Source organism: Anolis sagrei, chromosome 4 (assembly GCF_037176765.1).
Source record: "Anolis sagrei isolate rAnoSag1 chromosome 4, rAnoSag1.mat, whole genome shotgun sequence".
Classification (NCBI taxonomy): domain Eukaryota; kingdom Metazoa; phylum Chordata; class Lepidosauria; order Squamata; family Dactyloidae; genus Anolis; species Anolis sagrei.
In genome coordinates this window covers 14,460,088-14,748,445 of record NC_090024.1, presented here as the reverse complement: position 1 = coordinate 14,748,445, position 288,358 = coordinate 14,460,088, and the positions used below count along the sequence as shown (strand labels likewise).

At 41.4% G+C, this 288,358-nt stretch overlaps 1 protein-coding gene across 4 annotated transcripts; it reads right to left on the bottom strand.

Annotated features, from left to right (window-relative positions):
* Positions 1 to 67,624: 67,624 nt before the first annotated feature.
* On the bottom strand, positions 67,625 to 253,100 carry ZFAT (zinc finger and AT-hook domain containing). 4 transcript variants are annotated; one of them, XM_067467276.1, is made up of 18 exons: positions 252,925 to 253,100; positions 247,748 to 247,817; positions 240,884 to 240,976; positions 203,451 to 203,621; positions 191,512 to 191,775; positions 168,708 to 168,881; positions 158,448 to 158,601; positions 150,998 to 152,457; positions 148,704 to 148,936; positions 130,920 to 131,007; positions 126,513 to 126,662; positions 122,725 to 122,898; positions 117,912 to 118,000; positions 111,172 to 111,310; positions 101,275 to 101,393; positions 98,217 to 98,340; positions 94,897 to 95,027; positions 67,625 to 68,186 (listed from the first exon to the last, which is right to left on the bottom strand). In XM_067467276.1, exons 4-18 carry the CDS (start codon positions 203,602 to 203,604, stop codon positions 67,950 to 67,952), a joined length of 3,690 nt encoding a protein of 1,229 aa, XP_067323377.1. In that variant the 5' UTR covers positions 203,605 to 203,621; positions 240,884 to 240,976; positions 247,748 to 247,817; positions 252,925 to 253,100; the 3' UTR covers positions 67,625 to 67,949. The 4 variants fall into 4 exon arrangements, with proteins under 4 accessions (XP_067323377.1, XP_067323378.1, XP_067323376.1 ...); XM_067467277.1 differs by lacking the exon at positions 247,748 to 247,817; XM_067467275.1 differs by lacking the exons at positions 240,884 to 240,976; positions 247,748 to 247,817; positions 252,925 to 253,100 and adding an exon at positions 216,972 to 217,153 and having other exon boundaries at positions 67,625 to 67,695; positions 67,923 to 68,186.
* Positions 253,101 to 288,358: the final 35,258 nt, after the last annotated feature.

Genomic DNA, 288,358 nt, shown 5'->3' with positions numbered 1-288,358 from the left:
CTGATCCTGTCCTCTGGAGAGCTATCCCTTCTAATTTGGTGTCATCTAAAATCTTGATAAGCATGTTCTATAAACCTTCATCTAAGTCATTAAAAATATGTTGAACAGAACTGGGTCCAGGACCAAAAGCTGAGGCACTTCACTAGTCACTTCACTAGGCACTTCACTAGTCAGGATGAAGAGGAACCATTGGTAAACACCCTTTGCGTTTGGTCGCTTAAGCAATTACAGATCCACCTAATAGTAGCATTCCTTAGCCCATATTTGACTAGTTTGCTTTCAAGAAGGTCATGGGGGACTTGTAAGAAGGTCATGGAGGACTTATTTTCTTTCCCCCACTAGAGCTCCTTGAGAGAAAACTCAGCAAGTGCTGGATGTGTGGCTAGCCTCCTTCCCCGCATTCCTCATTTTCTCTGTCTCTGCACACACACACACATACACACACACAAGTATTCCAAAATGTGGTAAAAGCTGACATCAAAGAAATCTGGTCCCAAGATTTTGGATAAGAGAAACCCAACCTGTAGGAGGTCTCTGAACCACACACAATCTCTCTTGCAGCCTTTGATGCTCTCTATGAAATTTTGATGGTGTCATGGCAAGGAGAAAATGCAAATATTAGATGAACTCTACACCACACTAGCATGGTAACTAACTAGACTCATGCGGTTACATTTTTTCTTGAGAGTGATTTTGTCAATTCCTTCCTCCAAAATATAGCCTGCAAAATCTTGTATTCACTGGTGGTCTCTCATCCAAATCCTAATCAGGGCTCGTCCCGTCCAGCTTCCAAAATTTGATGAACTCTAACACCTTTAGGGTAAGCTTTTGTTTTGTATGTTCAAGTCATTTCTGACTTACAGCGACCATAAGTTTTTCTTGGCAAGATTTGTTCTGAGTGGGGTTGCCAGAATTGTAATTTAATGCTCAAACCATTATGTCACACTGGCTAATGGGTAACTAGACTGGAATGAATGTTCCTTAATCTCTCTAGTTCCTTAATAATTACATCATTTCATTTTGGTTTGGGTGAAGCCCTTTTAACTAATTACTAAGAAATTATGTCTGTATCCCCTTCAATCTCTCTCGGTTTTTATATGTATGTGTCTGCTTAAATGACCAGTTGTGAGCAACTGCAGGTGGTACCTAATACAACTCTTAAATATCACTAAGAATCATTCCTAAGTATGAGCTTTTGATCCAAAAAGACCATGGTTTGGGATAATCCTGTACTGTTAACTTTAGCCTTGCCTGACAAAAGGGGCTTCCCCAAACCTTAGAGATTTTGAGAGAAGGAGAGAGAAAAAATTTGGTAGCACAAACTTCCACACATCTCCATGTACCTGAAGAAGGAGACGTATGAGGGTTGAATGAAAAGTAATGTCTCTGCCTTCGTTACTTGGGTTTGGATGGGAATATTTTAATAAATCAAACGCAAAAATAATCCTTAGAATTTGCTCTTTAATTACCACTATTCACTTTTTGACATAATCACCAAACAATTGGATACATTTCTGCCAATGATGCACAAGTTTTCTGAAGCCGTCAGAGAAGTTGACACTGTTTCCTATCGTGCACAGATCTTCCGATAGCCAAGCCAAGCAATAATATGACCCACACATCTTGTGAAATGCCGATTATGCTTGAAATTTCTCTCTGAGTGATGCAACAATCGTCCTGAATCAATCTGTCAACCTTTTGCTTGTGAAACTCAGTGGCTGCTGTCACAGGGCGTCCAACTCTTTGTTTGTCACGCAAGTCAGATGTTCCCACCTCAACTTCTTTAAACTTACTTGCCCAACAATGCACAGTACTCACATCAACACAATCACCATAAACAGCTTGCATTCTCTGATGAATCTCCTTTGGAGTGACACCTTCTGCTGTCAAGAATTCAATGACTGCAAGTAGCATTGACCGACTGTCTCCTCAGGGTTCCATATTTCACATTTTAACAGCACAATTGTTCAATGCTAAGGCTTCCCACCAAAATGGAACAGTAGAGGAGAGTCTACTGAACAAGCCAGTACCTGCTGCATACCAGTACTGTCATCTGTTGAGGAGTTACGAAGGTGGAGGCATTACTTTTCATTCAGCCCGTGTGTGTGTGTGTGTGTGTAAGTGTGTGTATGTAAGTGTGTGTGTATGTAAATATATATATATATATATATATATATAATCACTAGGGCGCTTCAATATTGATATTCCAGACTAACATAACTAAGTCTTTAAATTCTAATCTTGGCCATTATTTTATTGACTGCATGAGGTCTAGCTTCTTGCCAATTAATACAGCTGGGTCTTGAATGAGAAAGAAGCAATTCAAAGGATTAGAAAGATTCATGAGATATACCACTTTCTAGAACTGCCAGAAAGTTTGCCCCACAGATCAGTTATAATTATGATGTGAATTTTCCTTGACAAAAAGGAGAAGAAGGTACCCTCTCACCCTGAAGCCATAATCCTGTGCAAGTCATAACGAATTTGTAGTTTTATCCGTACATCTTTAGGTGATCTAAAGATGCTCATGATGTGTAGCCACACACAGGGAGTGTTAATCTGAACTTGTTTCATTCTTGCTTGCTAAATAAGCATGCCTTCCTTAGGTTCTGTTAGGTCAATTATACGTGAACACTGCAAACAAGAACACAATGGTTTCAATGTGGTTTTCCCACTTAAATTCAATCTTAGGTTAACAGCAACAATTCAGCATATTCTGTACTGAAGCCAACACATATGCAGTATCCCTAAAGCATGAGTGTAGGACTAACTTGCAGAAATTTGCAACACAACAGATATTGCAGACAATCTCAAAGTCCTAAATGAAAATACGCATTAGATATAAGAAAATAAAACAGGATGGCACTATGTAGAATGTATCCTTTCCTCCTGAATTCAGACATTAACTTTGTAGTGTTTAATTTTAGAGTGCTGCTTGTTAAATTGTGGGTCTTGACTCCAAATGGGTTCCCTTAGCTCAATCTTGGGGGCCTGAAAAAATTCTGAACATCATCTGGTGGTTGTTTTCGACATTTGCTTGAATCTGTTTTGTGCCGTCACACCCAGACACTATGAAGTTAAAACTAAGATGTGCTTCTCTCTTTATCTGGGCGAACCGCGGGTGCCTTTCTTAGAAGCTCCAAATTCTCAGCAACTGAGGCCAATCAAGAATTGAACATGAACAGAACATTTATTTTACAAACTCCTTGGCAGACTAGAATCATAGAATCAAAGAGTTGGAAGAGACCTCATGGGCCATCCAGTCCAACCCCTTGCCAAAAAGCAGGAATATTGCATTCAAATCAGCCCTGACAGATGGCCATCCAGCCTCCAAAGAAGGAGCCTCCACCACACTCCGGGGCAGAGAGTTCCACTGCTGAACGGCTCTCACAGTCAGGAAGTTCTTCCTCATGTTCAGATGGAATCTCCTTTCTTGTAGTTTGAAGCCATTGTTCCACGTCCTAGTCTCCAAGGAAGCAGAAAGGAAGCTTGCTCCCTCCTCCCTGTGGCTTCCTCTCACATATTTATACATGGCTATCATATCTTCTCTCAGCTTTCTCTTCTTCAGGCTAAACATGCCCAGCTCCTTAAGCTGCTCCTCATAGGGCTTGTTCTCCAGACCTTTGATTATTTTAGTCGCCCTCCTCTGGACACATTCCAGCTTGTCAATATCTCTCTTGAATTGTGGTGCCCAGAATTGGACACAATATTCCAGGTGTGGTCTAACCAAAGCGGAATAGAGGGGTAGCATTACTTCCCTAGATCTAGACACTAGGCTCCTATTGATGCAGGCCAAAATCCTGCCGCCACATCACAGGCACAGCTTGATGAAGTTACAAACACAAACAGTTAATTTGGGATGTTCTTTCTTTCCTTTTTCCTTCAGTTACCAAGTTAAGTTATCCCCAATGGTAGAAAAAATCCTGGGATCTTTTACCCTAACCCTGAGCTGTTATCTTTCAGAAAGAGCAGGTCTTCCCCTATCTAAGCTCAAGATTAGTTTTGGAAATGAAGTAATGAAGCCTTTCTCAATGGCAGAGAAATATGGAGATATTCCCTACTCCAGCAATGAGCTACTGTCTTCTAGAAAGAGCAGGTCTTTCTCTATCTGAGCTCAACATCAGTTTCAAAGGTGAGAGGGTAATCTCAATCTCAATTGTACTCACAATGGCTTGTCCAAGCTTGCCTAGCTGGCCACCAGCACATCTGAGGCTTTTTCTATACTAAAGAAAGCAGGATGGTTTTCCAAAATGGAGATCTCATCCCCAGGAAAAAGGGCGGTCTCTAGACCAAAAGGATACCTTTTTAAACCAATAGCTGCAAGGGCTTGCAGGCTGGCTTCCAACCTCTGTTAATACTTAACTTTCAGGGTGCTGCTGCAAACCTGGGGGAAATGCAAAGGGGTGCTATCTCAAGCAACTAAAGGGCAATGCAAACCAAGCTCCTGGAAGATGGAACATGTTTCATGAAAAGGAAAATCAGCCTATTTAGAAAACCATGCAAATGCCAATCTATTATGAGTAAATGTTTTATTTTTATACCTGTTATATATAGCTGACACTTCTGCTTCACGATAGTTCAGTAGTATACACAGATTTTGTTCGATGCACAAGTTCATTAAAAATATTGTGTGTGCAAGTACATTCAGGCTTTGTGTATAAAGTGTATATGAAACACAAAATAATTTCATGTTTGAGGTTTGGTCCCCCATTCCCAGATATCTTATTATGCATATGCAAGCATTCCTAAATCTGGGGCAAAGGTGGAGGTGGGGAATCAAAACCCTTCTGGTCCCAAATATGTTGAAAAAAGGAGACTCAATCTGATATCTAATCTGTCCTGGTCACCCATATTCAAAAGCATATAACCAAACCCTTCATACGGTAGGACAGAAATGGCATATAGATAGACATCCACAACTCTGCCTTCTCACTCAACTCTTGGAACAATTCCATCAGCGCTGCCTCTGAAAAATCCTGCAAATCTCTTAGAAAGACAGGTGGATAAATGTCAGCAGCTGGAAGAAGCAAAGACCACCAGCATTGAAGCGATGCTACTACACCACCAACTCTGCTGGCCATGTTGCCTGAATGCCTGATCACCATCTCCCAAAGCAGTTACAATACTCCTAACTCAAGAACAGAACAAGTAATGTTGGTGGACAGGAAAAGAAATTTAAAGATGGCCTTAAAGCTAACCTTTAAAACAGTGGCATAGATACCAAGTATTGGGAAGTCTGACCCTTGAGCATTCTAACTGGAGGTCAGCTCTGACCAACAGTGCTGCAGCATTCAAAGAGGCATGAATGGAGGGCGAAAGGGGAACGTGCCAAGAGAAAGGTGAATCAAGCCAATCCTGACTAGGACCTTCTTTCGTCTAGAAACCGATGTCTCACTGTGGAAGAACACGCAGGCTGAGAATAGGGTTCCAAAGTCCCCTACGTACTACTATCAAGACACTAAACTTGGAAGGTCATCATCCTCAGACAATGAGGGATCGCCTAAGTAAGTATACACAGACTTTTTCCCCACACAAATTCATTAAAAATATTGTGTGTGCAATTATATTCAGGCTTTGTGTATATTTATTTATTTATTTATTTATTTATTTATTTGCTTCATTTATATACCACTTTTCTCAGCCCTTGGGTGACTCAAAGCGGTTAACAATAGCAAAATTCAATGCTCAACATCATAAAAACGATTTAAAAAACTATTAAAACAGTAACATAATAAACAGTTAAACATCAATATAACATCTCATTAGCGTTTCAAAGTAGAATCAAGATCCAGTCTCATCATCCGTTGTTCCGTATTCCTATATTCATTACACTGCCTATTCAAATGCGTGCTCAAACAACCAGGTCTTCACTTTCCTCCGAAATTCCAATAGGGAGGGGGCCAATCTAATTTCTGTAGGAAGGGTGTTCCACAGCCAAGGGGCCACCACTGAGAAAGTCCTGCCTCTCGTCCCCGCCAGACGTACCTGTGATGCAGGTGGGACCGAGAGTAGGGCCTCTCCAGATGATCTTAATGTCCTAGCTGGTTCATAGGAGGAGATGCGTTCGGACAGGTAAGTTGGGCCAGAACCGTATATAAGGTTTATATGAAACACAAAAGAATTTCATATTTGGGGTTTGGTCCCCCTCTCCAAGATATCTAGTTATTATGCATATGCAAGCACTCCTAAATCTGGGGGGGGGGGGGAGGGAGAGGGAGACACACACACACACACACAGAGAGAGAGAGAGAGAGAGAGAGAGAGAGAGAGTCACAATCCTTCTGCTCCTGAATATTTTGAATAAGGGATACTCAACCTGATACCTAATCTGTCCTGGACACCCATATTCAAAAGCACATAACCAATCCCACCGGACTGAGGGACAGGAGATGGCATATCAATAGATGACCACAACTCTGCCTTCCCATTGCATAAACCATACTTGCTGCTGTACAAGGAAAGAAAACAAAGCTCGAGAAAATTAGTCCCATCCTCTCAAAAGGCTTCATTCTGCCCTATAATACAAGCCATGGCAGTAGGCTCATCCATGATCAAGTCCTGGATGAGCCTGGATGCTTTCCCATTCACCAATGACATTTTCATCCCAGGGAGTCTGTGGCTAAGACTATCGAGACAATTTGAAATGGGGGGCAACATCAGGGTAACCAGCACCATGTGGCACTGTATTTTGTATCACGACAAGCTTTGGGAGGGATGGAACGGTTACTTTTTCCTTGTTGACTTCAAAATAACATATTTCTCAATATGTTGGAAGGATCGTTTTATTCAGTTGGCATGTAACAGTCAGCACCGCCCTCTATTAACAGATATTTGTTCTCATGGCTACAAAAAGACCCTTGAGATCTCCTTTTTGTTGTTTCTGGGTGAAATCGGGCATGCTGATCTAACTCAAGATAAATCACTTTCTTCATTCTGTTTATATATTGTAACAGGTACAGCTTTCGCAAAGAGCAAACAGAAAGAGATAATATCTCTTCTGATTCTCCGTGCCTGACAAACCTGGCTCCTACTTAAAAACAACCACAGAGAAGAGCTAAACCAATTACCCTCAGGGAAACACTTAAAAACCCATCTTGCTGCTTTATTACAATTCCAAAAATTAACGGCTGTGGAAAAAGACCTGTTACCTTACTGTAACACTAGATAAATCTTCCTGCTCTTCACTTTGCTAATTTAGAGGCATGCGGTCATATGTCTTTTTCCTCTTCTTACCGCGCCAAGAATTTTCTTCTAGGGAAATTTCATGCTAACATCTATGCATAGTCATTCATTTCTATAGGATTCTCTATTATCCTGGAATATTGTGTCCAATTTTTGGCACCACAATTGAAGAGAGATATTGACAAGCTGGAATGTGTCCAGAGGAGGGTGACTAAATGATCAAGGAGAACAAGCCCTATGAAGAGCGGCTTAAAGAGCTGGGCATGTTTAGCCTGAAGAAGAGAAGGCTGAAAGGAGATATGATAGCCATGTATACATATGTGAGAGGAAGTCACAGGGAGGAGGGAGCAAGCTTGTTTTCTGCTTCCCTGGAGATTAGGACACAGAACAATGGCTTCAAACTACAAGAAAGGAGATTCCATCTGAACATGAGGAAGAACTTCCTGACTGTGAGAGCCATTCAGCAGTGGTGGAGGCTCCTTCTTTGGAAGCTTTTAAACAGAGGCTGGATGGCCATCTGTCAGGGGTGCTTTGAATGCAATATTCCTGCTTCTTGGCAGGGGGTTGCACTGAATGGCCCATGAGGTCTCTTCCAACTCTATGATTCTATGATTATCCATAGTTTCCCAGGCCTAGCCATCCACCCCTAATTCGTGTTTCTGCTGTCTATTCCTGCTGGGTAAACTTGATACGGGGACCACTGGAGTGAGCATAAACTCAACAGAAAGTGCTTTGTTGTGGGAATCCTCAAATCTAGAACTTGTCTTGAGGAGATTGCATGAAAATAGATGACAAGGAACATGATTCTGCTAGACTGTGGTGGGATTTGGTGCAATCTTCCATGTACATTTGTACTGCAAGCCCAATACTCTTCAGTATCTAGAACAGTGGTTCTCAACTTTCCTAATGCCGTGGCCCCTTAATACAGTTCCTCATGTTGTGGTGACCCCCAACCATAAAATTATTTTTGTTGCTACTTCATAAATACTTTTTTTAATTGCTACGTTTATGAATCGTAATGTAAATATCTGATATGCAGGATATATTTTCATTCACTGGACCAAAATTGGCACAAATGCCTGGTATGCTCATATTTGAATACTGGTGGGGTTGGGTGTGTGTGTGTGTATTTGATTTTGTCGTTTGGGAGTTGTAGTTGCTGGGATTTATAGTTCACCTACAAGCAAAGAGCATTCTGAACTCCACCAACGATGGAATTGAACCAAACTTGGCACACAGAACTCCCACAACCAACAGAAAATACTGAAAGTGTTTGGTGGGCATTGACCTTGAGTTTGGGAGTTGTAGTTCACCAACATCCAGAGAGCAAGTTTGGATCTGGACCAAACTTGGCATGAATACTCAATATGGCAACTGTGAACACTGGTGGAGTTTGGGGGGGAGAGACTCGACGTTTGGGAGTTGTAGTTGCTGGGAGAGTTCACCTAAAATTAAAGAGCATTATGAACCCCACCAATGATAGAATTGGGCCAAACTTCATTCGCTGGTAGCTATTGAATTGCTTTAAGTGGCCTTTGGTGCAGAATGGGAGCCTGAAATTGCAGGTGTGGTATAACTGCATTACTGCAGTTAGTAGTGATGGATAGCACTAATGACCAACTCCCATGACCAACAGAAAATAGTGTGTTTTCTCATGGTCCTTGATGGCTCCTCTGAAACCCTTTCTTGACCCCAAGGGTCCCGACTGCCAGGTTGAGAAATGCTGATCTAGAGGACTACCCAATTCCTTGGACACATCTCATCCCTTGATGCATTTTTGAATTGTCCTTTAATTTTGTACTGTGAAATTGCAGTAAGATGTATGATTGAGAGCATATGGCCTGACCCTCTCTATCAAATCCAATATATCTGGTTTAGCAAGCTGTAGACTATAATCAATCAATCAAGTGCCATAACTAAATTTGGCCAGTGCGGGTGCAAATATGGGTTGAAAAATAACACACCACCTCCTTTTAATAGCTGCTAATTAAAGGAGGGACATCAACATGCAGAATCCTAATTTACCATATGTTCCGGCAATAACTGAAGGGCAGGAAAAGGGTAAGTGTGCATTAGATCATAGGAACGAGATTCCTTATCCCTAATAAAACACATTAGTGTCATCAAGATCCCCTGATGTATTTACAAGTATGGCTGCCACCATGCTGGCAACATCTGCTGGGGTTCACTTACTGTGGGGTGGAGTGCGGTCCGTCTGCCAGAGCTGTTGTTTCAAGCTGTTTTGTCTCACTTGCATAGCGAAGGCACATTCTGCAAGGTGATCAGGGTGGTACAAATGCAACTTGGATGAGAAACTTTGCAGAGTAAAATAACTATGTTCTAAACAAAATGAAATAGAGGCTGCCATCCTATCATTATTTTACGCATGTATACGTTTCTTTATCCCAGTGTCGGCATACTTTTGGCAGATATGTAATCAATGAATTCAGCTGAAAGATATTAAAAGCAGAATTACACAGGTGGTGCCATTGTGCATCGTTGCACATTTGGTTTTGCAATTTGATAAGAGGGTGGTGTAGCACAACCAAAGTATAATTTTGTGAAGGCAACATGTTGTTGTTATATTTAGAGTAGCTGTAACTTTTTGTTATATCTTGGGCCCTTCCATACAACCATATAACACGGAATACCAAGGCAAAATAACTCACAGTATCTGCTTTGAACTGGGTTATCTGAGTCCACCCTGCCATAAATCCCAGTTCAAAGCAGATAATGTGGGATTTTATTCAGCTGCGTGGAAGAGGCCTTTGAGTGTTCTGTTTTGTTGTATCTTGTGTGTCTGTAACCATAGAATCAAAGAGTTGGAAGAGACCTCATGGACCATCTAGTCCAACCCCCTGCCAAGAAGCAGGAATATTGCATTTAAATCACTCCTGACAGATGGCCATCTGGCCTCTGTTTAAAAGCTTCCAAAGAAGGAGCCTCCACCACACTCTGGGGCAGAGAGTTCCACTGCTGAATGGCTCTCACAGTCAGGCAGTTCTTCCTCATGTTCAGATGGAATCTCTTTTCTTGTAGTTTGAAGCCATTGTTCCGTGTCCTAGTCTCCGTGTCCTAGTCTCCAGGGAAGCAGAAAACAAGCTTGCTCCCTCCTCCCTGTGACTTCCTCTTACATATTTATACATGGCTATCATATCTCCTCTCAGCCTTCTCTTCTTCAGGCTAAACATGTCCAGCTCCTTAAGCCGCTCCTTGTAGGGCTTGTTCTCCAGACCCTTAATTATTTTAGTCACCCTCCTCTGGACACATTCCAGCTGGTCATAGATAAAGAGATCAGAAGTGTTCTATGTCACCATCATTGTGGTACATCATGTGGCTTGATGTCCACACTATTCATGATGACTATGATGACAACCCTATAGAGGTCCTCAAGGTCAATGCCCACCAAACCCTTCCAGTATTTACTGTTGGTCATGGGAGTTCTGTGTGCCAAGTTTGTTCAATTCCATTGTTGGTGGAGTTCAGAATTATCTTTGATGGTAGGTTAACTATAAATCCTAGCAACTACAACTCCCATATGACAAAATAAATCCCCCCCCCCCCCCAATCCCACAAGTATTCAAATTTGGTCTTATTTGTGAATAAAATACATCCGGCATATCAGATATTTATATTTATAACTCGTAACAGTAGCAAAATTACAGTAATGAAGTGGCAATGAAAATAATTTTATGGTTGGGTGTCAGCACAACATGAGGAACTGTATTACGGGCTCATGGCATTAGGAAGGTTGAAAACCAATGATCTAGGGGGATCTGGTATTATCAGAAACAAGTGTACCTATAAAATTAAATACCCTAAAGGCACCAAATTCCACTTGATCTTGGAAACGAAACAGGGTCAGCCTTGGTTAGTACTTGGATGGGAGAATTCCACATCACCATCATTGTGTCACATCATAATGGCCACATTGTTCTTTACGACTATGATGATAACCCCACAGAGGTCCTACAACAGTAAAAGAAACATTCCTTCCTCAGTATCATACAAGGGAATTAAGGAAACCCAAAAAAGCCCAGTTATAGTACAGATTGAGTCTTCCTTATCTAAAATGCTTGGGACAAGATTTCAGGTTTTTTTCCAGATGGAATCTCCTTTCCTGTAGTTTGAAGCCATTGTTCTGTGTCCTAGACAAGCTTATGTCCTCCTCCCTATGACTTCCCCTCACATATTTATACATGGCTATCATGTCTCCTCTCAGCCTTCTCTTCTTCAGGCTAAACATGCCCAGCTCTTTAAGCCGCTCCTCATAGGGCTTGTTCTCCAGAACCTTGATATTTTAGTCACTCTCCTCTGGACACATTCCAGCTTGTCAATATCTCTCTTGAATTGTGGTGCCCAGAATTGGACACAATATTCCAGGTGTGGTCTATCCAAGGCGGAATAGAGGGGTAGCATTACTTCCCTGGATCTGGACACTAGACTCCTATTGATGCAGGTCAAACTCCCATTGGCTTTTTTTGCCGCCACATTACATTGTTGGCTCATATTTAACTTGTTGTCCACGAGGACTCCAAGATCTCTTTCACATGTACTGCTCTCGAGCCATGCATCCCCCATTCTGTATCTTTGCATTTCATGAAATAAACAAAGCTTTCACGAATTGCTGGACTGATGGAAATATGTCTGCGTTTTTGTTTTATGATACCATAAAACAAAGAGTGTCTCATTCAATGGTTTCTTTTACCAATTATTGCTCTATATTCTTTTATGAGGTATTGTTTGGATTCATGATAATTGCACGTTGGTCTCAACGTCATTGTGTCAGAGAGTGCAATTCACAGGTTTCCCCGCAGAAAGGCAATTATGACCTTTCACAAATAATAATATTAAATGCACTGCAATTATGTGACATTTAGATAAATTCCTTTTGTCTCATGGAGAATGATCAAGTTCAAGGTTATAGAAACAGAACTGCTCATGCAGTGGATGTGCATTTGTTCCACTTTGTGGGGTTGTATAGGGCCAGTGGCATGTGAATATTTGAAATATGATGACTGAACTTTAAACCATTTATATAAACTCTGCTTTGTAGATATAAAAACCAGTAACAATACTCACATTTTATTCTAAATCCAGCATATACACACCACCCCAATGTTCCATGCCAGTCTCAAAAGCATTAGGGCAGACATACTTGAAGAAATATTGCTTGTCTACAACCTCAAAGCCATAAATAAATATAGCATAACCCCCCCCCCCCCACACACACACACACACACACATCCGTGGGATCAGTATCCACAATTTCATTCAACCACTTCCAAGAAAATATGGTCTCTCTAGGCATTTTCTAGATCCTCTAGCACAGTGTTTCTCAACCTTCCTAATGCCGAGACCGCTTAATACAGTTCCTCATGTTGTGATGACCCCCAACCATAAAATTATTTTCATTGCTACTTCACAACTCTAATTTTGCTACTGTTATGAGTCGTAAAGTAAATATCTGATATGCAGGATGTATTTTCAATCACTGAACCAAATTTGGCACAAATACCCAATACACCCACATTTGAATACTGGTGAGATTGTGAGTAATTGACTTAGTCATTTGGGAGTTGCTGGGATTTATAGTTCACCTAAAATCAAAGAGCATTCTGAACTCCACCAATGATGGAATTGAACCAATCTTGGCACACACAACTCCCATGACCAACGGAAAATACTGGCAGGGTTTGGTGGGCATTGACCTTGAGTTTTGGAGTTGTAGTTCACCTACATCCAGAGAGCAGTGTGGACTCAAACAATGATGGATCTGGATCAAACTTGGCACGAATATTCAATATGCAAACACTGGTGAAGTTCGGGGGAAATAGACCTTGACATTTGGGAGTTGTAGTTGCTGAGATTTATAGTTCACCTACAACCAAAGAGCATTCTAAAGCCCACCAATGATAGAATTAGGCCAAATTTCCCACACAGAACTTCCATGACCAACAGAAAATACTGTCTGTTTCTCAAGTTGCTCCTGACACGACAAAAAAATTGTGTATGCTTTTCCAGTTGCTTCATCAATGATCCATACTCCCCCCCCCCCCCACCACCACAATTGTGAGGTTAGGTGTTCTGTTGTTGTTGTTATGTTTATTTATATCCCACTTTTTCTCTCCACAAAGGAAAACTCAAAGTAGCTTTCATTAAAAGCTTTTCAATGCAATTTAAAATGTACAAATCTACAAACATTTAAACAGAATTAAATATCAACAGTATTTTTAAAAAGTCATTGCCAAAATCCATTTAAAAAGATTAAAAACATCTCAAGGCTCTCCCTGCAAAATCGGGATATTAAATGGAGAATAAGCATCTGTGGAGGAATAAAGTGTTTTTTCTCATTGTAAGAGGGGGAAGTTGTGATCTTCCTGCATTTCTCTGCTTCTTAAGGACTCTTTCCTCTTCCAATGTTATATTATATCAATTGAACTGCCTTGGAATTTAGGGGTCTATACTTTTTGATTGTTTGTCTGTCTGTCTGTTTAATACATGGAATTATGTGCTTGAGAGTTCGAATGTTTCCCTAAACTACATATCCCAGAATTTTACAAGATGGAGCTTTGGGAGTTAAAATAGAATTAAAATACTATAAAATTGTATAGTGGGAAAAGATCCCAGATCAGAACAGCTAAAATGGTGAGTTCACTTCTTTGTCCCCTACTAAACATGAACATTTTTTAGGCAATATTTTTCTGAGGCTCAAACCCTGAAGGAAAAGAGGATGGATTTATGCTAGATCAAGCTTTTGGGTTGCTAATAATTCACTGCCTGAATAAATAATCTTGGTTATATCTCCCAGTTTAAGATTGATGAGTTGCTGCACTGGTATTATAAGATATTTAAGAATTACCATCTGTGATATAAATCATCCAGCTGCTCCCTGGGATATCACAAAAGAGAAACACAAAACCCAAAACCCAAGGATGTGGGAAATGAGAAGGGAGATTGATGTCTTGTCCTGATATTTTGGGACCCTAATATATTTTTTTGGATGGTTAACCTTTACCTGGTTTGATCTTCTTAGGTGAAAAGCAAACGGAAACCATACCCAACTGGGTTGTAAAGAAAAATTAGGCACGGTAAACATTTTAATTGCTGTGCCCGCTCTGTGTGTCCGGAATCAATACATAAATGTCATCCATTAGCATCTAAAAGTAGGTTGCTCTTTCTAATGAGGAGTCTTATTCTCCTAATTGTTGTAAAAGTTTTTATGTAAAGCAACTGTCGGCCACATTTTTCCCTGGTTCCATTTGAGAAAGGGGGGAAATCTTAAATGGAATCTTGTTCATATTAATTTTTTTCTGAGATGTACTTTCAGCCTCAAAAATGGCCATAATTCCAAGGTTTCTCTGCGAGACAAAATAGATTGTTTTGAGAATGTTGATCATGGAGATGCTCATTCCTGCTGGAACATGTTTATTATATTACCTGTTCCTTTTACTTGCATAACAGCATAATATAACAATTGGTTTTAAGGTCAATGTCAGAAACATCAACAGCCTGGCTACTGGAATCACAATGGTTTACCATGCCGATCTACGCGTAGATTCTAGAAACCATTGAGCAACAGACTCCATTCAAGAAATAAGTCAAAGACAGAGAGATAATAGAGTAGGAAGAGAGATTCAATGTGATGATGCACCTACAATGTAGAACAGTGTTTCTCAACTTTCCTAATGCAACAACCTCTTAATACAGTTCCTGAGGTTGTAGTGACCCCCAACTGTGCCGTCACATCCAGACCCTATAAAAATAAACTAAGATGTGCTTCTCTCTTTGTCTGGGCGGACTGCCGGAGTCTTTCTTTAGAAGCTTGAGATATCCAGCAACTGAGGCTACTACAGATTTGAACATCAAAATAGAATATTTATTTCTCAAAGTCCTTGCAGACTTGGCACAGCTTGGCAAAGTTACAAACAAAACAGTCAATTGGTGAAACAATAGAGATGATCTTTCTTTCTTTTTCTTGAGTTACTGAGGCAACTTTTCGCCAAAATGAGAGAAGTTCCTGGGACCTTTTCACCCTAACCCTGAGCCAGGCATGTAGCCGGGGGGGGGGGGCGCTTTGGGGGCTTCAGCCCCCCCCCCCCCCCCCAAATTCTCATGGTGGTCTGTGAAAAGGCCTTACTGGTACATTATTTAAACTGTTATGTTTATTCATATCATGATCTGATCACCATGCTCAATATATCTCATATGCATGGGGGTATTGGGGTAATGATACAAAAGGTTTGCTAGGGTAGACCCTCTTTCACTCAAACTCAGCTCCCCCCCTCCCCCGAATCAAAATCCTGGCTACGGGCCTGCCCTGAGCTGCTATGGTTAGAAAAAAGCAGGTTTTTTCCCTATCTATAGCTCAAGGTTAGCTTTGGAGATTTATTTATCGCGTCAGGCAACCAAACAGTTGCATTACATTTTTGACAGAACAAACAAACAAACAAAAGACACAGAGTTTGCAAGCTTGGTGGTTGATTAAATGTCCTTTGACCAGTATCTGGCCACTTGGAGTGCCTCTGGTGTTGCCGCAAGAAGGTCCTTCATTGTGCATGTAGCAGGGCTCAGGTTGCATTGCAGCAGGTGGTCTGTAGTTTGCTCTTCTCCACACTCGCATGTTGTGGATTCCACTTTGTAGCCCCATTTCACTTCTTTGGAGATGAAGTAATGCTCAATATATAACTCAATACCTATCCCATCTATCTATCTCTATAGTACTCAATAGCTTCTCTATCTAAATCTCAATATGCTTCTATATAACTCAATTACTATTTCTCAATACTAAATTTATCTATCTATTTCTCAATCTTCCTACCTAGTTCCCAATACTCTATCTATCTCAATTAGTTCTTATAATGGTTTTCTCAGAGTTACCTGCTGACCAACAGCACATCTGAAGCTTTCTTTCTCTACTGAAAAAAGGCAGGGGAGATTTCAAAATGGAGATCTCAACCCAGGAAAAAAGGCGGTCCCTAGACCCAAAGAGATACCTTTCTAAACCAATAGCTGCAAAAGGGCTCGCAGGCTGGCTTTGCAGACTTTGATCCTGTTTAACTTCCAGGGTGCTACTGGGTTTGTAGCAGCCCTGGGGAAATGCAAAGGAACACTATCCCATGCAACTAAAAGGTAATGCAAACTATGCTCCTGGAAGACAGAACACCCAACCATAAAATGATTTATGTTGCTACTTCATAACTGTAATCTTGCTACTGTTATGAATCATTATGTAAATATATACAGGATGTATTTCCATTCACTGGATGAAATTTGGCACAAAAATTTGAATACTGTTGGGGGTGGGGAGGGGGTAATGATTTTGTCACTTGGGAGTTTTAGTTGCTGGGATTTATAGTTAACATACAATCAAAGAGCATTCTGAACTCCACCGATAGACTTTAACCAAAATTGGCACACAGAACTCCCATGACCAACAGAAAATACCAGGAGGGTTTGGTGGGCATTGACCTTGAGTTTTGGAGTTGTAGTTCACCTACATCCAGAGAGCACTGTGGACTCAAACAATTATGGATCTGGAACAAACTTGGCATGAATATTCAATATGCCTAAATGTGAACACTGGTGGTGTTTGGGGAAAATAGACCTTGACATTTGGGAGTTGTAGTTGCTGGGATTTATAGTTCACCTACAATCAAAGAGCATTCTGAACCCCACCGACGATAGAATTGGACCAAACTTCCCACACAGGACCCCCATGACCAACAGAAAATACTGTGTTTTCTGAAGGTCTGTGGAGATCCCTCTGACACCCCCCTTATGAGCCCACCAAGGATCCCGACCCCCAGGTTGAGAGGAGATTCCATCTGAACATGAGGAAGAACTTCTTGACTGTGAGAGCCGTTCAGCAGTGGAACTCATTGCTCCGGAGTGTGGTGGAAGCTCCTTCTTTAGAAGCTTTTAAACAGAGGCTGGATGGCCATCTGTCAGGGCTGATTTGAATGCAATATTCTTGCTTCTTGGCAGAATGGGGTTGGACTGAATGGCCCATGAGGTCTCTTCCAACTCTGATTCTATGATTCTATGAAATGCTGCTGTAGAATGAATGCAGTTTGATAACACTTTAATCACCATGAGTCAAAGCTATGGAATCATGGGAGTTGCAGTTTTACAAGGCCTTCTCTGCCAAAGAGTGCTGGCATTTCACTAAACTACAACTCTCAGGAGTCCATAGCATTGAGCCATGGCAGTTAAAGTGGTGTCAAACCGCATTCATTCTACAGTTGATGTACCCTGAGGCAGATGGACATTTGATTCCATTCAAGTTACAACTTCCACAACTTTAGCAAACTGTTTTTTGCATATAAGTGATAGATTTCTTGAGCGAGGCCTGAGCCTCAGCACCTATTATTTTCGAAATTAAACATACTAGCTGAGCAACATGGGTCTAATCATCTGGTCTTGGGGATTAGCGAATAACAGCAGACCACCTGCTTCCTCCTGGGCTGCAACCCCATATTAATTAATTTTTAAATCAATTATAAATTAATTATTAAAGCAGAGCCCTTCAGAAGCAGAGACAGGGGTTCCAGCGGCCTCCAGCGGCTTCAGGAATCGCACCCTGCCATTTCTTTCAAAGCTTCTGCTTAGACCAAAAGGGCTTGGGTTGCCTCCAAGGGCCCGCCTTGGCTAAGCTCCTTTTAATGAGCTCAGGTGCTCCTGATTCCTTCATCTGCTCCTTGCAAGCGCACACTGTAATTAACTGCCAGAGCAGCATTAGGGTGCCATGCAGAAGAATTAAAGGATGTGCTTCTGTTGATTTGAGAAAATAAAATAGGCTTGAACAGGAACGTAAGTAAGTTGAGGAAAAGGAGGAGGTTGTCTTCTATGTTGTTGTATGCCTCCATTTTGCGTTATTGTGGCTCTATCACAGGGTTTTCAAGGCAAGATTTGTTTAGAAGAGGGCTTGCCTTTGCCTTTCTCTGAGGATGAGAGAGTACAACTTGGCCAAGGTCTCCAGGAATGGGACTGAAACCCTGAAGAGTTGCAGAGTCCATCCACAGTGTTGAGGGAATATCACTGACTCTTAAGTTATCTCTTGGGACACGTGCAACCTGCCTAAGCACTACAGCATCTAGTGATGAACACTCTGCCATTTCATTCCCTTCCCTCCTCATTGTGATTGATTACAAACTGTCCAACACCTTATCAAAGAATTATAGCCCTATTTGGGTGGAATCCTTTGTGTGATTGCAGTAGCATGAAGGGGAAAAGCAAGATTGTTCCAGCACTCCATAAGAGAAAACGGCCAATTCTTATACCTTCAAACAATAGTTAATAACAAAAGCTGTGGTTCTGCACCACAGTTTATGTATTGTAAGTTTTCAAATCCATAATTATATCCTAGAAAAAGAACAAAATACAGTGAATTACAAAGATGCACATGCAGTAAAATGTTATGATGCACACAGAGTGCTCCATATGCGTATCAGACACTTATGATGTGCACTGCTGATGCGCATCCGACACTTCTGATACACATCAGACATTTCTAATCTGCATTAGGTAGCTCCCATGTGTATTGGACATTTCCGATGAACATTGGATACTTCTGATACACATTGGACACTCCTCCTGCATGTTGGATGCTTCTGGTGCACATTGGGCATCAAAACATCCAGGCGTCCCCTTGGCAATGTCCTTGCAGACGGCAAATTCTCTCACACCAGAGTTTCTCAAGTCGCTCCTGACATGAAAAAAATGGGGAGATATGCATTGATTACACTATGCAACACTTGTGTTGAATTTCTACATTGTACAACTAACTGTGGTCATGTTGCAGCAAATGTTAGCTTGCAATAATAAAAACATAGTTAGGACCAACAAATCACTAGTTTGAATCTTTTTTTATGGGGAGATATGCACTGATTGCACTATGCAACACTTGTGTTGAATGTCTGCGTTGTACGACCAAATGTGGCCATGATGCAGCCAATGTTATTTAACAGAAACATAGTAAATTGAGGGAAATAATAGCCTCAGAGCTGGTCAAACTTCATCTGAAGTACATTCTCTAATTCTGGGTGCCTCATTTTAAGAAGGGCATAGGCAAATTGGAGTAAGTGTAGAGAAGAGCACAAAGTTCATAGAGAAGAGCTATAGAGAACCAATCGTATGAGAAGTGGGCATGTTCAGCTTGGAGAAGACTGAGAAGTGACAGGGTTGCACTCTTTAAATGCAAGGACAGATATTGAAAGGAGGATGAAGGTGTGTTCTCTAGTGGTTTGAATGCCTGATCACCATCTCCCAAAACAGTTACTGTACTTGTGCTGGTACAGTAGTGCCAGGAGATTTGAATTCCTTTTCTTGCACTGCTAGTTTGCATGAATCTATTTAAGCCATGCATTTTGCAATAAGGTAGCTTCCCTCAGGTTGCAATCATAGGGCCAACAACTTGGTAATCATCATTAGAACCTTTAGACCCGCCCCTTTTCCCAGGGTTTTGGAGGGAAAGGAGGACTTTGTTCAGTCTCATTGTTTGAAACTAAAAGCAGGACATGTGGGATTCTCTTTCCCACCTGCACGAAAGCTTGACTTCTCACAGCTTTGCTGGGGAATAAGGGAAAGGATCCACAGCTTTTGCTGGGGCTTAAAGAAATAGATCCACAGCTCTGCTGGGGAGTAAAGAAATAGTTCCTACAGCCTTCGTGGAGAAACTAAAGGACAACTTTCAGCTTGGCAGATCTACAGGAACCTTGCCTGGTAAGGGACCACTGGAGCTATCCATAAAGCAGCTTGGAGCCGGGAGTAGGGGCCTCATGCCAGCAAGGTAAAGAGAGATTGCCCAGGGAGGGGTCAAAGGATTTCCCTAAGGAAGAAAGGAACAGTTTACCACCAGTTGCCTGCCCTTTGTTGGCAGATTGAGGAAGCTACTGGTTTTCTGAGGCTATAAAGTGTTTAATTCATTTGTTTGAAGATTTAAGCCCAAATAAAGAACTTTGTTGAACTTATCTCGGGCCTCAATAGAACTTTGTGTTGGGAAATCTAAAGGGCCCTTCAGCTGAGGCATCTCGGCATCCCGGCATCCCGTTGGGCATACAGAGAGCACGTCCTGTAAACAAACATTATTTCAGGCCCAACGTGCGACAGCACAGTACTATCAACTCAAGATAGTGGAAGTTGAAGAAGCATGAATAGAGAGTGAAAGAGAGAAACATGTCAAGAGGAAGGTGTGTCAAGCCAACCCTGACTAGGACTGCCTTCTACCCGAAAATTCATTTCCTCATTGTGGAAGAATATTTGGACCAAGAATAGGCCTCTACAGTCACCTATGGACCCACCACCAAGACCTTACACTTGGAAGGCACTTATACCCAGACACAAGTTGTGCCATTGCGCCTGGGGGCTATAACTCTTAGTGAAAGAGGCATGGACGTGGCATCTTTCCCCAGGGGATTGCTTCTTGCCGTCCTATAGGAAACTGGAACTCCCAAAGACCAAAACACAACAGATAACTCAAAATGGTATTTATTGTTCGCAATGAGTTATCTTTCTCAGGCATAAGCTTGATGTTTCAACAGGGATAAAGGAAATATACTTTACAATCTCTGAAGTCCAAGGAGTTTGCAGCTGAGAAGCTTTTCCTGTTTCCTCTTTCCTCAATAGCTGTGAATATCGGAATAAACACAACCCTAGTCCAATGGCCTATGTTGAAGGGACAAGACCTTCCTCTGGTGCCAAAAGAACTGGTTTGAAGGCACTTGGGTCTCCTCAATGTTGTCCAGGATGATCTTGACATAAAGCATGAGTCCCAAGGGTAAAAAAACCTTAGAATTGGTGCTGAGAGGTAATTTAAGCAGGGGCTTTTAGAGCCAAGTCTCTTACTCACATCCATCTGATAGAAACTCTGATGGCAGAATGAAAAAAGGGAAGCACTTCCCTCCTCCAGGAAGAGGTGGAGCCAAACAATTGAGCTTGAGAAAGCAATTCAACTGGTGCAAACAACACTGATTGACAGCTATAAATAACCAATCAATCCAACTATATATAAGCAGGGTGAAAAGGCAGGATCAAGCATGCTACAACAGTTTAAATCATGCAACTAACAGTTCTATATATAGGTGGCGCCACTCGTGCCGTCACACAAGTGATTGCCACTGACAACTCTTATTACAGAAGGGGATAGTTCCTTTTATGATATGAATTAAGGTGCACTATTCACATTGAATCACAGGTGGATAAATTGATCCAGGGCTTTTGGGTTGATTAGGAATTGTGGAGCTGAAGTCCAAAACACCCAGAGGGCCGAAGTTTGCCCATACCTGGTATATATGGTGTATATAATGTGCCTAAATCAAGAAAAATCAAAGTAGAATAAAGGTTGATAGTTGCTTTTCTAAAAATAAAAAGATGAAGAGAAGCACAGAAGAAATTGAATATTCATAGACATATAGGGAAGATTAATTTCTCCTTATGATTTCAAGTGGCCTTTTTCGATTAGGGACCTAGAGTTGTCCTCCCGTGCTGCTGATGGCTACATTGTGAAATGTATTCTCAGAAGGGACATTCAAAATGCAACGATCGTGGCATAATTAAGCCCCAAACACATTCATGGGCATTGAAAACACAGGCAATTTGAAGACCAGGTCTGGGCCTTTTGTAATTTAAGGATTAAATTATATTTCATATATGGGAAGGGAGTACTACCCTCAGATATCTCTGGCGAACATTATTAATTCAACGATTCTGAAATAAAGAACAGCATCTAATTTAAAAGACGCATGAAGCTTACCTTAATAATGCCAGGATTGTGGAGGTCTCTAAGGAGGCTCAGTGGCAACTGTAATGTACCCACGCCATTGGTGTGACACAAGCTAAGCATTAATTTCTGTTAAATTTCATTACATTTCAGCCTGCAAAACATGAATAGTAGGTTCAGGATCCATATCTATATAAATAAAAATTTGGTCACAATACATGTATCAGGCCAACGAGTGACCACCACTCATAAAAACACTGAAAAACACAGCAACAAAAAAAAAAACTCCAACCCCAAAAGGCTGTTAGGAATTGTGGGAGTTGGAGTCCAAAACCCCTAAAGGGCCCAAGTCTGCCCCTACCTGGTCTACACTGTAGAATTATACCACACCATTGAGCCATGGTAGTTAAAGGCCAACCAGTTGGAAGGGAGCCCCAACGGCCATCCAGTCCAACCCCCTGTGGCCCCTTAAATATGTGTGTGTGTGTGTCTGCCCATCCATCCTTCCATCTACCTATCTATGTTCTATCCATCTACCTTCTGTTCCATCTATCAATGTCCCTTCCATATGTCTCTTCTGTCTATTGTTTCATGCCTGGAATTCCTCTGTTTTCTGAGGGCCACAGCAACGTGTGGCAGGGGACGGCTAGTCTATATAGATAAAAATGTAATGTTCGTTTGTAGGATTAATAGAAGTCAAAAACCACTGGACGAATTGACACCAAATTTGGACACAATATACCTATCAGGCCAACAAGTGACCATCACTCATAAAAACATTTAAAAAAACCACAGCAGAAGTGACTTTTAAAGCCAAAAAAAACCCTACAATGTATGTGCAAAACCATATATATATATATATATATATATATATATATATATACACACACACACACATATACATACACACATACACACACACACACACACACACACATACACAAATATATACACACACAAAACACATATACAGACTGGGCCACAGCAACGCATGGCAGGGGACAGCTAGTAAAACATATGATCTGACACAGAAAGCAGAAAATCTTATATATTAGGGAATGTGTGTGTTGTTGGGTCTCCAACAACAGCCTGATGCTTGGCAGAACACCTGTGCAAATCATCATCATCATCATCACTCACGGCCAATTGCCTTTCAAAGATAGCCTGTTTTAAAACCACAAGATGGTGACCCCCTCTGGATGTGGCAGAGATAAATCAAAGAGGAAAACCACATTTAGGGTACTTTTTCTAGCCCTCTCCCAATATGAGGTGAGCAGAGTGGCTCCTAAATAGGGCTGCTCAATCATGAATACAGCAGCTGAACTCCTCAACTGCCTTGGACACTGAGTTAGAATGAGTGAATCCATATCCTCTTCCCATGTGCCGGTCCATAATTGGGGGTTTCCAGATTTCACAGTCTTGCCTCCATCGCCACTTACTGATTGCCATGGGACTATTGTTCATTTTGGTTTGGTTGAAAGACACTTGTGCATGCACAGAAATTAACATATAGTCTTCACAGAAAGAGGTTTTAAACTATTTTAAACTAATCAAGTCCAATGCAGAATCTCAGCAACTGTGTGCCAAAACATGTCCCACCCTGGTCATTCCACGGATATATAAACCCTTTTTCCTAGTTCCAACAGACCTCACTACCTCTGAGGATGCTTGCCGTAGATGCAGGCGAAACATCAGGAGAGAATGCCTCTAGAACATGGCCATATAGCCCGAAAAAACCTACAACCCAGTGATTCTGGTCATGAAAGCCTTCGACAATACAATGTTCCATTAACATTACGATGAGTAAAATAAAGTCTGAACACTCTTTGGCAGTTTGTTACCAAACTCTCCAAGATAACAACCGAAGCAGTGGAGTAACTGCTTGCTTATGAACCGGGCTGTGTTCAACCCTTCACATTCAATTCTGCAGAATTTATGTCCACTGCGCGTTGTCTTATGCATGAATAATGCATCACGATGCCTTCATTTGCCATTATTGTCACTGCGGTTTTAATTAAATAAAATAGCCTCCCCTGTTTAGGCCCCGGTGCTTGGTATATTACCTGGCATGCCGTGACATGGAGATTTATATTAATGGCTTAGAATGATGTTTCACCGCCTCGCTTTTAATGTTGTTGATTTCAAATGGCAGCACCAACTTCTTTCAAAGTAGTGAAATCTACATAAATAAAAGATGAATTGAAAAAAAGGTTTATGCATGAGAAATTGGAAAGATCAATGGAAAAGAGGAGCCATTCCATGGTGGGAGGTGATGTCCTTTTATTCGACTTGATTTGTTTTGTTTGGGGCAATTTGGATGAAAATGCCATCTGCCATCAAGGTGCCCCTAGGCACAAAACCAGCAAAATTCATATACAGTTAGCATGTATTCAGGACCAGAGGCTACTGTCAGGACAGAATATGGAGAAATGGAATGGTTTCCAATTGGCAAGGGGTCGGGCAAATCTGCATTTTATGATCCTATATGCTTGGGTTTTATGCTGAACATATACTTTGTAAAGCAGGATTAGACTAGGAGGAAGGAGGCATGAAAATTGGAGGAAGGGACATCAACAATGTATGATATGCAGATTATGACATCACAGAAAATTGAAATAATTACTGATGAAAGTCCAAAAATAATGATCTCAAGTGTTTTATATGACTTTAAAGTTGTGAAATCTTGGCCCTGACTTTTCCTCTCCTTTGCTTCAGCTTCCCCTGTTTATAGGCCTTTCCAATAATATAGAGAATTTCCCTTGTTTTTGTTTTTGGGTGGAGCAGAAAATGCCCCTAGAGAAGACAATTATGCTGGGGAAAGTGGAAGGTAAAAGGAAGAGGGGCCGACCAAGGGAAAGATGGATGGATGGCATCCTTGAAGTGACTGGACTGACCTTGAAGGAGCTGGGGGTGGTGACGGCCGACAGGGAGCTCTGGCGTGGGTTGGTCCATAAGGTCACCAGGAGACGACTGAACGAATGAACAACAACATAAAATCCCCCAGAGGCCAAACTTAGTTGGTCTATTCCTTTTCCCTGTATAGAGCTCTTGCTGGACTCCTCCTTTTTCTGCAGCAGAGCTACAGAGGTTTGGAAATTGTCTGGAGTCCCATGCCCAAGCAATCCAAACAGGCATTCTTAGCAGCTGCTGCATTTAGCAGTATTATTATACCAGCAGTCCAAAGGACATCAGAAGCTTGTAACCAACCTAAGCTTCACAGGAGAGAAGGTTAAGACAGTTTGTAAGCAACAACTTATAATCCATCACTTTGCATCAGAGGCAAAAGATTCCAGAAAGATGACTGCAACCAGCAAAACCTCCTTTTGTAATTTATTGTTTTAAGTTACCTTAGGATAGTCCTGGGTAGAGTTAACCCTTTATTCATCTTGTTTCAGTAAACTCATTTGGTTATCTTTTCACCTTGCCTAAGTGCCTCTCTGTGTTAAAGGGTCTTAATCCTAACAGAAGGTATTAGATAGCCCCCAAGTAAAGCCAGACAATATAGTTTTCCCAAAGGCTCAGGCATGCCATCACAAAAGTAGATGATGCAAACATTGAAATAGTTTAAGATTCCCCATATCTTGTCTCAGTCATTGAATGGAGACTGAAGTCAAGAAATCAGACTTAGAAGGGCAATTGTGAAGGAACTAGACAAGATTATGAAGTTTAAAAATATATAAGTGAAAATGAGAAGAATGTAACTCTATTTACAAGAACGACTAATATCTATAATATAATATATATAATATAGCAATATATATATAATATTGCTATATTATATATATTATATTATAGATATTATTGTTATACATACTACTATATAATATAATGTTACTACTATATGTTACTATATTAAATAGACTCATAGAATAGAGGGGACTCTACCATGGTATTGGGGGAGAACAGACAGGAAGGAAGGAGAGAAGAAAGGAGGGAGGGAAAGGGGGAAGAAAGGAAAGAGAGAAGGAGGGAGGGAAAGAAGGAAAGAGGGGACAGAGGGTGGGAAGGAAGGAAGGAAGGAAGGAAGGAAGGAAGGAAGGAAGGAAGGAAGGAAAGGAGGGAGGGAGGGAGGAAAGAGGTACTGAAGGAAGGAAGAAGAGAAAGTAGTAAGGAAAGAAAAAGGGAAGGAAAGGCAGGAAAGAAGTAAAGAAGGTAGGAAAGAGAAAAGGAAATAAAAAGTGAAATAAGGAAGGAAACAGAGAGGGAAGAAAGGAGACAAAGGAAGAAGTAGAGAAAGGGGGAGGGAAGGAAGGAAACAGAGAAGGAAGGATGAAACCAAAGAGTGAAAGAAGGAATGAAAGAAAGAGGTAGTGAAGGAAGAAAGGAGAGAAAAGGGAAGGGGAAGAAAAAAGGGGGAAGGAATAGGTAGGTACCTCTCTTTCATCATAGTCCAGATATCTACCTCTACTTCGCAAATTCTTACTATAGGCCACAGCAACGCATGGCAGGGTACAGTTAGTCTTGATATAAATTAGAGCATTTTACATCAGACAAAATGTCCAACTAATACTAAAAGAGTGCATCTAAGGATGCATCTACACTGTAAAATAAATGGAATTTCACACCACTTTAATAACCATGACTCAATGCTTTGGAATCCTGGGATTGGTAGTTTGGTGAGACAGCAGAATTCTTTGACAAAGAAGGCTGAAACCCTTGTAAAACTGCAACTCCCATGATTCTTTAGCATTGAACCATGGTAGTTAAAGTGGTGTCAAGCAGCATTCTTTCTACAGTTTCAATGTCCCAAAGTTTTCTGCAACATGTTTATCTGTGTGCTTGTGTGCGCATATCCCTCACTCCTGCCTCTGAAACCAAATTTTCTGTTAAAGAAATAATACTCAGAAACACATCAACTTTGTTAACTGAAGAGCACTTGTAGATGGAGATCCATCCACCCACACATGTGTAAGAACCTACTACAGATGGGTCATTTTGTATTTAAGGCAAGCATGGAAATGTTTCAGAGATGCGAGATGGAAGCAAGAGAGTGAAATTAAAGAGGTCTGCCGCCACCACCGTTCCCTGAACAGGATCTATATTAAGAGCAATGAACTTCACATTCTCCGTTGTTTGCTTTCGAAGCAGTCAGGAGTTCTCTGGGGCTCTTTAAATCAACCTTTTTGGAGTTCTCAAGCCTGCACGACAGATCTAGCCGAAAGTAAACCCCCAAGCAGGGGACTGGTATAGCACAGCTAGCAAATGGGACAACATTGATTTCAACATTTATGCAGGTTCCGTAGGAAAAAGAATAATTGTAAACAGTGAGGGGTCCCTCAAACACTGTATCACGTGCAGGATTTCTATTACATCCAAATGATTTCTTGAAAGGTGAAGGAAATGTGCTGGCTGAGTTCCCTGAAGGAAAGACTATTTTGGACTGCTTTGATAGAAAAAGAGGTGGTGGGGGGAGAAGTACTTAATACAAGGATACTGGTGAAAATGAGAAGAGTGTAACTCTATTTACAAGAACGACTAAGGTTATTCTTGTTTACTCTGGATGGAGACATGAAATCTCCAAAGGCAACAGGAGACAACAGCAACGGATGCTCCTGCTATTTATTTCCCATTGTCAATTCAGCTTATCTGCTTCAAGTCACACTTATAGCATGTGAGAGAAAGAAGGGATGACCAGAGAGTTAAAAGGAGAGGAACAATTATAGAAATATAATTGGATGGAGCTACAAGGGGCGTCTAGTCCAGCCCTTTAGCAAACAGAAATGCACAACTAAAGCATTTCCGATCCTCCATCCTCGGTCTATTGTGTTTTTCTCAATATTCAGATAGATTTTTTTTCCCTGTAGTTGGAATGCATTGTGCCAAGTTTTAAGCTTCACCTACATGTACACTTTATTCTGAACCAGAAAACAGTATTGCAGATCTGTCCCAGAGAAAGCGAGGAGGAGCTCAGGAGCCTTCTAATCAAGGTGAAAGAAGAAAATGCAAAAGCTGGGTTTCAGTTAAACATCAAAAAAACCAAGATTCTGGCAACCCGGACAGATTGATAACTGGCAAATAGAGGGAGAAAATGTGGAGGCATGACAGACTTTGAATTTCTAGGTGCAAAGATTGCTGCAGACGCAGACTGCAGCCAGGAAATCAGGAGATGCTTACTTCTTGGGAGGAGAGCAATGACCAATCTTGATAAAATAGTGAAAAGTTGGGACATCACACGTGCAACGAAGATCCACATAACTAAAGCAGTCGTATTCCCTGTAGTAACCTACGGATGTGAGAGCTGGACCATAAGGAAGACTGGGCGAAGGAAGATAGATGCTTTTGAACAGAGGTGTGGGAGGAAAATTCTGAGAGTGCCTTGGACCTCGAGAAGATTCAACCAGTCCATACTTCAGGAATCAAAGCCCGACTGCTCATTGGAGGGAAGGATACTAGAGGCAAAGATGAAGTACTTTGGCCACAAAATGAGAAGACAGGAAAGCTTGGAGCCGACAATGATGCTTGGGGAAATGGAAGGAAAAAGGAAGAGGGCAAGATGGATGGATGCTATCCTTGAAGTGACTGGCTTGACTCTGAAGGAGCTGGGAGTGGTGACGGCCGACAGGGAGCTCTGGCGTGGGCTGGTCCATGAGGTCACGAAGAGTCGGAAGCGACCGAATGAATAAACAACAATAACCAAGGGAAATTCTTATGGCCAGCCGCCTAGTCGCTGCAGAGACAGGAAATAATCCTGACCGTCCCTTTCCTGTTCTCATTGTAGTGCCAACTACCAGCTAAGAAGAGGATGGTGTCCATCACTTGTTGACTGGATTGATGTCAGCTGGGGTGCCACAGTGAGGTGAGGAAAGGAGAAATTGCCCCTTCCTTTACTCCTCCCCTTCTTCAGTCCCTTCTCCAATTTCCCTTGTGCCCTGCCTACGATGAGAACAGGAAGGGAAAGTAAGTACCATCCAATCTCACCAGGCCACTCAAGGCCAAGGAATACAGGATGACCATGTAAACTAGTGATTCCCAAACTTTTTTGGACCAGGGACCACTTGACCAGGGACCACTCTCAATATTAGCACCAAAAAGGTTACGAATCAGTTTTTGGTCAAACTTAGATTTGGTTTGGTTATTTGGGTTACTAATTCAGAAAATTGCATTGGATAGACCACATCAGCTCTAGTTTCTGATACTTAACATATGCCATCCAGTAGTTGCCATCTGCTCACACACAGAACACCATATTTAATAAGCCTCGGCACTACAAGAGGGTTTTGCAAGACCAATAACTCGCGTTGCAATGGTGTAGTAATAGTGAGGCCACGGACCATATTTTAGTTCTTGTAGATCACTGGTTGGTAACCACAACCAGTGGTCTACAGTTGTGACCAGTTCTGCATCGGACTGGCCGCATCTGTTTACATGGACCCAGAGTCTAGATATGCTCTGGAATCTGAGAAACTCTGGAACAATCTGCAACTTTTATCAATGCCATTGAAGGCCACGTTAATCTGAATCAGCTTCATGTGTCAGGTAGATGCCATGGAGCTTATCTCTTCCATCCCTCAGGATTAAGTACCCATGTAGATGTGCTTCTAGTCTCTGGAGCAACAGGAATCAAGCCTACTCCAGTTTCACTAGGACATCCTTTCAAATATTTAAATATGGCTACCAACACTTAGCATTCCCTTCTAATGGATCCAAGCTCCCCAAGTTGTTCCTTTTAGAGGTTTCTAGACTTTTTATCATATCCATCTTTCTTTTGACACATCCAGTTTGGCAATGTCCTTCTTGCCTACTGCTTTATCAGAATCAAGATCCATCAGAATCAAGCGGGTTGATACTGGAGTGAGAATTTTCTATGGTGGACCTTCAGCTCTGGAGCTGCCGGAAATCTCCTCAAGAAATGACACTATGACCTCAGACTGAAACAATTATATTTGTACCATGATTTATAAAGGCATCAGTGGGACATAATTTGGACTAAAACAAAAGAGAGGAATACAATAGGGCAGTGTTTCTCAACCTGGGGGTCGCGGCCCCTGGGGGGGTTGTGAGAGGGTGTCCGAGGGGTCACCGAAGACCATCAGAAAACACAGTATTTTATCTTGGTCATCTGGGTTACGTGTGGAAAGTTGGGTCCAATTCTATTATTGGTGGGGTTCAGAATGCTCTTTGATTGTAGGTGAACTATAAATGCCACCAACTACAACTCCCAAATGCCAATGTCTATTTCCCCCAAACTCCACTAGTGTACACATTTGGGCATATTGAGTAGTTGTGCCAAATTTGGTCCTGACCCATCATTGTTTGAGTTTACAGATGTAGATGAACTACAACTCCCAAACTCAAGATCCATGCCCACCAAACCCTGCTAGTGTTTTCTGATGGTAATGGGAGTCCTGTGTGCCAAGATTGGTTCAGTTCCGTCATTGGTGGAGATCAGAATGCTCTTTGATTGTAGGTGAACTATAAATCCCAGCAACTACAATTCCCAAAAGACAAAATCAGTTTCCCCCTCCAACCCCACCAGTATTCAGATTTCGACGTATTGGGTATTTGTGCCAAATTTGGTCCAGTGAATGAAAATACATCCTGCATATATGATTCATAACAGTAGCAAAATTACATTTATGAAGTAACAATGAAAATAATTTTATGGTTGGGGGTCACCACAACATGAGGAACTGTATTAAGGGGTCGGGCCTTAGGAAGGTTGAAAACCACTGCAATAGGGGAAGTGGGGCATGTAAAGCTGCTGGTCAGGGGGAAAGCCGCTTAAGGATGGATTCCCATTTGAAATCCTTCATCCTATGTGTCTAGAGGTTGTGATCATTCAGATCATAGCCATCTACCCTCCATCATGCTTAAATTTCTCTGGTCTTCTGAAAGCAACTGGAATCTTCCATTCCTTCATTTTTCTACAACAGAAAACCTATAATTAGAACATCTTTCTTCTGACAATAATTTTAGTCACGTCATTTATATCCAACCTGTATTTTTTGGAGCCACAATACCATCTTCTATCATATAAGATGAATGTTGATAGCATCTGTCTTTCCTGTTTTTCCCCCTTCTTTGATCCTCTGCTCTCAAAAGTCAATCTTTTCATAAGGTTGATGAATAGGATATTTTTCATCCATAGACATCAAAGCATTTCATTAGCTTTTATTGATTCAAGCCCTGCAACTCCCCTTTGAAGAAAGTAGATTTTGTTACACCTGACTCTTTTCCCCCGGATAAAAAAGCTAGTGCAAAAGTGTAGCCAATGATTTTTAAACAGGCGTTCTATATGCGTTGACTGCCAAACACATGTGACCATGGATAGATCTGAAGCTCTTCTATTGGGCGACATAATGAATTTGCAGCATGTGAAATTAGAAACCACAAGTTTAACATTTATTTGCCTGTCATCCCTTCAGTTGGGCAGTCTTGATCTGGTAAGATATTTAACCAATTTTTAGGGCACTCTAAGATACAGAATAAATAGTGTATTATGTAGCGCAAGGTGGAGCTACATTGAGAGCCAGTAGACCAGCGTTTCTCAACCTGGGGGTCGGGACCCCTGGGGGGGGGGGTCGTGAGAGGATGTCAGAGGGGTCGGGAATCCATCCTTTTCTGTTAGTCCTGGGCATTCTGTGTGGGAAGTTTGGCCCAATTCTATCATTGGTGGGGTTTAGAATGCTCTTCAATTGTAGGTGAACTATAAATCCCAGCAACTACAACTCCCAAATACCAAGATCTATTTTCCAAAAACTCTACCAGTGTTCACATTTGGGTAGATTAAGTATTCATGCAAAGTTTGGTCCAGATCCATCATTGTTTGAGTCCACGGTGCTTTCTAGCTGTAAGTGAACTACAATTCCCAAATTCAAGGTCAATGCCCACCAAACTCTTCCAGTATTTTCTGTTGGTCATAGAAGTTCTGTGTGCAAAGTTTGGTTCAATTCCATCATTGGTGGAATTCAGAATGCTCTTTGATTGAAGGTGAACTACAACTCCCAAATGACAAAATCAACCCCCCCCCCCCCTCCACCAATCCCGCCAATATACAGATTTGGGCGTATTAGGTATTTGTGCCTAATTTGGTCCAGTGAATAAAAATACATCCTGCCTATCAGATATTTACATCACGATTCATAACAGTAGCAAAATAACAATTATCAAGTAGCAACGAAAATAATTTTATGGTTGGGGGTCATCACAATGTAAGGAACTGTATTAAGGGGTCACGACATTAGGAAGGTTGAGAAACACTGCAGTAGACCCATTTTTGTTTCTGATGCTTCCTCGCATGTCACAGAAGCATTTGGATGTGAAAAGACTGCAGAGTCCATTTAGTCTAATCCCTTGAAATGCCCAGCTAAAGCACACCTGAGACGTGGCAATCCAATCTTTATTCAAAGACTCCCTAAAGAAGAAGATCCCATCTTCCGCCAAGGTCATCGGTTTGCATTCTTGTCTCTGCAACAGCAGGAAAGAAGCTCACTCCATCTTCTACATCTGTGGTTCTCAACCTGTGGGTGCCCAGATCTTTTGGCCTTCAACTCCCTGAAATCCTATCAGCTGGTAAACTTGCTCTGATTTCTGGGAGTTGTAGGCCAAAAACTTGAGGACCTACAAGATGAGAGCCAGTGTTCTACATGATAGTACTTCAGATATTTAAATATACTTGTCATGCCACTTCTTAGGCTCCTTCCACACTGCCATATAATCCAGATTATGAAAGCAGGTAATGCACATTGTGCTGGTATGGCTGTACCAGGAGCTCCAACTTTATTTTCTTTCCGTTATCTGTTTTGTAGTCATAGGACAGGCCTCCTGTCCATCATAATTAAGCTTTGGTTCCGCCCCTTGTTCTGGGCTCTGGGAGGGAAAGGAGCCAGTTTTTGGGCAGTCTCACACAAGATAGCTAAGCTATAGGACGTAGACCAGCTCATCCCATAGAAAAGCTTCCTTTCTCAATAACGTCTGGGGATACAGAAACAGAAATTCCAGGAGAAAGGTCCCAAAAGCTCTGGCTGAGAGCTCACAGCCTCTCAGCCATACAGCAACAGAGGGAAAACAGCCCTGAAGTTTCAAAGAATTCTTGGAGGGAGGACAGCCTTGCAGATCCACTGAACTCCAGCTGAAATATCTTCAAGCCTCGGCTAGTAGGTCTACTCGATACCTAGATACACTTGGAATCGGTAGTAGCACCCACACCGATGAGGCATAGATAGAAGCAGCCTGGGAGAGGTTAAAAAGGGTTTTTCCTACAGAGAAAGTTTAGTGAATCAAAGTCAGGTGCCAGTCCATTGAGAACTAGACTAAGAAAGCCTTGAAGTGTTGTTTGTACCTTTGAAAATTTGTTGTTTGTTCCATAATAAAGACTTTGATGTATCATTAAAGACTCTAAAGACCATCACTTCAGAAAAATCCCTAAGAATCTCTCTTTGAGGCTCCCTGGCTTCCCACTGGGCTTAAAGTATATGTCCTATAGAAAAGTACAACTGTTACAGGCCCAGCGCGTGACAGAACACACATTATGAACTGGATTATATGAGTCTACACTGTCATATAATCCTGTTCAAAGGGGATAATCTGGATTTTATATGGCAGTGTAGAAGGGGCCTCACAGGTTTTCAAACTCTCTTCAGCACTCATTTGAGCCGTTCACCATATCACTATTCTATCATATATAATGAGATTGGAGCATGCATGGATTTTGTAGTTTGGTGGTGGAGAATATCCCAGAACCAAACTCCAGTGGATACCAAATGCCACAGTATTCTGGGAATCTGCAATTTCTTTCTAATCTTCTTGTTTTGTTTGTTTTCATGTTTGCTGCCTTCTTTGGGCCATTGAATGACATTATCCCCTGCAACTTTTCACAGCAGTTTAAAAAGTAGAGTTATAGTTGCAGTAACATACCAATCCTTTGAGAAGAGCCACCATCTTTGGATGTTTGGACGTGATCTCTTTTGACCATGAGCAGTCTGCATTCCTTCTTGCTTTACAACAGCTTAAGTGTATTAATGAGCAAGAACGTCCTTTTCTTCCATTTTCTTTGTTCTCAGCATCATGCTAGAGAGGTCTAATCCCCTATTGATTGGAGGTGATATAAAAGACACATTTCAATTTACTTGATCGATGGTTGAAGTTGGTGAAGAGACAGTCGCTTCTAGATTGGGTGTTTGCTTTCAGTCTGCTCTTATATATAATGCAGTCATGAGGTATTTCATAGAGGTACAGATCTTGCAGCAAATGCATGGCTGCACTTATATATAGCTGCTTTGGGTCACATATGGGAGAGAGTGAGAGAGCGCTCTACATTCTCAGGTATAAATTTAGAAATTATAATGAGAAATCAACCCACCAAATCTGGGTTGGCCTATCCATCAGCTAATATGAATACTGTACCATAGTGTCAATCTTATAAAAAAATGACCCATACACCCTACTTTGAGTAGAGTGCAGAAAGGTGAGATCATAATTTCTCTGAAGACCCCCCCCCCAACCCGCCCCCCCCCCCCCCCCCGTGATGCCACCACTTCTGGCCTTTTGAAATACCTGGATAGGGAAATAATGGTGGTTATGGGAATTAAGCAGCACTGATGCTTTCCCCTCTCCATGGAATTAACCTCAACTTATTCACAGATCATGCCACAGTCTATCGTTTTGGCCCTCAACATCTGCACTAGGTCAACTTATGCATGAATATATATGGTAAGTTAGTCAGTCAAAATCTGGTTACAAACAAATCTGGTTTGTTTTAGATCAGTGGTTCCCAGCCTGTGGTCCATGGACCACAAGTGATCCACAAGAACCTGCAGCTTCACCATTTCTACACCATTGCAAAACGAGTGACTGGTAGTGACTTATTAAATATGGTTTCCTGTGGGCAAGCGGATGGTGACTACTGGATGGCTGATGTGGTCTATCCAATGCAATTTTCTGAATCAGCACCCCAAATAACCAAACCAAATCTAAAGTTGACCAAAACAGATTTATAACCCTTTTGCTGCTAATGTTGGAGAGTGGTCCCTGGTCAAAATGGTTCCTGTCCAAGTGGTCCCTGGTAAAAAAAAAAGTTGGGAATCTCTGTTCTAGATTCTCCCATGATGGACTAAACTCTTGGTTGTTGTAGGTTTTTTCGGGCTATATGGCCATGTTCTAGAGGCATTTTCTCCTAACGTTTCGCCTGCATCTATGGCAAGCATCCTCAGAGGTAGTGAGGTCTGTTGGAAATAGGAAAGTGGGTTTATATTTCTGTGGAATGACCTGGGTGGGACAAAGGACTCTTGTCTGCTGGAGCTAGGTGTGAATGTTTCAACTGACCACCTTGATTAGCATTTGATTGCCTGGCAGTGCCTGGAGCAATGTTTTGTTGAGAAGTGATTAGATGTCCTTGTTTGTTTCCTCTCTGTTGTTGTGCTGTTCTAATTTTAGAGGTTTTTTTAATACTGGTAGCCAGATTTTGTTCATTTTCATGGTCTCCTCCTTTCTGTTGAAATTGTCCACATGCTTATGGATTTCAATGGCTTCTCTGTGTAGTCTGACATGGTGGTTGTGAGAGTGGTCCAACATTTCTGTGTTCTCAAATAATATGCTGTGTCCAGGCTGGTTCATCAGGTGCTCTGCTATGGCTGACTTCTCTGGTTGAAGTAGTCTGCAGTGCCTTTCATGTTCCTTGATTTGTGTTTGGGCAATGCTGCGTTTGGTGGTCCCTATGTAGACTTGTCCACAGCTGCATAGTATACGGTAGACTCCTGCAGAAGCGAGAGGATCCCTCTTGTCCTAAACTCTTACTTTCTAAGAAGGAGGTGCAGTATCCACATTTACCCATGGATAAGTTGATCCAGTTTGTTCGGATTGACTAACATTTCTAGACTTATGCATGAGTATATAGGGTATTATTGAACTTTGAATTCAGTTTGCAGCAATTGAAGTAAGTTGTGCACAAAGGAGAAATGTGGGAAAAGGAGGAAAATGATGGGACATTTTCAGCAACAGAAAATAATGGGATGGCAAAAGATTAATCAAGACTATTTCTGCCGAATCGGTACCATTGGAGAGTATGGTCCAAACCCTTGGCTTGGACTGAAACTCAGTTCGCTCTAAAAAAAATGAAAGCTAGACACACTTGGGCTCGCTCATAGTTGTTCTGAGACTCAAATGGGGAGAGGAGGGGTTTTGCTGACGTGCTGCACAGAGAAAGGACAGGAGATCAATGGATTAAATCAATATGCATTTGCAAATGTCAAGCACAGAATAAACTTCAGATAAATAGATTGGCTTGCAGATTTTATTTTCACAACACTGAGTCAAAGTTTCCTAGGCAAAAGAATGAGCCTGTGCTCTCTTGATATGCTGCCTATGTTTCTGCGCCGTCCAGACTTCGCTACGAACGAACGTGCCTTCTTTTCAAAGCTTCATGTCACCATTCCTGCAGACATAATGAATTGTTGGTACATTCAGCCCAGCAGGGGGAAATATGCTTGAAAGCTTATCAGAATCAGGAGTGAAAAGCATTTCGGGGTTGTTTCGTACATCAGTAGCTCCCAATAGATCACAGATTACAAGAAGCCCTTCGCTAGAAATCATTCTTAGAGGCCGCCTCGAGCAGAAAGGCTGCAGGGCTGCCTTTTCACATCGGCATTGGCTGTCTGATGGGGAAGAAATGGAGCTCTTTCGCTTTTTGAGCTAAAGGATAGTGAATTTGAATGGATAATCTGTTTCATACATCAAGGGCAGGCAAAAGGCAGAATGAAAAGCCCCCCAAGGCTCTCCAAACCAATCCATTTGAGCCCACCTATGTCCACCCCACCTGCAATTAATTGTCCATGTTTGAAAGCATTAAGGAACCTCATCACATGGAGACCCTTGATGCAAGGAACAGTGAGAGGATCAATAGGGCAGCAGGGCAAATAATGGGGCAGTAATGCAAATCTGTCGCCTGAATCACCCATTTGCCCATCACACACTGGAAATCTTACATTTTGGACATGTTCCCGTGTTAGAATCATAGCATCATAGAATCAAAGAGTTGGAAGAGACCTCATGGGCCAACCCCCTGCCAAGAAGCAGGAATATTGCATTCAAATCACTCCTGACATATGGCCATCCAGCCTCTGTTTAAAAGCTTCCAAAGAAGGAGCCTCCACCACACTCCGGGACAGAGAGTTCCACTGCTGAACGGTTCTCACAGTCAGGAAGTTCTTCCTCATGTTCAGATGGAATCTCCTCTCTTGTAGTTTGAAGCCATTGTTCCTAGTCTCCAGGGAAGCAGAAAACAAGCTTGCTCCCTCCTCCCTGTGGCTTCCTCTCACATATTTATACATGGCTATCATATCTCCTCTCAGCCTTCTCTTCTTCAGGCTAAACATGCTCAGCTCCTTACACCGCTCCTCATAGGGCTTGTTCTCCTGACCATTGATCATTTTAGTCGCCCTCCTCTGGACACATTTCAGCTTGTCAATATCTCTCTTGAATTGTGGTGCCCAGAATTGGACACAATATTCCAGGTGTGGTCTAACCAAAGCGGAATAGAGGGGTAGCATGACTTCCCTAGATCTAGACACTATGCTCCTATTGATGCAGGTCAAAATCCCATTGGCTTTTTTTGCCGCCACATCACATTGTTGGCTCACGTTTAACTTGTTGTCCATGAGGACTCCAAGATCTTTTTCACACGTACTGCTCTCGAGCCAGGCATCATTGTCTCCCATTCTGTATCTATTCATTTCGGTTTTTTCTGCCTAAGTGGAGTATTTTGCATTTGTCCCCGTTGAACTTCATTTTGTTAGTTTTGGCCCATCTCTCTAATCTGTCAAGATCATTTTGAATCCTGCTCCTGTCCTCTGGAGTATTGGCTCTCCCTCCCAATTTGGTGTTGTCCCCATGATTTTTAATCTGAACGCAGGTAGTCTCTTGAGTTCAGAATTACGCATTACACTTTGCTGCTGCAGCCACCACAGAAGGAATCATTATGTGATGAGATGTGGTGGGCTCCATGCAGCTGTGTTGGTGACGTATTCTACAACAGGAATTTTCCCAAATGTGAGAAGGTCCTAAGAAGGCTTCCAGAACCCTCAGATTTTAGATAAGTTGCATACAAGGTTTCCAGTTCAGGTTTGTTCTAGGCCCTGCAATTTTCAGGACAAAACCTGAGAACTGAGGTGCATCTATACTGTAGAATGAATACAGTTGGACATCATTTTAACTGTCCTGGTACAGTGCAATTGAATCATAGGAGTGGTAATTATACGAGGGTTGAATGAAAAGTAATGCCTCCACCTTCGTTACTTGGGTATGGATGGGAATATTTTAATAAATCCAACACAGAAATAATCCTTAGAGTGTACTCCTTAACTACTACTATTCACTTTCCCACATAATTACCTGACAATTGGATACATTTCTGCCAATGATGAACAAGTTTTATGAAGCCGTCACGGAAGAAGTCAACACTCTGTTTCCGCAACCAGGTTCTCACACTTCTCTCAACGTCTTCATCACAAATATAATGATGTCCCCACAGATCTTCTTTCATTATCAGGAACAGATGGAAGTCAGATGGTGCTAAATCTGGACTGTATGAAGGATGTCGTATGGTGGTGAGAGCAATTCTCTGAAGTTTCAAGTCTGTGCACTTTCATTTCGAGTGTCAGCATCCTGAGTACCCATCGTGCACAGATCTTCCGATAGCCAAGCAAAGCAATAATGTGACCCATACGTTCTTCTGAAATGCCAATTATGCTTGAAATTTCTCTCTTGAGTGATATGACAGTCGTCCTGAATCAATCTGTCACCTTTTGCTTGTGAAACTTGGTGGTTGCTGTCACAGGACGTCCAACTCTTTCTTTGTCACTCAAGTCAGATGTTCCCACCTCAACATCTTTAAACTTACTTGCCCAATGACGCACAGTACTCACATCAACACAATCACCATAAACAACTTGCATTCTCTGATAAATCTCCTTTGGGGTGACACCTTCTGCTGTCAATAATTCAATGACTGCACGTTGCTTAAGTCACATTGACTGACCGTCTGCACAGGGTTCCATACTTCACACTTTAGCAACACAACTGTTCAATGCTAAGGCTTCCCGCCAAAATGGAACTGTAGAGGAGAGTGTACTGAACAAGCCAGTACCAGCCGCATACCAGTACTGCCATCTGTTGAGGAGTTACAAAGATGAAGGCATTACTTTTCATTCAACCCTTGTATGAGATGTTTAGCCTTCTCTGCTGAAGAGTGCTGGTGTCTCACCAAACCTCAGTTCCTAGGACTTAGCCAAGGCCATTAAAGTGCTATGAAACTGCATTCATTCTGCAGTGTAGATATAGCTTTAGAGACAGGTTCTAGTGTAATGCAAAATTGGTTTTACGGTGTTGTTTCATATATATGAAAAAAGGGAGAAGTTATTTCAAAATGAGCAAGCAGCAGTTCTGATTAGACTGTTTTGCATCCCAGGAGGATGTCATTAATCACTTAAAATACTGTAATATATTTGTTACAGAGCTATTTACATGTGTGAGCAAGATGGGAACATCTTGTTACAACACTGAAATTGTTGTTGTTTTTAATCCACTGAGATACAACTAGATGCACAAATAGCTTTGTGTGTGTCTCTCTTTGTAGGTCGGCCTGTCTTGATAGTTGAGCACAGTTCTGTTATTGATCCTTGTCATTCTCTGTCAGTCCAAAATTTGTGAAAAGGTTATTTTAAACAAATAAATCAATGTTCCCAGCTAATGAAATCGTTTATGGCTGTTCTTATTATTGAGTCAAATCACTGGCGAAGTAGACCTTTCCTCTCTGATGAGAAAAGCCACAGTGACATTTTAAAAACACTACTTTACAGCTGGAAGTGACAAGAGAGAGAATGATATCAGTGTGGGTATGTGTGCATGTGTGTGTGTGTGTGCATGTGTGCAGATGGCCAGGCGGCCACGATTTACTATGCCTGAGTGACAGGGTGGCTCTGACTCCCTGCCATAAGACACTTGGCTGTCCTTCCTTTGTCATTTAGAGGCCACGATTGCAGTGACAAGTGTGACAATGGCTGTCATCCCTTCACCTTCTGATAACAAATGGGTGCTGAAGTTGTGGGTAGAGAGAAAATGCGCTCCCATTTGCTGTGAAAAGATCCAGAATGCTAAACATGAGTTCCCCAATTGTCTTCTACTCAAATTGGAAAGTGTGTCAGAATCATAGAATCAAAGAGTTGGAAGAGACCTCATGGGCCATCCAGTCCAACCCCCTGCCAAGAAGCAGGAATATTGCATTTAAATCACCCCTGACAGATGGCCATCCAGCCTCTGTTTAAAAGCTTCCAAAGAAGGAGCCTCCACCACACTCTGGGGCAGAGAGTTCCACTGCTGAACGGCTCTCACAGACAGGAAGTTCTTCTTGATGTTCAGATGGAATCTCCTCTCTTGTAGTTTGAAGCCATTGTTCCGCGTCCTAGTCTCCAAGGAAGCAGAAAACAAGCTTGCTCCCTCCTCCCTGTGGCTTCCTCTCACATATTTATACATGGCTATCATATCTCCTCTCAGCCTTCTCTTCTTCAGGCTAAACATGCCCAGCTCCTTAAGCTGCTCCTCATAGGGCTTGTTCTCCAAACCCTTGATTATTTTAGTCGCCCTCCTCTGGACACATTCCAGCTTGTTGAATTGTGGTTCCCAGAATTGGACACAATATTCTTGGTGTGGTCTAACCAAATCGGAATAGAGGGGTAGCATGACTTCCCTGGGCCTAGACACTATGCTCCTACTGATGCAAGCCAAAATCCCATTGGCTTTTTTTGCTGCCACATCACATTGTTGGCTCATGTTTAACTTGTTGTCCACGAGGACTCCAAGATCTTTTTCACACGTACTGCTCTCGAGCCAGGAATTTTCCTCCATTCTGTATCTTTGCATGAGTCTGCCATATTTTTTTGAGCCCTGCCATGTTTATTCCTCATTTGTTGTAGGTACATACTTGTACTAACTACGCATACGTGTGCTGGCTGATGAGTGTTGTTATGCTTTAACCATACCGGTATTTGCTTGCGTTTTCAGGGGTGGGCTGATGGAGAACTGTATTATTGTTGTTATTGTTGTTGTAACTCCACTTTCCTCTCTTAAATGAAGTATTTAACTAGGCCTGGTAGAGTTATTGCTGCAGCTCCAAAAGGGAACCTTTCTAAGAGAGCTGGAGTGAAAGGACATTGGGAATATTTTGCTCTAATAATAATAATAATAATAATAATAATAATAATAATAATAATAAAACAAAATTGCTCAGGTGATTCATTGGAAATTTATTAGAAGAAATATAAGACGAGAGGAATGGGAAAAAATTGGAGAGAAAAACTAAAATACAGCTATGCTATTGACCTGAAGGAAAATTGGCTAAAAACTGCACACCGCTGGTACATGACACCGAAAAAAATTAGGGAAAGATAGAAATATCAGTACAAAGTGCTGGAAGTGTAAGGAAAAAGAAGGTTCATATTTTCACACCTGGTGGACCTGCAAGAAGGCAAAAGAATATTGGAAAGGGGTGCAAAAAGAGTTACAAGAAATTCTAAAAATTAAAATTCCTTGGAAGGCGGAATTGTTCTTATTAGGGATGCATGAATTAAAAATAGAAAAAAATTCAGATAAAATTATTTTCTTGATAACAACGGCAGCAAGGATCTGCTATGCCAGAAGATGGAAACAAAAGGAAATACCAGATGAGAATGAGAGATTGACAAAAATATTAGAAAATTAAAAATATTAGAAATTAAAAACATGGATAGACTCACCTTTTTAGTATCTAGAAGCAAAGGAATGAACATGAAAGAAACGAATTGGGAAAAGGTGATGGAATACTTCAGGCAAAGGAACAAAAGGATTGTAATCTAATCAAGGAAGAGAAGTAGGGAAGGAAGAGTAAGAGAAAGAAGCTGAGGAGAGAAGAGAAGAAGAAGAAGTGGAGAAGAATGGTAGAGCAAACCTCTAGAAGACTCCAGGAAGTCGACAACGTCTATCACTCTTTCTTTTTAATTCGGTTTTGGGCTATGATCTATACTTATTCCTGTACTTATTTTATCTCTACTTTAGCTTACTTTTTTTTTCTCTTTCTTTCTCTCATTTCTCTTTTTCTCTTTGCTTATTTCTTATCTCACACATCACCCTTCGTTTCGGGGCTATTTTAGTTATCACATCTTACACCTTTTAGTAGCCTCGGCTACATATCTCTATTTTAAATGTAAATTGGAAACTTAATAAAGATTATTACAAAAAAAACCAAAAAAACAAATATATTTTGACTTATATATATATGAGCCAGTGGAGGAAAAATCCCACGTAAGGGAGTCTGGTAGAGAATAGGATGAAACTTACAGAACATCTGAATTGCTTTGCATATGAAAGTATTGTACAGTTATTCATCCCTCAAGTCTAACAACACCCATTGTATGGTCAACAACTCAGTTATCTTTAAATAAAGTTTCTAGAGATTCATTTCAGAAATTGACTTTGCCTGCACATGACAGCATACCATAGGGCCTGAAGAGTGATGATTGACTACCTGTAATGTAGTTCCTTATGCAAAACTAGTATGTTGTGCTGAGCCATGCAGAATTGCAGTCAATATACACTGTGAAGAAATGCAGCAAGGCAATGAGCAACTTGTTCAGAGAGAAATATCTTGGATTTACATAGTCTTGTAGATCTTGGACCAAATCAATCAGGTTTGAGTTGAAGTTGTGGTTTGTGGAACAACATTAGCAGACATGCATCACAAGTCAATAGACTCCAGTGGAGTGAGAATCATAGAATCATAGAGTTGGAAGAGACCTCATGGGCCATCCAGTCCAAGCCCCTGCAAAAAAGCATTCAAAGCACCCCTAACAGATGGCCATCCAGCCTCTGTTCAAAAGCCTCCAAAGAAGGAGCCTCCACCACATTCTGGGGCAGTGAGTTCCACTGCTAAACAGCTCTCATAGTCAGGAAGTTCTTCCTCATGTTCAGGTGGAATCTCCTTTCTTGTAGTTCGAAGCCGTTGTTCCGCATCCTAGTCTCCAGGGCAGCAGAAAGGAAGCTTGCTCCCTCCTCCCTGTGACTTCATCTCACATATTTATACATGGCAATCATGTCTCCTCTCAGCCTTCCCTTCTTCAGGCTAAACATGCCCGGCTCTTTAAGCTGCTCCTCATAGGTTTGTTTTCCAGACCCATTAAACACAAGGTACCCCACATGGTTTCAAGGACTTGTTTATGGGAATTCATTTTGGAATGAATGAATTGCCCAAAATCTAGGAGAACCTGTGCAAGTCACAGTACATCACTACCAAGCTAGAAGAGTGAATTTTCAGTCCTTATGATCTTTGTCCACATCACATCTGCAGAAAACTTTCTTCCTTTCAGGTAGGCAATGCCAAAACAACTCCAAGAGTGACTAGAGTTCCTCTCATTGCCATTTTCTGCTGTTGAAAAGTGTGGAGAAATGGGATCAGCAACCTATTTAAAAAGTACATTTCTGTTTCAAGGAGGGACAACTCGACCCTTTTTGACTAGAGAAGAGGTCATCGAGAAGTCAGGAAGAACTGAGGACCACAAAGTAATCTCAGGTGGTCTCAGAGTGCACTTTGCCTACTTTGGTATTAATAGGAGCAGTGCTACCAGCCAGTCCTAGTAAAATACTTAGCCACTGCTTCTTCAAGGCGAAAATTCAAAGCCATCTGCATCATCTTCATGGGCGCCTCAGTCTATTCAAGTTCAAAACTAGTGAAGTTCTTTCATTCTGCCCTCTTCAAGTGGACTGAGGCAGGTGACAAAATGTTCACAATTCCGTTATGAACAGTCGATTAAAGCCGCCAAGGTGTCCGTCGGCGAACAAAAGAGCGGGTTTGCCCTCTATGAGCCAAGGGCTTGTGAGCGGAAAAGGTCACCCAGCCTCCCGCGTGACAAGATGGACCTCACACAAGTTGCCGTTTTGGCCGAGGCACCGGGTAATTACTTCTGCAAGCTTGCAAAAGGATTAAGCTGACTTTATTGAGACTGCTCTAGTGTGTTGCTTCCGAATAATTAAAATGGAGATTGAGACTGTGTAATGTAGGATGTTATGACCAACCCCCATCATGTTAGGGCAAGCTTCTTCTTTCAGGATCCATGTTTTGTTTTAGCACCAGTCTATGAATTAGCTATTAACACCAAATGATTGCTTGTTGTTGTTTTTTGCTGCGACAGTGAACAAAATAATTTTGTACCCCATGGGAACCTTATATAAAGTGACCCAAATGTCAGAAAGAACAAAGCGAAACCCATTGGTCAGAAGTTACTTTCTTGTCTGGAAAAATAGTTTTTCTTTAAGTAAAATTAACCAAAGTAGTGAGGACCCTGCAATCTATTTATACTTCTGAGGACATCCAATATAAACAATGGTTGTCGTGTGCCTTCAAGTCATTTTTAACATATGGCAACACTAAGATGATCATTTCACAGGGTTTCCTGAGGGTGCTTTTACACAGAGACTATAGTGCAATTTGGAGATAGATTAAAACAGATCGGTTTCACTACACAAACTCTGCAGGAACCAGTTTTGGACCAGAGTATGTGCTGAATGTGGATTGGAATCAATAGCCTCTGAATCTGGGTATTTTTCTTAACCAGTCACCTTTTTTTTTTGGTCATGTCAGGAGTGTCCTGTTGTGAGAGAATTGGCTGTCTGCAAGGACATTGCCCTGGGGACGCCCGGATGATTTTGATGTTTTATCATCCTTGTGGGAGGCTCCTCTCATGTCCCCGCATGAGGAGGTGGAACTGATAGACGGAGCTCATCTACCTCTCTCCGGATTCGAACCTGCAACCTGTCGGTCTTCAGTCCTGCTGGCACAGGGGTTTAACCCACTGCACCACCGAGGGCTCCTACCAGTCACCTGAGATGCGCTGATGTGCATATCCATATCCATATTGTATTGTCGAAGGCTTTCATGGCTGGAATCACTGGGTTGTTGTAGGTTTCGGGCTATATGGCCATGTTATAAAAGCACTCTCTCCTGATGTTTCACTTACATCTAGGCAAGCATATGGGTGCTTGCCATAGATGCAGGCAAAACGTCAGGAGAGAATGCTTCTAGAACATGGCCATATAGCCTGAAAAACCTACAACAACCCATATCCATATTCATTTTGGATCAGTAGCAGGACACAAAAATTAGAACAAAGGGTTGGAAAGTGAGAGTTTCCATAGGGATTATGTAGTTTCTGTTGGAATTCAACCCACACTGTCCAAGTCTCAAGTCCTCAATGAGGAACAATTTAGTAAGCTTAGAATAAAGGTTTCCCACCTATGTCTCCTGTATGACAGTTGGAAATGTCTCTTCTCTCTTCTCTCTTTCTGCTCTCATTCAGATTGGTTGTTTGAAATGGATACCTTTTTACTGCAAGCCTTTTTGAATCTGACTTCTGCCTTCTTACACTTTAATATGGAAAGTATGTGCTGTGTGCTTTTAGTCCTACTGAACCTCTTTAACCTCATGGTATGCTGTGGAGTGATCACCTATTTTGTTGTTCATTCGTTCAGTCATCTCCAACTCTTCGTGACCTCATGGACCAGCTCACGCCAGAGCTCCCTGTCGGCCGTCACCACCTCCAGCTCCTTCAAGGTCAGTCCAGTCACTTCAAGGATGCCATCCATCCATCTTGCCCTTGGTCGGCCCCTCTTCCTTTTGCCTTCCACTTTCCTCAGCATAATTGTATTCTCTAGGCTTTCCTGTCTAAAGATCCCCTATTACCTTAAGTCAATCCCTAGAAAATTCAAGGAGGTAGCTCTTTTATTTAATTTTTTTCCTGAAATCCTTTTAAAAATTTCTTTAAAATGGGTGGATTATCTGAACATCTTGAAATTTGGTATCTTAAGAGTGAAGGGTATCTTCTATCACTGTAGCAAGTTTCATCAGGATAGCTCAAAAAATGAGGGAGAGAGAAGCCTCTCAAGTTTCCTCACTGTCAGTTCTGTTTTTCCCTATTGAGCATGCACATCCACCATTAATGAATCAATTTGGAAGTTTCGGAAAATTCTGATTTTTTCAAAAAAAAAAAATCAGAAGTGACTTTAGAATTGAATCACCAGTGTCCCCTACTTTTGAACAGTTTTATTTATTTATTTTATGTCTTTTGAACGCCCATGCCTAGGTTCTGTTGTGTCTGGGGTCACAAAGAGCACAGACTAGTAGGAGCTTAGGTATAATTGACTTACAGAATTTAATATCACAGGATATAGGAAATTTTCACTATCTTAGATGGCTTTCTTTTTTAAAAAAATGCCCTCTTTATTGTGGATTTTAGGGGGAGGTTATATTTTAAGCTGCACAACACAGGCTCTTTGATGCAATTAATAACTGCGGAGTACATAAGCACACATCAAGTGATTTGAATAATTACCAGATATCTTTAAAAACAGGATTATAGCAGATTAATGAACAAACATGAAAGACTACATGAAAGAGTCCAGTAGAAAGAGAATGGTGACAGAAGATATCTTAGCCAAAAGGTGCAGGTTCAAGGGAAAGGGATGAGGATATTGCCTCCCTTGTAAGAATAGAGTTCCCTCCAATTAAATTTTTCTTTAAGCTTCCAAATCCTGTCACTGTAGTACAGCATGACCTTTGTATCCTTGGGGAATATGTTTCCAGACCTTGAATGAATATATGGAACTATGAATAACAGCGAACGCTATCATTTTAAATTGAATGAATTATGTAACTTATACAACAGTGTTTCCCAACCTTTATTTTTTGTTTTGACGAGGGACTACTTTGACCAGAGACCACTCTCCAACATTAGTACCAATAGGGTTGTGAATCAGTTTTTGGTCAACTTTAGATTTGGTTTGGTTATTGGGGGTGCCAATTCAGAAAATTGCATTGGATAGACCATATTAACTGTGAGAGCCGTTCAGCAGTGGAACTCTCTGCCCCGGAGTGTGGGGGAGGCTCCTTCTTTGGAAGCTTTTAAACAGAGGCTGGATAGCCATCTGTCAGGGGTGATTTGAACGCAATATTCCTGCTTCTTGGCAGGGGGTTGGACTGGATGGCCCATGAGGTCTCTTCCAACTCTTTGATTCTATGAGTCTATATCAACTCTAGTTTCTGATACAGACCATATGCCATCCGGTAGTCGCAATCTGCTCACCCACAGAAAACCATATATAATAAGCCTTGGCACTATAAGGGGGTTTCGCAAGACCAGTCACTCTCATTGCAACGGTGTAGTAACTGTGAGGCCACAGACCATATTTTAGTTCTTGTGGACCATTGGTGGTCCATGGACCACAGGTTGGGAACCACTGTTATCCAGGATGCCCTAAGTGAATAAGACAAAGTGTGGGTAAGCGAAGGTGTGCATATTGGTTCGATGGATATGTAGTGAGGCAGTCACAGTGGGTTGTTTAGAAATAATGTTTGGACACCCAAAGAAAAAGAGCTAGCAAAATTATCCATGGAATGAAAGCAGAGGAGATAAAAGAGTCCTAGATGTGAACAATGTTCAGACTCTTATTCTGCTATACTAAAAAGTGATGACTTCAAAGAAATTTCAGATGTGCTTTATTTGGCTAGGCAATGCCCCATATAACTGCACCGCTTTCTCTGCAGAAAATACTGGTGAGTGTTTAATAGTCAAAATACAATTTAGTTCCTAAGTTGTCGTCCTTCAGAAGGTGCTGGCTCCAGTTCCTATAATCTCTGGTCTGCTAAGATCAATGGGAACTGTAGTCCGACATCAGAGATGAAGCCAATAAAGGGCTAGGTCATAGGCTGTTGTTAGACTGCAAAACCCATGACCCTTCACCAGCATAATAAATGGAATGGGTAATGTCTGTTGAAATCCAATTAGATGTGGATAGTCATCCATTTCTCCTCCCCAGTGTGAGGCAGGTTTCCTACATTTCTAATGTAAATCTGCTAGTGGCTAGTAGCCACGGAAGCTAAAAATGGAACAGCCACATTGTGAAAATCTGCATTTAGCCACCTGTCTTGGGCATAAAACCTTGCACCACAGGTGAAGGTTTCATCTACCTTTGTCCAGGTCTTCCGGTTTTCTTCAGAATAAAATAAATGCTTCCTTGATCAATAGAAGCAACATTCCTGTCTTAGTGGAAAATTTATGGCGCCATAGAAAATGAGGACCCAGTCTCAAATGCAATGTTTGCAAAATAATTTTCTCTCTATCCCATATTTTGAGCAAATGGGGTTATAAAAGTAACCTTTATGGGGAATATAACCCCATCCTTTATAACTTCCTTCATAATGTTTTCTTGCTTACTTGGTGCCCAGGAATTATGGCTAAAAACAACTTAGCTGTGGCTCGGCATACAGAAATATTTGTGTATTTTTTTTGGAGGTGGGGAAGGACAACTACAAGGAAAGGAAGAGAATCAAATGCCAGTTTCAATTCTCCTTCAAACTCCTAAGTTTCGGGCAGGCTCCTATATTGACATTGTGCATATCTCTGTATACAGGATTGGGCATTGATTGTACTTGACAGCATTGCACAGCTGCAAACACAATGGCATTGTATGTATGCACACCTGCACGCATCTAAATATGCAGTTGTACCACATGTACAATTCTTACCACAAATTTGAACTGAACATTGATGTTCCATATCAGATAAAAATCCCAGACATTTCCATTGGGGGACCTATAATTGTGAGACACAAATAGAATTCCAGCCTCAAATTGCATCTCAACACATTCCCTCCTCAAGACCTCACAACCTCTGAGGAAGCCTCCCATAGATGCAGGCAAAACATCAGGAGAGAATGCTTCTGGAACATAGCCATACAGCCCGGAAAACTCACAACAACCCAGACATTATCTTCAATTTGTTGTTGCTTCTATTGTTCTGTGCATGTCAGGTTCCACCTTGAGAATTCATGATCCGAGGGTGAAGCTGACCCACCTGAGCAGACACTGGACGGACAGCCTAGTCCTCCTCCTCTTCAGCTTGAGGTTGAGTCAAGGTCTTCTCCAGAGAATAGAGAAGGTGGAAGTAAGACCACCAATCCCCTGGGGGGGGGGGGGAAGCACTCAGGGGGGAGGACCAAACCCTTTCTTACAGATGCAAATAAAGTGCTTTGCACTCACCATTGAGATGGGTATTTTAAATACCATCTGGAAAGTGGGTGTTGACTGACCTGACTGCTTTTCAAACCAGAGAGTGGGCATTCGTTATTCACTGGAACAAATTTTCAGTCCACCTCTCGACCTGATCTAGCTACCATGGGTATCAGACCCATTAACTGTTACTGACACTGCTAACTCAACTGTTTGGATTTCTGGCTGTTGGTCTTGGACTCTTGGATAATGGGTTCCCAACCTTTTGGCATCTTGAACTCTGATTCAGCATGAGAGCAGAATAGTGCAGTCAGTCAAGGTATCTTTGGCTCACTGTGACTTTGCAAGTAAGGGTCTCTTTAAAATCTTATTAACATTAGTGCACAGATCTTGCAAATATTCCTTGATTACATATCTTTTGGACTACTACAACATGCAATATGTAGGGCTGTCTTTGGAAACTGAGGTCGGTCCAAAATAGCTGTGGTTTGTTTCTGTGTATCTTCAAGTTATTTGTTTACTTATGGTTCCTCCAAGGCAAAATTATCATGGGGTTTTCTTGGCAAGATTTGTTCAGAGATGGGTTGTCTTTGCCTTCCTCTGAAGATGAGAGACTATGACTTCACCAAGGTCACCCAGTGCGTTTTCATGGCTGAGTTAATTAGGATTGTTGCTGTTGTGTGACTGCTCGAGAGCAGTACATGTGAAAAAGATCTTGGAGTCCTCGTGGACAACAAGTTAAACATGAGCCAACAATGTGATGTGGCGGCAAAAAAAGCCAATGGGATTTTGTCCTGCATCAATAGGAGCCTAGTGTCTAGATATAAGGAAGTAATGCTACCCCTCTATTCCGCTTTGGTTAGACCACACCTGGAATATTGTGTCCAATTCTGGGCACCACAATTCAAGAGAGATATTGACAAGCTGGAATGTGTCCAGAGGAGAGCGACTAAAATGATCAAGGGTCTGGAGAACAAGCCCTATGAGGAATGGCTTAAGGAGCTTGGCATGTTTAGCCTGAAGAAGAGAAGGATGAGAGGAGATATGATAGCCATGTATAAATATGTGAGAGGAAGCCACAGGGAGGAGGGAGCAAGCTTGTTTACTGCGTCCATGGAGATTAGGGCAAGGTACAATAGTTTCAAATTACAAGAAAGGAGATTCCATCTGAACATGAGGAAGAACTTCCTGAGTGTGAGAGCCGTTCAACAGTGGAACTCTATGCCCCGGAGTGTGGTGGAGGCTCCTTCTATGGAAGCTTTTAAACAGAGGCTGGATGGCTAGCTGTCAGGGGTGATTTGAATGCAATATTCCTGCTTCTTGGCAGGGGGTTGGACTGGATGGCCCATGAGGTCTCTTCCAACTCTTTGATTCTATGATTCTATGACTACAAGATGACCTTAAATCTAAAGTTTAGGGTGGGGCATCCTTGGATGGTTGCATCCAGTCCATGGGACTTAGTTTGAGAACCCCTGCCCTAACCATTAAAGGACGAAAGCCTGTTGAAAAAGGAAGGCCTTTGCTTGCCAGCAGAAAGAGCAGAGAGGGAGCCAGTCAAACTTTTCTTGAGAGTTGAGCTTCAGTCTAAAAGCAGCCCCTCAAAAGCTGTCTTCTATGTTCTCACTAGATGAGCTTGGGAAGGTGATGGGTTGGAAAGAAAGCCCTTTCTTGAAGATTGTCTGATGCAGTCAGGCTTATATGTGGAGATATGGGCTGTCAGGCAGTCTGGATCTAAGGCATCCCAAGCTTTAGAGATCAGCATTCTGAATTGCATTCCAACATACCCGACTCACCTTGTCTCCCTTGTTTATTTTCAAACTATAAGTTGAACATCCTTTATATGGAGTTTCTAAATTCAAAAAACTTTGTCTATGTGGGTGACTGAGATAGTGGCACAGTTGCTTTCTGATAGTTCAATGTGCATTAACTTTTGTTTCATGAACAAAATTATTTAAAATACTGTGTTTAAAATTATCTTCAGGCTAGGCGTACAGTATATAAAACATCAATGAATTTTGTATTTAGATGTAGATCTCATCTCCAAGGTATCTCATTATGCATAGTCAAGTATTTCAAGTATCTGAAAAATAAATCCTAAATACAGAAAAGTTTTGACCACAGATCACCTAGATAAGGGATATTGAACCTATAAACCCTTTTCTCTCTGCCCTCCTTTCTTTTCTACTATATTCTGTTGTTTTTGCTTTCCCTCCTCCATTCCCTGCTTCCTTGTTATGGCCACACGATTGCAGTGCAACAGGCATTCTTCAAAAATGAAGTTGTAGCTGTGGTGTTAAACTCCTGACAAACTGATATGTTTTACTAATGCGAGGAGCATACTAAGGATTCTGTCTCTTGCTGTCAGAGATTGAGAAAATAACAAGAAAGTCCCACAACATCTAAAGACTACATGTTGGGCTAGGATTTCAAATCATGTGCAGAGCTTGAGGAAGTTATTTTTGGGCTACGCCTCTTAGAATATGGAAACTGTTGTCCAAAACGGAGTCAATGTGCTGTAGGAGTTTGAGTGTTGAACTATGACTCCGGGAGTTCAGGGTATGATTCCACACTCAGTCACAAAAATACTGTTATAAGGTTATTTTGGGTTGTAATAAGTCTGAAAGATCTTGAAGATATCCAACAATATCCTCATTGACAATATCCAAAAGAAGCTCTGCCCATGGACCATTTTAATGTAATCTTCTCTCTGCCTCATTTAATCCAGTGGTTCTCAACTTTTTTTTTTTTTGACCAGGGACCACTTTGACCAGGGACCACTCTCCAACATTAGCATCAAAAAGGCTTACAAGTCAGTTTTTGGTCAACTTCAGATTTGGTTTCGTTATTTGGGGTGCCAATTTGGAAAACTGTATTAGATAGACCACATCAGCTCTAGTTTCTGATACAGAACATATGCCATAAAGTAGTAGCCATTTGGTTGTCCACAGAGAACCACCTGATGTGGTCTATCCAATGCAATTTTTTGAATTAGCACCCCAAATAACCCCAGGAACAAACCTAAAACGAAGACAAGGTGCCCCTGCTTACAGGCACCACATTGAACAGCTCTGCTCGGGGGAAGGAGGACGAGAAGGAGCAGTCAGGAGGCTTGTTGTTGCGCCTTTCATGAGTAGCCAGCCTCTCCCCTCCTGTCATCCCCATTGCCTAAGCACTATAAGGTTTTGTGAGGTCAGTCGCTCTCATTCATAGAATCATAGAATCATAGAATCAAAGAGTTGGAAGAGACCTCATGGGCCATCCAGTCCAACCCCATTCTGCCAAGAAGCAGGAATATTGCATTCAAAGCATCCCTGACAGATGGCCATCCAGCCTCTGTTTAAAAGCTTCCAAAGAAGGAGCCTCCACCACACTCCGGGGCAGAGAGTTCCACTGCTGAATGGCTCTCACAGTCAGGAAGTTCTTCCTCATGTTCAGATGGAATCTCCTCTCTTGTAGTTTGAAGCCATTGTTCCGCGTCCTAGTCTCCAGGGAAGCAGAAAACAAGCTTGCTCCCTCCTCCCTGTGGCTTCCTCTCACATATTTATACATGGCTATCGTTGTAATGGTGTAGTAACGATGTGGCCGTGGAACATATTTTATTTCTTGCGGACCACTGGTGCTCCATGGACCACAGGTTGGGAACCACTGATCTAATCATTTTGACTTTGTTTTACTTTGCCTCAAGTTGTGAGGAGAGTTGGATAACACATAAATAACAACAAAAACAACAATGCATAATCATTATTTTTAAAGTTGCAGAGTAAAAATGTCAGAACACATAGAACTTGTCACTGGTTTTGCTGAAAACGGTGTTCCATGCTTCCCATCTTGAATTAAACACATAGAAAATACATATGCCTGGACACTAAACAAATAAAGCAAGCCAGACAATAGTTATTAGGGAGATAAAATCAAAAAACTTTTGCAAAAAGAAGCCAAATGTTACTTCTGCATTCAGAACAGCTACAAAGGTAACATTTGCATACGTTTACTGTTATGCTTTGCTTTTGTAAAATGCATCACATTTAAGTCAGAAAAAGACAATAATTTCCATACTCAATTGTCAGGAAGCGCAACTACCCTTATCAGGCTCAAAACAAGCCAAGCCTTAAATTGCAGGAGGGCGCGTGACAGTGATATATTAGCATTTTCCTTTTAAATTACACCTGTCACGGAGGGTGGAAGTGCAGAGTCAATTTGAAAATAATTTACTTGAAAATGTGTAAGCGATGCATGGCAAATTAGTTTCTGCATTCCCACCCCTGTAGCCAGATATTAACACTGGCAATTGCTTAATTGATTCAGAAAGGTTTCCCTGCTAATAGCGTGAATTTTGCTACCATTTACCGCACTGCTCCAAATGCAATTTTAATGGCAAATGGGCTGTGGATAGAGTCGCTGGAGTTCTTTTAAAAGGTGGGGTGAGGGGGGGGGGGCACACACATTGCACAGCTGTTTCTCCTGCTTTTTCTGATTATACCAATGAGTAATCTCTGCAAATGAACAATGAAGTTTAATTGGAACCCACAATACAAATTCGTTTGCTGTATTAGCCCCCAATTCCTCTGCATTTTGTAGAAATGATAACAAACTATCTCCGTCTACCTCCGTTTAATGGGTAAGACATTTCCTTTTCACAATTCAATTTATTTTGTCTACACTTTCATCAATTACTGGAAACAAGAGACACAGCTAATACATCAACAGGGGCTCATTTTTGCTGCTGTTGTGTTTAGAGTTAAATTTAAGGATTTTCCTTCTGTATTGCTGAAAACTTCAGTGTAGCTTACCTTGTTCCATATCCTGAGCGCTGGCCAAACTGCAGGTTGGATGAGGAAACAAATGATAAGATGTGGAAAGCTTTTAAAAGAACAACCTTACCTGGGTAAGCGTTCAACAGGTGAATGCTTAGAAGTATCATAAATTATTCTGAAGGGCACTCAGATTTGTAGAGTTGGAAGCGAGTACAAGTGCCATTTAGTTAAATCCCATTCTGCCATGCAGGAAAACGCAATCAAAGCACTCCTAACAAATAACCCTCCAGGTTCTGTTTGAAAGCTCTCAAAGATGAAGACTCCACCACACTCCTAGTTAACATGATCCATGGTCAAACAGCTCTTACCGTCAATAAGTTCTTATTAATTTTTAGGTGGAATCCCTTTCCTGAAATTTGAATCCATTGCTCATCACATAGGAGCCCCCAGTGGCACAGTGGGTTAAACCCCTGTGCCGGCAGGACTGAAGACCGACAGGTTGCAGGTTCAAATCTGGGGAGAGACGGATGAGCACCCTCTATCAGCTCCAGCTCTCCATGCGAGGACATGGGAGAAGTCTCCCACAAGGATGGCAAAACATCCGGGTGTCCCCTGGGCAATGTCCTTGCAGACGGCTAATTCTCTCACACCAGAAGCAACTTGCAGTTTCTCAAGTAACTCCTGACACGACCAAAAAAAAAAAATCACATAGAGATCCATAAGCTGGAGGACAGCAGGGGAAACCTTTGTTAAACGTCCTGCATCACCCCCTTACCTAGCACACGGGAGGAAACCATCACTGCCTAGCTTCCCCCCACACTATCTTTGGCTTAATTAATGAGAACACTGGTAACAACCCATTGTTGGGGTTCAGCCTGAGTTTGAACTTGAACCTGATTCTCTGTTTGTTCCTCCTGATGCTAATGAAAATATATTTACTGATGCTAATGAAAATGTACTTCCTAATGCTAATGAAAATGTACTTCTTGATGTCAATGCTCCTGAAATTAGTGAGGAAGAAACTTCTGTAGATTTGGAAAATGAAAGTAACAGTGTTCATGAGAATGTTTCAGAGGGAACCCATGACCTTTCACTCCCTTCTGCACCTGGGAACCTTAATGAGAATAGAAGGGGCCAGATCTGGCAAGACAGGAGTAAATCACTCAGCTTGCGAAGGCCTTCCAGATTAAAAGAAATACAGACAACGGCTTCAAAGCAGCTTTAATTGCCTTCCGCCGGGCTGACTTTCTCAGTTCAGGCATCATTTTAGATTGATGAAGACCTTGGCAGTTCTCCCGGTTTCCCTGGCCATCGTCTTGAAAGATTTCTAGGACACCAAGTACGGTTAGTGGATTGCTAACAGGTTCCAGTATTTTACAGTGTGGCTTTGGGTTTTGATCTTGTTCATGGAAATTCATCTTTGCTGATTTTGCTGTGGCTTTTGACTTTGCAATTTTCCTTTATTTTGTAACCATTTTTCTTCAATAAAAAAGGATTGTTTTTTCACAGTCAAGTGTGGTGGATAGTTATCTTAGGGCCTCGTTTCCTGCTCTGGATTGCAACACCCATGTTCTCAGAGCATGATGCTTGTTCTGTCACGCACTGGGTCTGAACAAATTGTCTTTATTCTATAGGACGTACACTTTAAAACCAGTAGGAAGCCGGAGTGCCTCAAAGAGAGATTCTTAGGTAATTCCTGAAGTGATGGTCTTTACAGTCTTTAATGGTACAACAAAGTCTTTATTAAGGAACAAATAACGAATCTTCAAACAACACTTCAAGGTTTTCTTATTCTAGTCTTTAAGAGACTGGCACTGACTTGGATTAACTGTACTTTCTCAGCATGAGGAAGAACCCTTTATAATCTCTCCCAGGCTGTCTGTTATCTGGGCCTCACTGGTCTGGGTCTTACTACCGATCCCAAATACATCTGGACATTGAGTAAACCTACCAGCTAAGGCTTGAAGATATTCCAGCTGGAATTCAGTGGTTCTGTAATGCTCTCCTGTGGGAACTTCAGGGCTGTTTTCCCCTCTGGTGCTGAGAGGCTGTGAGCTCTCATCCAGAGCCTTTGAGATCTTTTCCTTCTGTTCCTATTTCCCTGGATGATCCCCGGATGATCCCCGGATGATTCTGAGGAATGAAGCTTTTCCTACGGGACGAGCTGTCTGCGTCCTATAGACTAGCTTCCTCGTGTGTGACTGACTAAAAATGGCTCCCTTCTCTTCAGAATACCCAAAAAGGGGGGGAACTAAGGAACCTAATGATGATGGACAGGTGGCCTGCCCTATAACTGCAAACTTTAACAGGAAGCCACCCTTTTGCAAAATCCCAAGCCTTGGGCTGCAGGCAAACACTTAATACAAAGAAAATAAAGTGGGGGCTTCTGGTACATCTGTACCAGCACAATGCTACAAAGCTGCCAGGATGGAGCCCCACCAGAAGTAGCCCTGCATCATGTAGAATGGGTCAAAAGCCCCATGTGATGAGGTCCTCTCAGGTCAACAGAAAAAAAAGTCTTCTTCATCTTAAATACAATATCCTTTCAAGTATTTGAACACAGCTATCACATCCCCTTCTCAACCTTTGTTTTTCAAAACTAAATAAACCCAGCCCCCTAAGCTGCTCCTCACAGAGCTTGGCTTTCAGATCTTTGATCGTTTTGATTGCTCTTCTCTAAACACAGCCCATCTTCTCAATATCTTTATTGAATTGTAATGCACAGAAGTGGGCACAGTATCTCAGGTGTGGTCTGGCCAAAACACTTCCATTGTACAGTATTGGGTATATTATATTTTGGAGTGCTGAGTCTTGGCAGTTTTTTAATGTGGGATGTTCACACCAACCCAATACTTGGATAATTGAGTACATAAATAATTGCAGAAGAAAACCAGCCATTGCTTAAGAGATTGTAGTGAATCCTTGGATAGTGAATCATAGAAAAATATGGGATGCTCTAAAGCAGTGGTTCTCAACCCGTGGGTCCCCAGATGTTTTGGCCTTCAGAAATCCTAACTGCTGGTAAACAGGCTGGGAATTCTGGGAGTTGTCGGCCAAAACATCTAGAGACCCACAGATTGAGAACGACTGCGAGGAACTGGAGTGCAACTTCCAATTTTCCTAATGTACAGCTTATACTTGAGATGAGGTCACTGTCATGATGGAATCTGGAGAAACAAGTTGCCAACTGGCAAGGGTGTCACACAAGGTCTGCATTATTACCCAAATTGATTAATTTTATAGGCAGAACATTTTGAGATAGAGAGCAGGATCAGACACAAATGAGATGTAAGAATTGTAGGATAGAACATCAATAATTGAAGATATGCATATGACTCCATATTACTAGCAGAAAATAGCAAAGACTTGAGGAAAGTTAAGGAAGAAAGTGCCAAAGTAGGGTTACAGTTGAATATTAAGAAGACAAAAAATAATGACTGTAGCAGGTTTATAAAACTTTAAAGTGAACTATGAAGACACTGAAGTTGTTAAACAGATTTTCTGTACTTCGGCTTAGTCATCAATAAAAAGGCAACTACATGAGGACCTCAAGTGTAAAGATTGAATGACTAAAGTCAGATTCAACCAGGCTGTAATTTGCTGCGTTCTTTATTTGACTGTAATAACCAGACAGTGAAGAAATCTTTCGGGAAGAGAATGGATTCATTTGAAATGTGATACTACAGGACTTTGGGAGATAGAAAGGACTGCCAAAAGAGAAACAAATGGTTCCAGGAAAAATTAAGCCTGAGTTCTTACTAGATGCCAAAATGATTAAACTGAGACCATCATACTTTGGAGGTATCATGAGCCTACATGATTCATTGGAGAAAACAGTAACAGCTTGGTAACATGGAAGGCAGTAGGAAAGAAGGAAGGCTAAACTATCAATTTGATCAAGGAAACTATAGATCTGAGTTTGCAAGGCTTTAATAGGACTGTTAATAATAGGGGTCTTTTTATGGAGAGGGGAGGGTCTTTCATTCATGGGATTACTGTAAGTTAGAGCTAATTTGACAATACATAACAGTCTCAGTGATGTGCAGGGCTTGACAAATGCAAGTAAAAAGATGCTGCCGCCAATTGTGAAGGATTTTTGCACCTGCTGCCAATTGCACAGATGTGTGTTGCTAAATTGTACAGGTGTGTTGCCACACTATCACCAATTGTGCAGGTGTGTTGTTATATAGGGAATTTATCCCAAGCCTCAATTGTGTAAATGAGTATGTTATGGAGGAGGCCTATTATTATTTGTAAATTAAGGTAACTGCCACCAAGGTGAGGTAATTGAGTTACCACTGATGAGATCTGGCTCCACAGACGCAGATTAGATGAGATGAGACGGTTTTTAACAAAAGATAACAAGTTTATTGTGTACAAAGCGTATGGTTGCAGGCTGTTAAATAACTTATAGAACTTTAAATATCACTTGGTTAACAATACAATCCACTCTTCCCTATCACACAGCTTGTGGCTAACTTCCACTTCAGCTTCCTCTAGTCTTCCTTAACTAAAGAAACTCCCCAGGTTTCTTTTTTCAGCCCTCCTAGACTGAAAAACCCCAGGTGCTCACACACACCTCTCTCTCAGGCTTTCCAAGCCTCACTCTCTCTTTTTAAAACGCACATAACTTTTCCTGCTTGGCTTCGCCCACTTCTAACTCTCATGAGCCAGCCAGCTTCGTATCCATGCCAACGCTTACTGTGGATTCAAACCAGATGGCTCCAGCTTTAGCTACTGTTGCAGACCAAATATATATTATAACAGTTAGACATAAACATAATATCAATGGCTTCTGCACACAAGGCTGGGGTTAAAATTGCTGGAAGAAACATTAACCACCTTAGATATGCAGATGATACCACTTTGATGGCTGAAAGCGAGGAGAAGCTGAGGAGCCTTCTAATCAAGGTGAAAGAAGAAAGCGCAAAAGCTGGGTTGCAGCTAAACATAAAAAACCCCCCAAGATTATGGCAACAAGAATTATTGATAACTGGGAAATAGAGGGAGAAAATGTGGAGGCTGTGACAGACTTTGCAAAGATTACTGCAGATGCAGACTGCAGCCAGGAAATCAGGAGACGCTTACTACTTGGGAGGAGAGCAATGGCCAATCTCGATAAAATAGTGAAGAGTAGAGACATCACACTGGCAATGAAGATCCGCATAGTTAAAGCAATGATATTCCCCACAGTCACCTATGGATGTGAGAGCTGGACCATAGGGAAAGCTGAGCGAAGGAAGATAGATGCTTTTGAACTGTGGTTCTGGAGGAAAGTTCAGAGAGTGCCTTGGACCACCAGAAGATCCAACCCGTCCATACTTCAGGAAATAAAGCCTGACTGCTCATTGGAGGGAAGGATATTAGGGGCAAAGATGAAGAACTTTGGCCACATCATGAGAAGAAAGGAAAGCTTATTGAAGACAATGATACTGGATAAAATGGAAAGAAAAAGGAAGAGGGGCTGACCAAGGGCAAGATGGATGGATGGCATCCTTGAAGTGACTGGATTTACCTTGAAGGAGTTGGGGGTGGTGACGGCCGACAGGAAGCTCTGGCGTGGGCTGGTCCGTGAGGTCACAAAGAGTTGGAAACGACTGAACGAATGAACAATAACATTGTGATGCCCAAATACATCACAGAGCAATTCTTCCATCCAATCCCACTGCAGACCTGGAAACTGTCTAAAAATTGGTCCCAGAGTGTTTCCCAGCCCTACAAAGTGCTCAGTGTGAGGGGCTGAGGGAAAGAAGAAGGATGCAAACATCATACATATATATCCCTCGATTCAACTGTTATAGCAGTAAACATCCAGCTTTGGAGGTTTTTCAATATATCAATATGGATATCACTGAAGATGAATTATGGCTACAATATCAACTTTAATACTACTTTAACTGCCATGGCTCAATGCTATGGAATCCTGGGGTTTGTAGTTTGGTAAGATACCAGCACACATTGGTCAAGAAGGCTGAAGATCATGGCGGTTAATGCAGTGTCAAACTACATTAACTGTACAGTATAGATCGGCGGATTTCAACCTGTGGGTCCCCAGGTCTACAATTCCTAGAAATCCCAGCCAACATACCAGCTGTTAGGATTTCTGGGAGTTGAAGCATCAAGAAAGTTGAGATAAATCACCATTCTTAGTTCACCTGCTTCAACCTTGCAAAGAACTTCTTGAAGGCATGAAGCTGGAAAAACACTAGATTAATCAATTCAGCTTTCAACGAAAGCATGTTGCACTCCAGAACAGGAAAAGCCCTCTGAATTTAAACACCACACCATTGAGTAGAAAAACAATCCTTTTATTGAAGATAATTAAAAAGCAGTAAAGCAAAAAGCAGTTTAAAGAAATACCGTATATTCTTGTGTATAAGACTACTTTTTAACCCAAGAAAATATTCTCAAAAGTCAGGGGTTGTGTCATATGCGGGAGTCGTCTTATACGCTGAAGTAGTCTTATACACGGGAGTCATCTTATATGCGGGAGTAGTCTTATAAGCCGGGAGTCGTCTTATAGAGCGGGTGCTGAAACTTCCAATCCGGATTGGAGAATCTGTGTTTGCTGCATATTGTGGGGGGAGCTCAAAAATAGCAGTGGCCACGTCCCTGCCGTATGCAGTGACTGTATGAAAGCATTAAGGGTGATGCTGTACAAGTATGGTAGAAGAAAATCCATGCATCAGGATTCGTGGATTTAATGCGGTCCCGATGGTGAGCTGCAGGTTGTCTGGGGCACCCGGGGCATGAAAAAAAGAGATAGAGTGTCTCTGGGCCAAGAAAAACACAACTCTTTTACCTGTCTGGCCCACCCTTGTATCTCATTACCGTACCTCCTCCTCTGCCTCTCAGATCTCGCTCCTGAAGACTGCAGTGAAGTGGAGCAGGTGCGCATGTGTGAGATCTGAGAGGCAGAGAAGGAGGTACATTAATAAGAAAATTACCATATTGAAATCAGATGCTTTTTTAATTTTTATTTGGTGTGGAGTAATCTTATACGGCGAGTATATCCGTTTAAGAGTATATATATTTTAACTGGAAAAGTTGCGTATTGTCTTATACACCCAGTCATCTTATATGCCGGAATATACGGTAGGTAAAGAAATTTATCCAATTGTCTGGTGATTATGTGGAAAAGTGAACAGTGGTAGTTAAAGAGCACATTTTAAGGATTATTTCTGCGTTTGATTTATTAAAATATTCCCTTCCAAACCCAAGAAACGAAGGTGGAGGCATTACTTTTCATTCAACCCTCGTACACCACATTCTCCAGTCATGTCTGCTCACATCTTAGCACACAGCAACCTTCTTTTCCAAACTATAAGCAACTTTCACGCCATAAACCATTATATTCTGACATGAAGGCCAAAACATCTGGGGAACCACAGGTTGAGAACCACTGGTATAGATGCACCACAATTATATGGATGTGCCCTATTTGAAATATGATTGGGTAACCTTTCCTAACCAAGAGCAACCCTTTTTCCCCAGATGTTTCAGGTTGGAATGGTCTTTTCAAATCTTGTCATGATTTTCCTCCCAGATGTCAATCCTGTTACACTCAGGTGGTTTGATTCCTAAAGGAAGAGATGCTTCCAAAGTGATGGTTCCCAAGATCTGGTCAACAATATTGCACAATAAACACACAAATAAATCATTCTTTAGATAATTTAAGACTTGCAAAAAGATTTATTGAACTGATCTGGTTAGGGGGAGAAAAATATGTGTTGGCTTTCTCTAATTTTAAACCTCCTGAACAGAATTTTCTATATTTGCATTATAGAGATTAGATACAAAAGAGGAAAAGATAGTCCTGCAGTAAATAGCAGATATACAGGATGAATTTATAGCTGTCTGTCTGCACATGGGCCACAATCTGTTAGACATGCTTCAGCCAACGGAAATCATGTTTTAACTCTCTGTTGGACTATAGCCCCAGGGATTAATTATGACAAGCTTCTAATTCATTTCATCTTCATAATCATTCAGGACATAAGTTCATTAAATTCACAAACATGAGTTAATTTTTGTACATATTAACAAGTACGAGTCCTTAGGATTCAAACAGTTGGTTTTGCACTCATGGCTGGCATTTAGCAGAATTTTCAGAAAGCTGCAAAATAATTGCTCATGTTAACTGAAACGTATTTAAAATTGTATTTCTATTCCCATGAGTTTAAACAACATTCTCCAGATTCAAGATGTGAGATTTATTTTGAACCGATAAGTACGTACAAGTTGAGAATCCCATGCCTGGAATTCTAAAATCCCCCAAAATCTGGAATTGTCCACATGGATGGCTGTAAGCAATATCTTTGATTTCTGACAGTTCGGTGTACACAAACTGCTTCATGCACAACATTATTATAAATATTGTGTATGCAATTACCATAAGGTACAATGTATTTATTCAATTTATATCCCATATTTCTCACAGGAACGGATCTAAGATGACTATGGGATCCCATGACATTTTGCTATTTGGACCTTTCATACTTTTTTATGCACACACATTCAAAGGATAGAATGTCCTTTCCTTCAGAACCAGTTCTGGATTCTTTTAGCTTTCAGAGTGATTAGTTATTAGTGGCATGTACAGTTAAAACTTGTGCACCAGCTGCGCCCGTACCTTTGGAAGTCTGACTTGGCCACGGTAGTCCACGCTCTGATTACATCCCGTATAGATTACTGCAACCCGCTCTATGTGGGGTTACCATTGAAGACAGTCCGGAAGCTTCAAATGGTCCAACAGACGGCAGCCAGATGGCTAACAGGAACGGTGCTCAGGGAGCATACAACTCCTCTGCTGCGCTAGCTCCACTGGCTGCCAGTTTGCTACCGGGCACAATTCAAAGTGCTGGCTTTAGCGTATAAAGCCCTAAACCAGTGATTCTCAACCCCAGATGTTTTTGGCCTACAACTCCCAGAAATCCCAGACAGTTAATCAGCTGTTAGGATTTCTGGGAGTTGAAGGCCAAAAACATCTGGGGACCCCAGGTTGAGAACCACTGCCCTAAATGGTTCTGGCTCAACTTACATGTCCGAACGCATCTCCCCTTATGAACCATCTAGGACCTTAAGATCATCTGGGGAGGCCCTGCTCTCATTACCGCCTTTGTCACAAGTATGTTTGTCGGGGACGAGAGACAGGGCCTTCTCGGTGGTGACCCCTCGGTTATGGAACGCCCTCCCTAGGGATATTAGATCAGCCTCCTCCTTTTTAACATTCCGGAAAAAAGTCAAGATGTGGCTTTTTGAGCAAGCATTTTCAAATGCAGAGTAACTGACATAGGAAAAAGGAACGACTAGAGCAGTGGTTCTCAACTTGTGGGTCCCCAGATGTTTTGGCCTTCAATTCCCAGAAATCTTAACAGCTGGTAAACTGGCTGGGATTTCTGGGAGTTGTAGGCCAAAACATCTGGGGACCCACAGGTTGAGAACCACTGGACTAGAGGATGGGACCGGACAATGTTTTTAACAAGAAGACACTATGGATTTATGTTTTATTGATTTTCTTATGGTTTTTATTATATGTTAATGTTTTTAATTGTATTTATGGTATTGTGGACATTGAATTTTGTCCTGTAAACCGCCTTGAGTCACCTGTGGGCTGAGAAAGGTGGTATACAAATACAATGGGTTGTGCTGGCAGGATTGCTGACTGAAAGGCCGGCAGTTTGAATCCGGGGAGCGGGGTGAGCTCCTATCTATCAGCTCCAGCTTCTCATGCGGGGACAGAAGCCTTTCACAGGATGGTAAAACATCTGGGTGTCCCCAGGGCAACATCCTTGCAGACATTAAAAAAAACTGGATATTTATAAACCTTCGATATTGTTTGGCTTTCTGCATTTCAAAACAGTAGGTAGACCTTACTTAAGAGTAACCTTGCCACTATTTTCACAGCCTGGTGCTGTGATGTATACCCAGTATCCGATCCAGTGTGACTGGTTACAACAAGAAGTTGCTCATTTCTGATTTTAAATCACAGCTATTTTGAACAATATGAGAATATCACCCACTGGAAGAATACAAACGCAGTGGAAGCCATTGAAGTAGAGACTGGATATGTAAAGCTGACAGTTCACATACATGATTTAAGGCTCTGCACAAAAAACACAGATAAATTTGGTCCCATAAAATTTGGGTGGGCAGAGAAGAGGATTTTAAAATTTAATCATATTCTGTTATAGTTACGCAAGGAGCATTACGTTCACAATATATGATAAAAAGGCAGAGCTTCATCATCATATCCATAGATATAACGATGATCGATATCATATCAATTCGTTGTGCAAGAATGACAATGCAAAGTTCATTAGGGAAAAAAAGAGCCAGGAATTGTAGACCTGTTTCGGATGTCAGATTCAATCTGCTATTTTCCTGGTTCAGGAAAACTGAATTGTGACACATTCATTACTCAGTAGAGTCTCAGGGGTGCATATTTTAAAACATATGATGCAGATCAGAGCTTGGAATAGTTACTTTAAAAACAGCTTCTGGGATTTTGCAGCCAGCATCGCTACAGGCTTGGTTCAATTGCAGGACAAAAAGTAGACATTTCAAGCACTGGTTCTGACCGATGCTTGTTCTATATTCAATCTCCAATTATCCACCCTGCAAGCCCATACAACTGGGATATGGAGCTGGAACACATACCAGGACAGAGCCAAATTATATCGTACAGATAACTGAAATATTATAATGTGATAGAGCCTGCTTCAAGATCACACGCCTTTTCTTCACCAAAAGCAACGTGTTGATCCTTGTTAGAAAGGAATCTAGAAGATTCATAGCAGATATCTATTTCTTAGGAGCCCCCAGTGGCGCAGTGGGTTAAAGCACTGAGCTGCTGAGCTTGTTGATCGAAAGGTCGCAGGTTCGATTCCGGGGAGCGGCGTGAGCTTCCGCTGTCAGCCCTAGCTTCTGCCAACCTAGCAGTTCGAAAACATGCAAATGTGAGTAGATCAATAGGTACCGCTCCGGCGGGAAGGTAACGGCGCTCCATGCAGTCATGCTGGCCACATGACCTTGGAGGTGTCTACGGACAACGCTGGCTCTTTGGCTTAGAAATGGAGATGAGCACCACACCCCAAAGTCAGACATGACTGGACTTTTATCTATTTTATCTATTTCTTATTTAGGAAGAAAAGAGGGGGGGGGGGGAAATATTATGAATGTCATTTTGGCCCACTCTATGGTGTATGCTGCAAGCCCATGGTTCACAGTTGAGTTTTTACTGGGAAGAATGGTTCAAAATTTATCAGAGTGGAAAAACAGCACCCTGATTGCCCCAAATCAGGGTTTTCTGTTGTTGTTGCGGTTGTTGTAGTATGTGTCTGACCTATAACAACCCTATTATAGAGTTTTTTCTTGTTCAGAGGGAGTTTGCTTTTGCCTTCCTCTGGGGCTTAGAGTGTATGACTCACCCAAGGTCATCCAGTAGGCTAAACCCAGCACTTCAAACTATGGCTGATACCAAATGAGAGACTCCCTCCTGGGCACACAGAAAACTGAGCGACTTGGAAGGCGCTGAACAGACTGCACTCTGGCACCACAAGATGCAGAGCCAATCTTAAGAAATGGGACTACAATGTGGAGTCCACAACATGCAAGTGTGGAGGAGAGCAAACCACTGACCACCTGCTGCAATGCAACCTGAGTCCTGCCACATGCACAATGAAGAACCTTCTTGCAGCACCACCAGAGGCACTCCAAGTGGCCAGCTACTGGTCAAAGGGCATTTAATAGAATACCAAATCTGCAAACGTTGTGTTTTGCTTGTTTGTTTGTTTTTTAATGCAATACAACCGTTTTGGTTTGCTTCTGACACAATAAATAAAAGAGCATTTGTTGGCTTGAATTGAGACAGTCGTCACTTCAGCATGTATCTTAAAATGTAAGTGGTCACCAGACTTGTACTGTGGAACAATTGTGAGTTAATTTACTCCACTACCAAGATTTGAAAGATTTTTTTTTGTCTTCATAGCTGAAATCAAACATACTTTCAAACAATTTTCTTCACTGCTCTCATTCTTTCACTTTGTCAGATGAAAACAAAAGTAGTGTAAACTTTGATTTTTGTTTTTACTGTCTTCAGATTTTGTTGCCTTTTGTTTAATTTAATCCCATTCTGTTATTTAATTGTTACTGCAATATTAACTACTGTATTTGACTATGTTTAATAACTTTGTTCTTTCAGGGCTAGATAAATAAAATATTGCTATTGCTTGGAAAGAGGAAAAATGAAAAATTGGTTGACCACCCCTTATCCAAAATTCCAAAATCAGAAATATTCTAAAATAATCTGTTTGGTTAGCTGAGAGAGTTGCATCTTTTTCTTTGTTCCATGCACAAAATTATTAAAAAACACTATGTAAAATTAGCTTTAAGATATGTATACAAGGTGTAGATGAAGCATAGATGAATTTCTGGTGTGGCCTCAAGTCGCATCTCCAAGATATCTCATTATGTACATTTATGCAAACATAGATATTTCAAAATCAAAACAAACAAACTAACAAACAAACATGAAACCACCACAATATAAAATGCTGTATTTACTTCTGTCTAATGCTCACTTTTTGTGTGTGGCTAAATTACATTGCCAGAATTGAGGTGAGAATTAAATCTGATGGTTTGTTGGAATCGCACACATAAACCATCTAAGTAAAAAGACCCAGAGGATCCTGGAACCCTGAGGGCCGGACATAAGAGATGGCAGCAGCCAGGAGAAGTGCCGGGCTAGAGACTTAGTTGCTCCTGCTACTTAGTTGTGGATCCTGCCTCTTGGGAGGCCCTTGTTGTCTTTTGCTCACCTCACCAAGCTCTCAGTCCCATGTGATTCCCAACTGGCTCATTCACAAGGCCTTCAAGCCCCATCCACCCATCCCCAGTTGTGAAGGCCTCATGAATTAGGCTAGTTGGGATTGTGCGAGGCTGGCGAGCTTGCCAGCTTTGGTCTGACAGAGGACCTTGGCTTCCCAAATGGCCTCATTCATGTTTCCTGCCTCCCAGGAATGCTATGCCTGTGCTATTGGGCACATTGCATTCAATGGCAAATCCATTTTTGTAATGTGCACCTTTAAAATTAAGGTGTGCATTACATTCAATGGCATGTGATCCTCAAGTTAATACAGAACTTCTGGTCCCAAGCATTTTGGATAAGGGATACTCAACCTGCAATGCTTCACAGATAGAAGAGAGGAAATATCTACCATTAATTTCCAATATATGTCACTCAAAGTTGTCATAAGCTTAAAACACTATAGCAGGGTTATGCATCTGAAAGATATACAGTGACAGAAACTTTGTTGTTTGCCTTTCACATTAGGTCCCATTTAAACAAACATCTTGCATGCTTGGGATGCACTTAGAATTAGAGAATGATAGATTTGGAAGAGACCAAATCCAGTCTAACAGTAGAATTCTGGTTTTGAAATAAAATGGTGTATAATCTACCAGAAAACACGTTTAATTTATGTAGTGTTTTAAGGTATTTGAAAATTCACATTTGCAAATAAAGGAAGCCTATACTTCAGAAGGTTAAAAGGCAGATATTGGGGGTGGGGTGGGTTGTAAGTGTGTTTAAATATGGATCATGCAGAGATGACTATTGGAGAACAGCTGATGCTGGGCAGGGTGACATCTAATTCATATAATTCATTCAAATGCCATTTCTGCTATCTATTCCAAGTAGGCCTGTTTTTGTGAATGCTTTGCCATTTGTGCTCATACTTTGCCCCATGTCCTTTGCAACCTTCTTGCTTGAGCTTTTCTGCTAGTCATTAAAAGTGTCCTTTAGAATCTAAAATCATTTTAAAGTGCATAAAAGCCAGTTCAACAGACAGCAACACAATGCTAACCTAGAGTTATCACTGGTTATGTCTCTTGGTTTTGTAATTTGCCTCATTGTGCAGATAACATGAAGTTGTTTTTTTATATATATATAACCCCTGAAGGAAGCCTTTATCCATCTCTCTGTTGATCAGATCCGTAGTCTGAGGCTTCAGGAGCTCCTTATGAGAAAGGAAAGTATTATTTGTATAGTGCAAAAAGGCAGAGTGGTTTTCAAACGTAAGCTGTGTAAGGCTCAGTGTGTACAAAAACATCTACTGGCAAAAGGCCACTAGTCCAATCAACAACCACCCATGCATCCAAGGCTAAACATACAAAGAACCAGCAGTGCCATTAAATACACAATAGATAATGAAATGTTTCTGTTTAGCAGGGGCAGAAGCCTCACCTCCTTGGAGACTTTTGTCCAGATTTCCTAGATGGATAGTTCCTGCTCTTCAACTTGTTCTCCCACTGCTTGCATGGCTTCTTGCACATAAACAATTAGTTCAGAAGCCTCGCCACCCTGCGTGTAGACTGTGACTGTTCCAAGTCCTTCCATGTCATCCGAAGAGACAACCAAATGATGTTCTTCAGTCAACTCAACTGATGCCTGCTGCAGCGATTCCTGAATCATCACTGTGTGGCTCGTGGGCTGTTCCTCTTCTGTTACCTGAAAGGACATTGTGAAAGATACAAAGGAATCAGCAGGGCAGGTCTGCATTCTCATTCTTCAGTTGATGTGAAGAATGAGACCTCATGGAAGTACCCTCATATTTCATGAATTAATGGTACTTTAAAAGTCTGGTACTAGAGAGCTTTAGTCAACTCTGCCTATGTAACTGCTGATTCAATGAACCAGAGACAGTCATGTAACAGAACTTGACAGGTATCAGACAAGTTATATAAACTGTTGTTGTTGTTGTTGTTACATTATTATTATTATTATTATTATTATTATTATTATTATTATTATTATTATTATTATTATTATTATGGTGATGAAATGTATTGGAAAGCCACTGCACACAGCTGTTGAAGTGCATTGGTTTGGTGGATCTCCAGCTGGTTTAAGACACAAGATCTAATACATAGTCAGAATCAAGCTTCAAAGATAACTCCAAGATGTTTGTGAGTGCCCCCCAGGCTTGTTTTTCTGACTCTACATACCAAAGCATGGTACAGTTTTCTCCTGTATGACTCCCAAGGCGACCACTGCTTGCCCCAGAGGACCAGCTAATTGTAAGATCATTGTCCAGATTCTGCCTCACGGATACAACATACAAATTCCTTCGTGCAGAGTTATGTTTTGATTGTGCTGGGCAACTCTCTGTGTTGAAATGGTATCTTGAGCCATGAAAACAAGACTTCAAATGAGCAACTGAAGGCACACTCAAATGTGTGTGTCATCCGTGTACAATAGCACTGAACTGCATTTCGTACACCTCAAATATGTTCAACTACTTCTGCAGAGAAACTTATACACATTCAAGACATTAACAGGATTCCAGCTTTTATTTAATCTAAAATACAAGTATATGTCAGTGAGCAAAATAGATAGGTTCCTGGATTTTATTTCCTTAACAGAACATTTGGTGCTAGAGGCAAAAATATAACAAAAATAGGGTTAGGTCTTGGCAGCAGCTGCATTTAGCTAGCCAACTGTAAAGAGGCACACAACCATGGAAGGATTAGCTAGAGTAGAATCCCATCCACATTCTTTCCTTGCTCAAGCTTTAGTAATAATACTAATAATACTCTAACTACATGACTTCAAAAGTTTGTTTCCTCAGCCCTCCCAATGTTGATGCTGCTAAAAAGCTAAACAGGGGCCAAGAAGAAAAGGCATTGTCTGATAACAAAGCCTTTGCCACAGGCTTTGTTATCACAAACATGGAATTATTATTTATCTGATATAAAAATTAACTTTTCCTCTCGATGACTTAGTTCTTGATTTAAATAAAATAATGTCAGGTTTTACAATGTATTGTAATCTAATATAGCGGAGTCATGCACTGCTAATAGGCTTCTATTGGAAATGCTGAGTCATGTGTTAACTGTATATGGGGAATCATTTGGGGAATGTGTTCTGGCCTAGTCCAGGTGATTGCGAATGATGTAATCCTGGGTCTGAGTTAAGTTAATGAGTTGGGAGCCAATCAGTGATTGCTATGTGTAAATGAATTGTATATAAGGAAGTCATGTACAGTGTATTCTCTCTCCTTGTGCTGTGATGCTGTTTGTCGAAGGCTCTATGTAATTGATTAAAAGAACCTGTCTGCTAAGACAAGATATAACCATGTGCTGTGGTAAGTTTGTAGTGTCAACTAGATTGGAGGGGAAAACAATAGTAAAACTGACAATGGCCGGGCATGTGCTCAAGTGTCTGTAAAAGAGTTCAAGAGTGACTGCAGTTTGTGGGAGCAGTTGGCTGAAAATACTGTGCAGGAAGAAGCTACTGGAAAGCGCTGAAGTTGTGCAACTGATCTGCTGCTGAATTGTGAAATTAATCTCAACAAAAAAGCAACTCGGGATATTTTAGACCCTTTCCCTTTTTAGTCATGGCTCTTAGCTCCCACAAAATATAGCTTGCTGAGCTCCGATCAGCTGAGTCCCCATCAGGTAAATAACGGAGATATCATATAGCCCAAGGCTTCCCTCATTTGCAACAAGCTTGTTCCCTCGAATAGTAAGTGATGAAGCATGAAAAAGGGCAAGGACGAACAGAAAGGATGAGGGTTATCATTTAAGGTGAGGAGAGAGAAAAGAAAAAAAATACAATTGTTTTGTGCTAAAAGGTTTGTTGCATGACACTCCTGTCCTTAATAGAAGGCCAGTTTATTTGCACATTGATCAATACATGCCCAGCTGTGATGCTTAATTGATTTAGCTTAGCTTCTTCGTTGGCTTGGAGTATGAATATATTTTATTCGGCTTTGGCGTCTATTTAATTCAATCTGAAGGAGAGAAAAGCACACAGGACGCTGGAGCTCTAGAAAGATGTAATACGACATGTCACAGTGAGAGACAGTAACAGAAAAGCCGGGCCGAGAAAGATGCTCCATTTAACAGGCACACCCTTCACGCTGCATCAGCTCACTTTGCATTCCTTGTTTCCTTAGAACGTGAAAGAGCGTGGAGTTGACGGCTTACGGGGTCATAAGTTAAAGCCCCGATAAAATACCCACATCTGTAGCAAAGACGGACGCAGGAAGGTTGCAACAGGCTAGCTTTGAAGAATCACATTTCTCACCCTCTCCCAACTACTTTATGAATCTATTTATTTATTCATTTAGGAACATAAGAAAAGGGGCTCTTCTGTGTCACCCTATCCTTCACATTGGTCAGATTACAACTGAAAGTCTACAACTTCCCAAATTGCATTAGTCGTGCTACCTGGGACACTAAAAGTGCACACTTTGGTCAGTTATGTGCCTTAAAAATACTCAGAAGCACAGCATGAAAGCAAGAGGCATCTCCCATGCTGTTGTTCACATATGGCCTCCAAACTCAAGAGGACCTCTGAGAATGCTTGCCGTAGGTGCAGGTGAAACGTCAGGAGAGAATGCCTCTAGACCATGGCCATATAGCCTGAAAAAACTACAACAACCCAGTGATTCCGGCCATGAAAGCCTTCGACAATACATTCAAGATGGTGTATTATGCTGGCATAACCTATGGCTACAAGTGTAAAATTTCTTGAAAATTTGAAGTCATGGAGGAGAGAGGGGTCAGGCTTAGCATAGCAGGTTAAACCGGGGTGCTGCAGAAAATGCCTGCCAACTGAATGGTCAGGAGTTCGAGCCTGGTTTGGGGTGAGCACCTGCTGTTAGCCCCAGCTCACCTCCCTATTTAGCAGGCCGCAAGCAGAAATGTGAGTAGATAAATTATATAAATAGGTACCACTTTTAGTGAGGAAGTAATAAAGACAGTGATCGGAGGAAAGCTCCTCAGCATGGAAGATGGAGTGACAGTACCCCCCAGTGGCCAGCTTTGAGCACAGCCTCCAAGAGGCTGGAAATAAGATGGGGAAAACTTATTTTCCCTCTGTCTGTCCTTGTTAATTGTATAATAGGCATTGAATGTTTGCTGTATGTATGTTCTGTAAGCCACTCTGAGTCCCCTTTGGGGTGAGAAGGGCGGGGTATAAATACTGTAAATAAATAATTTTATTTGTTGTTCAACCCTGCCCCAACCCATAGACCCTCCTGTGGCACCATTTTGAAAAAGCTACATCAGCTTTTGAAAAGTTGGGTGTTTACTGTTATGTTGGGCTGGTAACACAGCTGGTTAATTGCTAGCAGCAATAAACCGCTGCTGACCAAAAGGTGGCAAGTTCACAGTCCGAGTCAGGGTTGAGCTCCCGACTGTTAAATAGCCCAGCTTACTGTTCACTTAAGCAGCTGTGCTGTGAGTAATTAGGGACCGCTTAGAGCAGGGAGGTTAATTTATGACACCATGTTCTGCCCAGAGTCCCCTTCAGGGTTAGAAGGGTGAAATATAAATATTGTAAATAAATGAATAAATATGTCCTACTTGGATTAAATTCATCTTGGGGTATGTGGTGTGAAGAATAAAACTTTGGTCAGGGAGTTGGGAATGCTAAATGTGGTGAAGAGAGGATTGAGGAATCACATGGTTGCGCTTTTTAAGTATTTCAAGGTAAGTATTTCAAGGACTGTCACACAGAAAAGAGGGCAGATTGCTTCTTTGCTGCTCTAGAGCACAAGAGCAGGCCTAATGGTTTTAAGTTGCACCAGGGTAGATACTGATTGAATATTTGGAGGAACTTCATGCTAAAAGTAGTTCAGTGATAGAAACACTTCATGTTGGTGAGACACTTTTTAGATATGCATCATATTTGTGATGTAGTAATGAAGTTTTACTAGCAAACTGAATGTTAAACCACCCCTTTAGATATGGGCACATACAAAAATTGTATTAAGGAAATGTATGGGCACACAATATATCTTGTGAAAACTTTTTATTTATATTTTAGAAAATATATGATGTATTACTTATTTCAAGTAGACTCAGAGGTTCCTAATTATTCTCACGCGACACACCTACACACCACAGCTGACACACTAATGTATCATAGCACACAGTTTGGAAAGCTCTGATCTGGAGAGATGGTGGGGTCTTCTTCCCTGAATATCCTCCAAAAGGAGGCTGAACAGTCACCTGCTGGGAATGCTCTAGCTGGAGCTCTTGCATTAAATGTTGGGTGTTGAAATAACTCAAAAGGCCAGGCAATCTCTTCGAACTTTATGAATCTATATTCCCCCACTCCCATCAGATAAATTTAGGTCCATAAAGGTCCCTTTAAAACCAGGAATCCAATCAGACATTTTACTCCCTGCGGACTGCACTTCATCTATTCCTGACTCACTAAGGTATGGAAGGCGAAGGACGTGTAAGATTGTAAATTACCAGCATTTTGAATGGCCTCCAAAATCTAATTTTCAACAACCGCTGCTGTCTCTTACCATATTGATTGTTTTCCTTATGTAGCTCATCTAAAATTGACCAACTAAAATTAATCAAGAACTCCTTAATGACCAAAAAGTTATATATGTCTGTCACATGTTCCACATTTCCTTGCACTCTGGGCACCACAATTGAAAGGAGATGTTGACAAGCTGGAATGTATCCAGAGGAGGGCGACTAAAGTGATCAAGGGTCTGTAGAACAAGCCCTATGAGGAGCAGCTTAAAGAGCTGGGCATGTTTAGCCTGAATAAGAGAAGGCAGAGATATATAACTATGTGAGAGGAAGTCATAGGGAGGAGGGAGCAAGCTTGTTTTCTGCTGCCCTGGAGACCAGGACGCGAAACAATGGCTTCAAACTACAAGAAAGGAGATTCCATCTGAACATTAAGAAGAACTTCCTGACTGTGAAAGCTATTCAGCAGTGGAAATCTCTGCTCCGGGGTGTGATGGAGGCTCCTTCTTTGGAGGCTTTTAATGAGAGGCTGGATGGCCATCTGTCGGGGGTGCTTTTGATGCAATTACCCTGCTTCTTGCCAGAATGGGGTTGGATTGGATGGCCCACGAGATCTCTTCCAACTCTACGATTCTATGATTCTAAAAGGAGCTTGTATTTTCTCTCCAACGTAACTTTTGAGTTTCTTTGGTCTTTTTAAGTGCCATACAAAGTCTTCCTGATAAAACAGAATCTTTAAGGAGTTACATCCTCCTCCAGGCTCTGTATTTGCACCTCTTTGTACTTTCCATGCCACCCATCTGACAGGGCTACAAAAGACTTTTCAGTCAGCCTATAATGAGGCTATTGAGGTATTTAGTTACTGAAAAAAATCTACTAAATGGAAAGACTATCACCTATCACAGGAGTGGGCAAAAACGCTTCCACGGTCAGTGCACAATTTGCCCCTTAAAATGTCTGGCATCATTTGGAATGTGTGAAACATTTGGCCCTATAGTAAATGAACAATGACACGACATATAAAACTATTTGAAATAGTAGTTAGGCGGTTTTCAGACAGTCACCCTGACACAGGATCTTCTGTATTCTGGAAACATGTAGATTCTTGGGCACAATGGACACACCTTTTATTTCAATAGAGCACACAATCCAACCACCCATTTTGCGGGCAACTCTGCATACTGCACAAATCGTCCAGCACAAAGTATTTGCGTATTTAAAAAATCAGATCCTTCTGATCTTGGAAGCTAAGAAGGCCAGTGAACACCAGGTTGTTAAAGGTGGTATTTTAGAGAAAAGAAAGGTACAACCCCTTCTAAGTATTATGGGGTCTGCCTGAAATGCTCTGAAAGAAATCTACAGCTAAATAAAAAAACAGGACAGCTCCAACCTATTCTTTTCTTTTTAAAAATTAAGGATGGGAATGGTATTTGTGTCAGATGTTGCTGAACAGAAACTTCTAAACCCCTCATCATTGTTTAGATTTCACATCTATACAGAGGCTGGAAATAACATATTGACAATCCTGACTTTAATGTTGAATGGCCCATCTTTACACATGAGAATCTTTTGCAGTTTCTTCACAGTGACATTGTCAAGACTTACGAAAGAGCTAGACAGGGAAAGTGTGGCCCTGCTGGTTCTCCTGGACATCTCAGCAGCTTTTGATGCCATTAACCATAACATCCTTCTGGGCTGTCTCTCCAGGATGGGGCTTGGAGGCACTGTTCTGCAGTGTCTACACTCCTTCCTGGAGGGATGGACCCAGATGGTGGAGCTGGGGGACTCCTGTTCGACTCCCTGGCCTGTAGAGTCCCTCAAGGTTCAATTCTGTTATGTGAGTTTTGGAGTTTAGTGACAAATTTATGCGGATAACAACTAACTCTATTACTCTTTCCCCTCCTAATGCCAAGAATGCTATTCTGGTCCTGTCATCAGTTATGGACTGGATGAGGGCCAACAAGGTGAAACTAAATCCAGAAACAGGGGTACTCCTGGTCAGTCATAAGGCGGATCACGGTGTGGGATTACAGCCTGCGTTGGATGGTGTTGCACTCCCCCTGAAGACACAGGTTTGCAGTCTGGGGGTGATGCTGGATTCATCGCTGACCCCGGAACCCCAGGTGTCAGCGGAGACGAGGAGCGCCTTCACAGTTAAAACTTGTGTGCCAGCTGCACTCATATCTTGAGATGCCTGACTTGGCCGTAGTAGTCCACGCCTTAGTCACATCCCATTTGGACTACTGCAATGCTCTCTACGTGGAGCTGCCTTTGAAGACAGTTCAGAAGCTTCAAATGGTCCAGAGATCGGCAGCCAGGTTACTAACTGGAGTGCCATTCAGGGAGAGAAGCACTCCCATGTTGCAGCAGCTCCACTGGCTGCCAGTCTGCTTCCAGGCTGAATACAAAGTGCTTGTGCTTACCTTTAAAGTCCTAAATGGCCGAGGTCCAGACTATTTGACAAACTACATCTCCCACTATAGACCAACTCGGACACTGCAGTCATCAGAGGAGACCCTCCTCTCAGTCCCACCTCCGTCCCAAAGACGGTTGGTGGGAACGAGAGAAAGAGCCTTCTCTGTGGCTGCCCCACACCTCTGGAACTCCCTTCCTAAGGAGTTAAAGATGACCCCCTATCTCCCTGCTTTCAAGAAACAGATGAAGGCATACCTTTGGGCACTATCTTATGAAGAGGAGGAGGAGGGGTTGGTAATACTACCATTATACCTCTGATTAATAGCTACCATCTGTATCCATGCCCTGTTTGCCCCACTAGCTCAATAAATATATTGAGCAATGATCAATCTATTTGCCCCCAAAGAACTGGGAAATGGATGCTTCTATTCAATGTTTGATGTTTTGTCTTAGGTCTGATATAACAGGCTGTGTTTTTTATTTTAGTTGTTAAATCATAATTTGTGTTTATATGTTGGGTTGCTAAATTTCATTACCATGGATGTATTGTTGTTGTATTCAGGTATTTGAATGTTTGCCTTTTGTGTTTGGAATCCGCCTTGAGTCCCTCTGGGGAGATAGGTCAAAATATAAATAAAGATGATGAGGTTAGTAAGCAAATTCTAATTTTTTAATTAGTCTCCACTGTGATTGAGGGCTAAGCCAAGATATAGAAAAACTGATAATTTCAACTTGCCACCCTCAATTTTAAAATCATGTAAGTCTTGTAGGGGGCTTTATAAGTTTGTCTTCTTATTGCTCTGTTGCAAACCCATGTTTGCACTTTCTGCCTTGGCATTTTTCAATAGCCATCCCAAGTCTTTCCTGTTTTCTGCAAGCATTATGGCCTCATCTGTGTATCTTAAATTATTGATGTGTCTCCCTGCAGTTTTCACACTTCCTTTAGATGGGAAGCATTCATTAATTAGTATGAGGGGGTGATGGCAGCTCTAGAATGTAAACCAACTGTCTGTGGTTTTCCTGGCAGACCACTCTCCTCCTCCTCTGGAGGGAAGGAAGAGATAAAAACAGAGAAGCAATGAGTCAGGCTTCAGTCACAGAAACTTAGTAAGTTTGATAGGGCTAGCAGGCTATCTGGGTGGAAGCATTTAGAATTTCACTCGTCATAAGTACAGAATGATACAGAATAATTTATATTACAGGTACAGGTTCCAGAAAAGTTGAGACAGGCACTCTGACAGGACTCAGATCAAAGCTAGCCTGCGAGGGATCAACTGCAGCTTGCAACCCCATTCAACATGTCTGCTTCATACTGGAAAATCCTAAGTCTTTCTGCAAAGGGCAACCTCTTCTCCTGAAATTTATAAAGAGGTTGTTGCTGTGGCCCAGGGTTTTCAAAGAGAATTCTTGGGGATCACATGTAGAAGGTGGACTGAACCTCATTTTTGCTGCTCTTGACACAAGAACAAAAAACTATGGATTCAAAATTACAAGAGAAGAAATGCTACCAAAATACTAGAAAGAACTACTGATACTAACTTCTTACAACCCGAACAGTTAAACAAACTGCCTCAATATTGGTGGAGCCTTTCTCTTTGGAGATCTTTAAACACAAGGCGAATGGGCTTCTTTCAATAGTGATTTAGCTATATATTCCTACACAGCAGGAGGTTGGACTACAGGGTGCTTAGAGTCTCAAATGTCAACATACTGGAAGAAGCAAAGGTCACTGGCATTGAAACAATGCTCCTATGTCATCAACTCAGCTGGACTGGCCATGTTTTCTGAATGCCTGATCACCATCTCTCAAAGCAGTAACTATACTCCCAACTCAAGAACGGAAAATGTAATCATGGTGGGCAGGAAAAGAGATTTAAGGATGGGCTTAAAGCCAACCTTAAAAACTGTGGCATAGACAACGAGAACTGGGAAGTCCTGGCCCTTGAGTGCTCTAACTGGAGGTCAGCTGTGACCAGCAGTGCTGCAGAATTCAAAGATGCACGAATGGAGGACGAAAGGGAGAAACGTGCCAAGAGGAAGGCGCGTCAAGCCAACCCAGCTTATCTATCCGAACACATCTCTCCCTATGAACCCACCAGGGACTTGAGATTGTTGGAGGAGGCCCTGCTCTCTTTACCACCTGCTTCACAAGCACGTCTGGCGGGGACGAGAGACGTGCTGTGGTGGCCCCTCGGCTGTGGAACTCCCTGCCCAGGGATAGCAGAACAGCCCTTTCCCTCCTAACCTTTAGGAAAAACCCTAAAAACTTGGCTCTTTGAGCAAACCTTTGGAGCCTCAGCTTGATCAAATAAACCTGAATTGGAAAATATCCTAGGAATGGCTAAGACGACGGAACATGATGACATAGTTTTAAAATTTTTATTGTTTACTGTTTTGATGTTTTTGGATACATTGTAATGTGATGTTTTATTTTTATTGATGTATTTTACATATGGCATTGAATTATGCCGATCGTTCGTTGCCCTTGGGCTGATATGGGCGGGGTAAAAAATATGTAAACAAACAAATAAATACATAAATAAATAAACCCTGACAGGAAACGCCTTCCACCTGGAAACTGATGTCCTCACTGCGGAAGAATGTGCGGATCAAAAATAGGTCTTCACATCTACCTATGTGTCCACCACCAAGACACTACACTTGGAGGGCCATCATCCTCAGGCTATGAAGGATCATCTAAATAAGAGTATCTTCCCACTAATAAGCTTCTACTTACACTCCTCATAGTGACACTGAAATACATACACAACATTTTTTTTCTTTAAACAACTTTTAAATACAAACTAATGTATCAATGGTAGTGGATTGTCAACATTTTTGTTGATAGGGAAAGAGGTATTATTATTTTTTGTTGTCTACAGGGTCTTTTGCGTACTGTCCTGCAAATTACATTTTGTCACACACGTACAAGCCTAAGGCGACGAACCCTACCACCCAGGGGAGAATGACATTCCATTTGTTGAGACTTACAAACAGGTATAATGTAGGCTGAATGAGAGTTGGAACGGGCTTGTTGTAGCTGAAAGTCATCCATAATTTTAAATGCAGCCGAGATGCGCAAATGAATAACAAGGCAAGGAAGATAAATAAAAACACCGTTGACATGAAATGAAACCAGAATCTCATTTGGTACAAGGACACCAGGCTGAATGCTTATTCAATTTTATATTCTCTTGAAATGAAAATGGCCAATAAAGAAAGTTAACAGCCCTCCTACCTGCCTTTATCCATATGTTTTTATTGGCTTTGTCATCCAAGGAAAAATGATTAAGTGCTTCTACTTGTGGTGCTTCTTGTTTTCTCTCTCTCTGGTGGACATCTATCTATAATCCTCTTAGCGTGACAAATTGCTGTGTTTTTCAGGGTAGGCACACTTCAAATCAGCTTAGTATTTACGTGCTTTCAATGTGGCTCCTACTGGATTGATCCACCGGGTGCCATCTTGTCCAAAATGTTTATTTTACTTGCCTCCAACAACACTGTCAATGGGATGGTAGCTGCTACCAAGCCAAAGAGAGATGCTTTCCCTTTGCTTGTGCATTTGACACAAATCACCTTCAATCATTTCAAGAAAAACAGCCACAAATTAGAAAAACATGGTATTGTGGTTTACTACTTGAATACTACTTGAAAAGGCCTGGATTTCAATCCCTGCTCAATCATGGAAACCCAAGGAGTGACACTGGACTAGTCGTGCTCTCTCATCCTCAAGAGGAAAAGACAGCAAACCTCCTTGGGATAAAGATTGCCTGAGGATAATGTTACCATATGATAGTGTTGAGCTGAAGACTCATAATAATGACAGAGGCAAAAATTCTTTGCTTTCAGAAAGGAGACTGATTTTATATCTTTACTAGCTGTACCCGCCACGCATTGCTGTGGCCTACCTTCCCGCCCTCTTTCTCTCCTTCATTTTTTCTCTCTTTCCTTTCTTCTCTCTTTTTCTTTCTCTTCTTCTTTATTCCTTCTCTACCTGTTTATTTTCTCGCTTCCTTTGCTCTTTGGTTCCATTCTTCCATGTTTCTTTCCTTCCTTCCTTCCTTCCTTCCTTCCTTCCTTCCTTCCTTCCTTCCTTCCTTCCCCCCTCTTTCTCTCTTTCTTTTCTTCTCTCCTACCTTCCCTCTTTCACTTTTTTTTAATTTCCTTCTCTCCTTCCTTCCTTCTCTACCTTTCTTTCTTTCCTTTTCTCCTTCTCTACCCTTCTTTCCTTCCTTCTCTCCCTCCTCTCCTTCCCTCCCTCCTTCTCTCCTTCCTCCTCTGTATGTTTTTGTGTGTGTGTGTATGCATATATGTGTGTATATATATGTGTGTTTGTGTGTGTGTGTGTGTATGGTTTTGTGCACGTGTTGCATTTTTTTGTTTTTGGCTTTTTAAGTCCCTTCTGTTGTGTTTTTCAGTGTTTTTATGAGTGATGGTCACTCATTGGCCTGATAGGTGTATTGTGTCCAAATTTGGTGTCAATTCATCCCGTAGTTTTTAAGCTATGTTAATTCCACAAACATTACATTCTTATATATATAGATGGTTTGCGTGTATAGGGTTTTTTTTTTTTTTTTTTTTTGTAAAGCTTAGGAAGTAAAAAAAGAAAGGAAGAAAGATGAGAATGAGACTTGGATTCATTTTCAAAGACTTCTTGAGCACAATATTTTAGTGGTTTGTAGATCTGAAGACAAAAAGTTGAAGTGAAAGATATCAGCATATTGTCACATAAGCTTTTCAACTGCTAGAAACTAAACCCAATGAGAATCATTTCAACCTGTGAGAATGTGAATATCCCACATAAAAGCTGAAAACCACTTGCAAAGGATCCTTTTACCCAAGCTGACTCCAAAACTCCAACCCAAGGAATCTTGCCACTTGCCCTGTTCTTGTTTCCTTAACTATTCCTTGGCTGGAAATTGTTATTGGGCCTCAGGGTGACCCTTGATACGTGGTTGAGTTGTTGTGTGTGTTCTTTAGCTTTGGTACATACAGCCTGACTTGAATTCAGGCTGGATAAAGAGCCAGAGACAAATTTAATACAACAAGGAAAATTTAAAACAACAAGGAAAAGTCCTAAATCAGTGGTTCTCAACCTGTGGATCCTCAGGTTGGTCTACAACTCCCAGAAATCCCAGTCAATTCACCAGCTGTTTCGATTTCTGGGAGTTGAAGGCCAAAACATATGGGGATTCACAGGTTGAGAACCACTGCTCTAAACGGTTCCGGCCCAGCTTACCTGTCTGAACATATCTCCCTCTATGAACCATCATAGAATCATAGAATCAAAGAGTTGGAAGAGACCTCCTGGGCCATCCAGTCCAACCCCCTGCCAAGAAGCAGGAATATTGCATTCAAATCACCCCTGACAGATGGCCATCCAGCCTCTGTTTAAAAGCTTCCAAAGAAGGAGCCTCCACCACACTCCGGGGCAGAGAGTTCCACTGCTCAACGGCTCTCACAGTCAGGAAGTTCTTCCTAATGTTCAGATGGAATCTCCTCTCTTGTAGTTTGAAGGCATTGTTTCGCATCCTAGTCTCCAGGGAAGCAGAAAACAAGCTTGCTCCCTCCTCCCTGTGGCTTCCTCTCACATATTTATACATGGCTATCATATCCCCTCTCAGCCTTCTCTTCTTCAGGCTAAACATGCCCAGCTCCTTAAGCCGCTCCTCATAGGGCTTGTTCTCCAGACCTTTTATCATTTTAGTTGCTCTCCTCTGGACACATTCCAGCTTGTCAATATCTGTCTTGAATTGTGGTGCCCAGAATTGGACACAATATTCCAGATGTGGTCTAACCAAAACAGAACAGAGGGGTAGCATGACTTCCCTAGATCTAGACACTATGCTCCTATTGATGCAGGCCAAAATCCCTTTGGCTTTTTTTGCCGCCACATCACATTGTTGGCTCATGTTTAACTTGTTGTCCACGAGGACTCCAAGATCTTTTTCACACGTACTGCTCTCGAGCCAGGCATTGTCCCCCATTCTGTATCTTTGCATTTCGTTTTTCCTGCCAAAGTGGAGTATCTTGCATTTGTCACTGTTGAACTTCATTTTGTTAGTTTTGGCCCATCTCTCTAATCTGTCAAGATCGTTTTGAATCCTGCTCCTGTCCTCTGGACTATTGGCTATCCCTCCCAATTTGGTATAGTCTGCAAACTTGATGATCCTGCCTTCTAACCCTTCATCTAAGTAATTAATAAAGATGTTGAACAGGACCAGGCCCAGGACGGAACCCTGCGCCACTCCGCTCGTCACTTCTTTCCAGGATGAAGAGGAAGCATTGGTGAGCACCCTCTGGGTTTGTCCATTTAACCAATTACAGATCCACCTCACTGTAGGTTCATCATGGAGGTTAAGATCATCTGGGGAGGCCCTGCTCTCAGTCCCACCTCTGTCACAAGTGTGGCTGGCGAGGATGTAAGGCAGGGTCTTCTCAGTGGTGGCTCCTTGGATCTGGAACTCTCTCTACAGCAAGATTAGATCAGCACCCTCCCTCCTGGGCTTTAGAAAGAGAACAAGCCTTTGGCTAATAAATAACACAGTACAAAGAATAATTAAGGAACATGACAATTCGGAATGGGTAGGGTATACGATTTCTGGATCATAGGATTTTAATGTTTGTACTAGGATGATTTTATCCTTGTCTGAATGTTTATATTTTATTTATGCCTTATGTTTTTACATAGTTATATGTAGTAATTAGTTATTATGGCTTCTTTGTGTACTGTATGTTGGCACTGAATTTTTGCCATTAATATGTTGTAAACTTCCTTGAGCCTCCCCCCCCCCCCAGGGGTGAGAAAAGCAGTATATAAATAAATACAGTAAATAAACAAAAATATAATGCACTTTTCGACTCCCCCAAACTATAGTAATTCTCCCTTATTTCTCAAATCCAAACTCTGTTTGTATCAGTTCAAAATCCTATCTGTATCAACTTCAAACCTTATCCGTGCCCTACAGTCATTTCCATTGCTGTCTGCCTAGCCCCTCCTTCGTATCACCTAATGCCAGAGGAAAGAGGTCACTGATACCTGGGAACTCCAGAATAGGGCCCCAGTCAAGTCTTGGGCTTCCCTGCCCCTATTGCAAAACAAGCCCTCAAAGGAATTTCCTGGCCACGCAGAACACTGAACTTTTGTCTCTTGCACTGCACCACCTGCTATGAAGTTCCTGTTCAGGGATAAAGAACTCCCCCAAAGGAATGTAAGAACAAGCATTTTTGAGCACAGAAGATCTTACAAGAGGATTCCTTTGCAGCAAGAAACAGGGTCAGCACACGATTGAAATGATAGTAAAGGAAAGAAAAACCAATTTCTATCAGAAATGAGGAGACTATAGAATCCTAGAGTTGGAAGAGACCTCGTGGGCCATCCAGTCCAACCCCATTCTGCCAAGAAGCAGGGTAATTGCATTCAAAGCACCTCTGACAGATGGCCATCCAGCCTCTTGCTTAAAAGCCTCCAAATAAGGAGCCCCCATCACACTCCGGGGCAGAGAGTTCCACTGCTGAACAGTTAGGAAGTTCTTCCTCATGTTCAGGTGGAATCTCCTTTCCTGTAGTTTCCATGTCCTATTCTCCAGGGCAGCAGAAAACAAGCTCTGCTTCCTCCTCCCCATGACTTCCCCTTGCATATTTATACAAGACCATAATGTCTCTCCTCAGACCTCTCTTTTGCAGGTTAACATGCCCAGTTCTTTAAGCCACTCCTCATAGGGCTTGTTCTCCTGACCCTTGATCATTTCAGTTGCCCTCCTCTGGGCACATTCCAGCTTGTCAAGATCTCCATTCAATTGCGGTGCCCAAGACAGGGTAAGAGAATGACAGTAAAAAATGGCTGTTCGGTAAGAGAAAAACAATAGAATTCCAAAGATAAAGGAAATAATTATCCCCGTTTCCCCTCCAGGAATCTGAGGAGTGTCGAAACCAGATGCTTTTAGAACAGAACTCCCGTTTACAAGCTGTTCGGATTTCTGGGAGTTGAAGGCCAAAACATCTTGGGACCCACAAGTTGAGAACCACTGTTTTAGAAGTTCACTTCTTGACAAACTAGATGAGATGGGACTTCCAACTTCAAGAATTCACCCACACCGACATATCATTTGAAAATGGGGAGGCTATTCCTTGCATGCAGGGGAGAGGAGTGAAACCTGTCCCCCTCCCTTGCCGTCCCTCTTTGAACTCCTTCTCTGCTAAGCAAGGACTAGGTGAGGCAATTAGAGGACAAGGGTGGAGATACAGAGACAGATGACACTGATATATTGCAGAGACCTTGGATAATTTTCATTCTCGCTATCTATTAGAGTAGCTGAAGGTCACAAGGCTACAAAAGCAGTGGAATATCATTCCAGGAGAAAATGAAAATGAAAAGCACACACACTTTAAAATGCCACTGTGGTGAGGAATGAGGAATCCGGAATGAGTAAAAGTGGTCAAAGCACTTGCTCCCATAGAATGGCAGCCCTCAAGGTGAAATTTACACTGCACATTTCTTTTCTTTCTTTCCTCATATATTAATTGCTCTCAAATCTACCGGGTTTATCTTAGAATCATAGAATCAAAGAGTTGGAAGAGACCTCATGGGCAATCCAGTCCAACACCCTGCCAAGAAGCAAGAACATTGCATCTTGGCACCAACTTTGCAGCAAGATTGCCTGGTCTGACATGTCTTAGCACCATACAAGATCTCTACCATCACAGATCTTCTTGTAGTCACGTGGTAATTAATACCATTTCACGGCTGTGATTTCCAGGATGAAACTGCCAAGATTACTTTACTTAGGCGATCCCTCGTAGTCCGAGGATGATGGTCCTCCAAGGTCAGTGTTCTGTCGGTGGATCCGTAGGTGACTGTGGAGCCCTATTCTTGATCTGCATCTTCTCCCGCAGTGAGGGCATCGGTTTCCAGGTAGAAGGCAATCCTGGTCGGGATTGGCTTGACGTGCCTTCCTCTTGGCACGTTTCTCTCTTTCGCCCTCCATTCGTGCCTCTTCAAACTCCACAGCACTGCTGGTCACAGCTGACGTCCAGCTGGAGCACTCAAGGACCAGGGCTTCCCAGTTCTCAATGTTTATGCCACAATTTTTAAGGTTGGCTTTGAGCCCATCTTTCAATCTCTTTTCCTGTCCACCAAGATTATGGATATCATCACTGATGGCTGACTGTACTCATGGATGAACCATTTCACACATTATTTTCAAATGGTATCCTTCATGTGATATTAACTTGGATTATAATAACTCATTACTGATTGCTAAAAAATCTACCATGTCAGTCAGAAATCCTTGTATGTGTTACCATTGCCCATGCTGTCATTTTTGCTTTCCATGCAAGACATGGTCTTGTCGATTCGCTTTAATATTTTAGAACTATTTGCCATTCCATTTTCTGTTATATTTAAATATCTTTTAAAAAGCAACAAAAGGAGAAGGGCAAAGACTGATGAATAAGAAATTTAAGTCAGACTTGTTAAAAATTGATGGGAAAGATGGCCATCATAAGCGATGACAAAGAACTCCAAGTGTTGATGCTTTGGATGTGATTGAAGTTACTAAGCAAACAAAGGACCCCTAAGCAGCACCTCAATCAAGTTATTTTTTGTGAATAATGTATAGAGATTATTATTCCTTTTGCTTTTGTAGATTTCCCAGAGATACATGAGAAGCTAGAATCGAAAGAGGAAGCCACTACTATGCACTTAAATGTCTGTCCTTTTCCTATCTGCCTATTATTTGAACTGGCTCTAGAACTTGGATTTTATTTCTGTCATTTCACTTTCTTTCCACCCGGGTGCAGTTTATCATTCTGAGCACATGGGGGAAGAAACATTCAGTGTTGATCCAAATATCACACATTTCCCATGTGGAAAGCACTTCTTCAGAGGGCGAAAATGTGGAAATTATTCTGCATGACAATTGCACATATCAATTTCACTGAAAGTGGAATATAAGATACACCTCATTTACCACCATCTGCCAACATAGAAAAATGACAAACTCAAATCCTGAAATCCTATTTTCAGGGAGGGATGTTCTATGAAAATGGTCTACCTAACATATGTGGTATGTAGCAAGTGCATCTTTGGCAGCTACTGTCCATCCACCAAACCTCCAACATCATGATTGGAACCATAACAAGTTGTCCAGCTGTTTGACAACTGCATACTAAAAAAAAAAATGTGCCATGAGAGGTGATGAAGTAATCAGTCAACAAGGGACCTACCAAGTATGGAAAAACAGTGAGGTACTCTCAGTTACATCAATGATAGCAAAAAATCTAGCAGGACTCTCCAACCACTTGGCATTGCAGTTCAGTAGGACATCAATCCACGAGTCATAATGGACACTGTACCATTTTTAACTTTCAGCTAGACGTAAGTTCAGAAGCTGAAGCATGAAAGCTATATGATAACAAACAACCCAAGGTGAAGAAATTGTAAATCATAGAGCCTATATAGAGGAATCAGTAAGCAGACTGAAGGGCATACATCCAAGACTTACAATAGTAGGTTCAAGTGGGCAAGCAATGAACTAAAAGTTTGCTTCCATAAGCTAGGACGAGGAAGCTTTTTGCTTTTAATGATACCTAGCTCAGTCAATTCCCATATTCCTGGTAGTATTTAGAGTCCGTCTCACAGCTGTGGGCATATAGCTTTTAACTGCATCGGCAGGGAGAGAGTCTGCACCAGATGCCAGATCCATCTTCTCTCATGAGAAGACTGAGGTCTTTCCTCCAGCTGACCTCTGAGGATGCTTGCCATAGATGCAGGCAAAATGTCAGGAGAGAATGCTTCTATAACATAGCCATATAGCCTGAAAAACCTACAACAACCCAGTGATTCCAGCCATGAAAGCCTCCAACAATACAATATGCCTTTTGCTTGGAAATGGGAGATGGAGGATGAGTTCCATTCAGTTCCTGCTGAGCGTCCCACAAGTCACTGACTGACCATTTTGTGAAAAGAATACTGACTAGATTTCTCCAACATGTCTATTCTTTATTAGAAATTCCATAACCTATTGGAAATAACTGCACCATAACCTTACTGAAAAGGTAAAAATGAGGTCACATCCGTTGGGCAAATGTGGACCTTCATGAACATGTGGAGACCACCTTTTGAAAACCACTAGTCAAGAAAAGCATGACCTTGCTAGAAGTCAACTCTATGAATAAGTGATATTCACAATCATTAATGTAATGGCACACAGGTAACAGGTAACCTTGTTAGAAGTCAACTCTTTGAATAAGTGATATTCACAAGCATTAATGTAATGGCACACAGGTAACTCAGCTGTTAAATTGAAGAACCATGCCTTTAAATTGCCAAGGATAAAGACATGCCACTACAAAAATATGTTTGGTTAGCAGAGGATGGTTGTTTCTTTGAAGTAGAATTTGCAGTTGTAATTGCCTAAAAAGATATAGACTTCCCTGAAACCTCTTAGTTAAAATATGCACTCAAGAGATAAAAACAAAATAGTTTTCTTTAAAAATAATATGTCGGGTTTACTAACAAACTTATTGTATATATTCAGCATACTAATCCATGGAGCCCCCGGTGGCGCAGTGGGTTAAAGCACTGAGCTGCTGAGCTTGTTGATCGAAAGGTTGCAGGTTCGATTCCGGGGAGCGGCGTGAGATTCCGCTGTCAGCCCTAGCTTCTGCCAACCTAGCAGTTCGAAAACATGCAAATGTGAGTAGATCAATAGGTACCGCTCCGGCGGGAAGGTAACGGCGCTCCATGCAGTCATGCCGGCCACATGACCTTGGAGGTGTCTACGGACAACGCCGGTTCTTCGGCTTGGAAATGGGGATGAGCACCACACCCCAGAGTCAGACATGACTGGACTTAATGTCAGGGGACTACCTTTACCTACCTTTTACTAATCCATAGTACAATGTCTATAAGCATATAGATATAGTCCAAACTATACAACTGTACTCACTGAAGTCTGAAAGGAGATAAACTGCACTCACCTCCACTGAGGTCTAAAAGCATACTGTATAACAAAAATGGAGTCCTGTGTCTGAAGCTCCTCTCACACCAAAGAGGTACAGTCAAACTGGCCAACCAAAATGTACATACAATATAGGTGAACAATTATATACATTTAGAAACAGTTAGTGGAAGCTTGGAAGGTTGCTATTTCCAACATTCTTATTTATCTTCTTCATATACTGTAAATGGTAAAGGAAATTAAGCCTCTTTGGATTTTTAACAGATTAAAGGACATAGATCTGCTTTGCTTAGAGCAGAATGGTGGAACACCTGCTCAAGCTTTCCAATCAAGGCTGGGTTGCCAGGATGACTCCTCCTCCTGGGAAAACCTTAGGACAGTGGTTCTTGACCTTCAGAATGCCATGACCCTTTAATAGAGTTCCTCCTGTTGTGGTGACCCCGAACCATAACATTATTTTCATTGCTATTTCATAACTGTTATTTTGCTCCTGTTATGAATCGTAATGTAAATATCTGATTTGCAGGATGTATTTTCATTAACTGGACCAAATTTGGCACAGATACCCAATATGTCCAAATTTGAATATTGGTGGGGTCAGGGGATGGATTGATTTTGTCATTGGTGAGTTCAAGTTGCTGGGATTTATAGTTCACCAACAATCAGAGAACATTCTGAACTCCACCAATGATGTAGTTGGGCCAAACTTGGCACACAGAACTCCCATGACCAATAGAAAATACTGGAAAGGTTTGGAGGGCATTGACCTTGAGTTTGGGAGTTGTAGTTCACCTGCATCCAGAGAACACTGTGGACTCAGACAATGATGGATCTGGACCAAACTTGGCACGAATACTCAGTATGCCCCAATGTGGTGTTTGGGGAAAACAGACCTTGACATTTGCGAGTTGTAATTGCTGGGATTTATTGTTCACTTACAGTCAAAGAGCATGCTGAACCCCACTAACGATAGAATGGGGCCAAACTTCCCACAAAGAACCTCCATGACTAACAGAAAATACTGTGTTTTCTGATGGTCTTTGGTGACCCCTCTGACACCCTCTCATGACCCTCCCCAGGGGTCCCGACTCCCAGGTTGAGAAATACTGCCTTAGGAGGTTCTTCAGATGCCATTTTGAGGTGTATGAATACTCTCCTGGAGGCTCACCTCTCTTGGAGGCTCAGAGTAAGGAAATTTCTATTTTTAATATACCCATGCAAAAAGGTCAAGGCTGGATTGTTCCCAAAACCTTTGCTCTTTCGAAATAGAGCCAACAATGTTGCTCCACTCATTATTTTATAAATACCATAGGACTTTCAGGCTTTTTTTCCAAGTGAAAAACTCAAGCCAACTTTTTATTAACAAGGGAGATGATCGGTGCGCTGGATCATTTTGGGTGCCCTTGTTTGCACATTCTGCAGCTATCTGCTTTATAAATCTTTGCAGAGGTCAAGACCAAGTATGATTCCTGCTGATTTCACAATGTGACACCTGAATGAACCACTTCCCTCTGCTTTTTTTGTATGTGCATCTTTACAGCACTGCATCTCAGTTTTAAAACATTTCAAAATGTGCACTGGCTGGTGAAATTCAGTGGCCCTTCTTTCTTTCCTCCAATTACTCTCTTCGAATGCTGGAATAAATGCATGCACTCACATTTCATCAACATTTTTAGCTGAGAATCAGGCAACAAAGAGTAGCTTGGGCATTTATTTAGCTCAACTTAATTGAGTTTCTGCAAGGCTAGCCAAGGAATTGTTCAAGTCCTTCTCAGCTAATTTGGTTCTCTCGGGCTGTCAGGCTGATTCCCTGACTCATCATTTCTGCTGAGCGGAGGCACCCCGGGGAAGCAGGCGACACATAAAGGATAACAGAAGGAACTGCTGAGAAGCAGGGAGGGGGCAAAGGCTGGCAGGAAAATTCTTTAAATCATTTTGGCACACCTGAAACCAGGCATCACTGCTCTGCTGGAAGCCCATGGCTGTTCATGGTGACAGCTGGGACACGGTAGACATCCAAAAGCAATATAAAATGATTTCAGGCAATGTTGGGAGACAGAAAGTGGAAGTCACCTGTGGGCATGTCTGCAGGACGTTGAGGGGTGATGAATGGTAGCAGCTGTCTCCCACAGACCTATATGGTTTTGGTGGGGCTCCTATATATCACACTAGCCGCCCCCTGCCACGCAGTGCTGTGGCCCAGTCTGTGTATATGTGTTTTGTTTGCGTATATATGTGTATGCGTGTGTATTTATATGATTATGTGCATGCGTTGTACTATATTTTGATTTTTTTGATTTTTAAGTCTCCTCTGCTATGTTTTTCAATGTTTTTATGAGTGATGGTCACTCTTTGGCCTGATAGGTGTATTGTGTCCAAATTTGGTGTAAACTGATCCAGTGGTTTTGGGGTTATGTTAAGTCCACAAACTAACATTACATTTTTATTTATATAGATTTCACTGCATTATTTCTCCCATTTTCCCCTTCAAAAAAAGAGGGGTGCTACCATTATGTGGTGAAAAATGACGAGGACTATGCAGCCTTCCCACCTGGAGTCCAAAGAAGGCTCTGGAGGCCTCACATGGTGGCTAGCTCACATAGACAAGTTAGGACTCCTTCAGCTATCAGCAGCCAAAGGAGGCCCCAGAGGCCCCACCCACCGAAGAAGACCTCATATCTCAGCTGGCAGTAGGAGAGGGAAGCTTCCTAGTTTTCGCGTCTTCACCCACCCGTGCACCAGCTTCTCAGAATTAAGAGAACTGGTCCAAGGGGAGGCGTGCAGGTGGGGGTGAAATTATTATGCAAGGAATACAAAAATACCAAAAATTGGGACCCCAAAAATGGAGGTGCGAGTATACAGTATATGAATGATGCCAACACATGGAATCACAAAATCATGGAGTTGGATGGAGCCCTACAGGCAGTCAAATCAAAGCCCCTGCTCAATGCAGGAAATCCAGCTAGAGCATACCCAGCAGGTAGCTTGTTCTACCTCTTTTTGAACAAATAAAAGACCCACATTTTGAAAGCTTATAGGAAGTCAGGGTCTTCAGATACATAGGAAGACTTCTGGCAAGTGTACATTTCAGGCGGCTCTCTCAAGATACATAGGAAGGCTTCTGGCAAGTGTACATTTCAGGCAGTTCTCTTAAGAAGTTCTCTCAAGCAGCTCTCTCAACTCACCCAATTTTTTCCTGGTAATTTTTGTGGAAAAACAATTCTTCCAATTAATTACACAGGTAAAGTAGTACCTGAGATGGACATTTCTGTTTGTTTGTCCATCTTCTCTTGGGTGTGAAAGATTGACAGAAAAGGTAAACATGTAGTTTCACACCTAGTTTTGGGACAGAGATACCTTTGTTCACCTAATGCAAGACACTGGACAGGCAGAGAGTGACTCTGTTAGTTCTGTTGAACCTCTCAGCTCCACTCAATACCATTGATCACATTGCTGTGATGGAATAAGAAAGCATTGTTTTACACTGGCCCCATTGATGTCTGGAGGCGGAAACCCAGAAGGTGGCTTAGTTACATTCTGATTAGACTACTATAACATGATCTACATGGGACCACCTCTGAAGAGTGTTCAGAAACAGCCTTGGAAGGCATGTGGTCATCTGGTATCATCCAAGAATAGAATCACAGAGCTGAAAGAGACCACAAAGACCATCCAGTCCATCACTTCCACCCCCTCCCCCCCCAAAAAGAGATCTCAATCCAGTCCCAGAATGTGGTAGAGATGGCACAGAAGGCTGAGCCCACCAGTGAGGCTGCATTGCATGGCTTTCTACTAACTCTTGGACCAATTCTCTGAATGTAGCTGAATGACTTGATCAATGAAATAATGAGCACCACCATCTAGAAAACTCCCTTAAACTCTATGGGAGCTTCATCTAAGCAAGACAGCAAAGACTCCCCTCAAACTGTTATCACTAGCAGCTGTGAAATGCTTTTGTGGGCGAGCTTGAACCAACAATATGAGAAAGGTGGGAAGAACGGCAAAACAAGTAGAGAGTGTGAAGATTCATCCAGTCCACTGACACCACAGGGTCTGCCAAGTAAATATTGAATACACACTCCTTTTCCCTTTTCCCTTTTTGGTTTAAGGTAGCCTCCCTACTCCTTATCAGTTTCAGCAAGACATTAATGTAGTGCCTATCTGGAGTCTGCTCCCTTGTGTTACATGAAAAGTGGATTCTCGGAAGGTCCTCATTTTCCTTGGATGTTAAGGGAACGCCATCTGGTTCAGTTTTTCCTTGGCTACTCAAACTTCCTGTTTGGACTGAAGGTAACCATTGCTGCCAATCCTTTTTTTCTCTCCTCAGGTTGTAAGCAGTTAAAGTTGAGACATACATGGCCATGGGTGTATGTTTAAGGAGAAGTGTGTGAGAGTGATTATTTTCCCTAGTTATGAGTTTACTCTAAGGGTCCTCAGGGCCATATCCAGCTTGGCAGGGGGGGTGGGGTGTAGACCCATCTCACGCCAAAGGGGCAGAAGGACCACTCTCTATTTTTGCTCATTTGGAATGTCACTTCTGTCATTTCATGATCCACCCAGCCAGGCTGAAGGAATGAGTTCCCATCATGTGGCATAGGTTGCCTGGTTCTTGAGCTATGCCAAAGCTAAGCCAAGCCTCTTAGGTAAAGGCTTCCCCCTGACATTAAGTCTAGTTGTGTTTAACTCTGGGGGTTGGTACTCATCTCAATTTCTAAGCTGAAGAGCCGGCGTTGTCCTTAGACACCTCCAAGATCGTGTGGTTAGCAAGACTGCATGGCGCACTGTTACCTTCCCGCCAGAGTGGTACCTATTGATCTACTCACATTTGCATGTTTTTGAACTGCTTGGTTGGCAGAAGCTGAGGCTAACAGTGGGAGCTCACGCTGCTCCTCAGATTTGAACCTCTTCACTATAGCTAATAAAGCTGCACCCCTTTTGTTCCGACAATATGTTCAGTGTTCAGTGTCACTTTGTACCCTGCACTCACTGCAAGATAATGCCAAAGCAGTTTGAAAACAAAATCTCTCTCCCCAACTTGAGCAAAGACAGATAAGCTTTGGCAAACTTGGCACTGCTGAGATTGGGAAGCTGTACTGATAAGGGCACTGACAATGCCTGCCAATCAAGTAATAAGACATTATGGGCTTGTGTCTCCTTGCTAGAGGTTGTTTAAAGTCATCTGTGCCTGTCACTGTGTCGCTACAGGTTGCTGTTTGGCAGTGAGGTTTTTGGCCTCTGGACTGAAGGTAGATCTGGCTGTGTTGAAACTGAAGCACCTGTGAGAAGTTCTGAGCAATGCAATGTATCAAGCCTTTCAGTGTCTGCTGAGCATTGTACTACACCTAGTTTCTCGGTGTTTGATAATAGTTCCTAGGAAGGTGAAATGTCTTTCCACTCTTGATTTTGTGCATATACCATGCTATATTATCCACAGCTGCCTCCATTTTAACATGAAAGGAACCACAAAGATTAGAATAAGGTCACAGTCCAAAAGATTTTAAAATGAATGGCAAAAGATATAATTTGGCAATTGACACCAGAATGTCGAAGGCTTTCATGGCTGGAATCACTGGGTTGTTGTAGGTTTTTCGGGCTATATGGCCATGTTCTAGAAGCATTCTCTCCTGACGTTTAACCTGCATCTAGGGCAAGCATCCTCAGAAGTTGTGAGGTCACAACCTTTGAGGATGCTTGCCATAGATGCAGGCGAAATATCAGGAGAGAATGCTTCTAGAACATGGCCATATAGCCCAAAAAACCTACAACAACCCAGTGACACCAGAATCTTACCTAGTGTATTCAAACAGATGAATACCTTAAAAACACTTCTATCCACAAATATACAATGTATTGAAATATGCAAATAAACCCTTTTTTATAAGTAACGAAGGCAACAGAAAAATACATCCTCACCTTATCACTATTATCTGAAAAGCATAGTTCAGTTATCACTATTATCTGAAAAGCATAGTTCAGCTAAATCCAGTAGATCAAGCACATTCTTAGCAGAATCTCTGCAACCTCATTGCCCTCATGAGTTTCCAGATACCTACCTCATTACAGTGGGATGCTCAAAAATGTGGAGGAAAGGGCTGGTTGATATTCTTAGCAGGACAATTTAAGCTCCAATTTTTAATTCCATTTTTTTTTTACTGGAATATGATATCCTACCCTTGGAATAAGCAGAATGCCTTCAAATAAAGTGTGTCTTTGAATGAGGCAAGAGACACACGGTACAGAACAGGCAGGAAACTGCCAGGCACCAGATTTCACTCCAGGACACCTTGCTATGAACAGGTTTTGGCTGCCCCAGAAATGATGAGCCATCACTTTGAGTTTCAGCTGAAAATCATCTCTGTTGGGGGCTTTGGAAGGGACAGGCAAGAAGCTTACACAAACTGTTATGTTTACTCAGTGAATGTGAATTTTCTGGGGCTTTTTTTCATGTCAGGAGCAACTTGAGAAACTTCAAGTCACTTTTGGTGTGAGATAATTGGCAGTCAAAGCCATGGTATTCCCTGTAGTAACCTACGGATGTGAGAGCTGGACCTTAGGGAAGTCTGAGCGAAGGAAGATAGATGCTTTTGAGCTGTGGTGTTGGAGGAAAGTGCTATGAGTGCCTTGGACTGCGAGAAGATCCAACCAGTCCATCCTCCAGGAAATAAAGCCCGACTGCTCACTGGAGGGAAGGATACTAGAGACAAAGCTGAAGTACTTTGGCCACATCATGAGGAGACAGGAAAGTCTAGAGAAGATAATTATGCTGGGGAAAGTAGAAGGTAAAAGGAAGAGGGGCCAACCAAGGGCAAGATGGATGGCTGGCATCCTTGAAGTGACTGCACTGACCTTGAAGGAGCTGGGGGTGGTGATGGCCGACAGGGAGCTCTGGCGTGGGCTGGTCCATAAGGTCATGAAGAGTCGGAGACGACTGAACGAATGAACAACAACAACAAATTGGCAGTCTGCAAGGATGTTGCCAATGAGACGCCCGGATATTTTACCATCCTGTGGGAGGCTTCTCTCGTGTCCCCACATGAGAAGCTGGAGCTGACAGCCAGTAACTCACCCTGCTCCATGCATTCAAACTGCCGACCTTTCGGTCAGCAGTCCTGGCAGCAGATGGATTTAACCCATTGTGCCACTCTTCTGTTTCTGGATGAATTTTCACCTGTTCTTTAATTTGGGGTTAAGAAGCACTACTGCCTGCGCTTTCCCTGTAAGAGGCTTGCTGGAAGTGGTTCAGCATCATCTACCAAAGGCATCTTCCACAATCCAAACCTTGATAAGCCTATCAATTATGCTCAACTTTGGGCTCATCACTCATGCACATTCCTAAGGCTGGCTCCAGATGCAAATGTAGCTCAAGGTGGTGCTGGCAAAGGCAGAGTACTAATGAGCCGCCTAGCAAAGTGGGATTGTCTCAGCTTATTCCAAAGCTCTGAAAATATTCAGATTTTATTCACAGGCAGAGATCAGCTAAAACTGGTTCAAACGGATTGTAGATACAGACAAATACATACATCACACCACATGGAATTGAAAGGTTTTCCCCTTTTTTACCTGTTTCACAACAGTAACGGTTCCTGGGGCCATGGCAACCACGGAGGCAACAGCAGTGGCATCATGAGGTTCCGAACCCAGCTCTATGATCTGCTGCAGGATGTTAACCGCGGTGGGGTCAAATCGTCCCCCTTATCAGAAAGAAGCAGAAGGAATGACAACATTAAGACAAGCATCAAGATAACACCGATGTTCAAAATTTTCATTCTCTCAAGTTCATCCCCTTTGCTAATCTTTCTGCCATTTTGCATTCCACCAAATCAATTCCAAAGTCATTTTCCCCCTTCCTCATTCAAATGTATCAAAACTTTTTTTCCTCTTATTTATTTATTTCCTATATTTATACCCCGCCCTTCTCCTCCTGAAGGGAGACTCTTGAATCCCACCCAGCCTTATTTCCCTGCGTTACTATCTCCTTCTTCTGCTTCAGTCCTGAATGAGTTATTCTGCTGGGTCACCATTTTAAAAAAAACTGCAAAAGAAACAGGCAATTTTATGAGACCTTGAATAACAAAACACATATTCCTTGAGAAGTCAGACTTGGCCACGGTAGTCCACGCTCTGGTTACATCTCGAATAGACTACTGCAATGCACTCTATGTGGGGCTGCCTTTGAAGATTGTTCTGAAGCAAAAAATGGTCCGGTGGGTGGCAACCAGATTACTCCCTGGGACAGTGTACAGGGAGCATACCATCCCTCTGTTACTTCAGCTCCACTGGCTGCCAATCTGCATTTGACCACTGGAATGGACCCTTTTGAGTACGGAGTTGTTTTTGCTATCGGTTTTTGTTTATTCTGTGGCTGGGTGATATCTTTATGTTTTGGTCTATTAAAACAGCCAGCAAGTAAGTGCTGTTTTAATTAAACTGTTTGATAAAACTGGGAGTTTGGTTCATCTCTACCTAAATAAGGTAGAGCCCTGACAACGTGACACCAGGATACCCTCTTGAAAAAGCTGGAATATTAAATAGCCTCTGTGTGTCTGCCTATATATGTTGTGTGTCTATGGCATTGAATGTTTGCCATGTGTATGTACATTGTAATCCGCCCTGAGTCCCCTGCAGAGTGAGAAAGGTGGAATATAAATACTGTAAATAAAAACTCACAACAACCCATTGCTATAAGCATCTTGGTGGATAATCGCTAACTTGCAGAGAAAAAACAAAACAAAACAAAGGGAAAAAATAGCCGCTGAAAAGGTAGCAGGAGGAGAAAACAATAACTGCAAACAGCCACAAAATATCAACGATAGACACTTCTTCATGCTGTCATTATGTTTGCCTTTGAAACCTGGCATTAAGTTGTACTGGATTCTACAGTCTTTGTATCTTGGTGCAATCAATGGCTAAGCTACATTTATATCTGGGACAACTCCAGTTTGCTGCAGGAAGTAAAGGCTGATTTATGACAGCGAAAAGAAGCTTCTTGCACTTCTTTATAGTATGCTTCTACTGTAATATCAAAAAAGGTATTTGCACAAGAGGGATGAAAAAGAGTGGGAGACCAAAGAGGAAAAACAAGCACAGCGCTGGTTTTCTGACTCCCCAAATAAGGCAAACCTCAGAAGCTTTTTCAAAGGTGATCCAATTCCTTGCCAAAACACCCAATCACACCTCACGCCTTTTCTTTATGATGTTCCTTTTGGACAATCCTTCAGAGCGACTTGCCAGTGTGTACCTGTAGCTGCTTCTTACAAATGCCTGAAGCTATTCTCAGGAAGAAGCTGTGTTGCTGATAGCAGGTATCAGATTTTCCAAAGTGCTGCAAACTTGGCAATTTTAATGTGGAATGAGAAGCCTCGTCTCTCCTACACTCACTTTTGCTAACAGGATATAAAACTAGTGCAACACAGAAATAATAGTACAAACACCACTTAAGTCACCAAAATCATGGTGGCCTTAGAAAAGCTAACTTTCTCTTATCTCTCTGTTTACATATATCTGTATCACAGGTGTCAACCTATAATAGAATCATAGAGTTGGAAGAGACTTCATAGGCTATCCAGTTCAACCCCATTCTGCCAAGAAACAGGAAAAATGCATTCAAAACACCCCCAACAGCCTCTCTTTAAAAGCCTCCAAAGAAGGAGCCTCCACCACACTCCAGGGCAGAGAGTTCCACTGCTGAACAGCACTCACAGTTAGGAAGTTCTTCCTCATGTTCAGGTGGAATCTCCTTCCCTATAGTTTGAAGCCATTGTTCTGCATCCTAGCCTCCAGGGCAGCAGAAAACACGGTTGTTCATTCCTCCCTGTGGCTTCCCCTCACATCTTTATCCATGGTCCTCATCATGTCTCACAATCAGATACAGTGAAGACATCTGCCCTTGCACTTTGCTACTCTGCTGCTGAGTATGCATAAATTACACTGCTTAGCCGGTACTGCACCACCTGACATTCGCCGGGAAGTAGCAGCCCATAGTGAAAGGACCAAGGCAGAGACATCTCCAGCTCATCCCTTGTTTGGGTATCAGCCAGCACGTCAACAACTTAAATCAAGAAATAGTTTTCTAAGATCTACAGAGACACTTGCTGGAACACCCCAGCAAGCGAGAGTCCAAAAGTGGCAGGCTCAAACCCAGTACCTCAATCAATGGCTGATACCAAATGAGAGATTTCCCCCTGGACACACAGAAGACTGGGCGACCTGGAAGGCGCTGAACAGACTGCGCTCTGGCACCACGAGATGCAGAGCCAACCTCAAGAAATGGGGCTACAAAGTGGAGCCCACAACATGCGAGTGTGGAGAAGAGCAAACCATGGACCACCTGCTGCAATGCAACCTGAGCCCCGCCACATGCACAATGGAGGACCTCCTTGCAGCAACATCAGAGGCACTCCAAGTGGTCAGCTACTGGTCAAAGGACATTTAATCAACTACCAAGCTTGCAAACTCTGTTTTGTCTGTTTGTTAAAAAATTCTTAAAATGTAATACAATTGACTGGTTGATGCTGACACGATAAATAAATAAATAAATCATGTCTCCTCTCAGCCTTCTCTTCCGCAGGCTAAACATGCCCAGCTCTTTAAGCCGCTCCTCATAGGGCTTGTTCTCCAGACCCTTGATCATTTTAGTCACTTTCCTCTGGACATGTTCCAGCTTGTCAATACCATAGGTCATAACCACTACTTTGAATTGTTACTGAAAACAGATTGGCAGCCAGTGAAGCAGTTGCCACAAGGGAGGTATTCGCTCCCTGGAGGTCTTGTAAGTTAATTATTAACACAGTTAATTGATTAATGAGACTCACTTTGAGCATTTAATATTTCTAAACTGCTTTGCAATGTACTCTTTTTCTCCTTATGGATAACCCCATTACCATTTTCAGAGGTATGTCGCAAGTCCTGTAAAGCAGCAACAGCAGCCTGGGCTCCTTGCATATCGCCAGCTTCTGTAATTTGGAGATATGATGAGGTGTCTTCATCGGAAATCTCCGTCGTTTGCTGCACAGCAGGCCAGTGACCAGTGGGGGGGAAAAAGGAATGAGCAGACACATCATAAAGATGCCAACAGACAAACAGATAGAAAATTGATTTTAAAGTACATATACGCTGTTGATTAGGGCACAGATACTACAAAACGGTGTATACCTAACATAATGTATCTTTGAACAGTGAAACCAAAAGAATACGGTACAGCAAAATGACACAGATTTAAAACTCTGTAATATGAATTTGTTTTTATGGTGGGCCTTGAAACTATTTCCAACCGAAAGTGACCACAACATGAACCTATCATTCCGGAAGAATCCTAAGACATGGCCATTTGGGCATTTGAAAATACGGAGTAATGGATATAATAATGAAATAACTATATGGCGGAATTGGACATTGTTTTAATTATTAACACAGTTAATTGATTAATGAGACTCACTTTGAGTCTCATTGGAAGTATGTTTCATTATAATGTTTGATTTTATTGTTGCTGATGTTTTTATATTGTATATTGTAATTGTGTCCTTGGTGGCATTGAATTCGTGCCTTGTAAACTGCCTCAAGTTGCCGGAAGGCTGAGGGGCGGTATAGTAATGTACTAAATAAATAAGCCAAAACCAAGGTTACAACAATATCTGTTATAGAACTCCAGTATGCTGATGACAATGTCGTCTGTGCGCATTCAGAAGAAGATCTACAAGCCACTCTAAACACCTTCGCAGAAGCATACACGAAGCTTGGCCTGTCACTGAAGATCGAGAAAACCAAAATACTGTTCCAGCAGTCACCAGCCATCCCCTCCCCAATGCCAGAGATACAACTTAATGGTGTAACATTAGAAAATGTTGACCATTTCCACTACCTTGGCAGCCACCTCTCCACCAAAGTCAACATCGACACCGAAATACAACACTGCCTGAGCTCTGCGAGTGCAGCATTTTCCCGAATGAAGCAGAGAGTGTTTGAGGACCGGGACATCCATAGGGATACCAAAGTGCTTGTCTATAAAGCTATTGTCCTCCCAACCCTGCTTTATGCCTGCGAAACGTGGACTGTCTACAGACGTCACATGCAACTCCTGGAACGATTCCATCAGCGCTGCCTCCAGAAAATCCTGCAAATCTCTTGGGAAGACAAGCGGACAAACGTCAGCATGCTAGAAGAAGCAAAGACCACCAGCATTGAAGTGATGGTCCTCTGCCATCAACTCCGCTGGGCCGGCCACGTTGTCCGGATGCCTGACCACCGTCTCCCAAAGCAGTTGCTCTACTCTGAACTTAAGAACGGAAAACGGAACGTTGATGGACAGGAAAAGAGATTTAAAGATGGGCTCAATGCCAACCTTAAAAACTATGGCATAGACACTGAGAACTGGGAAGCCCTGGCTCTTGAGCGCTCCAGCTGGAGGTCAGCTGTGACCAGCAGTACTGCAGAATTCGAGGAGGCACGAGTGGAGGGTGAAAGAGAGAAACGTGCCAGGAGGAAGGCGCGTCAAGCCAACCCCGACCGGGTCCGCCTTCCACCTGGAAACCGATGCCCTCATTGTGGGAGAAGATGCGGGTCAAGAATAGGGCTCCACAGCCACCTACAAACCCACAAAAATAGTCATCAAAGAAGACCATCCTACTCGTCCAACGAGGGATCACCTAAGTAAGTAAGTAAATAAATAAATAAATAAATAAAAATAAATAAACCTGTGACTGGGTTTTCTTGGAAAGCTTTGTGCAGGTGGGATTGCCATTCTTTTCCTCTGAGGCATAAGGAATGCAACTCGCTCAAGGTCACCCAGTGGGTTTAGAAGATTGAGAGGAGATCCAAACTCTTGTGTCTTGGGTCCTAGTCTAATAGGACCAGGACTGTGGTGCAGCTGGCTGGAAGTCAGCTGCATTAAGATCACTACAGACCGAAAGGTCGTGAGTTCAAAGCCAGTCCAGGTCAGAGTGAGTTTCTGACCATTGTGTAGCTTGCTGTCGACCTTTGCAGCCCGAAAGACAGTTGCGTCTGTCAAGTAGGAAATTTAGGTACCACTTACAATGCCATAAAATCTCCAGCAAGCTGCAAAAGAATGAGGAAGTACTCAATCAGTGTCAAAAATGGACGGTGAAGCGACAGCTCCCCTGGTGGCCAGAATACCCTCATGAATTTGGAAAGTTAAATACCCTCTGTGTGTCTGTTTATATATGTTGTGTGTCTATGGCATTGAATGTTTGTCCTGTATATGTACATTGTAATCCGTCATGAGTCCCTTGTAGGGTGAGAAGGATGGAATATAAATACTGTAAATAAATAAATACATATTCAACGGATCTGAGTGTTTGCTAGGAATGGATTCCCACCATCATGGATTCACCATTGAAGAGGAACTCTCTTATTTATAACTTTTTGATCTTACTTAAGACGAAAGAGCAAAGTGAAGGCAGTTTTTAGGTAAGCTTTAGATGACAAGAAAACTAGAAATGACGCACTATATTACACTCAATTCATGTTTAATTCTGAACACTTCCAAGAGCTGTAACTCAAGCTTTCAAATGAGCCTTGCTCACTTGTGACTCCTAATTGATTTATCTTTTAGTCATCTGTTGTGCTTTTATATTTTAAGTCATTAACCTTCACCGACATTCAGGCTTTATAATTCCCTAAATTTAGGGTCCAATCCTTTGCACATTTTCATAGAGGGAAACTAAACTGAATACAGCAGGAAACCCAGTCTTGTGCCATGTAAATAAAGCAAAATGAGTTTTCTGCGGCCAACCAAAGGAATCCCAGCCTTAACCAGAATGATAATCTATAGGAGATAATTACAATGAAACAAATGCTTGGAAGTTTTGACGTTTTTGCCATCATCTATGTAGTTTATATTCTTTTAATTCTCATCCAGTCCTTCATTACACCACTTTAGAAAAGCACGGGATATTAGGGACCGTTATCAAAGCTCGAATTTACCTCCCACTTCATTTCTCCATCACGTTCCACTAATCTGAGCCCATGTTTGTTTTTCAGGTGTCGGTTGCATTCCCATTTTGTACCATACACAAAGTTGCACACAGGGCACTTGATGCCACCTGCAGAAAAAGAAAATAAAGAAGAAGAAATGAACATGGATGTTGTCACTGTTGTGATGTCAGAATTCTCTCATTAATATTAAATGAAAATATAAGCCTGCCATGTCACCCACAGTTTACTTTCTTAAAAACCAAGTTTAACAACTCTGATGTCTATGTTTATGAAGTGTTGCAGAACTTACACCTACCTCACCTCTCAAGCACTTTCTGTCCATGACTTTTCTCCTGTCCAGTTTGGCTCTTTACAATTATTCATAGTGGTTGAAATTCTGTTTTAGCCATGACTACAGTCAGACTTAATTTATTAGATTTATCTCCTCACTAGATCAGTGTTTCTCAACCTGGGGGTCGGGACCCCTGTGGGGGTTGCGAGGGGGTGTCAGAGGGGTCACCAAAGACCATCAAAAAACACAATATTTTCTGTTGGTCATGGGGGTTCTATGTGGGAAATTTGGCCGAATTCAATCGTTGATGTGATTCAGAATGCTCTTTCATTGTAAGTGAACTATAAATCCCAGCAACGACCAACTCCCAAATGTAAAGGTCTATTTTCCTCAAACTCAATCAGTGTTCACATTTGGGCATATTGAGTATCCATGCCAAGTTTGATCCAGATCAATCATTGTTTGAGTCCACAGTGCTAACTGGATGCAGATGAACTACAACTCCAAAACTCAAGGTCAATGCCTACCAAACACTTCCAGTATTTTCTCTTGGTCATGGGCGTTCTGTGCGCCAAATTTCGTTCAGTTCCATCCTTGGTGGGGTTCAGAATGCTCTTTGATTGTAGGTGAACTATAAATCCCAGGAACTACAACTCCCAAATGACAAAATCAATTATCCCTCCAACCCCACCGTATTGAAATTTGGCATATTGGGTAAGGTAAAGTAAAGTTTTCCCCTGACATTAAGTCCAGTCGTGTCCAAGTCTGGGGGTTGGTGCTCAATTTCTAGGCCAAAGAGCTGGTGTTGTCCATAGACACCTCCAAGGCCGACATGACTGCATGGAGCTCCGTTATTGGGTATTTGTGCCAAATTTGGTCCAGTGAATGAAAATTCATCCTACATTATGATTCATAACAGTAACACAATTACCGTTAGGAAGTAGCAATGATAATAATTTTACGGTTGGGGGTCACCACAACATGAGGCGCTGTATTAAGGGGTCGCGACATTAGGAAGGTTGAGAAACACTGCACTAGATGTACCCGCCACGCGTTGCTGAGGCCAACCTTCCCTCTTTCCCTCCTTCCTTCACTCCTTCTGTCCTTCCTTCCCGTCTTTCCTTCTCTTCTTCCTTCCTTCTCTATCTCTTTCCTTCCCCCTTTTTCTTTCTCTTCTGCTCTCTTCCTTCTCTCGTTCCTTCCCTTCCTCTTTCTCTAAATCTTTCCCCCTTCCTTCGCTCCCTTTCCTTCCTTCTTTTCCTTTTTTCTTTCCTTCTCTCCTTCCTTCCTTCTCTAATTTTCCTTCCCTCTTTCTCTCCTTTCTTCCTTTTCAACATCATTCCTTCCTTCCTTCTCTCTTTGTTTCCATGCTTCCTTCTCTCTTTCCCTCTTTCCCTTCCTCCCTCCCTCCCTCCCTCCCTCCCTCTTTCTTTTCTTTTCTTTTCTTTTCTTTCTTTCTTTCTTTCTTTCTCCCCTTCCTTCCCTCTTTCTTCCTTTTTTCTGTATTGTCATTTAGCTTTTCGTCATTTAGCTTTTGGGGGCTTTTTAAGTCCCTTCTGCTGTGTTTTTTCAGTGTTTTTATGAGTGAAGGACATACATTGGGTTGTTAGGTGTCTTGTGTCCAAATTTGGTGTCACTTCCCCCAGTGGTTTTTGAGTTCTGTTAATCCCACAAATGAACATTACATTTTTATTTATATAGATTGACTCACTATTGAACAACTGTTTGAATGGGTTCAGTCTAGTTCATGAGCTGGGACAAATGAACAAGGATGTCAGCCAGTGGAGATAGACATTTTAATTGTTATTTTGGGATTTATTGAGCTTTGTCTTCTATTATATTTTAAATACAAAACTGTTTACAAAAATGCTTCCTAAACCATCTGATGTGGGGGGATTTCCCTCAATTCTAGCTTCTTCTTTCCACTATTTATTTATTTATTTATGCTATTTCCATCCTGCCTTTTTCCTCAATTTGGAGCCAAGGTGGCTTACAAACAGAGTACAAACATTAAAATCCTTCAATCAGGAGAGCAAAATAGATAAAACAACAATCAATAAAATCCCACATTTCAGTTAATACCATAACCTCCTCCTCCATATATCTCTCCTCCATCCTGATCACAAAATCCCCAAATACTGCCATGGCTCAATTAAAGGCCTTGTTAAATAAGAAAGTCTTGACCCCCTTCCTAAAGCTAAGCAAAGATGGAGCAGCCCTTAGTTCTTCGGGGAGGGAGTTTCAGAGGGCTGGGGCTGCACCTGAGTAGAAGCCTTCTCTAGTTATGCACAAACTTGCATATTGCACTACCATTACACTAGGGACAGCTACTATATTTGTGACATTCAAGGAGTGCTCAAACTAGGTGAATTCCCTGCCATATAAATTTCTAAACTGTGCAATCCTTCACTGTTTGGAATTTTTTTCTGTGCAAAACCCATGGAAACATTTGGGTTTTTGTTTTGTTTTTGCACTTGATTTTCTGCACATGAGATTTTTTATTTTATTTTTTGCACAGAAAATCTTATCTTTGACACAAAAATTACGCTTTCTATGAAAAAAAAAGCCACATGGGTGTTTTCAGAGAATAAGTAGTCAATTCTGAAAAGCCTAGCTCTCAAGTACATTCTTGATTAAATAGTTCACTCTTGACTGTGAAAATAAAGTAATATATATACCCCTCTCGTAACTCTATATTCTTAGTAGCTGTTGGTGAGATCAGGGAAAATTTTCGTGCACTAGAGGATATTTGGATGCCAAATTCTTCAGAACACAGTTGTAACTTCTTAGCATGCTAACAATTTACAACAGTGTGCTGAAGAATTTACAAGTGCAGAAGTTTCTCTCTAAAATATAGCAAAATGGTATGGGATTTCTCTGTTTCGTTTGGCAACACTGAGTTGAAGTTAGGCGACCGCACTCACATTTATTGACAGTCAAGGATTTCCTAAGCTAATGCAAACTTGCAGGTTGTGTTCGCTAAATTGAAATTGCTTCTCTGTTAAGTAACTTAATATGCAACAGTGCATGACACTTCAAGTACCTTTGGCGTAGGACAGGGCAAAGAGAGCATCAGATGCAAAATCTGAAATGAAATATTCATCCCATATCACCCTTTTAATAAAAACTCAATTAGAAGAAAGACCTTTCTGTATTTCTTTTAAAATTAAAATTACTGTAACAATAACACCCTGTTAATTAAAATGGACACCTTTGTCATTCTGACTTTAATTAACGAACAACAAATGGAAGTATGCGATTGTGCTGGTAGCATAAAACTGCTGTAGTTAATTGACATCACAGCTAAAGAGAATTAATTTCTCCCCAATTCATTAAATACTCTGGCACTACGGAGAAAAAAGGTCACTGAATGACACACTTTATCTGCTTTTGACACCAGTGTACACACCAAACTCACATTTGAATATTTCATACTTCTGAAATGTCAGCTGGGAAATTGTTCTGTTGTTTTCTCCCCACAAAAATGAATTAATAGAGTAATCATCCCTTGGAAATCACATTTAATTTTTACATTGCACTGGTTCCTAACTGGAACAGAAATCCAGACCCCTATCGCTAGGAGAAACCAAAGATAAGCCTTAGGATATATATGGGTATGTTGGCATGAACATTTACTTATTTTATAAAGCTTCTTTCATAAGAGCAGCATCTCAAGGTAAACCTGCATACTGGTGGTTAAAGTCCTTTCAAATTGAAATTACGGTGGGCCCACCATATCCGCAGGCTCTGGACTGCAGATTTAGTCAACTGTGGACTGAAAATAGAGAAAAGAGGCAAGAAAAGAACTCTGAGAGCTAGTGCAACCAGTCTAAAAAGCAAACACAGGGTAGGTAATGGCACTCACTGACTCTCCAGAGGTAGTTCATATCTAAGTCAAGGGCAGGTTTAGGGGCCAAAATTATGGATTTTGATATGACCCATGGATACATTGAAGGTCATTTCACAGGAGTGGTGGGTGCTACTGCTATCTCGGGGGGCAGTCCCTAGAGGAAGATGGTGCTTTGTTTAGATTTTCCTGAGATGCACTGTTATATGTATTTTGCCATGGCAAAAACAATAATTCTTCGTAAAGCAGAAGACAGTAGGATAAAACAAAAGCTGTATTCAAGATGGATAGATTCAATCAAGGAAGCCACAACCTTGTTATAACTTATAGACACGGATGTCTCTCATTCACAGTGTTGCTATAAACTGAAGCCAATGTGATGGAGAATAATAACAACAAAAATGCTGGTAACATATTTTCTTCTGAATTGTAAAGAAATCATAAGGTTGAATTCTTCAGTAGCAGCTACTGAAGATCTGGGACCTCAAGCTATGTTTCATCTTCTTTAAAAGTCTGTTACAAGTAGGTTCTTATTAATTGAAACACTTCCTAGAATCTTTCCTGTAATAATGCAAAAACTTGCAAGTTACAGGGAACAGAGCATTCCTCTTAAGCCTTCCACTTGACATTGGTGTGACTTCTTCTTTTTCTTCTCTTCTTGGCTGTTACTGAAACTCTTGACTGTCCATGCATCCAATCATATTGGTTCTTGCTGATCAGATTGTTGTTCTATCCAGTTTGGTGCCGTTTACGGTGGCTGGCCAATAGTGGATGTCCAGGATTTCAGACATGAATAAGAATGAAACAGATCTGCTTCAAAGATGCATTTAGCGAAGGGTTCTCTCCAGACAAGATGGGCATGGGAACACCAGCCTTCTCTTGCTATGGTTCAGAAGCAACTGATATTCATAGAATCACAGAAACATAGAATCAAAGAGTTCGAAGAGACCTCATGGGCCATCCAGTCCAACCCCATTCTGCCAAGAAGCAGGAATATTGCATTCAAATCACCCCTGACAGATGGCCATCCAGCCTCTGCTTAAAAGCTTCCAAAGAAGGAGCCTCCACCACACTCCGGGGCAGAGAATTCCACTGCTGAACGGCTCTCACAGTCAGGAAGTTCTTCCTCATGTTCAGATGGAATCTCCTCTCTTGTAGTTTGAAGCCATTGTTCCGCGTCCTAGTCTCCAGGGAAGCAGAAAACAAGCTTGCTCCCTCCTCCCTGTGGCTTCCTCTCACATATTTATACATGGCTATGATATCCCCTCTCAGCCTTCTCTTCTTCAGGCTAAACATGCCCAGCTCCTTAAGCCGCTCCTCATAGGGCTTGTTCTCCAGACCCTTGATTCAGATTCAGATCCAGATTCAAAACAAGCTGCCTCTGATTTTGGAAGTGGTATAAGAACATTATGACTAAAAGCCAAAGGAACCAAAGATGTGCTTCATCACTGAGCCCTTTAATAATTCACACTGCAAAAAATTGCACTTCTCTTTTTGCTTTCTCAGGACTCAGACAGGCAAACGCTTGGAAACACCTCTTCTTTAAACTTCATCTCTCATTCCTATCTTTGTAACAATGGGAGGGAAGACTCAGTATAAATTCTGAATACTTTCGGCTTGTGTCACCATTTCCATGCTGTTAGAGCATAGGTTAGCGCTTCCGATAGACATGAATTCTTTGCCAAAAAATAAAATAAAGACAACGAATAATTTGGAAGTGCTTTTAGAATGTCATGGTTGGGAGAATTATGTTTTATTCATTATCTGGAGCTGGAGTGTTATTCTGGTATTCATTCTAGTGTAACAAAAAGGGGAAAATGTAAATCCCCACAAGATGCTTCTTTTTTTTGGGAGGGGGAGTTATGCTTTTTGTCATTCAACAAGAGGATAAACAAAGTTGGAAACTATCAGAAATAAAAGTAAAGAATCCAAGTCTCACCACAACAACTCAGTGTTTTCAAATACAATAGAATCTAATTTAGTATCCTTTATTTCCCCACATGCAGCAGTGTTACGTGCTTTGTTATGTCCTGAATCTTTAAATCCATTTCATACTCTACAAGCTACTGGATTGCGCTGTCAGACTGCCAACTGCACAACAGCAAAATATCCCTTGAGAGATGGAAAAAAAAAGAGCACCACACACATCTCCTGCGGCTGCATCTGGATACTCTGCTATTCTGTCAAACCCTTTACTGGGAGTCCAAAGTGAAATTATTTCTCTTAAATGTGCCACTCCCTCCCCCATCTTCTGTGACTGCAGATTGCGGTGACTGTCACAACACTGAATAATACCATAGCTGGAACTGAAGCATGACTTCTTAAAAAAAAACACAGGTGAATAAAGATAAATAAAACCCCAAAATCTCACACTCTGATGCTCTGCTCATTATCTGGAAGCACGCCAAGCTGATTTTGGGGGAAGTCACAGCTGAAATAACGCGTGCAAAAAAACGAAGCACAAAATGAGCATTTTTCAGGGAAACAACATGGAAGACATGCTCGGAACTTAGCAATGCCAGAAATTTACTCCCACATCAGATTGACAAGTGACAAAGAGAAGACTTGGTCAGCATCTTAGGTTAAGTGGTAAATGACAGCCTTGCAGAAAGCACCAGGTGCATTTTCTCAAGCTAAAGTCTGCCATTCCGGGAAAATGAGTAAGAAGAGTTGTGAATGCCTCACTGCAAGCAAGAGGCCAATCCAAAGGCATTGGTGAAAAACCTTCCCAGAACCCCATCGTACGTGACAATTATCGAACAGTCTCCAATATTCCATTTTTTTGGCCAAGATCCTGGAACTTGTTGTAGTCTTCAAGATCTAGAGCAGTGTTTCTCAACCTAGGGGTCGGGACCCCTGGGGGGGGGGGGGGTCACCAGGGGGTGTCAGAGGGGTCGCCAAAGACCATCAGAAAACACAGTATTTTTTGTTGGTCATGAGGATTCGGTGTGGGAAGTTTGGCCCAATTCATTGGTGGGGTTCAGAATGCTCTTTGATTGTAGGTGAACTATAAATCCCAGCAACTATAACTCCCAAATGCCAAGGTCTGTTTTCCCAGTGTTCATATTTGTGCATAATGAGTATCCCTGCCAAGTTTCATCCAGATCCATCATTGTTTGAGTTCATAGTGCATAGTCCAAAACTCAAGGTCAATGCCCATCAAATCCTTCCAGTATTTTCTGTTGGTCATGGGAATTCTGTGTGCCAAGTTTGGTTCAGTTACATTGTTGGTGGAGTTCAGAATGCTCTTTGATTGTAGGTGAGCTATAAATGTCAGCAACTACAACTTCCAAATGACAAAATCAATCCCCCTCAACCCCACCAGTGTTCAAATTTGGGCATATCGGGTATTTGTGCCAAATTTGGTCCAGTGAATGAAAATACATCCTCCATATAAGATATTTACATTACAAGTCATAATAATAGCAAAATAGTAGTTATGATGTAGCAATGGAAAAAAATGTTTGGGGGTCCCCACAACATGAGAAACTGTATTAAGGAGTCACGACATTAGGGAGGTTGAGAACCACTGATCTAGAGGTTCCCTTTTTGTTGTTTATTCGTTCAGTCGCTTCTGACTCTTCATGACCTCATGAACCAGCCTACGCCAGAGTTCCCTGTCAGGGGCCGCCACCCCCAACTCCTTCAAAGTCAAGGCAGTCACTTCAAGGATCCATCCATCCATCTTGCCATTGGTCAGCCCCTCTTCCTTTTTCCTTCCATTTTTCCTAGCATCACTGTCTTCCCCAAGCTTTCCTGTCTTCTCATCATGTGACCAAAGTACTTCATCTTTGACTCTACTATCCTTCCCTCCAATGAGCAGTCAGGCATTATTTCCTGGAGTATGGGCTGGTTGGATCATCTTGCGGTCCAAGGCACTCTCAGAATTTTTCTCCAGCACCACAGTTCAAAAGCGTCTATCTTCTTTCACTCAGCCTTCCTTATGGTCCAGCTCTCACATCCATAGGTTACTACGGGGAATACCATTGTTTTAACTATGCAGATCTTCATTGCCAGTGTAATGTCTCTACTCTTCACTATTTTATCAAGATTGGTCATTGCTCTCATCCCAAGAAGTAAACGTCGTCTTATTTCCTGGTTGCAGTCTGCATCTGCAGTAATCTTTGCTCCTAGAGGTTCCCAGATTAAATTAATTATCGAAATCAGAGTTTCTCAAACTGTGCTCCTCCAGATGTTTTGGACTTCAGCTTCAACAATTCCTAACAGCTGGTAAGCTGGCTGGCATTTCTGGGAGCTGAAGTCTGAAACACCTGGAGGAGTACATTAGTAACTTCTCACAGAAGTCTATTGAAACAAGTAAATCTTTATCTGCTGCTATAGAGACACAATGGAGGGAGCCAGTCTAGACTCTTCAAGGCAGGGGTCCTCAAATGCGGCCCTCCACGGTCATTTACCCGGCCCTCGCGCAGGGTCAACCTAAGTCTGAAACTACTTGAAAGCACACAACAACAACAACAACAACAACAACAACAACAACCCTATCTCATCAGCCAAAAGCAGGCCCACACATCCCACTGAAATACTAATAACTTTTAAAAATGTTCTTCATTTTAATTAGTGTATTCTTTTTAAGTGTTTTTTGCACTACAAATAAGATACGTGCAATGTGCATAGGAATTCATTCATGTTTTTTTCAAATTATAATCCAGCCCTCCAACAATTTTGGGGACTATGACCTCTGTTTAAAAAGTTTGAGGACCCCTTCTTTAAGGAGAGAACTTCAGAGCCTTGGGAAGAGCCACAGAGAAGGCCTTTTCGAATCTACATGTAAGGATGGTGGAATGGAAAGAAGAATCTCCCTTGCATTTATCAAAATCTAGGCAAATTCAGATTGAAGAATAGCATACTTCAGTTATCCTACTCCTGAGCCATGTAAGTAAACCATCTAGAGCTTAAGATCATCTGGGGAGGCCCTGCTCTCAATCCCACCTGCCTCGCAAGTGCAATTGGCAGAGACGAAGGACAGGGCCTTCTCAGTGGTGGCCCCTGGCTATGGAACTCCCTTCCCAAGGATATTAGATTGGCCCCCTTCCTCCTGACTTTCCAAAAAAAAGTAAAGACTTGGCTCTTTGAGCAAGCTTTTGAGAATGCAGCGGAGTAGATAACATGAATGATGAACATGGAATGGCCAGACGATGTTACTGGATAATGTTTTTAACAAGATGACACCAATGATTGTATGCTTTAACGGTTTTTATGTTTTTTATTGTAATGTTGATTGTTTTTAATGGCACATTTATGAATGCCTGACATCGAATTGTGCCAATCTGTAACCCACCTTGAGTCGCCGTATGGCTGAGAAAGGCGGGCTATAAATATCGTAAATAAATAAATAAACAAGTGTGTTCAGGGCTTGAGATGCCAGACTTAAACAAAGCTGCATAGACAGATTTTACACATAACTATTTTCTCTAGGAGTGCTTTTGGAATTGTTCCATTAAAAAATACTTATTGTTTAGTATTTTAAACCTACGTGATTTCCCCACCAAGCTGATCCATGAGAGGATAATGGGCTACCTTTGGTTCTCACGTTCATGTGGATTTTCAATTTCAACACAACACCTGTCTTTGTTTTTTATTTCTTGAAATCACGCCAAAGGCACTCCCCATGAAAGAAAAAGAAATTCCACTGTGATTTACCACTGAAAATGCCAAGCTGGCTCCAGCTAATACTTCAGCTAATACTAACTTAATTGCCCCTTACTTCGAAAAAGTGCGCCCTGCAATGCTTTTGAAGCAAGATTACCTTGTTGGAGAAGGGCTTCAGTAGGAAGTTCTCCAGAGCCTGCATTCACATATTCCTCGTAGGGATGTTTCCTGTTGTAATGTCTTTTCAGAGAACCTGATATATTGCAGGAGTAATGGCAGTGTGCACATCGGAAAGGCTGGAGAAGGAAAAAGGAAATCAATTAATTATATTTGCTTCTTGTTTTTAGAACCTCACCTGAGATACAATGGTCAGAAATTCAGATTTCCGCTCTGGAAATAATGAGATTTAGATCCAGAGATGTGACATTTCCAAGAAAACCCTTAATTTTTTTAAAAAAACTTCACATTATTAGTACCTTTATTTATTTATTTATTTATTTATTTATTTATTTGCAGTATTTATACCCTGCCCTCGTCACCTCAAGGGGAACTCAGAGCAGGTTTCAGAACACACATATGGCAAACATTCAATGCCAATTATTATTATTTTTATTTATTTACTATATTTAGACCCCGCCCTTCTCACCCCGAAGGGGACTCAGGATGTAATTGTAATTATACAATTAACAAGGACAGACAACACAAACAGAAGTAAAGGCAGCTTTTCCCATCTTATTTCCGGCATCCTGGAGGCTGTGCTTGACCACCAGGGCAGGGGCAGGGGGTGTTGCTACTAGAGGTTTGCAACAGGCTTTTTCTAAGTAATAGAGAGGATCAGAACCTTTTCTGTTACAGTTGCTTCAGCATATAACAAGGCACTAGATTTGCAAGCTTTGAGCTTTGCATTTGGCTTAGCTTGATTACTTGTTTGAGCTGAAGAAACCTTTGGCTCTTGCTGGGAGTGGTTACACAGCGTCCTGAAGCTGAATCCATTTGGAGTGCCAAGGAAACTGACTGTTTATGGCATGATAAGGACATTCTACTGATAACTAAGTGGAGAGAGTGTATTACTTTGGTATGTGTTTACATATTGTCGTGTAAAGAAGAAGATTCACTGAGGATGTCTGCCATAGATGAAGGTGAAACATCAGGAGAGAATGCTTCTAGAACATGGCCATATAGCCCGAAAAACCTACAACAACCCAGTGATTCCAGCCATGAAAGCCTTCGACAATACATTGAGTAAAACTGAGTTTCTAATAATTAGAAAGTTAAACACAAATTTCAAGGATCTGTTTGCTCTTCCTCATAAACGTGCTCTTTCACAACTGATTGGGATCATCATGGCTACACTCACGGTGTTATAATCTTTTCAACTGGGAGGCCCATCAACTAGAACTAATGCTAATTATCTTCACAGCCAGTAAAATCTGACATGCCACTGGATCTTTCAAAGTTTGTCTTCTACTTGTGCTTTCCCAGAAAACAATGGGGCAAAAATCTGTTCCTAAACCGGCTGCATTATTCTGTCTTGTCCTGATTTGTCTCGATATGAAGGTTGCAGGAATGTGTGTCGGCATAGAAATACTACATGCAAGATGTATATTATATGAAAACCCCTCACTATTTGGTTTACCAGGTTGCATCTCCATAGTCAATTTGGAGCTCATGCATTTTCAGGCATTCCGTCCATTTCAAACAGAAGGAATGCAGGGCTCTAATTAGCAACACAAGCTAGAATATTAGTTTTCAAAAGAGATGCTGAAAAATAGCTTGCCTTGCAACTGGCAAGGTAATTTGAAGCTTATAAACATCACTGTTCTCTGATTGAATGGAAACCCTGTCTTCAGAAGTAGCCCAGCTGAAACTAAATCTTATGCTTTGCACACACAAAAAAATTAATCACCTTGCAAAAATCAATAAGTACCCGTGTCCTACAAGATTCCCTCTAGAGACCTCAAATAAATCCATGCAAATGGTCTTGCTGACTAGAATATTGAGTAAAACAACGCAAAAACATTCCTGTAGCATGTTTTAAGTTCACAAAAACTCTGAGAAGTAATTATTCACATGTTCTTTTTGTCAATGGGAAAGCTAGAAGTGAAGGAGGACTGGAAATCAGATGCTTCAGGTTCAAAGAGAAGGTAACAAATACATAAAATCATAAGTGTCCCAAAGATATGTGCCTCATCTATTTCTTAAATTCCAAACAGCTTGTTATTACATTATCATGGATTGTATTTTAAAAACAAATGTTGGTCTTATGATGCCATTGGAGAAAGGCTCTTTAAAATGTCTGGGAGCACTTAGAATTTTTGATGTCCTCATTAGGATAAATAAAAATTTATTAAAAGGGTATCCACAACCAGACAGCAAAGGAAGGAGAATCTTTTCTTTCCAATCAGTGATTCCTTTGTATTGTCAAAGGCTTTCATGGCTGGAATCACTCTAAAATTGCAACAGCACAACAACAGAGAGGAAGCAGGCAGGTACATCTAATTACCTCTCAACAAAAATTTGCTCCAGGCACAGCCAGCCCATTGTATGCTAATCAAGGTGGTCAGTTGAAACATTCACACCTAGCTCCAGCAGGAAAGAGTCCTTTGTCCCACCCTGGTCATTCCACAGATATATAAACCCTTTTTCCTAGTTCCAACAGACCTCACTACCTCTGAGGATGCTTGCCATAGATGCAGGCGAAACGTCAGGAAAGAATGCTTCTAGACCATGGCCGTACAGCCCAAAAAAACCTACAACAACCCAGTGATTCCTTTCTTTCCCATCCCATCAAACACCTGAAACAATTAATTCCTCATGCTGCATTCCCTGCTATGAATGTGAAAGGACAGTAATGATGCTGTATCACCTTCATTAACCCAAAGTCCCAAGCATCTCAAACTCTGAGGATTACCTAGGAAGAAATCCCACTGGATCATTACAGCACACCAAAATACCCGGGAGTCACTCTGGACCATTCTCTGACTTATAAGAAGCACTGCTTGAACATCAAGCAAAAAGTGGGTGCTAGAAATAATATCATACGAAAGCTAACTGGAATAACCTGGGGATCACAACCAGACACAGTGAAGACATCTGCCCTTGTGCTTTGCTATTCTGCTGCTGAATATGCAGGCCCAGTGTGGAAAACATCTCACTACACTAAAACAGTGGATGTGACTCTTAATGAGACATGCCGCATTATCACAGGATGTTTACGTCCCACACCACTGGAGAAATTACACTGTTTAGCTGGTATTGCACCACCTGACATCCCCCGGGAAGTAGCAGCCAGCAGTGAAAGGACCAAAGCAGTGAGGTCCACCCTCTGTTCGAATATCAGCCAGCATGCCAATGCCTTTATAGAATCATAGAAATGGAAGGGACCTCATGGGCCAAGAAGCAGGAAAATTGCATTTAATCAAGAAACAGCTTCCTAAGATCTACAGAGATACTCGTAGTAACACCTCAGCAAGCAAGAGTCCAAAAATGGCAGGCTAAAACTCAGCACCTCAACCACTGATTGAGACCAGATGAGAAATTCTCTTCTGGGCACACAGAAGAGTGGACGACTTGGAAGGCAGTGAACAGACTGTGCTCTGGCACCACAAGTTGTAGAGCTAACCTTAAGAAATGGGGCTACAAAGTGGAGTCCACGACACGCGTGTGTGGAGAAGTGCAAACCACAGACCACCTACTACAATGCAATCCAATCCCTGCCACGTGAACTGGAGGACCTTCTCACAGCGACGCCAGAGGCACTCCAAGTGGCCAGCATTTCTTTGAAATAGTCCTTATCTGTTTTCTCTGAGTGTTCTTCAAACTGGATAAAGTTCTATTTCAGGATATTTATGTGTGTAAATATAAAACTGCAGTTAGTTTAAAGGTTTTGCTTATACTTGAAATAAAAGGAAGGGGAAAGGTTTATTATATGTTTTAAAACCAAAGCATGAATTCCTTATTTACTTCGTTACACTTTATGAATGTTGCAGGCTCCTTTGGGGACTCTGGTTGAAAACAAGAATCATATCCATGAAATAAATAAGATTTTTTTAAAAACCCTGGAAATACGCAAAGGGCCGCAAAAGACGTCAAAACAGAAAGAATGAAGGTACCTGTTGGGAATCACAACACTGAACCATACATAAAATTTAACCTTTGTGTTTCAATTCATTACCTGTAATCATTCAAAGCCTTTTTCTATTGGACAAGGCTACTGCATATCAGATTCCTAATCTTTTCTCAGCTCCTTCTATTCATAAAGCCATCTTACTTCTGACTCACTCGCTGTGTTTTCTTCACAGTTTGGTATATACTACCAACTCTGGGGAAGGTTGGGAGAGATCTACAGCCTTTCTTGACCCAGCAATTATTATTTATTTATTTGTTTAACGTCACTTTTATCCCGCCCATTTCAGTCCGAAAGCGACTCAGGGTGGCGAACAAATCGGCAACAAGTAGATGCCGTACATAAATACATACATCAGTTAAAAGCAAAAAAATACATCATAAAACATTTAAAAACCATAGAAGCAATAAAAACAATAAAAATTATAAAACTATGTCTTCCTGTTCAATTCCTCAAGCGTTTCCATCGTCTGAGGTATTCCTTGTTCATATTCCAATTTAAGTCTATCTGGTCATGCTGAAGTTCCAAACGCTTGCTCACCAAGCCAAGTTTTCACTCTTTCCCGCAAGGTCAGGAGGGAGGGGGCCGATCTAATATCCCTAGGTAGAGAGTTCCAAAGCCGAGGGGCAACCACAGAGAAAACCCTGTCTCTCGTCCCCACCAGACGCACCTGTGAGGCAGGCGGGATCTCAGCTTCCTAGAAGGTTCATAGGGTGAGATGCGTTTGGATAGATAAGCTGGGCTGGAACCGTTTAGGGCTTTAGAGGCTAAAGCCAGCATTTTGAATTGTGCCCGGAAGCAAACTGGCAGACAGTGGAGCTGGCGCAACAGTGGAGTTGTATGCTCTCTGAGTGCAACTCCCGTTAGTAACCTTGCTGCCGCACGCTGGACCATTTGAAGCTTCTGAGCAGTTTTCAAAGGGAACTCCAACGTACAGCGTGTTGCAGTAGACCCTAACCCTAACCCTAACCCAAAAATCTTGCATGTGGCCGGCAGTAATCTGACACTCCCAACTGACTGACAGACCACCCTGTTGCTGGGTTGTTGTGAGTTTTGCAAGCTGTATGGCCATGTTCCAGAAGCATTCTCTCCTGACTTTTCACCTTCATCTATGGCAGGCATCCTCAGAGGTTGGGAGGTGTGTTGGAAACTAGGAAAATTGGGTTTATATATCTGTAGAATGTCCAGAGTGGGAGAAATAATTATTGTCTGCTTGAGGTAAGTGTGAATGTTGCAACTGGCCACCCTGATTAGTATTGAATGACCTTGCAGCTGCAAAGCCTGGCTGCTTCCTGCCTGGGGGAATCCTTTGTTGGGAGGTGTTATTCACAGCAACCCAGTTATTCTGGCCATGACAGCCTTCCACAACATAGAGATTGGTCTCTCCTGAAACACATCATTCCATAATTATGTGCATGTGCATGTACACAGACATGCACACACAGTCTTCTGTTCCAAAATGGAAATAACTTCTGTAACACGTTATTTCTGAATTAGGTTCATATTACAGATGGAGAAACTCAATCAAAAAACCCTGAGTCATAGAATCATAGAATCATAGAATCAAAGAGTTGGAAGAGACCTCAAGGGCCATCCAGTCCAACCCCCTGCCAAGAAGCAGGAATATTGCATTCAAATCACCCCTGACAAATGGCCTCTGCTTAAAAGCTTCCAAAGAAGGAGCCTCCACCACACTCTGGGGCAGAGAGTTCCACTGCTGAACGGCTCTCACAGTCAGGAAGTTCTTCCTAATGTTCAGATGGAATCTCCTCTCTTGTAGTTTGAAGCCATTGTTCCGCGTCCTAGTCTCCAAGGAAGCAGAAAACAAGCTTGCTCCCTCCTCCCTGTGGCTTCCTCTCACATATTTATACATGGCTATCATATCTCCTCTCAGCCTTCTCTTCTTCAGGCTAAACATGCCCAGTTCCCTAAGCCGCTCCTCATAGGGCTTGTTCTCCAGACCCCTGATCATTTTAGTCGCCCTCCTCTGGACACATTCCAGCTTGTCAATATCTCTCTTGAATTGTGGTGCCCAGAATTGGACACAATATTCCAGATGTGGTCTAACCAAAGCAGAATAGAGGGGTAGCATTACTTCCTTAGATCTAGACACTATGCTCCTATTGATGCAGGCCAAAATCCCATTGGCTTTTTTTGCCGCCACATCACATTGTTGACTCATGTTTAACTTGTTGTCCACGAGGACTCCAAGATCTTTTTTACACGTACTGCTCTCGAGCCAGGCGTCTGCAAGACGTGACCAGGGCTGTTTGTTGTAGGAGACTTGGAGGTTTCTCATTCATGGGGTTGCTATAAGGCTAAGTTGACTTGATGGCAATTACACTCCAGAATGAAGCCAAGGACATTGTCAGGGAAGAATGCAAAAAGATATACTCTGTAGTCAAAAAGAAAGAAGCCTCAGTGAATGACAGTTTAAACTCTTCAGCAGTTAAAGACAGATGGGAAACAAAAGTAAAAGAAGTAGTCAGAATCTGGAATGCATGGTAGGTGTGAATGTTTCAATTGGCCACTTTGATTAGCATTTAATGGCCTAGCAATATCAAGGTCTGGCTTCTTACTGCCTGGGGGAATCCTTTGTTGGGAGGTAATTAGATGGTCCTGATTTTTTCATGTCTGGAATTCCCCTATTTTTGAGCATTCTTTATTTACTGTTATGATTTTAGGGTTTTTAAATACTGGTAGCCAGATTTTGTTGCATTTGTTCCAATAGCACCAGGCTGTTCATCCAATCTTCCCAGCACCTTTCTTACCTTGAAGGAAGCATGCTGCTCCATGTGCCGTAGAAGTTGTGGTTTTTGAGCGGCAGTATAATCACACACTGTGCACTTGAATTGTTTTCCTGAAACAGAAATCAAAAAGTTCAGATACAACCAGAGTGCCATGCCAAACAGAAGGGGAAAATGCTGCGGAGAAACTATAAAGAGGTGGTCGGAGGAAAGGACAGTGTACCCCAATGCTATGTGGTCAGTTGCTCCAGAAAGAGCAACCTTGGAAATGTGTTCTGACAGGATGAGGTGACCTGAATGACATGCACCACCCCAACAAGACCCAGAGACTCCCTTCCAGCCTACAGTTTCATTCGTCATAGTACTTCACTTTGGATAACTCAAAGGATTAAAGAAGAGCAAGCAAACCAGTCAGTCATATAGTCCACAAACAAAATTCAGAAACAGAGTAGAGCAATCTCCTTTACAAAAAGTGAGGCCCTTTCTACACTGCCATATAAAATCCAGATTATCTGCTTTGAGCTGGATTATATGGCAGTGTAGACTAATAAAATCCAGTTCAAAGCAGATAATGTGGATTGTCTGTTTTGATAATCAGGATTATCTGGCAGTGTAGAAGGGGCCTGAGCTTTGGCTTCCCCTAGGAACTTTCAGTATCCAAGGGATGGACCCAGGAGGGAAAACAAAAACAAAATCAAACTGAATGCAGACGACCTATCGTCAGTCCCAAGATGAAGTCACAGAAGTTCTGGCACTCCATCCCAACTGTTTTGGTTAAATTTCCACATTTTTCAACCCAAAATATACTTAAATAATTTAAAAGGGCTACATATGTTGTCCGGAGAGGGCCCACCCCAAACTAGACAGTATTATCCCGCTCCCCACACACACACATACACACACAAGAATCTGCAGCAAATTAAACCACGAACAAACTTCACTGTCCCAAAAAAGTTACAACAACATGTTTCACCCTCTAGAAAAGGCTGGGATGAATAGGCATTTGAAAAAATGACTCAGCCCTGATAGGCAAGTCTTACAGGTGATTCCTTACCAATCTGCTCTTTTAATATCCTTCTAGCCATGATGGATTTTTAATCCATTTTGATGTTCACTTTTAATGTTTTTAGTTGTACTGTTCTTTTTTAACTGTAAGTTGTCTTGAGTCTTAACTTTAGGAGAAAAGTGTGAAGCAACAACCATGATGATGTCCAGAAGATACTTATTTGTTCAAGTTTACACTGCATGGTCTAAGACAGCATTTCTCAACCTGGGGGTCGCGAGGAGGGTGTCAGAGGAGTTGGGAAAGGGCATAATGAAACACATATTTCTGATGGTCTTTAGGAACCAAGTTTGTTCCAAATCGATCCTTGTTTGAGTCCCCAGTGCTCTCTGGAAGTAGGTGAACTACAATTCCAAAACTCAAGGTCAATGCCCATCAAACCCTTTCAGTATTTTCTGTTAGTCATGGGAGCTCTATAAATCCCAGCAATTCCAAATTCCAAATATCAAAGTCTATTTTCCCCAAGCTTCATCAGTGTTCGCATTTGGGCATATTGAGTATTGTGCCAAATTTGGTCCAGATCCATCATTGTTTGAGTCCATAGTGCTCTCTGGATGTAGGTGAACTACAACTCCAAAACTCAAGTTTAATGCCCACCAAACCTTTCCAGTATTTTCTGTTGGACATGGGAGTTCTGTATGCCAAGTTTGGTTCAATTCCATTGTTGGTGAAGTTCAGAATGCTCTTTGATTGTAGGTTAACTATAAATCCCAGCAACTACAACTCCCAAATGACAAAATTAATGCCTCCCAACCCCGCCAGTATTCAAATGTGGGCATATTGGGTATTTGTGCCAAATCTGGTCAGCCAGATTTGGCACAATAAACGCCCAGTGAACGAAAATACATCCTGCATATCAGATATTTACATTATGATTCATAACAATAGCAAAATTACAGTTATGATGTAGCAACAAAATAATTTTATGGTTTGGGGGTCACCATAACATGAGGAACTGTATTAAGGGTTCGGGGCATTAGGAAGGTTGGGAAACACTGGTCTAAGACGTAATGGCATAAAATACTTAAGAGTGCCTTATCTTGCTCTCCTTAAATGCTAAACTGGTCCCCATGTCTCTTTCACACTCATTTTTTTTGTTTTTAATGTATGCATTTATTAGAAATTCAATGTGGTAAGGGCATATTTAAACCTGTCCAGAGATCTGTTATATTCCCATCCTTTCTTTATAACCAGGTCACCGAGATATTCTATTTGAAATCCCTTTAAAAACAGCTGCCATAGACTTAAAAGGGAACCCAAAAGCGAAAGCTGAAAAGAGAAATCTACACTAACTTGTCAAAAAGAAAAAAGCTATGCTTTCCAAAATCTGGGTTGTTGATAAAACCTGGATGCAGTTTTGTGCAGATGATAGTTTCTATAAAACACAGAAGTGAAAAAAAAGTTTAGACTCATAGAGTTGGAAGAGACCAAAACCCAACACTATTCTACCATGCAGGAATACACACTCAAAGCACTCCCAATAGATGGTCATCTATTTAAAAATTTGTTTAAAAATTTCCAGAGAAGTTATACTCCTGTTGAAAAGCTCTTACTATTTGGAAGTTCTTTCTAATGTTTAGTTCTTGAAAATTAATTACAAATTATGTCACTTCTAAAGAATTCTGTGACTTCATTCTGTATGTTAGGCTTCTATAGAGTAAGGTGTGATGTTTGTACTGGATTTTCCATGTGAGTTAGACCATCCATCAACAATCACACCTTGGTCAAGCATTTTGAGGACCCTTCCACACAGCCCTATATCCCAGAATATTGAGGCAGAAAATCCCACATTATCTGAGTGTGGACACAGGGCCCTTCCACACAACCCTATATCCCAGAATATCAAGGCAGAAAATCCCACAATGTCTGCTTTGAACTGGGCTATCTGTGTCCACACTCAGATATTGTGGGATTTTCTGCCTTGATATTCTAGGATATAGGGCTGTGCGGAAGGGCCTTCAGTCATTGCTGATTGGTAGCAGAGAGCCAACGCACAACTACACAAAAGAGAGGTATGCACTTGCCACTACAAAGAAGATTTCCAATGGAAGTGATTTTTGATGGTCTCTCACATAGCAATCCTTACCTAAATTTTATGTAAGCTCATTGTTCACATGTAAAATAGACTCCAGTCATACACCTACATGCAATATAGCAGGGGTCCTCAAACTTTTTAAACAGAGGGCCAGGTCACACAATAACAACAACAACAACAACAACAACAACAACAACAACAATCTTTATATATACCCTGCCACCATCTCCCCAAAGGGGACTCAGGGCGGCTAACATGAGGCCAAGTGCAAAAATAATACAGCAAAGTTAAACACAAAATAACAGAAAAATTACATCGCAACAAAATACATAAAATAAACAGTGCACAGTAACATAATAAAAATCAACACAAAGGGTAGACCAAATGTGCAGGATAACATGTAAAAATTTCAAAAAGTTAAAACCCTGGGTGAGATAGGAATAGAAAAAAGTGCATTTATAAGGAAGGAGCCCAAGAAAGAGGAGCAGTGGGGTATGGCCTTCATTAAGGACAGGGGGAAGTGCATCATGAGGACAACTATAGATGTAAACAAACAAAATGGGATAAATGGTCACTCACCAAAGGCACATCGGAAGAGCCAAGTTTTAAAATCTTTCTTAAAGGCTGCTAAGTGTGGGGGCTGCCTAATCTCACCAGGTAGCGAATTCCAAAGTTGGGGGGGGGGGGGCACAGCGGAGAAGGCTCTTTCCCTCATTCCCACAAGTTGTGCCTGTGATAGAGGGAGGGGTGAAAGAAGGGCCCCTCCAGAATAATCCGGCCCTCTCAAACCATTGGAGGTCCGGATTATAATTTTTTTAAAAAAAACATGAATGAATTCCTATGCACACTGCTCATATCTTATTCGTAGTGCAAAAAAACCCCACTTTAAAACAATACAATAATTAAAACGTAGAACAATTTTAACAAATATAAACTTACTAGTATTTCAATGGACAGTGTGGCTTATGAGATAGGATTGTTGTTGTTGTGTGCTTTCAAGTTGTTTCAAACTTAAGTTGGCCCTGAGTGAGGGCCAGGGAAATGACCTTGGAAGTCTGTATTTGTCCCCCGGGCCTTCGTTTGAGGACCCCTGCAATATAGCATGCTATGTAGCCACCATGACCCAAATTTTGGTCCTGATCATAGAATCAGGAAGAGACCTCATGAGCCATCTCGCCTAATCCCCTTCTGCCCCTTCTTGCATTCAAAGCATCCCTGACTGATGGCCATCCAGCCTCTGCTTAAAAGCCTCCAAAGAAGGAGCCGCCAACAGAGTTCTACTGCTAAACAGCTCTCACAGTCAAGAGAGCTCTTCCTCAAGTTCAGGTGGAATGTCCTTTCCTGTAGTTTGAATCCATTGTTCCGCATCCTAGTCTCCAGGGCAGCAGAAAACAAGCTTGTCCGCTCCTCCCGATGACTTCCCTCACATATTTATACATGGCTATCATGTCTCCCCTCAGCCTTCTCTTCTGAAGGCTAAACATGCCTAGCTCTTTAAGCTGCTCCTCATAGGTCTTGTTCTCTAGACCCTTGATCATTTGAGTTGCCCTCCTCTGGACACATTCCACCTTGTCAAGATCTCCTTTCAATTACAGTTGCCAGAATTGGACACAGTGATTCCAGGTGTGGTCTGGCCAAGGCAGAAAAGAGGGGTAGCATGAGATCCCTGGATCTGGGGCAGAGAGTTCCACTGCTGAACAGCTCTCACGGTTAGGAAATTCTGATAAAGATCTACTTACCATCAGCAGTATGGAGGAGTTTGTGGCTTTTCAGGGTGCCCTTGGATTTGAACTTTTTCCCACACATGTCACACAGGTGGGTTTTTTCAGTGCTGTGGCGGTTCATGTGCGCTTTGAGGTTGCTTTTGCTGCGAGTGGCATATTCACACAGAGAACATTTGAATGGCTTGATGCCTATGAAAAGAGGTGAGAAACATGGACATTCAGTGAGGCTTGCCAGGCACATGCTTGCCTGGGGGTTGCAACCATTATTTCTGGCCGGAAAGTGTTCTAGCACTATTTTAACGATATAAGGATGAATTACAGGGCAAATATCACACTGAGTCTGGCTACGACATAACAATTCTTTCCTTTCTTCTATTGTCTCTCTGTGCCAGATTACACAGAGACAAAAGAATTCAAAATAATAATTACTGAAGAAGTCTTGACTTATCTGCTGAAGCAGAAAATTACAAAACACATATTTTTGGACTTGATGAGCAACAAGCCACTGATTTACATAAACTTTGTTTTAACTCCAAAATAAGATACAGCAGGAGGCTGCCAAAAACTGACACACGCTCCGTTTTCAGTGTATGAAGGGACCACACTCTGCGGTGGGAATATATTGCGTGCCATTTATCATGTTGCAAACTGAATGAATGAGGAATGCAATAAATACAGTCAGCAGTGGGCATTAAAGCATAAGCTGTAGGATAGCTGTGTCTGTGATAGGGCTTTTTGTTGTTTTTTTTACATTGTAAGGGATAGTCTTCAAAGTGATTTGTTTAAATTAAAGCATCAGTTCAATTTATTTTAATGTGGCATACACAACAGTAAGATATACAGTCACCAAAGGGATGCAAGATACATTAAAACTAATCCAGTTAATACTCCAACTGAACATATCACTCTGGAAAATATTCTGTCCAAAGAAACTCAATTTCAAGGAAATGCTTCGATTGAAAATAAACCATGCTGTCTTTTGCCATCATTTCCAAGTTTTATGATGGTGTATGGCAGAAGCAGCAAATACCTTTATCTAGATGTAATAACAATATATAATAATCCTTTATTAGTATTCCACCCTATCTCTCACGGGAACAAGGGCAGATTCCAGCATACACAAACACAATGCCTAGAAACAACAAAACACAGATAAAGGCTCCCTTCCCCTTCTTGCTCTGAGAAGTGGTGCTCATCTACGAGGGGTATTTTTTAAGTAAGGTCCGTTTTGTTGTAGACACTAGTAGTTCGCGTGCATACCGCAACGAGCACGTGCGTCATGTACCGGCATGCTTTGGGAACAACTGTGCTCAGTTTCCGCTCTGTAGCTAATCTGTACAGTTCTGTTCTGTGCTTTAAAAATGTTTAAGACTATCAACTCACCCTCCGCATGTGAGGTTCACTCATTGATATGGTTTATGTCAGCAAGGAACCTGCCTGCTGCAGAAATTCATCGACAGATTGGTGAAGTGTACGGTGATACTGTTATGAGTGAAAGCAAAGTGCGTAAGTGGGTACGACAATTCAAAGATGGTCATGACAACGTCCACAATGAGGACTGCACCGGTCGCCCTTCTTTGATTACAGTGAACTCTTGGTTGTCGGAGCAGGCGGCAAGTTTTTATGAAGAGGGTATTTTAAAATTGGTTCAGAGGTATGATAAGTGTTTGAACAAACTTGGCAACTATGTCGAAAAATAGAGTGAAGTATGTACTTTCTGAAAATAAATTTACTTTTTTGAAATAAACTTTCGTTGTGTACTTATGTTCAAACGGACCTTACTTAAAAAATACCCCTCGTACTTCCCTAAGTCGTAAAGCCTGCATTGTCTGTAGACACCACCTAGGTCATGTGGCCGGTATGACTGCATGGGGCAATGTTTACCTTCCCGCTGAGACAGTACCTATTGATCTACAGACATGAGATGTTCATGAAAGGTCAGAAAACTCACACATGAGCTTGACCTCATGGCCACAACATCAAGTAAAGACCTGCATGCTTGAAGAAGCCATCTCATGTCACATATGGCCACCTTAACAATGATGCTTTTCAGTAGACTCATTTCACATTTTCTTTTGCCACTCATGTTAACAAATCAGAAAAATATGAACGAGTACCAAGGTGGGAACCAGTACCAAGATGGGAATACTGATTAACTGATGAACAAACATTCTGGGGTAGTCTTTTGGAAGCATTCAAAGAAGTGGTCTGCCAGTGTGAGTATCTGGAACTGGAAGCATCTAGCTTAATTGTATTGCTTTGATTGTTTTGTTATTGTCTTTGTTTATGGATGTACTGTGGGCTTGGCCTCATGTAAGCCGCACCAAGTCCCTTGGGGTGATGGTAGCGGGATACAAATATTATTATTATTGGGTTGTTGTAGGTTTTTCCGGGCTATATGGCCATGTTCTGGAGGCAATTTTTCTCCTGACGTTTCGCCTGCATCTATGGCAAGCATCCTCAGAGGTAATGAGGTATTATTATTATTATTATTATTATTATTCCCAGAAAATGGAAAGTATTTGATAACAGAAAGATATTTAGATCATACAATCACTGAGTTGGAAGAGACCCCGTAGGCCATCCAATCCAACCCCCTGCCAAGAAGCAGGAAAATCACATCCAAAGCACCCCTGACAGATGGCCACCCAGCCTTTGTTTAAAAGCCTCCACAGAAGAAGCCTCCGCCACAATTTGAAGCAGAGAGTTCCACTGTTGAACAGCTCTTACAGTAAGGAAGTTCTTCCTAATGTTCAGGTGGAATCTCATTTCCTGTAGATGAAAGGAACATGCATGTGTACAATTATTCTTATTCTTAGCATGACCTAATCTTTTGTTAACAAGCAGCATTTTTTAAAAATAGTAGCTGTAGGGTTCCTATTATTATTACTTTATTATTTCCGTTATTTCTACCCCGTCTCTTTTCTACCCCCAAAGGGGGACTCAGGATGGCTAACACTGGCAGCGATTCGATGACATTACATATAAACAATTAAATACAATAACCATTAAATACAAAAAAATCCATTAAGCCATTAAAATACATAAAATACATACACCATTAATTAAAACAGTACATAAAACATTAATCTATATAAATAAAAATGTAATGTTCGTTTGTGGGATTAACATAACTCAAAAACAACTGGGTGAATTGACACCAAATTTGGACACAAGATACCTCTCTGGCCAACAAGTGACCATCACTCATAAAAACACTGAAAAACACAGTGGAAGGCACTTCAAAAGCCAAATAAAATAAAATAAAATAAAAATGCATTACAATGCATGCACAAAACCACATATGCACAAATATATACACACACATATACACATATACACAGACTGGGCCACAGCAACGTGTGGCAGGGGATGGCTAGTTAAACAATAAAACCGTATCCTCATATATATCGCCTTGCCAATCCATTTCCAACCAAAGTGCTGATTTATGTCTGCTGTCTGAAATCCTGATCCCAGAACCACGATTTCAATTTCTTCCTGAAAGCCAGGAGGGATGGGGTTGATCGTATCTCATTTGGAAGTGCATTCCACAGGCAGGGAGCCACGACCGAGAAGGCCCTGTCCTAGACAAGATTGCATCCATGGAACATTGGGAAGGACACTAATTCTATCCAAGAACAGTAGTTAAAATGCCACGGTCACAAACCTGACAAAATTGTTCCCCTGTAGCAAGTAGCTCAAAACAGAAACAGATACTCTAAAATGCAATCAAACATTTTGTCCAATTTGGTACATAATAAATTACCAGCTGAAAAGGAAGGTGCTGACTCAGCCGGACTCACCTTCATGGGCCCAAATGTGGCGCTGGAGGTCTGATCCATTCTTCATGAAATAAAAATTGCAATAGGGGCATTTCATGGCTCGCTTTCCTATCAGCCCTTTCAGCTGAACTCTCCTGCCAACAATCTCTGAGATGGTGTTCATTGAAACCTCTGGGATGGAGAAAAAAGGGAGGAAGCAAAATAAATCATCTTTCACCTTTAGGGAATAGGTCAAAATTAAACAAATTATTGAATATTGTTACAGTGCTGCCTCTTGCAACTTTTTAGGAGTTTTTCCTTTGCATGGTCTCCTCCCAGATGAGCTTTTTGTAGTCAAAGGAAACAGCATCCCACTTATTGGCCTTTCCAATCCTGCTTTTGTGTCATGAGCTTCCATGGCAACTGATTATTTTAGAGATAAATTAGAATCTAGTCCCACCACTGGTGCAAAAACCATGTTTTTCCCCAAACAGAAAGCATCCTCAAGTGGGTAATACCGAGCAGGGTAGCTTTGCTAACCAAATATTTATGTGTTTCAATACTCTCAAGAAGGAGCATAACATTTGTTTAAGGTTGCATCTGGGATTTCCAGGGAAGTCAGCAATATCCAAGCAGACAGCTTGTTAATACCCGCAGAAGGCCTAATCATCCAGAGGTATGGTATAATTGCCAGAAATAATGAAGAGGTAGGATGGCACTGTCTCAGTGGTGTATAATCATCAATCTAATGATTGGTCTTCAGGTCTGTAAGTATTCCTTATGAGGGATTTGCCAGAAAACATGGGAGGAATCAGGGTTTGAAGTGGGAGACTCATGCTTAGAACGCTGAATTTTCTATGTTTCCATTCCCTTAATCATTTTCTTAGTTTTCTTGAGATACAACAGTTGTAGAAATCTGGAGATTAAAGAAAATTTCCCTTGGGAAGGGCAGAATCTGATCTCTTTACTCAAAATAGTGGGATAATGGTGGATTTTTGTGTGGTCAGTCTCTAGGCACAAGAGGGAATATGGCTATACAACATCGTAGAATCATAGAGTTGGAAGAGACCTCGTGGACCATCCAGTCCAACCCTATTCTGCCAAGGAACAAGAAAATTGCATTCAATGCACCCCTGACAGATGGCCATCCAGCCTCTGTTTAAAAGCCTCCAAAGAAGGAGCCTACACCACACTCCGGGGCAGAGAGTTCCCCTAGAATCATAGAATCATAGAGTTGGAAGAGACCTCATGGGCCATCCAGTCCAACCCCCTGCCAAGAAGCAGGAATATTGCATTCAAAGCACCCCTGACAGATGGCCATCCAGCCTCTGTTTAAAAGCTTCCAAAGAAGGAGCCTCCACCACACTCTGGGGCAGAGAGTTCCCCTGTTGAACAGCACTCACAGTCAGGAAGTTCTTCCTAATGTTCAGGTAGAATCTCCTTTCCTGAAGCCATTGTTCTGCATCCTAGTCTCCAGTGCATTAGAAAACAAGCTTGCTTCCTCCTCCCTATGACTTCCCCTCACCTCTTTATACATGGCCCTCATCATGTCTTGTCTCAGCCTTCTCTTCTGCAAGCTAAACATGCCCAGCTCTTTAAGGTACTCCTCATAGGGCTTGTTCTCCAAACCCTTGATCATTTTAGTCGCCCTCCTCTGGACACATTCCAGCTTGTCAACATCTCCCTTCAACTGTGGTGCCCAGCACTGGACACAGTATTCAAGGTGTGGTCTGACCAAAGCAGAATAGAGGGGTAGCATGACTTCCCTGGATCTAGGAACTATGCAGGCCAAAATCTCATTGACTTTTTTAGTTGCCACATGACATTCCTGGCTCATGTTCACCTTCATGTCCATGAGGACTCCCAAGATCTTTTTCACAAACTGCTGTCGAGCCAGTCGTCCCCCATTCTGTATCTTTGCATTTCACTTTTTCTGCCTTCAGCTCCCCGTAAAGATGACTAGTTATCAAGTAGATAAGTGATAAAATCTCTTACCCACATTTCCAAGGGATTTCTTTCCTCATACACAGGAATGAGAAAACAAGTTCTGTTTTTAATTCCTTTGAGGTTTCTGAAATTTACATCTCTGTACATTTTCCCCTTTGGGAAATAGGCAAAGCACATTCATAGCAAGTACAAAAGGACTGTCTGGCTGATCCAAAAGATACAAACAACCCATCCAACTCTTCTGATTTTTAAAGGCCCATGCAGAAAGGCAGAAATTATTACAGTTTAGCTATGCAACTGGAAAATTCAGTCTTGAAAATGAAGAAGCTCTCGAGACTAATAGAGTATATTTTACCATCTTCAAGATGAAGAGAGAAAATGTGGAAATGAGGTGAGGGTATATATATAAAATCCTATCATAAAGCCAAGTGGCGGGTTTGAGCAGGGTCTGCTCTTGTCTATTGGGTAATTGAGATAATGCCATGTACCAAACAGGTCAATGGAGACTGAAGTATGCAAACGCGGGCACTTTTGCACAGCAACACTCGAGTTAACCAGGTTTGCAGCTGGAAGGGAGGAGGAAAGAGCCGGTCAATCCTGTCTTCCCCATATTTGCAACCCAACCAGAAAGGTATTCAATATCCATCACAGTCCTCTCTCAACCATGGAAGAAAGATCAAAACCGAATCATAATATGAAGATTTATAATGGAAATCTGTAAACCATAAACACATTTATTCTGCGCTGTAATGCACAACATTAAGATTGTGGTAAATATACTACACTCTGTCAATAGCTAGATTTCAGGTTAATGCAATTTCTCTTCCTCTCTCCTTCTCTCTTTCCATCTCCCTCCCACCCCACCCCTTGTATTCCATTTGTTCTCTATAGGAAAATAAAAACATTTTTGTATTAAAGTGTGTTTATTCAGGCAACACAAATATAAAGCATGTGCGTGGGTAAATTTCACACAAAAATCTTATGTACTTTACATATTGAAGCCTTGTAAAAGTTGACCTCATGTATTGGGGGCAAAATTATGGATTTTGTTAAGCCTATGGAAAGGTTGAGGGGCATCCTGTGAAGAGGGGCCAGCTACTCCTATCTCCATATTCCTGCCCACATTAAAAAGGACAGAGTTGTCATGTTCAGCAGCCTGTTTGCTTGGTTACTGCTGGGGGAAAGCTCCAGTAAAAGAGGACTCTTCCCAGTATTTTCAGCAAACTTGGGAAGGGTTCAACAGTCCTTGGAGCAAAAAAAGGATCACAGGCTTCAGTGATGAAGAGGTGAGAGCTTCAGGTGAGATCTCCAAGTAAAGAAGCCTCTGGGGAACAGCTCTGTGGAGCTTTGTATCTTTGTCCTAACCTAGACCTTGACTCTGCCTCCTCTAGGTTGGATTCCTAGACTCTGACCCTTGGTTTCCTGTACTCTTTGTTTAATTAAACCTTAGCCCTGATACCTGGGCTCCTTGCACTTAACAATAACAGAAAACAACAGAGCCCGATAGATACATAAGCTTCTTTTAGGCTCTTCCAGGATGGACAAAGTTTTTGCCTCTCACCACTTTACTCACATATGCTTTCTTTTCTGAGAAGCGTTAAGTTGTAGTGCTTACAGGTTTTGGGGTTGAAGTTTTGACTAAAATTTCCTGACTTATATATGAGTGTAATAGTCTCACTTATCCAACATAAACAGGCCAACAGAATGTTGGATAAGCAAAAATGTTGGATAAAAGGAAGGGATTAAAGAAAAACCTATTAAGCGTCAAATTACGTTATTATTTTCAAATAACAAAACATCATTCTTTATTTATTTTATTTATTCAATACATTTATATTCTACCGTTCTCACTCTGAAGGGGACTCTGGGCAGAGCACAACATACAAACTACAAACACTCAATGCCAGGATGATGAATTCATTATCATGTTTTACAACAGATCGACAGAAAAAGCAGTTCAATACATGGTAACGTTATGTAGTAATTACTGTATTTACAAATTTAGCCCCAAAACATCACGATGTATTGAAACAGCTGTGTATCTGGGCGGGAGGCATTTTGCGTTGGATAATACAAAACGTTGGATGAACAAAGGTTGGATAAGCGAGCCTCTTCTGTATATGCAATACTTGTTTTAAAAAAATCACAAAAGCATGTGGGAAGAGAATGCAATAGATTTGTGACTGAATACACGGGAAACTCACACCCAAAAGATATAGACCGATTTCAGCATCATTGGTTGCGGGAGAGTACTAGTAGCACAATTAAGGTTCTGAGTTCTGAGTATTGGGCCCAAAATTGACCCTCTTTCCCTTTTCAGAAAGCTTCTGATGGCATAGAAGTTGAACCAGTAAGCAAGTTTCTCTATCCCTTCCACTTTGTTTTCCAAATAAATATAGTGTCAATCAGTCACAGACATGGTGCAATGATAGTCTATTACACAACTAAGGGCATGCCCCATGATGAGGCTACATTAAAAACCATTAGTGTGTCTTATCTTACCTGGGTGGTTTGTCTTTATGTGTGATTTTATAAGTCGGTCTTCAGAAAATGATTTATCGCACACAGGGCAGGAATAACTCTTTTTGTCCTTTAAAGAAATATGGAAAAGAAGAAGATTGCATTATCAGTTCATTGACTTGATTACTGAACTCATTACACACTGAGAAAATATATGGCTCCCAACAAGGTGATAACTGGAAGGCCCAATTTCAGCTGGTAGCATGAAATGTGAGAACCATTATCATGATGAGGCACACCGAAGGAAACAACAAAAATTAGGCTTCATTACTACATTGTTGATTATGATTCACAGTTTTTATCTAATTCAAGGGAAGAAATCTACAGTGTAATTCCATACAAGATTTGATTTACATGTTCATGTAGAAAAGTGCAATGTATCTATTTGCTTCTGGAGATTGAACAATGCTGTTATTGCATCGTGAATACGGGGTACACATTATCATCCATCTCACCATTCTTTATTTTTCCTTTTTAGTTGCTGTCATTGTCATCCAGAATGAAATATAAATTTCATTTACTTCAAAGTGGCTGGATGCGAGTTAACAGTCTGGATAGACATATGGGCAAAAACAACATATGCTGAAACCCGAACAAACCACACCATCCCATTCTATTCTGTGTGTAGATCCAGCCAGGACAAATACTCAGTCATCAGTAAGGTAAAATATGGCCTCTATCCAACTAAATCAGTGATTCTCAACCTGTGGGTTCCCAGATGTTATGGCCTTCAGCCTTCAGCTCCCAGAAGTCCTAACAGCTGGTAAACTGGCTGAGATTTCTGTGAGTTGTAGGCTAAAACACCTGGGGACCCACAGGTTGAGAACCACTGAACTAAATAATGATTTCTTTTTGAAGTTGATTTCTCTCTTTTTTTTTTCTTTTGTAGATAATGCAAGTTACAATAGCCAGTAGACTTGTGTGTGGATCTGTTTTCCTTCGGTACTTTCAGGAACAAGTAACAGAAAGGGTCCTCCCAGTACGAAAACCCACCCAACATGAAAGCAAGCTGGAGCCGATCTTGGCTCCTCTTCTGCTTTTTGGCATCACATCTTTTTTTTATTAATACCAGCAAACAAAAACAAAACCCTCATTTCCTGAAAACTACTACCAGTTATCTCTTCCTAAAGTGGAGAGAATAAACAGCTGTAAGGAAGAATTAAAGCCAAAGCAGAAAGGAGACTGAAGTGTGCCAGGAAAAAAGAGGGGTTTTTTTAAAGGAAGTCCAGGGAGGATAGCTCCAGGAGGTCATTATTCTTCCTTACCTGGAAGTGGGTAAGCCTCCTTAAAATGCCTTGGAAAATGTGTATGGTGTGGTGCAGGCCGGGGAGAGAAAGTGCCCATGCTAGTGCTTGCGGCACCTCTCCTCTAGAGTAGAAACAGGTAAGAAGCCTCCTTAAAGTATGCCTGCCTGCACCATCACCTCTAGAGTAGAAACAGTTTTAAGAAGCCTCCTTTAAATACCTTGGAATTAGTGTGTGGCGCGGTGCAGGCCTGGGCGAGAAAGCGCATACGCCAGTACCTGCAGCACCTCTCCTCTAGAGTACAAACAGCTTTAAGAAGCCCTCCTTTAAATGTCTATGAAAGAATGTTTCATGGCCTGCCTGCAGCACCCTCCTCTAGAGTAGAAACAGCTTAGATGCCTAAAATGACGAGAAGGGGAGCCTGGGAAGCCCCTCCCTATAATGGGCTGGACAGAAAATGAATATTTTGGCACCCTGAGCAAAAACAGATATCTGCCCTCCTGACTTCGGGAGGCTCCCAAAAAAATGGATTAGGGCCCCCACCAAAATCTGTGACACCAAAACAGATTGCAGTTTACCCAGAATGCTCAAGCCTAGTAGTCAGGTGATAAATATGTTATGCTGCTACTGTATATTATCAATCCATATATACTGTATATTATCAATCCATATATACAGGCTAACGTATATTCTGGAAACTGTATGAAAAACAGAGGGTTACATGGCCAGTAAGAGAATCTAAGAGAAAGGAACTGTGATGCATGAGTGCATTTTATGCTCTAGCAGTGCTTTATTCCCAGGGTTATGGACATGGCAACCCACAACCCAGTAAGGGCTTGGGGCAAGATCTTGAAGTGATGAGGCTGCATAATCTGCTAGAATAACTGTCAATTCTACTGACAACTCAAAACCCCAGCCATCAGAAAGCAACCTTGCAGCCTAAAGGGCCAATTCAGAAACCACTGGACTGCTAGTTATCCTGTTATAAGTTCATATCTTGTTTCCATTCACGCTGTCATTTAGTATGTACAAAATGAACCCAATGGAAATAGTTTGGGCTGTGTTGGGAACTTTGCAACAAAAAAACAACAGCATTGCAACAATAACAGAAAACAACAGAGCCTGACGGATACATAAGCAAACCAAGTTGGGATAAAATAATGTCATAGCTAGAATGGATTCAGCAGAAGAGTTAGGGTTAACCAATTTGAGGCAGTAAGAACGAGAAGAACTAAAGTTATACTCTTAAAGGGATCAATGTATGGGATGGAGCAGCTTTCCAAATTACAGCCTTGCAACTTGTTGTTTCTTCTTCACCCCAGAGTTTCTTCCAATCTAACAAAAGGACGACCACCTATCCCTACCTTCTGTTAATGTAGTGGTCAATCAATTGCTTGCCAGGCACCCACTGGCAGAACATAAAGCAACTACAGGAAATGAGACATACAAGAACAGCCATAGGCTTCTCAATCGTTTTTTCTGGGCAACTGCAGCTCTTCAGTTCAAGCTGAGTTTTGAATCTTTCAGTACACACTGGCATTACTTGAACAACAGGTTAGGAGTATGGTTTCCTTTCAATACACTTTATGGCACTTTCATGTGCCATTTTCCCCTTTCTGCCTGAACTTATGTGTGCGCAGATACACTGAGAAATATTTATGGCCCACACCTGGCATAATTCAGTATAACAGAATTGCAACAAATATTAGGATGCTCTCTCTGGCTTAGGTTTTCAGCTACATCACTCATGTTACAATTTTGGTAATTAACTATCTGTGCATAGTAGTAGTAGTAGTAGTAGTAGTAGTAATTCATTGGAACTTGTGTCACAAATACCATCTGCCTGCGACAAAGAACTGGTGGGATCATAAGACTGAAAAAGTTACAGAAAATGAACACGTCAAACTACTCTGGGACTTCTAAATTCAAATAGAGTTGTGCGGCATAATACTCCTGACCTCACAATCATATTAAAAAACAAAGTATGGATCGTTGATGTTGCAATCCCAGGACTGAAGAGGACTGAAGAGAAACAACTGGAAAAGCTGACACAATATGAGGATTTAAAGATCGAACTGCAAAGACTCTGGCACAAGCCAGTAAAGGCAGTCCCAGTGGTGATCGGCACACTGGGTGCAGTGCCTAAAGACCTTGGCCTGCACTTAAACACAATCTGCACTGACAAAATTACCATCTGCCAGCTGCAGAAGGCCACCTTACTGGGATCTGCATGCTTTATTCGTCGATATATCACACAGTCCTAGACACTTGGGAAGTGTTTGACATGTGATCCAATACAACAACCAGCAGAGTGATCTTGTCTGCTGTGGACTCATCTTGTTGTGAGTCAAATAATAATAATAACAACAACAACAACAACAACAACAACAAAATCACAATCTTTCAACTGGAAAAGGCCACCTTACTTGGATCTGCGCACATCATTTGAAAATACATCACATAGTCCTAAACGCTTGGGAAGTGTTCGACTTGTGATTTTGTGATACGAAATCCAGCATATAGATCTTGTTTGCTGTGTCATACTGTGTTTTTGTGTCAATAAAATAATAATAATAATAATAATACTTTATTTGTATTCTGCCCTATCTCCCCGAGGGGACTCAGGGTGGATTCCAGCATACACAAACACAAAGGCAACCATTCAATGCCTAGAAAAAACAAAACACAGATAAAGGTAGAGGTTTTCCCTTCTGGCTCTAAGGGATGGTGCTCATCTCCATTTCTAAGCCAAAGAGCCCGCATTGTCCGTAGACATCTCCTAGGTCATATAGCCAGCATGACTGCATGAGGTGCCATTTACCTTCCTAAGGTAAGTACGCATGAGGTGGTACGTATTGATCTACTCACATTTGCATGTTTTCAAACTGCTAGTTTGGCAGAAGCTGGGCCTAACAGTGGGAGCTCACCCCGTCCCATGGATTCGAACTGCGAACCTTCCGGTCAGCAATTTCAGCAGCTCAGCTGTATAACCAGTTGTGCCATCACGGCCCACAGAAGGATCTTTTAACGGGGAGTGGAGTGTATTATACTTTTGCACTCATGGTTTTGGTTCTGGATTATTTTATACTGTTTTAATTAACTTGTTTAAAAACTTTTTAAATTATGATAATTAATTAGTTTTTAGATTTATTTTATTTCAATGCTGGAAGCCACTTTGACTTTCATGTTGGGAGGAAGGAAGAGCAATTAGCAATCAATAAATATTGACCTAAAACAACAGGACTGTTTTTTTTCAACACGTGTTGGTCTTGTCCATTGCATTCCACTGTCTATTTGTCTCTGCTCATCTACACAATGCAGCCTGACTAGTTCAGAAAGCAAAAAATAAATGTGCAGCTCCTCCAACATATCATAATTCCAGAGCCAACATGTTGAATTTGCGATGCTAACTGCATTCTGAACATATGGAGTTAGTTCAACAAGGACTCCTGGGAACTCTAACAGGCTAGAAGAGACATGCTGTTGCACTTCTGCAAATGCCAAGATTTGCTTCCTCAAAAAGCAAATTGCCACAGGAGGCACAGAGATAAAAATGCTCATGCCTTGTGAAGGAAGAGGCAGAATGCAGAGGAAATATTTCTTTTTTCTTCTGCACAGGAAAATGGTAGAAGACCATCTCTCTTATTTGTGGGGCCTTCTACGCACTACTAGGTTTACGCAGCATGGGAACAATTAAATATATTTCCTTGGCAGGCTATTCTGTTCATAAGAGAAAAAATTCTAGTGCTGAGCTTTAATAAGAGCATACAAACATCCCAATGGGACTGGCAGTCATCTTCAAAGCATCTCCAGATCTGTAGGTCCTTTTTCAGTGGCATTCTAGCATTTTGAACATGACCCTTGGCATTGCCTTGCAGAAACAAGAGGATTATAAACAAGTTCACGATCAAAAGATGCCTGATACTCATAGGGAAACAAAAACACACCATCTGTATGGACCATCTGATACAAATCCATTTTCTCTTGTTTTTCTCTTGATACATACTGAATACCTGTATGCCTACACAGTTCAAATAAACAGACTCAGATGGTTTTTCCAAGGAGAAGCAGGTAATAAATGTGGGGGCACAATGGGTTAAACCGTTCTGCTGCTGAACTGCTGACCCGAAGGTTGGAGGTTCTAATCCAAAGGATGGTGTGAGCTCCCACTGTCAGCCCCAGCTCCTGGCAACATAGCAGTTTGAAAGGAGCCCCCCAGTGGTGCAATGAATTAAACCCTTGTGCTGGCAGGACTGAAGACTGACAGGTCAGAGGTTCAAATCCAGGAAGAGTGCGGATGAGCTCCCTCTGTCAACTTCAGCTCCTCATGTTGGGACATGAGAAAAGCCTCCCACATGGTAAAATATCAAAACAACTGGGCATCCCTTAGGCAACATCCTTACAGACAGCCAATTCTCTCACACCAAAAGCAATCTGCAGTTTCTCAAGTCACTCCTGATGTCGCAGCTCAGGATAGATTCACCTTGCTCAAAACACCACCACACACCAAGGCTGTAGGTTTTGTAGTTTATTGAAGAAAAAGCAAAATCATAAACATAGAAATAAAGTTGCAAAAGTTCAATAGCCAAAACAGAGTCTTAAATGCAAAGGCAAAGTTTCCAAGCTCCAAAGGCAAATAATATGAAGTATAATCAATTAGCATTGGTTAAAAAAGAATCCATGGCAGCATGACAAGGTCCCCAAAAACCAAGACCAAAACCAAAGTCCCAAAGAGCTAAAAGCTTTCCCCAAAAGTCAAGGTAATTCCAGAGAAGTTAACAGGGTGTAAGCAACATTGCACTGACAAAGGATTGACTTCAATCAGATCATTAAATATGTTTCCCTAGCATGAAAGCATTACGTTGACCTCGAACTTCCCATTTGCTGGCAAGCCGTGCACTTCGGCATATCCTTAATTGCAAATGGTCCTCCTTAATCAAATCTCTATCAGCTTCAAGGCCAGATAACTCATTATCCTAGGACTGGTCACCCTGGGAACTGAGAGGCACTGAGCTCCCAGATGGAGCAGCCAACTCCTCCACCTGCAGCTGTGAAGATTCACTTAAATCATGATCTAAAACAACATTCCTTTCTCTGGGAAACAGAAATGCCGTCTCTTTTTCAGAATCAACACTGTCTGCCTCAACAACAGGGGCATGTTCAGTAATCTGTAACCCATCATCCTCCTCGTCCTGATGAAACTCAGGCTCAGAAAGTTCAGGCTCAAAGTGAGCTACAACACCTGACACGAAAAAAGCATTTGGAAAACATGCAAATGTGAGTCAATCAATAGGTACCGCCTCAGTGAGAAAAGGCAAAAAGATACTCCAAGCAGTCATGCCGGCCTCATGACCAGGAGGTGTCTATGGACAATGCAAGCTCCTGGGTTTGGAAATGAAGAAGAGCACTTCCCCAAGAGCTGGAGAGGAGCACCACCTCCAGAGCCAGAAATGAAAGGAGAAGCCTTTGCCTTTGTGTTTGTGTGTCTCATCGTATTTCATAGTAACGAGGCACTGAATGTTTGCCTGTGTCTGTTTATATGCTGCAATCCACTCTGAGAAGGGTGGAATATAAATCAAGTAATAGTAATAGTAGTAGTAGTAATAATAATGATAATAATAATTCCAGAAACAAATACACCCCACATACACCCGAAAATCCAGCAACACAATTAAATTGGGAAGAATGTACTCTGAAAAAGAAAAGAGGTGGCCAGTCTTTGTGAATAAGAAACCTGAAATGTTTCAAATGAGAGTATCAGAGAGAAGGGGGAAGAAGACAAAAACATGAAAATTGGCAAAGCAGGTTGGTAGCAACACTTCAAAAGAAGTTCTCTCAACCAATAACTTCCTTGAAATATGCCCGTGACATCTTCAGGAATCATGCAGAGAATGCCTGGCCAAAGCTGCCTCTTTTAACGGCAAAGTGAATGTGGCAGATTTTCTCAGCAAGTCTCCGTCTTTTGGCACATTTGCAGAGTAATCCTAGAAATGCCTGGAGAAACCTGTTACTGCGTTAATCCTTCGGAGTAACCCTGTCACTCTTCCAATCAGCCTGAAGGAATTTCTTGGTCTGAGACTTTGCATTCCTCAGCCTGTTCAGGTAATAAATGGGGAGTCCCAAAGAAAGCCTCCATCACAGACTGGAGGCTCATCGGGATGCCCTTGTCATAGATGGTAACACAGACTCACTTAATGACCCAGTTGGGACTCTCTTACAATACACTTCTTGTCAATCTCAGTATCTGCATTTTCCCTGGACACAGAGTGCTCATTCAGCCCAGGCTTTTAGAAACCCTGCCTTTTAGAAGACTTTCTGAAGGACAAAAAACAGGTAAAATGTCCGGTGAGGACTTCACACAGAACAGAATGTGCTTGTCTGTATTCTGTTTTCCTAATTGGGGCTGGTAAACAATGACTACTCTGGAGTGATAGAACTGATAGGTTCAGATAGTTGTTATACTATATCAGTTCCTTTAAAACACCACAATTACATGAGAGACTGCATATATAGTTTTGGCATGCCTCTGGAAGGGCATCCCGGCTAGTTGAATATGAGTTTATTTGCTGATTTCTAAATCTGCAGCGATTCAGAAACAACCACAAAAACATAACTCCTATCCTTGCCAAACAATTTCATAGGGTTATAGGAGGAATTTTACACAGGTCTTCTATTTTACACAAACACCAACAAAAAAACCCCAACTAACAGATTGCTTTTTTCGATAGAGTTACAAGCTGGGTAGATGCGGGGAATGCCGTGGATGTAACGTACCTGGATTTCAGTAAGGCCTTCGACAAGGCCCTCCATGACCTTCTGGCAAGGAAACTAGTCCAATATGGGCTAGGCAAAACTACGGTGAGGTGGATCTGTAATTGGTTAAATGGACGAACCCAGAGGGTGCTCACTAATGCTTCCTCTTCATCTTGGAAAGAAGTGACGAGCGGAGTGCCGCAGGGTTCCGTCCTGGGCCCGGTCCTGTTCAACATCTTTATTAATGACTTAGATGAAGGGTTAGAAGGCAGGATCATCAAGTTTGCAGATGACACAAAACTGGGAGGGATAGCCAATACTCCAGAGGACAGGAGCAGGATTCAAAACGATCTTGACAGATTAGAGAGATGGGCCAAAACTAACAAAATGAAGTTCAACAGGGACAAATGCAAGATACTCCACTTTGGCAGAAAAAATGAAATGCAAAGATACAGAATGGGGGATGCCTGGCTCGAGAGCAGTACGTGTGAAAAAGATCTTGGAGTCCTTGTGGACAACAAGTTAAACATGAGTCAACAATGTGATGTGGCGGCAAAAAAGACAATGGGATTTTGGCCTGCATCAATAGGAGCATAGTGTCTAGATCTAGGGAAGTAATGCTACCCCTCTATTCTGCTTTGGTGAGACCACACCTGGAATATTGTGTCCAATTCTGGGCACCACAATTCAAGAGAGATATTGACAAGCTAGAATGTGTCCAGAGGAGGGCGACTAAAATGATCAAGGGTCTGGAGAACAAGCCCTATGAGGAGCAGCTTAAGGAGCTGGGCATGTTTAGCCTGAAGAACAGATGGCTGAGAGGAGATATGATAGCCATGTATAAATATGTGAGAGGAAGCCACAGGGAGGAGGGAGCAAGCTTGTTTTCTGCTTCCCTGAAGACTAGGACACGGAACAATGGCTTCAAACTACAAGAAAGGAGATTCCATCTGAACATGAGGAAGAAGTTCCTGACTGTGAGAGCCGTTCAGCAGTGGAACTCTCTGCCCCGGAGTGTGGTGGAGGCTCCTTCTTTGGAGGCTTTTAAACAGAGGCTGGATGGCCATCTGTCAGGGGTGCTTTGAATGCAATATTCCTGCTTCTTGGCAGGGGGTTGGACTGGATGGCCCATGAGGTCTCCTCCCACTCTTTGATTCTATGATTCTATTAAACCTGGGTCACAGAACTAACACTCTTTATATTATACTAGCTTGGGGACCTGGTGTTGCTCAGGTTATTTGACAAATAAATAAATTGTACAAAAGGCATAAGGTTGTGGGTGAACTACAAGTCATATCATGCCAGATTAATCCCAAGAAACTCCATCAGTACTTAAAGTTGGTTATGTTGGGCAAGTTTGTGGAAGTGGAAGCCTGTCTGTGAAAGTGGGCACCCCAGCCACATACACACATGCATGTTTTCACTTTTATTATGTGTATATTTTATTTTATTATTTATTTATTATTACTATGTGTATAGATAGATTAAGTTTAACAAATCTTTATCTTCAAAGCCTACAGGAGGACTAGAATACTGGGATGGTGGGTATAAACATGTGTATATTTTAGAAACATTAATGTATTTGTACAAATTGTTTAGTTTCAGTCAAATTTTCAAAAATGTATATATTTACAAATGTGCACACAAAAAAGCACGCATTTACAAAACAAATACAAAATTGTTTTTTGCCAGTGTGCACAAAAATGTGTACTTCAATAGGTTCTTATGGGTTTTTTCGGGCTATAGAGCCATGTTCTAGAGGCATTTCTCCTGACGTTTCGCCTGCATCTATGGCAAGCATCCTCAGAGGTAGTGAGGTCTCACTACCTCTGAGGATGCTTGCCATAGATGCAGGCGAAACGTCAGGAGAAATGCCTCTAGAACATGGCTCTATAGCCCGAAAAAACCCACAAGAACCTAGTGATTCCAGCCATGAAAGCCTTCGACAATACAATGTGTACTTCTTTGTAACAGGATATGGATAATAAGTGAAAATCCAAAGTCAGAACAAGATGGAACAAACTCTGAAGAAGAAAAAACCCAAGCTTGACAGATAATTGGATTGTTTAATGAGTCATTTAAGACCTAAGCTTCTTATTTCAACTGTGTGGCTACTTTACAAAGGGCTATACCAATATGCAAAGTTTATTTATTTCCAAGTCCGGCACAAAGTGAAGCTGCGACTCCAAATCTCTGGGGTGTCAAACATTTCATCAAATTTCTTCTGCTACACTTCCACTCTCTTCTCCCCTTTTGTTGCCACATGCATTTCCCTTTTGGCTTGAAATATTTTGTTACATTTGTTCCTTATGAGTCTGAAAAGGAAAAGCCTGTAATGTCAACCTGGTGAAATTTATCTGAGCAGGGGAAACGTTTTGTATAAAATTTTCTATATATTTCTGCCAACTGAGTTCACTCAGCCCTGCAAAATGCTGCCCCAACTTTAGAGCATATTTTAAAGTGCAATTAATCAAACAATTTCATAGGGTTATAGAGGGAATATAGAGGCCACTTCTGACTCCATATTTCCCTTCTTACATTTCTGAAACTGTACGACTGAAAGCCAGTAAGACCTTGTAACAGGGGAGCAAACAGACTCACGTTTTGCAGCTTTCTGTGCCATCTCTGCTTGACAGCACATTTTCACAGGGAATATTTACAAGTGCATTGAACTGCTTTGACTGTCACTTAGGGATGCTATTAATGAGGATTTTTGGATGAGAAACCAAATCAATGCTGCAGCTTTGCTAGGTCTTTTATTCAAGCCTTGCAAGAAAAGGAGCTTCAGACTTCCTAGATTACAAAGAGTCTCCACAGCAACATCTTCTATATGTTTACCTTTTCATGTACAATGACAAAACTAAGAATGGAATGCCAGAAACTTGGAATAAAGGCGAACCCAAACATGATCCAGATGTATGAGCTGAATAATAATGGAGAAAGGCAGGGAGTTTCAGAAAAACATCTATTTCTGTTTTGTTGACTATTCTAAAGCCTTTGACTATGTGGATCATAATGAATTGTGGCAAGTTCTTGGTGGAATCTGTATAACGATCAAGTACCAACAGTAAGAACAGACCATAGAACAACAGACTCATTCAACATTGGGAAAGGAGTACGACAGGGCTATATACTCTCATCCGACCTATTCAACGTGTATGCAGAACACATCATGCGATGTGCGGGGCTTGACGAAGCCAAGGCTGGAGTTAAAATTACTGGAAGAAACATCAACAACCTTAGATATGCATTTGATACCACTTTGATGGCTAAAAGTGAGGAGGAGCTGAAGAACCTTCTAACCAAGGTGAAAAAAGAAAGTGCAAAAGCTGGGTTGCAGTGAAACATTTAAAAAAAACCAAGATTATTATGGCAACAAGACTGATTGATAACTGGCAAATAGAGGGAGAAAACGTGGAGGCAGTGACAGACTTTGTATTTCTAGGTGCAAGGATTACTGCAGACTCAGACTGCAGCCAGGAAATCAGAAGACGTTTACTTCTTGGGAGGAGAGCAATGACCAATCTCGACAAAATAGCAAAGAGTAGAAACATCACACTGGCAATGAAGATCTGCCTAGTCAGAGCAATCGTATTCCTCATAGTGACCTATGGATGCAAGAGCTGGACCATAAGGAAGGCTAAGGGAAGGAAGATAGACGCTTTTGAACTGTGGTGCTGGAGAAAAATTCTGAGAGTGCCTTGGACCGCAAGATGATCCAACCAGTCCATACTTCAGGAAATAAAGCCCGACTGCTCATTGGAGGGAAGGATAGTAGAGGCAAAGATGAAGTACTTTGGCCACATGATGAGAAGACAGGATAGATTGGAGAAGACAATGATGCTGGGGAAATTGGAAGGTAAAGGAAGAAGGGCCGACCAAGGACGAAATGGGTGGATGGTATCCTTGCAGTGACTGGCTTGATCTTAAAGGAGCTGGGGGTGGCGATGGCTGACAGGGAGCTCTGGTGTGGTGGGCTGTTCCATGAGGTCACAAATAGTCGGAAGCAACTGAACGAATAAACAACAACACAAACATAATCTGTCTAGTGGCATGATGCAGATATTCCTAAACCTCATCACTTTGGAATGCCCTCCAAAGTGGGCATTCCCACTTTGGAGAGAATATGGAAAAGCTCTCTGATGCTTTGAAAATAAACAAACATTAAGAGGGCATATTGAATTAACTTGTCAGGAAGAAGGCATCTAGCCCAACCTTCTTTCTGATGTTTTTGTGCATGGTGCATAGAGTAGTCTATTTTTTCAAACACAGTGAGCTTCAGAATATTATGTTGCCATACTATGAAGTCCAGGAAAAACTGTGCCAAGTTATTTTCCTGGCTGTGTTTTGCACCTGTTTCAGAAGTGGGTTAACTGGTATCATTTTCTCCCTTCAAAATTGTTAGTTAACATTTTTCTTAGACAGCTAAACTGTCAAAAAGATCTTTTAAATAACTCTAAGCTTTCATAACAACAACAACAACAACAACAACAACAACAACAACAACAACAACAACAACAACAACAACTTGTACCCTGCCTCCATTTCCCCAAAGGGACTTGGGGCGGCTTACATACGGCACAATGTGCCTAAAACAACACATAAAATAGACACATAGTACAATAAAAAATAAAACCACAAGCATATAGAAACAAGTATTTAAACTCAAAACAGCGCCCAATAACCTATGATGAGAACTGTCGTAAAACATGGCTAATCGTAACCAGGAACAGGGGAATGGGATGGTGCAAGTTGTAGATAATGAACTAGGGAATAGGACAAAAGTGCAGTGCTGTCATTAATTGTGGACCATTGGGGGTTAGACAATCTGTCCAAACCTCCAAGTTTTCAATTCCTTCCAAAAGAAGGACAGTGTGGGGCCTGCCTAATCTCCCTGGGGAGAGCATTCCAAAGCAATATAAAGATGTACCAGGAAGATCTACTGATGATACTATTACTATTATTATTTGTTTTGCCTAGCCTGCTATGGCATCCACTCCCCACAACAGAAGTCTTGTGGTTATATCCCACTGCCAGAAGGGAAAGAGAGTTTCATCTATGCTGACGATCGTGCCATGACCGCACAAGCAGGGAGCTTTGAAATTGTTAAATATAAGCTCTCTGAATATTACAGAAACACCAGATGATTCCTAATCCATCTAAAACCCACATGTGCTTTTCACTTAAGAACAGACAAGAATCTTGAAGGAATCCCACTAGAGAAGGAGCGTCATTGCAGCACATCAAAATTCTTGGGAGTTACTCTGGACAAGAAGAACTCCTTGAGTATCAAGCAAAAAGTGGGTGCTAGAAATAATATTATATGATAGCTGACTGGCACAACCTGGAGATTACAACCAGGCATAGTGAAGACATCTGCCCTTGCGCTTTGCTACTCTGCTGCTGAATACTCATGTACAGTGTGGAACATCTCACCACATTAAAACAATGGATTATCGAAGCATCAAAAATCATCCGGGCGTCCCCTGGGCAACGTCCTTGCAGACGGCCAGTTCTCTCACAACAGGACACTCCTGACACGACAATCGAAGGATGTCCACGCCCCACACCACTGTAGAAATTAAACTGTTTAGCTGGTATTGTATCACATGATATCCTCCGGGAAGCAGCAACCAACAATGAAAGGACCAAGTTAGTGACACATCCAGCTATCTGTTTCAATATCAGCCAGTATGCCAATGTTTTAGATCAAGAAATAGATTTCTAAGATTTACAGCAATACTCACAAGAACACCTCAGGAAATGAGAGTCCAAAAGTGGCAGGCTAAAACCCGGAACCTCAACCCATGGCTGATTCCAGATGAGAGACTCCTCCTGGGCACACAGAAAACTGGGTGACTTAGAAGGCACTGAACAGACTGTGCTCTGGCACCACAAGATGAAGAGCCAATCTTAAGAAATGGAGCCACAAAATGAAGTTCATGACATGCGAGTGTGGAGAAGAGCAAACCACAGACCACCTATTACAATGCTACCTGAACCCTGCAACATGCACAATGGAGGACCTTCTTATAGCAAAACCAGAGGCACTCCAAGTGGCCAACTATTGGTCAATGGACATTCAGTAAAATGCCAAGTTCTAAACTTTGTTTGTGTTTTTAAATACTTTACAACTATGCCCTCAGTTTGCTTCTGACATGATAAATAAATGCCTGCTATTTTCAACTGTAACACTAAATTTCTGAATTACGAATGAAGCCATAGGTTTCAAACACGGGGAGCCGAGTGCCTGGTGAGAAATCAAACATGAAAAACAAAAATCAAGAGTGTGACCCAAAAACCAAGCTCAGTTTAACTCTGCAAAACAAATTTAACTGGGAAATGTTTCTCTAAGTGAAGCAAAATACCAATAAAAACCAGAAGATAGCACTATGTGTATTTATATAAGGACGCCTTCCATTTGCTTCAAGCTTCCTGCTGCTTTTTGGAAAGCTAGCCTGTGGCTTCTGAAATCACAGAAGCTAGTCAGAATAGGAGAGAAACTATTTTGTTCTTTACTTAAAAAGAAAAAGAAATGAATTCTAACTGCTGGAGATATTGGCCAATAGCCGACCTCCTGTCAACATAAAGCAGATCTAGAAAATATTAGATGTATCAGGTTTAGCTCATGCTTTTAAGAGAACTGCGGTAACCAAACCTGGAAACAGATAAGCCGGAAAATGAATAGTGAGAAAAACGTCTTTTGTTCTTCTGAGATGTGGGAGTTGAAAGTCTCATATGAGGTGCCCTAAACGGAGAAGAAATGTAATGTTACCTTTCTAACTTACCTCCTAATTTTCCCACACTTACAAGCTTTTAAAGGACCAGTGAAAGGCTGAACACCGCCCATTAAGATGGAAAAGTCTGAAGCAAGGAGAATAACATCTTGTACATTCTTGATCTATCGAGCTGCTATTACAAGTTTTTCCCAAACCTAGATCTCATTAATAGTCCAGGTTAGAACAGAGAAAATAATGTCCAGAATAAGCCAAAAAAATATGCATAGCTGATCAGAGTATATCTCATGAAGGGCTTGAAATACCACACTAAAAATGTGGAGTGCTTGTCAGGACATCACTAGCATTGATATACTTTCAAAAAATACTAAACACAACTAGCCAGAAGGTTGACAGGAGAAGAAACAACATCATTTCCATGGGATTTTTCACTTTCTGCCCATTTTCTATGCCCTGTCATGATCTAAGGTTGCTCCCAAATGGGCACGGCAGTGCACATCAAGGCATCCCAGTGAACTGAGTAAGAACAAAAACCACACCTGCATTCAATTTTATCTGTATTCAGCAGAAACCAAGGTCATCATTCCAATTCAAGGTAATTGTGTACACAATCCATATTGGAACCAGTTCCTTTTAATCCACTAACTAGGTGTTAGTTAGTTAGTTAGGTCCAAATGTATTCTCCCCTATGAACCATCAAGACAATTACGATCTTCTGGTGGGGCCCTGCTCTTGGTCCCGCCACTTTCGCAATTGTGTCTGGCGGGAACGAGAGACAGGGCCTTTTCTGTGGTGGCCCCTCGGCTATGGAACTCTCTCCCGATTGAGATCAGATCTGCCCCCTCCCTCCTGTCCTTCAGGAGGCTGGTGAAATCCTGGCTATGGAAGGAAGCATTCCCAGAGTAATGGTTGAGACCGGTTACAGGACAAAGCTATCGACCACACATATGAACTGAGTTGGACTTGATTTTATCTTGGCGATTTGGTTAATTTGTCAATTTAATCTATATGTATTTTAATTTGCTGTTATTGTATGATGTTTTTAGATTGTACTATTAGTATTTAATCCTGTTGTGAGCCGGTCTGAGTCCCTCTACGGAGGTTAGAGAAGATCGGAATATAAAAGTTTTAAATAAATAAATTAAATAAATAAACAGTGCTTGTTCAGAACAGTCCTTGGTCTGTTGTATAGCACATATTGACCACATTTTGGTATTGAAGCTACAATTCAGCAAAGAGGTACAGAAGTGGGTGGTTGAGCTACATAACAACACACATGCCGCCCTTATACTTCTTCAAAAGAAGTAGACACTGAATTATGCAAAACATGACATTATGCAATTCAAATAGAGGCTACTTTTGTTATGACATAGTGTACATGAAGGGTTGTTCTCTAAAATCAGGACAGTAAATAAAGAGCAACACTCAAAAAGCAGGGGAATTCCAGACAAGAATCAATCAGGGCCAGATAACACCTCCAAACAAAGGATTCCCCCAGACACCAATCAGCCAGGTTTTGAAGCTACAAGGCCATTAAATGCTAATCAAGGTGGGCAATTGCAAATTCACACTTGCCTCAAGCAGACAACAGTTATTTCTCCTACTCTGGACATTCCACAGATATATAAACCTCACTTGCCTAGTTCCCTCACCCACTGAGGATGCCTACTATAGATGTGGGCAAAATCTTCTGGCCCAGCTTACCTGTCTGAACAAATCTCTCCATATGAACCATCTCAGAGCTTAAAATCGCCTGGGGAAGTCCTGCTCTCAGTCCCACCTCCTTCGCAGTTGCGACTAGCAGGGACGAGAGACAGGGCCTTCTCAGTGGTGGCCCCTCGGCTGTAGAATTCCCTCTCTAGGGATATTAGATAAGCCCCCTCCCTCCTGAGCTTCTGTAAGAAAGTAAAAACATGGCTTTTTGATAAAGCCTTTGAAGATCCTATGCAATAAATAACATTGGATTTATGTGCAATGAATATTGGAATGGCCCACACTATGACTTTGCATAATGTGGTTAACACTGAAGGCACTATTTTATATGTTGAAATATTTAAATGTATTTTATAATTCTATTTAAGTGTTTATTTTATCTGTACATTGTTTTGGAAGGCATCAAAGAGTTGCCTAAGTGTAAGCCACCTTGAGTCCCCTCTGGGGTGGAGAAAGGCAGGGTAGAAATGTTGTAAATAAATAAGTAAATCCTGCATATCTCTTGGAAGACAAGTGGACAAATGTCAGCATGTTGGAAGAAGCAAAGGCCACCAGCACTGAAATGATGGTCCTCCGCCATCAACTCCACTGGACCGGCCACGTTGTCCAGATGCCCGACCACCGTCTCCCAAAGCAGTTGCTCTACTCCGAACTCAAGAACGGAAAACAGAATGTTGGTGGGCAGGAAAAGAGATTTAAAGATGGCCTCAAAGCCAATCTTAACAACTCTGGCATAGACACTGAGAACTGGTAAGCCCTGGCCCTTGAGCGCTCCAGCTGGAGGTCAGCTGTGACCAGCAGTGCTGTAGAATTTGAAGAGGCATGAATAGAGGGCAAAAGAGAGAAACGTGCCAAAAGGAAGGTGGAAGGTGCTCTCAGTCGGGGTTGGCTTGACGCGCCTTCCACCTTCCACTAAGTAAGTAAGTAAGTAAAGTAAGTAAATGTCAGGAGAGAATGGCTCTAGAACATGACTATACAACATGGAAAACTCACAGCAATGCAGTTCTCCAGACACTCTGTTCCTTAGAAGCCTACCAGGACTATAGAATTACTTTCCTAAACTTCAAACTTTCTTGTATCCAAAAACAGGACCAAAGATGGAAAACGGAAAGCAGAAACACATGCCTGCATGGATAAGACACTAATAATACATTTGAAAAATCTAGGAAGCAGATAACATCAGAACTGCACGTATAACTGACAAAAGTCCCACAATGGGAAATAACAGAGTCCATTTTAGTTTGAAACTCTTCACAGGATTTAGCAGAACAAATTCTGTAGAGCTTTAAAGAAAAATACTTGCAACGACTCACACTTACCAGGTCTGTGTGCACTTTCAGGTGGGCCTGCAATTTGTATTTATCGGGCGTGGAATAATCACAATCTTCTGTGGGACATTTCAGCAAAATATTACTATGCTTCTGAATGACATGTCGTTTGAGACAGTTTTTGGTGATGGAGGAGTAACTGCACTGAGAACAGTAATAAAGGTGCTCTCGAGTGTGAGTACGGACGTGCATGTCATAATGCACCTGGTACCAGAACAGTTTTCCTGGAAAGAACAATTCAAAACATGAACAAGGTTAATTCAATTCATTTAAATGTGCTCCACTCAAATATTGTGTCATGGAAAGAATGCCAAGTGGGATCTTGAGAGAACAGTGATTCAAAGGTTTGCTATACCTTGGATGTGGGCAACTGCTTTGTAAAGCAGAAATCACTATAATTTGGTTAGCCATATACAGAATACTCTGATGCAGAATGACAATTTCACTGTTCTGACCATTCATCAGGAAACAAATGTGTTTTTTAACCCCAAATAAAAATATCACCAAAACCATTTAAGCTTTCCCACTAATCTAATTCCCTAAGACTTGTGTAGTTTTATCACCATCCCCAGCCCACCCAAATTCAGTATATTTGTATATATACTGAATTTGAGTCCCCCTCGGGGTGAGAAAAGTGGTATACAAATACTGTAAATAAATAAATAAATCTTGCCTCCTGTGCTATACTAATAATATAATATAAGATATTGTATATACAGATAATATTTATAATATTATAATGTAATACAATATAATACTACCATTTTATTTTTTTATTTTTTTTGGTCGTGTCAGGAGCGACGAGAAACTGCAAGTTGCTTCTGGTGTGAGAGAATTGGCCATTTGCAAAGACATTGCCCAGGGGACGCCCAGATGATTTGATGTTTTTATCATCCTTGTGGGAAGCTTCTCTCATGTCCCCGGCATGAGGAGCTGGAGCTGATAGAGGGAGCTCATCTGCCTCTCCCTGGATTTGAACCTGCGACCTGTTGGTCTTCAGTCCTACCGGCAGAGGGGTTTAACCCACTGCACCACCGGGGCTCCATATACTACCAATAATAATATGATATTTATTTATTTCGTTTCAAAAGCATTACATAAATTAGTATAAAACTGATAAAAATAGAAGGAGCGCAGGTGGCTAAATATCTTTTGACCAAAAACAGGCAACAGCAATGACATTGTATTGTCGAAGGCTTTCATGCCTTGTTGTAGGTTTTTTCGGGCTATGTAGTCATTCTACAAATATATAAACCCATATAGTTCCAACAGACCTCACTACCTCTGAGGATGCTTGCCATAGATGCAGGCGAAACGTCAGGAGAGAATGCCTCTAGAACATGGCCATATAGCCCAAAAAAACCTACAACAACCTAGCAATGGCATTGTCTGAGGACTGCAACAATTCTTCCTCTATACATGAGGAAGGGCATAGCGGACAAGCATACAGATGCGGAGTTGTGTGTTCTGCTCCACAGTCACATAAGGCGTGGGATTCCTTTAGGTAGTGCCATTTTGCCAGGTTGTCTTTTGATCTGCCCACTCCACTTCTGAATCTGTTCAGGGACTTCCAAGTTGCCCATTCTTGGTTTTTTAAAAACATAATATGATATTATAATTATATATTTTATATTACATGTAATATTGCTAATAATGTATTGTCGAAGGCTTTCATGGCCGGAAGCACTGGGTTGTTGTAGGTTTTTTCAGGCTATATGGCCATGTTCTAGAGGCATTTTCTCCTGACATTTCGCCTGCGTCTATGGCAAGCATCCTCAGAGGTAGTGAGGTCTATTGGAACTAGGAAAGTGGCACATCTAATCACCTCTCAACAAAAAATTGCCTCAGGCAATCTGCCAGGCCATCAAATGCTAATCAAGGTGGTCAGTTGAAACATTCACACTGAGCTTCAACAGACAAGAGTTCTTTGCCCCACCCCGGTCATTCCATAGATATATAAACCTACTTTCCTAGTTCCAATAGACCTCACTACCTCTGAGGATGCTTGCCATAGATGCAGGCGAAACGTCAGGGGAGAATGCCTCTAGAACATGGCCACATAGCCCGAAAAAACCTACAACAACCCATTGCTAATAATATTACAATATAATGATATAGTACAATATAGTGATATATAATACTGATATTGTACTATGCTAATAATATAATATATTATATGTATATATATGTGTGTGTGTGTAAGCTGCTCTGAGTCCCCTTCAGGTGAGAAGAAGGCATATAAATGTTGTAAATAAATATAAATAAATAAATAATATATTCCTCACCACAGTATTCACATTCCAAGTCTCCATAGACCTTCCTGATCTTTTCACAGAGAGCCGTGTTCATTTGCCGTTTTTGCAAACTGTCCAAAATCTGCATAAAGGCTGCTGCTCCAGTTCGATTCTCAGAAGAAGCTGGGCAAAAATCAGATTTGTCGCCAACTGCTGCATTGGACTCAGAGGCAGGAAGTTGGATGGTAGATTCCACCTCTTCAGTTGTCGCCACGTCTGCTTCCTGAGTATTAAGACAGATGGTTTGGCCTAACTCCTCAACATCAGGAGCACACTGTAGAACTTGACCATGCGCATTTATATCAGCGCCCTCTTCTCCCGAAAGGAGAATGACTTCATTTTGAGTGCTTTGTGAGGGATCAGAAGAGACCTCAATGTCTTTCTCCAGGACGATCCTTTCTTCAGTTAATTCAGAAGAAGCATCTTTCTGTAGAAAGCCATCTGGCACACTATCGGGGAAAGCATCCGGAGATACCAGTTCTGTTGGAGATGAGCACAACGCATCTACAGTGTTTGCAACAGGAGGGACTTCAAGTTCTAAAGCAGGGGAAGAAGTGGTTTTGTCCATGACGCCAGAGTTATCATGTTGGTCGCCTTCCACAGCACTCGATTCACTGGTGCAAACCGGTTTCTTCAGTATGCAAAGTTCCTTAGAGTTCAAAAGTGAGAGTTCAGCTGCTGTCTGCGACAACTCCTCTCCTAGGGCTTCCTGTTGGATGTCCCCTCCTGGTTCCAGCAAGCAGAAGCTCTGGTTGATAGAACTGTCGAAAAGAGAGGTCTCTGGCAAGTCCCGGTGGGCTTCCTTGATGTGTGAGCGGAGCCTGACGGAGCTGACAAATTTCTTCAAGCACTCGCTGCAGACATACACGAAAGGGTGCTTTCGGATGTGAAGCTCAAGGGCTTGGTACTTGGTGGCTCCATGGCCACACAGCTCACAAGCAAAAGGCCGCTCATCCCCGTGGACCAGCATATGCCTGTCACGATCGAGTTCATTTTTGAACTTGCGCTCACAGATATGACAGTCGTACAACAGCTGCCTTTTGCCCTCCCGGGTCATCAAGCGAAGCTCGTCAAAGACTTCCTTCACTTTTTTGTCCTGCAAGTCGTGGGCTTCTTTGATATGCTTGATCAGGTTCTTGACATCCGAGTATTTTTTCTTGCAGAAACGGCAGTGCTGCTTGATCTTCTTGTGAACTCTCTCGACGTGGACCTTGAGGTGGCCTTTGCTCAAGCAAGTAAAGGGGCAGTAGTCGCATGCAAACTTTTCTCCCGTGTGCTTCCGGAGGTGAACGTTCAGGTTGGCCTTGATGGCGCTGGCGTAGCTGCAGAAGGAACATTTGTAGGGCTTTTCGTTGGTATGGATCCTCAGGTGGGCCTGAAGAGAGTGCTTGAACTTGAATACCTTGTTACAGTATTCACAGGTAAAGATTTTTAACTGAGTTGCACTTAACCTAAGGAGAAAACAGAGCTTCAGTTACTCACATTACTATAGCAGAATACAGCCTGCAGTGTGACCCTGATCCTGGTTCTGTAAATGACCAAATTTCCCATTAGAAAGGAGAAGGAGAGTTGTACTTAACCCTCTGCCAGTGTGTAATACTGAACTCTGGGGTTTGAATCCCAACATAGTCATGAAAATCCACTCTAGGCAAGGTATACTCCTTCAGCCTTAGAAGAAGGTAAAGGCAAATCCCTTCTGGATAAATCTTACCATGTAAAGCCATAAATCAAAAGTTACCTGAAGGTACAAACAGCAACAGTTGGTGCTAGATCCAATTCCAAGGAAATATAAGGTAAGGAAATCTTTTTTCTTACTCCTCAAGAACTAGCTAGGTAACAAGAAGACTGCATAAATAAACTACATATCTAAGGGGATGTACACAAGTGTAGGGCATCAACAAGACCTTGATGCTTATGTCCTCTCGAGAGGGATTTGATAGTTACTATGCAGTGAAGATACTTAATTCATGGTTCCATAAATTGAGCTTAACAAATGAAACCCTTTCATATAAGCCTAAATCCTATTCTTTGTATTAGAATAGGGAAATTGCATCAATTGGATTTACCAGTATCCTGAGTTGTCATTTAACATCTGACTCATTCAGCTATTGATTCAACAGGTCTACTTGGTTGGATCCAACCAGAAGGATTCTGAATGCTCAGTTGCACAAAGTACCATATTTTCTGGCATATAAGATGACTGGGCGTATAAAACAACCCCCAACTTTCCCAGTTAAAATATAGAGTTTGGGACATACCAGCCATATAAGACTACCCCTCTTCCAATGCACACCAAATAAAATTTTAAAGCATCAGATTTGATTTCAATATGGTAATTTTTCTATTACTGTACCTCCTTCTCTGCCTCTCAGATGTTGCACATGTGCACGTGCACTGCTTCCCTGCAATCTTCAGGAGTGAGATCTGAGAGGCAGAGGAGGAGGTACAGTAATAGGATACAAGGACGAGCCAGACAGGTAAAAGGGGTGTGTTTTTCTGGGCCCATAGCCACTCCATCTCTTTTTTCCATATCCCGGGCACCCTGCAGCTTGCTCCGCCCTTCATTTACACCTTCCCGGTGAGCCGCCTTTTCACCTCACCACCGGGACCACATTAAGTCCACAAATCCTGATGAATGGATTTTCTTCTACCGTACTTGTACAGCATCGCCCTTAATACTTTCATACAGTCGCTGCATACAGCAGGGACGTGGCCACTGCCATTTTTTGAGCTCCCCCCACCAGATACGGCAACCAAGTTCTCCAATCCGGATTGGAAATTTCAGCACCAGCTTTATAAGATGACTCCCAGCGTATAAGACGACTCCCGCGTATAAGACAACTCCTGCAAATAAGATGACCCCTGACTTTTGAGAAGATTTTCTTGGGTTAAAATAGTCTTATATGCCAGAAAATACAGTATGTCTAACTGTTTGTATGTGTATCATATTATTCACTGAAATCAGGGAAACAATAGCTGTGAATTCCCCACTGTACAGTGCAAAAATGGACACTCACACCGGCAGAAACGCAATGCACTGCACAAAGCTGCATTCAGAAGGAGGAGGATATCGCCCAATCACTACCTAAATATGTGAATGCAGAATTACATTACCCAAGAATTATCTAGGACAGTGTTTCTCAAACTCTGCTCCTCCGGGTGTTTCTGACTCCAGTTCACAGAAATCCCAGGCAGATTACCAGCTGTTAGCAATTGTGGGAGCTGAAGTCTCTGGAGGAGATTGGTCAATATATTTCTAGGATATTGGTCAATATATTTCATAGAATCCTGAAAAATCTCCACAACTGTATCATAAATGTGTGCAGCTTTTACAGCTCTGAGAAGAAAATTTAGATCATGTTTTTTCTAATGAAGTCCCTGTTCTCAAATTATCTGAGATTATATATTTTTTCCAGTTGTAACCACCAGTGGAACATGGGAGGTTAACTTCTCAAGCTATATTTTTGCAAGCATAGACTGAGAGAACCTACAATGGTCTGAATTGTAAGGGATACAGAAAATCACAGACAGCTGAAAGCAGTCACTACATGAGAAAAGTCATGGGTCATGACTCTCTCGCCTTATAGACAACTGTGCTTCCCCAGATGATCCTTCCAGGGCAAAGGAAACCTGTTTTGATCATCCTGTTGATAACTTGCTGCCACCTAGTGCTTATATCAGGCTATTGCATTTCTCACTAACCTCTTCTCTCTTGTTCTGCAATCTGCAAACAAGAAATGTGTCTCCTCAAATTGAATCAGGTGGGTCAGTGGTTCTCAAACTTTGACCTTCCATGCGTTTTGGAGTTCAATTCCAGGTACCATCGCTACATCAGCTGATGGTCAAGAATTTTGTGAGATAAAGTCCAAAGCATCTGGATGCCCCAAAGACTGAGAAGCACTAACACAATGGTTCCCAATGCGGGGTCCCCAGATGTTTTTGACCTACAACTCCCAGAAATCCCAGCCAGTTTACCAGCTGTTAGGATTTCTGGGAGTTGAAGGCCTAAAACATCTGGAGACCCACAGGTTGAGAACCACTGCACTAACAAATTATCCAACTTAGTTGACATCCTTGAAGGGACATGTGTTATTATTCTGGGTCTCCAAACCACTTCCTACTTGTAACATCCCTGAAAGCAGACCTATCAGAAGATTTTCTTGGCAATATTTGTTCAAAGAGGTTTTCTTGGCGAGATTTGTTCAGAGAAGGTTTGCCTTTTCCCTCCTGTGAGGCTGAGAGAGTGAGTCACCCAATGAGTTTCCATGGGCAAGTGGAGATTCAAAGACAGTCTTCAGAGGTATAATCAGACACTCAAACCACTACACCATGTAATCTCACTGTTGGGGACATACACATGCCTAAGTTTCCCTATTTATTTGTCGTGCCAGGGCAGCTTACACCTGCATATGTCTTGTTTTGAGCACCGTGGAGGACAGTATCCCCCGCCTTTGCAGCAGCGAAAGCCTGCACCCCAACTTATGGCCCAGACTCTAAAGCCACTCTTTATAGCCATTCTGTGCATTGTGGAGAAGGACACAGGATCAGGAAAGTATCCAGCTTTGTTGCTAGAGGCAGGTGTCAAATGATTACAGCACTGCTGAGAACTCCAAGAGGCATCCTGGTGTTTTTCAGTATTGATAGAATTATTTTGTGGCCCGTTACAGGGACATAGTCAAATTCATTTTTTCTAACCGGCTCATCTCCAAGAGTTATGGAACGACTGTGTGGAGGGGCTTCAGAGTCACTCAATTTAGAAGATGGTACATAGTTCAGCCTAGCATAGGTCTACATATGGAAGTACTACACTATGCTTTATTTATTTCGGCTCAAACCCAGAACCTCAATCAATGGCTGATACCAAATGAGAGACTCCCCCCTGGGCACACAGAAAACTGGGCGACTTGGAAGGTGCTGAACAGACACCACGAGATGCAGAGCCAACCTCAAGAAATGGAGCTACAAAGTGGAATCCACAACATGCGAGTGTGGAGTAGAGCAAACCACAGGCCGCCTGCTGCAATGCAACCTGAGCCCTGCCACATGCACAATGGCAATTAAAAACAATTAAACATATATTAAAAGAAAAAATGGAAGACCTTCTTATAGTAACACCAGAGGCACTCCAAGTGGCCAGCTACTGGTCAAAGGACATTTAATCAACTACCAAGCTTGCAAACTTAGTGTTTTGTTTGTTTGTTTGTTAAAAAATGCAATACAACTGTTTGGTTTGCTCCTCACACAATAAATAAAATATCGCTTCAAAAGCATTGATTAAAATAGTTTATCTAAAAATGATAAAATAGAGGGATCACAAGCTGCTAGTTAATTTTAGACCAAAAACGAGCAACAGCAATTGCATTATCTGTAGCTTAAAACAATTCTTCCTCTGGGTTGTTATGAGTTTTCCAGGCTGTATGGCCATGACAACTGGAAAATAGAGGGAGAAAATGTGGAGGCCGTGACAGACTTTGCATTTCTAGGCGCAAAGATTACTGCAGATGCAGACTGTGGCCAGGAAATCAGAAGACGCTTCCTTCTTGGGAGGAGAGCAATGTCCAGTCTCGATAAAACAGTAAAGAGTAGAGACATCACACTGGCAACAAAGATCCGCCTAGTCAAAGCCATGGTATTCCCTGTAGTAACCTACGGATGTGAGAGCTGGACCTTAGGGAAGGCTGAGCGAAGGAAGATCGATGCTTTTGAGCTGTGGTGTTGGAGGAAAGTTCTGAGAGTGCCTTGGACTGCGAGAAGATCCAACCAGTCCATCCTCCAGGAAATAAAGCCTGGCTGCTCATTGGAGGGAAGGATACTAGAGACAAAGTTGAAGTACTTTGGCCACATCATGAGGAGACAGCAAAGCCTAGAGAAGACAATTATGCTGGGGAAAGTGGAAGGCAAAAAGAAGAGGGGCCGACCAAGGGCAAGGTGGATGGATGGCATCCTTGAAGTGACTGGACTGACCTTGAAGGAGCTGGGGGTGGTGATGGCCGACAGGGAGCTCTGGCGTGGGCTGGTCCATGAGGTCACGAAGAGTCGGAGACGACTGAACGAATGAACAACAACATGGCCATGATCTGGAAAATAGCCATACAGCCCGGAAAACTCACAAAAACCCAGTGTTTGATCTGCTCCACAGTCCACAAGATGGTGGATTCTTCTAGGTCAGGGGTCCTCCAACTAAGGCCTGAGGGCCAGATATGGCCCTCTAAGGTCATTTACCCAGCCCTCACTCAGGGTCAACCTAAGTCTGAAACGGCTTGAAAGCACACAATAATAATAATAATAATAATAATAATAATAATAATAATAATAATAATCTTTATTTAATACCCCACCACCATCTCCCCAATGGGGACTCGGGGCAGCTTACATGAGGCCGAGCCCAACAGCATATTACAATAAAGGAAAACCAAAACACAATAACAACACAGTAAAATACATACAACATATGAGTAGAAAAACGATAAGCAAAATCATACACAGTAAAATAAAATAACATAACAATGAGTGGGCCGCATGTGTAAGATAAAAACTAAACTACTAAAAAAAACTAAAATCAGGATGAGATAGGGATGGAGCAGATTGTTTGTGGGGGAGAAACTCATAAAGGAACGGGGTCATAAATATAGACCTTCATACAGATGGGGAAATATACTCTGGGGACAAAAACCGTTGAGGGGAGCAACTGTGTATGATAATATGGCTACTCAACAACAACAACAACAACAACAACAACAACAACAACAATCCTATGTCATCAGCCAAAAGCAGGCCCACACTTCCCATTGAAATACTAATAAGTTTATATTTGTTACAACTGTTCTTCATTTTAATTATTGTATTGTTTTTAAGTGGACTTTTTTGCACTACAAATAAGATATGTGCAGTGTGCATAGGAATTTTTCAAATTATAATTTGGCCCCAAAACGGTTTCAGGGACTGTGACCTGGCCCTCTGTTTAAAAAGTTTGAAGAGCCGTGTTCTAGGTAGTGCCATTTTGCCAGGTTGTCTTTTGATCTGCCAACTCTGCTTCTGAGTCTGTTCAGGGACTTCCAAGTTGCCCATCCTTGGTTATCCAAAAGCATTGCTTTACCATGCTATGCTAAGCCATGATGAATTGAATTTCCTAATGGAAATGTGGACCTTCCATTCCCTACATATGTACATTTTTTATGTATTGTGACTGGGAAACACACAAATGAGAGATATTTCATACATCAACCCTACTGTATATCACAAAACAACAAACTTCAATAGCTGGTGGAAATTTCATAGTACAAATAAAAATACTCATGTTCCATTATATGCCCTGTGCTATGGAGTGGAATGCACACTATCTTTCTGAAAATCCGTTATAGGGCTCCCTTTATTCATTTCAGGCTATGTCGTGTTTCAACATAAAATGAAAGAGATTTTTGGGGGTAAAAATGGGAGTTACCTGTTTGATTTCATCGGCTGCTCATAAGGAGTTTGCTGAATAGCATATTCCTGATACCCTCTTCGCTGAGAAGAGTCTGATACCACTGTCTCTGGATTAGTCAGCTGCTCTGTTTCAGAAGAAGCAGCCTCCACTGGAACTATTTTTGTAGCTCCTGCAAGCAAAATTAAAGTCTATAATTCATTACAGATATTCATTACTAGTCGCTTATAAACTCTACCCAATAAAATGCAAGAAGAACACACAGTAGGTGACAATTCTGTTAATTGCTGAATAACATGTGTAAATGAAAGTTAGATGGTACTCTATTATCATTTACGTGGACAAGCAAAAGAAACCTACAAAAAACCTAATTGGGTTCCCTTTAGACCTTCAGAACTGTCAAAGTACAAAGAAAAAAGGCTCCTTTGCCCACCAAGATGCAGGAACATATGTAATGTGTCATATTTATTTATATCCTGCCATTAGCCCAAAATTGGGACTCAAGGCAGGTGACAATTAAAAACAATTAAATGTATATTATAATTGAATATTTTCCCCCACCTCTTCTCCTACCCCATCTCCAACACTTTTAATATTAAAATATGGCATGCTGAAGAATAACAACCCTTCAGATGTACCCTTGAAAACCTGCAATAAAAATTATATTTAAAAAATATATATTTAAAAATATTTAAAATGGAATTTAATGACTAGCACTGTTAAAACAATTTAAAACTAAACTTAAAAAAGATTAAATCTAACTGAAAGATAAAAAGCAAATAAAACAGTTCTATGTGAAACCATACAGAAACTCAATGTTTAAAAGCTGCCCAGAATAAAAAGTTGTTTTCCAGGCAATGGAAGGGCCTGGGAAGGAAGTTTCAGAGTCTAGGAGCAGAAACCGAAAAGGTCCCACCTTATTTATTTATTTATTTATTTACTTACTTACTATATTTATATACCACCTTTTTCACACCCCCCCGGGGGGGGGGGGGGGGGCTCAAGACAGTTTACAACATACTAATGGCAAAAAAATCAATGCCAACATACATGTAAAAAGAAAAATCATACTAAATACTAACATATAACTACAAATTAAAATAATTAAAAACATAGAACATGAGACATAAACAACATTTAAATATATTAAAAGCATTCAAAACAACTTAAGATAATTATTAAAATCACATGATCCAAAAATCGTACACCGTAGCCGTTCTGATTGTCATTGCACATATGTCTTAATTGTTCTTTACACTGCATTATTTCCCTGGCCAAAGGCTTAGTCCAACAACCATGTCTTTGCTTTCTTTCTAAAGGCCAGGAGGGAGGGTGGTGATCTAATCTCACTGGGGATTTATTTATTTATTTATCGTGCCAGGAGCAACCAGACATTTGTGTTACATTTTTAACAAAAACAAACAGAAAAGACACAAAGTTTGTTAGTTGATTAAATGTCCTTTGACCAGTAGCTGGCCACTTGGAGTGCCTCTGGTGATGCCGTAAGAAGGTCCTCCATTGTGCATGTAGTAGGGCTCAGGTTGCATTGCAGTAGGTGGTCAGTGGTTTGCTCTTCACACTCGTATGTCGTGGATTCCACTTTGTAGCCCCATTTCTTAAGATTGGCTCTGCATCTCACTAGGGAAAGAATTCCAGAGCCAAGGGGCCACCAATGAGAAGGCCCTGTCTCTCATCCCCACCAACCACACTTGTGATGGAGTCAGGAATGAGAGCAGGGCCTCCCAGAAGATTTTAACCTCCCTGATGGCTGCATCTTGCATTGGAAAAGGGTCTCTCCCTGAGGGTTTCAGGGCCTAGATTGGCTTTCATGAGAAAATATGATTTGGGCCACGTAGAGCTTTATGGGACACAACCAGCACTTTGAATTGTGCCTTTGTAAACTGTAAAGAAAGACATAGGACACTTGGAGAACTATGGGAAGGGAGGGAGAAGCTCAGCAATCATTGCCAAGTGGCATGTCTATGACAGAGGGCAATTGGCCAAAAAGGCAGTTTCTTTTCCACAGAAGCACGGAGCATCTTGGGGTGGCAGCAAAGACATATAATCAACACATGAACCAATGGGGTCATACTTTTGGGGTCACATAGGAGACAAGAAAATTAGCGTAAAGAGCAGCAATTTATAGCAACAGTTATGTTGTTGAACTTTTGTGGATCGAAACTTCTTTGCACATCAGCAGAAGCTGATCCTTTACCACTTTATCAAAGCATTACATCCGCTTTAATTAAAGGGACCTAACACTCCATGGCACAGCAAAGCAAGTGAACTGAGCAGCTAACCCAAAACCTTTTTACAGCCACCTCGTGTAAAGCAATAAAACCAACACCCCAAACTAGAGATGTGTTGCCTGTGCCAGATGCCCCGCTCAGCACTCCGAAGCAGGGGGAAACCTACAAATATTCTGTCTTTCTCTCTCTGTTCTCCCAGCTGATGAAAAGCTTACATGGCATCTTCTATAAGGATTTTATTACAGAACATCTGAAGAAGAAAGGGACATTTGTGAAGCGTATTCAACTCAGATGAAAGGTTGCCACTGAGTGCTAAGATGTAATAAAAAAAATCCTGCTGCTAAAACAATGTGAACCTGCTTCTCAGCTCAACATACTGATGATCCAGCATAATCAAAGGGAAGAAAATACATGAGCTCATCTTATGTATGCCAACAACAATCCACATGAAATATTTTTCTCCATCTGGTGAAATTCTCCAGGGAAATGAAGTTTATTTAAGCAATATTTTAGAGAGCAAAAAAGAGAAGCAAGAAAATCAACTTTTTGTTGCACCAAAGACGACAATGAGCATAAAAGAGACCACCAATGATGTGTCATTATTTGTTCTTCGAATACATTCCAAACCTTGCAAAAGTTAAATGTCAGGAGTCTTTCAACTCACACTGACATGCAATATCTCACATTCAGTCATTTTAACCTGTGGTCCCGGGTGGTCAAGGCCCTCATAGGGGATCATAAAAGGCTTGAAGAAACATCTTAAAGCAGTGGTTCTCAACCTGGGGTCCCCAGATGTTTTTGGCCTTCAACTCGCAGAAATCCTAACAGTTGGTGAACTGGCTGGGATTTCTGGAAGTTTTAGACTAAAAACATCTGGGGACCCCAGGTTGAGAACCACTGTCTTAGAGGAAGGGGCTTGCCCAGCAAGTAGGAAGTCCTACTGCTGACACTGTGCAGCCTAGTCAGGTGGAGGGTCAGAAAAGCACAACACTGCAATTGGTGAAGGAAGCTGTTCTTAGTGGTCAATTCCCTCTCGCAGCTTCTTCTGAGGCAAACTTGTCAACACATCACCATTGCTAGAAAGGGTCCAACTCCTCCTATACGTCCTGGGAAGTCTTTCTCAACCAGCATCAGAGAGAAATATAGCAACATGTTGTTCTTGTTCATTCGTTCAGTCCGTTTCCGACTCTTCGTGACTTCATGGACCAGCCCACACCAGAGCTCCCTGTCGGTCGTCACCACCCCCAGCTCCTTCAAGGTCAAGCCAGTCACTTCAAGGATACCATTCATCCATCTTGTCTGGTCGGCCGCTCTTCCTTTTTCCTTCCATTTTCCCCAGCATCATTGTCTTCTCTAAGCTTTCCTTTCTCCTCATGATATGACCAAAGTACTTTATCTTGGCCTCTACTATTCTTCCCTCCAATGAGCAGTCAGGCTTTACTTCCTGAAGTATGGACTGGTTGGATCTTCTCGCAGTCCAAGGCACTCTCAGAACTTTCCTCCAACACCAGAGTTCAAAAGCATCTATCTTCCTTCCCTATGGTCCAGCTCTCATATCCGTAGGTGACTATGGGGAATACCATTGCTTTAACTATGTGGATCTTTAGTAATGTCTCTCCTCTTCACTATTTTATCAAGACTGGTCATTGTTCTCCTCCCAAGAAGTAAGCGTCTCCTGATTTCCTGGCTGCAGTCTGCATCTGCAGTAATCTTTGCACCTAGAAATACAAAGTCTGTCACTGCCTCCATGTTTTCTCCCTCTATTTGCCAGTTATCAACCATAATCTTGGTTTTTTTGATGATTAACTGCAACCCAGCTTTTCTGCTTTCTTCTTTCACCTTGATTAGAAGGCTCCTCAGCTCCTCCTCGCTTTTGGCCATCAAAGTGGTGTCATCTGCATATCTAAGGTTGTTAATGTTTCTTCCAGCAAGTTTCACCCCAGCCTTGCATTCCTCAAGCCCCGCACATTGCATGATGTGTTCTACATACAAGTTGAATAGGTTGGGGGAGAGTATACAACATAGCAACACAGCCACATAATATTGCTCTTCCACGGCTACCCTAACTAAGTTAGGCAATGCTGGCTCATACTACATCTGCCATGTTCCAGGACTCACCTGGTATCAAAGGCTGTAGTTTAGTCAAATGAAATAAGCCAAGACCATATTTACTTAAAAACATAAGTCTTGAGTCTTTCAACAAAACAGAATTGCAACCACAGATGGAGTAACAGGGGACACAGGTCAAGGTCAAGAGTCCAACTAACGCAGACAAGACAAGCACAATAGAGCTAGAATAAACAGCCGCTAAAGTTGCTGTCCAATAGTTAGATGCCAGGAATTCACTTAAGTCCAAGAGTATAAACCAAAATTCAAATCCAGAAATCAAACCAAGAAGTCAGTCCAGAAATCAAAGTCACAGATTCAAGATACAAAATTATAGGTACAAAGTCAGAGCCCAGAACTCTAATCCAGGGCCAGCAGAGCCAAGATCCAAGGCAAGGCTATGAAGGTACGACATTATCTGCTACCAAAGGGGAAATACTTTTGCAGGCTCTTTCATCATGAGATTTCAGCAAGCCTTCACAGATCACCCCAGAGGTCTGTGGTGCTTTCTTTAAGGTCAGATTAGAATCATAGAATCATAGAGTTGGAAAAGATCTCGTGGGCCATTCAGTCCAACCCCCTGCCAAGAAGAAGGAAAATTGCATTCAAAGCACCCCCAACAAATGGCCATCCAGCCTCTGTTTAAAAGCTTCCAAAGAAGGAGCCTCCACCACACTCCGGGGCAGAGAGTTCCACTGCTGAACGGCTCTCACAGTCAGGAAGTTCTTCCTAATGTTCAGATAGAATTTCCTTTCTTGTAGTTTGAAACTATTGTTACGCATCCTAGTCTCCAAGGCAGCAGAAAACAAGTTCGCACCCTCCGCCCTATGACTTCTTCTCACATATTTATACATGGCTATCATGTCTCTTCTCAGCCTTCTCTTCTTCAGGCTAAACATGCCCAGCTCTTTAAGCTGTTCCTCAAAGGCCTTGTTCTCCAGACCCTTGATCATTTTAGTCGCCCTCCTTTGGACACATTCCAGTTTGTCAATATCGCTCTTCAACTCTGGTGCCCAAAATTAACACCTTCTGAGGTTGAAGAAGGTGTTGATTAATGAAGATTAACACCTTCTGAGGTTGTGGCAATACTGAGAAGAGTCCTCCTCTGCTGGAGACCTGTCCCCAGCAACAGCCAAGCCAAGTCACACAAACTGATGCCCAAGACAACTTCTCTGGTGGTTCCTGCTGGAGGTCTACCAATGTGGCAGGTCCAGGCCAGAATGTCTATGTCAGGGCTGAAGGTCAAGCTGAAGTTCCTCAAGTCAATCTTTGACAAGGACAACAAGTACTTCTCCTAGAAGCTCAACAGTCTCCACCGATAACTTGTGTTGCTTCCACTGCTGCTGCCTCACAATGCTGGCAGGGCAATGGGTGAAAGCCCTGTCACTGGTAGAGGAGGATGTCCATCTCTGCAACTCACTATCCACTGCTTCCTCATAAGCAGTTTGACGGAAGCAGTGGCAACCATACCCTCCTTACCAGCAAACATCTTTTTCTGGATTATTTCCCCTCAAAACTGGCACTGAGAGGCAAAGTGGCAGCCAGGAATAACAGGGAGAAGGAAAGAGGAGCAGAACTTCAGATTCATTGTTGAATGACGAAAAAGTAGTATTTGGACATGGTTCAGTGTTTAGATACTGTTTTTGTTTGGTGTTTTGAAATTGTTGTTGTTGATGGAATCATTCCAATAAAAATATTTTAACAGGAATGCATACATTTACTTATTTCACCCTTCTCTCCATATTTAAGAGATCTTAAAGAAATATTTGATGCACTTCAGGATTTTAAATCTTAAGTTAAGTCTTAGTGGTTATGGCAACACAAGAGTTATCCATGGTAAAGGAACTGTTATAATAATAATAATAATAATAATAATAATAATAATAATCCTTTATTGATATCCCGCTACCATCTCCCGCAGGACTCGGTGCGGCTTACAAGAGGCCGAGCCCAAATACATCAATAAAACAACAACGACCACAATACAACAATAAATAAAGTCATAAACAAAGCAAAACAATAACAATAATATCACGACGCATTAAAAACCTGTGGCAGGGCCAAATGTAATGGTTAAAATTTTAAAATGCTAGGCATGTCCAAGTGAAATAGGATAGATATTTTAGGGATAGGTGGGCGAGCAGACAATCCTAAATCTCTCGTAAAGACACATTGCTTGGATTTCCTTATTCTGGGAAGGCACACTGGAACATCCATGTTTTCAAGCTCCTGCCTGATCTCCTTGGGGAGGGAGTTCCAGAGTCGAGGGGCCACCACCGAGAAGGCCCTGTCCCTCGTCCCCACCAAACGCGCTTGCGACGCAGGTGGGATCGCGAGCAGGGCGATCAACCAATGGTTTAAGGCCCATGGTCAAAAGAGAGTGAGAAAACATTTGTTTCTTGATGTCTCAGAGGTTTAATAGTTATCAAAAGCAATGGTGTCTAATGTTAACCAATAGCTTGAGGCCCGTGGTCAAAAGCGAGTGAAAACGTATTTATTTCTTGATGTCTCAAAGGCTCAAACTGGTGTGTTGTCTTGTTTTCCTTTTGTTTCCAAAAAGTTTTAAGGTTACGGTTTAAGACTGTACTTTGTGAAATATTATCATAGAAGATCCATGCATATTGTCAAGTTCTGGAGCTGCATGGCTTTAACATGAATACTTTTTTGTGTGTGTCAGGAGCAACTTGAGAAACTGCAAGTTGCTTCTGGTGTGAGAGAATTGGCCACCTGCAAGGACATTGCCTAGGGGACACCTGGATGTTTTGCCATCCTGTGGGAAGCTTCTCTCATGTCACCGCATGGGAAGCTCGAGCTGACAAACTGGAGCACAACCTGTTTCCCGGATTCAAACCACCAACTTTTCGGTCAGCAGTTCAACTGGACAAGGGTTTAATCCACTGGGCCACTGGGAGCTCCCAACATGAATAGTGATGTGCATTTATAGAAACTGCCACATTTATAGAAACTGTATCACAACCCATGCAAAATATCTGTAGCCTATCCTGAATTTACTGGAAAATGAAATAATATAGAAGTGATAAACAGTAACCATACATATTTATGCCATATAACAGCAACATTATAGTACAACAAAAAGGTAAACAAAAGAAACTGAATATTTATGTAAACTACAACCAAAGCCTTAATGGATGCTTGGGCGGATAAGAACTCTTTGCCACCTACACAGTGAACATTATTATTGAAGTTAGAAAAACCAACTGCAAAATTCCTTTGGAGTTTTCCAAGTCAACATTTCACGGGAGCTCAAATTAAATTTCAAGTAAATGTTTAGAATTTGACAACGTCATACTATTTACAAAAACAAAAATATTTAACACCCACATTTTTAACACTTTTTTTCCTCTCTTAAACATTGATAAATATGGAAAGATTATCCGGATACGGGAGGAAGCCTCCTCCATGTCTGCTCCCAGGCAATGGAATTTCTCTCCCACAAAAACCTCAGTCATCCTCCACCTTTGCACGCTTCGCCTCGAAGCAAAGACCTCTTTACTGAAAAAGCCGTCCAGCTTTTAAATGCCTGTAGCAGAAGTTTCCTTTTAACGGGTGTTGTTGGACCTTTATCTTTACTTTATTTTTATATGCATTTTAAAACATTTCAAATTAATGTTTTACAGGATTGTTTCTTCAATGCATAACCATTTTTTAAAGTGGAAGCATTTCAATTGTATTTTGTTCTAACTCCATGCCAGTGGTTCCCAACCTTTTGTTGACCATAGACCAATTGACCAGGGACCACTCTCCAACATTAGTACCAAAAGGGTTACAAGTTTTTGGTCAACCACGAGAGTAAAGATGAAGATCCACCCAGAGGAAAAGTGTTCCTGCCATACATCAAGGGAACCACTGACCGCATAGGGAAGCTGATGAGGAAACACAACATACAAACAATCTACAAACCCACCAAGAAAATCCAACAAATGCTACGTTCAGCAAAGGACAAGAGGGATCCTCTCACCTCTGCAGGAGTCTACCGTATACCATGCAGCTGTGGACAAGTCTACAGAGGGACCACCAAACACAGCGCCCAGACACGAATCAAGGAACATGAAAGGCACTGCAGACTACTTCAACCAGAGAAGTCAGCCATAGCAGAGCACCTGATGAACCAGCCTGGACACAGCATTATATTTGAGAACACAGAAATGCTGGACCACACCAACAACCACCATGTCAGACTACACAGAGAGGCCACTGAAATCCACAAGCATGTGGACAATTTCAACAGAAAGGAAGAGACCATGAAAATGAACAAAATCTGGCTACCAGTATTAAAAAAACTCTAAAATTACAACAGCAAAACAACAGAGAGGAAACAACCAGGCACACCTCCCAGCAAGAGATTTTCCCAGGCTCAGGCAGGCCTTCAAATGCTAATGAAGGTGATCAGTTGAAACATTCACACCTAGCTCCAGCAGAGAAGAGCTCTTTGCCCCACCCCAGCCATTCCACAGATATATAAACCCGTTGTCCTAATTCCAACAGACCTCACTACCTCTGAGGATGCTTGCCATAGATGCAGGCGAAACGTCAGGAGAAATGCCTCTAGAACATGGCTCTATAGCCCAACCCCCCCCCCCCCCAAGAACCTAGTGATTCCAGCCATGAAAGCCTTTGACAATACATTCAACCTTAGATTTGGTTTGGTTATTTGAAGTCCTGATTCAGAGCTGATGTGGATAGACCACATCAGCTCTAGTTTCTGATACAGAATATATGCCATCCAGTAGTTGCCATCTGCTCGCCCACAGAAAACCACATTTAATACTCTAGTGCTGATGTGGTAGTAGTAATATTTTGTGGCTAGTGGCTAGTCAGCCTCTACCCTCCCAACATCCCTTTGCCTTGGAACTATAAGAGGGTTTTGGAAGACCAGTTGCTCTTGTTGCCACGTGGTTTTGAAGCAACGGTATAGTAATGCTGAGGCAAAAGACCATATTTTCATTCTTGGGGATCACTGATGGTCTATGGATCACAGGTTGGGAACTACTGCTCTACACGGTACTATAATCCATCCTATGTCCCTGTTGTTAATGACTGAATGAATATTGGGTTGTTGTAGGTTTTACGGCCTGTATGGCCATGTTCTAGAAGCATTCTCTCCTGATGTTTCGCCTGTATCTATGGCAGGCATCTTCAGAAGTTGTGAGATCTGTTGGAAACTAGAAAAATTGGGTTTATATATCTGTGGAAAGTCCAGGGTGGGAGAAAGAACTCTTGTCTTTTGGAACTAGGTGTGAATGTTTCAATTGGCCACCTTGATTTAGCATTTGATGACCTGACAGTTTTTAGGTGTGCCCTGTTACTACCTGGGGGAATTCTTTGTTGAAAGGTGATTAGCTGTTCCTGATTGTTTCTTCTCTGGGGTTCCCCTGTGTTTGGGTATTGTTTTTTATTTACTGTTAAATTTTAGAGTTTTTTAATACTGGTAGCCAGATTTTGTTCATTGTCATGGTTTTTTCCTTTCTGTTGAAATTGTCCACAAGCTTGTGGATTTCAATGGCTTCTCTGTGTCGTCTGACATGGTAGTTGTGAGAGTGGTCCAGCATTTCTGTGTTCTCAAATGATATGTTGTGTCCAGGTTGGTTCATCAGGTGCTCTGCTATGGCTGACTTCTCTGGTTGAAGTAGTCTGCAGTGCCTTTCATGTTCCTTAATTCATGTTTGGGCGCTGCCTTTGAATGAATATTTCTGCAGCATTCTGTGTTTTGAAGTGAAGATACAACAATGCAGATCCACATAATTCCCCATTAGCAGCCAGATGCAAATAATACACCGGTGGCAGGATTAAAGGAATGACAAGTCATGCTTTAGTAGACAAGCATTTGAGATTGTTCACATTATTCTACAGAAACTGTTCATGCAAAGGATTTCAGTTCCCACAAGTGAACAGCCACCATTACCTGGAATAGCTTCATGGGCTGTCAAAACCACACTGATAATAGGATTCTTAGCTCCCGAGACCTGGTCTGTGTCCTTTGCAGAAAGGCTCTTCTCACTTCTCTGGAGCCGTTGCCTCTTTGGTGCTTTTTCTCGCTCATCTTCCCTCCTGTCAAGGTCAACGTCAGAATCATTACCTAAAGAGCAAACATTGAAAATGATGTAAAAGGATAATCAGGAAACTCCTTCTCTTCCTTTTCTTCTTCTATATACAGCTTCATACATACCATCAAGGCATCCCTTATGCAGAATTCTGAAATTCAAAATGTATTGTACTCCAAAGCTGGGAAGAACCTCTGCACTTAACACACACTCAAGTGCAAGGTAAAACAACAAGCAGTTTATTATATATATATATGAAGCAATTTAGCTAAATAGTATAAGAAACCGAAGTCCAAGAATCAGAGATAATCCACAGAAATCAAGGTACATGAGTAGCATCCAAAAACCAAGAATACAAGAGCAAAATAAATCCAAAACATGAAATTCAGGAACAGTCCTCAACATTTGGAAACATGAACAAACAGGAAACATGAACATGACACTAGAAATCCTTTGACTTGACAGAAGTTCATGGTTAGACCACACCTGGAATATTGTGTCCAATTCTGGGCACCACAATTCAAGAGAGATATTGACAAGCTGGAATGTGTCCAGAGGAGAGAGACTAAAATGATAAAGGGTCTGGAGAACAAGCCCTATGAGGAGCGGCTTAAGGAGCTGGGCATGTTTAGCCTGAAGAAGAGAAGGCTGAGAGGGGATATGATAGCCATGTATTAATATGTGAGAGGAGGAGGGAGCAAGCTTGTTTTCTGCCTCCCTGGAGACTAGGACAAGGAACAATGGCTTCAAACTACAAGAGAGGAGATTCCATCTGAACATGAGGAAGAACTTCCTGACTGTGAGAGCCGTTCAGCAGTGGAACTCTCTGCCCCGGAGTGTGGTGGAGGCTTCTTCTTTGGAAATTTTTAAACAGAGGCTGGATAGCCATTTGTCAGGGGTGATTTGAATGCAATGTTCCTGCTTCTTGGCAGGGGGCTGGACTGGATGGCCCATGAGGTCTCTTCCAACTCTTTGATTCTATGAATATATGAAGCAATTTAGCTAAATAGTATAAGGAACCAAAGTCCAAGAATCAGAGATAATCCACAAAAATCAAGGTACATGAGTAGCATCCAAAAACCAAGAATACAAGAGCAAAATAAATCCAAAACATGAAATTCAGGAACGTCCTGAACACTTGGATACATGAACAAACAGGAATCATGAACATGGCACTAAAAATCCCTTGACTTGACATAAGTTCTATATTCAAACACCCATGTTGCTTCGACTCTGCTGGCCTAGCTAATATAGAGAGAAAGACATGCCTTTTCCCCTGGAAAACTGATTAAGACTCTTTTTTTTGCTAACAAGTGTCTTGACCTTCAGACTTTTTTATGTGAAACCTTATGTTGAAGAAACGCAAATCTTCTACCTAATTGCTCATTAGTCTGTCCACCTGGATTTCCACTATCATCCTGTGGGCCCGGCTCTGATGGGATGTGGCCTTCACACAGAGACTGCTCATTTTCAGGGTCTAAAATCTCTAGCTGCTCCTGCTGACTTTCCTGCTGACTTGTAGACCTAGAATCCCTTGTGACAACAGGCTGACTAACAGGTGCAGAATCCCCAGAGAGATTACGTGCAAGTGCAATCAAAGGCTGAATTACAACAAAACCTTCCAAAATCCAAAACTGTGCACGTGGATGATTGAGAGAGTGATATATTTGCTTTATGATGGTTCAATGTATACAAGCTTTGTTTCGTGTGCAAAATTATGAAAAGTATTCCAAAAACTCTAAAATTAGAACACAACTAGCTGTCCCCTGCCACACGTTGCTATGGCCCAGTCTGGTGATCTGAAAAATGAAGTAACGAGAAAGTTTGGGTTTCTAATATATGTAATTTCTTTATGCTTGTGGGTAAACAGTATTTGTTTATGTTTTCTTGCCCTGGTGAAGGGAGTTGGACTGGATGGCCTTAAGTATTTTCTATTGGTCATAGGGGTTCTGTGTGGGAAATTTGCCCCAGTTCTGTCGTTCGTGAGGTTCAGAATGCTCTTTGATTGTAGGTGAACTATACATTATTTATTTATTTATTTACAGTAACTACAACTCCCAAATGTCAAGGTCTATTTCCCCCAAGTTCCATCTGTGTTCTTAATTGGGCATATGGAATACTCGTACCAAGTTTGGTCATGATCCATCATTGTTTGAGTCCACAGTGCTCTCTGGATGTAGGTATACTACAACTCCCAAACTCAAGGTCAAAGCCCACCAAACCCTTCTAGTATTTTCTGTTGGTCATGGGAATCCTGTGTGCCGTGTTTGGTTCAATTCCATCATTGGTGGAGTTCAGAATACTCTTTGATTGTAGGTTAACTATAAACCCCAGCAACTACAACTCCCAAATGGCAAACTCATTTTTTTTTAGTGATGGTCACTCCTTGTGTTAGTAGGTGTCATGTGGCCAAATTTGGTGGCAATTTGTCCATTGGTTGTTGGATTATGTTAATCCCACAAATGAACATTACATTTTTATTTATATAGATTACCTCCAGGATGTTATCATCATCATCATCATTTAATAACTTAATTGCCCTCCATCCGAGAATGCTCTAGGCCCATGATGGTAAACCTATGACACACGTGTCAGCACTGACACACATGGCTATTTTTGATGACACGCGGCCACATGCGGCCGCATACAAAGAAGTACACCTTATAAGAGCAATGTAATTCCATCCTTAAATTTGTAAAAGGCTCTACAAATTTAACATCCTCATGTTTGAGCATTGTTCACTCCATAACTCAGCATGGAATATACATTTTTTCTTATTTAAACTATAAATATTGCAAAATTACATTAATTTTTTCTCGAAGTTGACACCCCACCCAAGTTATGGTCAGGTTTTTGGCAAATTTTGACACACCAAGCTCAAAAGGTTGCTCATCACTGCTCTAGGCGATGTTATAAGGTGTATATGAAACTTGGGTCCCACCTCCAAGAAATCTGATTATGAGACTACAAGTCAAGAAATCAAAAGAAGCCTAAGATTCACTTTGAATGTGGCAATGAAGGAAAGCTCTACAAATACCAGAGACTGCCAAAAAAGACAAATAATTGGGTCCAGGATCAAATCAAGTGTGAACTTTCATTAGAAGGCAACATGACTCAGCTGAGGTAATTGTTGTATTTTGAACACATCCTGAGACAACATGACTCAATGGAAAAGATTATAATTCTGGGGAAAAGTGAAAGATATTAGGAAAAGAGGAAAAGCACATTACAAATAGATTGTTTCAATGAAGGAAGCCTAGACTCTTGAGTTAGCAAGATCTGAACATGGTTACTGTTGGTAGGGGCTCATGGAGGTCTCAACATAAGTCAAAGCTGTCTTGACAGAAAACAACAATAACAAGCAGGACTGAGTATAAGGTTAGAGAGGAGACTGAAGAATGGATCTGATGAATAATTGAATCCTTCCGCTATATCGTTTAGAATAGAAAGCGAAGACTGTATTCAGTGAAGCTGTTTCTCCAATTCAAAACTCACACGCAGACAAAATGACTTAATTTAACACTCTGAATAAATCTGTCAGGAGATGGCATAAAGTTAATGAGCAAATAAAGTCTGGGGGGAATTGTGAAAAGGATGCCAAAATAACAGGTAATAGAGTCAAAAGAGCAGATTAAGTGTGTGTGAATGAGAGGAAACAAAGCTCAAGTACCAACAAAATCAACTAATTTGATAGTTAGATTTCTCAGGATTTATATGATCAAAGAACACAGATCATTTCATACTTCAAAAGCAATGAAAAGCAAAAAAAGAAAAAATCAAAGAAAGGATTCCTACAGCCTTGGATCACTCTGACAAACAGGAAAAATGAGCAAGAGTACATCCAACCTACCAGATCGCTCCCTATCAGAGAAGCTATTCCACTTTCCCTAACATTTCCTTTTCATAACAAAGAGTGGAACAAGGGGTTAGTAGAACTGGGAAAGCATTATGGCAGACAAGTTACAGCACAAAAGCAACTTACAGGCTGGGCTTTAGCACAGCAGGTTAATTACCTGCTACAGTAAAAAAATGTTAACCAAAAAGTTGACAGTTCAAAGCCTTGCTCAAGGAGAGTTCCTGACTTTCAGCCCAGCTCCCTACTCAGCTAGCAGATCGAAAACAGAAATGTAAGTAGATAAACAGATACTGCATTAAAGTGGAGAAGTATTTAGAAGTCATGCGCGTTTCATTCGTGTCTTTCATTTCTTCGGAAGCACGAAACAGGAAGCCCCCTCCACACACAGAAATCTGCTTGACATGAAAGCCTGTTTCGTCTCGAGCCAAAATTGCCTCCTTGCCTGAATTTGGGCAGGCCTGGAGCTAGGCTGCAGACACAATCCAGGTCGGCCTGAAAGCCCTGCCACACATACACTCACACTCACACACAGAGAGACTCAAGAGTTTGTGGCAGGGCATGCGTGGTGGCTGGCAGGGCCTGTAGGCATGCTCCGGGTCTGTCTGCAGGCCCCGCCACACACACACACTCTCTCCGCACCTGTGCTCCGGGCCTGCCTGCAGCTGAGCACCTTACTCCAGAGGAGCCACAGTAGGTGCCAGGTAAGAAGAATGCCAGGTAGGTGTGCCAGTGGGTGGGAAGCCCCCCCCCCCCATAGTGGTCCAAATTTCAGAGCTCGATCTGAAAAAACCCTATCAATTTCAGAAGGCTTTTGAAAATGAATCGCCCCCCCACCCCCCAAAAAAGGGGTCAAAATTTACCCTGAAAGCACAAGACTAGTATTTAGGCACGGCAATTCAATCAAAAAGAAAGAAGTTTACAAACAAAAAGGCTTTTTGGCAGGGAAAATGGAGTGACAGCACCCCCCGTGGCCAGAATCAAGAATAGCCTCCAAGATGACAAAAAATTGGAAAAGCCTATATATAACTTTATCTATGTTGGCTGTCCTGTCATTGTATAATTGGCATTGAATGTTTGCCATATATATGTTCTGTGATCCGCTCAGAATCCTATTTGGGGTGAGAAGGGTGGAATATAAATACTGTAAGTAAAAACATAAAATACAGTCAGTTTTTTAAAATTACTGGTACTCTGAGGTATGATGTCCAGCACCATTAAAATGCTTTTACAGTCCACATATAGTAAGTGTTTAGGGTAATTAAAGCATTTCACACATTGTTTATCGTAATCTTATTCTCATAAAGAGTCTGTTTAAAATGGACCGGGAGAAAATCAATCTGATTTTAATTCAATGTTAATAATTCACTATGTTGTCTAAATGTGAAAACACATACTTCTCTGACATAGTAATTTTGTAAGAGATGGAGGCAATGGGACAAGCCACAATCTGGACAATACACACTCAGCAACACAGTCAGTCTGTATTGATAGGTGCCAAATTGGTGAAGAAAATCAGCCACGAGGCTTCTGTATATCCTCCTGTTAAGCTGAGCTGATAGTTACACCCAGCACCAGGACGTTGAAGCACATAACGTCGCCTCTCTTTCTAAAATTGAGCGCTCCATTTCCCACAAGCTGGACTTCTCTAGTTCTCCATCTCTTCTCCATCTCATTTACAAGCTGTTTGGGCTGACTATCAAGCCCATTCCACTCCGAATGACCAAAACAAACCCTTTTGTGAGGACGTTTCCACTCTTCCCTCCCAACAGCTTGATTGAGATAAATAGTCCCCTTTCCTGTTCTCCCGTGAAAAGGAACATTAAGCAATCAGTTTCAACAGCTGGCACTTTGATTTGGCAAACTAATAAACTGACCTCCTGTATCCAGATCTATGTGATTTAAATCCCAGCATGGCTTGCACAAAGTAATTTGAGGCGATGCCGGGTCTGTATTTAGATAGCATTTACAGGATGTTCACATCTCTACTGATGAGGAAGGCGGCTGTCAACAGCATATGAATCAGTTTGTTCAGCAGTGTTTTGAGGCAGACCATCCAAGCCATCCAGATTTTCTATCTTGGGTCTCTTAATTGGTGCTCCTGCCATGTTCTGTGCATTCGTAATTGGAGAGGCTCCCTTGCGAAGCTCCAGCGCATAGATTGGTCCCTTAATTGGCCCACTTTGAACTTGCCCTTCCTTGCGGAGTTAAGTTTGGGGTTTCGTTTTAACCTCTTTACAATTGTTATGTTAATCTCCTTCCTATTGGTCCTCTGATACTCTTGGCAGCCATCATCACAATACAAAAAAGGTAGCAAACAATGCTTTTGCAATATTTGCACAAAGCCAGGCGCACTTTTGCATACGCAACAATCATGGAAGTGGATTCTGGACTTAATTAGGCCTTTTGTTTACCATCCTACCCTTTAAGCTACTACATGCTGACTGTCCAGGTCCCTTTCCAGTTCCAGACTCAAACATTTTGTTGGTCCTAGAAACAAAAGAACAAGGTTTTTGACAGCTAGAGAGTTGGAACGTATATTTATCCTTTCCCAACTGGGTTCATTGACAGAATGGCAAGGAAAAAAGAAAAATACAAGTATAATTTGTGAAACCAATGCAAAAGAAATAAAAATAATGGAGAGGCACAGAGTCTCAGTCTTACAGGCACGGCTAGCGGGGACGAGAGATAGGGCCTTCTCGGTGGTGGCCCCGTGGCTGTGGAATGCCCTTCCCACGGACATTAGACTAGCTCCATCGTTAATGGTATTCCGCAAAAAAATGAAAACCTGGTTGTTTGAGCAGGCGTTCAAATAGTCAGTGTAATGAATGTAATGAACATAGGAATGGAACAATGGATGACGGATCTGGATCATGTTTTTAGTGATGAGATGCTAGCGAATGGCTATTGGTGTCAATAGTATATTGTTGTTAATTGTATACTTTTCTATAATATGTTATGATGTTAACTGTTTTTATACCATGTTATGGTAGCATTGAATTTTTGCTGTTCTTGTTGTTAACCGCTGCGAGTCGCCTAAGGGCTGAGAACAGCGGTGGACATGGCGACGGGATAGCCTCGTCGAGAGGGAGCTCCCGACGAGGACCTGTGTAGTGGTGGCTGGGTTGAGCTGAACGCTCCCCCCTTTGCCGGATTGAGTTTGCAAAGGTGTCGCGAATCCCAGAGTGGGCTTGAGACCCCAGAGATCTCTTCCCCCTCAAGGAGGAGAGGTCGGGAGGGTTCGAGCAGCACAGGGGAAAGCGAGCCTCCCCACAAGGATCGAGCCGCAAGGCTTGTTTAACCGCCGCCAATCCATTCACAAATTGAAGAAGAAAGAAGAATTAAGAAGCCCCAGTTTGGGGAGAGACACAAGAAAGACCCCATCTTCAGGTAATGGGAACTCGTTCCCGAATTTTAAAGAAGAAAAAGCTAAGCTAGAAATAGCTGGGGAGAATATGGAAAGATAAAGAACTAAAGAAGAAGTTATAGAAATTAACAAAGAAAAGACTGCATTAACTGGATTTCTGATAGATAAATTAAGAAATTAAAGGAGCAGAGTGACTGAATCAAAATCTATTTAAGACTAAATACGATTAAATACGATATTTTGGCAACTGGGACAATTTGAATGAATTTTTAAATTAGTAAATAGTGAGTGGGGCCGCTCTATTTAACTTAAATTAATTCTAAATTTAATTTAAAGTATAAGAAGACGGGATATCTCCCCCCCATCACCCCCCCCCCCCCGTTGGGGAAGTAAAGGGAAAAAGCGATAGTGTGCCCGACCTTGACGCCATAACTGTTGTGTCTAGCTCCAACCTTCTTCATAAACAAGCAGGCTGAGTGGAGGAGAAGGAAGTGACGAAACGGAAGGTTGATTGCAGGGACGAACGAGAAACCGGAAGAAACAAAGAAAGGAAGGAAGGGCGGAAGTGACGGAAGTGACGGGGCGGAAGGAGGGCAGACGCCATTTTGGAAACCATAGAGAAAGTCCGATACAGAGCGGCCAGAAATAAAATTGAGAATAAACCTGTAATAAAGGGATTTTCTGAAACAAATTTTGATAAACCTGGAAGAGAAGAGGAGTAGAGGACAGGAGGAGACAGAACAAGGATGAGAAGCAGACGATACAAGGACGAGAAGTAGACGACGACGGCGGTGACGTGGAAGAGAAGCAGACGAAGGGCGAGGGGCGTCAAAGACGAGGACGAGAAGCAGACGAACTTTGATCAATCGAGGACGAGAAGTAGACGAGTAACAAAGGATAAAGTAGAGGGGAGAAGTAGAAGAAGAAAGTAGACTTTCTCCTTTTTTTAGGGAGAAGGGATCCGAGATGACAACTCAAGGAAAACCAGAGTCCCGGAGGGGATCTTTGGACATAAACCCAAAAATGGACAATCTTCTAAAAGAAATAAAAAAGATATCAGAAAAACAAGATGCATTGAAGGTGGAATTGAAGGAGGAGTTCAAGACCAAGCAGGAGGAATATTATAAGAAACAAGAGGGAATTATCACGAAGATGACAGAGGAATTTAAGGCAATGAAAACTGAAATAAAAGAAGAATTTGGCCAGATCAAAAAAGATATATCACAATTACATGGGGAAGTGAATGAATTAAAAGTTTCTAAAGAGAAAATTGAGGGAACTCAATCAGAAATGGCGCAGAAGATAAAAGGACTGGATAAACAAAGAGAGAAAATGGAACTAGAACAAGAGAGATTACTGCAAATGCAAATGGACTTCCAATTAAGACTTAGAAATATAGCGGAGGAGGAGAAAGAAGATATAAGACAAATGGTAATTAAAATGCTGGCAAGTTGTTTGGAGTGTGAGGAAGATGAATTGGAACAAGAGGTGGATCAAATTTACAGGATTTCATCATTCTATTCCAGGAGAAATAAGACGGATAGGGATGTGATTGTGAAGTTTACAAGAAAGAAGGTACGGGATGACATCTTGTATAATAGCAATAGAAACCCAATCCGTTATAAAGGAAAGAAAGTTGTGGTCTTGAAGGAATTTCCGCAGATGACTTTAGCAAGAAGAAGAAAATATTTTTTCCTAACAGAGGAGCTGAAAAAGAGGGAGATAAGATTCAGGTGGGAAAGAAGAGAAGGAATAATGGTGACTTACAATGAAGAAAGACTCTGGTTGACATCTGAACATAAGGCAAGGTATTTTATGATAAACTTATGAGACAAAAGGAGGGAGAAGAAGAGATGGGAGAAGGGGGGGAAGAAGAAGAAGAAGAAGAAGAAGAAGAAGAAGAAGAAGAAGAAGAAATAGAAGGAGCTGAAGAAAGAAGATTATCCACCCCCAGAAAAGGAATTAAAGCTAAAAAAGCAAGATATAAATCACCAAAGGATTATAGTTACCTCTCGAAAGATCCAAAACCACAGAGAATGACACCACGAAAAAAAGAAGGAAAAGAAGGACAGAGTATGGAACAACCAACAACTGGAACAGCGGAAACGGCTTCAGGCGACATAGGACTGGGATTAGATCAGAATGAATAATAAGATGGAGCGACAAATAAAATGTTTTTCTAACAATATTAATGGATTGAACTCCCCCCAAAAACGTAAGAAAGTCTGGAATAGTTTGAAGAAATCTAGTTATGACGTAATAGCTCTCCAGGAGACGCACATCTGTGATAGACATACAGCACACTTACCGAACAAAAAATTAGGAAAAGAATATCATTCGTCATATGAGAAAAAGAAGAGAGGAGTAGTTACATACGTAAAGGAAACAATAGAATCAGAATTGGCTTTTAGAGATTTAGAAGGAAGATGTGTTGCAGTAAAGATGATAATTGGAGACTCTAAAATTTTGATATGTAACATCTACGCGCCTAACGGCCCAAAGATAAAATTTGTTGAATTTTTAAATGTTAAACTGAAAGAAGTGGAATTTGATGAATTGATTCTGGTAGGAGATTTTAATGGGGTATTGGACTCCCAAATGGACAAAAGCTTGAAGACTAGAAAGTCTAAGGAAGGTAAACTTCCACAAAAATTTATAGACCTTCAGAAAGAATTTGATTTAGAAGATATATGGAGAAACAGAAATAAAGATAAAAAAGACTATACCTTCTTCTCGAATAGACATCAATCTTGGTCGAGGATAGACATGGCTTGGATAACTAGGAATCTCTCCGCAAAAGTCAAGGAGATCAATATACTACCACGAGATCTGTCTGACCACTGCCCTCTAGAAATTGTTATTAACCACAAAAACTGTCTCAGAAAATGGAGATTAAATGAGAACCTGATAAAAACAGAAGAAGATAAAGAATATTACAATAAAATAATCCAAGACTTTTTGCAAATAAACAAATTGGATGAAATGGAGCCACGAGTGGTGTGGGATGCATTTAAAGCAGTTCTGAGAGGACACTTTATACAACAAGGATCAAGGAAGAATAGAGAAAGGAATAAAAGAATAAAGGAACTGGCAGCAGAAATAGCAGCCAAGGAAATGGAATCAAAACGAAAACCATCGAAAAGAATAGAGAGACAACTGTTGGCACTAAAACAAGAGAAAAACCATGTGGAGTTAGAACTCCAGTCAAGACAAATGAAATTTTTAAAACAACAGACTTTTGAAAATGCAAATAAACCTGGTAAATGGTTAGCAAATCAAATCCGGGAAAAAAGACAAATAAATTATATATCTAAAATAACAATTGCAGACAGAGACTTGAGGACGGATAAAGAAATCATAGAGGAGTTCAGGAGATTTTATACTCAATTATATACAAAGGACAATATAATGAAAGAAGACATTATGGAGTACATAGGCCAAATGAAGCTAGATAAAATAACGGATGAAGATAGAGAAGCATTGAATAAAGAGATAACTGAGGACGAAATTGAAAAAGCAATTAATAAAATGGATGCAGATAAGGCCCCTGGACCTGATGGGTTTACGGCGGGATTTTATAAATCCTTCAAACAACAGCTATTACCAACACTTAAAGTTATTGTAAATGAAGCGATGAAATATCAGAAGGTACCAGATTCTTGGAAGGAAGCAGAGATCACAGTGATACACAAAGAAGGCTCCCCGGAAACGGATATTAAAAATTATAGGCCAATTTCCCTCTTAAACACGGATTATAAAATATTTGCAAACATTATGGCCACAAGATTAAAATTATTCTTAAATAAATGGATTGGAGAAGAGCAAATAGGTTTTCTGCCAAATAGACATATGAAAGAAAACATACGCAACGTTCTAGATCTTTTGGAATATTATGAGATGAACCATCAAAAAGAATTCGCTATTCTATCAATAGATGCAGAGAAAGCTTTTGATAATTTGAATTGGGATTTCTTCAAGATACTAATACAAGAATTGGACATGGGGGAAAAATTTAATAATGCTATTAATGCGATCTACGAATTCCAAAAAAGCTAAAGTGAAAATAAATGGTCAAATGACACAAGAATTTGAAATAGCAAAGGGTACCAGGCAAGGGTGCCCATTATCCCCATTGATTTTCATAATGGCAGTGGAGATCCTAATGAAGAAAATTAGAGAAGACGAAAAGATAAAAGGAGCGAAAATTGGAAAATTTGAATACAAGATACGAGCGTTTGCGGATGATCTATTAGGAACAATTGAGGATCCGGAGAAAAATTTACAAAATTGGATAACTAAAATAGAACAATTCGGAAAAGTGGCAGGTTTCAAAATGAATATGAAGAAAACAAAGCTCCTATTTAAGAATGTGGAAAAGGAGAAACAAGCAAAGATACAACAACAAGTGGGGATAGAGAGTGCTAAGAAAATTAGATACCTCGGAGTCTGGATTACAGCGAGAAATGGTCAACTTCTGAAGAATAATTATGAAATAGTTTGGAAGAAAATTCAAAAAGATCTACTAAAATGGAACTCTTTAAACCTATCACTTCTTGGCCGGATATCTTTAATAAAGATGAATGTTTTACCAAAACTTATATTTCTATTTCAAAATATTCCGATAATAAGAAATCAAACCCTATTCAAAAACTGGAAGAAGGATTTATTGAAATTTGTCTGGAAAGGAAAAAGGCCAAGAATAAACTACATAAATCTGATAGATAAAAAATCTAGAGGAGGGTTGGGATTTCCTGATTTGAAGACTTATCATGAGGCATGTGCTCTGTCATGGATAAGAGACTGGATGACGTTAGACAAAGAAAAGTGTTTAAATTTAGAAGGTCATGACCTGAGAGTAGGATGGCACGCATATGTTTGGTATAATAGAGAACTTAAAGAAAAAAACTTTGGTAATCATTTTGTGCGAGCCTCCCTACTGAGGACATGGATGAGGTATAAAGCTCTCTTTTACAAAAACACACCATTGTGGGTCTCAGCAATGGAGGCACATCAAAGAAGATTGTTAGGATGGAGGGTTTGGCCAAGATATAAGGATATCTTGGTAAAAGGGAAAATGGAGATTAAATCTTTTGAACAACTCAAGAACTCTTATGGCAATATAACTTGGTTACATTATTTACAAATTAAAGAATATTTCAAACAAGATCAAAAAATTGGTTTTGACTGGGAAGAAAACACATGGGATAAAGTATTAAGAATACAAAAGAAAACAGTGACAATACTCTATAATGAATTGGTCCAATGGCAAACGGAAACTGAACAGGTGAAAACATGTATGATTAAGTGGGCCGAAAATTTAAGACGACCCATCCAGTTTAGAGAATGGGAGCAAATATGGAACAAAAAGTTGAAATATACATATGCCATGGACCTGAAAGAAAATTGGTATAAAATGTTTTATAGATGGTATTTGACACCGAATAAACTTAGTCATATGTATCAAAATGTCTCAGATAAATGTTGGAAATGTGGGGAACAAACAGGCACATTCTACCATATGTGGTGGACTTGTAAGGATACAACTAAGTTTTGGGCTTCTGTCCATGAGGAAACACAAAAGATGTTGAAGAAGAGGTTCAAAAAGAAACCTGAGTATTATTTATTGGGATTTACAGATTCGGATTTTAAACTGGATGAGAATGAAGACAAATTATTTACATACTACACTACAGCGGCAAGGATTGTTTTTGCCAAATATTGGAAGAATGACCAAATACCGACCATTGAAGAATGGTTGGAGAAAGTTAAAGAAATAAGAGATATGGATGAACTAACTTTTTTGATGAGAAGAAATACTGGAAAATCGCTAAAGAGAACAGACTGGACTTTTTTCTATGACTACGAAAAGAAACTTAAAGATAAAAGTTTTAGAGGACAAGAATAGATAAGTAAGTTGGAGAAGCAGAGTGAGAAGATCCTGAGGTTGGAGTGGAGGTCATTTTAGATTAGTTTAGGTGTTTTTTTGTTGTGTTTTTGTGCTACCCTTCCTTCTTTTCTATCCTCTTGTTATTGTTCCCCCTCTTTCCCTGTGTTGATTTATAAAATGTTTAATAAAAAATATTTGGAAAAAAAAGTAAATAATAATAATAATAATAATAATAATAATAATAATACAGTGTTTAATGGGTAAAGATACTGGTAAGAAGCTAACTGAACCTACCTAGTGTATCTAGGATGAGTCCCTGTCATTCGATACAGAAAAAGAGGATATTAGTCACAGAAAACAATAATTGCTTTGTACAAGGGTTAGGGTTAAGCCATGTTTTTTAATGCAGATGTTTTATTTCAGAACAGGCTGGTCTGAGGCACACTTCTAAATGTAAAAGCTACATAAAAGGTAATGATAAAGGTTTCCCTTTGACACTAAGACTAGTCATGTTCTCTGAGGGGTGGTGCTCATATCCATTTCTAAGTCGAAGAGCCGGCATTTTCCGTAGACACCTCCATGTGGCCAGCATGACTGCATGGAGCGCTGTTATCTTCCTGCCAAAGCAATACCTATTGATCAACTCAGATATGTATGTTTTTGAACTGCTAGGTTAGCAGAAGTTGAGGCTAACAGTGGGAGCTCATCTTGGTCCCTGGATTCGAACCGCCAACCTTTTGGTCAGCAAGTTCAGCAACTTAGTAGTTTAACCCCGTGCCACCGGTAGCCTTAAAAGCTGCATAAGTTACCTGAAATAGCAAACTCACCTAGAGACAATGTAAGATCAAAGGTTGAAATATAATGTTGAAAATTAATTTCAAAGAGCAATGTGCATATTCCCCCAGGCTCAAATTGTAATTGGATCATGAATTGCGAGCATTATTGTTGAACACTTGAAAAAAAATTGGAAGCAGTTTTAAATTGATTGGCAAAGAATTCTGTATTTAGTGATGCCACAGCAATGGAAGGCTCTTCCCAGGGAGTCATGACTGGCATTTTGAGTTATCAGGACTTTTTCTAAAAAAAAAAAAATTTAAAAAAAGTACCCAGACCTCACAGCCTTTGAGACTGCCTGCTATAGATGCAGGCAAAACGTCAGGAGAGAATGCTTCTGGAACATGGCCGCACAGCCCAAAAAACTTACAACAATCCAACTACCCCAACATTAATAAATGATTTTACTAGTTTAAGAACTATTTATTCTAACTTCTCATTGTTCTTTAATCTGTTGGTAATTTTTCTGTATTTTCATTGCATTGCCTGCTTTATTTATTTTTGTAAAGTACCCTGAAATAATAAAATGATGCAAAAAACGTAAAATAAGACATGGCATATTAGCACTGGAATATAGTCCTATTATCCTTTGATCTTTATGGCAACTGGTCAAACAAAGGAACTGCAGATCTACACTTGGATGTATTGTAGCCCCACTAATCCCAATAGTGCAGTGGTTCCCAACCCATGGGCCACAGCCCACTGCTGGGCCACGAGACCCAAAATAAGGTTCATGGCTCTAAATGATTAAATATGGTTTTCTGTGGGCAAGCAGATGGTGACCACTGGATGACATATGTTTTGTATCAGAAACTAGAGCTGGTCTATCTGATGCAGTTTTCTGAATCAGCATGCCAGATAACCAAGCCGAATCTAAAGTTGACCAAAAAGTGATTTGTAACTCTTTTGGTACTAATGGTGGAGAGTGGTCCCTGGTCAAAGTGCTCCCTGGTCAAGTGCTCCCTGGTCAGAATGATTCCTGGTCAAGTGGTCCCTGGTAAAAAAAAAGGTTCAGAACCACTGCAATGGTGGAATGGCAGAAATAGGCTTGGTATCAAATGACAGAGAGTCTCCTAATGTTCTAAAGCAGTGTTTCTCAACCTGAGGGTCGGGACCCCTGGGAGGGTCGCAAGGGGGTTTCAGAGGAGTCACCAAAGACCATCAGAAAACACATTTTTAATGGTCTTAGGAACACCTTTTGGCAGAGAAGGCTGAAGATTTCTCCTCCTTTTTGGAAACTGATGGTGAATCCTCCCACCAAAAGCCCTCCGCCACTGTGAATGGCCAGCCACTCAGCTGGCCTCTCAGCCAATGGGAGGACTGCGTACGAGACTCCAAGCAGGGAGGGGAGAGCAGGCATGCTCTGAGCATGGTGCGCATGTGTGGGCAAGGGAAGAGCATGCAAGGCTGGAGGGAGGCTCATGCCAGCGAGTCCCTTCAAGCCATGGGGGTTCTGTTTGGGAATGTGGCCCAATTCTATTGTTGGTGGGGTTCTGAATGCTCTTCGATTGTAGGTGAACTATAAAACCCGGCATCTACAACCCCCAAATGTCCAGGTCTATTTTCCCCAAACTGCACCAGTGTTCACATTTGGACATATTGAGTATTGGCGACAAGTTTGGTCCACATCCATCATTGTTCCGAGTCTACAGTGTTCTCTGGATGTAGGTGAACTACAACTCCAAAACTCAGGGTAAGTTCCCAACAAACCATTCTAGTATTTTCTGTTTGGCATGGGAGTCCTGTGTACCAAGTTTTGCTCAATCCCAGCAACGACAACTCCCAAATGACAAAATCAATCCCCCGCAACCTGACCAGCATTCAAATTCAGGTATATCAGGTATTTGTGCCAAATTTGGTTCAGTGAATGAAAATACATCCGGCATATCAGATATTTACATTACGATTCATAACAGTAGCAAAATTACAGTTATGAAGTAGCAATGAAAAAAAATGGTATGCTTGGAATCACCACAACATGAGGAACTGTATTAAGGGGTTGCGGGATTAGGAAGGTTGAGAAACACTGTTCTAAAGTTTTCCTAGAGCTTGGAAGAGTAACTTTTAGAAATGATTACCACCTTTTTTTTGTAACCCTTGTAATCTCAGTTAAAAGGACCTGTAGTGCAAGACTTAGAAAGAAGTCAGATTGGACACCACTAGGCTAGATGGTTCAATGGTTTGACCAACTACAAGACTGCTTTTTGTATCCCTACATAGACCAGGAAGAGACAGGAACAATCAGGGCCAGCTAACACCTCCCAACAAACGATCTCCCAGGAAGCAATCAGCCAGGCTTTGCAGCTGCAAGGCCATTCAATGCTAATCAAGCTGGCAAACTGCAACAGTCAAAGATATATAAACCCCACTTTCCAACAGACCTCACAACCTCTGAAGATGCCTGCCATAGATGTGGGTGAAAATGTCAGGAGAAAATGCTTTTCGAACATGGCCATACAGTCCGGACAACTCGCAGTAACTCAGTCCGCAGCCTGCTCTATGATTACCACTATGATTCACCTAGTCTTCACAATGTCCAGAAATCCACTCAGAATGTTAATGGCTTGGAGGAAATGAGCACATCAGAGCTGTACAATTGTCCTATGAACACATTTCCTAAAGATCTATTCCATATTTGTCACTATTAAAAAGCACGCATTGAGCTGTGCCAGGAATTGATTTCTTGCGCAAGATGGATTGGCCTGCTTTTCTCAGAAGGGGTGGCGTTCTTGTTCACCTGCAAACAGAGATGTTGTTTCCTTATACAAAAGGGGAAAGTAATTCCATCTGGGAAAGCTTGCTATTCAATCTATTGAAGGAACTGTGTCCGGCTCACATTTTATGGTTCTAATGAGCAGCGGGGGGTCAAGGGCAGAGAATTTCATTACTGTAAAGTTCATTTTTCAAAAAGCATTTTCTCAGCCTAATTAGGCAGAGAAAAAGTGTAAATATTATTGAAAAGAACAGGCATAAGAGATGCTGCATCACAAATGAGACAGCTGGATACCTTCAATAAGGGACAGGGGAAGGAAAAACAAAAGAGGCTTTTCAAGCAAGGCCTCTTTCAACTGTGCCTGCATCTGTCTTTGTTCCTTCAAGCCTCTGCAGTCTCAGAAAATACACAAATTAATCCCAAAGATGAATGGGCTACAAGTTCTGGTAGACACTTTCCAAGTACAGAACAGTCAGGATCGATACAAGGCTAGATCTCCGTTACCTGAAATGAAATGATTGGGCCCAAAGGTTTTTCAGATTTTGGAATATCTCCAATACATTAGTGAGTATACAGAGTAAAGGCAAAGACCTCCTGGACTCATCACTTATGCTTGAAGCTCAGGCGTTGGCGGTGGCCAGGAGGGCCTTTGCACAATTGAGACTCGTGCGCCAACTGCGACCGTACCTCGGGAAGGCGGATCTGGCCAGTGTGGTCCATGCCTTAGTCACCTCCAGATTGGACTACTGTAATGCGCAGCGCCCAAACACGAATCAAGGAACATGAAAGGCACTGCAGACTACTTCAACCAGAGAAGTCAGCCATAGCAGAGCACCTCACGAACCAGCCTGGACACAGCATATTATTTGAGAACACAGAAATGCTGGACCACACCAACAACCACCATGTCAGACTACACAGAGAAGCCATTGAAATCCACAAGCATGTGGACAACTTCAACAGAAAGGAGGAAACCATGAAAATGAAGAAAATCTGGCTACCAGTATTAAAAAAAACTCTAAAATTACAACAGCAAAACAGCAGAGAGGAAACAACCAGGCACATCTTAACACCTCTCAACAAAAGATTTTCCCAGGCTCAGCCAGGCGTTCAAATGCTAATGAAGGTGGTCAGTTGAAACATTCACACCTAGCTCCAGCAGAGAAAAGCTCTTTGCCCCACCCCAGCCATTCCACAGATATATAAACCCATTGTCCTAATTCCAACAGACCTCACTACCTCTGAGGATTCTTGCCATAGATGCAGGCGAAACGTCAGGAGAAATGCCTCTAGAACAGTGTTTCTCAACCTGGGGGTCGGGACCCCTGGAGGGGTCACGAGGGGGTGTCAGAGGGGTCATCAAAGACCACCAGAAAACACAGTATTTTCTGTTGGTCATGAAGGTTCTGTGTGGGAAGTTTAGCCCAATTCAATTGTTGTAGGGTTCAGAATGTTCTTTGTTTTTAGGTGAACTATAAATCCCAGCAACTACAACTCCCAAATGTCAAGGTCTATTTTTCCCCAAACCCCACATTTGGGCATATTGAGAATTCATGCCAAGTTTGGTCCAGATCCGTCATTGTTTGAGTCCACAGTGCTCTCTGGATGTAGGTGAACTACAACTCCCAAAACTCAAGATCAATGCCCACCAAACCCTTCCAGTATTTTCTGTTGGTCATGGGAGTTCTGTGTGCCAAGTTTTATTCAATTCCATCGTTGGTGGAGTTCAGAATGCTCTTTGATTGTAGGTGAACTATAAATCCCAGCAATTACAACTCCCACAGGACAAAATCAATACCCTCCCCCAATCCCACCAGTATTCAAATTTGGGTGTATTGGGTATTTGTGCCAAATTTGGTCCAGTGTATGAAAATACATCCTGCATATCAGATATAAATAATAATAATAATAATAATAATAATAATAATAATAATAATAAACTTTATTTATACCCCACCTCCATCCCTCCAAGTAGACTCGGGGTGGCTTACATAAGGCCACGCCCATCAATACAGTAAACACAATATAAAGACAAAGAACACAACAGATAATCAAAAAAATAAATTACATAAAATGCAAAACCATATTTGCATTACTATTCATAACAGCAAGAAAATGACAGTTATGAAGTAGCAATGAAAATAATTTTATGGTTGGGGGTCACCATAACATGAGGAAGCGTATTAAGGGGTCGTGGCATTAGGAAGGTTGAGAACCACTGCTCTAGAACATGGCCCTATAGCCCGAAAAAACCCATAAGAACCTAGTGATTCCAGCCATGAAAGCCTTCGACAATACAATGCATATGCTCTTGAAAAAAAAAATTCAGCCTTTTTGCATTCTAAATTTCTGGCTACTCGGACGGGTCTTTTAAGGGGAGGATGGTTGCTATATTTTTATGCTCATTGTGTTAACTGCTTTTAAACAATTTTATATTAATGGTGTTTTAGTGCAATATTTTATTGAATTGCTTTTTAGTTGTCTTCATCCATCATTGGGGGTTTTATCTGATTTTAGTTTTAATCTGTATTGCGATTTCCCTTCAGTTCCATCTTGAAAGAAGCATGGCGTATAAATGTAATGAAATGTCATATCAATTTTACTCCCTTTCATAGCTCTCCAGAAACTTAATCTCTTTCCTCATAACTACCCATATATCAAAGTTGTTACTGTGTAAAGCAAGATGTTCTTGGACTGAAACTCACATCAACCATAGCTGTCAAAGTCAATGGGAAAGCTAGCACCTTTGAGACTAACATGGAAGAAGTTGCTAGTAGGCTTGTGCAATTCGGCTGGAGGGCGACCCGTTTTTGGTATCCGAATTTTGTTCGGTAACCAGATCCATTTTTCGGGAGCCTCCTAAAAATCGGCTAATGGGGAAATCTGTTTTTGGCTAGGCAGCCAAAAGATCTGGAAACATCCTGGGCATTGGTGAGAATAGAAAACTAACGAGGCTCCCCTTTCCAATCCTGGGATTCTTTCCTTTCTACCTTTCAAGGGAATCTGGGTTTGAAGAATGGAGTCAAGGAAGCATCCTTCCTGGGACCCTTTTCCTATCTTTCTTACAAGGGAGTCTGGGCTTGAGCAACGGGGTTAAGGAAGCACCCCTTCTGGGACCCTTTCCTATCTTCCTTTCAAGGGAGTCTAAGTTTGAAGAACAAGGTTAAGGGAGCACCCTTCCTGGGACTCTTTCCTCTCTTTCTTTCAAGTGAGTCTGAGTTTGAAGAACAGGGTTAAGGGAGCACCCTCCCTGGGACCCTTTCCTAACTTTCTTTCAAGTGAGTCTGGGTTTGAAGAACAGGGTTAAGGGAGCACCCTTCCTGGGACCCTTTCCTATCTTTCTTTCAAGTGAGTCTGGGTTTGAAGAACAGGCTTAAGGAAGCACCCTTCCTAGGACCCTTTCCTATCTTTCTTTCAAGTGAGTCTGAGTTTGAAGAACAGGGTTAAGGGAGCACCCTTCCTGGGACCCTTTCCTAACTTTCTTTCAAGTGAGTCTGGGTTTGAAGAACAGGGTTAAGGGAGCACCCTTCCTGGGACCCTTTCCTATCTTCCTTTCAAAAGAGTCTGGGTTTGAGCAATGGGGTTAAGGAAGCACCCTTCCTGGGACCCTTTCCTATCTTTCTTTCAAGTCTGGGTTTGAAGAACAGGGTTAAGGAAACACCCCTCCTGGGACCCCTTCCTATCTTTCTTTCAAGTGAGTCTGAGTTTGAAGAACAGGGTTAAGGGAACACCCTTCCTGGGACACTTTCCTATCTTTCTTTCAAGAAAGTCTGGGTTTGAAGAACAGGGTTAAGAAGGCACCCTTCCTGGGACCCTTTCCTATCTTTCTTTCAAGGGAGTCTGGGTTTGAAGAACAGGCCTAAGAAAGTACACTTCCTGGGACCCTTTCCTATCTTTCTTTCAAGTGAGTCTGGGTTTGAAGAACAGGGTTAAGGGAGCACCCTTCCTGGGACCCTTTCCTATCTTTCTTTCAAGGGAGTCTGGGTTTGAAGAACAGGCCTAAGGAAGTACCCTTCCTGGGACCCTTTCCTATCTTTCTTTCAAGGGAGTCTGGGTTTGAAGAACAGGGTTAAGGGAGCACCCTTCCTGGGACCCTTTCCTATCTTTCTTTCAAGAGAGTCTGGGTTTGAAGAACAGGGTTAAGGGAGCACCCTTCCTGGGACCCTTTCCTATCTTCCTTTCAAGGGAGTCCGGGTTTGAGCAATGGGGTTAAGGAAGCACCCTTCCTGGGACCCTTTCCTATCTTTCTTTCAAGGGAGTCTGGGTTTGAAGAACAGGGTTAAGGGAACACCCTTCCTGGGGCACTTTCCTATCTTTCTTTCAAGAAAGTCTGGGTTTGAAGAACAGGGTTAAGGAAGCACCCTTCCTGGGACCCTTTCCTATCTTTCTTTCAAGAGAGTCTGGGTTTGAAGAACAGGGTTAAGGGAGCACCCTTCCTGGGACCCTTTCCTATCTTTCTTCCAAGAGAGTCTGGGTTTAAAGAACAGGCTTAAGGAAGCACCCTTCCTGGGACCCTTTCCTATCTTTCTTTCAAGGGAGTCTGGGTTTGAAGAACAGGGTTAAGGGAGCACCCTTCCTGGGACCCTTTCCTATCTTTCTTTCAAGAGAGTCTGGGTTTGAAGAACAGGGTTAAGGAAGCACCCTTCCTGGGACCCTTTCCTAGCTTTCTTTCAAGGGAGTCTAGGTTTGAAGAACAGGGTTAAGGAAGCACCCTTCCTGGGACCCTTTCCTAGCTTTCTTTCAAGGGAGTCTAGGTTTGAAGAACAGGGTTAAGGAAGCACCCTTCCTGGGACCCTTTCCTATCTTTCTTTCAAGGGAGTCTGGGTTTGAAGAACAGAGTTAAGGGAACACCCTTCCTAGGACCCTTTCCTATCTTTCTTTCAAGGGAGTCTGGGTTTGAAGAACAGGCTTAAGGAAGCAACCTTCCTGGGACCCTTTCCTATCTTTCTTTCAAGGGAGTCTGGGTTTGAAGAACAAGGTTAAGGAAGCATCCTTCCTGGGACCCTTTCCTATCTTTCTTTCAAGGGAGTCTGGGTTTGAAGAACAAGGTTAAGAAAGCATCCTTCCTGGAACCCTTTCCTATCTTTCTTTCAAGGGAGTCTGGGTTTGAAGAACAAGGTGAAGGGAGCACCCTTCCTGGGACCCTTTCCTATCTTTCTTTCAAGGGAGACTGGGTTTGAAGAGCAGGGTTAAGGGAGCACCCTTTCTGTGACCCTTTCCTATCTTTTTTCAAGGGAGTCTGGGTGTGAGCAATGGGGTTAAGGAAGCACCCTTCCTGGGCTCCTTTTCTTTCTTTCTTTCTTTCTTTCGAGGGGTCTAGGTCTGAGGAACCAGATTAAAGAAGCACGTGCCATGTCCTCCCAAAGAGAAGGGAAGAAGCCATGCCTGGCAGCCACGTGGGCTGTTTCAGCCAAAAAAAACATGGCGACTGAGCCCTTACCATTATGGCTACCCAAACAAGCCGGATTGGCTGAAAGAAACGGACCAATCTGAATCCATGCACAAGCCTAGTTGCTAGGCTTAACTTTTGTAGACTCAGTCCATTTCATCACAGGCAACTGAATCCACAAAACCTTCATTATCCCAATTAATCTCCAAGGTTCCATTGGATTTCTTATCTGCCTACATTCCACCACAGACAAGCATGGCTATCTCTTTGAATATTAGTAAAGCCAATGGTGGAGTGTAATGAACCTTGTAGTCTATCAGATGTTCCCCAATGCCTGCTGTTAAGCCTTAAGTCCAAACTAAATCAGACCATAGATCTCTTACAGTTTGTCCTGCTCAGCTCTGATCTAAAGCTTTTCCTAAAGACAGAATATCTATTTGAAAAAAAGATTACAGTCTCCTAACACTCTGTAAAAGTCCACCAGGTCAGCAACAGAAATGCACAAGCAGACACACTGCACAAAATGTCAGGCACATTGTGGAGCTTTCTCCCCGAACATTTATTGATCTTCTACGGATCACCGTTCATGCCTTCAAGCATACAGACAAGTAAGCTTTGTTACCTGGATCACCTTCTTCTGTATCTTCAGGTTTAACGAGAATACAAATATGCTTCCGTAGCTGCCGAGAATTGGAGAACTTTCGGTTGCACTTTCGGCACTCCAAGCTGTCAGGCGGAACCTCTTCCTGCCCTCCCGCTTCTTCAGGTCCTGGTGGCGCATCTTCATTTGGAGGGCAGTTGCTGCTTTCTGCCAATTCTTCATCAACATAACATTTCTTAGTTGATCCCTTTGGTCTGCCTCTTTTTCTCTTCACAACATGGAGCTCTGTTGAAGAAACATTAAAAAGCCGTTCTGAAGTGGCAGCATACAGATGCTCAACGTTAAGAACTTTCAACACTACTGCTTAACATCGTTTTGGAAAAATGCATTCCGAATGTATATAACATGAGATATAACATTTCTGGAAATGCTGACGCCATGAAGGAATATATATATATATATATATATATATATATATATATATAGATACATACACATGGCATTGAATCGTTCCCTATATATTAAGCTGTCTATGGGGTTGAGAAAGGTGGGCATAAATACAGTGTGTGTGTATATATATATATGTGTGTGTGTGTGTGTGTGTGTGTGTGCGTATGCAATCAATCAATCAAAAAATAGTTTATTGTACGGGCCCAAGGCCATGACAAAAAGCACCACATGCGCACAATAGTACCCTCAGGCACCAAAGATGCTAAACAGAACCATAATTTGCTCCCACAACAAAAACACTGAAAGTTAATATGTATGCAATCATTAATCCCCTGTACAGTTTGAAAGCAATTTTGTTCTTCTAGGAAAATGAAGTGAATTATGTATATCTGGGTCTGAAATATATATTAAAAGTTAATGAAGGGTTAACTAGGATGCAGATCAATGGCTTCAAACTACAAGAACGGAGATCCACCTGAACATGAGAAAGAACTTCCTGACTGTGAGAGCTGTTCAGCAATGGAACTCTCTGCCCCGGAGTGTGGTGGAGGCTTTTTAAAAAAGGCTGGGGGCCCATTTGTCGTTGGGGGTGTCCTACTGACACAAAACACAGTATCACACAGCACATGAGATATATATGCTGGATTTCGTATCACAAAATCACAAATTGAACATTACTACTACTACTACTACTACTACTACTACTATTACATTTATTAGTTTACTCTATTTATCATTGTTATTATTACATTTATTATTTTTCTCTATTATTTTTATTACATTTATTATTTTACTCTATTATTATTATTACATTTATTATTTTACTCTCTACTAGCCATCCCCTGCCACGCGTTGCTGTGGCCCACTCTTTTGGTCATGGGGGTTCTGTGTGGGAGGTTTGGCACAATTCTATTGTTGGTGTTCAGAATGTAGGTGAACTACAAATCCCAGCAACTACAACTCCCAAAGGTCAAGGTTCTATTTTCCCCTATTTGGGCATATTGAGTATTTGTGTAGTTTTGTTCAGATCCATCCTTGTTTGAGTCCACAGTGCTTGATGTAGGTGAACTACAAATACAAAGCCAAAGGACACTGGCCACTAAACCCTTCCAGTACTTTCTGTGGGTCATGGGAGAACTCTGTGCCAAGTTTGGTTCAATTCCATCATTGGGGTTCAGAATGCTCTTTGATTGTAGGTCAGCTATAAATCCCAGCAACTACCACTCCCAAATGACAAAATCATTATTTTTTTTTAGTGAAGGACATACATTGGGTTGTTAGGTGTCTTGTGTCCAAATTTGGTGTCAATTCGTCCAGTGGTTCTTGAGTTCTGTTAATCCCACAAACGAACATTACATTTTGATTTATACAGATTATTACTGAAAGGATACATAAGCACATTTACATTGAAAAGGGTGAGAATAATGGTTTAATCAGAGTTGGACTGTCTTACCTTAAATTACAGTTTTATGTAAATATTCAAAAACACTGAACCTACGGATGCCTCAATTAATATAATGTTATTGGTATCTATTTTTATTTTGAAATTTCCCAGCAGCTGCTGCATTTCCCACCCTCGGCTTATACTCAAGTCAATACGTTTTCCCAGTTTTCTGTGATCAAATTAGGTGCCTTGGCTTATATCCGGTTTGGCTTATACTCGAGTATATACGGTATGTGTTTCTGCATGGGTTGGATTGGGTGGCCTGCTCTTGTGGTCTCCTCCAACTCTATGATTCCATGAGTCTACTATGATTGTCAGCGCTATTGCTGCTGAAAACAAAGTACCTTGTTTTTGTCCAAGCTTTAATTTTTCAGTCCTGATTCTTTTCCTATCTCCCAGATTACAATTGAGGAACCCCTGCTGCTGACAGCAATGCAAATATGAGAGAAGCATTCCCTTCTGCCAGACTAATATTTGCAGTGATGACATTTCAAGAAGATGGAGAAAAATAAACTACCATAGGACAACAATTTTTGTATCAATTTTTCCAAACTGCATTTCTTGTCCAACCATCATCCAATCATTTCGTAATGGTTTAAATTCTGTTATTGTGCACGCATTCATGGATGCTGGAAATAAGTGCTAAAAAAAGGAAAGCCACAGCTATTGTACTGAGAAAAAACATGTTTCCACTATTCCTTTGAGGTTGACTTAGATGCTACAGCATGGAAATTCATTTTGGAGGCAGGGAAGGAGTGATTCAAAGCACATAAGGGATTTGTTTTGTTTTATTTCGACAAAAAGGACCACACATTTACAGCCATCCCTCATTTTACTTCAGTTTGCACACAAAGTATATTGTGTCATTTTAAAAATGCACACTTATCAGACTATGCTTGTAAGTGTAAGGTTTCGACTGGTTAATTTGCATCTAAGAATAGACTGTAACCCTACTGATTTTACTTTTGAAATTCTGAACACTTCAGAAACAATACAGTGTGATGAATGGCAATCAAACGAAGCCATTCTGCCCCCAGGAACAGGCCTTAACCAAACACATACACAAGTCTAAAGAATAGGTGTGAAGGGAAAAGACTAAACACGGGCAATGTGGCATCATGTCATTCCGAGACTTCACTTATTCACAAAGCAGCTAATCTTAAAGGTCCCATTTAGTAGAATAATCAAGAGGGAATTAAGACCACTTGAGAAAAAGAACTGAGTACTGTTCTAGAGTTTGGGAAAAGTCCGAAATTCGAAATGGAAAAATGAACACATGAAGTCAGTATCCGCTAAAATCAGACCACACTGCCTTAACATGATTTCACAGTTTATATTTAATGACACTGTGGTTGAATTATATAAAGAAATGCTTTGGAGAGGATATATAGGCGCCATACGTAATGGCAGTGTGATGTGATGTCGCCGTTTGGGTTTTAGAGGGATTTGAAGAAGTCTAATGTATTAAATATATTACACTCTGTAACACGATATTTGTTCCTGGGTTATAAATGTTATTTTCTAATTTGCTCTACCATAAAAAGCATGAAAAAGGTATATTACAAAACTCTGTTTTTGAAAGACATCCTGTGTTGCACTCCAGGACAGCAAAAGCCCTCTAACTGTGAACACCACACAGTTGATTGGAAAACAATCCTTTTATTGAAGATAATTAAAAAGCAGCAAGTAAAAAGCACTTAAAAGAAATAGGTAAATCCAATTAGGTAAGAAGATAAGCAGGAGCAAAAATAGGTGTAAAGTTCAGCAAAGTCCATAAAAACAAAGTCCACCCTTCTCTAATACAATTTGGAAAACCAGGAAACATTAATCCAAGGCATGGGTATGCATTCATACAATCCAAGAATCCAAACCATGAAACAAGGAATGCTAAGATACGAATCTTCCAAGCAAGGCTTCCATAAAACAAAGACGAGAACTACACTTGATTCCAAATGATGCTTCATCTGACTATATTTCCCACACTTGGAACTTTTATCCTCCTCATTAAGCTATCCCAAGCACTCATATAATCATAGAATCATAGAATCAAAGAGTTGGAAGAGACCTCATGGGCCATCCAGTCCAACCCCCTGCCAAGAAGCAGGAATATTGCATTCAAATCACCCCTGACAGATGGCCATCCAACCTCTGTTTAAAAGCTTCCAAAGAAGGAGCCTTTTAAACACTCAAAAATTGGTTTTGCTTTAACTGAGATTCCCTTATCTTTTTCTGTCGGATTCTGGCATACAGCCAAAGCCACTGTTCAGTCTGCCTGTTTTGACTAATCTCCCACCTCCTATCTATTTGCTCATTAAGTTTTCCAGCTGGGCCAGGTGCGCAGTTGTTTTCAAGCCCCAAATCCTGAGAACTCTTTGGTAACAATTCAGGGAGTACATCATCATCCCCACACCCTTCAAGGACATTCTCATGGGAAACTACACTTTGCACAGGGGTATCCTGGTCCTTCTCTGCATCAGTATCATTGACCAAACCATTGCCATCTTGAAATTCATTGGCATCACTTCCCACATCTAAAGCACCCTGATCCTAAAACACAATCACAGGCTGAACTCCAACATCCTGCAGCACATTTTGCTATAGTTTTTCAATGAATATTATAAATTGATAGTGATCATAGATTTTGTTAGGGGCTGTATGTGACTCAAAACCCTATATAATTTTTCTGTTCTATTTGTAACTCTGTCACAGTCAAGTGCTGGGTTTTGTTGGTTGGCTATTTTGTTAATTGCTTTATGGACTGAATGTTTTATTTTGTTGCACCCAAGGCCTGAAGACACCTATGACCATAGTAGCATCACAAACAAGAAGAAACAAACAGTTTATTGCAAAAACATACAAAAGATATGTTAAAAATCAGGAATAATGAAATAGGGTGTAGAATCCAAAAAATCAGTTATCAGTTGTCTCCTACAAAACCAAAAGCAATACAGTCCAAAGATAGTCCCAAAATACAAAGGCAGCTTAAGTCCATAAGCTAAACTTGAACAAGAAATCAGATAACTCCCAGAATACTAAAATCCAAAACCAAGACTTGAATACAAGAACTAGAGAACCCAGTCCTAGCTGTACTTGAAAGCCATGTTGCCTGAACTGAATGCAGAGTGCCTGTTAGCTCTCTAATGAACAGACATGAAAGCATTACATCTGCCCTGAATTTTCTGCTTCCCACAAAACGGTGTTGATCTATGAAGCTGACTATCTGCTATAATCTGCAAGAGTGCTTCCTCGCTTAGGTCAGTATCACCAGGTACAGAGTTTCTCATCAATTCATCTTCACTAGACTCCTTGTCTAGAGAGGATGAGTCCAACTCCTGTGACTGGCCTTGAGGTTCAGAGGCAATTACATTCTCAGGCTCTGCATCTGAATGAATCCCAGGAAAGCCCACAATCCCATCTGATTCTAAGTCATCAGTGAACCCATCAGTCCCTGGCTGATGAGCAACAACGTATTCCTTAATTTGAAGTGTGATGATTGACTGAATTAAAATTCCATGGCAAAACTACATAATCTTTTCTTTCAAACAGAGATAGTGTTAAGATCAGCAGTCACAGCTAATGTCAAGGCTTATTACATGATGGTTTTGGCAGTCGTCACTTGGCAGGACTGAAGCAGAACTCAACTGCCTAAGGAAATGCCAAGATCAGATGGTCTGGGTGAGCTACAAAATCTAGCTTGAAGACAGCAGAGACAAGTTCATTGATATCTTTGTACAACAAAATGCAACCTGATGCCTCACAGCTAAATCAGAAGTTTATGGAGAATGAAGCTGTCTAGATATTATCCAGTGATAAGGAACTTCTCAATGTGTAACGCTGCCCAGAATAATAGTGCCAATGAAATAAATGAATTTAAAAATACATAGAAATCTGAACACTAAGACTCCCTGCTGTCTCCAAACTGAGAGAAAGACCAGTAGTAGCTGTTACAGAGCACCTAGGAATACAATTGAAAATAAGGGAGATAGCCCTTCAACCTTTCCTACCTTTGCTAGAAACGTTTACCTTTTAAAATTATCTGGAACTCTGCAGGAATTCAGTGTGTGCAATGAGTGCATTGTGTACAATGCACAATGGAGACAAGGACCATCCCTTTCATAACAGAGAAGAGGTATCATTACCTACAATGTTACCCCTAATATTATTAACTGTACTGGAACCCAGGAAAAGTAATAAACGTGTTTTCTTTTTATTTGCATATTACAGACAACATGGAGACCTTTCCCCCCGGAGGCTATATATATGTATATGTATATGTATGAATGTATATGTATATGTATGTGTATGTGTGTGTGTGTGTGTATTAAAAAGCACCAACAATTCTCCCTTTGGGGAGATAAAGCAGAGTATAAATAAATAATGTTCTGGACCGTCTTAACTGTCCAAACTCCCTCTATGAACCACTGTGCAGTTTAAGATCAATCGGAAGTGCCCTACTCTCTGTCCCACCTCCCTCGCAGGCGCAATTGGCAGAGACGAGAGACAGGATCTTCTCAGTGGTGGCCCCTCAGTGGTGAAACTCCTTCACCAACAATGTTAGATCTGCCCCCTCTCTTCTGACCTTTCACAAGAGAGTGAAAACGTGACTTTGTGGCCAAGCCTTTAAAAAACTTGTGCAATAGACTTAAAACAATGTGAAATGGCCATTGGAATGCCCGGGATTACATTCATGGGTTATGTGTTTAATTCTTAATGTACTGTTTTTAAATGTATTAACAGTCATAATGTACTTTTAAATTCTATTTTAATATTTATTTAAGTGTACATTGTGCTTTAGGGCATCAAATTGTTGCCTGTATGTCAAGCTGCCTTGAGTTCCCTTTGGGATGAGAAAGGTGGGGTAGAAATGTGGCAAATAAATAAATAATGTTTACATGGGGATAAGAGTTCATCTCAGAATTGAAGAAATGCAGTAGTAAGAAGGCTTGAGCCCATTAAAATCTTATATGGAGTGAACTTAGTCTAATAGCCCATATATTTATATGCAAACAGGAAAGGATATATCATCATTCATCACACTGCCCACAAATGATAATGAAACATGTACACTAGTTTTTTAAGGAAATGAATTTGCAATGAAAGATGGGTTTATTATGTGTTTATTTAAATGGATGCTGGGTACTAATTCCATTCCTGAACTTTATAAATTTATCTGATGGTTTTTAATAAGCCAATACTGCCACACATTGACACATTATAGAATCATAGAATCCTAGAGTTGGAAGAGACCTTGTGGGCCATCCAGTCCAAACTCCTGCCAAGAAGCAGGAAAATCACATTCAAAGTACCTCCGACAAATGGCCACCCAGCCTTAGTTTAAAAGCCTGCAAAGAAGGAGTCTCCACCACACTCGGGGGCAGAGAGTTCCACTGCTGAACAGCTCTCAGTTAGGAAGTTCTTCCTCGTATTCAGGTGGAATCTTCTTTCCTGCAATTTGAAGCCACTGTTCTGTATCCTAGTTTTCAAGGCAGCAGAAAACAAGCTCTCCCTATGACTTCCCCTCACTTATTCATACATGGCCATCATCATATCTCCTCACAGCCTTCTCTTCAGCAGGCTAAACATGCCCAGCTCTTTGAGCTGCTCCTCATAGGGCTTGTGCTCCAGACCCTTGATCCTTTGCGTCAGACCCCTCTGGATACATTCCAGTTTATTAACATTTCCCTTCAATTGAAGTGCCCAGATTTGGACACAGTGTGATTCCAGGTGTGGTCTGACCAAGGCAGAATAGAGGGGTAACATGACTTCCCTGGATCTACACTATATTCCTATTTATGCAGGCCAAAATCCCATTCGCTTTTTTGCCGCATGACATTGTTGGCTCATGCTTAACTTGTTAGCTATATCTAAATGAATATGTGGTAATCTTGAATAGGAAGAACATCCGAGATACCCTCCCATCCATTAAAAAAAGTCTGAAAAGAGTTTTTGTATTGGAGCTACCACTATGTTCATCAATATCTACATGGTTGGCAAATTAGTGACCTTCTGTTAATTTAATGGACTTTGTATTTCAGTCTACTGAAGCTACCCAGTTACTTGGCATAAGACATGGACTAAGACAAAACAGTCATTTGGAGGTAGCAATATGGATATTTGGCCGAAAAAATGTACGAAACATTTTAACTCCCCCACCTTAATAAACATGGTTCATGATTTGCAACAAGTCAGACTTTGCGTTTGCTAGAGAAAAAATGCCAGGTTGGACAGAGTTTACAAAAGTTGCTTACTTTTTTTCTTTTTCAAAGCCACAGGTGGCCTAGCTAAAAGTCTATAAGTGCCCATCTGTGTGTTTTTGTCTATGCTGAAAATCAAACTTAGGAAGGCTTCATTAAGGCATCAGGATTGCAATTTCGTTAATGTCAAGGACCACTATTGCTCTTTGAAATGAGTGGCATTTTTCATCCTGCTGAGGCAGAATAATCATAATCAACTAAGTCATTCAACCTTTCTCCTACGGTTTTCGACAGGGTTAATTTCCCACTATGAACGATGAATAATCCTTGTTCTGCTTTTGCACAAAGTTATCTGAAATGAATCACAGGGCTTTTGGTTTTGGCAAACACGAAGATAGCATTCAGCCAATCAATCAGCTTGCCAAACGACCACAGAGTTTTACATCCAATACTGTGGCTGCTTTCCAAAGATACTGATTTCTCTCTCAAAAGCTTTTTAGCTCAAAAGCATCCAAACATTTTAGGAAGACTTGGCTACATTTTTGTTTAGAATCAATAATAAGTAGCAATTATCAACTTCTGCAACAGGCTGAGAATTGGCAAAAGACAGGTACCATTACAAAGAAAGTCTCCTAACAAGGATGTAAAGTTGCTCCTAACAAAGATGTCAAGACTTTCACGTTATAGCAGGTTATCCCCTTGTGAACTCCTCTGGACTAGTATCTAGCTACAATGGGCATAAAGAAGAAATGTTGGAGCTGATGTCTGTATAAATACACCATTTACTTCTGGGCGCCTTTCCATACAATTCCTGATACACAACACTTTTTTGGGTTTAAGTCCTGGAGCCTGTGCTAAAGTTTGTCAGATGATAAAACAGATTAGACTATCTAATACATGGGTCCACAAACTTTTTAAATAGAGGGCCAGGTCACAGTCCCTCAAACCGTTGGAGGGCCGGATTATAATTTGAAAAAAATGAATGAATTCTTATGCACACTGCACATATCTTATTTGTAGTGCAAAAAACACTTAAATGCAATACAATAATTAAAAGGAAGAACAATTTTAACAAATATAAACTTATTAGCATTTCAATGAGAAGTGTGGGCCTGCTTTTGGCTGATGAGATAAGATTGTTGTTGTTGTTGTTGTGTGCTTTCAAGTCGTTTCAGACTTAGGTTGACCCTGAGCGAGGGCCGGGTAAATGACCTTGGAGGGCCATATCCGGCCCCCGGGACTTAGTTTGAGGACCCCTGACACATTGTGTATGGGCAAACCAAGGCCCGGGGAGCGGATGCGGCCCCTTGGGTTCTTTTTTCAGACCCTCCTCTCTCTCACCATTCTATCTTTTCTTCCTTCCATCTCTCCCTCCTTCCTTTCTACCTGGTTGTCTTCCTGCCTGCCTTCCCTCTTTCCTCCCTCCTTCCCTCTCTTTCTCCTTCCCTTCCCTTCCCTTCCTTTCTTTCCTTTCCTTTCCTTTCCTTTCCTTTCCTTTCCTTTCCTCCTCTCTTTCCTCCCTCCCTTCCTTCTCTTTTTCCTTCCTCCCTTCTCCTGGGGGATGTTTAGCTTGGAGAAGAGAAGGCAGAGAGGGCATAGGAGAACCATGTTTCAAGATTTAAAAAGGTGTCCCATTGAGGAGGAGGAGGGGAAAACTGACTTTCTGCTGCTCTAGAGACCAGGGCACAAGGGAGCAATGGTTGCAAATGGCAGGGAAAGTAATTCAACTGAAAATATTAGGAATAACTTCCTGAGAGTAAGAGCTGTTGGAGAATGTCATAAGCTGACTGGAAGTGTGGTGGAGTCTCCTCCTCTGGAGGCTTTTCCACAAAGGCTGTCTATCAGGAGTGCTTTGATTGTGCCTTCTTTCACAGCAGGGGGTTGGACTGAATGGCCCTTGGGGTCTCTTCCAGCTCTAGGATTCTAGATCGGGAGTCAGCAATACAGGGTTGAATGGATACACTTTTTCTCTCTCCCATCCACCATCTCATCCTGACCAAGGCTAACCCTTTTGGGATTCAAATGTTTCCTGCCTTTCCTTCACTTTCTGCCTCCGAAAGAGAAGAGGAAGGAGGGGAAAGGGCAGGGAGGGGGCTTGAGGAGAACCCCCTCCCTTGTGGCCCACCCACCCCACTCTGGTCCACCATGCAGCCCACAAGTTAGAAGGTTTGCCCATGCCTGTAATACATGATATCTTCAAAACTGATGGTCTTAGGAACAACTTCTGATTCATTTCCATTGTTGAAGGATTTTATAGCCGAAATCACTGGGTTGCTATGAGTTTTCCAGGCTGTACGTCCATGTTGCAGAAGCATTCTCTCCTGACGTTTTGCCCACATATATGGCAGGCATCCTCAGAGGTTGTGCAGTCTGTTGGAAACTAGGCTAGTGAGGTTTACATATCTGTGGAATGTCCAGGGTGGGAGAAAGAACTGTTGTCTGTTGGAGGCAAGTGTGAATGTTGCATTCCACAGATAAATAAACCTCACTTGCCTAGTTTCCAACAGATCTCACAACCTCTGAAGATGCCTGCCACAGATGTGGGCAAAAGGTCAGGAGAGAATGCTTCTGCAACATGGCCATACAGCACAGAAATCTCACAGCAACCCACAAGTACTGTTGCCTTTTGCATCTTTATCACTAACACTTGTCCATTCCAGTGACAGGTTGCAGGCATAAAAACCCCAGGACGCAGTCTTTTCCATTACTTCCACAAGGTAAGCCTATTTTATGCCTCCTCCATTTAGGATAGTGGTTCCCAAACTTTGGTCCTCCAGGTGTTTTGGACTTCAGCTCCCAGAAATCCCATACCAGTTGTTTGGTCTTCCAGGTGTTTTGGACTTCCTAACAGCTGGTAAGGGATTTTTGGGAGTTGAAGTCCAAAACACCTGGAAGACCAAAGTTTGGGAACCACTGATTTAAGAGAAGCTGAAAGTGGAGAACCTAAAGCTCTAGGGAAAGATCTGGCCTTAGTGTGTTCCTCAGATGGTCCCCTTTTTCATTATCCCATTATCTGGCAACTTATTCACTTTTTGTCTGTTTCTATTCTAAAAGGTTGAAATAAACAATTCTAAAATCTATTTTACATATTTTGCACAGTCCTAAAGGTTGAAGTAAGGTTTTATTGGGTTGTTGTAGGTTTTTCGGATTGTATGGCCATGTTCGAGAAGCATTCTCTCCTGACGTTTCGCCTACATCTGTGGCAGGCATCTTCAGAGGTTGTGAGGTCTTCTGGAAACTAGGAAAATAAGGTTTTCTTGCTGAGCCTTTCAGCTACACTTTTTTTCAGTTTCAGGAGCAACTTGAGAAATTGCAAGTCACTTCTGGTGTGAGAAGACTTTCAGCTACACTAGAGTAGTATTTTGGTCCCATGTTTTTGCACTGAACCCTACATCCCCTTTTCTCTTTTTCCCCCCTGAAAACTGAACTCAAGAAGAGGTTTGCCATCCCTGATATAAACAAGCCCACAGTGGAAGCCAGGAGTGCTAATCTTTGCTGGGAGAAAATCAAGCTGACTTCCCTTGCAGATACCTACTGTGAAGTTGCTGAATTCATGCTTTATCTCTTTTTAAATAGAAGGAGTGAGATAAGTCCACCTGTGAAGTTATAGACGTTAAGCAAATACTTATAATTCATGAAACAAACAAATCCTCTGGCAGACTCGTGAAGCCATCAAAGCTTCCAACGCCTTACGCGGAGACATTTAATCACAGCAGTGGGAAAGTTTCATGAATTAGGCAAAGACTTGGCTGCTGTCGTGAATTAAGCACAAGCTCTGCTTGTTGCAAGACTGAAGCAATTTTTATAAATTTCACATAAGACACAGAATACCAGTAATAATAATTTGCATTTTTGCCATCTCCTGCCAGTACCTTCTCCGTTTTTATTGAGATTGCTGGGCGTTGTGAGAGGTCTGAGTGGAATAATGATGTCGTCCACTTTAATCCCTTCCTCTGAATGCTTCTCGGAGACGTGAGACAGCAGCTCCGACTGGTTCGGGGAAAATAAGTTACAGAGCTTACACATGAAGATAGATTTGTTCCCTGGAAAATAGAAAAGAAGTTTTAAAAATGGGTTATTAACATTTTTTGATTACAATAGTTCATTTGAAAATCCTTAACAGTATTCATGTTAAGCTCCTTTTTGGTGTTCCTTTGGCACCTGAGGTTTAAGCATTATGCTATAGCTATTTAAAAAAGTACAGCAAGCTCAGTCAGAAGGGGTTTAAAAAAAAATATATTAAAGTTGAATGGCTTAAAGCCACATATATGAGTTGGCGATAGGACTTGGCTCATTCACTGGTTTAGTACAACCCACGGAAACTCAAACTAGTTCAATGCAGTGCATAGCATGGGAACAAAAAGTGCCAAAAGAGCATATAATCTCAGCATTGTTATAAGATGACTAGAGTACATGTTTGTGCACTGTTTTCAAGTTAGCAACAACTTTCAAAGGACTAAAACTGCTGATTGCACTGACACGATAAATAAATAAATAAATAAACTGCTGATGATTGCTCCATAATAATGAGCACTGAGAGACAAGGAAGTTTTGGGCCCATTGAATATGCACTCATGAACAAACATTAACACAAGTCATTTAGCATTGTTATTGATTTATTGATTTACTATATTTGTATACCGCTCTTCTCAGCCCTCAGGGCGACTCAGAGCGGTTAACAAAGCAAATTCAATACATAAACATGATAAAAACAGTTAAAAACAAGTTAAAAGAATAACATAACCATCAATAAACATCATAACATCTCGTCTCGTCTCATAGTTAAAATCAAGATCCAGTCTCATCATCCAAATGTTCCATATTTCTATATTAGTTAAGCTGCCTATTCAAATGCCTGCTCAAGCAACCAAGTTTTCACTTTCCTCCGAAATGTGAACAGGGAGGGGGCTGGTCTAATTTCTGTGGGAAGGGTGTTCCACAGCTGAGGGGCCACCACTGAGAAGGCCCTGTCTCTTGTCCCCAACAACCGTTACTTGTGATGCAGGCGGGAGCGAGAGCAGGGCCTCCCCAGACGATCTTAACGTCCTAGCTGGTTCATAGGAGGAGATAGGTTGGACAGGTAAGTTGAGCCAGAACCGTTTAGGGCTTTTGATGCATTCATAACAACAACAACAAGAACAACAACACTTTATTTATATTCCACCCTATCTCCCCAAGGGGACTCGGGGCAGATCACAGTACACATACACGACAAACATTCAATGCAATTTGGAGAGACAGGACAGAACAGACAGAAAGGAGGTAGGCTGTGTTGACGTCCAGCTTTCAGTGTCTTTGGAGGTTGTGCTCAAATCCAGCTACAGGGGGTGCTGTTGCTCCATCCTCTATGATGAAGAGCCATCAGGACTTCCTCTTTCCTTTTGATCACCAGAATGTTCTGGTCTTTTGTTTGTTTTGTGCTATTGTATAATACCTCCCTCGCTTTTTAGTGGTACCTAATTTCTCTACTTACAGTTCTAAACTGTTTTCGAACTGCTTAGGTAAACAGTGAGCTGGGCTGACTGTCAGGTGCTCACCCTGACCTCGGCTTTGAACTGGCAACATTTCGGTTAGTAGACCTTATTGCTGCTGGTGGTGATTTACCGCCTGTGCTATAGCCCGGCCTTTTAATCTCTCTATGCTATTGCCATCCATATGCATATTTTGCACTTCCAAATAGGGGTAGATATTGTACTGCATGCAGCCCTCAGAGGTCGCTTTTCTGCCTTCCCAGCCCCAAGTCAACCCACCTTTTTAGAAATGGATGCAATTTTAGGACATTTTTGCCCCAAATGAAAGATATATGCCTAAAGGAGTAAAGCCGCCCCAAAATACTCCGTCCTCGCTCCCCAAAATTATTTATTTATTTATGTCCTATATTTATACCCCACCCTTCTCCCCCCAAAGGGGGACTCAGGGGGGCCTAACAAAAGCATCACTCAAGAGTAAAACCGTCTAATGCTATATTTTAATTGCTGGCAAAATGAAAAAAAAAGCTTTAAGTGCACTTTTTCAAATTACACTTCCATTTCTTGTTAGACTTGAAATTTCTAAAGCGCTTGTGTGTGTGTGTGTACCACTAATACAGAACTTTAACTTTTGTGTGAAATTGTATCTGAGAAAACAACTTTCAGTTGTTACTAAATAAATATACAAGATACCATTAAAAAAAAGCATCATACGATGCTAGCATCATAAAAACAACCACAGTACAATCAATTTTAATTGTTACTGTGAAGAAGTCATTGATACTATGTATAAGTTTAACTGTTAGAGTATATGTTTGTTTTTGTAACAGTAGCTAAGACTAGAGTTATCTGGTTTGAATCCACAGTGAGCGTTGCCAAGGAGACAGGGCAGGCTAGCTCAGGAGAGTGAGAAGTGGGTGGAGCCAAGGAGGAGAAGTTATCTGAGTCTTTGGAAAAGGGGCAGTTGGAGTCTGAGAGTCAGTGTGTGAGAGTGGAGGCTTGAAAAGCCTGGGAGAGAGATGTGTGTGAATAGCTGATGGTTTTTCAGTCTAGGAGGGCTGAAGGGAGAAACCTGACCAGTTTCTTTAGTTAAAGTAGACTAAAGGAAGCTTGTTAAGATCCCTAGTCGAGGAAGGACTAGAGATCAAGGAAAGATCAAATTGGAAGGCTATTCATATTAGGAAACATTGTTCACCAAAGTGCCTCACCTCAGTAAAAATTAATCACGAGCTGTGTCATCTAGAAGAGAGGACTGTGTTACAAACTAAGTTATATTCAAAGTTCTATAAGTTATTTAACAGCCTGCAACCATACGCTTTGTACACAATAAACTTGTTAACTTTTGTTGAAGACCGTCTCATCTCCATTAATCTGCGTCTGTAGAGCCAGATCTCATCAGTGGTACCTCCAATACCTCACGTTGCTGGCAGTTACCTTAAATTACAAATAACAATTGGCCTCCTCTATAACATATTCTTATCAACAATAGAGGCCTGAGATTAATTCCCTCCATAATCATCCACACCTGTACAATTGGTGCGTGCATCCTGTACAATTGGAGACAGAGGTGGGATCTTTAAAGATAAAATCCCTATACCCTGTCTATTGTTGGGTTTGCAATTGTACATTACAATTGGCCCGGCCATTGTTTTTAATTGTGTCATTGGGTGTTGTTAATTGTTATTGCTTTGTTTTTTGAGTTATTGTGTTGTTGTTGTTGCTGCTGTATTTTATTGTTGTATTTGGGCTCGGCCTCTTGTAAGCCGCACCGAGTCCTTCGGGAGATGGTAGCGGGGTACAAATAAAGGATTATTATTATTATTATTATTATTATTATTATTATTATTATTCCTGTCACTTTTTTGTAAAGGTTCTACCTGTATTGTACTTTTATTTAACCAAACTGCTTATTGAACAGATCCTCCTGCCAGTCACCATATTTTGAAGTTTTTAGTGGCAGTGGGAAAGGAAAGGAAATAACAAAGCCAAGTAGATATAGCTCATTTCAGAGCTCAAAGTCCTAAATCCAGGCATCTCTTACCCTAATGTGGAAAATGCACACTCCTGGTTAAGCCTTTGACTTATTATCCTGCCCTTTTCTCCCACCTCTTCTCTCACCCTTTGATTCTTACCCATTAAGCCAGACATTTCCCTGCAGAGATAAGTGCAATGTAAATGCAAGGATAAATGGAAAATAGTTTTATAGACTGTATAAAAATGATTACTATTACCGTCACCGTCACCATTTCTATTACTAAAGCTGCTGCAGAGCCCTTTAGCAGCTAAACAAATATCCTCTAGGTAACTGATAAATCAGTTGACAATTAAGACTAGGCGTCAACAGGACAATAACTGAAAGAGCCAATTAAAGTCATAGAATCAACTAAGCAATATTCAGAATTAAACATGAATAGAATTGATGATCAGGGAGTGGGTAATTAATTAAGAGGGAAGTCAACAGAGCGATTAATTAGACAATGAATTAAATATGCAGGGAATCAAAGAAGCTGTTAATCCATTAAGTATGCAGGTACGCCAAGAGTAAGGGAGGTGACACAACCCGAAAAACGGCGTGCTGCACGCAATCTTCTCCTTGTGCCTAACCAAACTAAAACCTAATTTACTATTCCAGTACCTTCTAATTTGATATGAAAGCATTTTGAAAATAAAAGTAGAATTGATCAACGGTTGTCACTGTATCACAAGTCTTTTAATATTTACCTCTCCTTGAGCTCCGGCTCTAAACATACTTATTAGATTAAGATCCATAGAAAGGTCACATAAACGTGACTTGCTTTCAAACACAGCTGGACTTTTAATTTCATCGTGCACAATTTGAATTTATCCAATTTATGCTGTACAAGACTATTAATAAAAATGCATGCATAAGTCTCGTCCTCCCATTGGGAAAGGGTTTCAAGTGTCAGGTTCCTTTTCCTCCCTTGAATTGTTTACACAGAAATGTGCAGCACTAAAAATAAGCATTTTTAAGAATGTGTGCAAAGACTTATTAGCCAAAAGTTCATGATGACTCTATTTTCCAACTGGAAAATAGAGGGAGAAAACGTGGAGGCCGTGACAGACTTTGTATTTCTAGGTACAAAGATTACTGCAGATGCAGACTGTGGCCAGGAAATCAGAAGACGCTTACTTCTTGGGAGGAGAGCAATGTCCAGTCTCGATAAAATAGTGAAGAGTAGAGACATCAGACTGGCAACAAAGATCCGTCTAGTCAAAGCCATGGTATTCCCTGTAGTAACCTATGGATGTGAGAGCTGGACCTTAGGGAAGGCTGAGCGAAGGAAGATCGATGCTTTTGAGCTGTGGTGTTGGAGGAAAGTGCTGAGAGTGCCTTGGACTGTGAGAAGATCCAACCAGTCCATCCTCCAGGAAATAAAGCCCGACTGCTCACTGGAGGGAAGGATACTAGAGACAAAGTTGAAGTACTTTGGCCACATCATGAGGAGACAGCAAAGCCTAGAGAAGACAATTATGCTGGGGTAGTGGAAGGCAAAAGGAAGAGGGGCCGACCAAGGGCAAGATGGATGGATGGCATCCTTGAAGTGACTGGACTGACCTTGAAGGAGCTGGGGGTGGTGACGGCCGACAGGGAGCTGTGGCGTGGGCTGGTCCATGAGGTCACGAAGAGTCGGAGACGACTGAACGAATGAACAACAACATGAACAACTTGATGACTCAACTGAAACTGTTGTATATTTGACATATCATGAGGATGTGGTCGAGCCGCAGCACCCCCTCCCCAAAACTTTATGACCTATAAAGAGACTTCAAGCAATATTTCTCTTTATTTCTAAACATTTCCCAAAGAATACAAATAGATTTATTTATGTATTTATTTACAGTATTTATATTCCGCCCTTCTCACCCTGCAGGGGACTCAGGGCGGATTACAATGTACATATACATGGCAAACACTCAATGCTACAGACACACAACATATATAGATAGACACTGAGAGGCTATTTAACATTCCAGCTTTTCGTGAGGGCATTCTGGCCACCATGGGAGCTGTCGCTTCACCGTTCATTTGTGACACTGATGAAGTACTTCCTCGTTCTTTGCATGCCAGCTGGAGATTTTTATGGCCTCGTAAATTAGTTAAATTAGCCTCCCCACATAAGTGGTACCTAAATTTCCTACTTGACAGATGCAACTGTCTTTTGGGTTGCAAAGGTCAACAGCAAGCTACCAGAGGCGGCCCTAGGAAATTTTCAATGGTAAGCAAACAGTATTTTGGTGCCCCCCCCCAACCAATCACTGATATATATATATATATATATATATATGTAGAGAGAGAGAGAGAGAGTGAGAGAGAGAGAGAGAGGCAGGCATGGACAAATTTTGGCCCTCCAGGTATTTTGGACATCCTACTGGTTGTTTGGAATTGTGGAAGTTGAAGTCCAAAACACATGGAGGGCCGAAGTCGGCCCATATATATATATATACACGCGCTAACCATCCCCTGCCAGTCTGGTCATCTTGAAAAGAAAGTAATGAGAAAGTTGGTTTCTAATATATGTAATTTCTTGATGCTTGTGGGTAAACAGTATTTCTTGTTGTTTCTTTGTCAGTATTGATGTAGTGATTGTCTGGTTTGCCTACTCTGGAACATAAAACATATCATTGTCCTTCTTTAGGGATCCCTTTCAAATCTATGATATTATATCTTCCATGTGTGTGTGTGTGTGTTTGAATCCTATAGATCTATCTATATCTATGGCAGGATGGCTCTTTATCAGGAGGGCTTTGATTGTTTTCTTGTTCTGGTGAAGGGAGTTGGTCTGGATGGCCATAAGGCAGCATTTCTCAACCTGGGGGTTGAGACCCCTGGGGGGATCATGAGGGGGTGTCAGAAGGGTTGCCAAAGACCACCGGAAAACAGTGTTTTCTGTTGGTCATGGGGGATTCAATGTGGGAAGTTTGGCCCCGTTCTATCGTTAGTGGGGTTCAGAATGTTCTTTGATTGTAAGTGAACTATAAATTCCAGTAACTACAACTCCCAAATGTCAAGATCTATCCCGCCCCCCAAACTTCACCAGTGTTCACATTTGGGCACATGGAGTATTTGTGCCAAGTTTGATCTAAATCCTTCATTGTTTGAGTGCACAGTGCTCTCTGGGTGTAGGTGAACTACAACTCCAAAACTCAAGATCAATGCCCACCAAACCCTTTCAGTATTTTCTGTTGGCCATGGGAGTCCTGTGTGCCAAATTTGGTTCAATTCCATCACTGGTGGAGTTCAGAATGCTCTTTGATTGTAGTTAACTATAATCGCAGCAACTACAATTCCCAAATGACCCTGGAAGGAGGGCCAAAATTGGCCCAGGCCTATGTATGTATATGTATGTGTGTGTGTGTGTGTGTGTATATACATACACACACACACACACACACACATATATATACACACACACACACACACGGAGCAGCACAGGAGTGAGGAGGAGGCTGCTGCCAAAGAGGGCCTCAGCAGCGGCAGCTTCCCCCTCGCCCCTCTGTTGCTCCGTCATCCTTCCTCCCCAGGCTGGGCGCCAGGCTTGGGAGCCCAGCCTGGCAAGGAAGGGACCCTTTTAGACACGGAGCAGCAAAGGGGCGAGGAGGAGGCTGCTGCCGAAGAGGGGCTCAGCGGCAGCAGCTTTCCCCTCGCCCCTTTGCTGCTCCGTGCGCCTTCCTCCCCAGGCTGCGCGCCAGGCTTGGGAGCCCAGCCTGGCGCGAGGAAGGGATGCTTTTCGCTATAGAGCAGCAGAGGGGCGAGGAGGAGGCTACTGCTGAAGAGGGCCTCAGCAGCGGCAGCTTCCCCCTCACCCCTCTGTTGCTCTGTCCTACCTCCTCCCCAGTCTGGGCGCCAGGCTTGGGAGCCCAGCCTGGCGAGGAAGGGACTCTTTTAGACACGGAGCAGCAAAGGGGCGAGGAGGAGGCTGCTGCCGAAGTGCGCCCCTGGGGGAAATGAAGTGTTCCGCAATGGCTTACTTCGCGTAACGGTTGAGCCGCCCCTGCAAGCTACACAAATGTTTTGAAATGTCGAAGCTGCTAGAGGCTCCAGAAGTACCTAGCAGCAGTCGTACCCTAAAACTTTATTAAATCTAACCTTTTAATAAATGTATCAAATTGATATTTTGTGTGTAACTTGTATTATTTGTATATTGTGTCCATTCTAAATGTATCCACTATATCTTTAAGGCAGCTATCTCCCCATGCCCTCAGTTTGCATGATCCCTTGGGAACAGAGATCACGTCCAGGGTCCCTCCAGCTATTTCCAAAGTCAGATAATATCAGGACATTTGTGCGTGTGCGCCCAACAGATGATCCCCTTTGTCACTAAGATGAGCTCAGGTCATTTGTCCATTTAACTGAGGCTGAGAGCTTGATGCTCCCATGGAAGAGAAGTCTCAACAAATATGAATTCATTAATTCCCTCCATGGGCACCCAAGCCCCTGATTATTTGGAATCGTCACTCTTTCTCTTTTGAGTCTTGCACCTTTGTCTGTATGTCTGTCTTTCGTGTTCCTCCTTTCCTTCCTTCTTGGAAGACCTTTGTTGTGCATCCTGTTGTAAATGCACCATTTGCATCATTCCAATTTTTCAAATCCAAGATCTCTGCTTCAATTAAAAGATGGATAGCAGATTTGTGATAGCATGGCTGGCTACCTAGAAGAACTGTTTAAGACAATAGTTTACAATTTAAGTCTGGATAGTGAGAGTCTACAAGACACCTTATGAAAGTAAGATTTCACAACCAATTTTGAAAGAGTAATTAGTTAATATAAAGTTTTAACAAGACTGGGGTGTGAGTATAAGCAAGGTTTTAGAGATTAACAAGGAAAAATATAGTTATGTACATTTTTCCTTGAAACCAAGGATCAAAACTGCTGGGCTTGGGTTCTCTTCTCTCTGCTTGGCTTCTGATGTCTTAAGCTTCTTGAGCTGGAGGCCTGAGGCTTTTTCTCTGCCTTACTCTCAAAACACCTTTAGTTTTCTTATTTCTTGTTCTCCTTTACTGCAAATGTTCTCCCTAGAAAATGCTTTTCTTTTAACATTTCCCTTTGAAACATTGTCTGGAAAATACTTTAAACAACATTAGGACCTTTTCTTGCTGGAAGCAACTCAAAATCCTGAATTAACCATTGAGTTGAAGGTATCTATTTTTCTCACAGCTGGAAACTTAAAAATACTTGTTAAGCCCTTCCACACCGCCATATACCCCAGAATATCAAGGCAGATAATCCGCTTTGAACTAGGTTATCTGAGTCCACACTGACATACAATACAGTTCAAAGCAGATAATGTGGAAGGACAAAGTTGAGGTTTACTGTTTACTAATATCCTGGACTTATTATATAAAATTTACTCCTGCTTTTTGTGTCGCATTAAGTCTTTTCCAACTTATGGCAACTCTGAAGAGAACCAATTCCAGAGTTTTCTTGGGAAGATTTGTTCCGAAGAGAGTTGTGTTGGCCGTCCTCTGAGGCTGAGAAAATGTGACTTGTCCCAGGTCACCCAGCAAATGCTTTCTAGTAATTCCAACAATCAGTTATCACATAAGGACCAAAACACATCGCTATTTATATCTGTAGAAAGTTATAGCACGCAGAGAAAAACAGAAATATAGACTTATCTCTGTCAGAAAAGTTAACACAAAGAGTCAAGAAACTGGATGAAGAATTGGGCACAGACAACTTTACAGAAACCTGGTTCAGCTTTATTTGCTATGCAAATCAATCATATTTCATATTCATTCAATATGAAAAAAAACATGTTTTTGCTTTATTTTTAAAAATTATTGTAAGTTGTCTGAAATTACAACTTGGGAGAGTGGAAGGATACAAATACAACTATATTTCCATTCTATTCTATCCAATTTGTCATCAATCCACTTCTCTGGGCTTCACGTAAATCTACCATTTGCCAAAATATACAAATCTGTATTTTCTTTTCCATTTTTGGCCAAATGGATTAACCATTGGTTCATCCGATCACAACAACAACAATGCTTTATAAATGTTTAATTTGGAACTGAATTCATTCTGACAGCAAGATGGCCAGGCAGGATCACAAGAAACATGCAAAATCGCCCACTATCGACAGAACAGAAAACATGTCTCTTTTCCATCTCTTATACAGTCTCATTTTTGATGGGGAACTCTTGTCGATAAAATGTGATCAGTACAATCATATGAACTCAGTGACACTTAAATTCAAGCAAATGCACATACCACAGAAGCATAAATGTAGCAGTCTAGTTGATTAAATGAGCAGTTAGAGAAAAGATTTAATCTGCAATTGCGGGTATATAATGAGAATTGTCTAAAGAGGAGACTTATTTTCTGAATCTACCTACATTTTTGTGTGTATTCTCAGGCCACACCTATACTGACATATACAATCCAGATTATACATAAAGTTGTGTTGGAGGACCTAGACGTTCTTAGAAAAATGTTGTCATATTAAATATATATTTTATGAGGTTTTATATGTGTCCTCCATCCTGAACTTCAGCAAATGTGGAAGGCTCTCTCTGGTGGCTTCCTCTAGGAATAGCTTTTCTCATTTCCACCAGCAGAAATCCTCAGCACTACTTCGGATCTAGTCCAATTATCTGCAGAATGGTTAAATCAGTGATTTGGCTGATTGTGTCTTTTAAAGTTGAGAGGTCAAAATAGCCTACTTTTTTATTTGGCTAATTTGTAGAATTTATAGTTAAATGTCAACCCTACTTTTCCACCTAAAACAGCAACCAAGGAGGCTGACAAGTATTCAAACAAAATGTAACACAATCTATATAAATAAAATGTAATGTTCGTTTGTGGGATTAACATAACTCAAAAATCACTGGACGAATTGCCGCCAAATTTGGACACAAGACACCTACTAACCCAAGTAGTGACCATCACTCAAAAATGCAGGATGTATTTTCATTCACTGGACCAAATTTGGCACAAATACACAATATGCCAACATTTGAATACTGGTGGGGTTTGGGGGGCACTGATTTTGTCATTAGGGAGTTGTAGTTGCTGGGATTTATACTTAACATACAATCAAAGAGCATTCTGAACTCCACCAATGATGGAATTGAACCAATCTTGCCACACAGAACTCCCATGGCCAACAGAAAATACTGGAACGGTTTGGTGGACATTGACCTTGATTTTGGGAGTTGTAGTTCACCTACATCCAGAGAGCACTGTGGACTCAAACAATGATGGATAATGACCAAACTTGGCACGAATTCTCCATTTGCCCAAATATGAACACAGATGGAGTTTGGGGAAAATAGACCTTGACATTTGTGAGTTGTAGTTACTTGGTTTTATAGCTCACCTCCAGTATTTTCTGTTGGTAATGGGAGTTCTGTGTGCCAAGTTTGGTTCCATTCCATCATTGATGGAGTTCAGAATGCTCTTTGATTGGAGGTGAACTATAAAACCCAGCAACTACAACTTCCGAATGACAAAATAATAATTTTTTGAGTGATAGTCACTCCTTGTGTTGTGAGACATTTTGTTGCCAAATTTGGTGTGATTTCGTTCATTGGTTCTTTAGTTTTCAAGGTACTCATTATACACAGAGCGTTTATATATATAGATAGATAGATAAACCTATTTTTATGGATGTTTGAAAATGTTATTTATTGTTTGCATTGAATTCTTGCTGTTAGCCGTTCATGGTTTTATATGTATTTTAACTTATTGTTTTGTGGATGTTGTTTTATAATGTTACTTATTGTTTGCCTTGAATTCTTGCTGTTAGCCGTTCATGGTTTTATATGTATTTTAACTTATTGTTTTGTGGATGTTGTTTTATAATGTTACTTATTGTTTGCCTTGAATTCTTGCTGTTAGCCGTTCATGGTTTTATATGTATTTTAACTTATTGTTTTGTGGATGTTGTTTTATAATGTTACTTATTGTTTGAATTGAATTCTTGCTGTTAGCCGTTCATGGTTTTATATGTATTTTAACTTATTGTTTTGTGGATGTTGTTTGAAAATGTTATTTATTGTTTGCATTGAATTCTTGCTGTTAGCCATTCTGAGTCTCTCCGTGGAGGTAGAGAAGAATGGGTTATAAAAGTTCTAAATAAATAAAATAAATAACATTAGTCTGGCATTTAGTCTGGCAGTATAAACTCATATAATGCCGTGCAGTTGTTCATCAGCTCAAGCAGCCAGCGCCTTACTTTGGGACCAAAGTTCTTGATTTGTTCCATCCGTAGATCATTACTGCTCAAGCAGGGAGCTTTGAGACTGTAGAACAGAAGCTCTCCGAAGCTCTAGGTGCTCTTACTGCCTATTACAGGGAAAACCAGCTGATCACCAACCCATCCAAAACACAGACATGTGCCTTTCATCTCAAGAACAGAGAAGCATCTGAAGGTCACCTGGGAAGGAATCCCACTGGAGCATTGCAGCGCACCCAAATACCTGGGAGTCACTCTGGACCGTTCCCTTACCTACAAGAAGTACTGCCTGTGCCTGAACATCAAGCAAAAAGTGGGTGCTAGAAACAATATCATACGAAAGCTGACTGGCACAACCTGGGGATCACAACCAGATACAATGAAGACATCTGCCCTTGAGCTATGCTACTCTGCTGCTGAGTATGCATGCCCAGTGTGGAACACATCTCACCACGCTAAAACTGTGGATGTGGCTCTTAATGAGACATGCCGCATTATCACAGGGTGTCTGCGCCCCACACCACTGGAGAAATTACACTGCTTAGCCGGTATTGCACCACCTGACATCCGCCAGGAAGTAGCAGCCAATAGTGAAAGGACTAAGGCAGAGACATCTCCAGCTCATTCCCTGTTTGGGTATCAGCCAGCATGTCAACTACTTAAATCTAGAAATAGTTTTCTAAGATCTACAGAGACACTTGCTGGAACACCTCAGCAAGCGAGAGTCCAAAAGTGGCAGGCTCAAACCCAGCACCTCAACCAATGGCTGATACCAAATGAGAGACTCCCTCCTGGGCACACAGAAGACTGGGCGACTTGGAAGGCATTGAACAGACTGCGCTCTGGCACCACGAGATGCAGAGCCAACCTTCAGAAATGAGGCTACAAAGTGGAATCCACGACATGCGAGTGTGGAGAGGAGCAAACCACTGACCACCTGCTGCAATGCAACCTGAGCCCTGCCACATGCACAATGGAGGACCTTTTTGCAGCAACACCAGAGGCACTCCAAGTGGCCAGATACTGGTCAAAGGACATTTAACCAGCTACCAAACTCACAAGTTGTGTATTTTTCTGTTTGTTTGCTTTGTTCTGTTAGAAATGTAATATAATGGACTGGTTGCTCTGACACGACAAATAAATAAATAACTCATATAATCCAGTTCAGAGCAGATAATGTGATTAATTTATCATTCTACTCCCTTTAAAGCAGGCCTGAGCCAACTTGGGCCCTCCAGGTGTTTTGGACTTCAACTCCCACAATTCCTAACAGTCTATGGCTGCTAGGAATTGTGGGAGTTGAAGTCCAAAACACCTGGAGGGCCCAAGTTGGCCCAGGCCTGCTCTAGATGCCCTGACACACTTTGAAAAGCATTGGACTGAGCTGTCAGAAAGAAGAGGCCACTGCGCAGGCGCACGAAAAGGTCCGAACTGCTTCCCCTCCTTGGAAGACAACACATTCAACGGTCACTGAAACTCTATAGAGCTCTATCAAAGAGTTCTGCAACAGCTATGCGTCATTTCCGGCTGCGTTCCCATCCCTAGCCACCATTTGCGGGGCCGAGCTACTGCTTTCCTAACATTCTCCACTCAAGCTTCGAATGGGAACCCGAAGTGTTGTTTACTTCTGTTAGTTCCTCATCCTCTTTGGTCTCTTTCACTTTCCTTCGAATCCCTCCGCCGTTCTCTTTTCCGAGTCGGCTTTCCTCTTTCTCTCTCTTACCTGTCGAAGGCCCTTCCATAGCGAACAGGAGGTTTGGAAGCTGTGGGGAAATGGAAGGGATTAAAAGCCCGGCTAGGCAAGGATTATGGCGAATCTGCTGCGTCCGACAGGGTAGCTGCGACTCCTTCGCGTGACGTCAAAAGCGCGCGCAGGGACGAGGCGGTGGGACGCGTAGGAAGAGGGAGAGGCGCGCACTCCCGTCTTCCCTCCCTGATGAGCATGCGCGCCGCGTGGCCAATAGAAAGGGCGGATTGGGACAAAGCGAGAGGCGATTGGTTGAAGGGCTTTGGACTTCAACTCCCAGAGTGGTTGCTCATTGGCCGCCGCAGCTGAGGCTTCTGGGAATTGAAGTTTTATTTTGCCTCTTGGTTTTATTTCTCTTGGACCCTCTAAACCAGGCATGGGCCAACTTCGGTCCTCCTTCCAGGTGTTTTGGACTTCAACTCCCACAATTTCTAACAGCCGGCTGTTATGAATTGTGGGAGTTGAAGTCCAAAACACCTGGAGAGCCCAAGTTGGCCCAGGCTTGCTTAAAAGGGAATAGAATTATCTATCTAATCTATCTATCTAATCTATCTATCTGTCTGTCTGTCTATCTAATCTATCTATCTAATCTATCTATCCTATCTATCTAATCTATCTATTTAATCTATCTATTCTATCTATCTATCTAATCTGTCTAATCTATCTATCTAATCTGTCTATCTAATCTATCTAATCTAATCTATCTATCTATGTAATCTATCTAATCTATCTATCTAATCTAATCTATCTATCTAATCTAACTAATCTATCTAATCTAATCTGTCTATCTAATCTATCTAATCTATCTATCTGATCTATCTATCTAATCTATCTATCTAATCTATCTGTCTAATCTATCTATCTTATCTATCTATCGATCGATCGATCGATCGTGTCAGGAGCAAGCCAAACAGTTGTATTGCATTTTTTAACAAACAAACAAACAAAACACAAAGTTTGCAAGTTTGGTAGTTGATTAAATGTCCTTTGACCAGTAGCTGGCCACTTGGAGTGCCTCTGCTGTTGCTTTAAGAAGGTCCTCCATTGTGCATGTAGCAGAACTTATAGTATCTCCCTCGATGGACTGTCACTTTGTCGTGGTGAGGGGGCTTGCGTGTTCCAATGAACCTGCGGGCACAACAACTAGAGTCGTGCACTCCCAGGAGTGGCCGCGGGGGAGGTTCTAGGCCAAGCACAGTCCGAAGACCCAAAGACCTCAACGGTGGAGCAGGCGGAGGATAATATGGTACATGTTACAATAGCTGTGAAGGCGGAAGAAGGCTGCAACAGATTGAAAAGCCATGGCCATTATGTTAAACTACACCACCAGTGGAACCTCACTCTGTGAAGACTGTGTATTGATTGGTTGTGCACTGACCTCCACACATTAAAAATAACTCACGCACAAGCTTCTTCCAAAGAAAACAAAAACCCAACACCGACCGAGACCACCTTCCACCTGGAAACCAATGCCCTCAGTACGGGAGAAGATGCAGATCAAGAATAGGGCTCGACAGTCACCTACGGACCCACCAGAATACTGATCCTGGAAAACTATCCTACTCGGCCAACGAGGGATTGCCTAACCTAACTTGTAGCAGGGCTCAGGTTGCATTGCAGCAGTGGTTTGCTCTTCTCCACACTCGTGGATGTCGTGGATTCCAGTTTGTAGCCAATTTGATTTAAGTCGTTGACGTGCTGGCTGATACCCAAACAAGGGATGAGCTGGTTTAAGTCTCACTTATCCAACATAAACAGGCCGGCAGAACATTGGATAAGCAAAAATGTTGGCTAATAGGGAGGGAGTAAGAAAAGGCTCTTATAAACGTCAAATTATGTTGTTGTTTTTTTACAAATTAAGCACCAAAACATGATGTTCTTCAACAAATTAACAGAAAAAGCAGTTCAATACACAGCAACGTGATGTAGTAATTACTGTATTTATGAATTTAGCACCAAAACATTGCAATGTGTTGAAACAGGTGTGGACCCAGGCAGGAGGCAGACTGCATTGGTTAATACGGAATGTTGGATGAACTAAGGTTGGTTAAGTGAGACTCTATTATACTTACAAATGTCACTCGACTCCTGAAACAATTCCATCAGCATTGCCTCTGAAAAATCCTGCAAAGCTCTTGAGAAGACACTGCTGGACTGGCCACATTGTTCAAATGCCCAAAGATCACCATCTTTGCAAAGCAGTTACTATACTATAATGGGAAACAATGTCGGTGGACAGAAAGAGATTTAAAGATGGGCTTAAAGCCAACCTTAAAAGCTGTGGCATAAACACTGAGAACTGGGAAGCCCTGGCCCTTGAGCGCTCTGATGGAGGTCAGCTGTTACCATCAGTGCTGTATAATTTGAAGAGGCACGAATGGAGGACGAAAGGGAGGAGCAATGGGTTGAAGTTGCAGAGAAAGTGTTTCCAGTTAGACTTTATGAAATATCTACTGAATGTAAGAACTGTCTGGCAGTGGAATGTGCTGCCTTGGAGTGTGGTGAAGCCTCCTTCTCTGGCGATTGCTGGCCTTCTGTTGGGGGTGCTTTAATAGTATTTGCCTGCATGAGAGTGATGTTGGACGGGATGGTGGTCTCTTCCACCTCTATCTATGATTCTATGATGCTGTACATTCTCTTCCTCATTTTTGCAGAGCAGAAGAGGGATGACATTTAGACCCTGATGCAGACCCTTACCAAAACAGAACATGGACCCTAAATATTCCTCAGCCAGTTTGAAAGGCACAAGAATTGATGGGATAGAAAATGTGACACATAGGGAGATGTCGCCAAACTATTACCAGGTGCGAAAATTAGTTGGTTGAATCAGAGCTGGACTGTATTGATCCCCATCCAAACAGCTCCTAGCTTTCGTATTTTCAGTATTAATAGGGGAAAACTGGGAAACTTGTCATTAATAGGTTGTTAATGTCAAAAAAATACTGGCCCTGCATACAGCCTTCAAACCTTAGAACAAAGACAATTAAGATTAAAAAAAAAAGAAACAAAATAAGCAAGGGTTAGCTGATGACTTAAGGAAGCTCTTGATTTACAAACAGCTGGGCGTGAAGGGCAAGCAGAGGCAGCAAGAGGAAATTAACATCTTTTTCTACTTGGGTCCACCAAGCCAAGAAGGGAAACAATTCATCTTTGCTCATTCTCTTCTTTTGGCAGTCTGTCTTCCAGCCTTCTTCCTTCCAGATTTCCTTTTTCTCCCTGGAATCTGTGTCCTCTCAACATTTTCCGTTTGGGCTTAGGATATTTTCCTTCTTCTACTTCCCTTGTCTGTTTGAAACTTGATTTATTCCAGCTTCTCTCCCAAAATCATAATCCAAAGGAACTGGCTTTCTATTCCCCCTCCCCCTTAGGTTTCTGTTTAGCTTTATTATTTGAAACCAAGAGCAGTATCAAGTATTCTATAGGAAAACATATGCAGAACTGCTAGAAAATGTATTCCTCCATAGGGTTTTTTTTCTCCAAGAGTAAAATATTTTTTTTCCAGTTTAAGTCAAACTGCAATCAGTTTCTGAGTCAATACTGAATATTTACTACCATATTTACTAGAGTCTAATGCTTACCTTTTATGGCTAAATTACATTGCCAAAATCGAAGTGTGCATTACACTGGATAGTGCATTATACTCAAGTAAATTCTGAATTTTATTTATTTATCATGTCAGGAGCAAACCTAAACAGCTATATTGCATTAAAACAAACAAACAAACAAACAAGACACAAAGTTTGTAGACTTGGTATTCTATTAAATGTCCTTTGAACAGTACCTGGCTACTTGGAGTGCCTCTGGTGTTGCTGCAAGGAGGTCCTCCATTGTGCATGTGGCAGGGTTCAGATGGCATTGCAATAGGTGGTCTGTGGTTTGCTCTTCTCCACATTCGCATGTCGTGGGTTCCACTTTGTAGCCCCATTTCTTAAGGCTGGCTCTGCATCTCATGGTGCCAGAGCACAGTCTGTTCAGCGCCTTCCAAGTCGCCCAGTTTTCTGTGTGCCCAGGTGGGAGTCTCTCATTTTATATCAGCCATTGATTGAGGTTCTGAGTTTGAGCCTGCCACTTTTGGACTCTCACTTGCTGAGGTATTCCAGCCAGTGTCTCTGTAGATCTTAGAAAACTATTTCTTGATTTAAGTTGTTGGCGTGCTGGCCGATACTCAAATGGGGTGGGCTGGAGATGTCAGTGCCTTGGTCCTTTCACTATTGGTTGCTATTTCCCGGCGGATGTCAGGTGGTATATATCATATACAGACAATCCCCAAGTTATCCCCAGTTCTTATTGAAAGATATAAGGAGAAAGCATCCCAGAAAGGATGGGAGGCTTCCTGACTTTCCATAAGGAAAGATGTGTTGAGCCTGCTTAAAGAGGCTTCCACCCATGTGATGAGGGGAATGCATGGACAGTGCGGGCCACCACTGGCAATGTGAAACCCAGGCTGAGGAAAGAAGGGAGAGTGGAGGGAGAAATAGCCAGGTCTCCTTTTTTAAAGCCTGAACCCAGCCAGCATACTTAGGCTTCCCATGTGATGAGGGGGGAGCCTGGATGGTCCAAGGAGAAAGGATCCCAGAAAGGATGGTTTCTTAAGCCTGATGCTTTTAATCCAGGTTTTATTGAAGGAAATAAAGAAAAAGGATAACAGAATGGGAAATTCTTTAAGACTGATTCTATAAATGACAAAAAGCAGAGCCTCGTAAGTTCCCCGCTGCCCCCAATGGGCTGTATCTTGCCACATCTTTTCGTGTCTGAATTGAAAAATTGTCGTTGTCCCCTGACCAAATTCAGGACACTCCCAAAAATGGATCTGGGGCTCCACCAAAATCCAGATACCAAAACCAGAATGGGGTTTAAACAAATTGCATGCCCTTAGTCACTACGTTGTCCATGTTTAAGAAAGTCCAAGGCTGGCATTTCAGTCTGAACTGCTGTTTTATCTACAGCAACTGCTATATTTTATTATTTTTACCAGGGGGCACTGTGAATTTATGTTATTGTGTTGACTGTTTATTGTTTTGTTTTGCACTTGTTGCATTTTGCATGTCACATCTTCAGTGTTTTGTGAGCCGTCCCAAGTCCCTCTGGGAGATGGTGGCAGGATAGAAATAAAAGATGATGATGATGATGATGATGATTAACTAGTGCAAAACATTCAGGCCATGGAGTCCACTTGAACCTGCAGTGAGATGGATTTTAGAGTACATTTGGGTTATGCATCTGCTCCTAAGTAAATTTACACAGCTTTATATTTTATGTATCATTAGTAACAAGCTGTGACTCACCTCTTCTGGCAGTGGTGAGGGAGTAAGCCATAATGGACTATGGGGTGAAATATGGTGTTATGTATATTAATATCCAATCTGGTTTTTTAATGAACCTGATTCCAAACATTCATGCTGCTTGTATAAACATGAGCTACTTCAACTATAGTTTCTCATTATCTGCTCTATTAGAGGAGGGCCAACCATCTGTAACTATACCAATTTTTGGAGGAAAGACAATTTTCCTCACTCTAAAACATGAGTCATTAGACACTGAGGTGCACTTCAGCCTCTGCAGAGTTTTAAGAAGTTCCCTGCCAAATGATATAGGGCTTAGGCTGCATTCCTATAACCACTTATTTGCCAGTGTTGTTTGGAAACCTCTGGTATCTTTTAAAGGCTTCCAGCCTTTGAATCTCTTTCCCTGGGGAGGCTAGTATGGTTCCCTGTTTGCTGTTTGTTTCCCTCAAGCAAGTGGAAAATTTTGCAATTAGATTTTAGGAACCTATTTTAAGACCTTTATATAGAAGGCTATTCCACCGATTTTTATATTTTGCCTTTGTAATGTTTTTGCTATAGATTACTTAACTCTATGAATAGTTGAACTGCATTCTAACACTTCTTGGTATGTGCTATAATTTGAAAAGCTATCTCAAGTTCCAGCTTAGGTAGGATACGAATGAATGAATAATAGTACAGTAATACAGTAAACTCTCTCAAGCAGAACAATGGCTTCAAAACTACAAGAGAGGAGATTCCATCTGAACATGAGGAAGAACTTCCTGACTGTGAGAGCCATTCAGCAGTGGAACTCTCTGCCCCGGAGTGTGGTGGAGGCTCCTTCTTTGGAAGCTTTTAAACAGGGGCTGATTTGAATGCAATATTCCTGCTTCTTGGCAGGGGTTGGACTGGATGGCCCATGAACTCTCTTCCAACTCTAGGATTCTATGATTCTAAGCAACCAAAACTCTCAAGCAACTGGCAATAATACTTTGAATTATAAATAAAACAATTTTAGTGGAAATTAAGCTAAGTCTGTCTTTAATTTGCATTTAATTACCTAATTTAATTAATAGTAACTCTCAAGCAACCAGAAGCTACATTCATTTGACATCTACCAGTCTTCATGGGTGCTGGTTGACTGAGAGTATTGCTGCAGTGGTAATTATTATGAACAGTTTTAGTAAAGTGTAATGAGAATCCAATGGCGGCATTGAAAGTTCTTCAACACAGCTATGAATCCTACATCATGTTTCCAACTCCAAGGAGACATCCGTCAACTCACAATTTCCTCGGTTTAAAAATATGTCTCTGTTCATCCTGGAGTTGAGCTGCTTTCTTTTCTGAAGGAAGGATTCTAATTTCAGGCCATCAAGAAAACATACCTCCAGTGATTAAGGTCATTAAGGCTTCTTCATTAGAGTCTGAGTGACCTACTGAGGAATTAATAGCAAGTCCTTTCTGATCTGCTAACAAGGCATAAACCAAACACTGAATGTAAGACTGAATGTAAGAGTAGTGCCCTAGAATTACATTAAACACAATGTGACAGTAAGCAAGGCAAACTGCAGCATCGTCAGTTTCTCATGTGCCAGGATCTGCTTTAGCCAAAAGCATTTGCAGAAATGAACAGAATCATAGCTCTGTTAGATTAAAAACCATCAGCACCAACTCTAATAACTTCTGCTGGTCTCCAAAAATTCTAATGGCCTGCATTTAAATCAGTTCGTTTGGACAGAGGAACAAACGGGTCAAGAGAAAACATAGTCAGTCTCCCCAGGGACATAAAGTACAACTACTATATTTACACCTTTGTCAAGGAGAACTATTAATTGCAAAAGTAGTGGTGAGTACAGTATCATCTTTATTGATGAGAGTGTAATCTTCAAAATCAGATTTTAGTGCACATTGCTTTCAGGCTACATGCAATTGCTTCTGAGTGTACTTTCTTGGTAATTAACATTGTTTGCTCGTATTAAGGTATAATGTATTTGAAGTACAATATTTACATATTTTAAAATAGATGCAAATGCATTGCTAAAGAAAGCGTGAACAAATTTGATAATGTAGCAATAGCACAAACACCAACCACATTTGCATATTCAGATTTCAACAGATTGTACAATGTATTCTCCTGCTGGGTTTCACAGGATGCTATCTTACCAAGGGCTATAAAACAGCTGGAGTCATGTTGTACATTTAAAAGCAGGCTAAAAAGTTCAGGAACATAATTAAGACTTCTGTGGGTTTTGTTTGGTGTTTTCTTGTCTTATCTTAAGCCCACTTTTATCCACCCTTTCTTTTAACACACTCAGAGTGGCAAAAGTAGTTTTTCCTTTTCACTTTGCTTTACAATCCTGTGAATTAGCTTTGATTTAAGGCAGTGGTTCCCAACCTTTTTTTGACCAGGGACCACTTTGACCAGGACCACTTGACCAGGGACAACTTTGACCAGGGACCACTCTCCAAGATTAGTACCAAAAGGGTTACAAATCAGTTTCTGGTCAACTTTAGATTCGGTTTGGTTGTTAGGGTGCTGATTCAGAAAACTGAATTGCAGAAAATTGCCACCAGGTGAGTCTTCTCCACCATGGCCTGGGAAGCCTCCCAAGGCTGAGAAAGCATTGGCGAGGACAAGGGCAACGCACTGGCATCTCCTTCCTTCCTTCTCTGCCTCTCCTTCTCTCTCTCGCTCTCCCCTCCAACGGTGGCACACACTCCCCCCGGTGCCAATTTTCCCTGCATGTCTCATGGCCCTTATTTTAGGTCTCACGGCCCACAGGTTGAGAACCACTGATTTAAGCGTTAGTAACTAATCCAGCATTACAGCGGGATTTTCAACCCATCTTTGAAACCACATTTCATATGCTAAAGGCCAACAACACCACCAATGTTCAACCCAACCAAGACACCAAACATGCAACTTAAATACATATTCACATGCAATGCATTCTTGGACAACTGCTTTTCAAAGAACCTAAAACTGAATGCATTTCTTCTGCATTTAATAAAAACTCCCTAAAATTTATACATGTATTGAGATACCAAGACGATGCCATACAAACACACAGCTACAAAAGTAAACACAAAGGGCTAGATCCAATTGTTAATCCCAAATGAAGTAAACCCATTGAACCAACAGGAATTGCCTATGTGTTGATTTCTATAATTCAGTTGGTTTACTATAGTTGGATTTATCCGAAATATTTTATGGGATACAGCTGGTCTTTGCATCTCCTATCAGAATACCAGTCTGGCCCACCAGAACAGGTATGGTAGCCTTACACTGCTTGGATCTTTTGCTGCATCAGAGTACTGAAGGCTGCAAAGTGCTACTTCAGCTAGCTTGCCAAGGTCATCCAGCCAAGACAGCCAGCGTAGAAAGCAGTGCTGAGTATGTAGCATATCATGTAGTTTCGTTAATAGTTGGCAAGAATAAAGTTGTGCATCAATGCACCCAAAGCATGAGAAAAAATGACTATCCCATTGGACTGTGACCTGTTGGAGCTTTTTACCCCTCCTCCTCATCAAGGGTTTTATGTCAAAAAGTGGCTAAACTAGTTCTGTAAGTTTATAAATCTTCTGGGGAGTCATAGTTTATAGCTGGAAGGCATCTAAAATCACACTGCTTGCATTTGTATTTTACAGAAGCCTCAGAATATTAAGAAATTAGCTTTGTCAGATGAAAAAGACTGCCGGCACGGGGGACTTGGGGGACTTCAGGTTACAAATATACCTCTCATCCCTGCACAACCTTTGATTATAGATATCCTAGGACTTGTAGTTTTGTGAGGTAATTAGAATTATCTTCTAGAAAGCTTTCATTTTTTTTTTTCAAATTCCAAATCCTAGGTTTCCAGAGAATTCAGTCAAGGCAGAACATGCAACTCCCGTATAATATGAAAGGGGCCTTAGTAGGAACCAACTTCTGAAACATAAAGATTCAAGTATGTCCCATTTCCCAGGGGTTTGGACTCCATAAAACACTGCAGAAAAGCATTTTTTTTCTGGGTCAATTTCAGTTTACTAATTAATTCTTCCTGCTCGGTCATTTCTTTCTCTTTAGAAGCTTATCCTGTACCATAATTTCTTCCTCTTGGGAGGCCTATCCTGTCCTCTTCTTTTAGTTTGCACTGTCCATGAAACTTTAATGGTAAGACTCATGTTACTTCTGGGTTTGTTGTTATTGCTGCTGCTAAGATTAAGTTACTTCTAGAGATGTGCACAACTCATTACTCCAGTTTCTTGGGCTTTGTACAAAATCTACTTTTTTGAGAATCAACTTGTCAACAGGGGTGTGTATATGTATCAGAACCAATCCATAGAAGGGCATCATTAGGTATATCTCAGGGATAGCGGGACATGCAACAAGAGTCTAAACTGTATTGTCAAAGGCTTTCATGGCCAGAATCACTGGGTTGTTGTGGGTTTTTTCGGGCTATATGGCCATGTTCTAGAGCAGTGGTTCTCAACCTGGGTCCCCAGATGTTTTTGGCCTTCAACTCCCAGAAATCCTAACAGCTGGTAAAGTGGCTGGGATTTCTGGTTGTAGGCCAAAAACATCTGGGGACCTCAGGTTGAGAACCACTGTTCTAGAGGCATTCTAGAGTCAGGAGAGAATGCCTCTAGAACATGACTATATAGCCCGAAAAAACCCACAACAACCCAGAGCCTAAACTGCTTCTTTTTAAAAACCCATTTCTTTTTGGCACCTTTTACCCTCCAGAAGGAGCTCTGTCCTAGTATTTAAGCTGGCATTAGGAATGGGAAGGAAACAGCAGGTTGCTACAACTTCAACAGGGCACAAACACAGCAGAAGCATAATATTGCATCATCCTACTTTGTCTCATGCACATAACACAGCAAGATATCCTTCTGAGTGCAAAAACTGCCTGGAAAGAGTCATGCTAATAAGCATACAGCACAAGTTACTTAAGTATATAAGAGCATTAAACAGCTCTCCCGTTGTTTCATGCAATATGGGAGGTTTGGGGACATCACCAAAATACAAATAAAACAAATGCAAAATGTCAGAAGGTGGTTGCCAGTCATATCTTGTCTTTCAGCATTTTCCCCCAGCTCTGGTCCTTCCACATTTTGTCATATTACCACCTGATATAGAAATTGATTTAATGGGCATTGCCACTGACTGATGTACACAAGATACTTAATAGTGTGAAGGCACAAAATATTTTAACGTATTTCTGTCTATGAACCCACCAGGCCTCTAAGATCTTCTGGGGAGGCCCTGCTCTCGATCCCGCCTGCGTCACAAGCACGGCTGGCGAGGACGAGGGACAGGGCCTTCTCTGTGGTGGCCCCTCGGCTGTGGAACGCCCTTCTCATGGACGTTAGATCAGCCCCTTTGTTAATGGGGTTTCGTAGAAAACTAAAAACCTGGCTGTTTGAACAGGCATTCACGATGCAATGTACACGATGAATATAGGATATAGGAATATAGGAACGGAACTATGGATGACGAATTTGTATCACGATTTGTTAATGTGTTGGTATTGATGTGTTATTACCATGTATACTATGTTGTTAATGGTTTTTTAAATTTTGTATGTTGTTGGATTGACTTTTTGCTCTTGTTGTGAACCGCGTTGAGTCGCCTACAGGCTGAGAAACTGCGGTATACAAGCAAAGTAAATAAATAAATAAATAAATTTGGTGCGGCTTGAAAGTAGTTGCAAGGCACGGTAAGGTGAGATGTAGCTACTACTGTCCATAATTCTAATTTAACTCTCATAGTTTTCCCACACAGCAGTTTATTAACATGAGTTGCTTGCTGATTTTTGACAGAATCTTGCATTTAAGGAAAATGCTCCTTAAACGGGGCTACACTTTTAACAACTGCAATATATCACGATGGCAAGAAGCATTTTGAATGTGTTAACTACTCATAACATTCTCAAAATGCTTTATACGACTCTGACCTTCAATAAAAGCTGCAGTTTGGCCTCTTTTCTTTCTTGTCTGAGGACTCTCTAGAAAATAGGATCTCTATTTTCCCCCTCTTTGAGGAGACTGCATGGCCATTAAATACATTAAATGAAACTGCATATGAGTAAGAACTTGAAACTTTCACCCTGAAAGCTCCAAAGATTTTTAAGTACATTGAAATCATTTATTCCACCTGTGCTTAATGTTGTGTTGAAGACTAAATTTCACAGTTGCTCTGAACTACTGACTCATAGTGAACTCTTTAGAATTAAGATTTACTCAAGCATAAGGAAAAGAAATTTGAAAAATAGATTTTCAGTACGAATCTTTAAGTAAGCTACTGATGCAAGAAGCTGCTAGAGCAAATATTCATACAAGGTTTTATTTGATTTTCAAATTGAAGTCAAAGTATGCCAGAGATATAACTTGCATAGGTAAAGGTAAGAAGTTACATGTATCTGAGTGGGACAGAATCAAAGCAGCTGACTGGCCTTTGCCTCATACAAAATGAGTTATTCTGGAAGGCTGCCTGTCCAAATCAGTTGAAGTAAACACCCACCTCCCAGCCATTCCATGTGATACAGCTGAGTGTAGGATGTTTACATGAACTAAAAATCAGTAGTAACAACACTAACACAGCATGGATGCACTCTAAAAAGCGTCCATACCAGTACACTGAATAAATCATGGGAATCAGCATTATTTTTCACCCTTATTTTTAAATACTTAAGCCAGGATCTTCCTGTTAATGAGGAACTTAAAATATACAGCATTGTAGATAGTACACTTGTAAATAACTTCCTGATTCTGTTTCAATTAATGCCTTGCTACATGTTTAATGTTTGAAGAACACTCAAGATCATAAATCAAACAGAATGAAAACTACCCATAACATAGCAACAAAATAAAAATGGGTTGTATGCAGACTTAGGACCCTTCTACAGTATAATTCAGATTATAAAATCAAATAATCTTCATTGTTTTGAACTGGATTATATGAGTCTGCACTGCAATATAATCCAGTTCAAAGAAGATAATCTGGATTTTATATGGCAGTGTAGAAGGGGCCACAGTCAAGCACACCTGTTCTGGGGAAAAAACTGCCAAGAAACCCCATTCACCTTAGGCTCAGCCAAAGTCTTGAAGGCACACAACAAAACATAAGTTTCCATAAAACTGATTGAACAGTTTTGTGGCAGCTAGCTTAGTAGAGATTTACTCTAAGGATGACTAAGACTGAATCCAAATCACTTTACAAAACAACTCAAATAATCCTCCTAGTATTATTTTGGTCCTTCCTTCCTTCCTGGCTCCAGGAATTTTATTTTCATCTCACTTGCCTCTAAAGACAGAACTACATTGCAGCATAAGGTCTAAAGGGCTAATATGGATTCATCTAAGAAACTGGGTCAACTCTGTGGGATTCAACTTCCTCTTCTGTAAACAGTAAAGCCTTGTGCCATTACACACACTTGTTTTGAAAGTCTCCTCAATTGTCAAGAAACAATATGCCTAGGGATCAAATATTCAAGAAACAAAAGCTCCCAGACTTACAGTTCTACATGGCTTTAAAGATCCCAAGCAACATATATATGCATCTGTATAGCCACTGGCACAATTAATACTCCCCAGGGGGTCTATGTTCATGAAAAAAATCCCTTTTTGTATGTAAAGAATCTGCTATTTCTGACTCAGAATTATAATTTTGGACAGCATGGTTTTAAGGATTGGTTTTAATGTTGATGTTTTTAACTGTTTGGATTTTAATGTATTTGTTAATCTTACTGTATGTATTTGGGCAGCACTGAACTGTTGCCTACTGTAAGGCTGCTCTGAGTCCCTTTCGAGGTGAGAAGAGCAGGGTATAAATGTGGTAAATAAAAATATATTTAAAAAATCTTGGTCTTGCTGTCAGTCTCTACATGCTGAGAGACTCACGTTGGAAGTTGCCAAGGAATTCCAGCTGTGTTTGTGGGAAGGCTTCCACCAGTATTTTGTGGACAATTTGCTGAGTCCCGTGTTTTCCTTACTAGATCTGTTCCCTATCGCAATAGAACAGAAAGCCTCATGATATTACTTTAGAGAAGACATCATCATTAACTACAGTTTTTCTGCAATGTCTGTATAGCCTGCATCAACACAGCAGATTAGACAGAGCAGCCTTTTCATTTTTCTCAGGCACGCTATTAGAAATCCTGTTTTATCAACAAGAAAGCAATACCTAGACCAAGTATGGGCAAACCCAGGCCCAGACGCCAGACGCAGCCCCTTCAGCTCTTTTCTCAGGCCCTCCTCTCTCACACCATCCTATCTGTACTTCCTTCTCTTTCTCCTTCCCCCCTTCCCTTCCACCTTTTCGTCCTTCCTTCCCTTTCCTCCCTCTCTCCCTTTCTCCTTCCTTCCTTCTCCCTTTCCTCCCTCCCTCTTTCTCCCTTCCTCCATTTCCTTCCACCCTTTCATCCTTCCTTCTCTCTTTCCTTTCTCTCACGCTTCTCTTTTTCCCTCCCTCCTCCTTTTCCTTCCTCCTTCCTTTCTTCTTTCTATCCTTTCCTTCCTCCCTTTTGTCCTTCCATCTTTCTTCCCTCCTTCTCTCTCTCCCTTTCTCCTTCTATCCTTTTTTCCTTTCATCCTTCTTTCCTTCTCTCTTTCCTTCCTCCTTCCTTTCCATCACTGGGCCTTTCATCCTTCTTTCCTTCTCTCTTTCCTTCCTCCTTCCTTTCCATCACTGGGCCACCAGTCCTCTTAGCAGGGAGCACTGGCAAGCAGACCCCAAGTTAGAAATTTACCCATGCCTGATCTACACACTCAACTGCCTATCACACAAATTGTTGCGAAAACAGCTAGCTAAAACAACATTTTAAAGACTTTCTACATATTTATTATGCCTTTTTCCAAGAGACCCAAGAAGACAGATAATCGTATCTTCCAAGCTGTGTTCTGTTCCGAAACTGAGTGGACCAGGATTTTGTGACTTGACAAGGTTAATGCAACACATAATTGCCCTATTCAGACAATATAGGTGTATATGAGACCAAATTATCCACTGTTCTACTGTTTCAAATCTATAAATTGATATACACCCATTAACATAAGCAATATGTATAACAATTTCTAAATCTATCCCTTACTTCTAAACTATTAATAGGTAGAAATGAATCTCTTAAAATCAAACAAGGCAACACAGTCTTTTCTCTATCGAAATTGCAAAGCTGGGTTCCTGGCTTGCTATATATAGTCAATGTCAGTGGATGAGCAAATATAACCTTCAGTTAAATGGGACAATCTAAAAAGAGGCTAGAAAGGGAAAAGATTGCAGGCTTTTGTATCTTTAATCTCATTTTGGTAATCCAACATAACCTGTTCAAGCAAATACATGCTAATGCAGCAATATATGACACAACTATGACTTACACAAAAAAGATAAATATTTTTTTCTTTCCCATAATCCAACCTTTTCACATTGCTTTTAAGATATTTACATAGTGCAAAGTTTAATGCCTAGACATTTTAAAAACTGTTTGAAACATGTCCTTAGCTATAAGAAAATATTAATATCATTGGCCCATCATGAGATTAAAAATATATGTGGAGCAGCAAGAATGTGCTGAAAAGCTTTTCAAAGAAGCTGCATGATTCTTCCATATTTGGAGATGGGAGAATAACAAAATAATATGTTATAAGAAAATGTAAGCAGGGATGACTTGAGGGAAAAATGAGGAAGAGGCTTTATTTAGTTGTAGAATATTTGTTTTGCATACAGATTTGAAGTTGAAGTCCTCAGCCACTCTATGAAAAATATATAGGTAGCAAACTCTGCCTGAGGTATTGCAGAAGTGTTGTTAGCCAATGCAAACCACGTTAGATGAGATGGGCCAATGGTCTGACATGCCATAAGAAAGCTTCACATATTTATATCAATGACTACAGAGGATAATTATATGTTTGTTTTACATGGCATTGAATTGTTGCTCATTGTAAGGCTGCTCTGAGTCCCCTACAGGGAAGGAAAGGCAGGATATAAATACAGCAAATAAATAAATAATGGCAAATAAACCACCAGGGACCTGAATTCCTATACATGTTGATAAGGTGCACCCTCTTCCTGAGGTCAAAATGGAAACGTGGGAATCATTATTTCCAGATTTTTCTTACATCAGATGTGATAACGACAACAGTAAAAAAAAAAAAAAAAAAAAACCTCGCCCAAAAAACTGTGCTACCTTTAAAATAATGCATATTTATAATGTATCTTTTTCTTCCAGCGTAGTTTATGGATAGCCGGTGGCAGCAAACATCTGACTGAAAGCTGAAACTTACAGCTTCCAGTCGGGGATGTTTACAACAACAGACTACTGTGCATCTGGGAAAGGAAGTCTCCTTTGAAAAGAATAAAATAAATGTTGGTTAAAAAAAATTCCATCTCTCTTATAAATCATTTTATGACACCAATTAAGATTATGCTGCAATCCATCAACTGTAGATAACGCAGTCACCATATGTTGAGAAAGTACAGAAGTTGTTCATTCAACACTTAAGTTATGCAGAAAGAATCTCAGTCAAAATATTTATGCATGCAAAGGTTTATTTGCTTTAAAGAATGTTCAGTAATATTAAAAGCATTTACAGAAAACCCTTCAAGTACTAGGAAACATGTTTTAAAGGTAGAAGCAGAATGTTCTTAGCAAAGTAGGATTGAAATACTGCCTTTTCTAAAAATATATTTGCCATACAATTGATTACCATACAGATTAGGTATCTGCAGGGTTATGATTAGAGCCTTCGCCCAACCTAAGAAAGTAAATATTTCAAAAATACATACAACTCATTTTTTTAAAAAAAGCAAGTTATCAATTGATCTAGTGGTCATTTATCTTGTAGCCAATCCAAACATCTCCAAAATTTAAGCACAACCAAAACTGAAGTGAGCTTTGCTGCGATTTCGCTCTTATCAAATATTCCAATTCAAGTGTTTTGGGCACAGGAGAAAACTTGTTGAAATATTTCACTGAACACATAAAATTAACACAGAACCATACTTTTATTGATTATTGTACTAATTATAATATTAATGCTAAATCAGATACTACTGTGTATACCCATGTAAAGTCATTCCCATGTTTAAATTGGGGGCAGATTTTGGGGCCAATATTATGAATTTTGATATGACCCATGAGTAAAGTTGAGTCCAATTCTATGGAGAGAGGGAAAAGCCAGCATGGCTTCCGTTGGCCAGTTGTTTCTGGCTGCAACTGCCACATACTGCCACCCAGTCATTCAAAAAGGCCAGAACTGGCATCACACTGCAAAGAGTAGATAGAGTAGGCTGGTGCTTCTTGTAGATTTTCCCAGGACAGATTAAGCTCCTCCTTTTTGCTACTTTCCTCAGAGAAGGGGATGGTTCTATAGATCGATAGATGGATGGATGGATGAGGGATCAAAGTAAGTACTGTACCTTAATGTGTGTGTGTGTGTGTTAAGGTGGGTTAAAATTTCTATACTTATATGTTAGTACATATAGTAATCTATTAGGTGAATAACAAACATTATTTACAAAACATTACATCGATAATAGGAGCACTTAAAATAACATGAGGGCAGTTTATCATGCAAATACACGTACATCTTATTTGCCATCTTTTTAGTGGCAAATGAAGTTGTCACACATACTGCTACTGAACCGACAAGCATAAACAGCTGGTGTAAGGAGGCTAAATAATACAAACCATATGCTCTCAGATTTGTTCATTAAACTAAAAACATGTCAAGTTAGGAAGTCTTCGGCTATGATCTTAAAGTGAAAAGCACTGAAAATGAAGTCATGGCTATACAATTCATAATATACATGTTCTAAAAAGCTTTCACCAATATTGTGCATGTGTGTAAGCAAGAGAGAAAGAAAGCTATGGTTCACACTTGGGAAATGAAGAGTGGCAGGAATCAGTAGGATCTTGACATCCAGTCACTAATAGTAACGCAACACACAAGGTGAAGTTTGCAGGAATCAGCCTTGTCAAAATCTTATTTGAGGCCATTAGCTTCACCTTCTGTTAATGTTGCATTGGCCTATTTATACAAAAAAAAAAAATCAGATGAATCCAATTTGATCTGCTGCTGTTGTTTGATGGCAATTTTATTTTAAATATTTTATATATGGCAATAATTTGTTTATAGAAGTTTTTTAAAAGGGTGACATTCCCATCACAAAAATCACTGGAATGCAGATTGAATGTGGCCCTTCTTCTTCTTCATGTTTACAGAGAAAACAGAGTCCTAGATCAAGTCCAAGGAGAGGGATGTGATGAATGAGGGAAATCCAGGTCAGAAGACCTCTTCACCCATTACAAGGACTTTTTTCCAATTATCTTGCAGTTATCATCCCCACAAAAAATCACCTATCATAGCCTGCTTTAAAAATAATTCAAAGAAGTTAGAATATTACCATCTAGGAGGAAAGAGCTCATTCTGACTTACATAAGCCAGTATTGTGGCAGTCTCTCAGCATGCAATAGAATTCAAGGAGGAAGTCTGAGAAAAGCACTCACAGACATATCAAGTGAACAGCTATAATTTTTGCGACATCTAAGGCCATTAGAATCCTGCTTTGCAGCGTGTCATGCCAGCTGCATCTCCATCAGAAAGCTATCTATCCTATAGGCCTGGGGGAAGAGAGAGGATAGATTGAACAAGGATGATTAGGTGATAGAGAAGGGTATTTCCAGCCCTGTGACTTGACACCCCCTCTTCTCCAACATCTTTTCTATCAGATTCCAATACTCAAATAAGTTTTGCCAATGTAGGAATCACATAAACAAACACTTTACCAACAAAAGGTCCCAGACTTGTTCTTCAGGATTTCTCAATAGAACTAAAACAGATAATAACTCACTTCATTAAGTGAGTTATTCCTTCACCAGTTACTAAACAGGACAGATTTGTTTTAAAAGAAGCAAGCTGAAGGTTAACCATTTTCTAAGTGAGTGAATACATCTGCCAGAATGGCAGGCACACCAATGAAAGGACATGCAACTAGAAAATAGACCCCAAATGAAACATTTGCTAACACTTCATACTATAACGTGTGCTGGTGAATTGAACTAGAAACATCTTTGTTTGAAAACATTCTCCACAAATAGATCTTGATATTGCCACATCAGGGTTCAGATGAGGAAACTCCATGCAGTCTCCCTGGTTAACAAACTGACCTCAGTTGTTTTTCAGAACAAAGTTAAAAAGCCCGTAGTTCTTTACAAAAAGACACTCTTTGAGCAATTCTAGAACTGGAAATCTGGAAAGCAATGGGACATTTCATGCCGAAGTAAGCACATGGCATTTCACTAATTAGGCAGTTGAGCATGAAGCGGGAGCAGGCCATTTATAACAGCTTTCTCCTTTCGTGCAAAGGAAAAGGTTACTGAAAATAACAGAGGACAGAAGTAGGAGTTGACTAACTTTCTTGACGTTTTTATTATATCTGCCGTCGGTGCACAACTATAGGAATAAATCACAATTAACACAACAGAGCTTACTCCTGAGTAAGTACGCAAAAGAATGAACTATGAAATACATCAGCAGGAAACCCAGATCTTTGCACCAATAGTTACAATCACTATTCAATGTATTGCAAGGATTTCAGTTCTCTGGTGTCCTGTTCCCATTTATACTTTCAAAAGGCTTGGTCAGTGCTATGGCTGGATTGTCACTTAACATGGTGAAACTACTTAAGACAGTCCAGGATGCTGTATTTGGCTGTAGTTTAAAACCTGCTGTTTAAAGTTTGGAGTCCCTTCAGCAGCTTCTGGTTTAACTCATGGAAAGAGTCTATGAGCTTAAAAGCTGGCATCTTGGGACTGGGTTGTCTGAACCTTCATATTATCTGAAAGACTACTGTTGGAAAATAGTAGAGGAGCTTGTAAGCGGCCAGCCAAGCTAAGGCTCTGGAACTCCCTGCCCACTGAGACCAATATAATAAAGTAAAGGTTCCCCCAGAATACCAACTAACCAACTCTGGGGGGTGGTATTCATGTCCATTTCTAAGCCAATGAACCGGCATTGCCATGTGGCCGGTACAACTGCATGGAGCACAGTTACCTTCCCACAGAAGCAGTACCTATTGATCTACTCACATTTGCATGTTTTCAAGCTGCTAGGTTGGCAGAAGCTGAGCCTAACAGTGGCAGCTCACCCCACTCCCTGGATTCAACTTATATAATACCACTACATTATTATTTTCCTTGCATCAACTAGTAAATACCTTCCTGCACTGGCAAGGATGAGAAAAGGACTGGAGCAAGGCATTTTGCCACTAAAAACAGCTGCAGCAGACCATCTGGAGGGAGGAGGAAAAACAGTTATTTGTAAGAGTGAAAGGACAATATCATTTCAAAAACAGCAGGGGAAAATTGTTTTAATTACTTCACATCAGCTCAAACAGCTTTCCAGAAATTAGTATTCTTTCAAAAAAAAAATTAGAAGGAAAGGAGTCAAAAAAGGTTCTAGGCATCAGCATCCAGATTTAGAAGGGAAAAACAAACTGGACGAGCAAGTCTGATTTTTGTAGCTATCTTTTTAAAACTGAACAGCTCATTCCCACATTTCCTTCAGCAAGAATGTACTGTACTCCTATCTGGTTCATACAAACTTCAGCATGGACTAAAATACAGGTGTTCCTTTTTTACTTTGCTATGAGACTAAGAAGAATGGTGGCTATATCAGATTCCTTTTCTCAAATGCAATGACATTATTAGAAATGGGCACAGGACCAGCAATTTCTGGCCAAAAGAATTGAACTAGCTACACACTCTCCCCAAATTGCACATACTTCTTTTGAGAAGAGAAAAAATAACAAGCAATTGTTCAGTTTCTCAATTTGAAATTAACACTAAATTGTTGTCCACTATGCATAAACCCTATGAAAATAATACAACAAGAAGTGAACCAGAAGCAGAAAAGCAATGTGAAAAATCTAAATAAAAATATTTTAACAGCCAAGCTACAGATGATAAACCTCTTGGCACTTTATAAACTAAAAAGTATCAAAGAAGTATGGCTCACATATTCTGAAGCACTTTTTTGGAACTCAAAAGAGATTAGGAGGAGCAATTTCTGCTGAGAGTAAAGCTCAGCAGAAATTGCTCCTCCTAATCTCTTTTGAGTTCCAAAAAAGTGCTTCAGAATATGTGAGCCATTAACTGAAGAAGCCAAATCTTACTCAAGAGCTAAGAATTGTGATCAAGAAGGCACTTCTAAAAATGTAAGTGTAGATGTGTAAGAAAGGGTGATAATTCCACTTCCTTTCAGGAAAGGGAAAAGAGGCCCTTTCATTTAGGTATCTCTTAGGCCAACTACAATAAAGATATGTTCTTTTATGTACTCAACGTTTTTGTTTTATGCATGTGGACAATCTTCACTACAAATACACAACACAGACTAGAATTCTGAATTTGCTTTAAGATCTCTCTTGCCAAAACAAGGTCATTTACTGAACTTACATAATGTGAACGATGTTGCTGATTGAATTTCTAGAGAGGAGTTCTTTTACTCTATGAAGCCTGGATGACAGCAATATTTTTACGAAGGCTGGGTAGGTTTGCAGGCCAAATTTGGACAGTTGTAGAGGCCCAAAATTGAAAGAAGGTGGCTATCCAAATCAAGTTTGCTATCTCAACTTAATTTCTAATATTCATGGCAAATTAAAAGCAAAATGTTTAAAAGCAATGAATAGACTCAGAAGCGGAGTGGGCAGATCAAAAGACAACCTGGCAAAATGGAACTATCTAAAAGAATCCCATACCTTGTGTAACTGTGGAGCAGAACAGACAACTCTGCATCTGTATGCTTGTCCACTATGCCTTGCCTCATGTACAGAGGAGGAATTGTTGGAGGCTACAGACAATGCTGTTGCCCGTTTTTGGTCAAAAGATATTTAGCCGCCTGCACACCTTCTATTTTATCAGTTTTATACTAATTTATGCAATGCTTTTGATACGAAATAAATAAAAGCAAAATAAAATTATAACCCCCTGCAGCGAAGGGCTAAACCGCTGGGCTGCTGAACTTGCTTCCCAAAAGGTCGGCGGTTCGAATCCGGGAAGCAGGGTGAGATCCCACAATTAGCCCCAGCTTATGCCAACCTAGTAGTTCAAAAACATGCAAGTGTGAGTAGATTAACACAGGTACTGCTTCTGCAGTCATTCTAGCCATATGACTGTGGAGGTGTCTATGGACAATGCCATCTCTTCAGCTTGGAAATGGAGAGAAGCACCACCCCCAACAGTTGGACACAACTAGACTTAATGTCAGGGGAAAGCTTTACCTTTTCTATAGAAGAGTTTATTTACTCTGTGAAGCCTGTATTGCTAGATGACAGCAATGTTTTTACGAAGGATGGGTAGGTTTCCAGGTCAAATTTGGACAGTTGTAGGGGTCCAGAATTGAAAGAAAGTGGCTATTCAAATCAAGTTTGCTATCTCAGCTTAATTTCTAATATTCATGGTAATCAATTAAAAAATTAAAAGGAAATTTAATTATGCTTGGAATTAATACTGAATAAGGTAAGATTTGCAAATAATCTCCAAACCAGGCAAATACTGCTAGGCACCTCACATTCAGTTTTCTGTACTAGCTGAGACCCACTAGCCCAAGTATGACTAATTTAAAGTCTTTAGAGTGCTGTACCTTACTTCTCGCACCTTTGTGTGGGCTCAGTGACTTTCTGGCAAAACCAGTGGAAGAAAAAACAGTATACTAGGGTACCTGACAGTAATTGTTTTGATAAAGCTAAAAGACATCCATGTTCAAACTGTCTTAGAAGATGATAAGTCAACCATGTTTCAGTTATTGGGTATTGATCCAAATTGCAACTGAACTGCATTTCTTATACTGTAAAACCTGGTAAGGAAGGAAGCAATCTTTCAACAAAATGACAAAGGCAGAGTTCCAGTACCTGAACATCAAAGATTAACTCGGTACAGCTTCTGAAACAATCAATACATATGTCAGTTATGACAGACCATTAACGTGATAAAGATGTTGGGACCATCATTATGTCCCAGTGTGCCAATTAAAATTTGACTTGCTTCAATTAAGACAGAGGAATACAAGTCATGATAATCTCTTTCTGGCATCCTCAGCAGGCATTCTTCCTATTTATGCACAATTTCAATCAAGACCTTATTGTAGTGCCTTATTCTAGACAAAGGGTCAAGGTTCAAAACAAGCAAGAAAACAAAATATAACAGGGCATTTCTTGAAGGTTCTTAAATTGAGAAATATACATTTAAGCAATCAAACAATTGAAATTCCATCTTCCAAACTCTATTTGGAACAATTTTTGTATATTTAGGTGGTATTAATCAGTTGTCATCAGCTGATAATATTCTTCCAAAGAGATTAGAATAGCAGAATGTAGAATTATAATTAATTATGAAGAATTGGATTTAAAAATATTTGCTGTAATGCCTTCTTTTCTCAGTTTTCAAATTGCTCCAGCCAAACAATTGCAAGTCTTGTGGTATTTTAGGGTTAACACAGAATCATTGAAGCGGAAGAACCCATAAGGGCCACCCAGTCCAAACTCCTCCAAAAAACACAACTAAAGCACTCGTGTCAAATGGCCATTCAGTCTCTCTTTAAAAACCTTCAAAGGAAATTCCACCACACTCCTAGGCAGCATATTCCAGGGCTGAATAGCTCTTACCATTAGGCAGGTCTTCCTAATGTTTAATAGATAAGTAATAAACAATAGGATGAAATGACCAAATGTACATCAAATCAGTTGAGTCCTAAAAGATTTTGCAGGGATGGTTGTTGCTGCGGTTTTTTAAGTTTCTCTGAGTATATTTTGTCATTTTTCATAATACAGTGCTTGATTTCTTTGAGAAAGTAATATTGAGTGCTATTTTGTTTGTAAATATACCTCATCAGATAAGGGATTTGATCATGAGGATCTCTGGCATATTAATCACTATGCTACATTGCCATCTCTTTTAGCAGTGCTACTCAAGTGGTGGCCTATGAACAACTGTGGACATCTCAGTTATCTGCCATCTGTTTTGTGCACGTTTCCAAGTTGTAGCCAGTTGATCCCTAGAACATTACAAAAAAAGTAGGATTGGTCTGTCACGTCAGACAGGTTGAAAAGCACTTGTTTACAGAAGGCTGAAGAGGCACTCTTAGAAAGTCTCTTCTACCCACTTTGCTGTAAAATGTTCATTCCACATGCCAAAGCCCTCAGCTTCAATACTGAGGACCTTCAAAAGGAGCTGTAAGGAGTACAGGTTGCAGAACATTGGGAAAAAATAGACATAAAATGACAACAGAAAGCAAAAAAACGTTTTATGTATTATGTATATAATTTATTCACACTATCACATATAATGTATTGTGTTTTGATACAAAACTTTAAAATTCAAACCGAGGGAGAAAATTAGGTCAGAAAATAAATAAATACATTCAGGATTTGTTGATAAACTTTATGTCACCTGTGAGGTGCAAATGGAACAGATATAGCTGTTCCTTCCAAAGGAGGCTACACATTTTGATGCAATGACTGCAACTCTGTCCACTAAATGTATAAGCATCTGTTTTTACCTTCCTCCTACTGAAGACACAATACTTTCAGAACAACACATAGAATTTTTCAAGTGATTCACAATATGTATGCAAAGATTCTAAACCTACCAAAGTTTCATTAGAACTAGTCTTCATCTTTGAAGTCTTCCTCTGGAACCTGGTGTGAGGAGCATTCAGCATATCTGTCAAATAGTAAGCATCCTACAAATGAGACAAGGAAAAGAACACATCACAGTCAAAAGTACAGTGACATCTCTACAACAGATCACCTACATTTCTGACTAGTATCTGTAAGGCCACATATGAAAGTGTTTTAAAACACCAAATATCTTCTAATATCCTACCCGTGGTGGCAAGTTCTCTAAAAAAGGAAGTATGGCACTTCCAGTTACAGAATAATCTGGTTCAAAAAAAATCTGAACTTAATAGAAGCAAATTATCATTTAAAACTGAGCTGATAAGCCTCTTCAGAACATACAGTTGATAGGAAGAAGACACCAAATGATTGAAAATTTCATGAATCATATTATTAGAACATAAAACTACATATCAATTTAAAGAGATTCTATGACGACTCTAATCAGTTTTAAATCAGTGTTTTATGCCTTTACCTACCAAATTATATACTGCTGGATACAGGGAGAGTTCCAAGTGGCTCACATTAAGAAGTAGATAGAAAAGCAATATAAAAACATATAAAGTACTTTAAAAAAATAAATAAATGACAACATGAATCAATCAGTACAAAAGCGAGAAACTAGTTATGAGATGGAATGCCTGCTAAAACAGAATTTTCAGCAGCATTCATGATTGAATATTGTTTCTACCTCTTCAATCTATTGCAAAAGACAGTTCCAAAGAATGGGCACTACTGTGAAGAAGATCTGCCTTCCTGATATGACCAGACAGCATTTATTTGGTTGTAGCATCAGAAATTGAAGATCTCATCAGCAAACAGGGAATATTTAGGTGAAGACAGGGTATCTCTGTCCCAAGGTATTTTGAGCTTTGTCAACAAAACTTCAAACATGGCGTATCAAATTATCAGGTGGATAGATAAGAACTTCTCTTACTGCAGTCCAATGCTCCTTTCTGCAGCTTATCAAGAGTTCAATAGAAAGAAGCTGGAAAGAGAGAACAAGACCTTTTAAAAATCCACAATGTGAGCAGTGATTCTCAATTTGTGGGTCCCCAGATGTTTTGACCTTCAACTCTTAGAAATCCTAACAGCTGGTAAACTGCCTGAGGTTTCTGGGAGTTGTAGTCCAAAACACCTGAGGACCCAAAGGTTGAGAACCACTGCCATAGAGGGACTCTGAATGTCTCTGTGAACCAAAAGAATAACTGTGAGGAACAGTAGGTCACAGTTTCTGTATCACTGAAACGTACAGAGATGTGGGTACATGTCATCCTTCTAACATAGAAGCTCATGCGGAAAGAGTCTCTTAAAGGCAGAAAGATGAAAACCTTTGCTCTAATGGTTTACTACACATTTGCTCTGCCAATTTGTTTACTACAATAAAAATCAATTATGCTACATGACAGAAATGGTAAGTTTGGCAACTCAACCACTCCTTCCGTTCTGCAGCTTACTTTTGTCCCACTTGCTCTTTCATCTCAGGCATAATTTTAAGAACATACAAAACGTGCCAGCTGCCTCACTCCTCCTGGATCGAAAAATGCCTTGGAGGAAGCTTCAAACATGCAGTAACAATGCTATCTAGGGCACTGCTTGTTAATACTTTGCTTTCCTTTCATCTTTCTAACATTCACTGCCATATAAATATCAGGACCAATTGATTTAATCTACGGTAAATGTTTCCATTCAAAGCACTCGTGTTAATGTTCTGAGATGCTCCTCATGATCACTCCTTTCCTCCACAAAGATATGTCTCCCACAGGCTACATGTGATAAGCTAAAATGGTATTCATGTGATGGGTTATACAAAGCCTATGTTGTGAAGTAGATAAAACCATTCATCTGAAATCTAAGAGGCCTGACTTCAAAATCGTTCTCAGGTGCTATAAACTCTCATAGATAATTTTGGCAAATCAAGCTCAGCTTCAATTTCCCACTGTAAAGGTGAAATAATAAACTTCAGGTTATGAAAATATTTGAAAAGAATTTGCATAACAGAAGTGTTGAATAAACACAAGCTACTAATTGTATGGTCTATCCAGAATGCTAGATGTGGCTTGGATCAAACAAGATGTTGACTGTACTCACACAAGTTGGTTTAGCGCTAAACCATATCAAACAGTTTTAAAAATGTGTTGTCGAAGGCTTTCATGGCCGGAATCACTGGGTTGCTGTGAGTTTTCCGGGCTGTATGGCTATGTTCCAGAAGCATTATCTCCTGACGTTTTGCCCACATTGTGGGCAGGAGAGAGTGCTTCTGGAACATGGCCATACTGCCCGGAAAACTCACAACAACCCAGTTTCAAACATAAATCTCATTTTACTTTCAAGCCAATGCTAAGAAACTGAAAAGTTGGACATACAGAGATTTACCAGAATGCACTGATGATGATTAGATCCACTATTCCCACATTCTCCCATCTAAATTTAAAAAGCTAGTTCCTGTAAACTGGAAGAAAGTTCTACATGTAATTCCACAGTGCTACACTACAGAGCACACATAAGAATCATTTGTCTTACAAGTCTATTTTTGAAGCCCCATAACTCATCTAAGACACATCCTGTTTATGTCCCTGCTTTGGGGGAGGGGATAAAAACTTGGAACAACAACCAGAATTACCACTCATTTACAATTATACAGCATGCCCACTGGTGGAATGAGGTTGTCACTTTTCCATCTGTCAAGAGTTACTAAACAATTACATTAACTAACACACCTCTGTTTTGCGACACTATGAATCATGAAGGCAGCTTTGGTTGAGACCGTGGATCAAGACAACCACCAGGAAAAAACCCATATTAGCAGTTGTACAAAATCTGGTATCAAATAACAATACGTTATAAGGTCTAGAAGTTGCAAGTGATAAAGGTGAGGAGTAAGTAAGCATTGGGCTGCACCAGCCATGCCTCTTCTTCCTCATCTACCTATCACATTTGTGCCCACGTATTTCATCCTGTTATTTGAAAGATTCAGACTGGGATTTAACAGGGATATAAATCTTTCAATGACAAATCTGCCGGTTTCCATGCAAGCTGACCAAATGTATTAACTCCCACCAAGAGCAGAAGATTATAAAAATGGTAAAGCAAGTTGTTAAGGAACTCACACAGGCTTGAAAAATATTCAAAGAGTGAAGTCACCCCATGTACTGAACCCTCTTATCTCCCAAATGCCTTATCCAATTTACTTCAAGTATTCCAGAAACATTTTACCATAAGAACTATTACACAAGGTTTCAAGCAGCAAGTATGCTGTTGAGGTGGGGAAAGAGAAAACAGAAATCAAATAGAAAACATAGGAATGTCTTCTAACTCTGAAATCTCCTGAAGCTTTGATGACAATCCTGTAAACAAGAAAATACCAAACTAAGTTTAAGATCAATTAAAACATGTCAGAATATCCTAGAGTTTTCTACCCAAAAATGGAAAAGCATTTTCACTTTTGCTGGTTTATTAAAGGAAGCATCAATAACATTTTGTGATAATGTTTATCTACTTTTTAGTGATTAGAACATCAATCAATAATGTTCACAGTTGGATTACAATAGTAGCTGATTGCACTTTATTCAATGTAAACCCAAAAAGCATCTCAAAGGATGAGATGGCAGCACAGAAAGCAAGAAGTTATTTCAAAGTAATTGTTTGAAAAGATGGTAAGTGAAGGTTGGTCAGCTTCTGCCTTAATAATTGATACTCTAGCTGATAACTACTTGTAGCTGATGAGTCAATTCTTCATTTTCTTGTCACTTCAAGGAATTTTTCAGATGTTTCTCAGCCATAAGACAACTTTCAAAATGCATACAGCTGGACCTATTCTGGACCTATTCTGGACCTTACTCTCTCAGTGTTCTAGTGTAAAGGAGGGGCATATGAAGTTGCAATCACAACACTAGCACTCTGCTTACAGAAGTCCTGCAGTAAAGGATTCCTCAAAGTAGCTGGAATTACAGAAGAGCTTCCTGAAGTACATTCCAATACTCGAGGGCATATTTAACTGTGAAAATATGTGCAAACACAAGTCTTGTAGTGGAGAATACCTCCACAAGGACCAGAGTTAAAAGTTTCTAAGTGATTTTGTTGACTCTTGCAAGGCTTATCTGACCTGGTTGTTTCATTTCACACCTGCATATTTTAGTTATGAATAAAAATTCATCTGAAACATGTTCAAGCTGCTCTTCTTTTTTATTCTTCCTGTGTTTTTTCTGCCTCCGGTGTCAAAGAAGTAATGCCCAAGAATATATCTACTTTCTTAACTGATGTACAATATACCTGTACACTAATTTCTAGTTGCTGTAATTTGCTCCCAACACAATGTAGCCTGATAGAAGTGTCTGTGCTAGCTGTAGAATCGTTTATTTACAAAGCTAATATGGAAAAATGAATGTATGTAGTCTATAAGGTTTACATTAAATTAATTTGGTAAAATGACTTCTCCAAACCCACTCAGGCCAGTAAACTCTAGAATGATTAGCTAAGTAATTTGTTCCTTGCAAACAATAACAGATGCTGAAGGTAGCTATGGAACTGTTGGATGGGCTTAGTCTCCTGTATGTGAAATACTTGGGAAGAAAGGTGTTTTGGATGTTAAATTTTGGAACACCTATGTTTGCATATATGTACACATGAGATGGGATCAAGGTTAAACATAGCCTCAGCCTTAGAAAAGCCTATGATAGGTCTGTGTAAGGGTTGCCACAAGTTGGAGACAACTTGAGGACATGCAAAACAACAACAAATATAATGAGATATTTTGGTGATGAGCCCCAAATCTAAACATGAAATGCATTCATACCCATTATACATGAAATTTTATATGCCAAATTTTTAACAATTTTGTGCATTAAATAAATCTCTGGACATTATACTTTCAGAAAGCAAAGGTATCACTATCTCGGCTACACATGTGGGCAATTTTAGAGTGTTTCAGATTCCCAGATATGGGATGCTTGACCTGTCTTTTCTTTGAACACTTTCAAAAATGAAGGATGCTTTCCAACTGAACTCCAGCAGTACAGAAAAAGTCTTGCCAGCACAGCAATGCAGGACTGCAGTTACTTGCTGCCACATGACTATCCTTTTTCAGATACCACACAATTGAAGGTCTGGATGCCTCTTTGCATTAGCAGCAAAGCTGTCGAACTTCTTAAAATATAGTCCACTTGCACCAGCAGTTTGTAGCAACAAGATCCTAGCCAAACAAACTATTTTTGATTTTAAATCAAATTTGTTAAGAGTTAATAGCATTCTCACTTTTTTGCTTTCAGCCCTGTTTTTGAAAATATGTTTCCATTCGTTGACATAAATCCAGGGAAAATCTCTTAATACATATCATCGTTAGGAAATCATTAAGAAAGATACAACAACACTTGTCATTTTCCTCTTCTTCTGAACAGATAAGGGAGAACGCCTCTACACATTTTAAGAAGTGAACTGATTGTGAAGGGCCTTATTTAAACCAGAACAATTTTATCAATTCAGATAGACATCTAATCCTCAGCAGTAAGAGATCAGACAATCTAACCCTGTCATTTTATACAGCAACCGTGCTGGTTCATCATGTGTCAATTTCTATTCAAACCAACAAATTGCACAAACCTCCAAAGCAACCAGCTGGGAGGATGATTTATTTACCCCGAAGCAAAAATACAAAGAAGTTTACTTTTCATTAAAGTGAGGAAACCTGCTGTCACCTACACTTTTTGTTACTTGCCTGCACATGGGTGGGATAACATGGAGTCAGCATGCTGACAATTCTGGCAGGTACAAATATAAGGCTGTGCTGTGATGAGCTATTCCCTGACTGCACAACAGTCATCCCATCTACTCAAGTACAGCACATTACATCTGTTCACACTCTGGGGATTTCACACACATTTCAATCATCTACTTGAGTACACTTTTACTTAATTTATTAATGCTGTTAAGAAACAACTTCTAATACACAGAGTTCGCATACATAATACACAACAAACATACCCACAGACTGGGCACAGAAAACTGTAATGAAGTAATTTCAGAAATACTACATGGAATGTGGGCAGAGAGAGCTTCCTACAATGTCACATATATCCTTTGCAAGAACTCTTCTTGCTTTCATTAGACATCCCGTCTCTTTTTGCTTTTTCTCCCTTCTTTTGCTTTCTAAAATTCTGTAAACTTTTTTTTTCTGCAGTAAGAAAATATTTGAAAAACTTCTAGGAAAATAAAGTCTACTGTTTTGGTTTGTTTCTCCAAATTATCAGACGCCATGGCCTTTTTATATACACTTTAAACAGTTTTTTAAAAATTCTGTATATTTTTCACTAACAGGTTTTCCAAGCATCAAGCTTAGAGTTTGACCACACCATCTACTCTCAGGAAGACAGATAAGCATGGAAGGAAGTGGGAAAGGGTGTGATTAAGAACGGTTACTTGATCCCTGCCATTTCTCACCTTGATTATGCAGTGTAGTTTCAGGGAAACATTTATGGGACCTCCCTCCTCTTCGAAATAGTTTATTTCCCTAGTTTTACGAAGAAAGGGAAAGCAACACCATTAGAAGTGTCACATTCCCTTTTTCCAAATATGCATTTGCCCCAAAGTACGGAAGATTGTCAAACAACAGGCCCTTGTTATGAGCTGTTTGGTTAACCAATAATATAAACATGTCAAGCAAGAAACCCCTTCCTTTCAGCCATCCATCTAACAAAACAATCTTCCATTAAGACTACTAAGGAAACAGGAAGAAGAGAAGTTTCTAACTTTTCTGAAAATCAGGACTGTGTTCATTTTTGTAATACAAATAGTATCTTTTTCTCTTGTAAGTACCCAAATGAAACAAAAGTCTTATATACCTGAGAGCAAAACAGAACACTTTCAAATCAAATATTCCATCTTCTATTCCATTTGTGATATGTCTCCTCCCTAAAGGACCAAAACAAGGAAGTTAGCCTTTCCGTGCCTCTCCATTTTTAAAAAAACCATAAGCAGCAGAAAAAGATTCAAGTAAGGGAAACGTCTCTCACCAGAACGTATCTTTTCAAAAAGCACCTTCCCCAAAAGGTATTCTTCTTTTTTCTACTTCACAGTAACAGGACTTCTGCTCAATTTTGAGACACGCAATATTTAACCATGATGCACAAGATGGAAATAGCTGCAGATAATATGGGAACACTTCATTGCATGGGGGAAGGAGAAACACTTAATGGAGGACTCTGAGTGACACTTGGGGGCAGGCAGAAATAGCAGCAGCCACTAGAACTAGAAATTATTCTTAAGGGAAATTGAAATTCGCCTGGTCATTGCTAAGCCTCTGGATTCTACTCAGCCCTTCATAATGTGTAAATAGTGATATATGCTAGTTTTTTATTATGCATTTTTGGCACTCATTTATGTTTTTATTGTTTTCAATATTACTATATTTGTTCCCTCCACCACGTTTCACACTTGAAGTCTTAGAGACATCTGACAAATATTTTATTTATTTTCTTTGAGTATACAGCATTCCTATTATGGGGGGGGGGGGGTTATCCCTGGAGGCGTGGAGGTATTAGAAGAATAGTACTCTAAAAATAATCAGAGATACTTGAAAGAGATTGATTTACATGACTAAATACTGACAGTATGATATGAGTAGAGGCAAGTGGAGAAAGTTAGAGGGAATGACATACCCTTCCAACACTTCATAGATGAAAAATGGGCTCCATGATGAGAACAGTAAGTTTAAAAGCAAAGAATGGTGTAAATGATTTCTATCTTACCGACCTTCAAATGCCCCCCCCCCCCCTAAATGCCCTAAAGTCCTAAATACCATAAAGGAAGCTAGGCTGGGAGAGCTCTGGTTGGCTACTTGGGTGGGAGACCACCATGGGGAAAAAAACAGCTGTAGGCTATATTTTAGAGGAAGGACCTAATATAACCACTTCCATTATTCCTAGCCTTTAAAAATCCTATAAAATGCATGGGGTTGCTAAAGGTTGACAGGCAAATGCTCATACATTGAAAACCTGGATAACAAGGAAAACCAGAGTGAAGTCAAGCTAAGAGAGCCTACACCCATTAGCTTTTACCTGGGAAAGGTTAGAATCTGGCCTCTACCAGATTGATATGGTTGAAGGGTATGAGTTCATTGCCTGGCTGTACTTGGAAAAGGAGGAATGACATGTGTGCACTCAGAGGTCATAGAACTGCGGGTGGCTTTTCTGTAGAAACTCGTTAAGGTGCCGTTGTAGATGTTAAGGCAAAAGATGTGGCAACCTGAGAGATGGAAGGGAAGATGTGGCAATGCGGGAGTAGAAGGAGAAAAAGCAGTAATATGGGAGAAGTTGAGGCCACGTGGAAGCGCAGAGGGAAGATGAGTGATGATATGGAAGTTGAGGGAGAAGTTGTGTCAATGTAGAAGAGCATGCGGCGACACAAGAGAAAAGAAGAAGATGCACTGATGCTGGGGCTGAGCGAGAAGAAGTAGAAATAGGGAAGCGAAGAGAGGCGATTAGAGGGTTAAAAGAGGGTGCATGGCAATGGAAGTGAATAGCGAGTTTATGGCAATGAAGGTGATGCTGTGGGTGCTGAGATAGAAGATGTGGCAATACGGGAGTAGAAGGAGAAGATGCAGTGATATGGGAGAAGTTATGGCCATGTGGAAGTTCAGAACGAAGATGAGTGGCTATATTGAAGTTGAGAGAGAAGTTGTGTAAACGCAGGAGCCAAGGGAGAAGATGTGGTGAGATAAGAGAAAAAGGCCCCTTCCACACAACTGAATAATATCCCACATTATCTGCTTTGAACTGGAATACATGGCAGTGCAGACAAAGGGCCCTTCCACACAGCCCTACACATATCCCAGAATATCAAGGCAAAAAATCCCACCATATCTGCTTTGAACTGGGTTATCTGCCATATATTCAAGTTCAAAGCAGATATCGTAGAATTTTCTGCCTTAATATTATGGGTTATATGGCTGTGTGAAAGGGTCGAAAGAGAAAGATGCTTGCACTGCTGGGGAAGATGTGGCAATATGGGAACAAAAGATCCTTCCACACAGCCATAGAATCCAGAAAATCAAGGCAGATAATCTACAATATCGGATTTGAACTGTGTCCAGAGGAGGGCGACTAAAATGATCAAGGGTCTTGAGAACAAGCCCTATGGGGAGTGGCTTAAAGAGTTGGGTATATTTAGTCTGAAGAAGAGAAGGCTGAGAGGAGACATGATGGCCATGTATAAATATGTGGGGGAAGTCATAGGGAGGAAGGAGCAGGCTTGTTTTCTGCTGCCCTGGAGACTAGGATGCGGAGCAATGGCTTCAAAAGACAGCAAAGGAGACTCCACCTGAACATTAGGAAGAACTTCCTCATGGTGAGAGCTGTTCAGCAGTGGAACTCTCTGAGTGTGGTGGAGGCTCCTTCTTTGGAGACTTTTAAACAGAGGCTGGATGGCCATCTGTCGGGGGTGCTTTGATGTGGTGATGTGGGAGTTACGAGGAAAACTGCATTAATGTAGAAGTCAAGGGAGAAGGGGCATTATAGGAGTGGTGATACAGGAACAAAAGACAAGTCCTGTCATGATGTGAGGAGTGGAGGAAAAAATGTGCTTAATATTAGGTTCAGTTGACCTGCCAGCTGCACCTTTTCCTAGTTTTGGATGACCTGAAGATAGTATTGCACACACTGGTAACCTCAAGGTTGGACTTCTGCAATGTGCGTTACCATTTTGCACCAATTTTGGAAACAGTTCAAAATACAGCAGGCAGATTGATTACAGGAACATCTAGGAGGGAGAATATTACACCTAACTTAAAGTCACTCCACTAGCTAAATGTAAACCAGGCCTGGGCCAACTTCGGCCTTCCCTCCAAGTGTTTTGGACTCCAACTCCCACAATTCCTACTGGCAGTTAGGAATTAGAATCATAGAGTTGGAAGAGACCTCATGGGCCATCCAGTCCAATCCCCTGCCAAAAAGCAGGGAAACTGCATTCAAAGCACCCCTGACAGATGGCAATCTGGTTTCTCAGTCGCTCCTGACCCGACAAAAAAAAATTACATTACATTTGTTCATTCGTTCAGTCGTCTCCGACTCTTCGTGACCTCATGGACCAACCCACGCCAGAGCTCCCTGTCGGCCGTTACCACCCCCAGCTCCCTCAAGGTCAGTCCAGTCACTTCAAGGATGCCATCCATCCATCTTGCCCTTGGTCGGCCCCTCTTCCTTTTGCCTTCCACTTTCCCCAGCATAATCGTCTTCTCTAGGCTTTGCTGTCTCCTCATGATGTGGCCAAAGTACTTCAACTTTGTCTCTAGTATCCTTCCCTCCAATGAGCAGCCGGGCTTTACTTCCTGGAGGATGGACTGGTTGGATCTTCTCGCAGTCCAAGGCACTCTCAGAACTTTCCTCCAACACCACAGTTCACAAACATCTGGAGTTCATGTCAGGGGGAAACTTTTACCTTTTATTATTAGCAGTAGTATTATATTATATTGCTCCTTCCTCCCTATGACTTCCTCTCACATACTTATACATGGCTATCATGTCTCCTCTCAGCCTTTATATTGCATTACAACATTATAAATATTATATGAATAAACAATATATTATATTATTAACATAGAAGAGGAGACAAGGCTAAACATGCCCAGCTCTTTAATTTATTATTTCAAATATTTCTACCCCGCCCTTCTCACCTCGGGGGGGACTCAGAGCAGCTTACAAAGGCACAATTTGATGCCGGCATCAATACAATAGAACAATAAAATAAAACAATATAGCAGCAATCAAACAATTAAAAACAATTAAACAGTCGGTTCTCAGTTCTACAACACGTCAATAAACCAGTTTAACACTCAGCGTTCGCCGTCTCATAGTCCATAGTTTCAATTCCACATTGTCAGTCCTGTCAATTCTAGTCGTCCATTTTCCTTAACTGCCAGATTGCCCGAAGGTCTGGTCCCATAACCACGTTTTTAATTTCCTTTTAAAGGAGAGGAGGGATGTTGATGATCTAATATCCCCAGGGAGTGAGTTCCACAGGTGAGGGGCCACCACCGAGAAGGCCCTGCTCCTCGTCCCCACCAGCCTCACTTGTGATAGAGGTGGGGTTGAGAGCTGGGTCTCCCCAGATGATCTCAAATTCCGAGGTGGGACATAGAGGGAGATGCATTCGGACAGATACGCCGGACTGGAGCTGTATAGGGTTTTGTAGGTCAAAACCAGCACTTTGAATTGTGCTCAGAACTGGTTTGGCAGCCAGTGGAGCTGACATAAAGAGGGGTGGTATGCTCTCTGTATGACGCTCCAGTTGCGTTCGGACAGATACGCGGGACCGGAGCCGTATAGGGTTTTGTAGGTCAAAACCAGCACTTTGAATTGTGCTCGGAACTGGTTCGGCAGCCAGTGGAGCTGACATAACAGAGGGGTGGTATGCTCTCTGTATGAAGCTCCGGTGATTATTCTGGCTGCCACCCGCTGGACTAATTGAAGTTTCTGAACAGTCTTCAAAGGCAACCCCATGTAGGGTGCGTTGCAGTAATCTATTCGGGATGTAACAAGAGCGTGGACCACTGTGGCCAAATCTGGCTTCCCAAGGTACGGGGGAACTTAAGCCGCTCCTCATAGGGCTTGTTGTCCAGACCCTTGATCATTTCAGTTGCCTCTTTTGGACACATTCCAGCTTATCAACATCTCCCTTTAATTGTGGTGCCCACTTGAGGAATTGTGGGACTTGGAAGTCCAAAACACCTGGAGGGAGGACCAAAGTTGGCCCAGGCCTGATGTAAACCAAGGCAGAACTGAGGTCCAAAGTGAGGGGTGAAGACAAGATGGGCCTGGAGGGAGAGGTGGCAGTTTGGAGCCTAAGAGATGTGGGGATAGGACAGTAGAGGCAATATGAAGAGCAGAAGGGCATAGAAGGGTCCCCCAACATGGCTCCCCCTCCCCCCCCTCAAATCCCTCCAAAGGAAGAAACTCTCTTGAGCCCCCCTCACTGCCCCCCTTAAAGGGGCGTGGCCATGGGGCAAGCTCCTCCCCCGCCGTACCTGCTGCGCGCGTGGCCCTCCTCCTCCTCCTCGCGCGTCTCCTCCTCGCCTTGAGTTTGACCTTTTCCGCGTCTCCGCTCTCGCGCTCCCCCTTCTTCCTTTTCCCGGCTGCCTGACGTCACGGGCCTAGCAACCAATCGCGATGTCCCCTCCTCTTCCTCCTACTCCTCCCCCCCCTCCCTACATAAAAGAAGTCTCGAGCTCGCACGGCAGTTGGGAGAGTTGAAAGAGGGGGCGGGGCTACGCGACGTCACCGGCCTAACAGCCAATCCCGTTCTCCTCCTTCTCTCTCTCCTCCACCTCCCTCCCAGCTATAAAAGAACTTGCCTAGCGCTCGCACAAGTTGGGGAGTTGAAAAGGGGAGGGGCTACTTGACGTTACTGGCCTAACCGCCAATCCCGTTCTCTCCTCCTCCTCCCTCCCTCCTATATAAGAACTTGTCTCGCGCTCGCACGACAGTTGAAAGAGGGGGCGGGGCTACGGGAGGGACTGCTCTGACGTCACCCGCCTAACAACCAATCCCGTTCTCTCCCCCTCCTCCCTCCTCCTATATAAGAACTTGTCTCGCGCTCGCACGACAGTTGGAGAGTTGAAAGAGGGGCGGAGACAAGGGAGAGACTGTTCTGACGTCACCCGCCTAACAACCAATCGCACGACAGTTAAAAGAGGGGGCGGGGCTACGGGAGGGACTGCTCTGACGTCACCCGCCTAACAACCAATCCCGTTCTCTCCTTCTCCTCCTCCCTCCTCCTATATAAGAACTTGTCTCGCGCTCGCACAGTTAGTTGAAAGAGGGGGCGGAGACAAGGGAGGGAACTGCTCTGACGTCACCGGCCTTACCACCAATCCCGTCCTTTTCTCCTCCTCCCTCCATTCTATGTAAGAACTTGGGGAAGTAAAAGAGGAAGGCGAAGTTTACAGAAGGGGGCGTGTTAAATATGCAAATCAACTAGCGGGGCTCAGCCAATCAGAGCACGAAGATAGTATAGATGAGAGGAAAAAAAATAAAGCCAGAACGTTTAAGTTAGTAGGGACATAGCTTTGCGCAAGCGCGGTTCGGTTCTCCCCGTCTGCTTCGCCGGCCCTTCCCTTCTAGGGGGCGTGGCTTTAGAACTCGCTTCTTTCTGAGAGGCATTAAAAGGGGCGGGGTTTAAAAGGGGCGGGGTTTTTCTCTGCTTCCAGTACATTGATTGGCTGGCTCGCATTCCTTTTTTTTTTAACCTTCTCAAGTTTCAGTCTGGTTTTGTATGCGCGTGCGCAGTCAAGGCAAGAGGATTTGCAAAAAGTTTGCATGATGGATTTGTGCATTTTTAGTTGGTCAAATAAAAGTATTCTTTTGAGACCCGAATAACTGCATTAATATGGGTTTAAGCCAGGCTTGGGCACATTCTAGTAGTATTATATTCTATTACATTAAAATATTGTAAATATTATTATTTATAATATTGTAATGTAATAGAATACAATACTACTAATAATAATATATAATAATTATATATTTATAGTACATGTAATATTACCAATAATATTACAATATAATGGTATAATACAATATAGTAATATGTAGTACTGATGTTGTACTATGCTAAAAATATAATATATTGTATGTATATATGTTCTGGTACAGCTGCACCAGGAGCTCCAGTTTATTGAGCTCCAGTTTATCTTGCTATTTGTTGATTACTGCATGTATTTTAAAGTTCTATGCCTTTGTAGTTAGATGGCTTGCCTTAATTTGCATTTATTGGATCTATAACCTGTCAATTATCATTAGGTTCCCTGGTCCCGCCCCCCTTTTGGGTTTTGGAGGGAATAGGAGCCGTTTTGGGTCACCACACAGAGAAGTCTTTCATACAGGACATAAAACTAGGAGCTCCTGTAGAAAGCTTCGTTTTTTTACAGCTTGGCCGAGGAGATACAGTCTCAGCACAGCTCTTTTGCTGAGGATTTTACAGCCTTACAGCTCTTTTGCTGAAGGACTTCAGCCAGCCATCACTGAAACCTGAACACCTTCCTTTCCCCTGGAAGTCTACAAAGCTCTGCTTGGTAAGGGCCACTCGCGGCAGCCAGAAGCACTTGGTACCGGGTGCAGGGGCTCCACGTCAACAGAGGCAAAGACAGACTGCCCAGATTAGAAGTTAAGGATTTCCCCATTAGTCATAATACAGTTATGAAGATAGTGCCTGTCCCCTGTGGACAAGATTGAGAGAGCCAATAGACTATTAAGAAAGCCTTGAAGTACCTGTTTGATTTCAGTAATAAAGAACTTTGTTGAACCTTTAAGCAATCTAAAGACTCTGTTTAAGGAAATCCAAAGGCCTTTAATCTGAGGCAGCCCCGACGTCCCGTTGGGCATACAGAATTTATGTCCTGTCTACAGTCTTTTGTACAGGCCCAGCATGCGACAGCACAATATATATCTGAGAAGAGCGGCATATAAATGTCGTAAATAAATAAATAAATTTGGTCCCTCCAGGTGTTTCGGACTTACAACTCCCACAATTCCAAACAGTCCATGCCTGGTGTAGATTTGTACTTTTTTATACTTTTGTCTGACTAATGTCCCATATCTTTCATGATTCTAATCGGCTATCGTCTTACTCTCTTTGGGAGAGATCAAATGGGGTATAAAATTATTATTAATGTCACTGAATGTGGAGACCCATGCCTTCAAATTGATCTAACTGCAGCAGGGAGTTCCACTGTTCCTGGAAGTACAAGTTTTCCAACTATCTGTAGTACAGTGGCACCAGCAACAGCCTCAACAGAGAATAATCTCTTTTTCTCCCTATATTAACCTCCCCTAGTCTCCTTGTACTTTGGCCACATAATGAAGTCAGGAAAGCTTAGAGAAGGCAATTATGCAGGGGGGAAAGGAAGAAGGGCTGACCAAGGGCAAGATGGATGGGCGGTTTCCTTGAAGGGACTGGCTTCACTCTGAAGGAGCTGGGGGTGGCCACGGCCAACAGGGAGCTCTGGTGTGAGCAGGAGGGAGGGGGCCAACCTGATCTCACCAGAAAGGGAGTTCCATAGCCACGGAGCAATCACCGAAAAGGCCCTGTCTCTCATCCCCACCAATCATGCCTGTGACAATGGTGGGACGGAAAGCAGGGCCTCCCAGGAGGATCTTAATCTCCACAATTTACTTCATATCTTCTTCAAGTGACCCTGACTTGCTGTGATGCCGAGCAGTCACCATCTTATCTCTTAGTTTACGAGTGAAAGCAAGAATGCTGTGTGAAAGAATGGGGAGAGTTGGCATGAGAACCACTCCTCAAACTGTAGTGGCAGCTCTTTTTAAAAGCTATACCTTTGTATATCCTTTACAAATGGGACCTCTACTCCTATATAGCATTTCTAAGATCTTATAAAACTACACTTCCTTCAATAGTGATTATGTTATGTTCCAAATGAACACTCAAAATGCAAGTTTTAGCCAATCAGTTGTCAAGTCCAGTGCCAGCTCTTAACAAGCAAGCATGTTGTGCATTGTCGGGAAGTTCAGTTTAACATCAGCAGGAATACATGCAAGTAAAAACTTATTTACAACATCTATATAAATAAAAATGTAATGTTCGTTTGTAGGATTAACATAAATCAAAAACCACTGGATGAATTGACACCAAATTTTGACACGACTCCCTTATCAGACCATCGAGTGGCCATCACTCATAAAATACCCCCCCCCACACACACACACACACAAAGCAGCAGAAAGGACCTAAAAACCCCAAAAAGCTAAATGACAATACAGATGCAGATGCACAGCTTACTAACAATGGAACCTTTGCTCTGCAGAAAGCAAGGACACACCTCTCTCAATTGCTGCCTATGTCTAGGGAAGGAATGAAGGAGGGAAAGGGGGAAGGAAGGAGAGAAGGAGGAAGAAAAAGGAGGAAGGAGGGAAGGAAGGAAAGAGAGAATGAAGGAAAAAAGCAGAGAAGGAAAGAAAGAGGTAGAGAAGGAAGGAAGGAAGGAAGGAAGGAAGGAAGGAAAGGAGGGAAGGAAGGAGAAGGAAGGAAGGAGAGAAGGATAGAAGGTGAGAAAGAGGGAGGGAGGGAAGGAAAGAAAAATAGAAGGAAGGATGGAACCAAAGAGCAAAGGAAGGAAAGAGATAGAGAAGGAAGAAAGGAGGGAAAGCAGAAGGGGAAGAAAAAAGGGGAAGAAAGGAAAGACAGAGGGAGGGGGGGAGGGAGGGAAGGAAGGAAGGAGAGAAAGAAAGATGGAGATAAAGAGGAAGGGAAGGAAGGAAGGAGAGAAAGAAAGATGGAGATAAAGAGGAAGGGAAGGAAGGAGAGAAAGAAAGATGGAGATAAAGAGGAAGGGAAGGAAGGAAGGAGAGAAAGAAAGACGGAGATAAAGAGGAAGGGAAGGAATGAAGGAGAGAAAGAAAGACGGAGGTAAAGAGGAAGGGAAGGAAGGAAGGAGAGAAAGAAAGACGGGAGATAAAGAGGAAGGGAAGGAAGGAAGGAGAGAAAGAAAGACGGAGATAAAGAGGAAGGGAAGGAAGGAAGGAGAGAAAGAAAGACGGAGATAAAGAAGAAGGGAAGGAAGGAAGGAGAGAAAGAAAGATGGAGATAAAGAGGAAGGGAAAGAAGGAAGGAAGGAAGGAAGGAAGGAGAGAAAGAAAGATGGAGAGAAAGAGGAAGGGAAGGAAGGAAGGAGAGAAAGAAAGACAGAGAGAAAGAGGAAGGGAAGGAAGGAAGGAGAGAAAGAAAGACAGAGAGAAAGAGGAAGATTAGTCACAGCAACACATGGCGAGTATAGCTAGTGATGCTATAAATAGGTGACACAAATGCAGTTTAGTTTAGATTGCTTCTGAATTGTGTGACAAACAGGTAATAATAATGCAATGAGTATTTTTAAAATTACTGGTAATTCATGCTGCTGACAAAAATAGAGCTGAACAGTAGTAAAAAAATCCATCTCAATGTGCCTTTATTATTTTGTCCATGTAGACACATTCACTGCCGTTTTTATGTGAATTTTTAAAAAGAACATACAGGCTGAAAAGCATTATATTCAGAAGGAATTAAAAGCAGTGGACATCTGGAGACCAGCACCTTTCTTTGTACATCCCCTGAAACTGCTTTAAGGGAAGGAGAGGTAACTTTTCTGGCGAATGGTAAATGAAGTGATTGAAAATTAATGGAACAGGAATGGAGTTGAGTAATGAATCTGGAAGAAGTTAATTTAAGGGTTGATCTTCCTATTAATTTGGGGAAATTAATTAATTTTTTAGAAGGAGAAAATTGGCTTGCCTTCTGTGAAATATGTATTCTGTCAGAGCGCTGTTCATAGGCGAAGGTTTCTATTTGGGGACTCAGGCTTCCATCTTTTTCTCCGCTTGAAGGCTCATCCAGTCTAAGTGCAGCTGAAATCTAAAGAGCCTTGAGAAAGAGAGAATTTACCTATCAACATTTGCATCTGAGCCATAAACTAGGCAGCAACATCACACTTTACTTGTGTTTACCACGGTACAACCTGAATATCCACAGGAGATGACGTTTGCTGGGCTTCGCTTGGATACGTGAAACTGCTGATAAAAGCAAACCCCATTGAAGTAAAGGAATTCTGCCCCAAGAATCTGCATTGAAACATACCGAAATAACCATGTGCAAATGTCAAGCAAACCGTTGCACTCCAGGACAGGAAAAGCCCTCTGACTGTAAACGCCACAGCATTGACTGGAAAACAATCCTTTTATTGAAGATAATTAAAAAGCAGCAAGTAAAAAGCACTTTAAAGAAATAGGTAAATCCAATTAGGTAAGAAGATAAACAGGAACAAAAATAGTCCAGGGTAAAGTTCAGCGAAGTCCATAAAAACAAAGTCCACATGTGCTGGCACAGCTGTGCCAGAAGCTAAATGTTATTTTTCTATGCATGGTTAGTTTGCACGTGTTTCTATCAGCCAGGCATTTTGTAGTTAAGCAGCTTTCCCCAGGCTGCAGTCATAGGCTAGCAGCCTGCCTATCATAGTTGGGGCTTTTGGAACTGCCCTTTTCCCCAGGTTCAGGAGGGAAAGGGGGACAGTTTGTTCAGTCTTACAGTTTGAAGCCCAACTACAGGACGTGTGAGTTTTTCCCTCCTGTAGAAAAGCTTCGTTTCTTACAAGCTTGGCTGGGAAAGACAATTCTCACAGCTTTACTAAGAAATACAGCACAGCCCTTGTTGAGGTTAAAGAAACAGATCCACAGCATTCGTGGAAAAAATCCAAAGGACTCGAGCTGGAAAATCTTCAGAGTTTTAGCCGGTAAGGTCTACTCGGGTACCCATAAAGCAAATTGGAACCGGGAGTAGGGCCCCACGCCAGCTAAGCCTAAAAGACAGATTACCCAGGGAGGGGTCAAAAGGATTTCCCTCATAGAAGAAAGAAACAGTTCATGAAGCTAGTTGCCTGTCCATTGTGGACAAGTAAAGAAATATTTGGTTGATTTGTTGAAAATTTAAGAAGTATTTGACTGATTTGTTGCACCACTGAAGAACTTTGTTAAACCTTCCAAGCTTCTAAAGACTTTGTATAGGGAAATTCATAGGGCCTCTCAGCTGAGGCACCCCGGCATCCCGCTGGGCACATAAAGATCACGTCTTGTTAATAGACAATTGCTACAGGCCCAGCGTGTGACAGCACACCACACTTCCCTAATATAATTCAGGAAAACTGGAAACATTAATCCAAGACATGAGTAGGCATTCATACATTCCAAGAATCCAAACCATGAACAAGAAATACTTAGACAAGAATCTTCACAGCAAAGCTTCCATGATACAAGGACGAGAACTACACTTGATGCTTCATCTGACTAAATTTCCCATACTTGGAACTTTTATCCCCTCGTTAAGCTATTCTACGCACTCAGGGATTGGTTTTGCTTTACTTGATCTCCCCTTATCTTTTTCTGTCGGAGCCTGACAGAATGCCAAAGGCACTGTTCGGCCTGTCTGTTTTGAATAATTTCCTCTCACCTATCTATTTGCTCATTAAGTCTCGCAGCTGGGCCACGTGCCTTGCCTTAACCCTTTGTTGGTAGCAGTCTAGATGTCTAGCACCACGTCAGATGCGTAACAGTAGGAGACTGTATTATCCAACATTTTTATTTAACCTACGTTCTACCAGCCTGTTTATGTTGAATAAGAGAGACTCCACTGTACTTCCTGTTTGTTTTTCTTTCTGCCTCGGTGGACATGCTTAACTAAGAATACCGTATGTTTCCCTGTTTAATGCATAGTGTAAGTCACAGTCCTAGACGGACGGTATAAATGCAGAGATGTGTTAATGAGAGAGCCATTTTCAAAGGGAACCATTGAATACCGGAGAAATGTATTCCAATTGTGTTGAAGTACAGTAGAGTCTCACTTATCCAACATAAATGGACCGGCAGAACGTTGGATAAGTGAAAATGTTGGATAATAAGGAGGGATTAGGAAATGACATCAAATTACATTATGATTTTACAAATTAAGCACCAAAACATCATGTTTTACAACAAATCAACAGTAAAAGTTGTTCAATACACAGTAACGTTATGTAGTAATTACTGTATCTATGAATTTAGCACCAAAACATTGCAATGTATTGAAACAGCAGTGGATCCGGGTGGGAGGCAGACTGCATTGAATAATACAGTTGGATGAGCAAAGGCTGGATCAGTGAGACTATACTGTATTTACGAATTTAGCATGAAAATATCACAATGTATTGAAGCAGCAATGGATCCAGGCAGGGGGCAGTCTGTGTTGGATAATACAGAACATTGGATGATTGAAGGTTGGATAAGCAAGACTCTACTGTATTTATGAATTTAGCACCAAAACATTGCAATGTATAGAACTGGATCCGGTTGGGAGGCAGACTGTGTTGGATAATACATAACGTTGGATGAGCAAAGATTGGATAAGCGAGACTCTAGATTTAATTATTTTACTCACTACGTTTTAAGGAGCTTCAAAGCATAAAACATCAGAGAATTCCCTTTCTTCCATATGATCAGACTCCAGATTTATGAGTATGCATGAGTAGGAATATTTTGGAACAACACCATAAATCCAAGATTCTAGTTTTTTTTCTCTCTCTCTCTTCCTTGCACTCCAGTTGAACAGTTCATCCACACTATTGAATTAATGCATTTTGACACCAATTTGACTGCCATGGCTCAGTGCTATGGAATCTTGGGATTTGTAGTTTTGCAAGGTCTGTAGTCTTTTCTGTCGAAGAGTGGTGGTGCTTTATATAACGCTCAGGATTCCATGGCATTGAGCCATGGCAGTTAAAGTGGTGTCAATGTGCATTAATTGTACCGTGTGTAGATGCACCCCAAGAAAGCAAATAAAACCTATTCCTCCAATGATAGAAGGATTCCAGTTTCTCCTTCCGACAAATACGTACATACTCTTCCTTCTAAGCAATCATTAAACCCTTCCACCAGGACAAAATTCCCATTCTTCCATGCCTCTTTTACATATTATATTAGCAAGTGGACTGTGAAAACTGAATTGTGATACTTCTATTTATTTTTAGGTCTGAAATGTTCTAAAAGGGCAACACAAATGACAATAATCTGTACACAGATTATTGTGAACAGTATTGCCATCCAATACTTCATAATTTGAGCAAGTGAACTTTGATTAATTGTGCACAGTTACAAAATATTGTGCAGGTTGTTGGCAAAATGTTGCCAAGTTTAGAGTCTGATGCCAACAATTCCGTCTTTAATTTTCAACAGCAATAATAAATACGAGTTTTTTCACACTTACGGGTCACTGAAAATCAATTCATATCTGAGTCTGATCTTGTGGGATCTAGCCTTTGCTTGGGGTAAGATCAACCATGGAACATCCCAGTCTCAATTTGAAAGCATCCATAGCAATCTGTGTGTGTTAGTTTATAAATTATGTACATTTTCTGATTTTTTTTGCATGTAGCTTTCCACACTTAAATCAAAGGCATGCAAATGCACTTTCCCTTTTTGATGCTTGCAAAGAGTATAGGGCTTGAATTCATTAATAATAAAATAAACAAGTACCTTTATATATAGAAAACAAATCTGCTACTAGATGAGCAGATTGCATTCTCTGTGTAATGTATTGTGATGGTTAGAGTAGATAACCCTGTGAATCATGCAATGACTCCATCAGCTCTATTACTATATTTATAGTAGATCAATAGATTAACAGGAACAATTGATTGCTTCTTGGATAGCAAGCCGGATCAGATATGCCATTTTCCTAGAAGTTAGAAGGGCAAAGCTATGATTGCCAGGGATAATTAATAAGTTTTGGATTACTTGTATTGAGTGATTGAAAGAAGTTTATGAAAAGCAGCACATGGTGTTCTCAAATGCTGAAATTTTCAGTGAAACATGTTGTTTAATCAGAATGTGTTCAATGCTGTCAAGTTGGATTCAACAGATAGTAACTCTGTGAGTGAAAGACCTCTTAGGTGCACATCTACACCAGGCCCATAGCCAGGATTTCGATTCGGGGGGGGGGGGGGGGGAGGCTGAGTTTGTTTCGGCGGGGGCTGAGTCTGAGTGAAAGAGGGTCTAGCCTAGCAAACCTTTTGTATCGTTACCCCAATACCCCCATGCATACGGGATATATTGAGTATGGTGATCAGATCATGATATGGATAAACATAACAGTTTAAATAATGCACCAGTAAGGCCTTTTCGCGAACCACCATGAGAATTTCGGGGGGGGGGTGAAGCCCCCCAAGCCCCTCCCCCCCGGCTACATACCTGATCTACACTATAGAATTATTTATTTATTATTTATTTATTTACTTCATTTGTTGACCGCCATTCTCAGCCCTAGGGCGACTCACGGCGGTGTACAACATATAAAAACACAGTTTACAATAGAGCAATAGCACAACAAATATCAGCAACTATCAATAATACAACAATCAAATAATTACACTAAATCATCCGCACCGTCTCTTCATAGAATCATAAACCCATCTCGTAGTCCATATTCCGTTCCAGTTGTCATTACCAATTGTTTTAGCACTTAGTTAAACGCCTTCTCAAATAGCCAAGTCTTTAGGCTCCTGCGGAATGACATAAGGGAGGGCGCCTGTCTGATGTCTGCAGGGAGAGTGTTCCACAGCCGGGGGGCCACCACCGAGAAGGCCCTATCTCTCGTCCCCACCAGACGCGCCTGTGAGGCAGGCGGGATCGAGAGAAGGGCCTCCCCAGACGATCTCAAGGCTCTCGTGGGCTCATAGGCCGAGATGCGGTCAGACAGGTATTTTGGGCCGGAACCGTTTAGGGCTTTGTAGGCCAACACCAGCACCTTAAATTGGGCCCGGTAGCAGATTGGCAGCCAGTGGAGCTGGAACAACAAGGGCGTTGTGTGCTCCCTGCGTCCCGCTCCTGTTAGTAACATGGCTGCCGCGCGCTGGACTAGCTGAAGCTTCTGGGCCGTCTTCAAGGGCAGCCCCACGTAGAGAGCGTTGCAGTAGTCAAGGCGGGATGTGACCAGAGCGTGTACCACCGTGGCCAAGTCAGACTTCCCAAGGTACGGGCGCAGCTGGCGCACGAGCCTAAGCTGTGCAAATGCTCCCCTGGTCACTGCTGAAACCTGGGGATCCAGGCTCAACGACGAATCCAGGGTCACACCCAAGCTGCGAACCTGCGCCTTCAAGGGGAGTGCGACCCCATCCAGCACAGGCTGTAACCCTATACCCTGTTCGGCCTTGCGACTGACCAGGAGTACCTCTGTCTTGTCTGGATTTAATTTCAGTTTGTTCGTCCTCATCCAGACCGTTACAGCGGCCAGGCACCGGTTCAGGACCTCGACAGCCTCCTTAGTAGCAGGTGGAAAGGAGTGACAGAGTTGGACATCATCTGCGTACAGATGACACCGCGCCCCGAAACTCCGGATGATCTCACCCAGCGGCTTCATGTAGATGTTAAACAGCATGGGAGACAGTATAGAGCCCTGTGGAACCCCGCAGGTCAAAGGCTGTGGTGTTGAACAGGTGTCCCCCAATAACACCTTCTGGGTGCGGCCCTCCAGAAATGACCGGAGCCACTGCAGAACAGTGCCCCCGAGGCCCATCTCCGCAAGGCGCCCCAGAAGGATACCGTGGTCGACGGTATTGAAGGCCGCTGAGAGGTCCAGCAGCACCAACAGGGACACACTCCCCCTGTCTAGCTCCCGGCGCAGATCATCCACTAAGGCGACCAAGACCGTCTCGGTTCCATGTCCCGATCTGAAACCAGACTGTGCCGAATCCAGATAATCCATGTCTCTCAAGAATACCTGGAGTTGTGAGGCCACCACAACTAAATTAAATTAATGTAGTTTAACACTTTAATTGCTGTGACTCAGTGCTATGGAATCCAGAGAGTTTTACAAGTTCTTTAGCTTTCTTTGGCAAATAATTCTGGTGTCTCACCAAACTGCAACTCTCAAGGATTCTTTGGCAGAGAAAGTTAAAAAGTTTGTAAAACAACAACCACGATGATCTCATAGCATTGAGCCATGGCAGTTAAAGTGGTACCAAACTGCATTATGTCTACTGTCTTGCTGGATCTACACTGTCATATAATCCAGCATCTGATCCCAGATTATCTTCCTTTAACTGGATTATATGAGTCTATGCTGCCATATAATCCAGTTCAAAGCATATAAACTGGGATCAGATATACGATTATATATCACTATAGTCAGGCCTCTGTTATTAACAACTAAGGTCTTGCAGAGAGAGAACTGTGGCTGCTGTGAGTCAAGACTCTTCTTGTACAAGTAGTATTGTCAGCTCATCTCGTGATATGTCCAAAATATGATGTCAGTTTAGTTTAATTCAAAAAAGCACCCAATAGTTTGGTGGCAGCCTTAGGACTTAAGACTTCATCACATTGACATGGACCTCTTCTACACTGACATATAAAATCGATATTATGAACAAGATTATATGGCAGTGCAAACTAAAATAATCCTGTTCAAATCAGATAATGTGGATTTTCTGCTACATCCAGAGAGCACTGTGGACTCAAGCAATGATGGATCTAGACCAAACTTGGCACAAATACTCAATATGCCCAAATGTGAACACTGGTGGAGTTTGGGGGAAATAGACGACATTTGGGGGTTGTAGTTGTTGGGATTTATAGTTCACCTACAATCAAAGAGCATTCTGAAGCTCACTAATGATACAGTTCTGCCAAACCTCCCATACAGAACCCCCATGATCAACAGAAAATACTGTGTTTTCTGATGGTCTTTGACACCCCTTTGAAACCCCCTCGCGACCCCCTCAGGGGTCCCGACCCCCAGGTTGAGAAACACTGTCCTAGAGACTCCTGGGACTTGTCGTTTGGTGTGACATTTAGTATTTTCTGTTTTGCCTTAGTTCAGAGGGAGTTCCCTGGTTGGGATCTTGGGATCTCATCAGTGGCGGCTCAACCCATTACGCAAAGTAAGCATTTGCAGTATAGTTGATTTTGCCTAGGGGCACTCTGGGAGGAAAATAGACCTTGACATATGCGAATTGTAGTTACTGGGATGTATAGTTCACCTACAATCAAAGAGCATTCTGAACTCCACCAATGATGGAATTGAACCAAATATGGCACACAGAACTCCCATGACGAACAGAAAATATATTGGTTGGGGGTGGGGGGGCGCCAAAATACTGTTTGCTTACTGTTGAAAATTAACTAGGGCTGCCTCTGGATCTCATCAAACTATAAATCACAGGATTCTGTGAGACAGACCCCTGACAGTTGAAGCAGTATCAAAGAGCTATAACTGTGGGTTATGCATGCAGCCAATATCTAGTATGTCCCTTGTCAATGGAAGGCAATGTGAACTGGGACGACGAGCTTTTAACATTTACACAGACAAATATTGTGCAACTCTTTGTTTTCTTTTGTTCTGTTTTTCAGGTGACTAATTTCTTCTCCTTTAGTAATACAGAGGCCAACAAGATGGTGCAAAAGACAGACGCCTTTCTGAAAGGAATATGTGTGTGTCCTCTTTCTTTGCTAGATGATTTGAGCTCATGAAAGAAAAGTTACAGTCTCCTCCTGGGTTGTTACAGTTGCTGTAAAATTGGTATTTAAATTGTGCCTTTGTCATGTCAGAGAAGGGGAAATATAAAAATTAAAATCCGTTAGATAAAATCTGCTGCCATTTTCAGGTAATATCATAAAAAGGAGGAAAAAATACATCCCAGGGAAAAAATAGGAGTCTTGGGCCATTGATGTTGCACTAAAAGGAGAATGAGTGGGGAGAATCTCCCTCTTAGCTTTGGTACCCCTTTCTGTCATTTTTGTGGAGCTCTACGTTATTAAAGTGCTCCCTGTTCGTGCGGTTTAGAGATAACCATCTTTCAGCATGACTATTAGGCAACTCAATTTTTATATCAGGGATAAAAATATATATATTTGCTTGCTCTCCACTCTTCCTGCTAAAAGGACAGTATATTCATCTTCCACACTTCACTTTAAAAATCAGCCCCATCTCCTATATTTATGGAGAACACCTGAACTACCACTTGGGAGGCTGAGATTTTATATTAGTGATGGCTCATGGCTCATTGCCTTTTTTTCCCCACTGAGAAAGAAGGGCTTCAAGCACAAAAGGCAGAGGAACAACTTGATTTTCTAACCATGTTGTGTAGACCCAGGTCCCTCTACACTGTCATATAATCCAGATTTATTTATTTATTTATTTCGGTTGCTTCTACCCCACCCTTCTCACCCCGGAGGGGACTCAGGGCGGCTTACAAAAGCAAGGCACAATTCGATGCCCCACATCACAAACAGCAATAAGACAAATAACATCAGTTAACAGAAAACAACAATTCTAGCAATAACATCAATTAACAGAAAACAATAATTATTGTAAGGCAAAAACAACCATAAAAGCAATAAAACCAATACAAACCATTTCTCCTCATTGACGGTCAGCATTTCACAATCTCATAGTTCAAATTCCAATTCCACAATTGTCAGTCCTTTCAGTCCTATCCATCTGGTTGTCCATATCTAGTTGTCAGATTGCCCAAAGGCCTGTTCCCACAACCATGTCTTTACCTTCCTCCTGAAGGAGAGATGTTGATGCCCTAATTTCCCCCGGGAGTGAGTTCCACAGGTGAGGGGCCACCACTGAGAAGGCCCTGCTCCTCGTCCCCACCAGCCTCACTTGTGATAACGGTGGGGTTGAGAGCAGGGGCCCCCCAGATGATCTCAAATTCCGGGGTGGGACGTAGAGGGAAATACGTTCGGACAGATACACTGGACCGGAACCGTAAAAAGATTTGTAGGTCAAAACCAGCACCTTGAATTGTGCCCGGAACTGAACCGGCAGCCAGTGGAGCTGACACAACAGGGGGGTGGTGTGCTCCCTGAATGTCACTCCATTGAGCAATCTGGCGGCCGCTCGCTGGACCAGTTGAAGTTTCCGAACAGTCTTCAAGGGCAATCCCACGTAGAGTGCATTGCAGTAGTCTATTCGGGGATGTAACAAGAGCGTGGACCACTGTGGCCAGATCAGACTTCCCAAGGTACGGGTGCAACTGGTGCACAAGTTTTAGTTGCGCAAAAGCCTGGGGTTCCAGGCTCAGCGATGAGTCCAGGATCACTCCCAAGCTGCGAACCTTAGTCTTCAGTGGGAGTGTAACCCCGTCCAGCACAGACTGTAACCCTATGCCCTGTTCGGCCTTACGACTGACCAGTAGGACCTCTGTCTTGTCTGGATTCAGTTTCAATTTGTTAGCTCTCATCCAGTCCGACACAGCAGATCAAAGCAGATAATCTGGATTTTATATGGTAGTGTAGAAGGGCCCCCCGAACTTCCAGAACCACAGGGTAGCTATTGTCACTGGAACAATGAATAAGAGATAAATATGGATCAAAACAGTTGAGTCTCTTCTGGGCCTCTTAAATATGAAGACACTCATCATGAGCACCTGCATGTTAATGTCTGCTGATGTAGCAACTAAAAATATAAGCTATGAGTATGAATGCTAAGATCTTTGCAGCTGCATTAGTTATTGGGTGCATCTACACTGTAGAATTAATGCCATTTGACACCATTTAAACTGCACTTCTTGGCAGACCTGGTAAAACTACAATGTCCATTATGTTCTTGCCATACATCAAGGGAACCACTGACTGCATAGGGAAGCTGATGAGGAAACACAACATACAAACCACCTACAGACCCACCAAGAAAATCCAACAAATGCTACATTCAGCAAAGGACAAGAGGGATCCTCTCACCTCTGCAGGAGTCTACGATGTACCAGGCAGCTGTGGACAAGTCTACATAGGGACCACCAAATGCAGCATTGCCCAAACACGAAACAAGGAACATGAAAGGCACGGCAAACTACTTCAACCAGAGAAGTCAGCCAGAGCAGAGCACCTGATGAACCAACCTGGACACAGCATATTATTTGAGAACACAGAAATGCTGGACCACTCTCACAACCACCATGTCAAACTACACAGAGAAGCCATTGAAATCCACAGGCATGTGGACAATTTCAACAGAAAGGAAGAAACCATGAAAATGATCAAAATCTGGCTACCAGTATTAAAAAACTCAAAAATTACAACAGAAAAACAACAGAATAAACAATCAGGCACATCAAATCACCCCTCAAAAAAAAAAATTCCCCCAGGCACTTCCAAGCCATTAAATGCTAATCAAGGTGGTCAGTTGAAACATTCACACCTAGCTCCAGCAGACAAAAGTCCTTTGTCCCTTCCTGGTCATTCCACAGATATATAAACCAATTTTTCCTACTTCCAACAGACCTCACTACCTTGGAGGATGCTTGCCTTAGATGCAGGCGAAACGTCAGGAGAAAATGCCTCTAGAACATGGCCATATAGTCCGAAAAAACCTACAACAACCCAATGTCCATTATTCCATAGCATTTTATCATGGCAGTTTAAATCCACAGGGACATCCCTGGAGTCTACACATGGCTCTACTTAGCTCATCCTTGTACTACAGGTTGGATTTCGTTCCATCAACATCTTGTACTCTATTACAGTATATACAAATGCCCCAAATAAACTTAACTGAAAACCAGGTCTGCTGGAGGTGGACTTCTCTGTCTCTCTATATGAAGGGACATCAGATAGGGCTTTCTCTATTTTTTCTTTTTGTGTAATTCTCTCCCATGGGAAGCCCAAGTGGTATCGACACTGGATTCATATTGTCACCAAGCTGAATTCTGGCTTTTTACTAAAAAAACTGGCTACCTCTATTTGGACTATTTGAAGCTTCTGAGCAGTCTTCAAAGGCAACCCCACATAGAGTGCGTTGCAGTAGTCTATCCTGGATGTAACGAGGGTGTGGACCACCATGGCCAAGTCTGGCTTCCCAAGGTATGGGAACACTTCAGATCTTAAGGATTTTTGTTTTTGTTTTTGTTTTTTTGTCATGTCAGGAGCAACCTGAGAAACTGCAAGTCGCTTCTGGTGTGAGAGAATTGGTCGTCTGCAAGGACGTTGCCCAGGGGAAGCTTGGATGATTTGATGTTTTTATCATCCTTGTGGGAGGCTTCTCTCATGTCCCCGCATGAGGAGCTGGAGCTGATAGAGGGAGCTCATCCGCTTCTCCCTGGATTCAAACCTGTGACCTGCCGGCACAGGGGTTTAACCCAGTGTGCCACCGGAGGCTCCTAGGATTTTGGGTAAAGGATAATCAATTTTGTATATTATTAAGTTTTTCCATTCTTCTTATGAACTGATTAAAATATTTATATCATAATTTTTATATCCTAGGATCCCAAGGTGGCATCTAATAATATCAGTTCTATTTATAAAATGTAGAAGTAAAAATAATTTAAATAGTTGACCCTATACATTATGCTCTGAGATCTTATGATATAAATATTGTAATAAATGAATAATAGTATTCTGGTTCATATGCTTTAGTCTTTTATCCTCTATGAAATGACAAGATATCTGTATCAACTCTGGGGATTTATTCATTCAGTTTGCCACTGGGCTGTGCTATTACTCTATGCTTTTGGTGCGTTTGTTTCTCAGAGATACTATTCACAATATATAATTCAGCAGAATGAGCATGGCTAGTGCGAGGCATAAGCTGTACGTTGTCACAGGAAAATGTTTAATAATGAATGCCAAGGTAAGCATAGCAGTTTCAGCTCAGTGGCAACATTATACGCACAAAGCTTGAAAACTGTGTCTGTCCCTAAAGGTACTGGGGCAAGATGCTGCCTATACGATCCAACAAAGGAAGTTTACTGAAGACGCCAACTTGCAGTTTTACTTTTGTTTTCAACACAACGCCCCTAGAGAGACCCATTTAAGCTCACCGAATGAAACTAGCAATAAATCTCATCGCAGAAATCCATTCAACTTATTTTTAATAAGATATAGAGTAGTTATCTCTGTCCCTGTAGTTATCTAGAAACTTTGTCTACTCTGTCTGTTTTCTGGAGGATCAAATTATGCAGTCCATGTAAGAAAGAGACAGGGAGATCAGAGCTGATGCCTTTCACACCAGAGAATTAGAACACTGTAATTCCATTGTAATTGCAATAGCTTCATCCATCATGGAATTTGCAGTTTTAGAGAATTACTAGCGTTCCTCTGCCAGGTGTTGCTGTGGCCCAGTCTGGTGATGTAATGAGAAAGTGTTGGTTTCGAATATATGTGATGTCTTTATGCTTGTGGGTAAACAGGATTTCTTGCTGTTTCTTTGCCACTGTTGATGTGGAGATTGTCTGGTTTGCCTACTCTGGAACATGCAACATGTAGTTGTCCTTCTTTAGAGGTACCTTTCAAATGAAACTGTATAACAAGCCCAAACTTGCACCAGTTATATTGCTTCCTCAGCTCAATTGCTTGGCTCCACCTCTTCCTGGAGGAGGGCAGAGCTTTTCCTTTTCCATTCTACCATCAAACTTTCTATCAGATAGACATGAGAAAGAGACTTGGCTCTAAAGCCCTTAATTAAGTTACCTCTCATCACCAATTGTAAGGCTTTTACCCTTGGGACTCATGCTTCATGCCCAGATTGCCCTGGACAACGTTGAGGAGACCCAAGCACCTTCAAACCAGTCCTTTGGCATCAAAAGGAAGACTCTGTGCCTTCAACATAGGTCATTGGACTGGGGGTTGTGTTTGTTCCGACCTTCACAGCCATTGAGAAAAGAAGGAACAGGAAAAGCTTCTCAGCTGCGAAATCTCCTTGGACCCAAGCCAACCAGAGACTGTAATGTATATTTCCTTTAACCCCTTTGAAACTGCCAGCTTATTGCCTTAAAGGGCTAACTCTTTGTGAACAATAAAACCTATTTTGAGTTATCTACAGTGTTTTGGTCCTTGGCAGTTCCAGTTCTGTAAAGGAAGGCAAGAAGCAATCCCCTGGGGGAAAGATGTCACGTCTCTGTCTCTTTCACTAAGAGTTTTATAGCCCACGGGCGCGACGGCATAGTGATGATGGCATACTCATTAATAGTTCTAGTAAATGATGACTATTCCATTCTTTGGATATTACATCTTGTAACAGATGTTTTCTCTCCCACATTGAGTCATGCCCTCAAAATGCTGGTCTTTGGTCCACTTTCTCCCCTTATTGAGGTGGGGTTAAGTGTATCCTGAGCCACATAGATTTAAAAAAAAATTAGTTATAATTATAGTGCTAACACAATATACAGCAAGACTTATGAAACCATGTAACTCATATCTGCATTTTCACTTACCTACTCCTGGATAAAAATATTCTCTGTGGATTTCTTTTGGTCTTCTAGGTAATCCAATGATAGATTTCCTCAGGAAGTTAGCACAGAGTTGCATTAGAGGACCAAATAAATTACAAGAGAAGATACATCCCTAGGAGTCCATAGGCCCTCCAATGCAAGTCTATGGCATACAGGACCCAAAAGAAAGGTCATCCAGCAGTATTCATTGTTTCACATAACTGCATTATTGCTGGGAACATGCCTTCCAGTGATACAAATCTTGCCATACTGCTTTCGCTTTATACCTATAATAGGAAATGTACAAGACCAACAATAATGTTCAGTCTTGTAATCAGAAAAATAATGAGTGAAGGAGGATCAGATGAAAATCTCAGTGACAAAGGTTATACCATCCATTTGACATGTTGTCAACAAGTTCACCCAGAAGTACAGGAAAAAAAAACAAGGAAATGCCAGTAGATGTGGACTTTCACCCCTGTCCTTATTGGTAAACCACTTCTTGCCCTAGTTATACAAACATATGGAATCGTGAGAAATAGACTAGGAGATAAAGTACATCATAGGGATTTTTAAAAAAAATCCAGATTACTACAGGCACAATTCCTGCTAAATCCCAAGGCTTTGGGTCTGTTGGGGTGAGCCCTGCATTTCCTTCAAGGCTGTGCCATATCAAGCTGGTCCTCAAACTCTGGTCCTCCATGTGTTTGATAAGTTAGCTCCCAAAAGCCAACGGTCAGGAATTCTGGGAATTGTGGTCCTCAACACCTGGAAGACTAATATTGAGAACTTCTACTTTATAATTTACAGGGCTTCGAAAAGACCTAAAGATGCTCTTGGACACTTAATACCCATTGCTTCTTGCTAAGCAGGCTAATGGTAGAGCATGATGGGACTAGTTCATCCACATCAAGACGGCTGAAAGTTGGACTCTGCCGGTATATCATATAGTTATCAGGTGAAAAGCTCTTGGGTGTATTATATAGTTAGCAAGTGAAAAATGTTGTATATTTGAGATGATTCCAGCAGGTGGAGCTTCTATGTCAAGAAACATCTACTGAGGTTCTCTTTTCTAAAAAAAGATCACGGTTCTTGAAATTGGAGGGAAAGAAACTATGGATGCCATGCTGCTCCCATAATGTCTATAAAGATCATCTTACAAGAACTCCGTTTCTTGATAACTAGGCTCAAGCCTTCAATTTTATATGTGGGTTCATTTGTGATCATTCAGCTTAATTCTTGTACTGTTCTTATGTCCAATAGGATGATTGCTTTTATTAAAAGCTAAGCAGCATACTTCACTGAAAATTATGTATTACTGGTAGATTTGCGCGTGGATCTGTTTTCCTTCAGTACCTTCAAGAGCGCATAATGAAAACAAGTGGGAGATGATCTCTGCTCCTCCCCTGCTTTTTGGCATCACAGTTCAATCTTTTTTATTAATCCCAGCAAACAAAAGGAAAACCCAATTTCTTGAAAACTACAAGGGTTGAATGAAAGGTAATGCCCCCACCTTCGTTACTTGGGTTTGGATGGGAATATTTTAATAAATCAAATGCAGAAATAATCCTTAGAATGTGCTCTTTAACTACCACTATTCACTTTTTCATATAATCACCAGACAATTGGATACATTTCTGCCAATGATGAACAAGTTTTCTGAAGTCGTCACAGAAGAAGTCAACACTCTGTTTCCGCAACTCATCATGCACAGATCTTCCAATAGCCATGCAAAGCAATAATGTGACCCACACGTTTTTGTGAAATGCTGATTATGCTTGAAATTTCTCTCTGAGTGATAGGACGATCATCCTGAATCAACCTTTTGCTTGTGAAACTCAGTGGTTGCTGTCACAGGACTTCCAACGCAAGTCAGATGTTCCCACCTCAACATCTGTAAACTTTCTCGTCCAATGATGCACAGTACTTAGATCAACACAATAACCATAAACAGCTTGCATTCTCTGATGAATCTCCTTTGGGGTGACACCTTTGGCTGTCAAGAATTCAATGGCTGCACGTTGCTTGTCGCATTGACCGACCATCTGTGCAGGGTTCCATACTTCACACTCTAACAACACAACCATTCAATGCTAAGGCTTCCCGCCAAAATGGAACTGTAGAGGAGAGTCTACTGAACCGGCAAGTACCTGCTGCAAACCAGTACTGCCATCTGTTGAGGAGTTACAAAAGTGGAGGCATTATTTTTCATTCAACCTTTGTACTACTAGTTACCTCACCTCTAGAGCAAAGTGTAGATACAGCTGTAGTGCATGGCATAGTGCAGGCCCAGGAGAGAAGGCAGCACCTCTCCTCTAGAGTGAACAACTTTAAAGCCTCCTTAAAGCGCACACTCCTGCTGCAGCTCCTCTCCTCTAGAATAGAAACAGGTAAAAAACCTCCTTAAAGCACATGCGCCTGCTTGCCGCATCTCTCCAATCTCCTCTAGAATAAACAGCTTTGAAGCCTCCTTAAAGCAGGCTTGCTTGCCTGCAGTGCCTCTCCAGTCTCCTCTAGAGTAAACAGCTGTAAAGCCTCCTTAAAGCATGTGCACCTGCCTAAACAACCTCTCCTCGAGTAAACAGCTTTAAAATCTCCTTAAAACATGTATATCTGCTTACAGTGTTTCTCTTCTAGAGTAGAAACAGCTTAAATGCATAAAATGATGGGAACGGGAGCCTGGGAAGCCCCCTCCCCCAGAATGGGCCAGATAGAAAACAAATCTTTCAGCACCCCAGAGCGAAAACAGATATCTGCCCTCCTGAATTCGGGAGCCTCCCAAAAATGAATCAGGGCCCCACCGAAATCTGGGACACTGAAACAGATCACGGTTTACGTAAGCCTAATTACTGATTGAGCAACAGCCCTTATCTGGATTTCCAAAATACTGCAAAATCCAAAATACTGCAAAATTCAAAATGTGTGGCTGAGATAGTGACACCTTTTCTTTCTGATGGTTTAATGTACACAAAGTTTGCTACATCCGCAAATTTGCTATCTTGCAATTTTATTCTATTGGTTTTTTGTTCTAGTCTTTGCAGCAGCAGAAGACAAGCTGGCTCCATCTTCAACATGTGTCCCTTCAAATGTTTAAAGGTGGCCAACATGTTGTATATCATTACTCTCAAAACTAAATATACACTAAATTATTTTTTCATAAGACTTGATTTTCAAACCTTTGTCATCTTGGTGATCTTTCTCTGGACATATTCCAACTTGCCAATATTTCTGAACTCTTGGAAGTCTTAATATCAATGAGAATAAATAAGCCAAAGCCTTATCTATAATCCTTAGAGGGGTTAACGCCCTTCCCACGAACATCAGATCGGCTCCATCATTAGAATCATAGAATCTAAGAGTTGGAAGAGACCTCATGGGCCATCCAGTCCAACCCCCTGCCAAGAAGCAGGAACATCGCATTCAAATAACCTCCGAAATTAATGGTATTTCAGAGGAAAGTGAAAACCTGGTTATTTGAACAGGCGTTTGAATAGGCAGTGCAATGAATATAGGAACGGAACAATGGATGATGAGTTTGGATCATGTTTTCAGTTATGAGACGCCAGTGAATGGTTATTGTGTTAATTGCTTGATCTGTTATTGTGTTAATTGTTTTTAAATATCCTGTGGTTGTTAACATTGATTTTTTGCTGCTATTGTTGTTAACTGCTGTGAGTCGCCTAAGGGCTGAGAACAGCGGTATACAAATAAAGTAAATTAATTAATTAATTAATTAATCATCCTTATCAGGAATTCTGAAATCCAAAATACACCAAATCTAAAGTTGTCCTCATGGGTGACTGAAATAATGGCACCATTTATTTATGATGGTTCAAAATACACACATTGGTTCATGTACAAAATTAGTGTATATGAAAAATAAATGAATTTCATGTTTAGTCTTGGATTTCACCTCCAAAATATCTCATTATTTAGATACAAAAAAATTCCAAAATTATTTAGATAGAAAAAAAATCCAAAATAGATCTGGACCTCTGCATTTCAGACAAGGGATGCTCAATCACTTCTTTCGCCCATGTCCAGCATTATTTTAATTTTAATTACATTTGGCATACCCATTGTTTTTTAAAGTGTGTTGTCTTATTTGAAATGCTTATGTTATTGTTTCATTGTTTTGTTGTTTTTTTTAAATTGCTTGTATTGTTGTTGTTATTGCTTATATTGTTGTATTTGGGCTAGGCCTCATGTAAGCCACACCGAGTCCCTTGGGAAGATGGTAATGGGGTATAAATAAAGTGTTATTGTTGTTGTTGTTGTTGTTGTTATTATTATTATTATTATTTTACCAACATTGGTAGATTTCTATTTGTTCGAAACCCAAATATATCTGTAGAGATGCCACACATTCCATCTCTTTGTTTTTTAAATTTCTTCCCCCACCCCTTTTAAATAAGTAAAATTATTTGATTCCAGAGTTGCTTAAAAAAAATTCCATGTAAGTTGGCTGCCTGCCAGTTTTTCAAACAGATAGCACTTGATATATTAGAGGCTTTTAAATTAATTACTTGGATGTTTTTTTAACAAGCATATATGCACTACGATATTTGCATAAAGGCTCTTGCTATCAAAACGGCTTCAAAAGACAACATGCGAGAGCATGGATGTCATATGCTTCGTGAAACACCCCCAGAGCTGGCTCTGATACTTCCCCTGGAATTTATTCCATGTTAGAGAGAAAAAAAAAATATGGCATGGTGGGTGGCCAGAACTTGGAAAAGTTACTTTGTGAGATGACAGTTCGCAGAGTTCCCCAGCTAACATGGTATACATTCATTGCTAGATGGGGAATGTGGCACGCCAGTCTCCGCAAATGTTCTGGTGCCGTCTGCCACCTTAAGCAATTTGCAATCAGACCTCCCCATTTGTGGGTTTGATTTTGGCTGATTTCGTTATTGACAAATTAGATAAAAACGTTTTCCCTAGGCATTTCAAAGTCCTCCAGTGAAACCCAACTGAAGTTGATCATACAGCCATACTAGAGGACATGGGAATTGTCAGAAATAACATCTCTCCAGGTCAGTGGTTCCCAACCTTTTTTTTCATCAGGGACCATTGATCAGGAGCCACTCTCCAACATTAGTACCAAAAGGGTTACAAATCAGTTTTGGGTCAATTTTACATCTGGTTTGGTTATTTGGGGTGCTGATTCAGAAAACTGTATTGGCTAGACCACATCAGCTCTAGTTTCTGATACACAAGATATGCCATCTAGTCTTCACCATCTGCTGGTTTCTTGCGGGAATTCCGATGAGATGCCACATAACACCAATCTTACTGCAGCTGCATTGGTTACCAATTGAGCACCGGATCACTTTCAAAGTGATGGTACTCACCTTTAAGGCCTTGCATGGTCTGGGGCCAATGTACCTGAGGGACCGCCGCACCCCCTACCAACCCCAGAGATCCCTCCGTTCTGAGGACCAAGATCTATTGGAAATTCCCAGTGTCAAGACCTTGTGTCTAACAGCAACCAGACGCAGAGCCTTTACAGCAGTGGCACCATCACTCTGGAATACTCTGCCACCTGAAGTCCGTGCCTTGCAGGACTTATCAGCTTTCCGCAGGGCTTGTAAGATATACCTGTTTCGACAGGACTTTGATTTTTGATATTGCTGTTTTTAAATTGTTTTAAATTGTTTTTAAATTGTGTTAGATTTTAGCCATTCTTGTAAGCTGCTCTGAACCCTAGGGGAGTGGCGACATATAAGTTCAAATAATAAATAAATAAATAAATACAAACCATATTTAAAATCTAAAGCCAATGTGGTCTATTCAAGCGTTCGGGGCTGGTCTGCGACAAGGAAGGAGTAGCAGGCAGCGCAAAAGGAGCGGAAATTAAATAAATAGATAGACAAATAGGAAGGAGGCTCGCAGACCAGATTTTCATTCCCGCGGCCCACTGTTGGTCCGCAGCCCACAGGTTAAGAACCACTGCTCTAGATGCTGGAAGACCTCTACGTCCCACCTCAGAATCTAAGATCATCCAGGGATGACCTGCTCTCAGTCCTGCCTTCTTTGCAAATGCATTTGGCGGGGATGAGAGAGGGCCTTCTCAGTGGTGGCCCCTAGCCTGTGGAATACACTCTCTAGTGAAATTAGGTCAGCTCCACCACCCCCCTCCTTCAGGAAGAAGCTGAAAACATGGTTTTGGGACCAGGCATTTGGACAGTAGGTTTGACAATAATTACAGTGGTTTTAGATTTGATTATGGACAGGCTTTGGACTGGGACCGTTGGTCGTTGAGTCAAACTTGAATATGGCTATATGGTTAATAATGTTTTTAAATCGATTTTAAACTAATGTTTTTACCTACTATGTAATACTGTAGAGTAATGTGTCTTGTATGTTGCCGGCATCGAATTGCTGCTGTTGTAAGCCCCCCCCCCCCCGAGTCCCCCCTCAGGGGTTGAGAAGGACTGGGTATAAATGTTTGAAATAAATAAATACATAAATAGTAAGGCCTATAAATTCCTTGAGAGGTGTTTTCTCTGGTTAAAAAAGTAGCATTTTTATTTGTGCTTTTTCACATTTTGGGGGGGTTCTATGCTTCTAAACTCAGTGAATGTGAAGGGCTGGTAGTGATTATACAGACTGTGCATTGTTTCCCCAGATTTCTGAAATCCAAAATACCCCAAAAACTGGAAATTATTCCCTTGGGTGGCTGAGATATTTGTGCTTTTGCTTTCTAATGGTTCAGTGTAGACAAACTTTGTTTCATACACAAACATATTGCAAATATTGTGTATAAAATTACCTTCAGGCTAGGCATACCACTTGTAAATGAAATATACATGAATTTTGTGTTTAGATTGGAATCCCATCCACAATTCATGATGGAAGCATGTGCTAAATTCCCCCCACACTAAAAAAAAAAAAATCCCTATACACTGAAATACAAAATATTTTGGATATTTGACTTGTGTTAAATAAACATGGCATGCTTATTAATAGCTATCCCATTAGTAGTATTGTGTCAGGTATAGTACTGTGTCGAGGAAAGGGTTTTGTACATTGCACTGTACATTGAATGCATTAACCAGTTTGGTCCTCAGCCATGAAATGTGCAGAACCAATGAGCTCGCCAGATTTCTCAGTGCCTCTGACAGTAACAAGATGTGGTCTGACTTTTCACTTATGCTACAGTAATGAGAATATAGTTGTGTTTACACTGAGTTTTTTGCCTTTGGGCTTTTAGCCTCTAGCACAACATTGCTATGCTTAGGAATCCAAATCTAAACATCTGTTTTCAATTAGTATATTTTAAAAAAATACACCATCATGAGTACTTCCAGCCTTTTTTATATAGTGTTTTGCATATTCATAACTGAACCCTCCAAAGCAAGCAGAGATTTATAGATGAGCTTTTAAAAATATGTTTCCCACATATAATGGAGTCCATTTAGTAAACTGGCAAAATCAAGGTTTATTTTTGGAATTATTCTTTGGAATATTTTCAAGCCATAGATGGTGGAATCTGTGGATACTGTAGAAATTGCAGCAGTAACATCTGAAAATAATATTCACTCAGAGCTTAGAACTACACATTACTTACTCAAGCTCTGAGTAGTAGATGCTAATTATATCTTTTATACAGATATAATTTATTACAAAATCCACCTGCTGCCACCATCTTATTTGTCCGGGATGACACTAAATGTGGAGCAGACATTGGTAGGAAGTTGGCCAGAGGCTTTGACCATCCCAGTGTTGCAACTTAAGAGTATGCCTCACCTTGCTCCCAACTCCACCACACAAGAGCTGTAAGTTTTGTGGTTTATTGAGGAAAAATCCAAGTCAAAACATAGAATAAGCAATGTAAAGGTCCAAAGACAAAGGTTAAATGCAAAACATAGTTCCAAAGGTCTTCAGGTAAAAACATAAAACATATTCCTTGAAGCAATGGTCAAACCAGAGTCCATGGTATTGATTTATCGTGTCAGTAGCAACCAGACAATTGTATTACATTTTAAAACAAATTTTTAACAAACACACAAAACAGAGTTTGCAAGCTTGGTAGTTGATTAAATGTCCTTTGACCAGTAGCTGGCCACTTGGAATGCCTCTGGTGTTCCTGCAAGAAGGTAGAGTCAGTTCAACATGGCTTTTAGCATGAAAGCTTCTATGGAATTACTTTGGCTTTAAAGCAGCACGCTTCGGGTTTCCTGCATCGTGATTCTTGGGACTTGTGTTTCACTGCTTTTACCAGAGTCCATGGTAAAAGCAGTGAAATACAAGTCCCAAGAATCACGATGCAGGAAGCCCGAAGCGTGCTGCTTTAAAGCCAAAGTAATTCCATAGAAGCGTTCATGCTAAAAGCCATGTTGAACTGACACCTTCCTCCTGTTAACTAGAAGCCTAAATACTTTTTGCCAATGAAAACATTATGCTCTTGCCAACATGAAAGCATTACAGTGACCTTTCACCGACCTAGCTTTTTTCTTGCTGACTATCCGTGAACTCCTCCTGACCAGAAAATCTAAACATTCCTGCCTGATTATTAAATCACTATCAACGCTCTCTTCTTTATCAGCGTGAGACGCCTGAGGAACAGAAGGCCTCTGCACCTGGTCGTTATCTAACTCGCTGGCTTTTCCCCCCATGAGAACTGACTTGGCGACTCCTCCATTGCACTGTCCGCAAGAGGCACAGAGAAAGGCAGAGAAGCAGGCCCAGAAATCTGAATCCCATCATCCTCTTCATCAGGGAACATTTCAGGCTCACAAGAGGGTTCGGTTTCAGGCTCATCAAGCTGAGCCACAACACCCAGTCCAATAATAATAATAATAATAATAATAATAATAATAATAATCTTTATTTATACCCCACCACCATCTCCCCAAAGGGGACTCGGGACAGCTTACATGAGCCGAGCCCAGAAATACATTACAACAAAATACAATAAAATAAAACCAAAACAACAGAACTAACATCACAATAAAATAGATAAAGCATAAGAATACAATAAAACAAATCAAATCAAAATAATGCAGTGAGAAATCAATCAGAGTGAGCTGGCCACATGTACAACATAAAATGATAAAACTCTGGATGAGAAAATGAAAAGGAAATGGTTGTAAGAGATAAAGTCGTAGGAGACGGAGTAGTGAAGAACACGCTTTCACACAGGTGGAGGGAAATACAGTAAAAGTACAACATTGTGGGAGAAACGACAAAAAGGAGGTACGTGGTTACTCTCCGAAAACGCAACGCAAAAGCCAAGTTTTGAGATCCTTCTTGAAGGCTGCTAAGGTAGGGGCTTGCCTAATCTCACCAGAGAGTGAGTTCCAGAGTCGGGGGGCCACAGCAAAGGTTCTCTCCCTCATTCCCACAAGTCGAGCCTGTGATGGAAGAAGGGGTGAAAGGAGGGCCTCCCCCGAAGATAGAAGAGAACGGGTAAGCTTGTGGGTGGAGATGTGGTCACAAAGGTAGGTGGGTCCCAAACCGTTTAGGGCAGTGGTTCTCAAACTGGGGTCCCCAGATGTTTTTGGCCTTCAACTCCCAGAAATCCTAACAGCTGCTAAACTGGCTAGGATTTCTGGGAGTTGTAGGCCAAAAACATCTGGGGACCCCAGGTTGAGAACCACTGGTTTAGGGCTTTATAGGTGATGACCTGCACCATGAATTAAGACCGGAAAATAAACGGCAGTCAATGGAGCTCCTTAAACAGAGGGGTTGATCGCTCCTGTAATGGCTGCTTTGCCCCATAGCTATGGTCCCATGATTCCATAAGGAAGTTCTGGCTATGACCTTCAGTTCTATGTGGAGTGCTTTGCCGCTTCTAGGAGAGATGGAGAATGCTAGCCATGTCATTTTCTGCTTTATGCCTCTAACACACTTATTCTGGTTAACCCTTCAGTCCAGAATCTGGAGATGTTTTAATAAGATGGGAGAGAGCATCACTTGATTTCCAGGCAGGAGACAGAGCTAATAGTCCTTGCAGTGAAAGCAAAAAGTACCAGGATAAGACTTGGAAGCCTCTGACAAGCAGATTTGGAATGGAAATTGCGGAGGTGGAATAAATGTAGCACACTAAGATGTCACTTCTTCACCTTAATGATAACGACACTTTCAAGCAAGGAACTGATGGCAACCGCATCCTTATGCAAGCAGTCAAGCTCTCCCAAAACTGACAGCACTAAAGGGGTGAGAATTTCATTGACTCCGTTTCACTTATTACTGTGTTCAGATTTTCCACAGGAATCATATTGGTATACTCAATCAGTGAAAAGTGGGTTCTGGTTGCCGTTCTGGATGGTTTCATTCTGAGGACCAAAGAACAAGATGAAATCGAACCTAAATGACATCCATAGGTGGGCAAAGTTATTTCTCCCAAACTCTGTCCCAGATCCTACATCAGGTTTCCACAACATCAACACGTTGTGGAAATGTACACTCTAATTATGCTAAGTAACTTTGTGTTGAAGGGCAACACTGCACAATTGAACCAAGACAGGTAAAGGTAAAAGTAGTCCCCTGACATTAAGTCCAGTCATGTCTGACTCTGGGGTGTGGTGCTCATCTCAATTTCTAAGCCAAAGAGCCAGCGTTGTCTGTAGACACCTCCAAGGTCATGTGGCCAGCATGACTGCATGGAGCGCCGTTACCTTCCCGCCGGAGCGATACCTATTGATCTACTCACATTTGCATGTTTTCGAACTGCTAGGTTGGCAGAAGCTAGGGCTGACAGCGGAAGCTCACACCGCCCCCGGAATCGAACCTGCGACCTTTCGATCAACAAGCTCAGCAGCTCAGTGCTTTAACCCACTGCGCCACAACCAAGACAATAGAATGTGTATTTGTATCTATGCACAGTGCACATCCATGTGCACTGGGTATACACATTCATGCTCAGTGGTGCTTCCTATACAACATGACTTCCACGACCTTGAACTGGATGTTTCTGTTCCAAAACAGACAAAAATAGCCAACACATATGTGCTTTTGCAGCAGGGTGTAAAAATGCATAAGACACTGTTGTAGATTGCTCTTCCTCCTCTGGAAGAGGAACAGCAAAAGTTGCAGCTTGCATGGTGAAAGCAGCTCCTTTGTCATTTGGGTCAATAAAACTCTGTCAAAGATTCCATAAACAAAAGCAGGCTGGCTTGTCAAGATATTCACAACCATTCTTTTGAACTGTAATATATGGTAATGTGGACTCAGATAACCCAGTTCAAAGCAGATATTGTAAGATTTTCTGCCTTGATATTCTGGGTTATATGGCTGTGTGGAAGGACCCCAAGTGTGAATTATCTGATTGAATCTCTCTTTCTCTTCATTATTGGCATAACTCAGTTAATGAAGGTGTTGTCTACACAGGTGAAAAAAATCTACTTCAATCTTCATTTTCTAGCTTCATAGAGACTGCGTTAATGCCACTCATGTCTTTATTAAATAGAAGGGAAAGTGGCATTTCCAGCTGATCTCCTTATACGCAAGTTCAATTTGGGGTTAAAGGGTGGCCTTGCAATGATCTATTGTGCATTATCTCTACGCACATAATTGTGGTTGCTCCAGTCTTTTCCTCCTCCATGCATGTGAATACACACACACACATATACATGTTTTAAAATGCTGGTAGATAGAGGTGGCTTCAAACTACAAGAGAGGAGATTCCATCTGAACATTAGGAAGAACTTCCTGACTGTGAGAGCCGTTCAGCAGTGGAACTCTCTGCCCCGGAGTGTGGTGGAGGCTCCTTCTTTGGAAGCTTTTAAGCAGAGGCTGGATGGCCATTTGTCAGGGGTGATTTGAATGCAATATTCCTGCTTCTTGGCAGGGGGTTGGACTGGATGGCCCATGAGGTCTCTTCCAACTCTTTGATTCTATGATTCTATGATTCTATGGTGTGTTACAATTATCCACAGAAATTGACATTCAAAACTGTAAGTCAAAATGGAAATTAATAGTTACAGTCAAGCCCGTAGTCAGGATTTTGTTTTGGGGGGGGGGGTGAGTTTGGTTCGGGGGGGGGGGGGGTGAGTCTGAGTGAAAGAGGTTCTACACTAGCAAACCTTTTATATCGTTACCCCAATACCCCCATGCATATGAGATATATTGAGCATGGTAATCAGATCTTGATATGAATAAACATAACAGTTTAAATAATGTACCAGCAAGACCTTCTCGTGGACCACCATGAGAATTTGGGGGGGGGGGGGGCTGAAGCCCCCCAAGCTCCCCCCCCCTCCCCCGGCTACATGCCTGGTTTCAGTAGTGTTTCATTGCAGAAAGGATCAGGGAGCACGCAACTTCCCTGTTGCATCAGCTCCATCGGCTGCCAATTTGCTACCAAACACAATTCAAAGTTCTGGCTTTAGCCTTATAGCCCTTAATGGTTCCAGCACAGGCTACCTGTCTGAACGTATCATCACTTACGAATCAGCATCTAGGTTAAGATCTCCTGGGGAGGCCCTGCTCTTGGTCCTGCCGACCTCACAAGCGTGGCTGGCGGAGACAAGAGACAGGGCCTTCTCAGTGGTGGCCCTTCGGTTGTGAAACTTCCTTCTGAGAGACATCAGAGCAGCTCCCTCCCTATTGGCCTTTAGGAAAAGAGTCAAAACCTGGCTCTGTGAGTAGGCCTTTGTAAACAAAGTCAATGCAGTATTTTTAATCGAAACCTTATGCAATTGACCTTGGAACAGACTCAAACTGTGAATTTGGATAGCATGTTTTCTAAGTTTTTAACTTTTAAAATCTGTTTTAACTCTGTTTAATATGTTGCAATATTTGAAATGTTTAGGTGATTGTGTTGAGGCATGACGTTGTGCCATTGTAAGCCGTCTTGAGTCCCCCTCAATAAAAGGACAGGGCAAATAAATAAATCAATAATAAAGCCAATCAATCACTCAAAACTCACACCCAGGGTTCAATGTCATAGAACTCAGGTTGCAGGCACACATAAAATAACCCAGGTTTTCCAAAAAACTAGAGGTTAAAAGGTCTATTTTTAATTTAGATTTTAAGTCCTCATGGGTGAAAAAAAAACTAAACTAAATTTGAATTCTCAAGAAATTCATGTTCTATGCGAAAACACTGGATATGAGGTGAGTATGATGCTTTTCTGCTTGTGTGGACATTGGACAAGTCCTAAGTGGATATACCAGAGGCAGAAATCCCATGAACAGAACAAGGGTAGGTGGCTACAGAAGAGCAGTTCAACATATTTCAGCAAAACTGTCATTCAAAGCCAATACTATGCACATGTGAAATGAAACGACCAGGTCAGATAAGCCTTATATAAGCAATGAAAGCCACTGTGAACTTTCTAGAGACCCAAAATAGTGTCTAGATCTAGGGAAGTAATGCTACCCCTCTATTCTGCCTTGGTTAGACCACATCTGGAATATTGTGTCCAATTCTGGGCACTACAACTCAAGAGAGATATTGACAAACTGGAATGTGTCCAGAGGAGGGCGACTAAAATGATCAAGGGTCTGGAGAACAAGCCCTATGAGGAGCAGCTTAAGGAGCTGGGCATGTTTAGCCTGAAGAAGAGAAGGCTGAGATGAGATATGATAGCCATGTATAAATATGTGAGAGGACGTCACAGGGAGGATGGAGCAAGCTTGTTTTTGGCTTCCCTGGAGACTAGGACACAGAACAATGGCTGCAAACTACAAGAAAGGAGATTCCATCTGAACATGAGGAAGAACTTCCTGACTGTGAGAGCTGTTCAGCAGTGGAACTCTCTGCTTTGGAGTGTTGTGGAGGCTCTTTCTTTGGAAGCTTTTAAACAGAGGCTGGATGGCCATCTGTCAGGGGTGCTTTGAATGCAATATTCCTGCTTCTTGGCAGTGGGTTGGACTGGATGGCCCATGAGGTCTCTTCCAACTCTTTGATTCTGATTCTATGATTCTATGAATGCAATTTTCCTGCTTCTTGGCAGAATGGGGTTGGACTGGATGGCCCATGAGGTCTCTTCCAACTCTATGATTCTATGCTATGCTGTCTGGAGGATTCTGGGTGTTATAATCCACATAATTTCCCAAGCATTAGCCATGGATTGAAGAGGGTTGGGTTTCCAATGGGAAAAAATGGACACTGAGGAGGAAAACAAGATAAGGAAATACACACAGAGAAAACATCTGTTGGGTTTTGTGGAAAATTGATAGTCAAGGCAGATTTCCATACTTTTTAGTCAATTGTACTCGAGTCCTTTTTGGAGACGGGCAGAAATGGAAAAGATGCCATTTCAAGCCTGTAGCCTATTAATGAATATTTTTTTTTCTCCTCTTGCTAGAGGAAGAAACATGATTCCCAGAGGTATCTTTTTCTTTTCTCATTTATTCGGCTCTTTCATGGTCTGTGGAGAAAAGGAAGAGAAGCCCGAGAAAACCTACAATGCCAAATGAATCCTGTTGAGAAAAAAAGTTGTTTTTAAACCTGGAAGGACGAAGCACAAATAAAGTATTCCCTGTGAGGGGAAATGTCAGTATCCACATCCAGTAGATCAAAAGCCATGTCACAGATTATATCAAAGATGAAATCTTCTTGTGCACCGAGAAGGGGGTCGGGGAGGAAAAGCAACTCCTAAATCCCCCAACTAAACCTTGAACAAAGACAGACAATTCCCTTACACATCACGGGTGGATCAAGAAGAAATCCAGATTTTTCAGGGCATCTGCCCCATCCATCACATCCTGCAGATAGATTTGATGTTTATACAAGGAACTACCAAAGGAATCCTTAGAAAAGATAATGAAACAAGAGTCTAAAAAAACATTGTCAATACTGTCTGGGGCCTTTGGGAATTGTAGTCCAAAAAGGAACTTTTACAAACTCAGAAAGGGAGGGAATAGATGCTGGAAAAGGCAGTATATCCTATCTGTGGGGATGCTGTGCTATCTAAAAGAACAATTATTGTACTGAATTGAGATATTGAGATATTCCATCTGAACATGAGATTCCATCTGAACATGAGAAAGAACTTCCTGACTGTGAGAGCTGTTCAGCAGTGGAACTCTCTGCCCCAGGGTGTGCTAGAGGCTCCTTCTTTGGAGGCTTTTAAACAGAGGCTGGATGGCCATCTGTCAGGGGTGCTTTTAATGCAATGTTCCTGCTTCTTGGCAGTGGGCTGGACTGGATGGCCCATGAGGTCTCTTCCAACTCTGATTCTATGATTCATTGCACATAGACCCAGTGATAGTCTGAACCAATGGTGGTGGTGATGAAGATAAAGATGATAGTAATTCTTACCTACCTCTCCTCATGGCTCAGGGAGGGGGTGCAACATAGATTTATTTATTTATTTTTCACATTTTTAGCCTGCCCTTCTTGACCCCCAAGGGGGGGACTCAGGGCGGCTTACACCGGCAACAATTCGATGCCACAAGATAATACAAATATAAACAAATATAACAACAGTTTAAAACAGTAAATAGAACATTAAGTTAAAAACACATTGAAAACATTGTCATCAATCCATATAGCCAATTCCAGTCCAATACAACATCCAAAGTGCTGTCATGCTCGCTGTCCAAAGGCCTGGCCCCAGAACCACGATTTAACCTTCTTTCTGAAAGAAAGGAGGGAAGACACCGACCTGATCTCACTGGGGAGTGAGTTCCACAGGTGTGGGGCCACCGTCGAGAAGGCCCTGCCCCTCATCCCCACCAAGTGCACTTGCGAGGCTGGTGGGACTGAGAGCAGGGCCTCCCCAGATGATCTTAAACTGTGAGGCAGGATGTAGAGGGATATATGTTCAGACAGGTAAGCTGGGCTGGAAGTGTATAGGGCTTTATAGGTCAAGACCAGCACTTTGAATTGTGCTTGGAAGTGGATCGGCAGCCAGTGGAGCTGACACAGCAGGGGGTGTTGTGCTCCCTGTATATCGCTCCAGTAAGTAACCTGGCTGCCGTCCTTTGGACTAATTGAAGATTAAAATACAATATATAATTTAAAACACAAACTATTAAACACCAAAATCATCCATACATAAACTAAAATGTCAATTTAAAATTCATAGTTTAAAATCTCCAATATGTTCAGCACCTTGGAAAGCTCATTTAATGACCAGGCTGAAATTTGAGCCCCTTCTACACTGCCATATAATCCAGATTAAAACTCTCAGCTAAAGAACTCGGCTGCCTCACCAAACTAAGATTGTTCTTCATTTTAAATATTGGGCTAGACCCTGGGCTAGACCATGGTGGCGATCCGGCAAAGCTGTCCATTTTCTCCTCAACCTTCACCTTCATTGTTGTATGCCTTCAAATCATTTCCAGCTTCTGGTGACTCTAAGGTCAGTGGTTCTCAACCTTCCTAATGCCGTAACCCCTTAATACAGTTCCTAAGATTGTGGTGACACCCAACCATAAAATTAGTTTTGTTGCTATTTCATAATTGTAATTTTGCTACTGTTATGAGTTGTAATGTAAATATCTGATATGCAGGATGTATTTTCATTCTGCAAATTTAGCAAAAATGTCCAATATGGCCAAATTTGAATACTGGTGGGGTTGGGTGTGTGTGATTGATTTTGTCATTTGGGAGTTGTAGTTGCTGGGATTTATAGTTCACCTACAATCAAAGAGCATTCTGAACCCCACCAACAATGGAATTGAACCAAACTTGGAACACAGAACTCCCATGACCAAAGAAAATACTGGAAGGGTTGTGTGGGCATTGACCTTGAATTTTGGAGTTGTAGTTCACCTACATCCAGAGAGCATGGTGGGCTCAAACAATGATGAATCTGGACCAGACTTGGCACGAA

Bases quoted from the DNA above. Each gene is read 5' to 3' on its own strand.
- ZFAT (XM_060775905.2), bottom strand. The intron at 158,602-168,707 runs GTAATGGTGGCT...TTTTGCTTGCAG, and splicing joins AGCCCATGAAGCTATTCCAG to GAGCTACAAAAATAGTTCCA. The intron at 95,028-98,216 runs GTAATGGGGTTA...CTTTCTGATAAG, and splicing joins GCGACATACCTCTGAAAATG to GGGGACGATTTGACCCCACC.